This window comes from Plecotus auritus (genome assembly GCF_963455305.1).
Source record: "Plecotus auritus genome assembly, chromosome: 1".
NCBI classification, from domain to species: Eukaryota; Metazoa; Chordata; class Mammalia; order Chiroptera; family Vespertilionidae; genus Plecotus; species Plecotus auritus.
Genome location: NC_137770.1, coordinates 139,512,670 through 139,767,451, shown reverse-complemented (window position 1 = coordinate 139,767,451; position 254,782 = coordinate 139,512,670). Strand labels below are relative to the sequence as shown.

The 254,782-nt window shown below is 41.0% G+C and overlaps 4 protein-coding genes and 4 pseudogenes across 21 annotated transcripts; 4 read left to right on the top strand and 4 right to left on the bottom strand.

The window, feature by feature from the left end:
- Window positions 1-1,469: 1,469 nt before the first annotated feature.
- On the bottom strand, window positions 1,470-25,946 carry LOC308240794 (uncharacterized protein). The gene is made up of 5 exons (XM_080654232.1): window positions 25,832-25,946; window positions 24,762-24,936; window positions 23,550-23,647; window positions 4,559-4,623; window positions 1,470-2,098 (listed from the first exon to the last, which is right to left on the bottom strand). Exons 2-5 carry the CDS (start codon window positions 24,774-24,776, stop codon window positions 1,974-1,976), a joined length of 303 nt encoding a protein of 100 aa, XP_080510358.1. The 5' UTR covers window positions 24,777-24,936; window positions 25,832-25,946; the 3' UTR covers window positions 1,470-1,973.
- Window positions 25,947-48,584: 22,638 nt separating this feature from the next.
- YME1L1 (YME1 like 1 ATPase) lies at window positions 48,585-125,339 on the bottom strand. Of its 2 annotated transcripts, none has more exons than XM_080688323.1 (19): window positions 125,122-125,339; window positions 110,688-110,819; window positions 99,513-99,675; window positions 93,096-93,194; window positions 83,739-83,848; window positions 82,388-82,538; window positions 81,921-82,004; window positions 79,351-79,433; window positions 68,426-68,516; window positions 64,642-64,794; window positions 62,201-62,333; window positions 61,376-61,438; window positions 60,231-60,343; window positions 58,953-59,108; window positions 57,027-57,178; window positions 55,782-55,908; window positions 55,617-55,690; window positions 54,893-54,979; window positions 48,585-50,039 (listed from the first exon to the last, which is right to left on the bottom strand). In XM_080688323.1, the coding sequence occupies exons 1-19, from the start codon at window positions 125,152-125,154 to the stop codon at window positions 49,896-49,898; spliced, it is 2,148 nt and encodes a 715-aa protein (XP_080544449.1). In that variant the 5' UTR covers window positions 125,155-125,339; the 3' UTR covers window positions 48,585-49,895. The 2 variants fall into 2 exon arrangements, with proteins under 2 accessions (XP_080544449.1, XP_080544450.1); XM_080688324.1 differs by having other exon boundaries at window positions 93,096-93,185; window positions 125,122-125,308.
- LOC308240740 (large ribosomal subunit protein uL6-like) lies at window positions 70,844-71,669 on the top strand (annotated as a pseudogene). Its single transcript has 2 exons — window positions 70,844-71,337; window positions 71,604-71,669. The product of its transcript is annotated as a large ribosomal subunit protein uL6-like (transcript).
- Window positions 97,428-98,354, top strand: LOC308243552 (non-selective voltage-gated ion channel VDAC2-like; annotated as a pseudogene). Its single transcript has 2 exons — window positions 97,428-98,097; window positions 98,208-98,354. The product of its transcript is annotated as a non-selective voltage-gated ion channel VDAC2-like (transcript).
- LOC308255372 (cdc42 effector protein 3-like) lies at window positions 102,337-110,630 on the bottom strand (annotated as a pseudogene). Its single transcript has 2 exons — window positions 110,598-110,630; window positions 102,337-103,048 (listed from the first exon to the last, which is right to left on the bottom strand). The product of its transcript is annotated as a cdc42 effector protein 3-like (transcript).
- An 846-nt stretch (window positions 125,340-126,185) lies between the features above and the next one.
- On the top strand, window positions 126,186-166,776 carry MASTL (microtubule associated serine/threonine kinase like; the record flags this gene model as incomplete). The annotated part of the gene is made up of 12 exons (XM_080649328.1): window positions 126,186-126,442; window positions 130,450-130,587; window positions 135,000-135,139; window positions 136,037-136,125; window positions 139,279-139,385; window positions 139,834-139,984; window positions 148,661-148,833; window positions 154,601-155,743; window positions 156,966-157,107; window positions 163,070-163,183; window positions 163,271-163,372; window positions 166,619-166,776. The coding sequence occupies exons 1-12, from the start codon at window positions 126,257-126,259 to the stop codon at window positions 166,774-166,776; spliced, it is 2,643 nt and encodes an 880-aa protein (XP_080505454.1). The 5' UTR covers window positions 126,186-126,256.
- An 18,648-nt stretch (window positions 166,777-185,424) lies between these two features.
- Window positions 185,425-254,204, bottom strand: ACBD5 (acyl-CoA binding domain containing 5; the record flags this gene model as incomplete). Of its 13 annotated transcripts, none has more annotated exons than XM_080649207.1 (14): window positions 253,851-254,204; window positions 252,148-252,313; window positions 244,669-244,789; window positions 240,097-240,169; window positions 235,387-235,501; window positions 235,259-235,291; window positions 223,360-223,494; window positions 221,286-221,489; window positions 219,913-220,019; window positions 215,147-215,414; window positions 209,434-209,633; window positions 197,577-197,621; window positions 197,149-197,258; window positions 185,425-187,762 (listed from the first exon to the last, which is right to left on the bottom strand). In XM_080649207.1, the coding sequence occupies exons 2-14, from the start codon at window positions 252,221-252,223 to the stop codon at window positions 187,750-187,752; spliced, it is 1,500 nt and encodes a 499-aa protein (XP_080505333.1). In that variant the 5' UTR covers window positions 252,224-252,313; window positions 253,851-254,204. The 13 variants fall into 13 exon arrangements, with proteins under 13 accessions (XP_080505333.1, XP_080505334.1, XP_080505335.1 ...); XM_080649208.1 differs by having other exon boundaries at window positions 253,806-253,901; XM_080649209.1 differs by lacking the exon at window positions 253,851-254,204 and adding an exon at window positions 253,624-253,712.
- LOC308255328 (large ribosomal subunit protein uL24-like) lies at window positions 188,468-189,766 on the top strand (annotated as a pseudogene). Its single transcript has 2 exons — window positions 188,468-188,479; window positions 189,338-189,766. The product of its transcript is annotated as a large ribosomal subunit protein uL24-like (transcript).
- Window positions 254,205-254,782: the final 578 nt, after the last annotated feature.

Sequence of the window (254,782 nt, the reverse complement as noted above, 5' to 3'; positions counted from 1 at the left end):
TTTATTTTTTAAACCTCACCTGAGAATATCTTTCTATTGATTTTTAGAGAGAGTGGAGAAAAGAAGGAGAGACAAAGAGAAATATTGATGTGAGAGAAACATATAGGTTGGTTGCCTCCTGCACAAGCCCTGACCAGGGGCCAGGCCAAGGAAGAACCTGAAACTCAAAAACGTGCCCTTGACCTGAACCCAGGATGCTTTGGAGCCATTACTAATTACTGACCAGGAAAGCCGACCTAAACACTGACAACCTCACAGCTGAATGAAGGTCGACAACTGGGATCCTGATGACATCACTGAACCACCAAAACAATCCTGGTTCCTATTGTTTCAGCCTCTGTTAATTAGGCCACCTATTATCTGAGGCTAAAAGCATTCTACCAATAAATTTCCCAAGGCCTAGAGGATACAATCTAGTCCTTTCTAGAGACTGTGGCACTAAAGACTTTCATAAGCCTGCCTTAGCTAGGCACTCACCTCATTCCCAACCATTCCTATTGCACACATTTTGCACCATCAAAATGGTACCTCTCATAAACCCCACAAAGTTCACTTGTACATCTCAGCCCTTGCACTGCTGTTCCTGCTGCCAAATGTGTAATCTCAATACCTGTTCCTCCTGCCGAACATCACACTTCTGCACCGTTAGCTGGCAAACTTTTTCTCGATCTGCATGCTTACTCTAACACACACATATTTATGTTCATTTATTATTTTAAAACTTGTTAAAAATTGATTAGAGAGAGACAGAGAAAGAGAGAGAAACACTGGTTTGTGGTTCCACTTATTTATGCATTCATTGGGTGATTCTGGAATGTGCCCTGACCAGACATCAAAACCACGTCCTTGGCATATCAGGCACAACACGTTAAGCAACTGAAATACCTGTCCAAGGCCCCACTCACATTTTTAAAACTCTAATTCTCATCATGGATTTAAAGTGGCTGGCACATCCTACACACCAATACAAAAGAATAAACAAGGATAATTATAAGCTCTAGTGTGCTCTGGCACCTAGTAAGCATGGAATAAAGTTAGTAAACTATAGAAATGACAATGATACTAATAGGCTCTTGGAGGGAAGAAACTGTGTTTTTAAAATTATAAAATTCTGCAACAGCAGAATAGCATTCAGGAGCTAAAAGACACCTGAGAGTTAAATAGCAGACCATTAAGCAGACAGATGAATAACTGAATTTTGACATTTACTTTTAAAATTCAGTTTAAAAAACCACAGAAATAAACCAGAGACAGCTCTCTCATATTATGAGCACCTATAAGGTCAAAATGCTATTTCATCCTTATATTTCCTATAACTTGCAAAACCAACATACACAAGTCCTTTGATAAAGGTCTGATAAATCCAAGGTGTCCTCAGACAAGCCAGATTACACAATGAACTAGGTGCCACATCTGGGTAGTACACTGGCATTTTGTTATTTTTTTTTAATTTATTTTTTTATTTTTTTAATTGTTTGAAGTATTACAAATAGTAGTACATATGTCTCTTTTTTTTCCCCCATTGACCTCCCCCCAGCCTCCCCTTCCCCCCAGTACATGCCTTTACCTGCCACCCCCCCGCCAGTGTCTTTTATCCATTGGTTATGCTTATATGCATGTGTACAAGTCCTTCAGTTGATCTCTTACAGCACCCCCCCAAAACCTCCTCTGCCTTCCCGCTGTAGTTTCACAGTCTGTTCAATGCTTCTTTGCTTCTGTATCTATTTTTTCCCCTTTTCTTTCCTTTAAAAAATCTTGCCTCTGCAGACTAGAAATAAACATATAATAACAAAAAATGTTTGAGTCCCAATTTCAATGTCCAACAGTTCTGAGTCCCCGTTTCAATGTCAAACAGTTCCTTATGTGTACATGTCAGCTATGATATCTGGATGGTGGGCACATGGTGGCAATGCAGGTCCAACCCTCTCTGGTTTGGTCCTAGACAAGCTGCTGCGTCGCACAGCTTCTGACTGCTAGCGTGGCAAGGCGTCGTCAGCGTCTCCCATCTCTGGACTGTTTCTCCTCTTGTCTTCGTGGTTGGAGCAGACCTGCCAATTCCTCTCTGTTGCAGGAATCCACATGGTCTTAGAGTTGTTTTCTGAAAATATACAAACATATTCTTGACCAAAAGTTAATAAAGGAATCTTTTCTATATAATTGATTTGGGATCCTTCTTATTTTTGCCCAAACGATTTTCCTTTGTCTTATTTAGACACCATGTGTGTTTTTCATGGGTGTCTTGCTGTTAGCATTACAAATAAAAATTAATTTTGTAAAGTAAAAATTTTCTAGATGTAATTTACTTATAGGATATTTTTCCTTACATAATATTACCCTACTATACCCCCTTTTTGATTAATGGAGGCTTTTGTAAATTTTATAATGCAGTCTTGATAACTTTAAATTTTAATTTTTTGGCATTTTGTTATTATGAAACATTTTTATACTTTTATTATAATTTGTTGAGTCCTGAGTTGGGCTATTTGAATATTTATTATGATTATCTTTTGACCAATGCCAACAGAGCATCTTGTTCTGAAGAAATTACAGTGTCTTTACAATTATCCAACAAACAGAAGGTAACATCTTGTTCTAATGAAGTCAACATATCTCATTCTGTTTTGGCTTCTGAGGAATGAAGTTAATAACAGTGAGACCCAGTTGGTATAATATGTAAAACTAAAGGCCCAGTGCATGAAATTCATGCATGGGGGGGGAGGGTGTCCCTCAGCCCAGCCTGCACCCTCTCCAATCTGGGACCCTTCGAGGGATCGGGCCTAAACGGGCAGTCGGACATCCCTCTCACAATCCAGGACTGCTGGCTCCCAACTGCTCACCTGCCTGCCTTCCTGATTGCCCCTAACCGCTTCTGCCTGCCAGCCTGATCACCCCCTAACGACTCCCCTGCCAGCTTGATTGATGCCTAACTGCTCCCCTGCCAGCCTGTTTGCCCCTAACTGCCCTCCCCTGCAGGCCTGGTCACCCCTAACTGCCCTCCCCTGCAGGCCTGGTCCCCCCCAACTGCTCTCCCATGCAGGCCTGGGTCCTCCCCAACTGCCCTTCCCTGCAGGCCCAGTTGCCCCCGACTTCCCTCCTCTGCCAGCCTGGTCACCCCTAACTGCCCTCCCCTGCAGGCTTGATTGGCCCCAACTGCCCTCCCTTGCAGGCCTGCTCCCTCCCAACTGCCCTCCCCTGCTGGCCATCTTGTGGTGCCCATCTTGTGTCCACATGGGGGCAGCCATCTTTGACCACATGGGGGCAGCCATCTTGTGTGTTGGAGTGATGGTCAATTTGCATATTACTCTTTTATTAGATAGGATAGAGGCCTGGTACACGGGTGGGGGCCAGCTGGTTTGCCCTGAAGGGTGTCCCAGATCAGGGTGGGGGTTCCCTTGGGGCATGGGGTGGCCTGGACGAGGGGCCTGTGGTGGTTTGCAGGCCAGCCATGCCCCCCAGTAACCCAAGCGGAGGTGCTGGTATCTGGGATTTATTTATCTTCTATAATTGAAACCTTGTAGCCTTGAGCGGAGCCAAGCCTCCTGCTTGCTTCGTAGCTACAGCCATTTTTGTTGAGATTTATTTATCTTCTATAATTGAAAGTTTGTAGCGGAGGCCAAGGCAGGCCAGGGCTGCGGGAGCTTGGCTTCCTCCATCACCAGGGGCAATCCAAGCCTCCTGCTCTCTCCAGCTCTGTGGCTGCCGCCATTTTTGTTGGAATTTATTTATCTGCTATAATTGAAACTTTGTAGCCTTGAGTGGAGGCCTGCGCTGGCCTGGGTGTGCGGAAAGCTTGGCTTCCTCCATTGCCAGGGAAACCCAAGCCTCCTGCTTTCTCCGTGGCCGCAGCCATTTTGGTTGGGTTAATTTGCATACTTGCTCCTGATTGGCTGGTGGGAGTGGCTTGTGGGTGTAGCGGAGTGATGGTTAATTTGCATATTACTCTTTTATTAGATAGGATACCCTATGCTTCTCAACAAGTATTGCCTTTCTGACTTCTGTACTATAATTAGATGTCTTTAAAATGCAATCTCATTGGGACTGTTGCACATTGGCTAAGTGCTGTAACTCTTATCATTTGCCAACACTTTGTGGTATCAGGAGAGTACTGTAGAGTTCCCAATTTTAGTTACTTTTTAATAAGACAAAATACTTTGTGATTACAAGTATTCATTTAATAAATGTAATCCATTCCCTGTAAAAACTAAATAAATGATTCATTTTTAGAACAAGTCCAATTTGTAATAATGTGAGTATAATAAAAACATACACCACACTAACTTAACAGCTTTTTTCTTGTTTCAATCAGGATGTCATATGGAATTTTAGAGGTCAGGACTAAATAAATGAACTTATTTTCAAACAATATTGCATCAGATTTTAAATTACCTAAAATTAACATTTTAATCATACTGAATACTACTCTACTAAGAAAGATATTAAGGAAAACTATACATACAACTTACACATTATTTGGTATTTTTTCACTGCTCTTTCATTATCAAAATTTCCTTACTCCTACTTCATCTATGGTAGGAGCACCAACTATCAGAAGTCTTACCAAAAAGCCTCCTTTCCATTGTATGGGTTCTTCCTTCTTCATATTCAGAGATTAGTTGTTGCTTTCTGTGTACAATAAATGGTGATAAATAATATTACTGCTTTAATATGAATGTAAAAATACCTTCCAAATACAGTAAATTCTTAGAATATTTCAGATAATATCTGAGCTAATATTAAAACTTTAATTATATAATACACTACAAATTTGTAAGTTCTACAAACTTTTTAGGAAGCATGTAATTTTTTAAAAAACTAATGTGAAACAGTCATGATTTGAGGGCAGTATAGTTCAGTGAATTAATTAGAGTAGCTTGACATAATGGCAAGTGTCTTGAACTCAGACATCCTAGTTCTATAGCCAACAGCTATTTGTTCTCAAACAAGTTACTTTCTTTGGCTCAAGGTCCTCGCTACAAAATATGAATCTTACTTCCTTATTTTAGAAGGTTGTTAGGAAAAGTAAATGAAATAATACAGTGAAATAATGCTCAGAGAAACAGCAAAGCAAAAGAAAAATCTATTCATGAACATTATTTGTTGAAACTATTTTGGATTCCCAATGTGGGTTTTTCATAGTTCCTAATATTCAAATGTTGCAGTTTTCAAAAAATGTTATTACTTTTGGTTATTACTTGTTCTTTCTTTGTTTTTTCTTTAATTCTGGGTATCTCACCTCTTAAATAACTTGCAACTAAATGTATGTACAAATATATTAGCTCATGAAGTCAGATAATACCGTGCTCCATTATTTTTGTAGGGAATCATACCCACCTTAGAAAAGTAAAATAAATTAGGACCTGGCCTGGACTACTACAATTCCTTCTCTATCTATTCAAACTTTGAACCAGAAGATCTTTATGAGAATGATGCTTAGTCTCCCTATCCACCTCTAATTGGCTTGGAAGGTAAAATCCTACTTTTCACACATGGATCCTGATCAGTCATGGTGGAGCCTTAGCAATTCTAAGGACCAGTGATCTACTTTTGAATCAGAGCTTTCTGTTGACTGATTTCCATGTGAGGAAAAATTTAAAATATTTTGAAACCTGAGGTAAATTCAACTCAGTTGGGAAAGTTTCATTCTTATGGCAAAGAGATCACTTAAGGGGCCAACCTCAGTTATGGAATCTTAGGCAAGTTGGTGCCTACTATTCAGGTAAAGGCAATATGGGACCTAACACAACCTAAACCAAGATGCTCTACAGGATATAAAGTGACCTTAAGGTACAGATCTGGTGACAAAGGAGAAAGGAAAGTCTGGTCTTTTCCTGCAGCATTATTTGAACCTCTCTGACAGCTTAGAATAGTTCCAACTAACACCTACAAGTAGAAAAATACAAACAACAGGCTCAAAGGGTAACTAGTCCACAAAGGTCTGGGCTAAGAAGGGAGCTCCACATAGGCTTTCCAGGGTGTGATGGAAGTGGGAGGAAGAGGTTGTGAGTGGGTAACTCTAGGAGGCCCAGCTACCAGAATAAGGTGCTGGTAATTGGAATAGCAGCTGTACATACAAGCTTATGTACTAGTATATAAACTAAAAATAGTGTGACTTTCAAGTCCAAGAGAGAATCATCATGAAGACTTGGGAATCTGAATCAGCAAGGCCAACCAAGGAGCATAGATCAATCATGACTATAGGACCAGTTTCAATGGCAACTCTGTAGCAATAGGATCAATGGAAACAACAGAAAGGTTAGAATGTCCTTTTATAGCTCTCCATCTGACTGTAAAAGAAGATTGTCTCCCTAGGAATTAGGGTAACCTTTATGTTCTTGAATAATTCAATGGGGGGGGGGTGTAGGAGATAGCCCCCAGAAAATACAGATTTTTCTGATAAAGTGAACACTTCAAGACCCCCAAATAACCAGTTAAAAATTCAGACATGAGACTTTATTTGTAACCCCATGCATAGAGGTTCTACTTGGAATGAAAAGGATAAAGATCTTTAAAGCTCTGAGATAAAGAACTAGCAAAGGCCCATTGTTCCTTCTAACTAGTTGAGCCTTTGCTTGGTTTCTGGCTGAAGACACACACTAACCCACTGCCATTCCCAAGCTGCCTGAACCCAACATGAAATCTCGCCTGGTACATAAAAAGGAAAATGAAACTATTTTTAAACGTCAGTTTAATGATAACTCACATTTTAAAGCAAACACTTCCACATTAAAACAACTCACGAAAGCATATTCTTCTGCAGCCCACCCACTGTTATCTTGAGAAAAGACATCAGTACCTTGCTGAAGAAGAAGACTGATTGTATTTGCAGACTCATCATTTCCAGCAAGCATGAGGGCTATGTAACAGATCACTTCGCCTTCAGCATCTTCAAATTTGTTATTTAAACAGATAACTTGATGTACTCCCCAAGTTAATAACCTATTGTCTAGAAATGACCTTTTACATGTTGAAGTGTTCAACTTTGTAAGTTACCTCCAGGGCTAAAATGAAGGGACAAAAAGGACGCCTCTTGTCCACTTGCGTATTGCTAACTTAAAGTCCTCTAAGAGATAAGAAACTATGCTGAGGTCACTAGTCTGAAGTGGGGGAAGATATAAATGAAGAACCACCACTCGACCAGGATGTTAAACACAGGTTGAAGTACTAGAGGGTATTTTGATTAATTAATTGCTGGGTTTCCATAAACTCCTGAAATTCTATGTGCCTTTGATTCTGTCTACAGAAAAATGGAGAACACTGTAGCTGGCAGAAGGGAGGGTGGGGGAGGATAGGGGGAATAACACAATGAAAAAACACCAGAAAAAGAAGAAGAAAAATATATTAAAAAAAAAAAAGAAAAAAACAAGAAAAGAACTCTGGGAAAAAAACTATACAACATTCAAGAAAAGACAAATTTCAGGAGATGTAAAAAAGATCAGTGGTTTCCAGAGTTTAGGGGGAAGAGAAAGATTAATAAGCAGAACATGGAGGATTTTTAAGGTAGTGAATGGATTCTATGTGATACTGAATGGTAAGTATATGCCATCATACATTTGTCAAAACCCATAGGATGTTCAACACCAACGGTGAACCTTTATGTAAACTATAGAATTTGGTTGATAATGATGAGTCAATGCACATCCACCCATTGTAAAAAATATACTTCACTGTTACTGAAGGTAAAAAATGAGCAAGGCACCAGGTCTGCATGGCTCAGTGGTCGAGCATCCAGTTAGGAACCAGAAGGTCAAGGATTGATTTCTGGTGGGGGCACATGCCCTGGTTGTAGGCTTGATCCCCAATTTGGGGTGTACAGGAGACAGTGGAACAATGATTACCTCTCATCATTGATGTTTCTATCTCTGTCTCCCTATACCTTCCTCTCTGAAACCAATAAAAAATAAATTTAAAAAATGAGCAAGGCTGTGTGTATTTGAGTTTATGTGGTTTATGGGAATCTCTGTACTTTTCATTCAATTTTACTGTGCACCAAAAACTACTCTAATAAATAAGGCTTAAAATTATAAAATAAAAAAAGGCTTATTAATTTTTATTTAAAAAATGTATTTCCTCCATGGATGCAAGGCTGGTACAATATCTGCAAATCAATAAACGTGATACATCACATAAACAAATTGAAAAACAAAAATCACATAATCATATCAATTGATACGGAAAAAGCATTTGACAAAATCCAACACCATTTCTTGATTAAAAACTCTCAGGAAAGTGGGAACAGAGGGATCATACCTCAACATAATAAAAGCCTTATATGACAAACCTACAGCCAACTTCATACTCAATGGGCAAAAACTAAAATCATTTCCCCTAAGAACGGGAACATGACAGGGATGCCCTCTTTCAACACTACTGTTCGACATAGTACTGGAAGTGCTAGCCATAGTGATCAGACAAGAAGAAGAAATAAAAGGCATCCAAATTGGAAAAGAAGAAGTAAAATTGTCATTATTCACAGATGACATGATATTGTACATCGAAAACCCTAAAGACTCCATAAAAAAACTACTAGATTTAATAAATAAATTTGTCAATGTAGCAGGATACAAAATTAATGCCAAGAAATCTATGGCTTTTTTATACACCAATAATGAACTCACAGAAAGAGAAACTAAAAAAATAATCCCATTTACCATTGCAACAACAACAAAAAAAATTAAGATACCGAGGAATAAATTTAACCAAAGAGGTAACAGACCTGTACTCAGAAAATTACAGAACGCTGAAAAAAGAGATAGAGGAAGACATAAATAAATGGAAGAATATACCATGTTTATGGATTGGTAGAACTAACATCATTAAAATGTCCATACTACCCAAAGCAATTTATAGATTCAATGCAATCCCCATTAATATACCAATGGCATATTTCAAAGACCTAGAACAAACTCTCCAAAAATTCATCTGGAATGAAAAAAGACCCCGATTAGCTGCAGCAACATGGAGGAAGGAGAACAATGTTGGAGGAATGACAATGCCAGATATCAAGCTATATTACAAAGCCACTGTTCTCAAAACTGCCTGGTACTGGCACAAGAACAGTCATATAGACCAATGGAACAGAACAGAGAACCCAGAGATCGACCCAAGCCATTATGCTCAATTAATATTTGACAAAGGAGGCAAGAGCATAAAATGGAGTCAAGACAGTCTCTTCAATAAATGGTGTGGGAAAAATTTGACAGATACTTGCAAAAAAATGAAACTAGAACACCAACTTACACCATACACAAAAAATAAATTCAAAATGGATAAAGGACTTAAACATAAGACAGGAAACCATAAAATTCCTACAAGACTCCATAGGCAGCAAAATTGCAGACATATGTTGTAGCAATATCTTTACTGATACAGCTCCGAGGGCAATGGAAACTAAGGAGAAAATAAACAAATGGGACTACCTCAAAATAAAAAGCTTATGCACAGCAAAAGAAACCATCAACAAAACAATAAAAAACCCACTGCATGGGAGAACATATTTGCCAATGTTATCTCTGATAAGGGTTTAACCTCCAAAATTTACAAGGAACTCATACAACTTAACAAAAGGAAGGTAAACAATCCAATCAAAAAAATGGACAAAGGACCTAAATAGACACTTTTCGAAAGAGGACATACAGAAGGCCAAGAAATATATGAAAACACTAGAGGCCTGGTGCACGAGATTCGTGCACTCAGAGGGGTCCCTCAGCCTGGCCTGCACCCTCTTGCAGTCCGGGAGCCCTCAGGGGATGTCCATTTGCCAGCTAGGCCCGCTCCCCAGGGGCCTAAGCCATGAGTGGGACATTCTTTTTTATTTTTTTTTATTTTATTGTTTAAAGTATTACAAATAGTAGTACATATGCCTCCTTTCTTTTCCCCATTGACCTTCCCCCGGCCTCCCCTACACTCCAAAACATGACCTCACCCCCCCGCCCCCAGAGTCTTGCGTTCATTGGTTATGCTTATATGCATGCATACAAGTCCTTCAGTTGATCTCTTACCTCCCTCCCTAAACCTCGTCAGCCTTCCCCGCTGTAATTTGACATTCTGTTCAATGCTTTTCTGCCTCTGTATCTATCTTTTTGTTTATCAGGTTATAATGTTCTTTATTATCCATAAATGAGTGAGATCATGTAGTATTTTTCTTTCACTGACTGGCTTATTTCACTTAGCAGCAGAAGAGGGAGAGGCTCCCACCACTGCCACTGTGCTTACCAGCTATGAGCCTAGCTTCTGGCTGAGCAGTGCTCCCTCTGTGGGAGCACACTAACCACCAGGGGGCAGATCCTGCATTGAGCATCTGCCCTCTGGTGGTCAGTGCGCGTCATAGCAAGTGGTCATTCTGCTGTTTGGTCGATTTGCATATTAGTCTTATATTATAGAGGATGCTCAAAGTCACTAATCATCTGAAGGATGCAAATCAAAACAACAATGAGGTACCATCTCACACCTGTCAGAATGGCTATCATCAACAAATCAACAGAAGACAAGTGCTGGCGAGATGTGGAGGAAAAGGAACCTTCGTGCATTGCTCGTGGGAATGCAGACTGGTGCAGCCACTGTGGAAAACAGTATGGCGTTTCCTCAAAAAATTAAAAATGAAACTTCCATTTGACCCAATAATCCCACTTCTAGGAATATATCCCAAGAAAACAGAAGCACCAATCAGAAAGGATATATGCACCCCTATGTTCATAGCAGCACAATTTACAATAGCTAATATTTGGAAACAGCCTAAGTACCCATCAGCAGATGAGTGGATTAGATAATGGTGCTACATTTACACAACGGAATTCTATGCCGCTGTAAAAAAGAAGGAATTCTTACCATTGGCAACAGAACGGAAGGAACTAGAGAGCATTATGCTAAGGAGATAATTCAGTCAGAGAAAGATAAATATCACATGGTCTAACTCATTTGTGGAATATAATGAGCAACATAAACTGATGAACAAAAATAGAACCAGAGACATAGAATCACTGAACAGACTCTGCAACCTATGAGGGAAGGTGGGAGGTTAGGAGGTAAGAGGTCAACCAAAGGACTTGTATGCATGCATTGAGCATAACCAACGGACACACACAGTAGGGGTGTGAGGGTTTGTGCTTGGGGGAGGGGGAGAGAGGAGGAGAGGTCAATGTGGGGGGGAAAGGAGACTCATGTAACACTTTAAACAGTAAAGGATTTTTTAAAAATGTATTTCCTAAATCTGCTATCTACACTAATAAAAGAGCAAGATGCAAATTGACCGTACCTTCGCGACACCCACCAGCCAATCAGGAGTGGGTATGCAACTTAACCCAACAAAGTTGGCGGGTTAATTTGCATACACAGGCACCTAGTGGCCGGGGGTGGAGTGGGACACTTGCGTCGTCCCCATGGTGATGACGCAGGCGTTCCGCACTGCCCCAGCCACTCTGGGCCTCTGGGCAGCATGGGAAGGCGGAAAGGTGGCTCCAGGGCCAGAGCAAAGGCAGTGCTAGCAGCCAGGGGAAGGAAGACCCATTCTTGCATGAATCTTTGTGCATTGGGCCTCTAGTTAATATATATCAACATATTAATGCTATTTTCAAGAAACAGTCACCTTGGAAATTAAGATAAAAACCCCAGTATCAGAATGTGGGTATTATCCCTGCAATTGAGTGAAAGATATGAAAAGACATAAATAAAGAAAATATTTATAAATGTATACTAGTGCGCCGAAACCGGTTTGGCTCAGTGAATAGAGCGTCGGCCTGCGGACTGGGGGGTCCCAGGTTCGATTCCGGTCAGGGGCACTTGGCTTGGTTGCGGGCACATCCCCAGTGGGGGGTGTGCAGGAGGCAGCTGACTGATGTTTCTCTCTCATCGATGTTTCTAGCTCTCTATCCCTCTCCCTTCCTCTCTGTGAAATATCAATAAAATATATTTTAAAAAAAAATGTATACTAGTGCAAGAAGATAACTGATAAATATGATTGAATGTCTTGCACTGTATTTATAAACGGATTTAGTACAACATAAATCATCCATATAATTAAAAGACAATTTTTCTTCTAATTTTAAATTAGAAATCATTATGCTGAGTTTATCTAAAAATTATCTTGAAGCATTAATTGGATAAAAAGGAAAGCTTATAATTGCCTAGTATTGCACTAGTAATTTATGTAAAAAAACCTATTCAATACTCACCAAGAGTCACAAAAGTAACCAGCATTGCCAGCAATTATGGATGACACAAGTAAAACCTATACCATGTTAAATAATCATATTACTTGCTTTAAAATTAAATTTTAAGTCAATGCCAAAAATTCAGTCAGGACTGTATCATCTGTGCAGAGAAATTTCATACAGCAGGCCTAAGTCTGCTATCCTTAGAAAGTGCTGCTTAAATGGCTACCCTTCAGTTGGACTCTGAAAACCTGAATCTGGGGAGGTTTCCACCTTTCCCTAACTGAGAAGAGTGGCCCTGGTGCCTAAACACTTTGTACAACCGATGGGGTTCATGCTGAACACTTCCTTTCCTTCTGGGAATCTAGAAGTTTGGTACATGCTATGGAAGGTGCCCATGTGACTAGCATGCCATAAAAACCTTGGCACTGAGTCTAACAAGACTGGGAGATGACATATTTCACGTGTGTTGTCAGAATTTGACACTGGAGTAACCAAGAACATCCTGGTAACTCCACAAGGAGAGGACTCTTGGAAGCTTGTGCCTAATGTCCTCCACCCTTTGTCACACACAAACCTTTGTTCTTTGATAATTTTACTTTGGTCTTTCACTGTAATAAATCTCAGGTATGAGCACAACTATATGCTGAGTCCTGTAATTTTTTTCTAGTGAATAAGCAAACCTAGGTGTGGTTTTGGGATCCTCTAACAAAATTGCATTATGTGGAATTGTTACTATTTTATTTGCTGTGTTACACATGATTACATTCAGAAGTTGATTTCACACAATACCTGTCTTTGATTTTGTTTTACTCCCTGCTGGTTTTGGAGATTCCTGTAGACCTATAGCAATTGCAATAAAGGCATGAAAGGGATAAATGAAACAATAATATCAGAAAATAATGTGAAGCAAGCAACAATCCTATTTACTCAGGATAGAACATACAGAACCTAATGATTGACAACAGGTTCTATAGCATGAACGTTCCAATAAGGAAAATGAAAACATCACACTGACAATTCTCTCCAACTAAACAGGGTTTAATTCCTTTTGACAAGAGTTATGAATCAATCAATCAAGTGAAGTAACTGCAAAGAAACAAAAATTCTCACATATACCAAAATAGTATTCTACTGATTATAAAGTTCTTTTTATTTGTCCCTAATGCTTTTTAAATTTTCTTATTAAACTAAAATTATGGCTCACCTATTAAAGGCAGTTCTTGACAGGACAAGTCAAAAAGTCAAAGAAATTGTACACAATGTAGGGTTATCCATGAATATTCTATCAAACTCAATATGTATGGCCCAGACGGTGCAGCTCGGTGTTTGAGTATGGACCTATGAACCAGGACGACACAGTTGGATTCCCAGTCAGGGCACATGCCTGGGTTGTGCACAGAATCCCCAGTAGGGGGCGTGCAGTAGGCAGCTGATGGATGATTCTCATCATTGATGTGTCTATCTCTCTCCCTCTACCTTCCTCTCTGAAATCAATAAAAATATTTTTTAAAACAAAACAAAAGCCGCAATATGTATGGGAAAATGCTGGCCTTTCCTCTTGAACAGTTGCGCTTTCCTGCTCATCTGACAGAGTCCTATTCTTTACGTCCCGTCTAAATGCCAGTGCACTGCCTGGAAGCCTATGAATCACCTTTGATCTCTCTTTCTCCGCTAACTCTTTCCCTGCAATCATCACAAAATCATATGAACAAGATCTCTCTACTGTCTCTGCTTTATTTTGCTCCTGTCAACTGCCCTAGTCAAACATGGGCTCTTAGCAGATGGCTCTCGCATGGGGGAAATTCCACCAATTATTATTGTTCCTTCTTAAATTATTAAGGTTTTGAAAGCAAAACAAATGAAAAAGACATAGACCTAGAAATACTCCAACCTTTTTTTTCAGAATTTATTTATTTATTTATTTATTTTTTAATAAATCTTTATTCAGATTATTACAATTGTTTCTCCTTTTCCCCCCCCCCATAGCTCCCCTCCACCTGGTTCCCACCCCACCTTCTGCCCTTACCTCCCCCCTACTGTCCTCATCCATAGGTGTATGATTTTTATCCAGTCTCTTCCTGAACCACTCCATACCCCTTTCCCCCTGAGAATTCTCAGTCCACTCCCTTTCTATGCCCCTGATTCTATTATATTCACCAGATTATTCTGTTCCTCAGGTTTTTAATTCACTTGATTTTTAGGTTCACTTGTTGATAGATATGTATTTGTTGTTCATAATTTTTACCTTTTTTTTTTTTTCTTCCTCTTCTTTAAGAATACCTTTCAGCATTTCATATAATACTGGTTTGGTGGTGATGAACTCCTTTAGCTTTTTCTTATCTGTGAAGCTCTTTATTTTATTTGACCTTCAATTCTTAATGATAGCTTTGCTGGGTAATCTTGGTTGTAGGTTCTTGCTTTTCATCACTTTGAAAATTTCTTGCCACTCCCGTCTGGCCTGCATAGTTTCTGTTGAGAAATCAGCTGACAATCATATGGATGCTCCCTTGTAGGTAATTAACTGTTTTTCTCTTGCTGCTTTTAATATCCTCTCTTTGTCTTTTGCTCTTGGCATTTTAATTATGATGTGTCTTGGTGTGGTCCTCTTTGGAATCCTTTTGTTTGGGGTTCTGTGCACTTCCTGGACTTGTAAGTCTATTTCTTTCACCAGGCGGGGGAAGTTTTCAGTCATTATTTCTTCCAATAGGTTTTCAGTATCTTGCTCTCTTTCTTCTTCTGACACCCCCATAATTCGGATGTTGGTACGCTTGAAGTTGTCCCAGAGGCTTCTTACACTATCTTCAACTTATTGGATTTTTTTTTCTTTTTGCTTTTTCAGTTGAGTGTTTTTTGCTTCTTTGTATTTCAATTCTTTGACTTGATTCTTGTGTTCCTCTAGTCCAGGGGTGGGCAAACTTTTTGACTCGAGGGCCACAGTGGGTTCTTAAACTGGACCGGAGGGCCAGAACAAAAGCATGGATGGAGTGTTTGTGTGAACTAATATAAATTCAAAGTAAAGGAGCGGAGGGGAGAGCAAGAGAACCGGATAGAACAGCCGGATCTGGCCCGTGGGCCATAGTTTGCCCAAGGCTGCTCTAGTCTGTTTTGGGTCTCTGTATAATATTTTTTATTTCAGTCAGTGTATGTTTAATTTCTAGTTAGTCCTTTTTCATATCTTCGAGGGTCTCGTTATATTTATCAGCCTTTTCTAGGATATTCTTGAAAAGCCTTATAACCGTGGTTTTGAATTCTATATCCAGTCGTTTGTTTTCCTCCATTTTTTTCATTTGTGATCTGTTTCTTTGTCGCCGCATTTTCACTGCTTCCCTGAGTTGGTAGGGTAGGTTTGTGTGCTAGGTTTCCTATATGGCCCAGTGGGTCAGCCTCCCCAGTTAACCTGAGGTGGATACTCTTGGTGCACCCCTTTGTGGACTGTGTGTACAGCCTTGTTGCAGTTAAGTCTTTATTGTTGTTGGTATCACTGGGAGGAATTGACCTCCAGGCCAGTTGGCTGTGAGGATCAGCTGTGTCTACGCTGGGAGAAGTTCGGTGCTGGAGACAGCCTTATAGGATTAGACTTGCCAAATTGCAAAAGCCTCTGTGCTCAGCTTAGATGGGGTGGAGTCTCAGGGCGGAGCAGACAGTCTTGGCTTCCCGTCAGCCTTGCCCTTGCACACGCTCGCACGCGCGCCCCAGACCTCTGCCTTCCCCAGCTCCCGAGTCTCTGCCCGAGAGTCCAGATTCCCCCCGCAAGAGCGTGGGTCTCCAGGGGCTCGCCTGGAACTGGGGTTCAGTGCAGTCAGAACTGGGGTTCAGTGTGCTCAGGAACTTCCGACTCCCTTCTGCTAGGGAAAGCCTGTGGCAACCTCAGCAGTCTTAGTGCACACTGGCGCACGCGCCTCCAGACCTCTGCCCGCCGGGGCTCCCCCAGGTCTCCCCCGGGTCTCCCTCGGGTCTCCGAGTCTCCGGGTGCCTTTCTCTCTACCTGACAGTCCAGACTCCCCCTGTATGAGCCTGGGTCCATGGGGTTTCGCCCGGAACTGGGGTTCAGTGCAGTCGGAACTGGGGTTCAGTGCCATTGGGGGCTTCCTTCCCCCTCCCGCCAGAGAAAGTCAGCCAGGCTCTCAGCTGTCCTTCCTCTCTGCACACACAAAGACCCTTTGCCATATCTCCAATTCTCTGTGAGCTTTTCTCTTTACTTCTAGTTGTAGAACTTCCACTCAGCCAGCTTTCCTGTGGTTCTGGATGGTGTCCGTTCTGTCTTTTAGTTGTAGTTTCGAAATTGTTGTGCAGGGCAGCAGTTTAGGTGCTTACCTCTGCCGCCATCTTGGTTTCTCCTCTACTCCAACATTTTAAATGGAATAATTGACCTTCCTGACTCATTTCAGCATGGATGGGTGGAAACTTCATAATGGACTGATGCTATTCCAAGGAGGCAAGAGCTTTGTTAGTCTCCCAGTCTCCTTAAGTGGTTTCCTTCACCAAACGAGGGCCCACAGGCCAAATACAAGCTGCCATCTGGTTTTGTAAATAAAGTCTCACTGGAACACAGCTGTGCCTGTTCACTTGCAGATTCTCTAGAACTGCCCTCACACTACAATGGCAGACTTGAGTAGATAAGGCAGACCACAGGATCTTTACAAGAAAAAGTTTGCTATCCCTGCTTCATATCACAACCAGAGGGCCCTAATCAAATGTAATCTTGTTACTCTTTTGCTAAAAACTCCAATGAATCCCTGCAGTAAATATTGCTGACTCCCTACCTCAGTCTTCATTCTTGCTGGTGAACCACAACTCTATTTGGACATTTACTGTCCTGAAATACATAAAGGGTTGTATCTCCCAGATCCAAAAAGAGATGATTATACTAAGTTTATGACATTGACTAATTGACTACTAACTGGTTTAGGAATGTGCATGTGATATAACCCAAGCCTATAAATCATTAGGGGAAGTCAAATAAGTCTGTCTGTTTTCTCCCGATTTAAAAAAATGCGTAAGGCCTTAACCGGTTTGGTTCAGTGGATAGAGCGTCAGCCTGCAGACTGAAGGGTCCCAGGTTCGATTCCAGTCAAGGTCATGTACCTTGGTTGCGGGCACATCCCTAGTAGGGGGTGTGCAGGAGGCAGCTGATCGATGTTTCCCTCTCATCGATGTTTCTAACTCTCTATCCCTTTCTCTTCCTCTCTGTAAAAAAAAAATCAATAAAATATAAAAAAATATTTAGACAGCTCTGATTTCTGCCATCCCAGCTAGCTTCAGGAACTGGAGGGACTCAATCTTATTTAATGCCAAAATCTGGGAGGATGGCTGTTACCATTAATCTTTTAACATTTGATTTGCATTGCAATAAAATATAAAATAAATAAATAAAACACCAGAAACAGACCCCATAGCTACAGAGCATAAACTGATGTTGCCAAAGGGTAGTGAGTTGAGGAGACTGATGAAAGAAAAGAATATGAATAAGAAGTGCAACCTTCCAGTTATAAAACATGTAAGTCACAGGGATCTAGTGCACAGTTCAGGGAACATGTCCATGTTGTAATAACTTTGCACAGTGATAGAGGGTTCCTAGGCTGATCATTGTGAACATTGTAAGGAACACAAATGTCAAATTATTCTATCATACACCTGAACAGAATATATTGTGTGCCAACTAAACTTTAACAAAAAATTTATAAAAGAAAAAAGATCTAGTCCTTTCTGTGGTACTAAAGACTCTCATAAGCCTGCCTTAGCTACGTATTCACCTCATTCCCAACCATTCCCACAACCCACACTGGGCCCCATCAAAAGAGTACTGCTCATAAATCCCTCAAAGCTCACGTGTACACCTTAGCCCTGGCTCTGCTGTTCCTGCTGCCAAACCCATAATCTATATAAATATACCTCCTGCCAAACAAACATCACCCTTCTGCCCCTTTACCCGGCAAACTGATTCACAGTCTGCACCCTTACTTTAAAATACAGGCACATTTTAATTTTTTTTATTTTTTAAACTTTTTAAAAAATTGATTAGAGAAATGGAGAGAGAGGGAGATTGAATGAATATTGGTTCCACTTACTTACGCATTCATTGGGTGATTCTGGTATGTGCCCTGACCAGGCATTGAAACCACAACCTTGGCTTATCAGGGAAAATGCTTTAAGCAACTGAACTACCTGGCCAAGGCCTCACCCACATTTTTAAAACTCTAAATCCTCATCATGGACTTTAAGAGGCTGGCACACACTATACACCAATACAAAAGAATAAACAAGGACAATTATATGCTCCTAGTGCGCTCTGGCACCTGGTAAGCACTGAATAAAGTTAGTAAATAATAGAAATTGCAATGATACTAACAAGCTCTTAGAGAGCAAGGACTGTTTTTTTGAACTGTTTCCATTCTGCAACATCAGAATAACACTTAGCACCTAAAAGACACCTGAGAGTTAAATAGCAGACCATTAAGTGGACAAATGATTGACTTATTTTTGACATTTTCTTTGAAAATTCTGTTTACAAAACCACAGAAATAAACCAGGGACAGCTATCTCATATTATGAGCACCGTCAAGGTCAAAACACTATTTCTTCCTTGTATTTCCTATAACTTACAAAACCAAGCTACGCAAGTGCTCTGATAAAGGTCCACTAAGTCCAAGTTGTCCTCATGCAGTTCCAATTGCACAACGAACTAGGTGCCACATCTGGGTTAGCACACTGACATTTTTGTTATTGTGAAACACCTTTGTACTTTTATTATCGTTTCCTGAGTCCCAGGTTGGGCTCTTTGAATATTTATTATGATTACCTTCTGGCCAATGGCAACAGAGCATCGTGTTCTAAAGAAATTACAGTGTCCTGACAATTATCCAACTAATGAAGTCAACGTATCCCATTCTGTTTTGACTTCTAAGGAATGAAGTTGATAATAGTGAGACCTTGTTGGTATACTATGTTAAATCCACTATGCTTCTCAATAGGCATTGCCTTTCTGCCTTCAATAATATGGGTAGAAATCTTTTTAAAAAAATATATTTCTTTATTGATTTCAGAGAGGAAGAGAGAAGAGAGAGAAACATCAATGATGAGAATCATTGACTGGCTTCTCTGCCCACCCCCCACTGGGGATTGAGCCGCAACCCAGGCATATGCCCTTGGCCAAAATCGAACCTGGGTCCCTTCAGTCCGCAGGCTGACGCTCTATCTACTGAGCCAAGCTGGCTAGGGCTGGGTAGAAATCTTTAAGAAACAATCTCACTGGGACTGTTGCACACAGGCTAACTGCTGTAATTCTTATGGTTTGCCATTTGTTTGTACCGGAAAAGTATTGCTGAGTTCCTAGTTTTAGTTATTTTTTAGTGAGACATATCACTATGTAATACCAAGTATTCATTTACTAAATGTAATCCATTCACTGTAAAAAATAAACAAAAGATCAATTTTTAGAACAAGTCCAATTTGTTATAAAGTGAATATAGTAGAAAAATATAACATCTTAAATTAACATCTTTTTTCTTTTTTACATAAAGATATCATATGGGATTTTAGGGGATAGGACTAAATAAATAAGCTTCTTTTCAAACAATATTGTACCAGATATTAAATTACCTATAATTAACATTTTTAATCATACTGAATACTATTCTATCAAGAAAGAGATTAAGAAAAATTATACATGCAACTTACACATTGTTGGTATTTTTTCACTGCTCTTTCATTACCAAAACTTCCTTACTCTTACTTCATCTATGGTAGGGGCACTATCAGAAATCTAACCAAGATTGCTACTTTTGGAAGATTTTTTAGAGCTCCTTTCTTCTTCATCATCAGAAGTTAGCTCTTGGTTTCTTTGTATAATAAATGGTGATAAATAATATTACTCTCTTAATGCAAATATAAACATATTTTTCAAATATAGTAAATTTGTATATTTCAGAAAATGTCAGAGTTAATATTAAAACTTTATTTATACTATACACTTTACCTTTGTAAGTTCTACAAACTTCTTATGAAGCATGAAATTTTTTAAATTAGCATAAAATAATCATGAATTGAGGGCAATATAGTTCAGTGAATTAATTAGGGTTAGCTTGGAGAAACCAAGATGGCGGCATAGGTAAGCACCTAAACTGCTGGTTTGCACAACAATTTCAAAACTACAACTAAAAGACAGAACAGACACCATTCAGAACCACAGGAAAGCTGGCTGAGTGGAAATTCTACAACTAGAAGGAAAGAGAAAAGCTCACAGAGAATTGGAGGTACGGCAAAGGGTCTTTGTGCGTGCAGAGAGGAAGGGCAGCTGAGAGCCTGGCTGACTTTCTCTGGAGGGAGGGGGAAGGAAGCCCCCAATGGCACTGAACCCCAGTTCCGACTGCACTGAACCCCAGTTCCGGGCAAAACCCCATGGACCCAGGCTCATACAGGGGGAATCTGGACTGTCAGGTAGAGAGAAAGGCACCCGGAGACTCGGGGGAGAACCAGGGGAGCCCCGGTGGGCAGGGGTCTGGAGGCGCGCATGCCAGTGTGCACAAAGGCTGGGGAGGTTGCCACAGGCTTTCCCTAGCAGAAGGGAGTCGGAAGCTCCTGACTGCACTGAACCCCAGTTCTGACTGCACTGAACCCCAGTTCCAGGCGAGCTCCTGGGGACCCACGCTCTTGCGGGGGGGAATCTGGACTCTCAGGCAGAGACTCGGGAGCCGGGGAAGGCAGAGGTCTTGGGGCGTGCGCGCAAGTGCGTGCAAGGGCAAGGCTGACGGGAAGCCAAGACTGTCTGCTCCGCCCTGAGACTCCACCCCATCCAAGCTGAGCACAGAGGCTTTTGCAATTTGGCAAGTCTAATCCTATAAGGCTGTCTCCAGCACTGAACTTCTCCCAGCATAGACACAGCTGATCCTCATAGCCAACTGGCCTGGAGGTCAATTCCTCCCAGTGATACCAACAATAATCAAGACTTAACTACAATAAGGCTGTACACACAGTCCACAGAGGGGTGCACCAAGAGTATCCACCTCAGGTTAACTGGGGAGGCTGACCCACTGGGCCATGTAGGAAACCTAGCACACAAACCTACCCTACCAACTCAGGGAAGCAGTGAAAGTGCGGCAACAAAGAAACAGATCACAAACAAAAGAAATGGAGGAAAACAAATGACTGGATATAGAATTCAAAACCACGGTTATAAGGCTTTTCAAGAATATCCTAGAAAAGGCCAATAAATATAACGAGACCCTCGAAGATATGAAAAATGACCAACTAGAAATTAAACATACACTGACTGAAATAAAAAATATTATACAGAGACCCAACAACAGACTAGAGGAACACAAGAATCAAGTCAAAGAATTGAAATACAAAGAAGCAAAAAACACTCAACCGAAAAAGCAAAAAGAAAAAAAAAAATCCAAAAAGTTGAAGATAGTGTAAGAAGACTCTGGGACAACTTCAAGCGTACCAACATCCGAATTATGGGGGTGCCAGAAGAAGAGAGAGAGCAAGATACTGAAAACCTATTTGAAGAAATAATGACTGAAAACTTCCCCACATGGTGAAAGAAATAGACTTATAAGTCCAGGAAGCGTACAGAACCCCAAACAAAAGGAATCCAAAGAGGACCACACCAAGACACATCATAATTAAAATGCCAAGAGCAAAAGACAAAGAGAGAATATTAAAAGCAGCAAGAGAAAAACAGTTAATTACCTACAAGGGAGCATCCATATGATTGTCAGCTGATTTCTCAACAGAAACTATGCAGGCCAGACGGGAGTGGCAAGAAATTTTCAAAGTGATGAATAGCAAGAACCTACAACCAAGATTACTCTACCCAGCAAAGCTATCATTCAGAATTGAAGGGCAGATAAAGAGCTTCACAGACAAGAAAAAGCTAAAGGAGTTTATCACCACCAAACCACTATTATATGAAATGCTGAAATGTATTCTTAAAAAAGAGGAAGAAGAAAAAAGTAAAGAGAAAAATTATGAACAACAAATACATATCTATCAACAAGTGAACCTAAAAATCAAGTGAATTAAAAACCTGAGGAACAGAATAATCTGGTGAATATAATAGAATCAGGGGCATAGAAAGGGAGTGGACTGATAATTCTCAGGGGGAAAGGGGTATGGGGGGTTCAGGAAGAGACTGGACAAAAATCATACACCTATGGATGAGGATAGTGTGGGGGAGGTAAAGGCAGAAGGTGGGGTGGGAACTGGGTGGAGGGGAGCTATGGGGGGGGGGGAAGGAGAAACAATTGTAATAATCTGAATAAAGATTTATTAAAAAAAATAATTAGGGTTAGCTTGATATATACACAAAGATCTTAAACTCAGACATCCTAATTCTATTACCAATAGATATTTCTTCTCAATCAAATCACTTTTCTTTGGCTGAAGGTCCTCCAATACAACATAACAATCTTACTGCCTTATTTTCGAAGGTTGTTAGGAGGCTTAAAAGAAATAATACAGAAAAAAATTATCATATAAACAGTAAAGCTAAGGAAAAATCTGTTCTAGAACTTTATTTGTTGAGACTATTTTGAAATCCCAAATAAATCCCAATGTGGGTTTTGCATAGTTTCTAATATTCAAATGTTGCCATTTTCAGAAGATTTTATTAAATCTGGTTACTGCCTGTTCTTTCTTTGTGTTTTGCAGGGTATCTTAGCTATTATGCAACTTCCAACTAAATTTATGTACGAATGTATTACCTCATGAAGTCAGACAACACCATGCTCCCTTATTTTTGTACCGAATGATACCAACGGCAGAAAGAAAACTTAGAACTCAGGACCTGGCCTGGACTACTACTACTCCTTCTCTACCTACACAAAATGTGAACCAGCAGATCTTCATGAGAATGATCCTTAATCTCCCTGTTCACCCCCAATTGGCTTGAAAGATAGATTCCTATTTGGATTCTGATGAGTCATGGATGGGGCCTTAGCAATTTTAAGGACCAATAACCTACTTTTGAATCGGAGCTTTTTGTTGACTGCCTTCCATGTGAGGCATATTTTAAAAAAAATTTGGAACGTGATGTAAATTCAAGTCACTTAGGAAAATTTCATCATTATGGCAAAGAGATCCCTTGAGGGGCCAATCTCAATTATGAAATCTCAGGCTAGCTGGTGCCTACTTCTCTGGGAAAGGCGACATGGGACCTTCCACTACCTAAACAAAGATGCTCTGCAGGATACAGAGTGACTTTATGGTACAGATCTGGTAACAAAGGAGAAAGGAATGTCTGGTCTTTTCCTGCAGCATTATTTGATCCTCTCTGACAGCTTAGAATGGTTCCAACTAAGACCCACTTCTACTATCTGAAGCCCTTCCTTACTTCACTGTCCCTAGCTTTAATAAATGTACTCTCAAAATAAAAAACAAAAAAACAAACAATTGTACCTTTCCTTGTCATCTACTTTTGCACCTCTGGTTAGTAAAAATTCCACCATTTTCTGGTTTCTTTCACATTTAGCAAGTGAAAGTAGTGTGAGGTCATCCTATAAAGCAACAAAAACAATTTATAAATTATAAAATTACATATATCCAAACTGTATATTAAAACTTATGAAAGATCCTCTGAAATTAAACATGTGATATAGAAACTTGTTTTAAAAAAAAATGTGTCCCCTTTTGCCCTTGCCAGTGTTACTCAATAGTTAGAACATCAGCCTCTGCATGGTAGGGTCACGGGTTCTATTCCCATTCAAAAGCAAGTACCTGGGTTGCAGGTTTAATACTCAGCTCCCCGGGGGAGGGGCAGGGAGAGGGTCAGGGTGGGTAAGGGAGGAGGTTACACTCAATGGATGTATCTCTATCACATAGATGTTTCGCTCTCTCATCTGTTCCCTCCACTCTCTCTAAAATCAATGGAAAATAAATATCCTCTGGGGAGGATTTAAAAAAAGGGGGGAGCCCCTTTCTTTTCACCCCTGTGCAGTCACTGGCTGTTCTTCCCTTTAAAATGCCCTCCACTCCCTCTTCAACAGATTAACTGTAACATCCTTCTCCAAATCTCACTTCCAACATTTACAGTACGGGTTCCAAGAATCTTTGTTCCTATCTTGGTTTCCTGTCCTTATTTTGTTGCCTGTGGATTGGGGTTTCCTCTTCCCACTTGCACTCACCCAGCTCCCCTTGCTGGGTACTAGGCCTCCTCCTCCCACCCATCCCCAACAGCACCATTTCCCAAGCCCCTGCCAGCAGAGCATCACTTCACTCCCCCAGGCCTTCAGTCCTTAGTGGGTTCTGAGCCTGTCTCCCACTCCCAGGCACTACCAGGAAGTTCTTCCTTCTGGGGTGGAAGGGTAGCTGGGAGGCAGAGCTTTGCCCCTTCCATGGACACTACATTTCCCCAGCCCCCGTATATGTATGTGAGAAAGAAAATGCTTGTGCCCGGCTGATGTGGCTCAGTGTTTGAGTGTGGACCCATGAACCTGGAGGTCACTGTTGATTCCAGGTTAGGGATCATGTCCAGTTTGTAGGTTCGATCTTCAGTACGGGGTGTGCAGGAGACAATCATACTTTTTTAAAAAAATTCATGTAACTAAAGTAAAAACATGTATTTCAAATATTCTGTAAATAAAGTTACTTAAACTATACCTTATTTCTCACCTCAATATTTCCCATCAGGAAAGTAGCTTTTCCACGATAGTTGTATTTTCACCAAAGATAGCATAGTGAAGAGAAGTTTTGCCATAGATGTCCACTATATTTGGATGGGCACCATGGTCTAGCAGGATACTTGCACATTCCTCTTACTGGTATCAAATGTCCTGTCCGTATTATGCTAAGAAATAGATTATAAGTTCTAGGAATTCAAAGTAAACATTTCACAAGTTTCACCAATTATTTATAGTTAAACTAGTGGCCCGGTGCACAAATTCATGCACATTGAAATGAAATTAATTAGAATAAATATTTTAATATCACTATTCACCCTTTCTCTATAACAAAAGTGTCAACCAAATTCACTATCAACAATGACAGATGGACATACATGCGTGCAATTGGCACCAGTGAGAGCTTTATATGTATTGGGCATGCGCAAGTCAACTTAGCCTTTTATAGATATAGAATAAACTTGCTTAGTTAGACCTGCTTTCTGATTTAGCTAAACTTTTACCAGCCCAGTGAAGCACCCAACTTCTCTTTCAAGTAATTGTCATCAACACAGCAATAAATATGAACATGAAGTAGATTATTATTGTAGATCACACAGGGAGAACAAGGGTAAAATATTTAACTGTAGCAGTGTTTGACTATATTCTGCACAGTGAGAAAACCTGAAGTCATTTTCAAGGTCCACCATTTCTTGCTTCTTTTCAGTCGGGTCAAGTTTCTAAGCTTTCTAAGTCTCCATTTTCCAGCTTATGAAAAGAAAAAAGGATTCCACTGAGTATCCTATCTACCTACTCCAGGAATTCTGTGAGGATCGAATGAGATGAGGCATGGGAAAACACTTCACCAAATGCTTACATTTGGTTAAAGTGTAAAATGTTTCCACCTGGGTAGAAAGCAAGTCGCTAGGGAGAGGAAGCTGGGCATTGCTACATGACATCATTACCAGGACTGTTGGACACTTAGCATATTAGCCTTTTATATATATAGATGAGGTAAACTCATTTTTATTCTAAGTAATTAAATCAAACCATCTCATGTTGACATAGTTGGTGAGTGCATACCTGAACCAGAGCTGTCCTGTCGTCGATGTCACAGAGGTTCAACCGGCATTGTCTGTGTATTAGGAATTTCACCACTCTCCGGTGGCCATTTTCACAGGCCACATGCAGAGCACTCCTATGAGAGAGGACTCCTTATGAACTTAGAGTGCACTAGATGAAAGCATAGAATTATCCATGTAATTATAAACCTTTATCCCTATTCCTTCAAAGCAAATATTTTGTTTTCTTCTGGAGACAGTACAATATTTATTAGTTCTTATTCCTCACCACATTAATGAAGGAGCAGCCTATTTGAATAGAGAGAGGATGACCTGGGAATTCAGCTCAACTTGGGTCTTATCCTATTTTAACTGTCACTTATTAGCTGTCACTCGGCCTCAATTTCCTCATCAACAAAATGGAGATAAAAATAATAGGTATCTCACAGTACACCATTGTTTGCTTTAATGAGAATCTGTGCAGTGTTTACTACAGCTCCTAGGACAAAATAAAAAACAACAAAAAACAGCTCAATAATTGTGAGATAATATCAGTACCATTACTACTATTACTATCACTTTACAAAGACATTTCAATTAAGTAAAATGATATTATACCTATTTTGTGGACATGTTTTAAGGATCAGAAAGAACACAGTATTTCAATGATTCTAAAATGCTTATTTTTTCACACTCTAACATCTTTGACATTGGAATCCAATTTTTAATTTAAAATGTCTTACAACTATTATTGGCAGCATTTAAAAAATTTTATTGATACATAAAATAATGACATCATGCCATCCATGGTTCCTTACATTAAGTGAAATAATGGTGAGTACAACAGAGCTCTTGCAGTTCTAATGAATGGTTGGCATTTAAATAAATTTTAGTCCATAAAAGCCTTATGGGGGAAAGAGGACTAAAAGAGCAAAAGAAAAAATTATTTTAAATAAGTAATTCTTACTTTGATTTTCAAGAAAACTTAAGCCAAAAGAAAGTCAGGATTCAAATGAATAGGATGACTCATTTTGTCCAATATTTAGATTTATAAATTGTATGGAAATCAGATGTTCCCAATGATCAATATTAGTATTTAATACTATTTTACTTTTTCAAAAGGGCAGGTAAAGGTTATCTTCTACAATTTCCTACCTTCAAAGATACTTTTGCTTGAAAGCAGGGAGAAAAGAAGCTTCAACTATGATTAGGTCCTAATACTTCAATTATGAATTTCTCATTTTGCTCATATTGGACAACATGAAGATTTTAAGAATGAAAGAGTCTAAGAGGTAGATTGAAAGGGTCCTGAGTAGACTATGTCTACTACATAATAGGTATTCGGGTTATATTTCATGTATAAATGGATTGAAAAAATGGATAAAAATAGTGGAAGAGTTTAATGTTTTTAAAGAAAACTTTTATAAATTAAAATGATACTTCTGCAATAGTAATAATCACTTTTCTACTTTCTTTTCTTTAAAGAAATAAGCCAGTTAGAAAAAGAAAAATGTCACATGATCTCACTTTTATGTGAAATCTAATGTACATAATAAGCTGATGAACAAAACATTAGACCCTCTCCCCAGGGTCCCACCTCTGATGTCCGCACTTGACCCAGCTCCATGGGTGTTTGGGGCTGAGGCTGGCCTTCCCCACTCCTGGTTTCATCATATTTGACTGATTTCCAGCCCAGAAAATTGCTACAAGTTCCCATGAGGAACCAGGAAGAACTGCTGTCTGCTCACCAGGTCCAGAAGCCCCCCCAATTGGAAGGGATTCCTGGGGCATTTCTGGGTGCTGTAGATTAAATGCAAGTCCTGTAGAATTTGAGGTTCCTTCCTTGAAAACTTTCAGACAACTGTTTCTTCTTTTCAAACATAACTTTTCTTCCAAATTATTGTCCTTTTCCTCTTAAAGTATGATAGAGGAAAAATAAGGACACCAGGCAGAGGTTTGTAATTTGGCTTGGACATTAATATCCAAAATGTGGTTTTATAGCATGAAGGAAATTAGTAATGAACAATGGGCTTTGAAAGGACTGACTCCATACTGTCCCTCTTCCTCCATCTGAACCGTAGGCAATCCATCTTGTTCCCGTAACCTCCATTTTGTAAGAACTGCCGTTTAAAATTGTCCTATAAGCATAGATGGTCCTCTGTTCTGGTAATTCCAGGAAGTAACTAAACCAGATAGCCTCCCTGATAGAAGTAACTCTGCTATTTCTAGCTTCTGTAAGCACGCTTGCTCAAATAATGGGGGAAATGAAACATTTTTGGGGCAGGGGCTGGCAATCTGAATCTGTGCCAGTAACCTAATGTACATTCTTATCAGCCTATAGTCTAGTGCAGGGGTGGGCAAACTTTTGACTCGAGGGCCACAATGGGTTCTTAAACTGGACCGGAGGGCGGGAACAAAAGCATGGATGGAGTGTTTGTGTGAACTAATATAAATTCAAAGTAAAGGAGCAGAGGGGAGAGCAAGAGAACCCTCCGCTCTTTCGGGTCCGCGGGCCGGATAGAACAGCCGAACGGGCCGGATCCGGCCCGCGGGCCGTAGTTTGCCCACGGCTGGTCTAGTCACTGCCCCCTCTTAATTATTTGGTCCTGCAAGACCTGTTTAAAGTACTACTCCCATTTTAGAAAGCCATAAACCATGAACAATACACAACCACCAGACGGAGTTACCAGTGCTGGGGCCAGGCCAGGTCTTGAGATGTGGTCTCACTGCTGCCATCCCAGCACATGGGTTGTGATTTTTTTGCCTTCATAAGCTCACCCTTAAGCTCATTTCGGGGCTGCGAGGTTTGGAGAGGCATGAGCCCTCTTGCGGCCGCTGGTTTTTGAAATAAAGACTCTTAATTTGCCTTACTGACTAAGGCGTCCTCTGTTCAGCTCGCTGATTTCCAATATAACAGTAAGATGCCTTCTATCCTGAAGGGCCTCAGCACAGGGGCCCCACTGAAAATTTTGCTCAGTGTACCTCTCTTTTCCTCTGGGGAGGCGTTTCTTATTATTCATACCATGTGGAAGGCTAACTGTGCTGTTTCCTAAACATTCACAGCAAAGGGGTTCAAAAAGAACATGTAATGTGACCGTTACAGAAAGAGAAATGGAGTAGCAGAGGAAAGTAAGTAACATAGAGGGAAAGGGCACATGAGTTTATTACTCCCCAGGGTATTGTTCCTGGTGGTATAACGTGGCTTAAACAAGTTAAGGGTGCTAGGCTACTGCTAACTTTAAAGTCTAGGCCTTTGAATGGAAATTTCAGAAAGAGAGCCTTTGTCCCCTTGCATGAGCCCCCAGTGGCAATTTTCCTCTGGCCTCACTGAAATACTGGAACGGCACATGGGCGTTCTAACAGTAATGCTGGCTGGCAAAATTAACCGAGGTTCCGCTAAGAAAGCTGTCATGTTTTCCAAATGGTATTTCCTGCCTGCTTAACATGTGGTGAAAGGTCGAAGAAATTTAACATAATCTTCAGACCATCAGTACAGAATAATTTTTACAATATTGTTAATATTTGTTTCTTTTCTGGGTATTTGGGAGACTTAGGTTCATCTCTGCCTTTAACCAGAACAAGGATGACCTTGAATAAGTTGCTTTAACCTCTCTGGACCTGAGATAATTTACCAGTAAAGTGAGGTTATTGGACTACATTATGTCTGTCATTTAAATAGCAATTAGGGAATTGCTATAATTCTTTGAATTTGTCCTGTCTGGAATGCCGATAAAGTTAAAATTGCTGATCACTAACCAAAAAGAATGGAAAAATAATAATGATAACAGATTTTGTTAGACTCTGAACTATCAGTACTTCAAAGGCCTTTTGTTTCCCTGAATACAGTCAATTTCTGGCCTATACATGGCAAATTTCCATTCTGTTGAAAAGATTTCAAAATTCTTCAATTGTTATTTCTCAAGAAATATAACTTTGTAATATGGATGACTTCATGATTTAGTTACTTTAAATCTTAAACACAATACTTACTAAGTGATGTTAGTATCCATTACATTTTTTGTATTTTTATAGCCTAAGAATGTATGTTGATTTCCCACTCTTTTTTTTTTGCCTTTTTTCACTTATAAATAAAATTTTCTAGATATCTTTATATTATTCTTCCAGTAAGCTTTTTATAAAATCCATTGCTATAAATGACTGTTTAATATACCACTTTGAATTTTTTAACTATCTTACTTTCAAAAAGCATTATTTTCATTTACTTCTAATACTCCTCAACCTTATTTAATTATTTTTATACCTAACACCTTTTTGTGATTCCACAAATATAATAAATTAAGTTTGCATTTTATAGTCTATCACACCAAAATCAATTTTATAGAATCTCATGCATTGATTTATAGGCAATAGAATGATCTTAGTAATTCTCACCTCAAAATACAACAATCCTTATTAACATAATTATTTTTAGTGTGGAAAATATATACATATTTTATATTAGTCCTGTCATCCAAACTGGCAAGTAACTTTAAAGTTTAAATATTTGTTATACATTTCAGTACATAATAAACGGCAGGATGTAAGGCATTGGTACACTGATTGTATAGTAACTAGTGGCCCGGTGCATGAAATTCGTGCACGGAGGGGGGGTTCCCTCAGCCCAGCCTGCACCTATCCAATCAGGGAGCCCTTCAGGGATGTCCGACTGCCTGTTTAGGCCCAAGGGGTCAAGCCTAAACCGGCAGTCGGACATCCCTCTCTCAATCTGGGACCGTTGGCTCCTAACCGCTCACCGGCCTGCCTGCCTGATCACCCCTAACTGCCTCTGCCTGCCTGCCTGCCTAATCACCCCTAACCCCTCTGCCTGTCTGCCTGATCACCCCTAACCACCTCTGCCTGCCTACCTGATCGTCCCTAACTGCTCCCCTACCGGCCTGATAGCCCCTAACTGTTCCCCTGCTGACCTGATTGCCCCTAACTGCCTCTGCCTCACCCTGCACCCGGAACCCGGGCTTCCCTCCCTCTGGCCAGCCACAGGCACCCAGTGCCCAGACCGGCTTCACCCAGGCCGGCCACAGCTGCAGGGGACCGTGGGCGGGCGCCTTTGCCCAGGCTGCAGCTGCAGGCACCCGGGACCACAGGGCATGTGGCTTGTCCCTCTCCTGGGCCAGAGGCACAGGCGCAGCTGCTGGCATCCAGGACCCTGGAGCAGGTGGCTTGTCCCTCTCTGGGGCCGCAGCCTGGCTGGTCCCCATTCCTCTCTCCCCAGTGTTGAGTGTCTAGCTGTTATGGCATGATGGCATGAAGGTATGACCATTTGCATATTAGCTCTTTATTATATAGGATTTTAACTTGTCATGGTCTATCTTCAAGTGGATATTATACCACTTCACATCTTGTATAGAAACTTCACTGTAACAAAATTTCATTTTTTCCTGAGCAATCTTTGTGCTATTGTTGTCATGTATTTTACTTTCACAGATGTTATAAAACTGACATTACATTATTATTTGTTTAAATAGTTAATTATCTTTAAATATATTTAAATAATAAGAAACTTCTATTATATTTTTTCCTATGCATTTATTGTCTTTGGTGTTTTCCATTTCTTGGCATAGATCGTTATTTGTATCTGGCAAAATTTTATTTCTGCTTGCAGGACTTCTTTTAACATTTCTTACACTACAAATCTGTTGGTAAGAAAAAAATTCAATCTTTTATACATGAAAAATATATTTTAACTATTTTTAAAAATATTTTCACTCAGTCTAGAATTATAAACTGAGAGGATTTTCCCCCCTTGTACTTTAATGATGTTGCTCTACTATCGTCTCCCTTACACTGTTTCTGAGAAATCTTTTGTCATCCTTATGTTTATTCTGTGTATAGTGTGTCTCTTTTCTTCTGACTACTTAAAAGATTTTTCTTTTCATCATTGGTGTTGAGCAATGTGATTTTTATGTGTTTTGATGTAGCTTTCTTTATGTCCTGTGCTTGCTATTCACTGAGCTTCTTTGATCTGTGGGTTTATATTTTTTACTATATTTTGCTACATTTGGAAATTTTTGAATCATTCTTTTTCAGATGATTATATATATACAAGTTCGGGTCTCTAGAGGGGGCTGGGGAGGAAGAGGAATGAACCAAACCCAAACCGTAGGGTCAGGACTTCCGGCAGGCAATTGAGTGCAGGGAGGGCCACCAGGGCCATCCCTGCAGTGGCCAGTTCACGACCAGCTGCCTGAGACTGGCTCGTTCCTGGGCTGGGTGGTTTCATGCATCTACTCTGTGCTGCCCAGCAGTGCGGTGCCCATCGGGGCTGTGTGCAGCTTACGGGGAAGGCACAGCCTGGGGAGTCGGAGCCTTGATCCTGTGCAGTAACCAGATCCGGGCATTGGGAATGTGGCCAGTCCTCTGCACCCTGAGTCGTCCCACTGTTGCGTCCCCGGAGCAGTCATGGTGCCTTCTTCCATCACGGCCCCCTAAGCGCGCATCAATGGAAGCGTGCTGTCATAGGTTTGGGTGAACGGAACATGGAAGACCCGTGGAAGATAGCAGGCACCGGGTGCTGGCTGGGGAGGCGGTCATGTGGGTTTGCGTGAAGCACTCAGTCACAGCTTTGGAAGCCTCTTTCTTAGTTTCTCAGAGAGCTCGGTGGTGAGGAAATGCAGGTCTCGTCCTGCGTTGCAGTTTCCGTGGGAAACCTCGCCGTTAGGAGTGTCAGAGGGGTTAGCCAGGAGTGCCTGTGGCAGAGAGACACCCTTCTCCCATAACCTCTTCGCAGTCAGACTGGTCGCCAAATGCCCGGGAACTGCTCAGCAGATCCCTGCAGTTCCACAGAGTTCTCTGAGCAGCCGTCCATCTTCTGCGGGAAGAAAGGTGTGTGCTTGTTCACAGTCGCTGCCTGGTCCCGGGCAGCGGGGGTACCCCGGCCCTGGATGTGTTCTCCTGCTGGGTTCGCAGAGGTCGGACAATTGTTGTCCAGAATTCCCTTGTTTAACTAAGGAAGTTAAGTTCCCAGTGAGGCCCCTGGTTAGAAAGGGAGGGGATTGGGGAGAGAAGGAGCTGAGCTGCCTCTTCCCTTCCTGCTGGGAAGGCCCGCTGGGAAGGCGTGGAGCCCAAGGCATGACCTCCAGCCCGGTCACCTGCCCTGGGAGGCTGCTTTTAGAGAGACCGTGAAGGCTAGGCTCTGCTCCTGTGTCCTGGTGGGTCTGAAAAGCAGGAGGCAGAGCTGTGCTCTCACCCGGGCCTCAGGGCAGCGGCCTCCTGGTTCTCGGCAGAGACGGTGGCCCTGGGGTCTGACTGCTCCTCAGTGGTTGGAACCGCGTGTAGGAGCCACTGGCGCAGGCATGCCCCTGGGAGGCAGATACAGCAGGCAAACCATCGACCTTGTTGCCCAGGTGATGACACCAGCATCCTGCCCAGCAGCTATGGGCGCCGTCATCTTTGTCACGAAGTGACAGTTAATTTGCATATTCCCTCTTTATTAGCTAGGATGTTTATATGTACCAGAGTTGTAATTATTATGAGATGTATGACTTTTAGAGGAAACTGCTATATATTTGGAAAAGTAACAATTAGTTTTCTTTTGAGAAGAAAGGATAGCAGCACTAAGGTCTGGCATTTAATGACCTATATACAGAGTGATGTCAGAGGAATGGTGGCGTAACAGCGCATCTATCCTCTCCCCCTAACATTTCAACAAAATAACCACCTATAACTCAACAAAGGAGTCCCTGCTCAATACAGATGCATTCCTGAGAGACCTGCACACTGGAACAACTAAGGTGGGCTCCTTGGAATAAGCAAGGTGACGAGAGAAGGGAGGGAAGCTGAACATGCGATACAGCATATCAGCATGTCTGCAGCGCAGCTGGGAACTGACAGCAGCAGTTACAAGCATTTTCCTCAGCGGGTCTGGACCAAGACTGAGCTAACCCAGAAGTGGCTGGCTGTTGGAATAGTGGCTGGATTGGCAGCATTGTGTGCACCATGGGGGTGCATTGTGAATGAGATCTGAGTTGCATGTGTGAGCTGGGAGTCAGCAGACAGCCTCTCTACAGAGTTGCTCCCCACAGCTGAGCCTGGCTGCTGGCTTTCAGGCAAAGAAAGTAGATCGCAGAGCCCTGCCACTGATTAGATTCCCAAATCTCGCCTCCCTTTGCCCTTGGAGTTGTTTCCAGGAGTGTATTGTCTGTAGGCCAAGAGCTATTGCAGTAGAAACACAGTTTCCCTCTGTGACTGAACACCAGGAGGGGCTCTTGGGCTAGAGCCTTGGAGATCAAGGACTGCCATTACTGTGAGGCAAAAACAAACCTCACCCCAAGTAGCAGAGGCAGAAAATTGTGAAACCACAGAGGAAAAAAAAATCTTGCAATTCAGTACCATCTACTGGAACAGAGTAAAAGACCTCCTCAGAGATAAATGTGAAAACAAAGGAGAAAAATGAAAGCCATGAACAACCACAACAACAACGATGACCAGAAAGAAAATGAAACATCCTCAGAAAACAAGCTGGAACACCCGGAATTATGTGAGTTGAATGACAGAGATTTCAAGATTTCAGTTCTGAAAATACTCAATGAGAGCTGACAGGCAATTCAGTTCACTCAGAAAACAAATCAATGAACAAAATGAGTATTTCTCCAAAGAAATTGAATTTTTTTAAGAATATAGCAGAAATCCTGGAAATGAACCAACCAGTTAGAGGAAAGAACTAGTGATATTGAAGCTAGGAATCAAGAAATGATGCAGAGACAAGAGAAAGACCTGAGAATTAACAAATATGAAATAGCCCTATGAGACCTCTCTGATTTCATATGAAAAAAAAAATAACATCATAATCATAGGCATAGTGGAGAAGGAAGAGAGAGAGTATGGAATGGAGAGTCTATTAAAACAAATAGTGGATGAGAACTTCCCAAATCTATGGAAATAACTAGGTCCTTGAATCCAAGAAGCAAACAGAACACCTAGTTACCTCAATTCAAAGAGGCCCTCTCCAAGGCACTTGGTAATGAAGCTGTCAAAAATTAGTGACAAAGAAAAAAATCCTTAATGCATCCAGGAAAAAGAAAGAAGAGACGTACAAAGGAAAACCCATCAGAATTTCACCCAACATCTCAGCAGACACTCTACAAGCAAGAGGAGATTGGAACCAAATATTCAAACGCCTGGAAAAGAGAAATTACCAGCTATACATATTATATCCAGCAAAATTATCCTTTAAATATGAAGGAGAAATAAAAACATTCCCAGACATACGGAAGTTGAGGGGGTTTATCACTAGAAAACCTCCACTGCAGGAAATACTCAAGGGAGTTACTCTACCGGAAACAAAGAACATAAGGTGTTATAACACTACCAGTAGGATTGCCAAAACTCAGAGCATAAACAGGGATAATTTGTGACAATAAAAACATACAAGGGGAAGAGGGACAGGTATGGACAGGCAAAGGAAGATGAGGATCAGATGTACTCAAAAGGGAAACAACTATGGTATATATGCAACTTCACTTTTTATAAAACTAATGGCAACCACACACAGAAATTCCCCAAACAAGACATATAGCTTAAAAAAAGAGGAAACAGAGGAAAGATGTATGGAATACCACCAAACAAAAACAACAGATAGAAGCATTAAAAAAAAAGAACCAACAGAGGCACAGAGTTACCAAAAACAAAAGATAAAATGGCTATAGGAAATCCTCATTCATCAATAATTACCCTAAATGTAAATGGCCTAAATTCACCAGTAAAGAGGCACAGAGTAACAGAGTGGATCAAAAAACAAAACCCAACCATATCCTGCCTACAAGAAACACATCTAAACAGCAGACACAAAGGTAGATTCAAAGTAAAAGAGTGGAAAATGATTCTCCAAGCAAATAACATCCACGAAAAAGCAGGTGTAGCCATACTTATATCTGATAAAATAAAACCCAAGATAACAAAGATAACAAGAGACAAAGATGGACACTTTGTAATGATAAAGGGAACACTACATCAAGAAAACATAACACTTCTTAATATATATGCACCCAACCAGGGAGCACCAAAATATATTAAACAGCTATTCACAGAACTAAAGGGAGAAACAGATCAAAACACAATTATAGTTGGAGACCTATATATTCCATTGATAGCTCTAGACAAATCAACCATACAAAAAAATCATTAAAGAAATACAGGCAGTCCTTGGGTTACATTGGACTGAACAGTACACCATCTCCCATTTATTTATTTAAAAAAAAAAAAAAAAGGCCCTGACCGGTTTGGCTCAGTGGATAGAGCGTCGGCCTGCGGACTGAAAGGTCCCAGGTTCGATTCCGGTCAAGGGCATGTACCTTGGTTGCGGGCACATCCCCAGTAGGGGGTGTGCAGAAGGCAGCTGATCGATGTTTCTCTCTCATCGATGTTTCTAACTCTCTATCCCTCTCCCTTCCTCTCTGTAAAAAAATCAATAAAATATATTAAAAAAAAAAAAGTTCCGTCATTTTGATGTATGTACATATGTGCTTTATGTTTTTTATTATTTATTTACCACAAGTAAAGATCAGGAATTGTTATCTTTAATTTTTTTTTTTTTTTTTTTTTTTTTTTTACTGTTTCACTTCATTACTGCTGTGTATGTGCTCCATGTGAGTGACATAGGTGCTTATGTAGGTGGGTTCTGACTTACGGTGAAAATCGCATTATGTCACGCCGTAGGAATGGATCTCCAATGTAACCGGAGGACCTACTGTATCAGCATTAAATGAAACACTAGGCCTAATGGATATAATTGACATTTACAGAACATTTCATCCCAGAACATCAGATTATACATTCTTCTCCAGTGCACATGGAACATTCTCAAGGATAGACCATACGTTGGGTCACAGAACAAGCATCAACAAATTCAAAGAGATTCAAATTATTCCAAGTATATTTCCTGACCACAATGCCATGAAATTAGAAATCAACTGTAAAAAGGAGATTAAAAAAAAAAACAAAAAAAAAAACTTACAAATACATGGAGATTAAACAACATACTACTGGACTTGGGATCGAGGGAAAAAAAATGGCAGCGGAATACATGGACATGTCCCGAGCCTTGTCCCGGAGCCGGTAGAAAGAGCAACTGAGAGTCGCATGGGGAGTGTTTGTTGGAGAGTTAAGGGACAGCTATACTCCAGGAGAAGGTGGGGGACTGCTGGACGGGGCTCCCCTGACCGGGCAGCCTCCACTGAAGCTGGGTCCCCTCCCGGAGCCACCAGCTCGGATGCAGAGACCGTGCCATCTTGAAGGGGAAAGTGGATGTTATCGGAAGCCTGAAAATCTACAACTACGGCACCCACCGAACAGCTGCGAACCCCAGAACACTGGTCCCCAATTGGTGCAAACATGCAGATTCAGAGGAGCTCTACACTCCATCACGGAGGGGTCAGACTTCACCTGGGATAAGGTGAGGTCCCAGGTTCGATCCCGGTCAAGGGCATGTACCTTGGTTGCGGGCACATCCCCAGTTGGGGGTGTGTAGGAGGCAGCTGATCGATGTTTCTCTCTCATCGATGTTTCTGGCTCTCTATCCCTCTCCCTTCCTCTCTGTAAAAAATCAATAAAATATATTTAAAACAAAACAAAGCAAAAGAATAAGCAAAACAATTTCACACACAAGCATTAAAAAACGATATAATCAACATTCAAGCAAACAACAACCAAAGGACAGAGAGAAAAACAATTTTTTTGGATAGTGAAGACAGAGAAGAGAGAGGTGTGTATGGACTTGGAAATTATATCGTTTTTTAATGCTTGTTTTCCCTCGCCTCGCTTGATATTAGTTGATGTTTGTAGTTTGTATTCATCTCCCAGGTACTTGTTGCTGGCATTTATTGGGATTAGTGGCTGTTCTATTGGAGTTTTCTCCCCATATATATAGTTTGTTACCCTTTCCTTTCTTATTCTCTTTCTTTTCTCTCTTACTTTGTTTTTCCTTTTCCCCATTTCATTTTTGCACTCCTTTTATTTTTTCCTCTTCTTCTTTCTCTCCTATCTTCTAATTTGCCTTTCTCTGGTGGTCACCTTTATTTGGGGTTATTAATATCGTGAATATATTTCTGTTCAGTGCCTTGTGCATTGTACTTGGTTGTATTGTATATTGTGCCTTTAAATCAATGCAGGAGAGAGAGAACTACAAAACCAGACACCCGGAGAAGAGAGACCATCAGGAGACAAAGAAACAGCCCACATATGAAAGAAAAGCAGGCATCACCAGAAAAGGAAGTAAACGAAATGGAGGCAAGCAACCTGCCAGACAAAGAATTCAGAGAAATGGTCATAAGGTGGCTGAAAAGAATGGAAGACAAATTCAACAATATGAGTAAGAACCAAGAGGAAATGAAGAAGAACCAAGAAGAAATGAAAAATGACATCGCTGCTGTAAAGAACTCAATAGAAAGCATCAAGAGTAGACTAGAAGAAGCAGAGGACCACATCAGTGAGCTAGAAGACAAGGTAGGAAAAAATACCAAAGTAGAGAAGCTTCTAGAAAAAAAAAAATTAAAAAGCAGGAAGAGAGCCTAAGGGTACTTTGGGAAAACACGAAACAAAACAACATCCGCATAATAGGGATTCCAGAAGGAGAGGAAACTGAGCAAGGAATAGAAAACCTGTTTGAAGAAATAATGACAGAAAACTTTCCTGATATAGGGAAGAAAAAACCCACACAAATCCAAGAACTTCACAGAGTCCCAAGCAAAATGAACCCCAAAGGACTGACACCAAGGCACATTATAATTAAATTGGCAAACACCAATGACAAAGTAATAATCTTAAAAGTGGCCAGAGTGCCGAAAGCGGTTTGGCTCAGTGGATAGAGCGTCAGCCTGTGGACTGAAAGGTCCCAGGTTCGATTCTGGTCAAGGGCACGTGCATTGGTTGCGGGCACATCCCCAGCAGGAGGTGTGCAGGAGGCAGCTGATCGATGTTTCTCTCTCATCGATGTTTCTAGCTCTCTATCCCTCTCCCTTCCTCTCTGTAAAATATCAATAAAATATATTTTTTAAAAAAAAGTGGCCAGAGAGAAACAAAAAGTTACCTAAAAAGGAACCCCCATCAGACTAGCGACTGATTTCTCAACAGAAACTCATCAGGCCAGAAGGGAATGGAATGAAATATACAAAGTCATGCAAAGGAAGGGTCTGAATCCAAGAATACTGTACCCAGCAAGGCTATCAATCAAAATTGAAGGCGAAATCAGGAGCTTCACAGACAAAAAAGGACTAAGGAAATTTATTACCACCAAACCAGCAATGCAAGAAATGCTAAAGGGTCTGCTGTAAAAAAAAAGAAATAGGAAGCGAAGAAGGAACACAGGTGTAAAGAATAAAAATAGTAACAAATAAGTACCTATCAATAATAACTTGAAATGTAAATGGATTAAATGCCCCAATCAAAAGACATAGGGTAACGGATTGGATAAGAAAACACGACCCATATATCTGCTGTCTACAAGAAACCCACCTCAGAAAAAAAGACACACATAGACTGAGGGTAAAGGGATGGAAAAGGGTTTTCCAGGCGAATGGAAATGAAAAAAAAGCTGGGGTAGCAATACTTATATCTGACAAATTAGATCTCAAAGTGAAGGACATAACAAGAGATAAGGAAGGCCACTTCATAATACTAAAGGGAGCAATCCAACAAGAAGAAATAACTCTGGTAAACATATACGCACCCAATACAGGAGCACCCAAATACATAAAAAAAAAAACTCCTGGAAGATATCAAGGGAGAGATTGACAGCAATACAATCATAGTAGGAGACTTTAATACCCCACTATCACCATTGGACAAATCCTCTAAACAAAAAATCAGCAAAGAGACATCAATCCTAAATCACTCACTAGACCAGATGGAATTAATTGACATCTTCAGAACATTTCACCCCAAAGCCACAGAATATACATTCTTCTCAAGTGCACATGGGTCATTTTCAAAGACAGACCATATGTTGGGTCATAGGCAAAGTCTCTTTAAATTGAAGAAGATAGAAATCATATCAAGCATCTTCTCAGATCACAGTGGCATAAAACTGGAAATCAACTACAATAAAAACAATCCAAAAAAATCAAACACATGGAGACTAAACAGCATGCTATTAAACAATGACTGGGTTACCAGAGAGATCAAGGAAGAAATAAAAAACATCATGGCAACAAATGACAATGAAAACACAACAATCCAAAATCTATGGAACACAGCGAAAGCAGTCTTGAGAGGGAAGTTCATAGCTCTACAAGACTACTGCAAAAAAGCAAGAAACAATGGTAATAAATTACCTAACCCTACAACTCAAAGAATTAGAAAGAGAGCAACAAGAAAAGCCCAGTTTAAGCAGAAGGAAGGAAATAATAAAGATCAGAGTGGAGATAAATGACCTAGAGACCAAAAAAAACAATAGAAAAGATCAACAAAACCAAGAGCTGGTTCTTTCAAAGGATAAACAAGATTGATGAACCTCTAGCCAGGCTCACCAAGAAGCAAAGAGAAAGGACCCAAATAAACAAATTCAGAAATGAAAGTGGAGAAAGAACGACAGACCCCACTGAAATACAAAGGATTGTTAAAAAAAAAAAAAATACTATGAACAACTCTATTCCAACAAACTGGACAACCTGGAGAAAATGGACATATTCCTAGAAAAATATAACCTTCCAAAACTCAATCAGGAAGAATCTAAACATCTCAATATGCCAATAACTATGGAAGAAATGGAAGCAGTCATCAAAAAGCTTCCAGCAAACAAAAGCCTGGGACCAGATGGCTTCACAGGGGAGTTTTACCAAACATTCAAGGAAGAACTAAAACCTATCCTCCTCAGACTATTCCAGAAAATTCAAGAGGAAGGAACACTTATGAAGCCAGCATCACCCTAATACCAAAACCAGATAAAGACAACACAATAAAAGAGAATTACAGGCCAATATCCCTCATGAACACAAATGCCAAAATCCTCCACAAAATTCTAGCAAATCAGATCCAGCAGTACATCAGAAAGATCATACACCATGACCAAGTAGGATTTATCCCAGGAATGCAAGGATGGTACAATATCCACAAATCAATAAACGTGATACATCACATAAACAAATTGAGAAAGAAAAACCACATAGTCATATCAATTGATGCAGAAAAAGCATGACAAAATCCAACACCCTTTCTTGATAAAAACTCTCAACAAGGTGGGAATAGAAGGATCATACATCAACTTAATAAAAGCTATATATGCTAAACCCACAGCTAACATCATACTCAATGGGCAAAAACTAAAACCATTTCCCCTAAAAACAGGAACAAGACAGGGGTGCCCACTCTCACCACTCCTGTTCGACATAGTACTGGAAGTAGTAGCCATTGCAATTAGACAAGAAGAAGAAATAAAAGGCATCCAAATTGCAAAAGAAGAAGTAAAGCTGTCCTTATTTGCAGATGACATGATATTGTACATGAAAAACCCGAAAGACTCCATCAAAAAAATAATAGACTTAATGAAAGAATTTCGCAATGTAGCAGGATATAAAATTAATGCCAAGAAATCTATGGCATTTCTATATACCAAGAGTGAACTTAGAGAAAGAGAGACTAAAAAAGCAATCCCATTTACCATCGCACCAAAAAAATTAAGATACCTAGGAATAAACTTAACTAAGGTGGTAAAAGACATATACGCGGAAAACTACACGACACTGAAAAAAGAGATAGAGGAAGACATAAACAGATGGAAGAACATTCCATGTTCATGGATTGGGAGAATCAACATCATTAAAATGTCCATACTACCCAAAGCAATCTATATATTCAATGCACTCCCCATTAAAATACATGTTCCATATTCTTTATGATTGGAACAGCATATTTCACAGACCTAGAAAGAACTCTCCAAAAATTCACCTGGAATAAAAAAAAGACCCCGAATAGCCACAGCAATCCTGCGAAAGAACAAAGTAGGTGGGATCTCAATACCAGATTTCAGGCTGTATTACAAAGCCACTCTTCTCAAAACAGCCTGGTACTGGCACAAGAACAGACATATAGATGAATGGAATAGAATAGAGAATCCAGATATCGGCCCAAACCACTATGCTCAATTAATATTTGACAAAGGAGGCATGAACATACAATGGAGTCAAGACAGTCTCTTCAATAAATGGTGTTGGGAAATCGGACAGATACATGCAAAAAAATGAAACTAGACCACCAACTTACACCATACACAAAAATAAACTCAAAATGGATCAAGGACTTAAACGTTAAGTCAGGAAACCATAAAAATACTAGAGGAATCCACAGGCAGAGAAATCTCAGACATATGCCGAAGCAATTTCTTCACTGATACCGCTCCTAGGGCAATGGAAGCTAAAGAGAAAATAAACAAATGGACTACATCAAAATAATAAGCTTTTTCACAGCAAAAGAAACCATCAACAAAACAATAAGAAAGCCCACTGTATGGGAGAACATATTTGCAAATGTTATCACTGATGAAGGTTTAATCTCCAACATCTACAGGCAACTTATACAACTTAATAAAAGGAAGATAAATGATCTAATAAAAAAATGGGCAACGGACCTAAATAGAATCTTTTCAAAAGAAGACAGAAGGAATGCCAAGAGACATATGAAAACATGCTCAAAGTCACTAATTATCCGAGAGATGCAAATCAAAACGACAATGCGGTACCATCTCACACTTGTCAGAATGGCAATCATCAACAAATCAACAAACGACAAGTGCTGGCGAGGATGCGGAGAAAAAGGAACCCTCGTGCACTGCTGGTGGGAATGCACACTGGTGCAGCCACTGTGGAGAACAGTGTGGAGTTTCCTCAAAAAACTAAAAATGGAGCTCCCATTTGACCCAGTAATCCCACTTCTAGGAATATATCCCAAGAAACTAGAAACACAAATCAGAAAGGATATATGCACCCCTATGTTCATAGCAGCAAATTCACCATAGCTATGATTTGGAAACAGCCTAAATGCACATCAGCAGATGAGTGGATTAGAAAACTATGGTACATCTACACAATGGAATACTACGCTGCTATAAAAAAAAAAGGAATTCTTACCATTTGCAGCAGCATGGATGGATCTGGAGAGCATTATGTTAAGTGAAATAAGCCAGGCAATGAAAGAAAAATACCACATGATCTCACTCATTTATGGAAAATAAAGAGCATTATAACCTGATGAATAAAAAGATAGATACAGAGGCAGTAAAGCACCGAACAGACTGTCGAATTACAGCGGGAAGTCTGGGGAGTGTTGGGGAGGGGGGAAAGAGATCAACCAAAGGACTTGTATGCATGCATGTAAGCACACCAATGGACACAAGACACTGAGGGGGTGGGATGAGGGCATGCGACAGGGGGTAGGGGAGGCTGGGAAGTTCAATGAGGAAAAAAAAAGGAGATATATGTACTAATATATGTAATACTTTAAACAATAAAAGAAAAAAGAAGAAGTACAAAATGATAGTTACAAAATAGTCATGGGGATGTAAAGTACAGCATAGGGAATATAGCCAATACTATTGTAATAACTATTATGGTGTCAGATGAGTGGTACTTGACTTACCAGGGTAATCACTTCATAAAGTATATAAATGTCTAATAACTATGTTGTACACCTGAAACTAATATAATAATGTATGTCAACTGTAAATGAAAAATAAAAAAATACTTTTCAAATTTCAAAAAAAAATTCTCAGGCCGACCCAGGTTAGTTATACGAACTGGTTTTGGTGTGTGTGAATGGTTTAAACCAGTGGCTGTCTTGGTTTCCTTTCCTGGAAGATTTGCTGCAAACTCATTAGTCAACAGAGCCAAATATCAACAGTACAACGATTGAAATTTCTTTTGAGAGCCAAATTTTTTAAACTTAGACTTCTTCTAACGCCACTTCTTCAAAATATACTCGCCCAGGCCGTGGTATTTTGTGGAAAAGCCACACTCAAGGGGCCAAAGAGCTGCACGTTGGCTCGCGAGCCGCAGTTTGCCGACCACCGGTTTAAACTATGATCACCAAGCATTTGCCTCCTACAGCAGCCCAATTAGAAAATGATCCACTGTACCCTATTTGCTCCTCAGATTTACAGGAGAGGCTCTCTGTAGTTACATGTGAAGAGAAGGCTGACATTCCTGATTCAGCCTACAATGAGGATCAGAGACATGACCCGGCTGCAGAGAGGTAGGAACCAGTCACCGGGACTCCAGGTCAGTGGACCCTAGTGTTTCTTAATTGACCAGAGATACTCAGAGTAAGTATTCGGCTAACTCTGAGTTTCCGTGTTTCCTTGGTCAAACAAGCAATTTGAATTTAAAATTTCCCATTCCCAGATTTTTGTGGAACTAATTTTGGGCCCAGAGCAGATGCCCTATAGAAAGGTGTTGCTTGGAATTCTCATGCCTATCTAAGACTCAAATAATGCCCTCGTTCAGCTTTCCTGCACACTCATTTAAGTTATGCTAATGGAATTCATAATGTGTAAACTAGTATTTGTTTTGTGATGAAAAAATGACTGAGAGATGGATGCCTTACCAAATCCCTTAGCAAAGGTTTTCTAATTCCAGTTCAAAGGCTATCATTAATGTGTTTTCCCTGTAAGAGTAACTAAGAAACATGTGGAACACTTTTCCACAACTGATTCATTCCTTCTCTCGGATGTGCAAAACCAGGGCAGGCTTGAAAATGACCTGAACATTGAATGTCCTTGTGAGCCAACACACAGATCCATCAGCAGGTGGAAGTCCTGAATGATGGGATGTGAAGAGAACCTCGGTCTAATCTTTGGCTAAATGCTAAGCAATGCAAACACAGCAACAAACCTTAGGAAGCAAGATTTAAACATTCTATAAATGAACAGACACGAATGGCTACACACTCCAGTATGGACAAACTTCACAAATTTGCTGGAGGCAACTCATTAAACAAAACAAGGACAACCCTCTATAAAGAAAATCGACTCCATATTGCAACACTAGCTGAAGTTCAGTAAGATCAGAAAGAAAAAAAAAAGATTAGAAAACAAAGAAATAAGAAAGTGTGACCCTTACTAAGGAAGAAATAGAAATTATCTCCTCGAGATGTTGAATTTATCATAGACTTAAAAGCATCTGTTGTGGACATGTTCAGAGAACAAGTGGAAGTCATGTTTAAAGAATTAATGAAGGAAATAATCAAGATGGTGGCAAAGGTAAACACCTATATTTGCTGCCTCTCACAACCACATCAAAATTACAACTAAAAGGCAGAACAATTACCACCCCGAACTGTGGAAAAGCTGGCTGAGTGGAAGTCCCACAACTAGAGTTTTAAAGAAAGCGCATTAAGACTGGTAAGAGATGTGGAGGCACAGAAAGTGCTAGCACCTGGATGTGTTGCTCTTTTAATCAGGAGGGAGATACAAGCTCACATTTGCTCTGAACTCCAGTTCAGGGTGAGACTCTGGGGGACCCAGACACATATGGGGATAAACTGGACTGTCTGGCATCGGTACAGGAACGCGAGGGGGGCTTTCTCTCAGAGGTGCTCACAGCAATCATTGTTCCTGCACGGGGGCGCGGGAAGCGGAGACCGGGGACCTCTCCGGTGCAGGGCTGACAGGCAGCCATTGCTCTGCCCTGGTGATTCCCAGAGACCCTGCCCCACCCAATTTACAACCCCACCCAAGCTGTGCACATCGGCTTTTGCATATGAATAACCTGTCCTTTCTCTGCCTGAAACCTGTCAAACTGCAGCTGGGTCAGAGAGCCCCAGAGCTTCCAAAAGAAGGACCAAGGCCCGGCAGCAGCAGCCTGCCTTGCTTCACAGCTGGGCCTCGTCTGGCCACTTCCAAACCCCATACAAAGAGGGGGAATCTGCAGATGTCTCTGTAGGTCCTGCTGGATGGCCCCAGACAGTGGCTGACCTTGCACCTCCTTAGAGATCCAAGAGCCAGTGTACCAAGTGGTCAGAGTGAGACCATACCAGATTACAACTCTTCACATCCATAAGAGACACACTCAAGGGGCAGACTCAGTGAGCACCAAAATCCCACTGTAGCAAGTCCTGCCCCATAAGGGTGTCTCCTGCGCAACAATCTTCCAGTGTAGACACAGCTGGTCATCACAGCCAATTGGCCTGGAGGTTAATTCCTCCCAGTGATCCCAACAGCAATTAAGGGTTAACTACAACAAGACTGTGCAAACAACCCACAAAGGGGTGCACCAAGAGCATACACCTCAGTTGACTGGGGAGGCTGAGCCACTGGGCCCTATAGGACACCTACCACACAATGCCACTCTATCAACTCAAGGAGATTTAGCAGCTACCCAGTACATAGAAACAAAGACAGTGAAGCAGCCAAAATGTGGAGACAAAGAAACAAGTCACAAATGAAAGAAATGGATGAAAGCAAAATACTGGATATAGAGTTCAAAACCATGGTTTAAGGTTATTCAAGAATATTCTAGAAACCTCCAAGAAATTTAGTGAGACCCTCAAGGATATGAAAAAGGACCAATCAGAAATTAAGCATTCACTGATTGAAATAAAGAATAATATACAGAGATCCAACAGCAGACTAGAGGATCCCAAAAATCAAGTCAAAGATTTGAAATATGAAGAAGCAAAAATACCCAACTGGAAAAGCAAAAAGAAAAAAGAATCCAAAAATATGAAGATAATGTAAGGAGCCTCTGGGACAACTTCAAGCGTTCCAACATCTGAATTATGGGGGTGCCAGAAGAGAGAGAGCAAGATATTGAAAACCTATTTGAAGAAATAATGACAGAGAAAACTTCCCCTACCTGGTGAAAGAAATAGACTTACACAAGTCCAGGAAGCACAGAGAACCCCAAACAAGAGGAATCCAAACAGGACCACACCAAGATACATCATAATTAAAATGCCAAGGGCAAAAGACAAAGAGAGAATATTAAAAGCAGCAAGAGAAAAACAGTTAGTTACCTACAAGGAAGTACCTATACGACTGTCAGCTGATTTCTCAATAGTAACTATGCAGGCCAGAAGGGAGTGGCAAGAAATATACAAAGTGATGAATAGCAAGAACCTACAACCAAGATTACTCTACCCAGCAATGCTATCATTTCTAATTGAAGGTCAGATAAAGAGCTACACAGACTAGAAAAAGCTAAAGGAGTTCATCACCGCCAAACCAGTATTATATGAAATGCTGAAGGGTATTCTCTAAAAAGAGGAAGAAGAAAAAGATAAAGATAAAAAATTATGAACAACAAAGTGACAACAAATACATATCTATCAACAAGTGAACCTAAAAGTCAAATGAATAAAAAACCTGATCAACAGTACAGATTGGTGAATGTAATAGAATCAGGGGCATGGAAAGGGGGCAGACTGACAATTCTCGGGGGAAGAACTATGGGGGGAAGAAAGAGGAACATCTGTAATAATATGAACAATAAATATTGTTTTTTAAAAAAAGTCAAGGCTGAGAAAAACTTCTTAAAAGCAAGAGATAAGAGATAAATAACCTATCACCAAAGGAGACCAAAATTTTGATTAAAGGCTAACTTCTCTTCAAAAATAATGGACGTATCTCCGGGATAACATATTCAAACTTATTTAAAAAAAAAAAAAAAAAAAAAAAAAGAGGATCCAAGATGGCGGGGTAGGTAAACACCTAAACTGCTGCCTCGCACAACAATTTCAAAACTACAACTAAAAGACAAAATGTCTATCACCCAGAACCACGGGAAAGCTGGCTGAGCGGGAGTTCTACAACTAGAAGGAAAGAGCAAACAGCATTGAGAGGTGCACAAGCGCTGAAAAGCTGAGGTACGGAGGCATGCGAATCGGGCTGGCGACGGGCCTCTGGGAGCGCTTCTTTTTTCAACCCGAAGGGAGACAAGCTTCCAATTACTCCAAACTCCAGTTTCTGGGGAGACATGGGGGACCCAAACTCCTACGGGGAGAAGCTGGACTGTCTGCCATGGGGTCGGAAAGTGAGGGTGGCTTGCTTGCAGGGCTGCGCGCAGGAATAATTGTTTACTGTGCTGGGGCGCAGGACGCGGGGACACGGTCGGAGACGCAGAGCCGGCTAACTGGCAGCCATCGCTGTTTGCCACGCCCTAGCCTAGTCACACCCTGAGACCCCACCCCGCACAATCTACAAACCCACCCAAGCTCCAAACAGCGGCTTTAGCATATGAATGACCTGCCCTATCGCAGCTTAACCTAGCAAACTTGCAGCCCAGGTCAGACAGCTCCAAAACCTCCAAATCCCAAGCAAAGAGGAGAAAACTGTAGTTCTCGCTGTAGCGCCTGCTGGGTGGCCTCAGACAGTAGCTGACCTGCACCCCATTAGAGATCCAGAAGCCAGTGTACCTAATGGTCAGTGTGAGACACCAGATTTCAACTTCTCACATCCATAAGTGACACATTCAAGAGGCAGACTCAGTGAGCACCAAAGCCCCACTGAAACAAGTCCTGCACCATAAGCGTGTCTCCAGCGCAGCAGTTCTTCCATTATAGACACAGCGGGTCCTCACAGCCAATTGGCCTGGAGGTCAATTCCTCCCAGTGTACCAACAGCAATCAAGGCTTAACTACACCAAGACTTTGCACTTAGCCCACAAAGGGGTGTACCAAAGGCGTCCACCTCAGGTGATTGGGGAGCCTGAGCTACTGGCCCCTATAGGTCACCTACCACACAAAGCCACTCCGTCAACACAGGGAAGCAGCAAAATGCGGAGACAAAGAAACATGTCACAAATGAAAGAAATGGAGGAAAGCAAACTACTGGACGACATAGAGTTCAGAACCACATTTATAAGGTTACTGAAACACAAAGACATGTACACACATATACATATACACACACAAAGAGGGAGAGGGTGGAAGGGAAGAGAAAAAGGGAGGCGGCAATAGAAAATTAGGCAAATGAACACAACTAATGAATCTCTGTCAAGAGTATATGGAAGTTACTTCTCTTATTCTGTTAACATTTCTGTAAGGTTGAAATTACATCAAATTTAAAATTATTTTTAAAAAGGGCACAAATATCATGTGGCAAGTTCCTGCAATCAACATCCTCAATGAAGACCATATACAGCTTAAAAGTTATTAGAAAATTGCAGGTAATTTTAATAAAATCACTTCAAGAATATAATTTGGTTAAATATAAAAAGCAATAAATAATCTAAAATAATTTTTCTATTGAGTTAAATAAATTTGTAAATCCTGTAACAGCATGTTCATATTCACAAAATCTGAACAAAAAACAAACACAATTTTCCATTTCTGATACAGTGTAATTCAAAAGTTCATTTTGAAGGGGACTGAGCTTTTGATCTAATTTTACTTTCAATATCAAGCATCATTATATACTTATTCAAAATGGGAAGTGTCATTTTTTTATTTAACAAAAGACTGCAGTCCTGAAATAAATTTCATTAGTGACCATGATAATGTTAAAAAAAAAAAAAAGACCACAAAAATGCAAGGTACATTTTTAAAAGTTTATAATCACTTAAATTCTGATTGTACCTTTACATTTACAATTCACTATTTTTAAGATTTTTTTTTAAATACAATTTTATATGTGGACAATCTGGAGCATAATTAAGTGTATCTTAATGAAGTTTCCACAGATGTATGTAGAAATATGGTTTACCAGCAGCCAAATAGCATCATTTCTTTATCAAAGATAATGGTACTACCTAGAAATGAGGACAATTCTTCAACAATTTCAGTTTTTCTAAGTAAAAAGACTTCCAAGAGCTCAAGGCACAATTTTATTCACATCTAGTAGAATAAGCCACCATAAAAATCATTATTTATGTGCAACTTAATAACTGATGGACATTTCTCAAACAAGCTGTTTCAATCCTGATAGTTCTTTATTTTCTTTAACATAGTTGCTATGGATTGCTAATTTGCAAAATAGGTGTCATCATGAGAATAACCAAAAGTAGATAAATGTGACAAAAGGTTGACAAAGCGTTTCACACCCTTGAGTGATACCAGGTCAAGAATGGGAGAGAAGTGTTGCAAAAGAAGAGTACTGCAATGCTACTTTTATTCTTGCAGTAAAACCAGCAATGGACGCATTTCAAGAGAGATCACCTCAGTTCCAATTTCTTCCCCTCAAGAACAATTTGAATCTCTTTGGCATCCAAAGTCTCATAGGTCAATAAAGCTTCTGCTAGATTCTTATGCTCTTTTGCATGAGTCTTCAAGATATGTTTTGCTCGTTCATATGAGTCCTAAAATAGAAAAGCAGATCTATAAGAGGCAAAAACAACTTAGGAGAAGCAAAAACCGTAAATGAGGGGAAAAAAATAATCTATGTACCCTAAAAATGTGAAATCAATTCATTTCTATTTATAAAGATAAAAGCATTTAAAAATTTTTAGTTATTGATTTTAGAGAGAGAGAAGGAGAGAAACATCAATTTGTTGTTCCACCTATTGATGTATTTATTCATTGGTTGATTCTTTTTTTCTTATTTAATCCTCACCCAAGGACATGCATAGAAAGAGGAAGGGAGAAAGAGAGAATCATGGATGTGTGAGAGAAACATCAATTGGTGGCCCCCTTTATGTGTCCCAACCAAGAATTAAACCAGCAACCTTTTGGTACACAGGACCATGCTCAACCATGGAGCCACTCCAGCCTGGCCATTGGCTGACTCTCATATGTGCCCTGTCCAGGGATCAAACCCATAAACTCAGCTTATCTGGACAACGCAAGTAAGCTACCCAGCCAAGGCAAATAAAAACATATAAAAGTTTGGTTCCCAAAGATAATACTTTTGTACTTTCCAAATGTTTTATTTTTCACCTCCAAATCTATCACATAGAAAAAATGACTACCCTGAATCAGTGGTCGGCAAACTGTGGCTCGCGAGCCACATGTGGCTCTTTGGCCCCTTGAGTGTGGCTCTTCCACAAAATACCACAGCCTGAGTGAGTCTATTTTGAAGAAGTGGCGTTAGAAGAAGTTTAAGTTTAAAAAATTTGGCTCTCAAAAGAAATTTCAATCGTTGTACGGTTGATATTTGGCTCTGTTGACTAATGAGTTTGCTGACCACTGCCCTAGATAAAAAGGTACTTTAAAAAATTAAAGTATACTTTGTACTTACATATGCTTTTTAAATAAGGCCTCTGAACATAGAAATCTATTTATTCAGTATATATGTTTAAAAAGAAGGAAATTTGCTCCTTTTGCCTCTTGATTTCACTGATTTATTTAATGGCCAGAAAAGACCTACTATTTCCTTTGTTCACTTGTATAATATACTTACTTGTTAATTTGTGACAACTATAACAGTATTATTACAGCTGACCCTTGATTTTCATACATTTTTCTTTGCAACCCACCTTGAATTTGTCATTTAAATCCTTCAATTGTCTTTCTAAAAGTGAGTTTGGGTTGAGTTTATTAGGTCATAAGATAATGACACTACTAACAATTCATTTTTGGCAGTGTCACATTTGTCTGTATAATGTTTTTGCCAATATTTTTATATTTAGTCATATTTTTGCCCTTATAAAAATGGGTGGAAAAGAACTTGGGCCAATGTTGACTGGCCCCCAGGCCTCCTGGCCATCCTAACCAGCTGGCACAGCAGGGGTGGCTATCAGCTCTGACCACAAGAGCTGGGCTTGGGCCCAGGGCTAGAGGTGAGACCCACCTGCTGCTCTGCCTGAGATCCTGGGGTTGATGTGAGAGTCCCTCTCAAGTCAAAAAGCCAGGACCTTTGCAAATCCATTGATTCTGGCTGGTCCCAGTCTTTGGGGACCCATGCCACCATCACAAGTAGCAGGAGGGGATTACTGGGCTGGTCCTTACCAACACAGATGGTGTAAACACTCTGAACCGTGATGTTTTTGTATCAGTTTGTGCAATGATGAATGTACTTATTTTACAGACTTGGAGTGAGCCAGGGACAGGCAGCTAGGGTCTGCCACCACACATTCCTGCCAGACCAAGCCCCTGCAAGAGCTCACCCAGGATTGCAAAAAAGAAAAGATGAACCTTTAAGCAAATAAGAATCTCAAGAGAATCGCAGCATAGCACACCTCAGCCTGTGAATGATCAATATGGACCCAGGGTGACTTTCAGAACCTCATGCAGCCATGTGTGTGTCTCCCTATTAGTTACCACTTGGGTGCTGGGATGTCCCCTGCCCCCACCCCATCAGTATTCACTATACTTGACTGAATGCAGGAGTATGATCTGGGCTGGCTGGCTGGCTGGGTAGGTAGACCTCAGCTGCCTTCCCTGCAGCAGTCCTGAGTTGGGATGAGGCCTGGGCAGCCAGAAGGGGACTGCATCTGTCCTATCCCCTTGACTTAGGGGACAAAAGCAAAGGCGCCAGGCCTTAAGAGAACAAACAAGGGATCTCAGCTCCACCATGCCCCCTGAAGGGACAAAGGCCCTTGCTCTTCCTCAGAGCCACATTGGGGCAGATGTTATTGTACCTGTGAATCCGATGTCTGGAGTGAGGAGATGGAGAGGGACCTAACCAAAGCCTCAGTCTGACATTCCAAATGAGGAGGTGGGTGTGCATTTTGGGAACTGAAACTGTCCAGTGCCCCCAGCTTCAGTCACTCCACTTTAATTTTCTACCAGGAACCCCTCCCCCAACCTCACCTTGCTATTTATTGCTGTAATTTATTGACCTCAAGAATGCTGCATAACAGACCTCATTTGGAACAGGAAGGAACCCCACAGCTACCCACCTCCATTTGATAGGGCCCTGTGGGGCCAGGTGCTGAGAGGAACCTCTTTGTACCCTACTCATCACTTGCTTTCCCTCTCCCTGCTTGGGCGGCCCCAGGTTGGGCACTGGCCCATTCCTAAATACCTTGAGGGGAAGGGAGAGCCATGGGGTTATAGTTGTTTTGTTTAATTGGAACTGGAAGAGGGATCATGTCCTTGCTTTATGTCTTTCCCAGAAAGGGGTAGGGACACTGTGATCGCACTCCTGTACTGGCCACTGCCACTGTCAGTCATCACATTGAGTTTACTTCCCTCAAGAGTTTGGATAAATTCAGGACAGAGCTGTAAGTATGCAGCCAAGTGTCATGGAAAAGCAATTCACCTATGACTGATCTCTCCATTCAGAAGTGTGCAGTCTTAATGTACAGTGATGAGAAACTGTTATTTTATGATCTTTTCATTAAAACTTGATTGAAAACTAAAAACAATAAAATAAAAATAAAACTGGGTAGAAAATATATAAATGAATTTACCAACACCAAGAAGCATAGATCATATAAACATAATGCAGGACTACATCTGAACCTATTAACTAGTGATCGTTTTCCCTTAATAACAATGGAGGCTTGCCATCTAGTGGAAAGAATACCTACTGTCTTTCCAAGCTCTCCTTTTTAGAAGGAAAGAACACAATGTCTGCCATTCTGTGTTCTGAGTTTTAAGAAATGTACTAGAGCAAAGGAAAAGTGTTTCTGATGCTCTAGGAGTACTAAAACATAGATAATTTACTCAGAATAACATAAATAGTAAAGGGGAAAGAAATAAGATTCAGGGAAATAAGAGACTTCTTCTGAAACACCTTTTAAACTTTTCCATCATATAAACTTCCCATAACCTTAACTACTCTAAAGCATTTCTTCCACTACCTTGAGTTAATCAAAACCTGGCCACCCTGGGGAGTCTGCTTTCTCTAAGCCTCCAAGTAGCAATTATTTATTCACTCTCATCCCAGATACTTCAGAGTAAAAGGTGAGCACTTTGTTCCCATCAACACTGCCAGACATTGCTGTACTCCCTCTTCTATCAAGCTCTATTCCTTTCAAGTTCATGCTATTTGACTACAGCCTTTCCCAACAGCCTTCACTGTGCTACCTAAGTCCTCATTCACTAAAGACTTCTGGCTCTCGGCTCAGTCTTCTCCATTCCAAGACCTACCTTTATGAAAACCCAAATAGAACACATATCCAACCTCTGAACTAGCTCCACACCCATGAATCTTTCCCTGCCTTAAATCTTCACTACAACATCTCCAAATCAATAGGTATGAAACTGACCTTATGACCTACATTGTTGCCAGCCTTAAGCCATCACCAGTGTTTACTCAGTAAATGATACAACTGAGTTGCATGAGGCAGAAATCTAAAATATTGTTTTTAGATTCATAGCTGCTCTCTCAACCAAAATATCACAAAGGCATTTGATTCCACTACATTAGTATCTCTTGAACCCACACATTTCTAAATTTCTACATTTCACCACCCTAACCCGAGCATCCATTATACCATGACTAGATGACCACAGTACCTACCAACTGATCTCACTGAATCTACTCTTATACATTCTTTTACCCTAATCTGTATTGGACCCTGCAGTCAAAATGACCTTTGTTTTGCTTATTCAGTATTCTGAGCATATGCACACTGCTAGGCACAAGCAAATAACAGCACATGTTGAATATATGTCAGAATGGAAAAACAATAAAAAATCAATAATCAATATAGTTCATTCTAATAACTCTTATGGTTTTGTAAATAAGAGAATTGAATATTTATAATCACTGATATAAACTGTTCTTAGTCTACAATCAGAATAAAATAAAGATCCAGTCTATGACCACAGGTCTCTAACAACATATTTAAATCAAGGTTGCCCCCTGGCTGGTGTGGCTCAATGATTAGAGCACCGGCCTGTGCACCAAAGGATTGTGGATTCAATTCCCAGTCAAGGCTCATCAAAGGCACATTCCTGGTTGCAGGTTCGATTCCCAGCCCTGGTAGGGGCCTGTGTAGGAGACAACTAATCAACGTGTCTCTCTCACATCACCATCAATGTCTCTCTCTCTCTCTTTCCCCCCCCCCCCCGTCCCTCTCTACCCTCCACCCAGCCCCATCCCTTCCACTCTTTCTAAAAATCAATGAAAAAAATATCCTCAGGTGAGGATTAACAAATAAATAAATAAATAAATAAATAAATAAATAAATCATGGTTGAAATAGTGCACCTATTATCTTTATTTCTAAAGAACAAAAGGGTTCAGTTATCATTGGGTAAGCGCCCAACTATTTAGGCACATTATGACTAAATAAATAAATGTAGAAAAATATGATCATTACCTTCAGAAGGATTCTGATTTCTTGTTCAATAGCTGATTGCGTTTCTGGACTTAGTTTCCCCGTATCACTGTAGGTCATAACTCCAAGCTAAAACAAATGGAAAGAAATTGAACAGAAAATAAAACAAAACAAAAAACTCCACAAATAAAACATAACAGAGGAAGTACCATCCTATACATAAAAAAAAACAATTTCATGGGGAAAGTTAAGAAATTCAATATAAAATGGCCTTAAGGGCAAAGAAATTTTATCATTTTTCTGAAAGTATAACACTAAAACTAAAGTGTGACCAAGACAGAAAATTTAAAATCATAAGTATGCTTGTGAGTGCCTTCTTAGAAAACCTTGGCAGCTATTCCAAGTCCAGAATTCAGAGTATTAGAATTGCTTTGTGATAATGCAAGAAAGTGAAATACGTGAAAGGGTAAAATATGGCAGGCTCAGCAAATAGATTTTTTATGTCATATGAATAGAAACAGCTAAAGAATTTGTCTTATCATTTTGTTAACTCATGAACAAATAACTGTTAGTGTTCAAGTAGCTAGAATGGAAACAATACTAAATTACTCAGAAAATAAGGTTTAGTTTAGAATAAGCTAAGACAACTCCATTTGGAATGAGACAGAGGAAAGTAAATGTTATCAATTTATAATAAAAACCCTCTCTCAAGAGACATTTGTCACATATCATTTGAGACATGAGGAATAATAAAATTAGCCAATACCTTTTCACTCATTCCAAATTTGGTAACCATCCACTTTGCTATTTTAGTTGCATTATCGAAATCACTGGAAGCACCTAAAATTTAAAAATAAACATGCAACTCATTTAAAAAATATCTTTAAACCGACAAACACAATTTGAACTAACGCCATTCTTTACAACCAACCTGTTGTAATATGGTCAGTTCCAAATATAAGCTCCTCTGCCACTCTTCCTCCCATACTAACATCCATTTGTGCAAGCAGCTGAGCCCTGGTTTCATTCCACCTGTCATTCTCAGGCAACAGGGACACCTAGACAATTGAAAAACAGAAAAAAAATTCAGAGAGTTTTGGAAAAACCTACATTAATAACCAGAATTATCATCTGGCCCTCACCTTACTTAATACCATGATGGTGAAAGCCCAAAGACTTTTATTAGAGATGACCATCAGGTGACTGATGACAAAACCAGCAATTTATAAAATAAGGAAAACTATTTATAAAGCAAAATACATTTTATAAATAACAGGTAGATAATGCTGATATAGGACTCTTCTATCCTCTGTTGCACAAAAATGCTTAAAATCTCTACAATTAGAAAGATATGAGAACAAAATTTGTACTCAATAAGAAAAATCTTAGAAAAACTACTGAGCCAGTACATAATTTCTTTTGTGGGGGGAAAAATGCAATTACATAATTAAGAATTATAATTTGCTGCTATTCCAGAATTAAATTTCATATTGTAATATATAATATCTGGAATATTAAGGATATTCTTTATTAAAAGATAAATTTCACAAGTATCTCTAATTTCAAGATGGTTCAGGAAGTTAAAGAAAATATCAACAGCCCTAGCTGGTTTGGCTCAGTGGATAGAGCATCGGCCTGCAGACTGAAGGGTCCAGGGTTTGATTCTGGTCAAGGGCACATGCCCGGGTTGTGGGCTCAATCCCCAGTAGGGGATGTGCAGGAGGCAACCAATCAATGACTCTCTGTCATCACTGATGTTTCTATCTCCCTTTCCCTTCCTCTCTGAAATCAATAAAAATATATTAAAAAAAAAAAAAAAAGAAAGAAAGAAAAGAAAATATCAACAACCCTAGGTGGTTTGGCTCAGTGGATAGAAGGGTCCCAGGTTCTATTTCAGTCAAGGGCACATGCCAGGTTGCAGGCTCAATCCCCAGTGGGAGGCGTAAAGGAGGCAGCCAATCAATAATTCTCTCTCATCATTGATGTTTCTATCTCTCTATCCCTCTCCCTTCCTCTCTAAAATCAATAAAAATATATATTAAAAAAATATATAAGAAAATATCAACAAATTTAGCAAGTAGCTGAATGTTGTTTTAATGGGATTTTATCAGCAATTTCATACATATGCTTCTGGAAAGTGCTATCTGAAAGCAAAGAAAAACTGCAAGATACTTGCATGTCCAAGTGTTGGCCCTCGAGGCATGATTGTAGCTTTGTTGATAGGCATTGCATCTTTAGTGTAATATGCAATAATAGCATGACCAGATTCATGATATGCAGTGATGGTTTTGTTTTTGTTATCGATTTCCACACTTCTACGTTCAGGCCCTAAAAGCAAAAAATTAATCAGGTTAAATGCTCCATTAGAAAGGTATATTTAAATGAATGAAACCCATCTGCTTCAAAGTTGTTCTTAGAGTAACATGATTTAATTTCATTACAAAATATTTTTTAAAAAATAAAAGTTTAAAAATAAGTACAATTGCACAATACATATTAACTATAACAATGTCAACTGAAAACCAAAATTGTTAGAAATATCATCTTACTCTAATAGCTAAAGGGAAAGCTTAATTATATTTCTAGAAAATAAACTTTCAATTTAAAAGGAATGTCTTATCTAACCTGTTTTGAAGCCAATTCATGAGTTACAGTAAAAAAAAATACTAAGAAGAGTAAAATTAACTATCCTTTCATTAGCAATATTAGACAAGAGTAAAAACACAGGCACCCATGTACCCCAGACAAGTATCCTATATAATAGAAGCAATATGCAAATTGACCATCATGCCCTCAAAAGATGGCTGCCTACGACCAGGCCGGCAGTGGGGTTAGTGAGGGATAACCAAACGACTGAACAGAAGGCTGCATGGGGTGACCAGGCCGGTAGGGGGGTTAGTGAGGGATGACCAAACAACTGAACAGCAGACTGCGTGGGGCGACCAGGTCAGTGGGGGGGCCATCAGGGGTGACCAGGATGGCAGGGGGGGCAGTTAGGGGCAACCAGGCCAGCATGGGGGGAGTTGGGGGCGATTAGGCTGGCAGGGGGAGCCAGTGAAGAGCAACTAGGCTGGTGAGGCGGGGCACCAGGCCGTCAGGGGGGACGGGGGAGACAGTTAGGAGCGACCAAGCTGGCAGGGAGGGGGCAGTTGGGGGCGACCTGGCCGGCAGCAGGGACAGTTAGGAGACCAGACAGGAAGGCAGGTGAGTGATTAGTAGCCAGCAGTCCAGGATTGTGAAAGGGATGCCCAAGGATCGGGCCTAAACCGGCAGTCAGACATCCCCCGAGGGGTCCCAGATTGGAGAGGGTACAGGCTGGGCTGAGGGGACCCCCCGCCTCCATACACAAATTTCATGCACCCGGCCTCTAGTAATTATATAATCTACATTTGTCTGTGAGAGGCCAAATTGTTTTTGCTACATTCAAATATATATTTTCATGTCCCTATACGTTTGTTTTTATTATTTGTTGTTGTTAATCCTCACCTGAGGATATTTTTTCCATTGATTTTTAGAAAGTGTAGAAAGGGCCCTAGCCAGTTTGGCTCAGTGGATAGAGCGTCGGCCTGCAGACTGAAGGGTTCCAGGTTTGATTCCGGCCAAGGGCACATGCCCGGGTTGTGGGCTCAATCCCCAGTAAGGGGCGTGCAGGAGGCAGCTGATCAATGTTTCCCTCTCATCATTGACGTTTCTATCTCTCTCTCCCTCTTCCTTCCTCTCTGAAATCAATAAAAATATATATATTTTTTAAAAAGTGTAGAAAGGAGCAAGGTGGGGAAAGGGAGAGAGGGAAAGAGAGGAGGAGGAAAGGAAGGAGGGAGGAGGAAGAAAGAGAAAGAAAAACATTGATGTTAGAGAGGCACATCGATTAGCTGCCTCCCACACCTGCCCAGATTGGGGCCTGTGATCTAACCTACAACCCAGGTACATGCCCTTGACTGGGAATCAAACCCTCAGCCCTTCAGTACTCAAGCCAAGATTCTAACCACTGAGAAACACTGGCCAGGGCTACCTTTGTTTTTTTTTAATAACCTCTCAAAATGAAGAATTTATTCTCTAACATACTGAATAGTATAAGACAGGAAAAAAAAAAAAAACCTACCCATTAGAATTTTATCTTTGGAAAACTCAAGTTCTTTCATGGTAACCATTTCTTTGCCATCAACAGCTGCCTTTAAAGCAGCTTGGTTCACAAGATTCTCCAACTCTGCTCCAGAGAAGCCAACAGTTCCTCGAGCTATGATTTCTGGATCAACAGCTGTGTAGATATAACACAATATATTAAAGTCCCCAAACAGCCAACAGAAAGTTTGCCAGAAGGAACTCAAATTCAAAAAAAAAACACAAAAAAACAGCTATTGTGATCTATAATTTAAAATATTTATCTTAAATTTATTTTACTAACTTCTAAGGCAGTGGTCGGCAAACTGCGGCTCGCGAGCCACATGCGGCTCTTTGGCCCTTTGAGTGTGGCTCTTCCACAAAATACCACGGCCTGGGCAAGTCTATTTTGAAGAAGTGGCATTAGAAGAAGTTTAAAAAATTTGACTCTCAAAAGAAATTTCAACCGTTGTACTGTTGATATTTGGCTCTGTTGACTAATGAGTTTGCCGACCACTGTTCTAAGAGAATAAAGTCAAAATTGTTGTAACTATGCCATTAAAACTGCCATTGGGACAAATAACAAAAGCTCTTAAATTTAAATAACTTTGTGAAAAAATAAAGAAATGCAGAGTTATCTGATCATTTAAAAACCTTCAGTTATGACCTACATCATTAGTGGCCTAATGACAAATTGAAGAAGCATACTCATAAACATTTTTTTTTCTAAAATTTCATTTTGAAATACTTTGGACATAAAAGCTCCCTTTATTATGGAAAACTTATTTGTGTTTATTTTCACTTGATTCAGTTATCTTTGAAAACACTGCAGCTTTAATAGCTGCTTTTATTACTCAGGTTGGTCCATGATATTTCCTTTCCGTGTGTTTTGTTTTACAGGTGATTTTCCCCTCCTTTGACACCAAAGTGACTATATCATGAGATACTGTGCTCATAATATGCAGGTGTTTTTTCTGTTATTTCATATTTTACATTCATCTTTAAAAACATACATACATTCATCTTTAAGTATTATCTATCTGAATACTCAAAAGAAAACTTTCATTAGAATCAGAATTCAAAATAGTAAAATCTACTGGATATGCATTAAGTATGAAATGGACCTTTTTTTTAAAAGGACTTGTAAATGGAAGAAAAAATGACGTATAAAGGAACTGGTCTTTTAAGACATTGCTCAAGTAAGAACCACAAACAGGGTGGATTGACATATTACCATTTTATGGAGATAACAAAGTTTGTATCATGGAATACGACTTACACTGATCAAACTTTATTTTATTGAGATACCATTTCAAAATTTCTGTTCGACCTCTTACATCTGGCCTTGGAACTGTAACCTGCATGTCAAAACGACCAGGCCGAATTAAGGCACTAAAGAGAGAATACAAAAAGAAAATGAAAATTAGTAAGGTGACTATGCTGAAGGTCAAGTTAAACAGGACCACCACACTAAGGAGAGGTTACAAAGACAATGCAACCAGAGGTTAGATGTAGTTTTGAACATAAGTATTCAGATAGTTCCTTATAAAACATGGCTCAAATAAGTTTTAATAACCAGAAGACAGAACAAGGTATATATAGATAAATGTGTGCCTACAGATAGCAGACACCCCTCAGAAACAAAAATGTGCAAGTCAATCAGCCAGGGAACAGATAATTCTATACCAGTCTATTAGAGTCTCAGGCAAAAACAAACTATTAGAAGAAACAAAAATATGAATAACTTCTACAATAACATCAATAAAAATTTAAAATTATACTAAATTTTATTTTAAAAGTGCTCTCCACCCAAAAAAGTTTTTGTGATATGTAAGTTGTCAGAAGGTCCTTTTAACAGCTTTATTGAGATAATTTACATATTACCAAATTTAAAGTAGGTAAGCCAGCATGCTCTTTCTCCCTCTTGAGCAATTTCCCTTCCCGCAGGCTCCTTCTCTCTGTATTTCTTTTTCCTAAACTCCAAGTGCCCTTCTTTTGCCTCTGTGACTCCTTTCCTGTGCCCACACAGCCCAGCTGGCTTACCTTTTCTATCTCTGTGACTTTCTGAATAAACCTTCTCTTATAATTTAAAAAATAAGTGGATAATTCAAAGCTCTTTAATATATTCAGAATTCTGTAACCATCACCACAATCTAATTTTAGAATATTTTCATCACCCCTCAAAAATAAAACACAAAAAACCCATATTCACTGGTAGTCACTTCCCATTCTCCCCAGCCTCTGGCAACCATTAATCTACCTACTTTTTGTTGCCCTGGATTTACTTATACTGGACATTTCATATAAAGGGAACCATATATGATGTTTTGTGATGGGCTTCCTCCCCTTAGCATCATATTTTTAAAGTTCATCCATGTTCCAACATATATCAGTACTTCACAAAAATTTTCTTTTAATACTTACTTATCTAATGCCTCTGGGAAGTTTGTGGCTCCTATGATGATAACTCCTTCATTGGGTTTAAAACTATTTAAAAAAAAAAGTACCTTTTCACTAAAAATTAAAACAGCACACATATATAAATGCTCTACATAAAACTGTTTATTATTAATCTTAATAACAGCAAAGAAAAAGGATTGGTATTTTTATGCCCCAAATGATATCTCTATTTTTTAAAAGAAACAAATATTAGCCCAGTATACTTCACTACAACTGCTAATATATAATCACCAAATCATCTGTGATTATATACCTGCACAATTATTTGTTTTACTTAGGAAGAAATGACCTAACACAAGAAGCTTGGGCACCTGACTAAATTTTTGAAAAATTATTTTCAAGTTTACCAATTCAAATTATGTGCTCCTAAACTTCCTATTTGGTTCCAGAATGTCTTATATGACTTTAAGAAATATTTTTGCTTCTTTCCAAGCAACCCCACCTCTTGCTTTTTTATATTATGAAAACTGATGAAAGCTTTTAATCTGTCACAACACTAAAATCTGGTCACAAATTGTGTAGGGATCAGCATACTCTCCCTTTACATCTCCAAATAATGTGAGCAGGAATCACTGCTTTCCTGTCATAATAAATAAAAAAGGTGCAACTATCACCAACTTAAATGAGTTGATACATTAACTACACTATTAGAATTAGAAACAATACAATCCTGAAAATAGCTTGTCTTGACTTTTTGCACGAAGGACTACTCTGTTGCCTACAAACATAAGATTTTTCCTCTCTCTAGAATGTTACTAAATATATTCCAAAGACAGAAGATTCAATTACCCATCCATTTCAGCAAGAAGTTGATTTATAGTCTGCCTTGAATATGGATGCATTGGAGATTCAATTCGCTTCCCACCAACAGAATCTAGTTCATCAATGAATATAACACAAGGAGCATTCGCTTTTGCTTCCCCTAGGAAAACAGAAAAGATTCAAATTTTAATGAAAAATCATATAAATATTAAAAACCTGCAAAACTGTCAAAAGCCAACAAAAAGATATTAGGGAGAAAATACACCAAAACAGATTTTGTTTTGTTCTTTTTTTTTTTTTTTTTTTTCACTGATAAAGAACAATAGCCTCAGGGGACTCTTTCCCCTTCCCCACGTGGGAGTCTGTACTTGTTCTTCAATAAATTTCCCCTTTGCTAAAAAAAAAAAAAAAAAAAAAAAAAAGAACAATAGCCTCAGAAGGAAAAAAATAATACCATAAAGAATTATATATATTAAAAACAGCTGTAGCCCACATGGCTCAATGGTTAGAGCATCGGCCTGTGTACCAGAGGATCAAGGGTTCGATTCCCAGTCAAGAGCATGTACCTGGGTTGCAGGTTTGATCCCCAGCCCCAGTCAGGGTATGTGCGGGAGGCAACCACAGATGAATGTTTCTTTCTCTCTTCTCTCTCCCGTCAACACTCCTTTTCACCCTCTCTAAAAAATCAATGGAAAGCCCTAGCCAGTTTGGCTCAGTGGCTAGAGCAGGGGTGGGCAAATTTTTTGACTCGAGGGCCACAATGGGTTCTTAAACTGGACCGGAGGGCCGGAACAAAAGCATGGATGGAGTGTTTGTGTGAACTAATATAAATTCAAAGTAAACATCATTACATAAAAGGGTACGGTCTTTTTTTTTTTTCATTTCAATAGTTTTATTCATTTCAAACATTTTAACAAGAAGAATGTAAACACTAATTATTATAATTTGAAACTTCAAAAAATGGAGGAATCATAGCACAATAACATACCTTATATTGAAGATGGCAAAGGCAAAATAAAATTGCCTAACAAAGGAAAGGTACAAAAGCCTTTCAAATTAAACTTAAATATAATAAAATAATTTAAAACTAAAACAAATAGAAAAGAACAAAATGTGTAAACAGTAAATTAAACATTTTCTTTAGTGCAACTTCCAAATTATGCCCGGAACGTAGATGTAGATGGCAATGTAGACTAGGTTGAAAGGTTTTTGGTCTTTAAAATATCAACTTCAGTGGGAACAGTGTTGTTGGTCTCCTTTTTAGCTAATGCTCTGATACTGTGCTCTCCAGGGGCGTGTCTCCCTACATCACCACGATAACGTGTCTACGCATTCCCAGGGTGATGTCGGGGATGTGTCCGCGGGCATTACAAGGAGCCTCTGGAAGATTGAGAGGTTGTTCCTTCTACTGAATGGGCGGATATAAATCCGCCCACTCAGAAGAAGGAGCTGCGGCCGTGTTTCCCGAAGTTGCCATGTTAACACTGCTGCTGGTGAAGGAGCGGAGGGGAGAGCAAGAGAACCCTCCGCTCTTTCGGCTCCGCGGGCCGGATAGAACAGCCGAACAGGCCGGATCCGGCCCGCGGGCCGTAGTTTGTCCACGGCTGGGCTAGAGCATTGGCCTGTGGACCAAAGGGTTCTGGGTTCAATTCTGGTCAAGGGCACATACATCGGTTGCAGGCTTCTCCCTGGCCCAGGCCCTGGTCAGGGCACATGCAGGAGGCAACCAATCGATGTGTTTCTCTCACATCAATATTTCTGTCTTTCCCTCTTTCTTCCACTCTCTCTAAAAACCAATGGAAAAATATCCTCAAGTGAGGATTAAAAAAATAAATAAAAATCGATGGAAAGAATATCCTCCAGAGATGATTAACAAACAAACAAATAGAAACAACTGTGTATTCACTCATTCTTCCTACTTGTTTCAACTATATACAATCAGGTTTGAGGTTAATTACATACTATAGAAGTGATGAACTAAATAAAAAAACAACAAAAAGACCCAGCTTTTCTGCAGCGCCCAACTACATCTAACACTTTCATTAGCTACTCTGACTGTATTTGCGAAAAAAAGTACAGTTCTGTTTTAGCTCACACATGAAATTCCCTGAAACCAGCCCGGCCGGCATGGCTCAGAGGTTGAGTGTCAACCTATGTACTGTGAGGTCACGGTTCAATTCCTGGCCAGGGCATATGCCCAGGTTGCAGGCTCAATCCCCAGTAGGGGGCGTGCAGGAGGCAGCCGATCAATGATTCTCTCTCATCACTGATGTTTCTATCTCTCTCTCCTCCCTTCCTCTCTGAAATTAATAAAAATACATATTTTTTAAAAGTTCCCTGAAACCAGAACCCCCAAATAGCTTTGTTCAGCTGAATAACAATCTTAAGTAGCAAAGGGTAAAAAAACAACTCTTCCCCTGAAATTTAAAAAAAAATTAGTATTGTATAAAAGATACATTTAAACATACTAAAAAGATTTCTTATGCGGCTGGCTCCCACACCCACAAACATCTCATCAAATTCTGATCCAGAAGCATAATAAAAAGGAACATCAGCTTCTCCAGCTACAGCCCGGGCAAGAAGTGTTTTTCCTGTTCCTGGTGGTCCAACTAAAAGAATTCCTATAAAAAAAAGTATACAAGAATAATTGAAATTAAAAACAAAAACAAATTCTGATATAAACCTTAAAAATGAATAATTAATTTATATAACGTTGAAGTTACGAGCACATCAATGACCAATATTTTGAAACATAGCAAAATATATTTCTCTCTACTAATAATTCACTTCAGGATCTTCTCCATAACTCATTTTCTTGTATCAACTAAATACTGTTTATGTATCAGCCATAGACAGGACAAAATCTTGGGGGAAAGGAATATAAACTTATGATTAAGCAAATAAGATTCACATAAAACAGTTTAAGAGACTGAACAACAAATGTATTGCATGAACCTTGAACTGATGTACCTCCATAAAAAAGCACATCATTTAGGCCCAGCTGGCATGGTTCAATGGTTGAGCGTCGACATATGAACCAGAAGGTCATGGCTCGATTCCCGGTCAGGGCACATGCCCAGGTTGTGGGCTCAGTCCCCAGTGTGGGGCATGCAGGAGGCAGCTGGTCAAGGATTCTCTCTCATTATTGATGTTTATCTCTCTCTCTCCCCCTTTTTCTCTGAAATCAATAAAAATATATGTATTTTTAAAAATTCTAGGGGCATCTGTTGAAAATTTGAAAAATACTGGAGAGTTCATTAAATTAAGAAAATAGTGTTTAGTTTTATTTGATAGGATAAATTATTATTTTTATTTAGGACAATGTCCTTACTCTTAGGTGATGCGTAACAAAATATTTAGATGTTAATAATGTAGTTATTGTCTACAGCTTTCTTTCTAATTTTTCTGTATGTTTGAAAATTTTCATAACAAGTTTTTCATGTTAGGATAATAGAATTCCCTGGTTTACATAACTTTTTCATATTTCAGACTACATTTTAAAAAGCAACAAAATTGTATTAATGCTGTATATTAAAAATATCCTTTTTTAAAATATACTAGTATTTTTCTATTGATTTCAGAGAGAGAGAAATAGAAACATCAGTGATGAGAGAGAATCATTGATCGGCTGCCTCCTGCATGCCCCCTACTGGGGATTGAGCCCACAACTCAAGCATGTGCCCTCAACTGGAATCGAACCTGGGACCCTTCAGTCCACAGGCCTTTGCTCTATCCCTTGCTTTAGCCAAACCAGTGTGGGCTAAAAAACTCTCTTTAAGAAAAACACAAAAATATCCTGCAGACTATACTTTTATTTTCATGTTATTGTTGTTCCTAACTAGTTTAAATCATCCTCATATCAATTTTTGTGGATTATATCTTGGTACCTGAGAATTTTCCCACAAATTTATAAAATATTCCTTTAATCAAAAAGAAAAATGTAATTTTTGTTAGTTTTAAACATGTTCCTTATGATGTTACAGTACTGATTTAATAAGTGAACTCTACATTAAGATTCATGCAGATATTTTTATATACTACTGAACATTCCCAGTAGAGATACTATAGAGTATAAAAATAAGCTTTATATAGTAGTGCCCCTTGAACTCACTAACTCCATTTCTAGCATTGGAATCTACAATAATTTACAGATAATAAATGAATAAATCTAGAATTTGTTCTAAGGAAATAATTAAGCATGTAGGCAAAGCCTTAAGATATTAAGATAATCATAACAGTGCTAGTTTAAATAGTAAAAGATAAGAAATAATTTAAAAGTTCAATATAAATGGTTAAAGTATAGTACAACCATCTAGGACACCATAAAGTCATTACAATTCTGCACCTAAATCCAATAATGGGTTTTTCCCTCACATCAACAAGCAATTCTGACATCAGCTGTTTATCCTACAATTCAATTCAATTCTGATACCACCTACCTGGAGATAGCATTAGATTCCCACAAGTTAAGAACTCAGTACCATAACACTGTTCCCCCCTCCCTCTTGAGAGATTTACCAAAGGAAGACCAGGTTATTTCCTATGCTTTTTAGCTAGTCAAAGGTTCCAATGTCTTCCTCCTTTGGTATGGTTAATTTGCTAGAGTAATTCACAGAACTCAGAGAAACATTTACTTAGTAGATTACTAGTTTATTATAGTATGTATAATTAAGCAACCATATGGGGGGGCAAGCAAACCCCATCTTTCCAGGTTTCTATGGAGACCTCATTACATAGACATGATTAATTAAATTACTGGATACTGAACACTGATTCAACCTCAAGCCCTTCTCACTCCCCAGAGGTGGGGAAATGGGTGGGTGTGTAGAACTAAATGTTCCAACCTTCTAAGCACAGAATAGGTTCTCCTGGCAACCTGCTCCCATCTTCAGGTGTTTTCTAAAAGTTACCCCATTAATACAACAAAACACACCTTTCTTTTAATATATATATTTATTGATTTCAGAGAGGAAGGGAGAGTAGAGAGAGGTAGAAACATCAATGATGAGAGAAAATCACTGATCGGCAGCCTCCTGCACACCCCCTACTGGGGATCGAGCAACCTGGGCATGTGCCCTTGACTGAAATCGAACCTGGGTCCTTTCAGTCTACAGGTCGATGCTCTATCTACTGAGCCAAACCAGCTAGGGCAAAAACACACCTTTAATTGCTCTCTTCTCTATGATATTCCAGGTTTTAAGAGCTCTGTATTAGAAACAGGGACTAAGACCAAATATGTTTTTTATTGTAAATCACAGTATCACACAGTAATTAAAATTCAATTGAGCGTGGCCAGTGTTGCTCAGTGGTTGAGCGTCGTCAACCCATGAACCAAGAGGTCACTGGCTCAATTCCTGGTCAGGGCACATGACCAGGTTTTGGGCTTTATCCCCAGTGGGAGGCGTGCAGGAGGCAGCTGATTGATGATGTTTCTATCTCATCAACGTTTCTATTTATCCCTTCCCCTTCTTCTCTCCCTAAAAAATCAATTAAATATATTTTTTAAAAATAAAAATAAAAAATCATACTGAGTAATAACTGTGAGAAAACATCAGACAAAACCAAACTGAGAGCACTCTACAAATTTATGTGTACTCTATACAATTTTTAAGATCATAAGAAAATCCACCTTCATCCCCGTTTAAAAAAAAAAAAAAAAAAGCTGAGGAATTTTTTCAGATTAAAGAAAATCTAAATGTTATATGTGAACATGGATTGGGTCCTGAACCTGGGTTGGGAGTGCAATGAGGGAACTTAACTAAAAAGGTTATTAGGTCAAATACTGAAATTTGAATTTGATAAGTTTTAGATCATTGTTAAATTTCCTGATTTTAATAACTGTACTGGAGTTATGTAAAGAAAATATCCTTATTCTTAAGAAATATACAATGAGCTATTTAGGAATAAAGAAGCATATATGATGTAATATTCAGAACTTCCTCTCAACTGTTCAAAAAATACATGTATGTAAAGAAAGTGAATAAGCAAGGAGGACAAAATGTTTTAAAATGCTTGATTGTGGGTTGAGTAGAGTTATTTGTCATATTTTTTGCAAACTGACTTAAAATTTGTATGATAAAATTTAAAATTACACAAAAAAAAGGTTATAGAAAGGTATGTTCAGAATGAGCAGTTATTTATGAAATAGTAATTAAGAACTAAACTTTAATCCGTTAAATCTGATAACAATTAAGTTAGTAATATATTACAGTATTTTTTTATGGCAAATCTGGTAAAGGGAAAATATCTTACCTTTTGGAAGTTTGCCTCCAAGCACAGTAAATTTCTGTGGATTTTTCAAGAATTCCACAACTTCCTGTAACTCTTGTTTAGCTTCCTCCACCTAAAGTGACACAATTTACCAAACAATTTAAAATAAAGATTTGATTATCAAGGCCTGCTCCTTGGAAATTGAAAATTTAATTATAATTTTTTGTTTGCTTGTTTCAGTGAAAGGAGTATACAAAAATATCCCTTTAAAAATATACCAAGAGTTTTTTCCTGGCCCTTACTGCCAGTTATGCAAAGTCTACTTATATATCCCAACAAAATACATTTTAAATGTCTTACGTTGTTAAAAAATAGTGCTTCCTCCAGTTAACAAAAACTATTATATTAAAAATTCTATTCAAATATGTCAGTGGTATTTGATCAAGTTTAAAATCCAGAATTTTTTTTTTGGACCTGGTTATAAGCTTCAAGGGCAAATTATGTGGACTTACTATATTTTATTAATGATAAGTATATTACTATATGATATGTTAATAACAGTATATTGCCATGCTATATTAATGATAAGGGATCCGTGTTTAACTTAAAACATTAATTTGTGATTATGAGGTTGTTTTCATTATAAGGAATTTCTACTAGATTATAAATTATTCAGTTCCTCATAAATGCCAAAGGGCATTAACTAGAATTGAGCTATGATGTAATGATTTATTTTTAATCTTTATTGTTGAAAGTATTACATAGGTCCTCCTTTTCGTAATGATATTTTGTAAAGGGATGTGGCCAAAAAAAGTTTAAAAGATTTAATCCCCAAAATAATTAAGTTTGCAGACTGTCATTTCTAGCATGAATGAAGCCCAATCTCACCAACAAGATAATAGAGCATCAGCTCAATTTTTAGAACTCTGATGTAAGATTACAAAAGCTGCCTATCAGAAATGGTGAGACATTTTTCTAGTTAGCATACTAGAAAAGTCACAAATGCAAATGATATCAAAAGTCACTACTCCCTAACCGGTTTGGCTCAGTGGATAGAGTGTCGGCCTGCAGACTCAAGGGTCCCAGGTTCGATTCTGGTCAAGGGCATGTAACTTGGTTGCGGGCACATCCTCAGTAGGGAGTGTGCAGGAAGTGGCTGATCTATGTTTCTATCTCATTGATGTTTCTAACTCTCTATCCCTCTCCCTTCCTCTCTGTAAAAAAATCAATAAAATATATATTTTTTTAAAAAGTCACTACTGCCAGAATGATACCAAAAATTAGTGCAGAAGGCCAGATGTTAAAACAACATAGGTGCCCTAGCCAATGTGGCTCAAAGACTGGAGCATCGGCCCACACACCAAAGGGTCACAAGTTCGATTCCCAGTCAAGGGAATGTACCTAGGTTGCAGGTTCGATCCCCAGCCCAGGTCAGGGGGCCTTTGGGAAGCAACCAATGGATGTGTCTCTCTCACACTGATGTTTCTCTCTCTCTCTCTCTCTCTCTCTTTCTCTCTCTCTCAAATCAATAGCTCCATGAACAAATAATGAACATTAATTCTTTAGGTCCTTTATTCTCTCTTCCTCTAGCAAAAATTGATCTTTATTCAAATACATGTATGGCTTTCCCCATCTTCTTCAAATCTTCACTTATGTGTCACCATCTCAGTCAATCATTCCCTGAACACCCCAATTAAAATTGTGACCTTTAGGCCCTAGCCGGTTTGGCTCAGTGGATAGAGTGTTGGCCTGGGGACTGAAGGGTCCTGGGTTCGATTCTGGTTAAGAGCACATGCCCAGGTTGCGGGCTCAATCCCCAGCTCGGGGCATACAGGAGGAAGCCGATGGTTCTCTCTCATCATTGATGTTTCTATCTCTCCCTCTTCCTTCCTCTCTGAAATCAGTAAAAAAAAAAAAAAAGTCACCTTTAGAAATTTTGAAAATGGCAGCAGAGTTGATGGAAGTTACACTCACCTCTTCCCAGGACCATACCAGAGTAGTGGCTAAATAAAGTACGGAACAATCAACTTGAATAATCATCTGTCCACTAGCTGAACAAAAGGCTTATAACTAAGAATTTACAGAGGAACCTGCATTAAAACAGGTAGGAAGGGCATGTGCAGTAGGTGAGAATCCTTTGGGCTATTTTGGGTGACAGTTCCCTTAGAGAAGCATCAGCCCCATGCCAGGTTACCTAGCCGAAAGCACTAGAACCCACACGGTATGTGGCTGTGAAAATCAGCCGTATTCCACACACCCTGGTGGGCAGTGGGAACACTCTCTTAAAGGGTCAGTGCACAAACATGGCAGTCACCTTGGGCTCTACCAAAGGAACAGCTGCTGGGGGTGGACTGGAGTCATAAAGGGAATCAGAAAATCTGAACAGACCAATTAAACCAATGAAATCAGAGAAGTAATCGAAAAAACTTCCAACACTCTCTTAGTGCATCTACTAGGAGGATGAAGGCCATTGTCAGCAATCAGACTGTCGACATTCCAGAAAATGTCCATATCACTCTGAAGGGACTGTGAAAAGCCCCAGAGGCACCCTGTGAGGAACTTCAACCATTTCAGTCTAGAACAGTCTCCTTGGGAAGAAAAAGAAGAGGCTCCAGGTTGACAAATGGTGGAAAATAGATAGGAACTGGCCACCATTCACACTATCTGCACTCACGTACAGAACATGATCAAGGGTATTACAATGGGCTTCCATTACAAGGTTGAGGTTTGTGTATGTTCACTTCTCCATCCATGTCGTTATTCAGGAGAATGGTTTTACTGGTAGAAATTTCTTGGGCAAAAAATACATCCACAGGTTTCAGATGAGGTCAGGTGTTGCTTGTTCAGTAACCCAAATCCAGAAAAATGAGTTAATTCTTAATAGACATGACGACAATGAATTTGTATAAAATTCAGCTGCTTTGATTCAGCAAGTCACAACAGTTAAAAACAGGATATCAGCCGAAACCGGTTTGGCTCAGTGGATAGAGCGTCGGCCTGCGGACTGAAAGGTCCTGGGTTCGATTCCGGTCAAGGGCATGTACCTTGGTTGCGGGCACATCCCCAGTGGGAGGTGTGCAGGAGGCAGCTGATCGATGTTTTCTCTCTCATCGATGTTTCTAGCTTTCTATCCCTCTCCCTTCCTCACTGCGAAATATCAATAAAATATATTAAAAAAAAAAAAAAGAAATTAACTCTTAAAAAAAAAAAAAAAAAACAGGATATCAGAAAATTCTGGATTTTATTCATTTCTGAAAAAGGAACAGTTAAGCAGGCTGATGAATAAGACCTACGTTGTCCAGCTATAGAAACAGCAAGATGCCCAATCATTTTTCAGACTTATTTGTGACATTTTAAATATGGAAAAAGCCATGTATTGATTTGGAGGGAAAGAAAACTCTCCAAGAAAATAAAGGTTCTAGGCCTAACTGGTTAGAGCATCAACCAGATATGCCAAGGATGTAAATTCAATCCTCAATCAGGGCACATAGAAGAATCAACCAATGGCCCCAGCTGGTTGGCTCAGTGCTTGGAGCATCAGCTCTTAGACTGAAGGATCCTGGGTTCGATTCTTGTGAAGGGCGCATGTGGGAGGCAAGCAACAGATGTGTCTCTCTCCCATCAATGTTTCTCCCTCTCTGTCTCTCCCCACCCCTTCACTCTCTCTAAAAATCAATAGAAAACTATCCTTGGGTGAAGATTAACAAAACAAAATAAGAATCAACCAATGAATACATGAATAAGTGGAAAAACAAATCAATGTTTCTCTCTCTCTCTCTCTCCGCCCCCCCCCCACCTTCTTCCCCCTATCTCTCTCTCAACTCTCAAATCAATAAATTAAGAAAAAAAAAAGGTTCTTAACTAGATGGTTTCAAAAGTGAATTTTACTAAACATTCAAAGAAGAACTAACACCTATCCTCCTCAAACTATTCTAAAATTTTCAGGAGGAGGAAAGACTCTCATGCCATCTTATGAGGTCAGCATTATTCGGATTCCAAAACCAGAAAAAGACATTACAAAGAAATAAAGTTATAGGCCAATATCTCTGATGAACATAGATGCAGAAATCCTCAGCAAAATATCAGTAAACCAAATTCAGCAATACATAAAAAGATTATACATCATGATCAAGTGAGATTTATTCCTGGGATGTAAGGTTCGTATAGTATCATCCCCAAATCAATTAATGTGATACATCTCATCTCATAAACAAAATGGGTAAGAATCATATGATCATATCAATAAATGCAGAATGAACTGACAAAATCCAGCACCCATTTATGACAAAATCTATCAGAAAGGTAATAGAGGGAATATACCTCAACATAATAATATGACATACCCACAACTAACATCATATTCAACAGGGAAACACTGAAAGTGTTTGCTTTAAGATCAGTAACAAGAGAGGAGTGTCCACTTTCACCATTCTTACTCAACATAACCACAGCAATCAAAAAGAAGAAATAAAAGGCATCTAAATTGGAAAGAAGTAAAAATGTCATTATTTGCAGATGGCATAATATTGTATAGAGAACCCTAAAGATAAATGAATTCAGTAAAGCAGCAAGATACAAAGTAAGTATTCAGAAATTGGTTGCATTTTTTAAAAAGATATACTTTTATTGATTTCAGGAGAGGAAGAGAGAGGGAGAGAGAAATAGAAACATCAATGATGAGAATCGTAAATCAGCTGCCTCCTGCACTCCCCCTATTGGGGATGGAGCCCACAACCCAAGTATATGCCCTGGCTTAGAATCAAATGGTGACCTCCTGGTTCATAGGTCGATACTCAACAACTGAACGACACCAGCCAGTCCAGATGCATTTTATACACCAATAATGAATTATCAGAAAGGGAAACTAAGTAAACAATCCATCCCTGGCCGGTTTTGTTCAGTGGTTACAGCACCATCCTGAGTAATGAAGGGTCGCAGGTTCAATTCACAGTCAAGGGCACATGCCTGAGTTGCAGGTTTGATTCCTGGCTCCAGTTGGGGCACATGGGGGAGGCAACCAATTGATACGTCTCTCTCACATCTATGTTTTGCTCTCTCTCTCCCTCCCCCTCCCTCCTTTCCTTCCACTTTCTCTAAATATCAATGGAAAAAATATCCTCAGGTGAGAATTTAAAAAAAGAAGAAAACAATCCCCCCATTTAGAACTCCATAAAAAAAAATGCCTACAAATAAATTTAACCAAGGACATAAAGGATCTGTATTTGGAAAATTTTAAGATACTAAAGAAAGAATCTGCCCTGGCCTGTGTCGCTTAGGTGGTTGGAGCATCCTGCCCTGGACCAAAGGGTCGTGGATTTGATTCCCAGTCAGGATACATACCCAGGGTGCAGTTTCAATCCCCATTTGGGGTATGTATGGGAGGCAACCAATTGATATTTCTCTCTCACAATAATGTTTCTCTCTCTCCCTTCCCCTGTCTTAAAAAAATAAAAAAGAAATTGAAGGGAAAAAAAGAAATTGAAGAAGAGACAATTAAATGGAAGCATATACCAGGCTCATGGATAGGAAGGATTAACATCAATAAAAAGTCCAACTACCCAAAGTAATCTATAGATTCAACACAATTCCTATCAATGGCATATTTCACAGAACTAGAATACTCCAAAAATTTATATAGAACCACAAAAGACCCTGAACAGCCACAGCAATCTTAAGAAGAACTTGGAGGTATCATGCTACCTGATATCAAATTATACTACAAGGCTAGAGTAATCAAAACAGCATGATAAAGACTTAAAAAACAAACATAAAGATAACAGAACAGAATGGAGAGCCCAGAAATAAACCCTAGCCTCTATGGGCAAGTAATATTTGACAAAGGAGACTAGAAAATACAAAACTAAACTCTCTGACATTTCTCACAGCTAAGTTTTTTCTACTGTATTGCCTCTGAAAAGGGAAACAAAAGAAAAAGTAAACAAATGCGATTACATCGAACTGAAAAATTTTTGGGGCAGCAAAGGAAACCATCAACAGAACAAAAAGACAATCTACTGAATAGAAGAACATTCAGTTAACCCCATTAATCCCATGGTAAATGGTTTATATGAAAAATTTACTAAAAACTCATACAACTCAACACCAGAAAAACAATCAAATTTTAAAATGGGCAGAGGACCTAAATAGATGCTTCTCCAAAGAGGATATACAGATGGCCAATCTACACTAATAAAAGAGTAAGATGCAAATTGACCGTACCTTCACGACGCCCACCAGCCAATCATAAGTGAGTATGCAAATTCACCCAACAAAGATGATGGGTTAATTTGCATACACAGGCACCATCCCAGCCACTCTGGGCCTCTGGGCAGTGTGGAAAGGCGGAAAGGCGGCTCCGGGCCAGAGAGAAAAGGCAGCTCCGGCAGGAGCAAAGGTGGTGCCAGCAGCCAGGGGAAGGAAGGCCCATTCTTTTTTTTTTTTTTTTTTTTTTTTAAATATATATTTTATTGATTTTTTACAGAAAGAAAGGGAGAGAGATAGAGAGTTAGAAACATCGATGGGAGAGAAACATCGATCAGCTGCCTCCTGCACACCTCCTACTGGGGATGTGCCCACAACCAAGGTACATGCCCTTGACCGGAATCGAACGTAGGACCTTTCAGTCCGCAGGCTGACACTCTATTCACTGAGCCAAGTCGGTTAGGGCGGAAGGCCCATTCTTGCACGAATCTTCGTGCATCGGGACTCTAGTAGATATATAAAAAGATGCTCAATGTCACTAATTATCAAAATACAAATTAACCCATAATGAGATATCACCTCACACCTATCAGAATGGCTGTCAACAATAAATCAACAAACAAGTGATAGTGAGAATGTGGAAAAAAGTGAACCTCTGGTACTGTTGGTGGGAATGCTGATTGATGCAGCCACTATAGAAAACAGTATGGAGTTTCCTCAAAAAGTTAAAAATGGCCCTGGCCAGTGATTGAGCATTGACCCATGAACCAGGAAGTCATGGTTCAATTTCCAGTCAGGGCACATGCCCAGGTTGCAGGCTTGATCACCATTAGGGGGCATACAGGAGGCAGCTGATAGATGTTTTTCATCAATGTTTCTATCTCTCTATCCTTCTCCCATCCCCTCTCTAAAACTAATAAAATCCTATATAATAAAAGAGTGATATGCAAATTAACCATCGCTCTGCCACAACCACAAGCCACGCCCACCAGCCAATCAGGAGTGAGTATACAAATTAACCCAACCAAGATGGCTGCAGCCACAGAGCGAGCAGGAGGCTTGGGTTTCCCTGGAAATGGAGGAAGCCAAGCTTTCCACATACCCTGGCAGGCTCAGGCCTCCATTCAAGACTACAAAGTTTCAATTATAGAAGATAAATAAATCCCAACAAAAATGGCGGCAGCCATGGAGCAAGCAGGAGGCTTGAGTTGCCCCCGGTGATGGAGGAAGCCAAGCTTCCACAGCCCTGGCCTGCCTTGGCCTCCGCTGAAGGCTACAAAGTTTCAATTTTAGAAGATAAATAAATCCCAACAAAAATGGCTGCGGCCACGGAGCAAGCAGGAGGCTTGGCTCTGCTCAAGGCTACAAAGTTTCAATTATAGAAGATAAATAAATCCCAGATACGAGGGCCTGCACTTGGGTCGTGGCAGGGGAGGGGGACAGTGGCCGGCCTGTAAACCACCACAGGCCCCTCACCCAGGCCGCCACACGCCCCAAGTGAACCCCCACCCTGATCCGGGACACCCTTCAGGGCAAACCAGCTGGCCCCCACCCATGCACCAGGCCTCTATCCTATCTAATCCTATCTAATAAAAGAGTAATATGCAAATTGACCATCACTCCAAAACACAAGATGGCTGCCCCCATGCGGACACAAGATGGCCACCACAAGATGGCCAGCAGGGGAGGGCAGTTAGGGGTGACCAGGTCGGCAGAGGAGGGAAGTTGGGGGCGACCGGGCCTTCAGGGAAGGGCAGTTAGGGGTGACCAGGCCTTCAGGGGAGGGCAGTTGGGGGTGACCAGGCCTGCAGGGCAGGGCAGTTAGGGGTGACCAGGCTGGCAGGGGAGCAGTAAGGGATCAATCAGGCTGGCAGGGGAGTGGTTAGGGGGTGATCAGGCTGGCAGGCAGAAGCAGTTAGGGGCAATCAGGAAGGCAGGTAGGCGAGTAGTTGGGAGCCAGCAGTCCTGGATTGTGAGAGGGATGTCCGACTGCCCATTTAGGCCCGATCCCAGTAGGGTCGGGCCTAAATGGGCAGTCGGACATCCCTCAAGGGGTCCCAGATCAGAGAGGGTGCAGGCTGGGCTGAGGGACACACACCCCCGTGCACTGGGCCTCTAGTTTAAATATATATATATAAAGGCAACTTGGGTAGAACCCATGCTCTTGGAAAAACTAAAAATTAAAAATGGAACTGCCCCTCCTCCCTGGCTGAGAAGGCTAGAGATTTTGCCTTTTTTTTTTTTTTTTTAATACAGTATATCTTGGACACTGGAAATCATTTCAACTTTCCTATATAATAAAAGCCTAATATGGAAATTGTCCCCTGGGGCATTCGTTTGACTAGGAGTTTGACCAGGAATACGACTGCTTGCTGTGACATGCACTGACCACCAGGGGCGGTGTGGAACATGGCGGGTGTCAGCAACACGCTGTGACCTCTCACTGGCTACCTGGAGACTGGGGTGATGGGGATGGAGGTGTGTTGAGAATGCAGGGTGTCTGCCGAGCTTGCTCTTACCCCCCTGCTACCCTCTCCCAGGACGCCAGGGCTCGCGTGCTGGGGAAGCCCCTGTGCTCAGGTGCTGGGCACCCACGAGGAGCCTGCCCCACACTCACCACAGCATCTTCTGGGTGACTGGGCTGCAGCGGCCAGGGCCGCAGGGGCCGGTTGGGCTCCCTGTGGATTCATGCAGGAGCCGGTCTGCGAGGCTGGCCGGGAGAGAGCATGCTGCCTGCCCAGCTTCCATGCAGCACCGATGGGCAGCCCAGAGGCCCACGCTGCGCCTGGCCATGCTTACTGCATTTCTGTGTGGGGACTCGGGTACCGTGACTCAGGTGGAAGGGGGCGAATGGGGGCCCAGGGAGCCAGGTGCTGCCCAGGGCCCAGAGGTCAGCTGAGCCCTGCCTTTCGATGCCAGATGCTCACAATTCAATCACCAGCCAGGCCTAGGGACCGTACCCGTGCATGATTTTCGTGCACTGGGCCTCTAGTATATATGTAAATCTTTTACAGAGGAAGCCAAGCAGTGAGAGGTTTAGGTTGATTAAAAATGGAGGTGGCGTAAATGTATGCCACATGGAATTACAACTAAAATACAGATAAACTTCCTGAATAATAAACTAAAGCCTCGCTGGAGAGAACCCTAATAACTGAGAATGGAAAGTGGAGACTGCATAGAGACTGGTAGGATGAGTAGAGATGCAAAAGGGCTGGCAGGGCTCCCACAGTCAACAACTGAAGTTCCGGAGAGATATCTCAGCTGTGAGGGATTGACACGGAGAACTCTGGGGTCTAATCCCCAAGATGGACCCCCAAGTAGAGAGCACCAGAACTGAGAAGGGTGCCTACATAACACCTGGCTGTGAAAAGCAGCAGGGTTATTGCCTGCAAGAGAGAGACAGCTGGAAAAGCCGGCACCCTCTTAAGGGCCCACACACAAATTTATGTGTAGCCACTCACTCTGTGCTCCAGCAGAGCGAGGGCAGAGTGGACTGGAGCTGTGTGAGCAGAAGCCAGGGTTGGGGGATCTGGGGTTAGAGCTCAGAAGGCAGACACCACGGTTTCCTGTGCTAAATCATTTCCTCATACTGCAGAGGTCATCTTTCTCACACAGACAATTGCAACAGTCAGTCTTGCCCTTGAGGGGAAAACAGTTGACCCACCCTATTGGAAAACACCTTGCCCCACGGTATGCAGTTTTGGAAGCCCATTAAGATACTGAGACTATAAGATGGAAAACCATAAAAATCTTAGAAGAATCCATAGGCAGCAAAATATCAGATAGATGTCGTAGCAATATCTTTACTGATAGAGCTCCTAGGGCAGTGGAAACTAAGGAGAAAAGTAAACAAATGGGACTACATCAACATAAAAAACATCTGCACAGCAAAAGAAACCATCAACAAAACAACAAGAAAGCCCACTGCATGGGAGAACCTATTTGCTAATGTTATCTCCGATAAGGGTTTAACCTCCTTTACAGGGAACTTATACAACTTAACAAAAGATAAACAATCCAATAAAAAAATGGGCAAAGGACCTAAATACTAGTAGACACTTTTCAAAAGAGGACATACAGAAGGCCAAGAGACATATGAAAACATGCTCAAAGTCACTAATCAAAATGCAAATCAAAATGACAATGAGGTACCATCTCACACCTGTCAGAATGGCTATCATCAACAAATGAACAAACAAGTACTGGCAAGGATGTGGAAAAAATATATATATAATTCCTGTTAGAATTAAAACTCCAAGAGAGCAGAGATTTTTTTCAGTTCTTCTATCCCAGTACATAAAACAGGGACTGGCACTTAAAAGACACTATTAATTGTCAAACCAATAATTTAATTAATTGCCTATGAACTAGCAGTGAACCATTCTATTCATTCAAGGATTAGATCTATGCACTCCAAGCTTCTAATGATGGCTTGGTCTTTCTGGTAACCAGCCCTCATCCTAAAGCTAGCCAGTAGTCCACCAACAGACAACTCATTAGAACAGAAGACGCTCCTTATCATCCAAGATATTCCAAGGGATTTAGAAGCTCTGTGTCAGGAATAGTGCTCAAAGGCCAAATAGTTCAACAAAATATGCTTCCAGTTCTCTCATCACAAAGGCAATTATGAGTGTTTTAGGAGCTCTGCTCCAGGTACTGGGGGCAGATACCAATATATATATTTTCTATTATTCACACCTTTAGAATTAAATATTGACCTTATACAGATAATGTTTAAAGAGGTGAAGGTAAACTTTTTAACTTACTCCTTTAACATGCTCAAAGGTGACATTTTTCATCTGGACAGGATCTACTGCAGAATCAAGCCCCGTTGTTGTCCGGAAGCGAACTAAAGGAAAGAAAATGTTTATATGTTTGACAGATTTATATAATTCCAACCACCTTATTTTTTCAGAAGCAAGAAATCAAAGCCCAGACAAACTATATATCTAACTTCACATACATTAAATTAGAGTGAGGAGTAAACACTAGGTTTTCTGGATTTCTGGACCATACTCAAGGAATAAATGACTCACATTAAAATTACATCATTGTACTTTCCAATTAAAACTAAGGATTATATTCCTCTTCTCCTTGTAATAGCCAATGACAGAAATCTTAAACCAATGGCTCTCAAACTCCAGTATGCATAAACATCACTTGAAGTATGTGTTAATGCAGGTTCTCAGGCCATGGCACAGAAATTCCCGTTTGTAGATTTAGGAAAAGGTCACCATAGAGTTTGCATTTTTAACAATCATCTTCAGTTATTGTGATACAACCAGTCAAAGATCTACACTTTGAAATAATTTGCCTTAACCTAGCATACAAATCTAGGCATTTAAAAAAAAAGTGAAACTTAACACTTGCACTTTTTAAACAGCCTTCTTCCTCTGACAACTGTTATATGCTGTTAGATGATTTATCAATAATGATATCACTAAGAATAATAAAGGTAGTAAAAGCCCTAGCTGGTTTGGCTCAGTGGATAGAGCATTGGCCTGCGGACTGAAGGGTCCTGGGTTCGATTCTGATCAAGGGCACATGCCTGGGGTTTCAGGCTCGATCCCCAGTAGGGGGCGTGCAAGAGGCAGCCAATCAATGACTTTCTCTCATCATTGATGTTTCTATCTCTCTCTCCCTCACCCTTCCTCTCTGAAATCAATAAAAATATATATTTTTAAAAAGATAGTAAAAGTTTGGTAGAATAGTAAAATATATGGGATCAACTATGGAGAACAAACAAATCAACTAGGTAACAAAAAGCTTTCTTAAACCTCTCTCCCTTGGGTAAACTTCCAGACTAGACAGATATGAAGGAGTAAACTAAGCAATTACTAATTTCCTCAGAATAAGTCACAAATACTGTCTTTAGGATACTGAAATATAAAAGCCAAAACTGAGCAGGCAAAAACATAGGATTAACAAGAAATACTTAGCAAATCAAGAACATACAAGTCAGAAGAGCAGGTTTAAAATAGTAATTCTAGAATACACATAATTAGTTTAGCCCACTAAACTACTTTTTAAGACTTTATATAGATGGATTTAATAAATTTGCAGCAGAAAAGTTGGACCTAATAAAAAATTAGAGTAATTACCCAAAGGCAGTGCATTTCATACTGTAAAATATGTTTTGCTTAATGTAAGCCATTAATTTTTAGAAAAAAGAATAATCAGTAGTCATGCCATCCCCCCCTCTAACAACCCACTAATATCACCCTATAATCCTATAGTGGGTTTTTAAAAAAATATTCATGTATTTTTTTTTATTGATTTTAGAGAGGAAGGGAGAGGGAGAGAGAGAGACAGAGCCCGAAACCCAGGCTTGTGACCTGACTGGGAATCGAACTGGTTCATAAGTCAACGTTCAACCACTGAGCCACAACAGCCGGACACTGGTTCTTTTTTTAAAACAGAAGGAAGCATGAGACAGTGAATCTAGATGTAAAAGTGATTTCTGGATGTTAAAAACTTCGTCTCAGGTTTCATGTCACACAAAAACTTTAAAAATATCTCAGGCTACATGCAAGTTCTAGGATGAAGTCCTGATCCAAATCAACTGATGTTCTTAATACATCAGTTTTTTTTTCTCTCAAGGTAATCACGAAGAAAGTAAAAATAGTAGTTGAAAAAGCAATTAGAACCACTTAAACCTCACATTATTATTTCATTTTAGATTGGGAAACTGAAAAACTACAGGACACATTTAATTTTATATAGCGTAATTTTTAATTCATTCAATTTATTAATTTGTCTTTAAAATTAACTGTATCATTTTGTACTGCTATTATAAAATTCTGCTACATAGTTTTTAAACTTAATAATTGGACAGATATAGCCCTGGTCAAGTGGCTCAGTTGGTTGGAGTGTCATCCCATACACCAAAAAGTTTAGGGTTTGATTCCCAGTAAGGGCACATACCTAGGTTGCAGGTTCAATCCCTGGTAGAGGTGTGTAGGAGGCAACTAATCTATGTTCCCTCTCTGTCTCTCTCTCTCTCCCCCGCTTCTTCCTCTCTTAAAAAAAAAAAATCAATAGTGATCCTCTGGGAGGATTAAAATCTAGGAAACCAACCACCATCACTACTAGAAGTTGAAATAATATTTTCACTCTAACACAACCCTTGGAACTTTCACAAAACATTATTTTCTCAAAATGCGCAAAACTTGAATTTGTACAGTGCCTAAAGAAACTTTTCTTGTAATCCACAAATCAATGTAAAGTTTTCTTTCTTTAAGTCTTAAATATTAAATAGACTATGAAAAAGAAATGAGTATGTGAAATATTTTTTAAGATTAAATTAATAAGTCAGATAAATAAAAAGAAACTTTACCAGATAAAAATGGGTTTTTTAAAAGTCCATAAATGCCAAATAGCAGCAGAACAAAGAGAATCAGACGAGTTCGTCTTAGAGAATCTGGAGAAGAAAGAAAAAGCCGTAAACCAAATTATATCAGTGAGAAATGACAGCTCGATGAGATGCAAACATTAGGTTACTGATGGCAATCATATTCATCACACACAATTTTGGAACCTGGTGTTCTTTTGCATAATTGCCATAATTTCCTTTTAGCACCCTGCTACCAAAAACTTCATAAAGCCTTGACTTTGGTTTATCAGTTGAGAAAGGGAAAATCACAGCAGATATTTCCATTTCTGCACAGCTTCAGTTATAAACATAATAGAATATAACCAATTAAAAATTGGATAAGTAGTAGAAAAGTTATTCACAATCACTTGAAGACAGAACTTTGACTTCCTTTCATACACTCTTCAAACATGAATGTCAAATTAGCTTACCATTGGTTTTTTGTGTTAGTGCTTGAGCTTTCAGAAAACCCTCTGCAAAACCAGTTTTAAATGCATCTTGGTGAGCTTCAGGTATGTTTTTGGTTTTCATGAGTTTGTCCAAAGTCTCAACATCTGATCCCCTGTCCCGCAAAAGAAATCCCTAAATACACAAGCAATTCAACAGTATTAACTAACTGTAAAAGGTAGTAACACTCCCCAGAAATATTCTGACCATTCACACACTCAAAATTTATTGAAATTCTAGAATTTTTAAATTTTATTGTTAGTGTGACAAATTTTATAAAAACTCAATAATAAATTACTTAATCAATGGCTAGGAAACTAACAGTGGGTCCTATACCTATGTCAATCAAGAAACTCTCTGTAAGAACACTATACTTAAAACAGGATGACTTAGGGTTCTAATTGCTTGATGTTCAAACTCCTTTGATGAATAAACAATTATATGAATGCTTTCCATCTACTGGGGAGAGATACATAAAGTTTTGACATTATATTAGAAGTACTAGGTATGGTGGTAAACTAAATGCTACCTAAGGAAGTCAAGAAAGGCCTTTCAGAGAATGGGATACCTTAGCCACAGAGAACAAACAGCACAATCTAAAAAGGCATGAAACAACAGTTTTTAGAGCTGAAGAACTACAAGATTATGTGACAGGACTTTAAAATGCCAAAAGAGGAGGAAGGTAGGGGTACAGAGGGGGTTACACATTGAGAGATGAGAACAAAAAAATGTAAGCAGGAGAACAAACAATAACATGCCTTGTGTATCATGGCAGGTGACAATAAAGCAGAGAAATACAATTATGACATGTAATATATTTTAGACACACTGGTGGGTGGCAGTCTGGAGGCTAAACTGAAGGTAGGAAAACTAAAGGCATGTAGACTACCTGCGTGCCTGTAACCATTTCTTGCCTAGATTACTGTAATAGTCTATGCAACAGAACTGGGAGGGGATAAAAAAGAGACTTAAGAGGCTGGGTTGGATCAAAAAAATTTTAGTGATCAACAGGACTTAGTGATTAATGGATGTGGGAGATAAAAGATGGACACATCAAAGTTGATCAGCAGGCTACTAGCTTGAGTGGATGCTACTCATAAGCAGGTATAGGTTGATAGGGAGAAGAAACAGAGTGAGATGTCTAATAGGCCAGTGGAGAGATAAGTTGGACACCCAGAAGAGTTGTAGTTAGGATTACACAGAATATTCATCCTTTATCATAAGTAGAAAAATGGAGAAAATTAATAAGCCCGCAAAAGAAATCAGATATTGAAGGTTCTCATTTTAATAACTTGAAAATTATTGCTTTCAAACAAACAAAAATTGTCTAATTACCTTCACAAATGATGGTGCTATATACTGTGTTTCTGCTAATCTTTCAGAGGTGGACTGTAGACGTCGTGTTCTTGATTTTAACGTTTTAAAACTCCGAGACTGTATGAAAACTGAATGAAAGAGTATCACATTTACTTCTCATCGTACATTTTGTACAAGAAGAGAATTATGCCTAAGATTCAAAATGCTGACACCAGACTGTACATCCTAGGTCTTCATCTTATTTTTTACCAGTTCTTTCCCTGACACTTGAACACACTTGTCGTTAAAATGGATTGATCTATGTAATCGACTTTACTTTTATTTTGGTAATTTAAAAATGTAAAAAACAAAACATAGATGCGTATGAAATAAAAATCAGTGTCCCCTACCTCCTCAAATCCCACTCCTACTTCCTATAAGTAACCAGTGTTGCTTAACAATTCGATGACTACACTTGTATGTTTAAACACATGTTCTTTCTATAAAAATAGTACATAACTTTCTGCCATTGTTTTCTTTCACTTAATATACATGGACATTTTCAAAATAGGTCACACAGTACATTCAGTTTAATGGCTGCTTATGGTTTTCCATTTTTTTATCTGGGTAAAGCAATTTACTTAACCATTTCTCTACTCCAGACATTAGTTGCTTCCTATTTTTTTAAAATATATTTTTATTGATTTCAGAGAGGAAGGGAGAGGAAGAGAGAATAGAAACATCAATGATGAGAGAGAATCACTGATTGGCTGCCTCCTGCACACTCCCTACTGGGGATTGAGCCCACAATCTGAGCATGTGCCCTTGACTGGAATCGAACCCGAGACCCTTCAGTCTGCAGGCCGATGCTCTATCCACTGCGCAAACCAGCTAGGGCGCTTCCTATTTTTTATTGCTAAAAATAATGCTGCAGTAAAATTCTTATGCCTATTCTCTTTCAGTACATGTAGACTAAATTCCTAAAAGTAAAACTGTAAGACTTACATGGCTTAAACCTTAATTGCCCTCTAGAAAGCTATTATCAATTTATACACCCACCAATGAATATGATTATCCTTTTCTCCACAGCCTTTGCAACAATGGGTAATATAAATCTTGTTAATTTGTACAAATCTGATGGGCAAAAAGTAGTTTTTGTTTTAATTTGCATCTTGGAATAGAAGTGAGAGTAAATCTTGAAAAAAATTTATTTTTATTATTTTTATTTCTTTAGTAAATTGATTACTCATGCATGATCTGTGCACATATTTTCATTTGTAGAATATGGATGTCATGTATACTAACCTTCAGTTATATTTATTTCAAACATTTATTTTAATGTCTTTGTCTCTTAATTGATACAGTAACTTATAAAATTAAGGTAGCCCTATCTTTTAATCTATAGTTTTTTGCATTGTACTTTTTTAAAAATACCTTTTTATTGATTTCAAAGAGGAAGGGAGAAGGAGAGAGAGGTAGAAACATGAATAATGAGATAGAATCATTGATTGGCTGCCTCCTGCATAACCCCCACAGGGGATCAAGCCCGAAACCTGGACATGTGCCCTGACTGGGAATCGAACCATGACCTCCTGGTTCGATTGCTCAATCACTGAGCCATACCAGCAGAGCTTCTGTATTGTGTTTTATCATAAGTAGAAAAATGGAGAAAATTAATAAGCCCACAAAAGAAATCAGATATTGAAGGGTCTCACTTTAATAACTTGAATATTATTGCTCTTTCAAACACCCAAACGATGATTTTAAAGGTAGTCTACTGACTTCATCTAATGCTTTGATTTTTTTTTTGTCAGACCTTTACCTACTTGGAACTTTCGTTTTAATGTAAGAAAAGAATCAGATTCTGTTGTGTGTTTTTTTACATCCAAGTTTAAAATCAACTTCTTAATTTTCATAACAAGTCTTTACCAGAATTGTACTGAATTGATAAATTTAGGTGTGAATTGGTATTGTTATAATACTAAGTCCTTCTATAAAGGATTATGGTATTTTTCTTTGTATTTTACTCAGTTCTTCCTTTACTTCTTTCAGTGAGGTTTTCTATGCAGACGCATACATATATATGTGTGTGTGCATACATTATGTTGCATGTTTCTTGTCAGGATAAAATACTTAATGGGTTTTGAAAAAACTGTAAATAAACCCTATTGCTAAAATAACTATTGATTTTTATGCATTTATCTTACATGGTACCTATGTAATGAACTCTTACTACTTGAGCAGCCTTTCACTTGATTTTCTTGAATATCCTGATAAACAAGCATCTCACCTAAAATTATAATTCTGGCCCCCCCCCCCCCTTTTATTTTAATCCTCACCCAAGGATATTTTTCCATTGATTTTTAGAGAGAGGGAAAGACAGAGAGAAATATTGATGTGAGAGAAACGCATTAATCAGTTGCCTCCTGCATGCGCCCCGACCAGGACCTGGGCCACGGAGAAGCCTGTAACCAAGATACATGCCCTTGAGCAGAATCAAACCCGGGACCCTTTGCTCCGCAGGCAGAAGGTTTATCCACTGAGCCAAAGCAGCTAGGCCCCCTTCTTTTAGCTTGTATGTAATTCCCTTCTTTTTCTTTTTAATCACATTGTTCAGAACCTCCAAATTACCACTGCACAAACACAGGATGTTACACACCTTGTTCCTAATATTAATGAGATCCAATAGCTATCCTTAAGAAAATAAAAATTTTATTCTAACTTTCTAAGAATCTTTAGGAAGCACAACAATTAAAATATATCACACAGCCTTTTTTTTTTATCAGACACTGAAATAACATTGCTTTTCTTCTCTCTTTTACTCCTTAATCATAATTTTTAGCACATTGTAAACTTGCTTTTTCAGATTTTAGGGTTTCTGTATCTATATTATTAAGCTAAATCAATCCTTTGTATTTTTTTGTTGCTAATATTTTAGTGTCAGTCATTTCATGAAATAAACAGGGAAGCCTATTTTATCTTCTCCTTATTAATAAAACAGTTTTAAGTAACAGGAGACTGCTAATCCTGGGAAACAGAATGTAACCATAAAGGCATTCGAGCCTAGTGCTTCGGGGCAAAGGAATTATATTTGAAAACTATACCTTTCCATTTTTTACGGTATTGTCTTATCTCTTATTGTGTCAATTTCGCTAATTTATAGCTTGAATAATTATGTTCAAACACATTTTTATTTACAATATAAAATTATACACAGCATCTTGTAACTTTTTTATTTTTTATGATATAAATTTCAGGTGCACATTATAATTTGAGTTCTGTACATGCTGTAAAATTATCAGCCCCAAAAACCTAGTTACTATCCATTACCATGCAATTGACCCCCTTCACCATTTTTTGCCTACTTCCCAACCCCCTTCCTCTATGGTAACCACTGATCTGCTCTCTGTATCTATGAGTTTTTGCATTGTTTGTTTTTTATTTGTCTTTCTCTATCTGAACATTCTTATCTTACCTAATAAAAGACAAACATGTAAACTGACCATACCACCACTATGCCACCAGCCAATCAGGAGTGATATGCAAATTAACCTAACGAAGATGGCGGTTAATTTGCATACACAGGCGCCCGAGTGATGGAGGGGCGGAGGGACGCAGGCGTTCTGCCCCACCCCCGTCTCTCAGGGCCTCTGGGCAGCATGGGAAGGCAGGGCTGGAGTGGAAAGGGGCAGCTCTGGGGCCTGAGCAGAAAAGGGCTGGGCCAGAGTGGAAAGGCGGTGCCAGCAGCCAGGGAAAGGAAAGCCCATTCTAGCACGAATCTTCATGCATTGGGCTTCTAGTAATTTTATAATCTTCACTAGAGGCCGGTGCACGAAATTCATGCACGGGGGAGTAGGGGGGGTCCTCTCAGCCCAGCCTGTGCCCTCTCACAGTCCAGGAGCCCTTGGGGAATGTCCGATTGACGCAGAGGCAGGCTTCAGGATGAGCAGCGCAGCCCCTGTGGGAGCACACTGACCACCAAGGGGCAGCTCCTGTGTTGAGCGTCTGACCCCTGGTAGTCAGTGCGTGTCACAGCAACTGGTTGTTCTGCCATCCGGCTGATTTGCATATTAACCTTTTATTATATAGGATTATCTGTGGCAGGTCCCACTTTTCAGTTCTAATACTGTTTGTATTTCCTTACTGTTTCTTAATCAGATTGTCTGTTCTATTTTCTTAATTTCTTTCAAAGTAAATTTGTTCTTGGTTCCTTCGTTCGGTGGGTAGGTCATTCATTCATTCATTCATTCATTGTTAATCTTTACTCAAGGGAAGATATTTTCCATTGATTTTTAGAGAGAATGGAAGGGAGGAGGAAAGACAGAGAGAGAGAGAGAGAAACATTGATGTGAGAGAGACACATCGATTAGTTGCCACCCGAACACGTCCTGACCAGGGCCAAGAATCAAACCCGGGACCCTTCAGTCCATGGGTGGGCCAACACTCTAACCACTGAGCAAAACTAGCTGGGGCTGTTCTTGATTTAATTAAGTAAAATGTTCTTGCTGTTATATTCACTTAATTTAATGTCTGTTTTATCCATATTAATTTCTCACATTTAAAAAATTCTCAAAATGATTGTTAATCAATTCATTTCCCATCCTCATTTCCTAATAAATTATACAAAGCTCTCTACATCAGTATGTCACCAACCCAAACATTTTGATATGCAGATTTTCATTGTGATTCATTACTAATTGTTTGTCATTTCAGTTTTGATTTTGATATATCCCTTCAGTCACAAGACACTCAGAAAAGTACCTTTAAATTTCCACATATTTAGGTTATTTTTTAACTATCCTTTTTGTTATTTGATTTCAGTTTTGTTGTATGATCAGAGGCCCTGACCTCTGCGTTATAAACGTTTTGAAAATGAAGATATACTTCATACCCTAATACATGGTCAGCTTTGGTCTCCATGAATATTTAAAAATATATCATTCTTAAGTATATTTCTGTCTTCTGCATTAACAATTTCTTCAGAGGATTATTGGTCTTCAGAGGATTACTACTCAACTTTGTGCCTCTCTTTCATGCTGCAAGCTTTCTTCAAATATGTGGAGAGTCTTACTAATTCATTGATAGGTTTCTTCAAACCTACCAAGTTGGTAGGTAACTGTATTTAGACTATACAACATAGATTTACGGTGAATAAGCAGGATGCTTTAGTGTATGATTCAAGTCCAAAAGTAATCTGGAGTACTACTGTTTTGTTTCTCTCTTTGACATCAGAGTTCAAACCAGGAGTCTTCAGAGACAAACTCTTCTCAACACACACAAACAGACCTGTATTGCAAAGGTGTTTCTTGCCAATTGTAGCCTAAAATTTAAAAGCTGTATCTGCTCTGCGATTGGCCCATTTCTTGATACCTTTCAACTGTTTACTATATCAACCATCCCAGAGCCCATTATAATTTATTCGAACTTTGGGGGTTTTACTAAGTTCCACTGGAAATAGTATAGACCTCTTATATCAATCTAAGTTCCATAAAGGTAGATAGCATCTATCATTTTTATTTATCACTGTGACCTAAAACCCTTCACTAGTGCCTGATATAATGTTATCATATGATAATCAATAAATATGAATAAATGCATATTTGATTTTGCTAGAAATTTGATACCATCTACTTTATAAACTACTAGAGGCCCAATGCACAAAATTCATACAAGGGACTCAGCCCTCGCAGCCCCAGCTTTGTCCGGAAGGTCATCTGGAAGGTCATTCGGGCATCTGGTCTAATTAGCATATTACGCTTTTATTATTATAGACTAGAGGCCTGGTGCATAAAATTCGTGCACGGTGAGGGGGGCTCCCTCAACCCGGCCTGCACTCTCTCCAATCTGGGACCCCTTGGGGGATGTCCAACTGCCAGTTCAACACATTATGCAAAGGAACTTAGCCTTGGCAGCCTGGCAGTACCTAACAGCATTCAATGTCTTCAGTAATGTCTGATAGTTTTTCTGAGAGTTCAATGTCAAACCAAAGAGATCAATCAACACTGCTTCTGACATCCTTCAGTAACTGTACAAAGCTCTTCAAAGAAGACTTTTGTCTCCCCCTCTCCCCCCAAGTCACCTGTAAAGAAATAGTAGCATAGCCCTGACTGGTTTGGCTCAGTGGATAGAGCGTCGGCCTGCGGACTGAGAGGTCCCGGGTTCAATTCCAGTCAAGGGCATGTACCTTGGTTGCGGGCATATCCCCATAGGGGGTGTGCAGGAGGCAGCTGGTCGATGTTTCTCTCTCATCGATGTTTCTAACTCTCTATCCCTCTCCCCTCCTCTCTGTAAAAAATCAATAAAATATATTTTAAAAAAAAAAAGAAAGAAATAGTAGCATAAATAAGATCAATCTTATAGTTACAACAGAAATATATGGCTGGGGGGGGGGGGGGGGGAGAATCACATTGATCTAAAAATGTGACCAAAATTGTAACTCTAGACTCCTCCCAGAAAAGTCAGAAAACTGTCATAAGAGAATCATGACAATTAAATCAAAGCTATTTCTTAACTCATTTTCCAAATGGATATGTACATCTTTCCAGAAAGGCAACAGTTCCTCTGATTTTATTTTCATATAGGGTATCCTATCTAATAAAGAGGGAATATGCTAATTGACCATCACTCCATCACAAAGATGGCTGCACCCACAGCTGAGGCCAAGTTCCCTTAAGGAGTCTTAACAAGCAATCAGCAGGGACCTGAGGCTACGCCCTCCCCCACCCCCATGGGGCTCAACAGAGGACCTCCGGCCATGTCCCCCACCCGGCAGGGTTTGACAGGGGACCTCAGGCCGCACCTCCCACCCCAGCACCGGGCCAGGGGACCTAAGGCTGCGCCCCCCTGCTTGGCTGGGCTTGACAGGGGACCTCAGGCCGCGCCCCCCCACCACCAGCAGGGCTTGACAGGGGACCTCAGGCCATGTCCCCCCACCTGGTGGGGCTTGATGAGGGACCTCAAGATGTGCTTCCAGTCCTGGTGCTGGGCTAGGGGACCTCAGGCTGCTCCCCCCGCCCCAGCGCCAGCCGGAAGACCTCAGGCCGCGCCCCCCACCTGGCAGGGCTTGACAGGGGACCTCAGGCCACGCCTTCCACCCCAGCAGCGGGCCAGGGGACCTGAGGCTATGCCCCCCTGCTTTGCTGGGTTTGACAGGGGACCTCAGGCCATGCCCCCTCACCCAGTTGGGCTTGACGGGGGACCTCAGGCCATGCCCCCCCAACCAGCGGGACTTGACAGGGTATCTCAGGCCATGTCCCCCACCTGGCGGGGCTTGACAGAGGACCTCAAGGCACACCCCCCGCCCTGGTCTGGGCTGGGGGACCTCAGGCCATGACTCCCGGCCTGGCACCGGGCCAGGGAACCTGAAGCTACGCCCCCTGCCTGGCAGGGCTTGACAAGGTGGGACTGGCTGGGTCTGGATCTAGCCCAATGGCGGGGGTGGGGGGGGGCGGCCGGGTCTGGGTCTCAAGTGACTTTGAGGTGCATGTGGGTGGGCGGGGACTTGACTCTGGGTCTCATGGTGAGCCCCAGACTTTGACAGCAGGAAGGTTTTCATATACATTTTACTAATTTTCTTTCATCTCTGACACTTATTTCCTCTAATTAAACCCCTTTTAATGTGCACAAATTTTGTGCACCAGGTCACTAGTTTTAAATAGGAATTTACCTGTTGACTTAGACAAAGTCCTGTTTTTTAACTATATGGTATCAATTTAAGTGATATATCTTTACCACTGACATGAATGCCATGTTAGGTCACATCCCTTCATAAGAAATACAGGGACTTTATATTCAGTAATTTAAACAGAGCTGCAGTTTAAAAATCCCGTTTTTAAGAGATAAAAGCTGAAATGACCTATACATTTCTTTCCAGGGTTTACACAATACTCCAGGCATGGCAATTACCACAAAGCGACTGGGATTTGTTTGAGAAATGCTTGCTGCCTGCTCCCTACTCCTTCCCGTCTGCAGATCTTCTCACCACAGCCCGCCCTTCCACCCAGGCAGGCAGTCAGTCTTTGGGGACCCACTTCCCTGACCCCCTGTGTCCCAGGTTTCCTCTCGCTGCCACTCCTAACATCCACTCCCTACCGCACAGGACTCCTGCTCGGATGCATCACACCAGTTTTGAAAATATTAAGAGAAGTGCAGGGTGACCATGAAATTCCACAAAACGAGTCTGTCACAGGCGGGTCCAAGCAGTCCCATGCTGGGCTCCCAGGCACCATCTTTACCTGCCCAGACATGCCCCACACCTCCTGGCGGCGCCCCACCCCACGGGGACTTCCAGATGGACGACACCCTCCACGGGCCACGCCCCTCCCTGTCTCCTGCACTAAACCTTGGCTCCCATCTCTGCCCACGGCCTACGGTGAGCTTTGCCCCACCCACCCTACCCCACCCTACCCTAGCCCTCCCCACCCTGAGCCCAGCCCAGCGACACCTGGAAGCCACCAGTGAGTCACCTGAAGTCTCAGTCCGTCCCTGCACCGCAGGGACCGCCGTGGCACATGCACCTGCTTCACCCACCTCCGTGTGGACTCCGCCATGCACAGCCTGCCTAGGGCCCCGCAGTCTGCAGACAGACTACCGGACGAGGCGAGCAGCAGGGAGGCCGGGGCAAGTGGGGAGGCGGTGGGTGGTGGGCGGCAGGCGGAGGAATCAGCAGTTCCAGGTGAAGGCGGCCCATCAAGCCCGATCCCCTGCCCCCACTGTGGGGCTGCCATCTTGTGACTGTGTGACGGTCAATTTGCATATTCCCTCTTTATTAGATAGGATGTATATAAAGTCCTCAAATTTCTGACACATTGATAAAATTCCTCTCTCTTACCCTGACTTCTTTCTCATTTTTCTATTTTTTTCTGTCTTGCAATGGTATTTCAAAAATGAGGGGAAGCAAGCAAATGTGCTTAGTTCGACATTTTTTTTTTAATTTTTTTTTAATGTATTTTATTGATTTTTTACAGAGAGGAAGGGAGAGGTACAGAGAGTTAGAAACATCGATGAAAGAGAAACATCGATCAGCTGCCTCCTGCACACCCCCCACTGGGGATGTTCCCGCAACCAAGGTACATGCCCTTGACCGGAATCGAACCTGGGACCTTTCAGTCCGCAGGCCGACGCTCTATCCACTGAGCCAAACCAGTCAGGGCCTTAGTTCGACATTTTGAAGCAGGTGTACATAAGTACCCTAGACTATGATTTACTATTGCAGTTATCACATTCAAAATTTAGCTCCTACTTTATATTTTCCATAGATATACCCAAACTAAAAATAACAAATACTCTATATAAGTTTTACTGTGTGCTACAATAGTTAGCATCATTAAGAAAAGCAAATCAGAATTTATTAAATACATCTATTTTTTCCCAAAATAAATAATCATTGCTTCATACCTGGCCAGTACTGAAGATCTGAACAAATGTTCTTCAGAGTTCTTGAATGTTGTCTGTACAGGCAAGAGGAACGTAAAGTACTAAATACATCTATGTAACCTCGAAGGGAAATGAAAAAAGTAAATGTTTTAATTACAAAACCATAAAATAAATTCATATAAAACATAGTTTTACCAAGTATTAGAAAAATCAAAATATGAGTTTTGCCTTTCATTTGTACATACTTTTATATATATCTAATCTAAATATAGTTCTTTACCACTTTACTGTGCATCACTTGTCAATCGTGCTATCTGATATACAAATATAGCAGCCAATGAAATGAAATTCAAATTAAGTGGTAAAAGACATATATGTTTAGCTAAAGTTACTTTTTTAAAATATGTTTTTATTGATTTCAGAGAGGAAGGAAGAGGGAGAAATAGAAACATCAATAATGAGAGAGAATCATTGATCAGCTGCCTCCTATACGCCCCCCACTGGGGATCGAGCCCACAACCGGGGCATGTGCCCTTGACAGGAATCGAACCAGGAACCTTTCAGTCTGCAGCCAAACGCCCTATCCACTAAGCCAAACCGGCAAGGGCTAGCTAAAGTTACTTTTACTTTAGAGCAGTGGTCGGCAAACCGCGGCTCGCGAGCCACATGCGGCTCTTTGGCCCCTTGAGTATGGCTCTTCCACAAAATACCACGGCCTGGGTGAGTCTATTTTGAAGAAGTGGCGTTAGAAGAAGTTTAAGTTTTAAAAATTTGGCTCTCAAAAGAAACTTCAATCATTGTACTGTTGATATTTGGCTCTATTGACTAATGAGTTTGCTGACCACTGCTTTAGAGCATAAAAAGATAAAGAATCATTATTTCCCAGAGACAATTTAAAATCCTCTAATGAACAATGTGATAAAACCAGACATACTGCTATCTTTCTCTCTTAAGGCTTCCATAGTCATTCCATAGTCAATGTTTCTTCTATAGCTATAAGCCATGAATACTTTGGGGTTCCTTCTTAACTCCTATTCTTGAGTAATGGGCCCCATCCTACTTTATTTCCATAAGCCTATGGAAAAGTTATGAAGAAACAACAAAACAGTGGTTCTCATCTCTCCTTGTATCCCAGTTAGGATTCAAGAATTATTCTAAGAACCCTTTGAGTAAAGTCGGAAAACCCTTCCTAATACCTCTGCCTGCCTAAGCCTAGAAAATGGCTGGTAGTAAGGATACGTAAGTAAGAAAACTAGAAAAGCATAATAAATAGTAAAAATATGACAAAAATAATAATAATAAAAATTTTACTCTACTGAATACTTAATATGGGCCCCAAGGACTTTAAATTATTTCATCTGGTCCTCTAAAGTGAAATAGAAACCATCAACAAAACAACAAGAAAGCCCACTGTATGGGAGAACATACTTGCCAATGCTATCTCAGATAAGGGTTAAATCTCCAAAATTTACAGGGAACTCATACAACTTAACAAACAATAAACAATCCAATCAAAAAATGGGCAAAGGACCTAAATAGACACTTTTTGAAAGAGGACATACAGAAAGCCAAGAGACATATGAAAACATGCTCAAAGTCACCAATCATCTGAGAGATGCAAATCAAAATGACAATGAGGTACCATCTCACACCTATCAGAATGGCTATCATAAACAAAATCAACAAACAACAAGTGCTGGAGAGGATGTGGAGAAAAAGGAACCCTCATGCACTGCTGGTGGGAAGCAGACTGGTGCAGCCACTATGGAGAACAGTATGGCATTTCCTCAAAAATTTAAAAATGGAACTCCCATTCCACCCAGTAATCCCACTTCTGGGAATATATCCCAAGAAGCCAGAAACACCCATCAGAAAGGATATATGCACCCCTATGTTCATAGCAGCACAATTCACCATAGCTAAGATTTGGAAACAGCCTACGTGCCAATCAGCAGATGAGTGGATTAAAAACCTGTGGTACATCTACACAATGCAATACTACGCTGCTATAAAAAAGAAATTCTTACCATTTGCAACAGCATGGATGGAACTGGAGAGCATTATGCTAAGTGAAATAAGCCAGAGATAAATATCACATGATCTCACTCATTGTGGGATATAATGAACAACATAAACTGATGAACAAAAATAGACCCAGAGTAAGAAACACTGGACAGTCCAACCTCAGAGAGAAGGCAGGAGTGGATAAGAGTCAACCAAAGGACTTGTATGCACGCATATTAGCATAATCAATAGACAAGGACAGTGTGGCTGTGGGGGCTTGTCCTGGGGGGGAAAGAGTGGCAGAGGGGGTGGTAAATCGGGGGAAAAGGAGTCATATTTAATACTTTAAACCAGCGGTCACCAACCGGTGGTCTGTGAGATCCAAAAGGTTGTCGACCGCTGGTTTAAGGAAACCTTTGGAGCAGCGGTCACCAATCGGTGGTCCGTCGACCACTGGTGGTCCGTGGACCACTGGTGGTCTGTGAGGTCCAAAAGGTTGCCAACCACTGCTTTAAACAAACAAACAAAAAAGAATCCCCCCAAAAATAAATAAAGTGAAATAGTTATTCCTCACATTCATATGAAAAAACAGCAATTTAAAGAAATTAAATAAATACTAATCAATCAGAGGCAGGATTGAATTTTATCCTAATCTACTCCTCACTCTTTTTCTGTTGTTGTTGTTAATCCTCACCCAAGGATATTTTTTTCCATTGATTTTTTACAGAGTGGAAGAGAGAGAGGGAGCTGGAAGGAGGGAGAGACACAGAGAAACACTGATGTGAGAGAGACACATCGATTGGTTGCCACCCACACACACCCCAACCAGGGCTGCGGATCAAACCTGCAACCAGGTACACGCCCTTGATCAGAATCAAATCCGAGACCCTCTAACCACTGAGAAACACGAGGTAGGGCTAATTTTTTTTTTATTATTGACATTTTTACAGATGTCCCAAATTTCCCCCAATTTTGCCTCCTCCACCCAACCCCTGCCCCACCCTAGGCCTTCACCACATTAGTGTTTGTGTCCATGGGCAATGCATATATGCATATAAGTTCTTTGGTTAATCTCTTCCAGTCTCCCCAACCCTCTTCCTCTAAGATCTGTCAATCTGTTCCATATATCCATGCCTCTGGTCCTATTTTGTTTATCAGTTTATTCTGCTCATTGGATTACACATATAAGTGACATCATGTGCTATTCGTCTTTCTCTGACTGGCTTATTTCGCTTAGCATAAAAATCTCCAGGTCACAGCATTATGCTAAGTGAAATAAGCCAGTTAGAGAAAGATAAATATCACATGATCTCACTCATTTGTGGAATATAATGAACAACATAAGCTGATGAACAAAAACAGATCCAGAGCCAGAGAAGCATCGATCAAACCGTCAAACCTCAGAGGGAAGGTAGGAAAGGGTGGGAGTAAGGGGGAGAGATCAACCAAAGGACTTATATGCATGCATATAAGCCTAACCAATAGTCACAGACAACAGGGGGGTGAGGGCATGAGTAGGGGGTGGGGGGGCAATGGGGGGATAGGACACATATGTAATACCTTAATCAATAAAAAAAGAATTTTTTTAAAGAATAAAATAATAGTTTGTGATTCTAAATCATTAAAAAAAAAAAAAAAATCTCCAGGTCCATTCATGCTGCTGCAAAGGGTAAGAGTTCTTCCTGTTTTTATAGCCAAGTAGTATTTCATGGTGTAAATGTACCACAACACTTTTATCCATTCATCTACTGATGGACATTTGGGCTGTTTCTAGGTCTTAGCTATTGTAAATAACACTGTCATGAACATAGGGGTTGCAGATTCAATTTCCAGTCAGGACACATACCTAGGGTTAGGTTTTGATTTCCAGTTGGGGTGCTTGTACTGATTTTAAAAATCTGTTCTTGCCCGGCCAGTGTAGCTCATTGGTTGAGTGTGCACCTATGAACCAGGAGGTCACGGCTCGATTCCAAGTCGGGGCATATGTCCAGGCACCATCCCCAATAGGAGGGCATGCAGGAGACAACCAATCAATTATTCTCTCTCATCACTGATGTTTCTATCTCTCCCTCTCCCTTCCTCTCTCTGGAATCAATAAAAAAATTTTTTTTTTTAAATCTGTTCTTCTATCAATATAGAACAAGTATTTTGACAAGCTTCTAACATTCCTTGTTTAAGTATCATCCAAAAAGAATTCATAAAGCTGACATCTCTTCCAACAAAATACCCACTTATTATAATTCCAGATTGTTACAAGACTCAAGAAAATATGTGGACTTCGCCCTCCACCGCGGCAGCCGTAGCCCGAACCGAGCCAAGCCACCTCAGCTGCGAGCAGAGCAGCGGGACGGCCCCCCCAGGAGATCACTAGACCACCTCTTCCCGCGGCCTCGCCATGGCGACCTACGGACAGAGCTGCGCACGGCCAATGTGCATTCCTCCAACATATGCTGACCTTGGCAAAGCTGCCAGAGATATTTTCAACAAAGGATTAGGTTTTGGGTTGGTGAAACTGGACGTGAAAACAAAGTAATGCAGTGGCGTGGAATTCTCAACATCTGGTTCATCTAATACAGACACTGGTAAAGTTACTGGGACCTTGGAGACCAAATATAAATGGTGTGAGTATGGTCTGACTTTCACGGAGAAATGGAACACTGATAACACCCTGGGAACAGAAATCGCAATTGAAGACCAGATTTGTCAAGGTTTGAAACTGACATTTGATACCACCTTTTCACCAAACAGAGGAAAGAAAAGTGGTAAAATCAAGTCTTCTTACAAGAGGGAATGTATAAACCTTGGATGTGATGTTGACTTTGATTTTGCTGGACCTGCAATCCATGGCTCAGCTGTCTTTGGTTACGAAGGCTGGCTTGCTGGATACCAGATGACCTTTGACAGTGCCAAATCAAAACTTACAAGGAATAACTTTGCAGTGGGCTATAGGACTGGGGACTTCCAGCTACACACTAATGTCAATGATGGGACAGAATTTGGAGGCTCAATTTATCAGAAAGTATGTGAAGATCTTGACATTTCAGTAACCTTGCTTGGACTTCGGGTACCAACTGAACTCGCTTTGGTATTGCAGCTAAATATCAGTTGGATCCCACTGCTTCCATTTCTGCAAAGGTCAACAACTCTAGTTGAATTGGGGGCTACACTCAGACTCTGAGGCCTGGTGTGAAGCTTACACTGTCTGCTCTGGTAGATGGGAAGAGCATTAATGCTGGTGGCCACAAACTGGGGCTTGCCCTGGAGTTGGAGGCTTAATCAACCTCTGGGAATGGATATCAGAAGATTTGGCTTTAATATATTTCCAGTGTGACCAGCAGACTTTTTTCCCTCCAAGAAGGTGATCAAACCAGGATGATAAACAAGAGCTGTGTTTTAAATGTGTATATAGACAAGTTACTTGTTAGCTAGTTTCTAGTTACCAATGCGGCAGTCCTGCAGTCACCTATACATTATTTAATGTATTTAACTGTTAAATGCACTACCCACCAATAATGAAATAGACCTTTATGAAAACTGTAAAAAAAAAAAAAAAAAAAAGAAAATATGTGGACATTCTATAAAAAAAGGGACCGTGGCAGTGCAGTTTCTTCAATATATTCTGAGACTAGTAGTATGTTACATGGAATGCAATACATGTAGCATAATGTATTAGATCCTGGAACAGAAAATGAATCCTAGTGGAAAAACTAGTAATTTGCAAAATTATACTTATTTGGTAAAAATCTAAATAAAGTCTGTAATAATAGAAGTCTGTAGTATAGAAGAACTCTCTACTACCTTTACAACTTTTCTATAAATCTAAAATTATTCCAATATAGCCCTAGCCAGTGTGGCTCAGTTGATTGGACATCATCCTGTGTACCAAAAGGTCACTGATTTGATTCCTGGTCAGTGCACATACCCAGGTTGTGGGTTTGATCCCCGATGGGGGGCATGCAGGAGATAGCCAATCGATGTTTCACTCTCACATCAATGTTTCTTTCTCTCTCTCTCTCTCTCTCTCTCAAATAAATAAAAATATATTTTAAAAATAATATAAAATAGCCCAGCTGGATTGAGCATCGAGATTCAATTCCCCGTCAGGGCACATGCCCAGGTTTAGGGCTTGATCTCCAGTGGGGAGTATGCAGGAGGCAGTCAATCAATGATTCTCTCTCATCATTTTGTTTCTATCTCTCTCTACCTCTCCTTTCCTCTCTGAAATCAATAAAAATATATTAAAAAATAATAACAAAATAAAATAATTCCAATATAAAAAGTTGGGAAGGAAAGGAAAAAGAAAGGAAAGAAGGGAGGAAGGAAGAAAGGAATAAAACAAGTAGCAAAGAATCTGGTACACAGTGATTGTTGTAATCACTATTATAATTATTAATAGTACTAAAATTAATTAAAACAAAAAATATATTAACTTACCATATTTATTTTCAAAGAAGGACTGTGCAGAGACATGAGATGTATGCCAATGGGAAGAAATGTTTTTGCCTTTACAAATTCCAGGAAGAAGACTGTCTACCAATTGATCAATCTGTCCAATTTTTAATTCAGATAATCCAAGGTCCCTTAAGTTAAGCACAGGCTGTAAAACATTAAGTCAACAAAGTAAGCATTAATGCTCTCAAGATATTTAATTTATAGAGTACTCATCAGTTGAAGCAATATGGGTTTTTTAAAATCTAACAAATGTACTGGTTTCCTTTTTCTTTCTAATATATAAATTGGTGAAAATATTTTCAAAGTTCTTGTTTTCTTAAGGTCATTCATATAAGGTTTGACAGAAGTTGAAAAAAATTATCTCCTCAATGGTATCATCACTAGTATTTGGAGCTTTAAAGCACCCTCCAATCTCTAAGGCCCATAAACAAACGCCCATCCTATCTAATAAAAGCGTAATATGCAAATTGACCATCACTCCAACACACAAGATGGCTGCCCCCATGTGGTCAAAGATGGCTGTCCCCATGTGGACACAAGATGGCCGCCACAAGATGGCCAGCAGGGGAGGGCAGTTGGAAGGGACCAGGCCAGCAAAGGAGGGCAGCTGTGGGCGATCAAGCCTGCAGGGGAGGGCAGTTAGGGGTGACCATGCCAGCAGAGGAGGGAAGTTAGAGGCAATCAGGCTGGCAGGGGAGTGGTTAGGGGGTTATCAGGCCTGCAGGGGAGGGCAGTTAGGGGTGACCAGGCCTGCAGGGGAGGCAGTTAGGGGTGACCAGGCCTGCAGGGGAGGGCAGTTAGAGGCAATCAGGCTGGCAGGGGAGTGGTTAGGGGGTGATCAGACTGGCAGGCAGAAGCAGTTAGGGGCAATCAGGAAGGCAGGCAGGTGAGCAGTTGGGAGCCAGCACTCCTGGATTGTGAGAGAGATGTCTGACTGCCCGTTTAGGCCCGATCCTACCGGGCCTAAACGTGCAGTTGGACATCCCTCAAGGGGCCCCAGATCAGAGAGGGTGCAGGCTGGGCTGAGGGACACACACCCCGCCCCCCCCCCCACCCCATGCACATATTTCGTGCACCGGGCCTCTAGTCTATATATATAAAAGCCTAAGTGACTGGTCAACCGAACAACCAGTCGACCAGTCGCTATGATGTGCACTGACCACCAGGGGACAGACACTCAACACAATAATCGGGCTCCCTCCTGTCTGGATTGGGCCTGCGGGGATCGGGCCAAAATTGGCTATCTGACATCCCCCGAGGGGTCCCAGATTGCGAGAGGGCACAGGCCAGGCTGAGGGGCCGCACCGATGCATGAATCCATGCACCAGGTCTCTAGTTTGATAAATAAAGTGTATGCTCTGCTACCACACAATATCTCACTCCTCTGGACTTATTGCTGAGATCCTTCTTTGAACTGACAGGTTCTGTAGTTACCCATACTATCTTCTAGTAAGAAGGAAAACTAAACAAAGTAAAAAATATGTGAAAACTATGCAATACACCTACCTAAAATAGTTCTAACGTAACAAATAGATAGGAGTGAGTTATTTTTTTTGCCCATGTGAGCTGACTAAGAGACACTAAAAACAACAATTACAAGCCCCAGTTAGAACTTCAAGTAAGAGAGCAAAAATAAACAGAACAAGTATCAACTTTTTATAATATAGCTGTAGATTGACATCCAGGAGTTTATCACTTATTAGCTTTGTAAGAAGTCATTCATATTCTTAGAATCCATTTCCTTGTTAATAAAATGACTATGAAATATGTCCTGCCTATTTCATGAGATAGTACAGATCAAAGGAAGAGATCATGCTGTGCTCATCTACCTATCTTATCCTACACATACTAAGATAAAGGCATCATGATATAATTTTTTTTTATTTTCACATTTACTCTTTATTATGTTGTATGTAATGCAAGTATGTACAATGCTAAAATACTTCTATTTCCAAAGTACATTTTACGTGGTACAGCCCATAGCCTCTGCAGAAGCATTATGAGTAACCTGTGCCTTTATACTTTACAGTCCATTGTTGGTTGCTGTGAAAAGTTTAACAGATAAAGAAAAGATAAAACAAAGCCAAATAGGCATATACTTTTCTAAATATACACATATACAGCTTATAATGGACTGCAACAAAAACAAGTCAAATGGCATTTGATGTAGTATCTATAAAATGCAGACTGCAAAAATAGTTAAAGGAACATAAAATATATTTTAACTTTAAAAATAACTTAGAAAAAAGTCTTAACAATGAAGAATCTGGTAAGGTGAATCTGAACAATATTATATAGAAAAGAATCTAGAAAAAAAGCTTAGGTGTTAAATGTTTATTTCCTCTTGCTCAGAAAATGAGGAGTATAAAATTCCTCAGTGTGACTTGGGCAGCCCTTCATAGCTAGTGGCCATCTTGGCCCAGACAGATTTCTTATGTCTACAAACAAAGTGTGAGCTGAACATCATCATGCCTGCTGAAAATGGCTTCTGACTGACTCCCTCTTTTTCCCAGGACAAGTTTTTTTTGGGGGGTGTTTGTTTTGTTTTTAAAACTGTTTCTACAAAAAGGGCATAAGAGATTTAAAAAACACACAAAACTCTGTAAGAACATTATTTTAAAAAAACCATCACACAACCACAAATAGAGCTGGTGATGCTCTTCTCTTTCACCTCTTTCACTGTGGTTCTTTGTTTTGTGGTATATGTTTTGTGGTTGTTTGTTATGTGTGGTGTTTGGTTTTTTTTTGTTTGTTTTTTTTTGGGGGGGGTGTAACTTTTACCTCAAAGGAATTGCTGAAAAATGCATTACTTATTTTTATCCCTAACATTCAGCACCTCATCCAGAAATAAGGGCCCAAGATCAAGCTTCATGGAGAGGCAGAAAACTGCCAGATCAGAGAGGGACTCCTCTGATTCAGTCTTTTCCTTGCCAAGCCTGCACAAGGGTGGAATGGTCAAACATGTCCTTGGCAAGGGTACTGTTCTGAAAGGCTAGAGGAGTAGCTCTCCCTACCCTAGCTGTACTGCCACGCGGACCCACTGGGGCCACACGAGACATCTCCCTGGTGGACTGTCCCATTCTCCAACGAACTGCTTTTCTCCTGAGCCTTTTCCTCCATGACAGTCTCACAGTTAAGCCTGGGCAGCTTTGTTGGCCCAAAGGTCTCCTATTTGGAATTAAATGTCACCAGTGACAATAAGGACAACATGAGTGCTTGTGACCCACCATGGTCAGGAGGGAGATGGCATTTTTGAGCATAGGGGAGGACATTTCTGGTTCTGTTGGCCCAGAAGGACTCATTATGCCCAGGGAACTCACTCTAGTGTGTTTCTTCTGGGTTTCCAGGTAAAAAGGCCACAGATTCTTTAAAGTAAGAAAATATCTCCAAAGACATCATGCTGGCCCTCTGCCAATGTGAATGGTTTGGCAAAAGTCTCCAAGGGGATGACGGAACATGTCAGGAGACAAAATGTCCTTCAGCCCTGGCCTGTGTAGTTCAGTGGTTAGAGTGTCAGCCTACACACCGGAGGATCACAGGTTCAATTCCCAGTCAAGGGCATATACCTGGGTTGCAGGTTCAATCCCCTCCCCAGTCTATCAGTGAGTGTGGAAAGAAACTAATTGATGTGTCTCTCTTTCACATCAATGTTTTTCTCTCTCATTCCCTCTCCTTCCCTCTTTTCCACTCTCTAAAAAAAATTAATCAATGGAGAAAATATTCTTTGGGGTTAATTGGCATTTTGACAATGTCTCTTTTGCAAAAAAGAAAAAAGGGACACTTTCTTCACAGAGTTTGTATGTTTTCAACAATCCTTCGATAGGAACTGTCTCACCACTTGTGTCAGGTAGCTTCAGAAGTGGCTATGAAAGGAGATAGAGGTCAAAAAGACCTTCCTAAAGTTTCAACAAAGCGGGGCTTTCTGAAGAGCCAGTTACAACATCCAATCCCTTTCACAACATGGGAGAAATCAGCAACACCCGAGGATCTCAGCTGCCACCCCAGCTGCTGCCCAGAGGCTCATATACAGTCCCTCCCGGCTAGTGCAGACCCAGCCTCACAGCCCAAGGCTGCTGACCTCCAGGCACCCCTGCCGCTGGGGACAGCCTGCTGGAGAAAGGTGAGAACAGAAATAAAATATTTACAAGTGTCTTTTAAACTATTAAAAACTATACAGTATAAAGCACATTATTATAATGGAAACAAAAGACTACAGTATTCAAAAGCTTTTTTTAATATATTTTTATTGACTTCAGAGAGGAAGAGAGAAAGAGAAACATCAATGATGAGAGGGAATCATTGATTGGCTGCCTCCTGCATGCCCCCTACTGGGGACTGAGCCCAAAACCCAGGCATGTGCCCTTGACTGGAATCGAACCTAGGACCCTTCAGTCCACAGGCCGACAACGCTCTATCCACTGAGCCAAACCGGCTAGGGCAGGAGCTACTTTTCAAGTTATCTTGTAAAATGGGAAGCCCAAAAGTCTATTTATAATGCACAGACTTCAAAAGGAAAACAAAGACTCTTAATGAAGACAGAAAATTATTCCCCTTACTCAGAGTGTCATCAGGTCATAGGAACATAAGAGAAACAGAGTACATATAAACATGGTAATTTTCATGCACCATGTTAACTGCTACTAAAGAGATGACTTTTAAAAGTGGTGAGAGAACACAGAACACAGAACACAGAGCAACTAATTTCCTAACTCAGAGGAGGCTTCACCGAGGTAACACCTAATTTGAAAAATGATGGTGAAGGAAGACTTGGAGAAGGGGGCAAACAAATAGTCATCAAAGGGCTTGGGATGTCTGAAATGTAGGAAAAAGTTCAGTGATGAAAGGGACTAGAAACAGAAACGTGGGCTATGGCCAAATTGTGAAAAACTTTGCTTGAATTTAATTCTGTAGGTAATATGGTTAGTTTTGTTTTACAGGAAGAAAACAGAAGATAAAAATGATAAAATGGATGAGAGAAGGCTGGTGGAACAAGAGCAAAAATTATAAGAGCCTAATTTAAGCCCTTAGAAGGATGGAAAAACAAATCATAGACAACAGACATTTGAAGAATCCAGTAGAGAGTATAAGGATTGAGAGGATTTCTGGATGGATATGCTGGTTGTTGATTTGTTGTTCTTAGTTCCTTTCTGTTGGCTCCAGGAACATGGATCTGGGCGCTTTAAATATTTTTGCTTTGCTAGCTGACGAAGTGCTAAATTTTGTCAGTAGAGGGCACTAGAAAGACATTGTAGGAAGAAAGTTTTTTGGATTCTGGTATGCTCAAGGTTCGGATCTGCACCACCCAATGGTTTCTCCAGCATCTGGCTCCTGTCCCTTATGCAACTTCTCCAATACCTGGCACCTGCAGTGCAGTGGCCAGCAGTACCCAGCAGTGTCTCTAGTAAAAGATATCGCATGAACAGCTTTCCCTGGAACCCTAAAGGACAGATTTCTATTAAATTCAGCTTGCATGGCACCACAGTGATTTCTCTGCCATTCAGTGAGGCAAGACTATGTCCTCTCCAACAAGTCATGGCCCAGGGCCATGAATCATCCCTTTTCCTGGGGGTGAAGAAATTTTCCTAGGAAATTCGACCTGAATCCTAGGAGCATTAGCTGCTTCTCAAATGTATTAACCCATATATTTTAGAGTTTTCTTTACTTGTTACCAGCCAATCCCTAGTTATTCCAATCCCCTATAAAAATAGGATTTTTAAAACATTAAACTAAAAATTACATTTTTCATATTATACTTTCACTGTTCAAATGACTGTGGTTTCTCGCTCCTAGTTGGACCCAGACAGATAAAGAGGGGCTAAAACCACTGTAAGTACAAATACACTGGAATTTGGGGGAGTGGCTCCATTTTGGACATCTTAATTTTGAAGTCCATTAAGGCTATCCAGAGAGGTAATTTAGTAAGCCACTACCTAAATTACTTTAAAATTTTAGAGACTTTAGGGTTGGAGATACATTGGGAGTTATCAACTTTTGGATATATATAGATGTTAAGTGAAGATATGAAAATGGATTACATACATAACCTGGGAGACTGTGCATAATTAGATTAAGAATAAATGCATTATACAGCCAATATTTAAGGGATTGGCATTAAAAAAAAGCCAGCAAAACAGAAAATAACGATCATCGATGTAATATCACTCGATTCAAGAGAGTATTTTAGAAGTAGTACATGTTCAGCAAGGTCAAATGCTAAGAAAAGTTTAAAAAGATGTAGATTTTTAAAGAGACCTGTATTTTACACTAAGGAAGTCAATACCTTTAGCAAAAATAGATCTATAAAATGTTAAAAGTAGTAACCAAACTACAATGAAATGGAGTGTGAATAAAAGCTTAACAAGTACAGTACCCCCTTATCACAGTTTTGCTTTCCATGATTTCAGTTACCTGCAATCAACCACAGTCTGAAATATCAGTGAAAATGGCAGAAATAAATAAAGTTCCAAATTGTACACCAGCCTGGCCATGATAGCTCAGTGGTTGAGTGTAGACCTATGAACCAGGAGGTCATGGTTCGATTCCCAGTCAGGGCACATACCCTGGTTGCAGGCTCAATCCCCAGTAGGGGGTGTGCAGGAGGCAGCCAATCAATGATTCTCTCTCATCACTGATGTTTCTATCTCTCTCTCCTTCTCACTTCAAGCTCTCTGATATCAATAAAAATATATTGAGAAATAAAAATTTTTAAAAAGTAAATTGTGCACCATTTCTGAGTAGCATGATGAAATCTCATGCTATGTGCTCTGTCAAGCCGGGGACCATGAATCATCTTCCAGTGTCTCCATGCTGGATATGCTCCCTAAGTAACTCACCACAACATGAGGAACTAAATAACTAAGTAACTAAGTTAGCAACTTAGTAGCCCTCTTGGTTATCATATCCAAGACCATATTCTTGGTTATCCTATAGACTGTCATATGCTCAAGTCATCCTTCTTTTACTTAATGCATAATGGCCCCATAACCCAAAATTATCGGTGCTGAGAATTCAGAGATGTCAAAGAGAAAACCATAAAGTGCTTTCTTTAAGTGAAAAGGTCAAAGTTCTTGACTTAATAAGAAAAGAAAAAAAACTATAAGCTGAGTTTGCTAAGATCTATGGTAAGAATGCATTTTCTATCTATGAAACTGTGAAGGGAAAAAAAATTAATGCCAGTTTTGCTGTCATATCTCAAATTGAAAATGTTATAGCCATAATACATAAGTGCTTAGTTAAAATAGAAAAAGCCTTATATTTGTCAGTGAAAGACATGAACAAAAAACATGTTCCAACTGACAGGAATGTGTTGCACCTGAAAGCATTAAGCCTATACAAAGATTTCAGCAGGAATTCCTTGGAACAAGTGATTAGTCACATAACTTTTATTACAGCCTACTGTTTTAATTGTTCAATTGTATATTAGTATTGTTGTTAATCTCATACTGTGCCTAATTTAAAAATTAAACTATCATAGGTATCCTATATAATAAAAGCCTAATAGGCAAATTGACTTAATGGCAGAACGACCGGTTGCTATGACACGCACTGACCACCAGGGGGCAGATGCTCAACGTAGGAGCTGCCCCCAGCCCGCAGGCCCCAGACCAGCCAAGGTGGGTGCCAGCGGGGGCCCCCTGGTCACCCTGCAGATCAGCCCTGATCGCCGGCCAGGCCTAGGGACCCTACCCGTGCACGAATTTTATGCACCGGGCCTCTACTGTATATATAGAAAAAACAGTATATATGCATATAGTTCAGTCTTATCCACAGTTTCACGTATCCACTGAAGATCTTCCAATGTATCACTCACACAGATAAAATGTGACTATTGTACAGTTAGAAGTTCTGACTACTTTTTCTGAAGAATTCTGAAAGCAAAGAAAAAAGAAGTTAATAGTTTGAAGGAAGTTAAAAGGCAGATGTTTTGTTTGTGTTGTAGGGTGGATATTTGGATGAGCAAGACTTGATGAAAGCAGTCACCACATAGCAAAGGAAGTGAGAGCAGAGATGAGGTAGGATGCTTAAACTTAAGAATGAAACTGTTTGTGAAGCAATAACTAGCACTCATTAAAGACAAAACAACAGAACCAATGAAGGTATCATCAGAAATTAAGAATACCAATTCTACATTTGAGACCATTAGTCTTAACTTCAACATTGGCTTCTAGAGTTTAGTTACTTTTCAAGCCCCCAAAAATGTACTTCAATACTGTCCTAGCAATTTCACTTAATGAGTCAAAGATTTAGCAACCTGGGATAGTAAAATGGTGTTGTTTATAGCAACAAAAATTTAGAAACAAAATCCAAAAACGGGACATCATAGGATGAAGACTTTGAAGTCATTAAAAAATTGGAAAATGTATGAAATAACAAGTTCATAGGACTATTAAATGAAGAAAGCAGAATCCAAATCAGCACAGCAGTGTGATCCAATTATCTATATATATAAACAGGGAATATGCTAATTAGCCTATTTAGGAGGAGGCTGCATCACGACCGTTCAGGAGGAGCTGTGCGCGCAGATGGGCAGGAGGGGACTGCATGCCGCCTCCAGCCTCAGCAGCCACGGGCAGGCTGGGGCTGGGGGGCAGGCCAGAGTGTAGACACAACACACAGAAAGGCTGGGGCTGGGGCAGGCCGGAGCGGAGACACAACACACAGGAGCACCTGCACCCACCCCAGCAGACACAACACAGCAGCCGGGGCATGTTCCGAGCGGCCACCACGTGGCTCGGAGCACACCCCCACCCCAGTGGACACAATGCAGGGGCTGGCGCTACACGAGTCAGGCACGGGTCCTGGCTCCCTGCGGGGTGCCTCCTCACATGGCGGGAGGCGGGGCGCCTTCTCACGCGATTTCATTCACGCACTGGGCCTCTAGTCTATATATATAGAAGGCTAAGTGACCAGCCAAGTTGGCCAGTAAGTATGAAGCACACTGACCACCAGGGGGCAGACGCTCAACACAGGAGATGCCCAGCGATAGCAACTCTCACACTCCGGGACCCCTTGGGATATGTCAGAGAGCCAGTTTCAGTCCAATCCCCGCAGGCCAGGCCGAGGGGCCCCACCTGCCAGAGGGACTCCGCTCATTCCCCAGACGCCCTTAGAGTCGCAGCACTGCCCCAGGTGTGGCCGGCCAGGAGGGGGACCATGGGAGGTTGGCTCCAGGGCATGTCCAACCCGTCTCACCAGCCCCGCCCCACCGGCCACCTTCTAATTAATTTCCTTTCAATGTGCACAAATCTGTGCACCAGGCCACTAGTAAAATATAAAAGTACTAGAGGCCCGGTGCACGGATTCATGCAACAGTGGGGTCCCTTGGCCTGGCCTGCACCCTCTCGCAATCTGGGACCCCTTGGGGGATGTAGAATAGACGGTTTTGGCCCAATCCAAACAGGAGGGAGCCCAATCCTGTGCGTTGAGTGTCTGTCCCCTGGTGGTGAGTGCGCATCATAGCGACCAGTCAACCCGTCATTCGGTTGCTTAGGCATATATATACACACACACACAAACACACACACACACACACACACACACACACTAGAGGCCCGTGAAATTCGTGCATGGGGGGAGGTGTCCCCCTCAGCCCAGCCGGGACATCCCTCTCACAATCCAGGACCACTGGCTCCTAACTGCTCGCCTGCCTGGACGCTCCTAACTGCCCACCTCCCCTGCCAGCCTGATCACCCCTAACCACCTCTGCATGCCGGCCTGGTCACCCGCAACTGCCCCCCCGCCCAGCCCCGCCAACCTGGTCGTCCCCTACAGTCCCCCTCTGCCAGCCTGGTCGCCCCTAACTGACCACCCTGCCGGCCTGGTTGCCCCCAACTGCCCCCCCCCCCCCCCCGCCGGCCTGGCCATCCCAAACTCCCCCCACCCCGCCAGCCTGGTCGCCCCACGCAGCCTGTTGTTCAGTTGTTTGGTTTTCCCTCACTAACCCCCCTGCCAGCCTGGTTGCCCCCAACTGCCCCCCTGCCGGCCTGGTCGCTCCCAACTGCTCCCCACCACCAGCCTGGTCGCCCCCCCCCCCCGCCCCCCGCCAGCCTGGTCGCCGCATGCAGCCTGCTGTTCGGTGTCTGTCCAGTTATTTCAGTCATGATGGCTCCTAGCTTTTTATATATTAGGGTAACATGAAAAAAAGAGGCATAAAATATAAACACAAAATGTTAGCATTATATCTGAGGAATAATAGGTTCACGGGTGAATTTCATTTTTCCCATGTACATATTTTCCAAAATTTCTAAAATGAATATAATTTTACTGCATGTAGCATATTTAAAATACATAGCATTTTCCTTAGGAAAACTCTCTTTGCCTATAATTTGGGAGAAGGGTGTCAGGATGTAGAAAAACAATGGAATGCCTACAGAAAGAGGCAACAGGAATTGGGCAAACAGCATAAAAGGAAAGCATAAAGATGATGCAAAGTTTCAACTAATTAAAATTTTATCTTAAGTCAGACCTAACAACTACAACCCCAAAAGTGAACTTTCTTCAACTCTCCTCGACTGTCCTTTGCCATAGGCCCTGATATCAGAACTAAATACATAAGCTATTTATTGGTTAAAGACTTTTAAAAACTTTCCTAAAGATTATAATGTTTTCTATTTAAAAAATGTATTCTGAACTATAATAAGCACCTCTCTTATTAATGAGCTTTATAAACCCAAGGGTTCCCAGGGTAGGAATTCCCTATATCCTAGGCAACACTGATTTTATAATTCTCTAAAATACTGAAAGTATAGTTTCATAGCTTATACATTTCCCTTGCAAGTACCTACATTTTAGTTGTTCAATTACACTATTCTATCCTCTGTGCGACTTGGCAGGCAAATATGGTCAGTTAACTATGGGTTCACTGCTACTACTGGAGCAACACAAAAGAAAATTTGCATGGTATCACACAAGTAGTAACCTAGAAGTGAATACCAAGTTTACTTCCATATAAAATTTTTATAAAGAATAAAATAAAGTAACTTTTCTCACTGTACAATAAAGCCAGGATTAGACATCTTTAATCACAAAGGAGATTAAAGATTAAGCTGATGACAGAAATCACATTACAAATGCCTGAACATAGAAAAATGCTTCAAACATGTTTACAATGTACTAAATCAAAATGCTTTCTCACACAACCAGGGTAAAAAACATTACCTCATTGCTGGGAGCCTCATGCTCAGGAATCACATCTCGATGCTGGTTTTGAGAAACTGATGCACTGACAGAAGATGATGTGCTTTTTGGAGAATGGAAGGCATTGATGAGATGACTCAAAGGAACTGTAACCTAGAAAATGATGTAAGTTGATATTTAGTGTGTACCACCACAAAACAAAATATTTCAAAGCATATATCCAAAATTTGATACTTCCCAACTTCTCCCCTACACCATTCTGTTCTAAGTCACCATCACCTATATGTAGATTTTTATAATAACCTCCTAACTGCTCTCCCTGTGTATGCTATAGTAAAACTAAAGTCAGATCCATCACTCCTGCTCAAACCCTCCAATGGCTTCTCTTCTCACTAAAATAAAAGCCAAGTCATAAATACTCTGATATACAAAGCTCTCCTTGGGTCTTTATTACCTCTCTGAATTTATTCACTAGTATGCTCCCCCTCTTCATTCTCTCTGCTGCAGCCCCACTGGGCTCCTTGCTGCTCCTGAAACACACCTGGCAGGTTCTCACTTCAAGGTCTGCACATTATTTATTTCCTCTTGTGCAGTTAGTAGCATAGCTTGCCTTTATACACTCTTGAGTTCTTAACTCAAAAGTTCATCTATGGATCCTGAGTGTACCACCCTCCTGTACTGTGAATCTCTGCATTGAATTTCACTATTAAAGTTTTCAGAGCTCAAACTCCAGGCCAGACCAGAGGCTAGGAGGCTGTGGTTGAGAGTTCCCACTTTCTAATCACTAGGTCTTCCTGATGACCAGCCCAGCCCTGATGCTATTTTGTATATAAGCTATTTATTAGTTAAAGAGGCTTCAGAAAATCTGGTCATTTTATTGACAGAAATCACCTTATTCACTTTATTAGCATATATCACTTTATTAGCATAAATCCAGGAGTGATCCAAAAGGACTTCTTATAAATAATTACACTCCTATGGCTCACAAAATTCCAAAGGTTTTTTTGCCCTGGCCAGTTGGTTAACCATCATCCAGATACACCAAGATTGCGGATTCAATCCCAGGTTATACAGGGCACATATAAGAATCTACCAGTGAATGCATAAATAAGTGGTATAACAAAATCGATGTTTCTCTCCCTAAAATCAATAAACAAAAATTCAAGAAAAAAAGAAAAGAAATTCCAAGGAATTTAGAAACTCTGTGCTAAAAATTGGGAACACAAAAGAAATCTTTATTTTGTATTATACCACACTCTAAATATAAATATAAATTCCATGTGGCAAGGGGTTTTTTTATATTACCTTATTTTTCTCTATTTTATTTATATAATTACTTAATATAAAATGTTTCATAAATTACATCTTTTATTTTTATTTTATTGATAACTTACATACTTTATTTTTATGTTATTCAATAACACAGCTCAGTGCAGCAACAGTGCACAAAGTAGATGATAGATAAATATTTGTTGAGTAAATTAATTAAATAGGTTCTTCTTATCCAGGTTTTGTACTATGTGCTTTACTTATATTATCATTTAATCTTCATTTAACAGCCATAAACTTGTTACTATTACACTTCCTATTTAATTAAAACAGCAAGAATTTAGATAGGTTCAGTGGCATATTGAAAGTCACACAGCTAGTAAGTACAGGAGCAAGAATTCTAACCCAGATAATCTGAATCCAGATTCCAAGTAAAGACTTTTCATTTCAGTTATTGATAAAAAAATAAATTTATTACATGTTAATTGAAACAGGCTGTAAAATTATCTGTAATATCTGTTCTTAACTATGCCAACACATATTTGTGTAAAGATAAAAAATATAAAAGAATTTATTTTAAAAAGTGTTCTCTTTGAATAGATTACAGGTCATCTTGATTTCGTTATTTATATTTTTCTTTTCAGCATTTTTGGCAATGAGCTGTATTATGTTTAGAGCCAGAGTGAACAATAAATTCTTTTAAAACTAGGGGAATAGCCCTGGCTGATGTGACTCCCATGGTCAGAGTGCCAGCCCGAGCAACAAAGGGTTGCGGGTTCAATTCCTGGTCAGGGCACATACCTGGATCGCAGGTTTGATCCCGGGTCCCGGTTAGGGCATGTGTAAGAAGCAACCAATCCATTTGTCCCTCTCACATCAATGTTTCTCTCTCTCTCTCTCTCTCTCTCTCTCTCTCTCTCTCTCTCTCTCTCTCTCTCTCTCTCCCCCTCTCTCCCTCCCTCCCTCTCCTCTTCCCTCCCACTCTCTAAAAATCAATGAATCAAAATGAAAAGGGAACCCACTGTATGGGAGACCATACTTGCCAATGATAAATCTGATAAAGTGTTAATATCCAAAATATATAAAGTACTCATACAACTCAACAAAAGAAACATAAACAATCCAATTTTAAAATGGGCAAACTGATTAACGGAGTGGATCCAAAGACATGGAAGCATAGAACAGAGTGCAGAATCTCAAAGGGAAGGTGGGGAGGGTGGTTGGGTGACAGGTAATCAACCAAAGACCTTGCTTGCATAAGTCATGGACACAGACAATAAGGGGTGGGGGGGGAGCGGAAGTAGGCAGGAGGGAGTCAATGGGGGAAAAAGAGGGACATATGTAATACTTTCAACAATAAATAATTATTTTTTAAAATGGGCAGAAGACATGAATAGACATTTCTCCAAAGAGGACATACAAGAGACATGAAAAAATGCTCAAAGTCACTAATTATCAGAGAAATGCAAATTAAAACCACAATGAGGTATCACCTGTCAGAATGGCTATCACCAAAAAGTCAACAAACAAAAAGTGCTAGTGAAAATGTGAAGAAAAGGGAACACTAGTTCAATGCTGGTGGGAATGCAGATTCCTGCAGCCACTATGGAAAACAGTATGGGGTTCCCTCAAAATACTAAAAATGGAACTTTCATTTGACCCAGTAATCCCACTTCTGGGAATATATCATAAAAACCCCAAAAACACCCATCACAAAGAATATATGTACCCCGCCCTACTGGTTTGGCTCAGTGGATAGAGCGTCGGCCTGGGGACTCAAGGGTCCCAGGTTCGATTCCGGTCAAGGGCATGTATCTTGGTTGCGGGCACATCCCCAGTAGGGGGTGTGCAAGAGGCAGCTGGTTGATGTTTCTCTCTCATCGATGTTTCTGACTCTCTATCCCTCTCCCTTCCTCTCTGTAAAAAATCAATAAAATATATTTTTAAAAAAGAATATATGTACCCCTATGTTCATAGCAGCTTATTTACAATAACTAAGATTTGGAAACAGCCCAAGTGCCCATCAGTAGATAAATGGATAAAAAAGCTGTGAGACATTTACACTATGGAATACTATGCAGCTATAAAAAAGAGGGATCTCTTAACCTTTGAGACAGCAGGATGGACCTGGAAAATATTATGTTAAGTGAAATAAACCAAACTGAGAAAGACAAATATTACATAATCTCACTTATTTGTGGAATCTAATGAACAAAATGAATTGACTAATAAAATAAGACCCGAAGGTCCAGTTCTGGTGGCTCAGTGGATTGAGCATCGTTCCATGGACCAAGAGGTCCCAGGTTCAATTTCCAGTCAGGGCACATATCCAGATTGTGGACTCAATCCCCAGTAAGGGGCATGTAGGAGGCAGCTAATCAATGAGTCTCTCTCATCATTGATGTTTCTATCTCTCTCTCCCTCTTTCTTCCTCTCTGGAATCAATAAAAATATTTTTTTAAAAAGACCCAAAGCATGGATGCATAGAACATACTGACATACCTTGAAGAGGGGATGGGGGGACAAGAGATAAACCAAAGAACTTATATACTTAGAACTTATATACTTACTAGGGGCCCGGTGCACGAAGATTCGTGCACGGGGGGGGGTGGGTCCCTCAGCCCGACCTGCACCCTCTCCAATCTGGGAACCCTCAGGGGAGCCCTCTCCAATCTGGGAATTTCTGTCTGTCTTTGCAGTCACATGAGCGAATTGTCTGAGACCCCAACCCAGTTTGGTTTGTTGCTCACTGAATAATAGAGGCTTTTCTTTTTCTTTGCTTCATTGGTGAAGATTTCCTGGAAGTTTTAGGATATCTTCCCTTTAATTTTTCCTAGACACTCTGATTTTACTTATGTCTCTCACCTTTGCTTTCCCTCCATCCCCCACCGCAACAGTAACTTGCTCCAGGCTCACTTTGCTCTAGTGTCTAGGACAGTGGTTGGCAAACTCATTAGTCAACAGAGCCAAATATCAACAGTACAACGATTGAAATTTCTTTTGAGAGCCAAATTTTTTAAACTTAAACTTCTCCGAACGCCACTTCTTCAAAATAGACTCGCCCAGGCCATGGTATTTTGTGGAAGAGTCACACTCAAGGGGCCAAAGAGCCGCATGTGGCTCACGACCCGTGGTCGGCAAACTGCGGCTTGTGAGCCACATGAGGCTCTTTGGCCCCTTGAGTGTGGCTCTTCCACAAAATACCACGGCTTGCCAAAACCGGTTTGGCTCAGTGGATAGAGCATCAGCCTGCGGACTGAAAGGTCCCAGGTTTGATTCCGGTCAAGGGCATGTACCTTGGTTGCAGGCACATCCCCAGTAGGAGGTGTGCAGGAGGCAGCTGATCGATGTTTCTCTCTCATCGATGTTTCTAACTCTCTATCCCTCTCCCTTCCTCTCTGTAAAATATTAATAAAATATATATTAAAAAAAAAATACCACGGCCTGAGCGAGTCTATTTTGAATAAGTGGCGTTAGAAGAAGTTTAAAATATTTGGCTCTCAAAAGAAATTTCAATCATTGTACTGTTGATATTTGGCTGTTGACTAATGAGTTAGCCGACCACTGTCCTAGACTAAAGAGTTTGCCGTCCACTGGTCTAGGAGATCCATCTGCCACCAGAACTATGATTCCCAGCATTCCTGGTGCTCCCCGTGCTCTGGGCTTCCACTTCCAGTCCTGGGGCTGCCACCAGAACTACTATTCCCAGAATTCCTGGTGCTCTCCTCGCTCTGGGTTTTCCCTTGCTGCTCTGTCTCCGTCCCATGGCCTCCCACTCTGCCAAGTCCTCCAAACTGCCAGCTCTCACTCTCTGCTATCCATCTGGCGGCTTGGGGATCCAAGTTCCCTAAGCCACTCCACTCTCCGCCTGACTCCTGATTGGCTGGTGATCGTAGCAGAGGTATGGTCAATTTACATGTTTCTCTTTTATTATATAGGACAAGAGGCCCAGTGCACAACATCCGTGCACGCGGGGAGCAGGCCTAAGCTGGCGGTCAGACATGCCCCGAGCAGGCCTAAGCCAGCACTCAAATATCCCCCGAGGGGTCCTTAGTGCTGCCCAGCCGTGATCCCAGCTTCTGGCTGAGTGGCACTCCCACTGTGGGAGCACACTGACCACCAGGGGGCAGCTCCTGCATTGAGCGTCTGCCCCCATGGTGGTCAGCGTGTGTCATAGTGACAGCCGTTCCCCCGTTCGATTTGCATATTAGGAATTTATTATATAGGAGGATATGCATAGCTCATGGACGTGGGCAATAGGGCAGTGAAGGCCTGTGGGGGTGGGTGGGGGCTGGGAGGAGGGAAGAAGGGGGGAATGAGAGATATTTGTAATATTATCAACAATAAAAAATATATTAAAATTAATGGGAAAAATATCTTCAGGTAGGATTAACAAAACAAAACCAAAAAAAACTAGGGGAATAAAATTATGTTCATATTTTCTACCCATTTCTTTGAAAATTTTTATTTTATTTAGTTATATCTATTCTCATTCAAAAAGTTTAATTGCTAAAGGATAGTTTGATCTCTTCTCTCATTGTTAAATATTTTTAATGATTTTTTATTTTTCAGTTACAGCTGACATACAATATTATATCAGTTTCAGGTATATAACAGTGATTAGACATTTATGTAACTTAAAAAATGATCACCCCAATAAATCTAGTACCCATCTGACACCATACATAATTACATTGACGATATTCCCTATGCTATACTTTACATCCCCATGATTATTTTATAACTACCAACTTATACTTCTTAACTCCTTCACCTTTTCCCCCTATTCCTTGAATGCCCTCCCATCTGACCATCATCATATGTTCTTTGTATTTCTGAGTCTGTTTGTTTGGTTTATTCATTTATTTTGTTATTTAGATTCCACATATAAGTAAAATCATATGACATTCATCTTTCTCTTGTCTGACCTATTTTATTCAGAACAATACCCTCTAGGTTAATCCATGTTGTTGCAGATGGCAGGATTTCATTTTTTGTGTGTGGCTGAGTTATATTGCATTGTACATATGTACCACATCTTCTTTATCCATTCATTTACTGATGAACAACACTTCAGTGGTTTCCATATCTTGGCTATTATAAATAATCCTGCAATGAACATAAAGATGCATTTGTCCTTTCGAATTAGTGTTCTGAATTTCTTTGGATAAATACCCAGAAGTGGAATTGCTGGATTTTTTTTTGTCACTTGTTAAAGCTTTTGTTTTAAAGTTTATTTTGTCTGGTTTAAGTCTACGTTGACATTTTTTGTGTTTTTCCATTGTCATGAAATATCTTTTTTCAGACCTTTACTTTCAGTCTATCTGTGTCTTTTGTTCTAAAGTCTCTTATAGACAACATATGTAAGGGACTGTGTTCTTATCCATTTAGCCACCCTATGTCTTTTAATTGGAGCATTTAATCATTTAAATTTTAAGTGACTGTTGGTAGAGCCCTGGCCAGGTAGCTCAGTTGACTGGAGCATTGTCCTGATATGCCAAGGCTGAGGATTAGATCTGTTGGGGCACATACAAGCGGCAACCAACAGATGCATAAATAAGTATAGCAACAAATCAAAGTTTCTCTCTCTCTCTCTCTCTCTCTCTCTCTCTCTCTCTCTCTCTCTCTCTCCCCCTCTCTCCCTCCCTCCCTCTCCTCTTCCCTCCCACTCTCTAAAAATCAATGAATCAAAATGAAAAGGGAACCCACTGTATGGGAGACCATACTTGCCAATGATAAATCTGATAAAGTGTTAATATCCAAAATATATAAAGTACTCATACAACTCAACAAAAGAAACATAAACAATCCAATTTTAAAATGGGCAAACTGATTAACGGAGTGGATCCAAAGACATGGAAGCATAGAACAGAGTGCAGAATCTCAAAGGGAAGGTGGGGAGGGTGGTTGGGTGACAGGTAATCAACCAAAGACCTTGCTTGCATAAGTCATGGACACAGACAATAAGGGGTGGGGGGGGAGCGGAAGTAGGCAGGAGGGAGTCAATGGGGGAAAAAGAGGGACATATGTAATACTTTCAACAATAAATAATTATTTTTTAAAATGGGCAGAAGACATGAATAGACATTTCTCCAAAGAGGACATACAAGAGACATGAAAAAATGCTCAAAGTCACTAATTATCAGAGAAATGCAAATTAAAACCACAATGAGGTATCACCTGTCAGAATGGCTATCACCAAAAAGTCAACAAACAAAAAGTGCTAGTGAAAATGTGAAGAAAAGGGAACACTAGTTCAATGCTGGTGGGAATGCAGATTCCTGCAGCCACTATGGAAAACAGTATGGGGTTCCCTCAAAATACTAAAAATGGAACTTTCATTTGACCCAGTAATCCCACTTCTGGGAATATATCATAAAAACCCCAAAAACACCCATCACAAAGAATATATGTACCCCGCCCTACTGGTTTGGCTCAGTGGATAGAGCGTCGGCCTGGGGACTCAAGGGTCCCAGGTTCGATTCCGGTCAAGGGCATGTATCTTGGTTGCGGGCACATCCCCAGTAGGGGGTGTGCAAGAGGCAGCTGGTTGATGTTTCTCTCTCATCGATGTTTCTGACTCTCTATCCCTCTCCCTTCCTCTCTGTAAAAAATCAATAAAATATATTTTTAAAAAAGAATATATGTACCCCTATGTTCATAGCAGCTTATTTACAATAACTAAGATTTGGAAACAGCCCAAGTGCCCATCAGTAGATAAATGGATAAAAAAGCTGTGAGACATTTACACTATGGAATACTATGCAGCTATAAAAAAGAGGGATCTCTTAACCTTTGAGACAGCAGGATGGACCTGGAAAATATTATGTTAAGTGAAATAAACCAAACTGAGAAAGACAAATATTACATAATCTCACTTATTTGTGGAATCTAATGAACAAAATGAATTGACTAATAAAATAAGACCCGAAGGTCCAGTTCTGGTGGCTCAGTGGATTGAGCATCGTTCCATGGACCAAGAGGTCCCAGGTTCAATTTCCAGTCAGGGCACATATCCAGATTGTGGACTCAATCCCCAGTAAGGGGCATGTAGGAGGCAGCTAATCAATGAGTCTCTCTCATCATTGATGTTTCTATCTCTCTCTCCCTCTTTCTTCCTCTCTGGAATCAATAAAAATATTTTTTTAAAAAGACCCAAAGCATGGATGCATAGAACATACTGACATACCTTGAAGAGGGGATGGGGGGACAAGAGATAAACCAAAGAACTTATATACTTAGAACTTATATACTTACTAGGGGCCCGGTGCACGAAGATTCGTGCACGGGGGGGGGTGGGTCCCTCAGCCCGACCTGCACCCTCTCCAATCTGGGAACCCTCAGGGGAGCCCTCTCCAATCTGGGAATTTCTGTCTGTCTTTGCAGTCACATGAGCGAATTGTCTGAGACCCCAACCCAGTTTGGTTTGTTGCTCACTGAATAATAGAGGCTTTTCTTTTTCTTTGCTTCATTGGTGAAGATTTCCTGGAAGTTTTAGGATATCTTCCCTTTAATTTTTCCTAGACACTCTGATTTTACTTATGTCTCTCACCTTTGCTTTCCCTCCATCCCCCACCGCAACAGTAACTTGCTCCAGGCTCACTTTGCTCTAGTGTCTAGGACAGTGGTTGGCAAACTCATTAGTCAACAGAGCCAAATATCAACAGTACAACGATTGAAATTTCTTTTGAGAGCCAAATTTTTTAAACTTAAACTTCTCCGAACGCCACTTCTTCAAAATAGACTCGCCCAGGCCATGGTATTTTGTGGAAGAGTCACACTCAAGGGGCCAAAGAGCCGCATGTGGCTCACGACCCGTGGTCGGCAAACTGCGGCTTGTGAGCCACATGAGGCTCTTTGGCCCCTTGAGTGTGGCTCTTCCACAAAATACCACGGCTTGCCAAAACCGGTTTGGCTCAGTGGATAGAGCATCAGCCTGCGGACTGAAAGGTCCCAGGTTTGATTCCGGTCAAGGGCATGTACCTTGGTTGCAGGCACATCCCCAGTAGGAGGTGTGCAGGAGGCAGCTGATCGATGTTTCTCTCTCATCGATGTTTCTAACTCTCTATCCCTCTCCCTTCCTCTCTGTAAAATATTAATAAAATATATATTAAAAAAAAAATACCACGGCCTGAGCGAGTCTATTTTGAATAAGTGGCGTTAGAAGAAGTTTAAAATATTTGGCTCTCAAAAGAAATTTCAATCATTGTACTGTTGATATTTGGCTGTTGACTAATGAGTTAGCCGACCACTGTCCTAGACTAAAGAGTTTGCCGTCCACTGGTCTAGGAGATCCATCTGCCACCAGAACTATGATTCCCAGCATTCCTGGTGCTCCCCGTGCTCTGGGCTTCCACTTCCAGTCCTGGGGCTGCCACCAGAACTACTATTCCCAGAATTCCTGGTGCTCTCCTCGCTCTGGGTTTTCCCTTGCTGCTCTGTCTCCGTCCCATGGCCTCCCACTCTGCCAAGTCCTCCAAACTGCCAGCTCTCACTCTCTGCTATCCATCTGGCGGCTTGGGGATCCAAGTTCCCTAAGCCACTCCACTCTCCGCCTGACTCCTGATTGGCTGGTGATCGTAGCAGAGGTATGGTCAATTTACATGTTTCTCTTTTATTATATAGGACAAGAGGCCCAGTGCACAACATCCGTGCACGCGGGGAGCAGGCCTAAGCTGGCGGTCAGACATGCCCCGAGCAGGCCTAAGCCAGCACTCAAATATCCCCCGAGGGGTCCTTAGTGCTGCCCAGCCGTGATCCCAGCTTCTGGCTGAGTGGCACTCCCACTGTGGGAGCACACTGACCACCAGGGGGCAGCTCCTGCATTGAGCGTCTGCCCCCATGGTGGTCAGCGTGTGTCATAGTGACAGCCGTTCCCCCGTTCGATTTGCATATTAGGAATTTATTATATAGGAGGATATGCATAGCTCATGGACGTGGGCAATAGGGCAGTGAAGGCCTGTGGGGGTGGGTGGGGGCTGGGAGGAGGGAAGAAGGGGGGAATGAGAGATATTTGTAATATTATCAACAATAAAAAATATATTAAAATTAATGGGAAAAATATCTTCAGGTAGGATTAACAAAACAAAACCAAAAAAAACTAGGGGAATAAAATTATGTTCATATTTTCTACCCATTTCTTTGAAAATTTTTATTTTATTTAGTTATATCTATTCTCATTCAAAAAGTTTAATTGCTAAAGGATAGTTTGATCTCTTCTCTCATTGTTAAATATTTTTAATGATTTTTTATTTTTCAGTTACAGCTGACATACAATATTATATCAGTTTCAGGTATATAACAGTGATTAGACATTTATGTAACTTAAAAAATGATCACCCCAATAAATCTAGTACCCATCTGACACCATACATAATTACATTGACGATATTCCCTATGCTATACTTTACATCCCCATGATTATTTTATAACTACCAACTTATACTTCTTAACTCCTTCACCTTTTCCCCCTATTCCTTGAATGCCCTCCCATCTGACCATCATCATATGTTCTTTGTATTTCTGAGTCTGTTTGTTTGGTTTATTCATTTATTTTGTTATTTAGATTCCACATATAAGTAAAATCATATGACATTCATCTTTCTCTTGTCTGACCTATTTTATTCAGAACAATACCCTCTAGGTTAATCCATGTTGTTGCAGATGGCAGGATTTCATTTTTTGTGTGTGGCTGAGTTATATTGCATTGTACATATGTACCACATCTTCTTTATCCATTCATTTACTGATGAACAACACTTCAGTGGTTTCCATATCTTGGCTATTATAAATAATCCTGCAATGAACATAAAGATGCATTTGTCCTTTCGAATTAGTGTTCTGAATTTCTTTGGATAAATACCCAGAAGTGGAATTGCTGGATTTTTTTTTGTCACTTGTTAAAGCTTTTGTTTTAAAGTTTATTTTGTCTGGTTTAAGTCTACGTTGACATTTTTTGTGTTTTTCCATTGTCATGAAATATCTTTTTTCAGACCTTTACTTTCAGTCTATCTGTGTCTTTTGTTCTAAAGTCTCTTATAGACAACATATGTAAGGGACTGTGTTCTTATCCATTTAGCCACCCTATGTCTTTTAATTGGAGCATTTAATCATTTAAATTTTAAGTGACTGTTGGTAGAGCCCTGGCCAGGTAGCTCAGTTGACTGGAGCATTGTCCTGATATGCCAAGGCTGAGGATTAGATCTGTTGGGGCACATACAAGCGGCAACCAACAGATGCATAAATAAGTATAGCAACAAATCAAAGTTTCTCTCTTTCTCTCTCTCTCCCCATCTTCCTGTCTCTCAAAAAATGAATAAATTAAAAAATATTAAAGTAATTGTCAGTAGATATGTAGTTACTGCCATTTTATTGTTCATATTTTCTCTTTATTTTCTTCTTCAAAAAGTCCCTTTACAAAACAATATGATACTGGTATTAAAACAAGTCTAGTGAAAAGTGGAACAGAATAAAGAGCCCAGATATAAACCTGCACATTTATGGTAAAGTGTGTTGAGGGGAGGAGGGGGTGTCCCATTTAACACTTCTTATAATGCTGGCTTGTTGGGGTTAATTTCAACTTTTTCTTGTTTGGGAAGCTCTTTATCCTTCGATTCTAAATTATAGCTTTGCTGTGCAGAGTAATCTTGGTTGTGGATCCTTGCTTTTCATCACTTTGACTATTTCATGCCATCTCTTCTGGCCTGCAAAGTTTCTGTTCAGAAATCAGCTGACAATCTTACAGGAGCTCCCCTGTAGGTAAGCAACTACTTTTCTCTTACAGCTTTTAAGATTCTTTGTCCTTAACTTTTTCCATTTTAATTATGATGTGTCTTGGTGTGGGCTTCTTTGGGTTCATCTTGTTTGGGACTCTCTAAGCTTCTTGGACTTGCATGCTTATTTCCTTTGCCAAGTTAGGGACTTTTTAGTTAGCATTTCTTCAAATAGGTTTTCAATTCCTCGCTCTCTCTCTCTTCTTCTACCCCTATGATGTGATTGTTGGTATGCTTGATGTTGTTCCAGAGGCTCCTTAAACTATCCTCTTTTTTTTTTTTTCTGTTCTGATTGGTGTTTTCTGTTTCCTTACCTTCCAAATTGCTGATTCGATCCTCTGCTTCATCTAATCTTCTATTTGTATGAAAAAGCCACTGGAAATGGCTTAGGTGGGCCTGAAAGTTGGGTGTGGCTGGGTGAATAGTGTTATCCACACTGATGGAGACTCAAATATGGCACCCACCTGCCAGCTGGGGGGTGTGGGGGGCAGGTGAGGGCTCGGCAAAAGAACAGTATGCCAGAGTGATCTATAAAAAATGTAAATCTGATGTTACTCCCTGCTTAAAAGCATTCAATGGTTTTCAACACAAATGAAATCCAAAGTCCCTTATTATAACTCCCTATATGGTCTGCTTCAAGGCTTCTCCCCAACCTCATTTCTGTCATTGTGCCTCTTAATCACCACACTCTAGCCACACTGGTCTTATTTTTGTTTTTCAGTCTGCTAAGCTCTTTCCCATATCAGGACCTCCAGATGTCCTTCCATCCTTTTGGGATACCTGTTCACTTCCATTCATTCTTTTTTTTTTTTTTTAAATATATATGCATATATGTTTTTATTGATTTTAGAGTGAGAGGAAGGGAGAGGGCTAGAGAGAGTGAAACACCCATGAAACACCTATGGGCTGCCTCCTGTACCCCCCCTACTGGAGATCAAACCCAAAACCCAGGTATGTGTCCTGACCAAGAATCCAACCTGAGACCACCTCTGGGTGCATGTTCAACCAATTGAACCCCACCAGCCAGGTCTCCATTCATTCTTCACTTGACTGACTTCTACTCATCTTTTACTTCATATCAGCATCAAGATTCCACATTTGCTTTCTTTACCTGGCACATTATTGATACCCAGTAAATAATCACTTCTATTTTCTATTATCCAGCAAAACAAACAACAAAAAACCCAAGGGTGTTTGAGTTACACAAAGGAACATAATTATATGTTTTTCTGTCTTTTTAAATATTTTTATTGATTTTTAAGAGAGAGGAAGGAAGAGGGAGGGAAGGAGGGAGGAGAGGGGGAGAGAGGGAGGGAGGGAGGGAGGGAGAGAGAGAAACATCATGTGAGAGAGAAACATCATGTGAGAGAGAAACATGAGAGAGAAAGAGAGAGAGAGAGAGAAACATCATGTGAGAGAGAAACATCATGTGAGAGAGAAACATGATTGTAGTGGTACACACTCCAAGAAGGATCAACCGCAACTCAGGTATCTGCCCTGACCAGGAACCAAACCATAACCTTTCCGTGCACTGGATGACACAACATAGGGCATAATTATGTTTAAATCAAGGAACTAAAGAGCATTCAAAAAATATTTTTAAATCTGAATGTTTTCAAAACCCATATGCAAAACTTTAAGAACTCTCAAGAAAAAAAAGCAAAAACTTTCAATATGACACAGAGAAAAGACCATGAGAAAAACATGTGAAGATACATGGCCAACAACAAGCCAAGGGGAAAATGCTACCATCAAAGGAGATTTTTAAATGAACCGAGAACAAAACTTTGTTACAAGTGTTTATTCTTAAGAGAAGATAATTGAAAACTCTTGGAATCATTTTTCTCTGCCCCATCTTTTGCTTTAAGAAAAGATGGGGAGGAAGCTGAATCAAAACTTTAACTGCAGGCAGTCAATAACTTGAAAATATCTGTTATTTCTGCCCCCCCCCCCCCCCAAAAAAAGAAAGCTTTCGTGGCAGATTATCCAAATTATTACAGCACGTTTCGGTTCAATTTCATTTAAAAGGAAAGAAAGAATAGGGGATCGGAGGCAGAAAAATGGAAAGCAACTATTTACTTGCTTCCTTCACATCTATGGCAAGGAGGTCTCCCCCACTGAATCTCTACCCCCGAATGTCCGGCACTGAACAATGCCTGATGGATTCTCTAGCAAAAATTCCACGCAGTCAACTCGACAAGCCAAGATCCCCATCACGCTCATGTCATGCCCCTGCTTCACCGTCAGCCCTTTACTCTCAGCGATGCCCCTGATTCCTTCTTGCCCCCAGAACTCAAGTTGGTCTAATCGCTTCCCTGCAACGATCCCTTAGGAGAAACTGCTTCCAAGAAAAGCAAATGGCACAGACGCGGGAGGAGGGGGAAATGGGGGATGGGCTGGACGCCGGGACTCACCTGGGGTTGCACCGTGCTCGAAAGGGAAAACATCTCCTTCGGGCCCTCAGCGACCTCACCCGCCTGCTGAAACTGCCCGTCCGTCCACGCCAGGCAGGGAGGCGCTGAGCCCTTTTCCTCCCTCCCCTTACCCGCACTCTTCCTACGAACTGAAAATGGCTTCCCCTCCCTACAGCTGCGGCATCGATAATCTGCCCCGGAAAGCAAAGCTCTAACGCAACAGTACTTCCGGGGCAGGGGAGCACCGCCCCCGCCAGACCTTTGTCAGCCCTCGGCCTCCCATTGGCGTTTCTGCCAGTGCTACTGGCCCCCGAAAGTAGTTGATGTTCATATTGAATAGTACATTTACTAACCCCGAAAGCTTCTTTGACTGTATTTTTCTTTTTCTTAGGGACCGGCCTCCACCCTGTTAAACCTTTCTATAGCTTCCTTATGCAATGTATTTTGTCCCGACTGAAACAGAATGAGCTGTAAGGTCTTTTGTTACAAGTTTTTTATGTTTTCACAATAAGTAGAAAATTCTGACTCTTGATCTTAATCTGTTTCAATCAGGCAAATTACATCCTGTTAAAATGTCTGATTACACCACGCGATTCCTGCTCTTCCAGTTTCTCTACATCTACCATTTCACTAGCCACCATTTTCCAGAACAAACCCCACCGGTTTACATTTCAGGGGGGGAGAAGGGGGAACTGGGGTAGGTCGCGAAGGAGTTTTTTAAAATGCAGGAAGTCGGGATTCCAACAGCCTCCTTTGAAGGTCGCGAGTTAACTCTTCAAATCCCGCGATTCATCAGCAGGTACCCGTTGTCCCTTTTCTTGTTTGTAGCACCGCCTACCCACCCCCTCTCATTACAAATAAAGTGGGCAGTGGTCACTGCCTGGAGTAGTGTGTGGTTGGTTGGAGAAATTCCCAGCGTCCCCGCCCTCACTCCCATTGGATCCTTCGGCGTCTACAAAGGGGAAATGACTGATATGGGGCTGCGCTGGGCTGGACTAGGCGAGCGCGGCGGCGTGGTGACGTCACGGCTGCGGCCGGCGTGGGCGGAGCCTTACTTTGAACCCAGTTGGCGGGAGCGGTGGCTGGGGCTGGGGCTTTGGCGGCGGCAGCAGGCTTCAATCTGGGCTGGCCTGCAATGGAGTCCACCGCGGGGAGCGAGAAGGAGAGTGGAAGAGGCGCAGCTACAGGGAAATGCGTGAATAGGATCTCGGTGCCAAGACCTCCCTCCATTGAGGACTTCACCATAGTGAAGCCCATTAGCCGTGGCGCCTTTGGGAAGGTGTATCTAGGACAGAAAGGCGGCAAGTTGTATGCAGTCAAGGTAAGTCCTTATTTCTGCCCCCTGAATTAGGCAGGCCCCGGGGCCGCTGGAGCAACTAGATTGGGTGGCCCGAAAGGTTTGCTGACGCCTGCACTGACCGCTGCGAGCAGACTTCTCACCTGGGTGACATCAGCCCAGGGCAAGTTGGTTGTCTCAACTCTGCCCCACCCTTCTCTTCACACCGCGATTGCTTACACCAGAACTTCTGAATCCTTTATACTGATTTGGCCTTTACAAGGATTAAGTTTGAAACTTTAAATTTGAAAGTTATTTTCCAAATTATGTTTTAATTCCATCCGTTTGATATAGATTAATGTCTGACCTATATAGCGAGAAGATCTCATTAAACAACATCATTTTTTACCATTAAACCTTCCATTATAAGTCTAGAATGTATTTTTATTTAAAGATAAACTGAAATATGTCCTAAATCAGCCTTTTATCCTTGCAGCAGTATATAGCATTCCAAAAGCATTCAAGAGCTTTCAATGTATTTAAAGTTGTTCCAGTCATTCTTGGTTATCCAATCTCATAGTTTCAGATTACTCACATTTCAGCAGTTAGTGTACATGATAAAGGGAAGGAGAGAGCTGTATGACTAGCAGGAGAAAGTTTCAACTTTCTATTGGACATTGCTATATAAATGTCTAGCAGGCATCTCCATATTGTACTTGCCTAACTTTGACCACTCCTCTCCACTAACTGCCTAACCTCTGAACCTCCTGTATTCCCTCTCCATTTAATACCACCACCATTATCCCTGTCATAACCTTGTGTCATTTAACTTTCCTCTGTTTCAACTGTGTATCCTATCTTCTCAAGAAGCCTTGTCAATTTTGTCTAACATTCTTATTACCCCTTCCATTCCATTCCATTCCATTCCATTCCATTCCATTCCATTCCATTCCATTCCATTCCATTCCCAAGTCTGCCCTTCATTTTGTCTTCCTCCTTTAATTCATTCTCTTTCTTTATTCCTTCCTTCTTAAAGTAGAATTTGGTTTTTTAGTAAATTAAAGATTGGGTAACCATCACCACAACCCAATTTTAGAACATTTCTATCACCCCAAAAAGATCTCTCCTGCCCATCTGCAGTGCCACCCCTTTTACCCTCCTCCCAGGTAACCAACAATCTACTTTCTATCTCTATAGGTTTGTCTTTTCTAGACATTGCATATAACTAGAATCATATAATATACAGTCTTTGGTTTCTATTCTCTTGACATATTTTTGAGTTTCAACAGGCCTTCATTTCCATACCTAATCTACTAGAATAGCCCCCTAACTGGAATAACTTTTTTTTTCATCCATTCCTTAGGCTGTGCATACAAGCTAAAGTCCACACTCGTTAGAAAAGCATTCATTTTAAAAAAGAAAGAAAGAAAAGAAAAAATAAAAAACATTTCTGCTTCATTCTGGCTCTAAACCTCCACTTGTATCTTCCACATATCCTGTGTTCCAGTCACTCCAGACAATTGACTAGTCCCTGAATTTTGCATTTTGTCTTCCTTCTGAGCTTATCTTTATTCTGGTCCCTTAAGTGCTTTTCTTCTACCCTTCCCTGCTCTTCTCCACCTATGTTATTTATGTATTAAGGTTTATTTTAGCCTCCCCTTCAAACCTTCCCTGACCTTTCAGACCCATCCCATTGAAATGAACTCTTCCTTGCTTCCTATGTTCCCAAGATGCTTTGCTTTTCCTTCTACTGTACTTTCTAAACAGTCATTATCCGTTGTTGAAATGAAACCAATTCATTTTTCAGTATTTATTGAGCATCCCTTCATTTGTAAGATCTGGGCACAGTGGTGATCAAAACAAACCTGCCTTGCCCTGACTGGTTTGGCTCAGCGAATAGAGCGTCAGCCTGCAGACTGAAGGGTCCCAGGTTCGATTCCAGTCAAGGGCATGTACCTTGGTTGCGGGCACATTCCCAGTAGGAGGTGTGCCGGAGGCGGCTGATAGATGTTTCTCTCTCATCGATGTTTCTTAACTCTCTATCCCTCTCCCTTCCTCTCTGTAAAAAATCAATAAAATATATTAAAAAAAAAAAAAAAAAAAACCTGCCTTCATGGAATTTCCAATCAAATGGAATGATAGATTACAAACTGGCTTTGTCAGTTTCCCATAGTTTTCTTATGGTAAGGATCTAAGGTTAGAGTTGACAATGTAGTCATGATTTTATTAAATACCTCATCTTCTTTTCCTTGAGATAGTCCTGAAACTTGATCTCAATGTTACTGACTATTTATTTAGGGCTCTGCATTTAATGTAGATTATAGTTTTGTCTCTCTACTAGTTACTTTGAAACTTGAAAAAAGTAGTGTTTTGTTTTGTGGTGTTTTTTTGTTTGTTTTTTGTAAGGCAGCATTTGAGACTAAGTTTCAGTAGTTCTAACCATTATTAAGATTTTATTTTCTAGGCAAACTTCCTACATTCTTTCTCTTTCTGGTTCTATTGCCATCCATCAAAGAATCAGAAAGTAAAAAATATATACAGGGTGTCCCAAAAAAATATATACACACACTTTTGAACAATTATAAAGGCAGTGTTTATTAAGATACATTTCATTTTCAAAATTGAGCTCTTAGCTGTTAAAGTGTGTATACATTTGGCGGGGGCGGGGGGGGGGAGAACACCTTGTAATTAGTTACTATTTCTCTGTGCCTAGGTTCCTGGTTATCTGGGAGCTATTAGGAACATTACTACCTTTTGATTTTGTTATAAGAAGAGCAGACGTCCTACCTTGAGCTAGTACACAGACCCTGTTGGAGCCCAGCGCAGCTGGACAGGGGATTACTTCTTCGCTGACATGCTGGGCATGTTGCTCTTCCTGCTTGTCGTTCTCTATCACTACATGGCCATCAACAAGAAGCAGGAATGAAAGTGGTGCCTTCTCCACCCCAGGGTTCCAGGACATAGTCTGAGGCAAGATGGAGGGTGTGAGGGGCCTTCACACTTCACTTCATTCCTTCTACCCATCACAGCATATAAAACAACTACACCTGGGTTTTTCCAAACAACTTTTATTTCCTCAAAGTCTTCCTTAACCCTATGGAGAAGAAGCTGCCACTGAGTAGAGGCTGCTTTCTTTTCTTTTTTTTCTTTTTTTATTAATATATTTTATTGATTTTTACAGAGAGGAAGGGAGAGGGATAGAGAGTTAGAAACATTGATGAGAGAGAAACACCAATCAGCTGCCTCCTGCACACTCCCTACTGGGGATGTGCCCGCAACCAAGGTACATGCCCTTGACCGAAATCTAACCCAGGACCCTTCAGTCCGTAGGCTGACGCTCCATCCACTGAACCACACCAGCTAGGGCGAGGCTGCTTTCTTTTCTGCTCCCGTCTCCCTCCCCCATATAAAAATACAGATTTTTTTTTGGTGATCAAAAAAAACAAAATGAGCAGAACATGCCCTTGCCGGTGTGACTCCATGGTTAGAGCATCAGCCACACACCAAAGGGTTTCTGGTTCAATTTCTGGCCAAGGGCACATACCTGGGTCGCAGGTTCTGTCCCTGGTCTGGTTGGGCACATGCAATGCAGGAGGCAACAAATGGATGTAAGACACATTGATGTTTCTTTCTTTCTCCCTCTCTCCCCTTCTCTCCTTCCCTTCTACTGTCTCTAAAAACCTATGGGGAAAAATATCCTCCAGTTAGGATTAAAAGGAAAAAGAAGAGCTGAACAGAAACTCTTTTTCCCTCCTATTATACAGGGCAGTCAAAGACCATTTGTTTACTCTTTTTCCTTCTTAAAAGGAATTGTGATACTTTTGACACTTGATATCAAGATAAGCAATTCTCTGTTGGAAAAGTTCTGCTTTTGTTTTGTTTTTTTTTTCATATTAGCTATTTTTCTGGCAGTTTCCTGGTGGCAATCCAAAGTCCAAATGACATCTGTGCATTTTCTCTCTCTGGTTGTTTCATGGTGGTAATTTCAACCCTGAGAACAATTTGTAATTAAAAAATAAAATGAATGTCTATCGTCATGTTATCTACTATAGGTTGTCAAAAAAGCAGACATGATCAACAAAAATATGACTGATCAGATACAAGCTGAGAGGGATGCACTGGCCCTAAGCAAAAGTCCTTTCATTGTCCATTTGTACTATTCACTGCAGTCAGCAAACAATGTCTACTTGGTGAGTAAACAATTTTACTTTTTTGACTTCAATCAGCAATCACTGAACTCAGTGACTTAAAACTAAGGTCTCTGGGCTCAGCGTACCTCGGTTTAAATCCCAGCTCTTGCACTTACAGTGAAACATCGGTTCTCTAACTTCTCCCATCTCCAACAATTGGGTTCTCTACCAAGTTGTTTACTGAAAAAATGTCTCTCATTGTGGAACAACCCTTTCATGCTGATTCATCATCATGACAAAGAGCATCTCTCAGTACTACAGGCCAGGTGCTATGCTAGGAACAGGAACAAAAAGATGAAAACATTTATTATGGAAACATTTAAACATACACCAAAAATCAAAAGATTAACATAATGAACCTGATCAGCCTTTCATATAATGGCTTTGGCATCCTTGGATTCATTGCCTGGATATTTATCTTATTAAAGCTTGAAGATGATGGTTTTCACATTTTTATTATTGTTTTAGTTCTGATTAGCTAGAATTTTTCTATAAAGAACTTTCCCTTATCATCCAATTATTACTCTGAAATACAGCTTTTATGAGGAAAGCAGAATAAGTACTTGATTTTTTTCCTTTCATCACCAATTTTCAGAAGAGCTATTTCCAGATGTTTATAGTTTTCCTTTTAGTTTTTGTTAAGTATCTTTATAAATTCATGGAATTGTATAGATTTATAATACATAGATTGTATCCACTGTAGTCATGTTTCAGTTGTCCCATCTTAAGTGAATGGGGACCCCTTTGGTTAATTATCTTTTAATATTGTCTGAGACCACAATCTAGGTGATAGTGATTATTAAAATTCATTGCCACTAAGCTATCATTCCTTTTAGGCCTTTTCAGTGGACGGACTAGGAAACACATCTTTATAGAAAGACAAAAGTATAACATGAATTCATACTGATATTTTCAATTCAATGGAAGATTGTAGAATTTTTACTTAACATCTTGAAAAATATATAAATTATAAAATGTTTGAGAGAAAATTTTTGTATTTTTTTACCTGAGAATCTGAGATCCTAATAACATTAACATAATTACTTACTTGCTTTAACATACAATATATGTATATCTAATATTTTCAGAATAACAATACCAATATTGTTTTACTAACACTAATAAAACAATTGGATTTGATTTTGGATTTCTTTGAAGTTCTTTTTGTCCTTTTGATATACTTTCCAGTTCTGAGTTTTGATGTCACTTGAAATAATAATACTCTGTGAGGTTATGAACTTGATGTAGAGCTAGGTGCATATGTTCCCCTTTTATATCAGAGATTTCTACTGAAAAGTGGGAATCCATAAAAGTACTAGAAGAAAATTGGCATCAGTATTTTTATAATCATAGAATGGCACAAGATTTACTAAGTACAACATAAAACTTGCTTAAATTTTAAAAACGTGACACAAAATACCATATATATGGTTAAATGACATGTTTGGATATAATAGTTATTGTCCAGAAGAAAAAAGGGCTAATTTTACTACTATGTAAAGAGATTTGCCAAGCCAGTATAGCTCAGTGGTTGAGCATCAACCTATGAGCCAGGAGGTCATGGTTCAGTTCCCAGTCAGAGCACATGCCCAGGTTGCAGGCTCTATCGCCAGTGGGGGCATGCAGGAGACAGCCGATCAATGATTCTCTCTCATCATTGATGTTTCTATCTCTCTCTCCCTCTCCCTTCCACTCGGAAATCAATAAAAGATATTTTTTACTTTTTTTTTTTTTTAATATATTTTATTGATTTTTTACAGAGAGGAAGGAAGAGGGATAGAGAGTTAGAAACATCGATGAGAGAGAAACATCGATCAGCTGCCTCTTGCACACCCCCTACTGGGGATTTGCCCGCAACCAAGTTACGTGCCCTTGACCGGAATCGAACCTGGAACCTTTCAGTCCACAGGCTGACGCTCTATCCACTGAGCCAAACCGGTTTTGGCTAAAAGATATTTTTTAATAAAGAGATTTTACAAATCAATAAAAAAAGGGTAAGTACCCCAGTAGAAAGTGGGCAAAGAATAGACATGGTGCCGAAACCGGTTTGGCTCACTGGATAGAGCGTCGGCCTGCGGTCTGAAGGGTCCCGGGTTCGATTCCGGTCAAGGGCATGTACCTTGGTTGCGGGCACATCCCCAGTGGGGGGTGTGCAGGAGGCAGCTGATCGATGTTTCTCTCTCATCGATGTTTCTAGCTCTCTATCCCTCTCCCTTCCTCTCTGTAAAAAAATCAATAAAATATATTTAAAAAAAAAAAAGAATAGACATGGTTCATAGAAGAAATATAAAATGCCAAAAATAACATGTAAAGATATTACATCTCCCTGAAAATAAATAAACATTTAAACTGGTCTGTCTTTTCTTTCTTAGATTAACAAAGATGAAAAGGATTGGTAATCACTGTTGATGAGGATATATTCCCAGTACTAGTAGGGCATATAGCACAGATTCTGTGCTTAATAAATGTTTTTAATGATTGATTTCACCAATAAATATTGACTAACTTCTGTGTACCAGGGAAACTACTAACCTAAGGAGGAAAGAAATGACCTTGTTTTATTAAGTTCTTAGTAGGCAGTATATTATAGCTTAAAACTATAGAAAATTTTGGAATAATAACCAGTGTGTATACAAGAAATAGTAGAACTTTGCAACCACACACAGCAATAATGAAATCATCTGTAGTTACCTAATGCTAAAATCACTGAATGAAAGTTTGTTGAGACACAGGTTATTTATATAGCTTTAAAGTATCTCCCCAGACTAATTATTAATTGCAAAGGGGGAAAAGTACTTCTTCAGTGAAGAAATCTGGAAGTCACAACTTTAAGTGATCAAAGGTAACATCACCAGTAAAAGAACACACTGATGTTAGTCTCACCTGGTGGGAGTAACAGAGAAGGACTCAACATTGCTAATGTAGTATTCCTGCCAAAAATGCATAACTTGAATTGAATCATGAAAAAAATAATCAGATGTCATAAAAGACTGCTTCCCACTATCCCCCCTAAAAGCTACTAACTGTTTCAGATTAAAGAATACTAAAAAAGACATGACAACTAAATCCCATTCATGATTCTGGCTTAGGCATGAGAGATGGGAAAAAATGCTCTCAGGGACAATATTGAAATCTGAGAAATGTGAATATGGAAAATATTGTTAGATAATAGCATTATATTAGTGTTAAGTTCTTAGAATTATATTATGCCATAGTTATGTGAGAACATTCTTTTAAAAAATATATATTTTTATTGATTTGAGAGAGGGAGAAAGAGGTAGAAACATCAATGATGAGAGACTCATTGATAGGCTGCCTCCTACACGTCCCACACTGGGGTTCTAGCCTGCAACCCCAGCATGAGCCCTGACCAGGAATCAGGTATGAGCCCTGACCAGGAATCAAAATGTGACCTCCTGGTTCATAGGTTGATGCTCAACCACTGAGCCAGGCTGGCCAGGCTGAGAACATGCTTGTTAGCAGATACATGATGAAGAATTTAGTAGTGATGGGTCATGGTATCTTCAACTTATTCTTGATTATTTAGCAAAGATTTAAAATAATACATTAATACCAATTGCTAATGCTGCCATATAGTTTTTTCAATTAAACTCTTTTATCTGAACAAAAATACTGCTTTTATGTGTGTTAATAACGTTAAGAATTGTTATTTTGAAACGTAATTATCTTAAAAGTTCGCATAAATATTATTTATTTTATAGTCATATATGTGGAGAGGGAAAAAGTGAATTTGGCAAACTATTTTAAAAACTATATGGTAGCCCTAGCTGGTTTGGCTCAGTGGATAGAGCGTCGGCCTGTGGACTGAAGGGTCCCTGGTTCGATTCCGGTCAAGGGCATGTACCTTGGTTGCAGGCACATCCCCAGTGGGGGGTGTGCAGGAGGCAGCTGATCGATGTTTCTCTCTCATTGATGTTTCTAGCTCTCTATCCCTCTCCCTTCCTCTCTGTAAAAAATCAATAAAATATATTTTTAAAAAAATAAAAATAAAAACTATATGGTAGCCCTAGCTGGTTTGGCTCAGTGGATAGAGCGTCAGCCTGTGGACTGAAGGGTCCCGGGTTCGATTCTGGTCAAGGACACATTCCCAGGTTGTGGGCTTAATCCCCAGTTGGGGGCATGCAGGAGGCAGCCAATCAATGATTCTCATCATTGATGTTTCTATCTCTCCCTTTCCCTTCCTCTCTGAAATCAATAAAAAAATATATTGGGGAAAAAAAACTATATGGTAACATCACCAAACCTGGTATTAATGCAGACTGAGTGGTACCGAGAAAATGTGTTTCATAGAGAACCATGCTAAAAATATGTAACTGTGATGCTCAAATAATATAAATTTTAATGTAATCATATTGATTTTATTTTCCAACATTTATGTTCCTTTCTGATAGCTAATGGAATATCTTATTGGTGGAGATGTCAAATCTCTCCTACATATATATGGTTATTTTGATGAAAAGATGGCTGTGAAATATATTTCTGAAGTGGCACTGGCTCTAGATTACCTTCATAGACATGGAATCATTCACAGGTAAAAACTGACTTTTCTCTGTACTATTACTTAAAAACACAAATAATCAAATTATGTTTTAAATATTTGCATAATCATTAGCCCATATATCCAGGTTATCTAAAGTCTATTACTGACGTGTGCAAATTAACGTATTCCATCATTTTTTCCTTCATCTCCTTGTGTTTGTTTTTTTTTAATATTTTTTAAATATATTTTATTGATTTTTTACAGAGAGGAAGAGAGAGGGATAGAGAGTTAGAAACATCGATCAGCTGCCTCCTGCACACCCCCCACTGGGGACGTGCCTGCAACCAAGGTACATGCCCTTGACCGGAATCGAACCTGGGACCTTTCAGTCCGCAGGCCGACGCTCTATCCACTGAGCCAAACCGGTTTCGGCAACTCCTTGTGTTTTTAATAATATGTTATTTTGACCATGAGTGTGCCACTTTATTGTAATAAATATTGAATTGTTGTTTTTTTTTCAATCCTTTACCACCATACAAAACTACCATATTTTATAATCCCAGCTGATTTACGGTATGCAAAGAAATTCAGGTTTAGTGCCTCTGCTGTATTAAAGCTTGATCTTAACCTCCTTGAAAGAAGTAAATAGGATTTTGACCTAGCTTGAGATTTATTTTATCCAATGAAGTTGATTTCATTTAATGAACTATCTAATGAATGATGCAAAAGAGAACCATTAAATTAGTTTTCTTTGTTGTAGATTCATATATACAAAAGGTTGTTTGCTTTTTAGACTTTTCTATAGTTTCAAAGCCACCAATGAGTGCCTTATTTTAAAGAAAATAAATAGGGTTTGAGACTTCTGTAACTTTTCTTCCCCTCAAGGAAACTCTAACATCAATACTAGCTTTCTTTTAGTCATCTCCTATTTATTTTCTGTATGTGCAGGGATTTGAAACCAGACAATATGCTTATTTCTAATGAAGGTCATATTAAACTAACTGATTTTGGCCTTTCCAAAGTTACTTTGAATAGAGGTAAGAAAAATAGCAGGTAAGTACTTTGTTTAAAATCCAATAAATTTTAGCCCTGGCCAGGTAGCTCAGCTGGTTGGAGCATCGTCCCATATACCAAAATGTTGCGGGTTCGATTCCCAGTCAGGACACATACCTAGGTTTGGGTTTGGTCCCTGGTTGGGACCCCTACGGGATGTCACCTATTGATATTCCTTTCTCTCTCTCTCGCTCGTTCTCGCTCTCTCTCTCTCTCCCCCCCTCTCTCTTCTCCCCTCTCTCTAAAATGAATAAAAAACATATCCTCGCCCTAGCTAGTTTGGCTCAGTGGATAGAGCATCGGCCTGCAAACTGAAGGGTCCTGGGTTTGATTCCAGTCAAGGGCACATGGCCGGTTGCGGGATCGATCCCCAGTTGGGGATGTGCAGGAGGCAGCCTATCAATGATTCTCTCTCATCATTGATGTTTCTATCTCTCCTCTCTTCCTCTCTGAAATAAATAAATATATATTTTTAAAAAAACACATATCCTCAGGTGAGGATTAAAAAGCAAATCCAACAAATTTTAGACATCGCATTTCATTAACTTAGGCTGATTTTTATAATTATCGGTTCTGAAATAGACTGGAAAGATGTAATGGTACCTTTCTTTCAATTAAAGATGAAAAATATAAATAATTATTTTTAAATACTCAAAGGTCCTTGAAGATCTTTAGGTCTTCAAAAAGGAACTCACAATTTCTGGTTGTTTTTTTTTTACTTTGTACCCCTACTGAAACTGGTTCTGTCCAATTAAACATTGGTAAAATTCCTAAAATAACTATAACACAGTGAACAGTTATTAGCTAAAGAACTTATCCAAATACATTTGACCAACAATAAGACCTTACTAAACAAGGGGTAAAGAAAATGAAAATACAATTCACATACACATATTAAAAATAATAAATGAATAATTTTACACTATTAAACTAACAAAACAAACAAAAAAAAGAACTTATTGCTTCATCAATATGAGGTGTAAATGGCCCTAGCCAGTTTTGCTCAGTGGCTAGAGCATCAGATCCTGGAGTGAAGGGTCTCGGGTTCAATTCTGGTCAAGGGCATGTACCTCAGTTGCAGAGAGCATGCAATGTTTCTCTCTCCCTGTCTATTCCCCTCCCTTCCACTCTCTCTAAAAATCAATGGAAAAATACCCTCGGGTGAGGATTAACAAATATACATATACTAAGGAAATTAATTAGAAGAAATATTTTAATATTGCTATTCGCCCTTTCTCTATAATAAAAGTGTCAACCAAATTCACAATCGACAATGACAGATGGAAACACACGTGTGTGATTGGCGCCAGTGAGAGTTTTATATGTATCGCACATAAGCAAGTCAACTTAGCCTTTTATGTATAGATCAACTTGCTTAATTAGACCTGCTTTCTGATTTAGCTAAACTTTTTCCAGCCCAGTGAAGCACCCCAACTTCTCTTTCAGGTAATTGTCAGCAACACAGCAGTAAATATCAACACGAAGCATATTATTATTATAGATCGCACACAGAGAACAAAGGGTGAAATATTTATTTAACTGTAGCAGTGTTTGACTGTATTCTGAGCAGTGAGAAAACCTGAAGCCATTTTCAAGTTCCACCATTTCTTTCTTCTTTACAGTCAGGTCAAGTTTCTAAACTTTCTAAATTGCTGTTGTCTTGCCAATGAAAAGAAAATAGGATTCCACCGAGTCTCCTATCTATCTACTCCAGGACTTCTGTGAGGATCAAATGAGATGAGGCATGGGAAAACACTTCACAAACATTTGGTTGAACTGTAAAATGTTTGCACCTGGCTATAAAGCAAGTCAGGTTCCTGGGCTGAAGAAACTCCAAGAAGGCTAATCGCTAGGGAGAGGAAGCTGGGCGTTGCTATGTGACGTCATTACCTGGCACCCACAGCTACTGTTTCTGGGCTGGGCTGGGCTGTGCTGTGCTGTGCTGTGGGCCGCATTTTGCGCCATGGGGTCTTGGCAGCATTGGCTGCGATTTGGTGGGGTGTCACTCTGGGGTAGTGGTGGGGCCTGTGTCCCACTTAGGGAAAGCCGAATGTTGTTTGGTTGGCGCCAGATCCGTGGTGCCGTTTATTTTTAAATAGCCAGTGCGCATCATGGCAGCTCCTGCGTTGAGTGTCTGCCCCTTGGTGGTCACTGTGCATCATAGCTACTGGTCCAAGGGAAGGATGGACACTTAACCTTTTATATACTGGTATATAGATGACATATAAATGAAATTTGTTAATTCAAATTTTCAGTCTATTTTTAAAAGTCTTATATCCCATGCAAAGTTATATCCTACACTTCTCTTACCATTTTTGACATATCCTATATAATAAAAGCCTAATATGCAAATCGACCGAACGGCGGAACAACCTGTCCCTATGATGCGCACTGACTAGCAGGGGGCAGACGCTCAACACAGGAGCTGCCCCCAGCCTGCAGGCCCCAGGCCAGCCAAGGCGGGTGCCAGTCGGGGCCCCCTATCACTCCACAGATGGGCCCTGGTCACCGGCCAGGCCTAGGGACCCTACCCATGCATGAATTTCATGCACCGGTCCTTAGTCAAGAAATAATATGATATAATGTGTGGATGTTGAATTATTTTATTTTACAGTGTTATACACTGAAATCTATCAAGATCTGTGTTAATTTCTATCCTGACCTATATTTGCATATTTTAATTAACATGAAAAGCCTATAATTTATTAATTCCTTAAATAGATTTTTATATTAAAATTTAATTTATAGTCCTACTATCTTTTTATTTCTTTCTTAGTTTTGCTTACCACCACCTTTTCTAATATTTTATTTACCAAGAATTATTTTGTTGCCTGTTAGATAACACTCTTGTTTATTGACTGAGTACTCCCTGAAAAGCTAAGACTTTTTGTCATTACACTGAATTTTAGTCATTCCAGAGCGAGACTGTCTTATCAGATTAATGATTTCAATCAGTTGCTTAATTTTTTATGTTTGCTCTATGGCATCTGGCTTTCCTGTGTATATTTGTCTGGCACAAGCCAATTGGTAGATAATTTAATGTGGAAAGAGGGGCAAAGTTTAGGACAGATGATTATAGACTTAGTCAATGACAGTGAAAAGTTTTTAAAGAATTTCATATGCTTTTCTTTCCATAGATATCAATATGATGGATATCCTTATAACACCATCAATGGCTAAACCTAGGCAAGATTATTCAAGAACCCCAGGACAAATATTATCTCTCATCAGCTCTTTGGGATTTGTAAGTACTTGATAAGAAAAAAATCACATAACATGGCCTTTCATGATTGCCATTTAAAATATAAAATATTTTTCTTTTTAAATAAATGATCAGAATTAATGTAAGTAACCCTAGCAGGTTTGGCTCAGTGGATAGAGCATCAGCCTATGAACTGAAGGGTCCCAGTTTCAATTTCGGTCAGGGGCACATGCCCAGGTGGCAGGCTTGATCCCCAGTAGGGGGCATGCAGGAGGCAGCCAATCAATGATTTTCTCTCATCATTGATGTTTCTTTCTTCCTCTCCCTTTCTGAAATCAATAAAAATATGGTTTTTAAAAAAATTAATGTAAGTATCAAGCATGTGAGGTTACTCTGAGAGTTAATCTACTTAGGTCTGTGCACTTACCAGTAGTTGGTGTTTTGTGAAGATAAATATTAACATTTATATTTGTCTTTCTCTTTTTAATAGCACCTTCCAGTTGAAGAAGAAAGTCAAGACTCTGCAAATATTCCTTCAGCCCATGTATCTGAAACATCACAGCTTTCTCAAGGACAAATTTGTCCTATGTCTGTAGAACAAAGGGACAGTACTCCTTATTCTAGCAAACTACTAAAATCATGTGAGTATAAAAGAAAAAAACAGTTTACTTCTAATATCAGTTTAGCAATAAAAAAAAAATGCAAATATTTGAATAGTCTGTGGCATGCCTGTATTTCATTATGCAGACACTACTTCTGACAGGAATTGTTCCAGATGTTTAAGTCAACAGAACAAAAATTCTAGCTAATGAGATAATCTTCAATTATCTATAGCATTACAGTGACCATTGAGTAGATTTCACTATATTGGGTCTATGGAAATCCTATATAGAGAAGATGTAATACCTGTAATATTGTTATGTGTGTGTAAAATTTCTGAAAGGCTTTTTAAATAAAGTAGTCAAAGAAAAGTTATAATTTTTTAAGTAGCATACAATAAAATACAAAGCCAAGTACTAGAAGAGGAGAGTGGGACACTTGACATTTATATGGTACTTAAGATCACTCTTTATTACTTGGCAATTTCGTTCTCCGCACTCATGTTCTTCATCTTGGGAATGTGAATAACATAGTGTTAGTAGTTTCCATGGATGTTACCTCATTTTGAATTTGGTCCTCAACAAATCTGTACATGTCTAGAACATATACTGTTATCTTCTTTTTGCAAATGAGAAAGCTAATATTTGAAAACGCTTAGTTACACACTAGTAAATGGGTAAGCTGAGTCCTGGTTGCAAATACAATTTTCTGTTCATTTGTCTTCCTCCAAATTAGTGAATCTTGTTTCTCCTGTCAAAACCCACTGTAAAAATGAAAATGCCTGAAATACATATATATAGAGGTTGGGTAAATAGAGACTGATAAAATACCAGGTGTACCGGTTAATAATGTGGATTTTTTCAATAGATGGAGTTATACATATGTTGAGATACATATATGTATATATGTGTATGTATGTATATATGTATATATATGTGTATATACACACACACATATATATATTATATATGTGATTTGATATGTATGCTATTTTGTTGTATTGACAAGCTTCAAAACTTCATATGTCAAATTTTCTGAAGGTGTTAACATCATAGATATTTTTACGCTTAGAAATGTCTAATTTCATGCCAAAAAAAGAGCATTTGTGGGAAGTTTTAATTCATTACTTTATTTTGAAGAAAAGTGCTGCTGAAAGTTATCGTATACTTCAGGAAGCTTATGGTGAACATGCTCCATCTCAAGATGCTTGTGAACGCTGGTTTAAACACTTTAAAAGTGATGATTTTTATGTGAAAGACAAAGAACATCCAGGTCAATTTGAACCACGCTTTGATTGTAAAATGACCAGAATGGTCCAGAAGACACGGCAAAGTAATTTTGCTTCATGATAACGCACCATCACACACTTCAAAACCAGTTAAAGACACATAAAAAGATCTTGCCTGGGAAGTATTAACCCACCCGCCGTATTCACAAGACCTTGCTCCTTCAGATTACCACGTGTTCTGATTGATATTCACACGCACTTTCTGAGCAGCACTTCAAAACGTACGAAGAAGTGGAAAATTTGGTCTCTGAATGGTTTGCCTCAAAACAAGAAAAGTTCTATTGGGACAGTATCCACAAATTACCTGGAAGATGGGGGAAATGTGTAGCTAGCGATGGACATTACTTTGAATAAAGCACTTTTGATGTTTCTCTTGAAATTATCATGTTTTCTTTGATTACAAAATCCGCATTATTAACTGGTACACCTGGTATGTAATATGCCAATGTTATTTTATAGCCTTAGTCTTAAGAAAAAATAATTGTAACTCCCTTAGTCATTCTTTAGTCAGAATTAGATAGCTACAAGGCACTGTGCTATGGATATAAAGATGGATAAAAGATATCCTTGCCTCAGAAGAAATTATACTTTTTTGGTGATTATAGGTATAAAATGGTAACAATAACAATGAAATAAATGTCACAGAGCCATACTTTTATACAAAACAGAAAGTGACAAATACTAACTTGAAAAATCAGGAATGGTTCTAAATAAAGATATAGCAACAGCCAAGCTAGACTCATTAAAAGGAACTTAATTCCAAGTATAGTGGAAAAGAGCATTTCAGATAGAGGCACTAGCATGAGCAAAGGTATGGACACATGGAAGTATATTCCACCTTCACACCATAGGGACTTACTGTATTATGTGAGAACTAGAGGCCTGGTGCACGAATTCGTGCACAGGTGGGGTCCCTCGGCCTGGCCAGTGATCGAGTCCTATCGGGGGCCGGCTGGCTGGGGAGGAGGGACTACAGGAGGTTGGCTGGCCAGCCCCCCCGATCAGGGCCCAAGGGGATAGATTGCAGGAGGTTAGCCAGCGGGGGTTGGCGAGGGGAAGGGCCGTGGGAGGTTGGCTGTGGGAGCACACTAACCATCAGGGGGCAGCTCCTGCATTGAGCGTCTGCCCCCTGGTGGTCAGTGCACATTATAGCAACTGGTCGACCGGTCATTCAGTTGTAACGGTCACTTAGACTTCTATATATTTAGATGAGAAGTATGTACAATGGAAAAGAAAGCTTAACAGGTAGATAGGAAGGATCAAGTGTCCTAAATTACAGGGAACCTAGAATTTAAGCTGTAGAAAAAGGGGAGACATCGAAAGTTCCAAAGTAAAGAATGGTCTGATCATAGTGATCCAGAAAGAACTCATTAGCAGATACATAGTATGCACATGGTATTGGATTAGACACAAGTTCCATATTACCAGGAAAGGCAACTAAACAGTTTGGTTAAATATCCAGGACAGTATCCATTGAATTTCAGGAATTCCATTGACAGATTTATGTACCAAAAAGGAAGTTGTCTTAGATGAACTTTGAAATTCTTCTTCCAGATTTAAAGTTCTAATAAGATTTATTAAATAAAAAAACTGTAAGATTAATAATTTATTTGGGATTAAAGTTGTGTTCACCCATTTTGGAAAAAGGAAAACAAGATAAAGGTATCTTTTTATATAGGTATAAAATCTTTATATTTTATGTTTTATGATCTTGGGTAAAAGCATGATTGTCCGTTGTGTCTAATTATAAGTTCAGGAGCAATAGTTTTTGGCATCATTATTTATTTACACAATGAAGGAATATGTGTCATGTTGATAGTGCTGCTGTCTTCCACTAGGTCACTCTTAGTCACTTTATCATTACTTATTTGTTTTACCCAGTGGTATTAAAAAAAAATCCCTGATGCATGTGTATAATTTACACTTGTAAGCACATAAACCTCAACATTAAAATAAAGCTATATTTTTTAATTGAATACAAACTGAACTGAGAAAATTTAGTCATATTTGAGCCTCCTGTCACATCTGGATATAGTACATCAATAATGCTCCTTTATCAAATTGGGTAATGAATATTCAAATGGATTTGCTCCTAATTATAAATGAGTTCCCTTGTCCCGATTTTTACTTTATAAATGTTAAAAGTGTTTTATTAACTCTCAGAACAGTATTTGTTTTGTTTATTTTTTATCACTTATGAAGTCTTTAAAAAAATTTTTAAGTCTTTATTATTGAAAGTATTACAGATATTCCCCTTTCTTTTCCCCCATTGCCGCCCCTCCACCCAGTTCCCACCCTGCTTCACCCCAGGCCTTCAACACCCTGTTTCTGTGTCCTTAGGCAACATCTTTGATGACCTTTTGGTTAATCTCTTTGTGTCCCCTCTCCGCAATGCTCTCTGAGATTTGTGAGTCTGTCCCATGTTTCCATGCCTTTGATTCTGTTTTATTAACTAGTTTAGTTTGTTCATTAGATTTCTTGTTCGTTTATTTTGACTTTTAGATTTAATTGTTAATATATATGTATTTATTGCAGTTTTATTGTTTATATTTTTAATCTTTTTTTTCTTCTTCCTCTTCTTAAAAAATACCCTTCAACACTTCATGTAATACTGGTTTAATAGTGATGAATGCCTTTAGCTTTTTCTTATCTGCAAAGCTCTTTATTTGACCTTCAATTCTAAATGAGAGCTTTGCTGGATAGAGTAATCTTGGTTGTAGGTCTTTGCTGTTCTTTATTTTGAATATTTCTTGCCACTCCCTTCTGGCCTGCAAAGTTTCTGTTGAGAAATCAGCTGATAGTCATATGGGCACTCTCTTGTAGGTAACTAACTGCTTTTCTCTTGCAGCTTTTAAGATTCTTTGTTTTTAACCCTTGGCATTTTAATGATGATGTGTCTTGGTGTGGGCCTCTTTGGGTTCCTCTCATTTGGGACTCTCTGTGCTTCATGTAAGTCTATTTCTTTCACCGGATAGGGGAAGTTTTCTGTCATTATTTCTTCAAATAGGTTTTCAATATCTTGTTCTGTCTCTTCTCTTTCTGGCACCCCCATAATGTGAATGTTGGTACTCTCGAAGTTGTCCCAGAGGCTCCTTACACTATCTTCATATTTTAGGATTCTTTTTTCTTTTTGCTCTCCTGATTGGGTGTTTTTGGAATATGTTCCTCATATTCCAAATCCTTGATTTGATTCTCAGAATCCTCTACCCTACTGTTGAATCCCTGTAGATTATTCTTTATTTCAGTTAGTGTATGCTTAATTTCTGACTGGTCCTTTTTCATGTCTTTGAAATTCTCACTAAGACCCTTGAAAGTCTCACTAAATCCCTTGAATCTCTCATGAAGATCCTTGGGTAACCTTATAACCATGGTTTTGAAGTCTGTATCCAGTAGTTTGCTTTCTTCCATTTCTTTCATTTGTGACATTTCTTTATCTTCGTATTTTGGTTGCTTTCCTGTGTTTGTTTTTATGTATTGAGAAGAGCTGCTATGTCTTCTGGAATTGGTAGAGTGACCTTGTATAGTAGGTGTCCTGTAGGGCCCAGTGGCTCAGCCTCCCCAAGTCACCTGAGCTGGGCACTCTAGGTGCACCCCTGTGTAGGCTGTGTGCAAAGTCTTGTAGTTGAGCCTTGATTTCTATTAGTGTCAGTGGGAGAAATTGACCTCCAGGCCAATTGGCTGAGGATCAACTGCCACTACAGTGAGAGAGCTGCTGTGCAGAAATACCCCTACAAACAGGACTTGCTTCAGTGGGGCTTTGATGCTCTGAGTCTGCCCCTTGAGTGTGTCACTTGTGGATGTGTAGAGTTGTAATCTGGTAAGGTCTAAAGCTGTCCACTGGGTTCACTGGCTATAGGGCCTCCAAGGAGGTGCAAAGTCAGCCACTACCTGGGGCCACCTGGCAGGAGCTACAGAGAGATTTGCAGACAGTGGCTATTTATATTGAGCTTGGAAGTGCTCAAATGAGACCCACATGTGAAGCAAGGCATTCTGGTGCTAGTGATGGGTCTTGGGCCTTTTATTGATAGGTTTGGGGCACACTGATACCAGCTGCAGCTTATTTGAGAGATTTTAGCAAAGTCTGAAGCCTGAGCCAGGACAGGCCATTTATATGAAAAAGCTGCTACAAAACAGCTTGAGTGAGGTTGCAAATTGGATGGGGCAGGGTCCCAGGGAATCACCAAGGTGGAACAAACAGTGTGAGCCAGACTAATGGAAACTCATATTATTGCTAGTCAGCTCTGAGACAAGGGAGGTTCCAGCATACGAACAATGACCCCTCAAGCAGCTCCATCTAAGATAAAGCTTCCCCCAGGTTCTTTCCCCAATGCCTGACAATACAATTCCTCCCTGTATGTGTCTGTTTCACCCAAAGCCACCCAGCGCTGGAGCTCAGAGGGATTGAGTCCCAGTAAGTTCATGCACTGGTCCTTTAAGAGGAACACCTGAGCCCTAGCCGGTTTGACTAAGTGCAGTGGTCAGCAAATTCATTAGTCAACAGAGCCAAGTATCAATAGTACAACGATTAAAATTTCTTTTGAGAGCCAAATTTTTTAAACTTAAACTTCTTCTAACGCCACTTCTTCAAAATAGACTCACCTAGGCTGTGGTATTTTGTGGAAGAGCCACACTCAAGGGGCCAAAGAGCTGCATGTGGCTCGCGAGCCATGGTTTGCCAACCACTGACTTAGTGGGTAAAGCATCGACCTGCAGACTGAAAGGTCTCAGGTTCAATTTCTGTCAAGGGCACATGCCCAGGTGGCGGGCTCAATCCCCAGTGGGGGGCATGCAGGAAGCAGCCAGTCAATAAGTCCCTCTCATCATTGATGTTTCTATCTCTCTCTCCCTCTCCCTTCCCCTCTGAAATCAATAAAAATATATTTAAAAGAGGACTTAAACGTAAGACTGGAAACCATAATACTCTCAGAAGAATCCACAGGCAGCAAAATATCAGACAGATGTCATAGCAATAACTTTACCAATACAGCTCATAGTGCAATGGAAGCTAAGGAGAAAATAAACAAATGGGACTACATCAAAATAAAAAGCTTCTGCACAGCAAAAGAAACTAACAACAAAGCAACAAGAAAACCCACTGCATAGGAAAACATATTTGCCAATGTTATCTCTGATAAGGGTTTAATCTCAAAAATTTATAGGCTCATACAACTTAACAAAAGGAAGATAAACAATCCAATCAAAAAATGGGCAAAGGACCTAAATAGACACATTTCACTCAAAAGAGGACATACAGAAGGCTAAGAGACATATGAAAACATGCTCAAAGTCACTAATCATCCAAGAGATGCAAATCAAAATGACAATCAGGTACCATCTCACACCTGTCAGAATGGCTATCCTCAACAAACGACAAGTGCTGGTGAGAATGTGGAGAAAAAGGAACCCTCGTGCACTGCTGGTTGGAATGCAGACTGGTGCAGCCACTATGGAAAACTATGGAGTGTCCTCAAAAAATTAAAAATGGAATTCTCCTTTGACCCAGTAATCGCACTTCTAGGAATATATCCCAAGAAACCAGAAACCAATCAGAAAGGATATATGTACCCCTATGTTCATAGCAGCACAATTTGCAATTGCTAAGATTTGGAAACAGCCCAAGTGCCCATCAGCAGGTGAGTGGATTAGAAAACTGTGGTACATCTACACAATGGAATACTATGCTGCTGTAAAAAAGAAAGAACTCTTACAATTCGCACAGCATGGATGGACATGGAGAGCATTATGCTAAACAAAATAAGCCAGTCAGAGAAAGATAAATGTCACTTGATCTCACTTATTTGTGGAATATAATGAACAACATAAACTGATGAACAAAAATAGACCCAGAGACAGAGAAGCATTGAACAGATCATCAAACCTCAAAGGGTAGGCAGTTAAGAGATCAACCAAAGGACTTGTATGCATGCATATACCAGTAATTACAACCAATGGACATGGACATTGGGGGTGTGGGGCATGTGCTGCAGGGTGGGAGTGGCCAGGGAGGGCTTGATAAGGGAGTGGGGAAAGGAGACATATGTAATACTTTAAACAATAAAGAATAAAAAATAAAGTAAAAAAGAGGAACACCTGGGTATCCAGCAGCCTCATTGTCATTCAGCCACAATCCCCACTGGTTTTCACAGCCTATAGGCATAGGGACTTCTCTTCCCAGCTCTGGAACCCTGGCCTGGGGGTCTGGTGTGGGGCTGGGACTCCTTGCTCCTCATAGGAGGCCTCCACTGAGACAATCTCCCTCCCAATTAAAAAACTGGCACACATGGGTATGGGACCAGCTCATTCCAGGCCTCCACCCCTCCTATCAGCCTCAATGTGCTTTCTTCTTCTCTAGTTGTAGGACTTCCATTCAGTCAGTTTTCAGGCAGTTCTGCATGATGGTTGTTCAGTATTTTAGTTGTAATTTTTATGTAGTTGTGGGAGGCAGTGAGTACTGACGTTTACCTATGCTGCCATCTTGGTTCCAGAACAGTATTTGTACTAGCATACCAAAAACAGTGAAAGCCATCCTTGTGGACTGGGTAATGTTTACATAGCAATAGCTCTGATATACCCTGGCTGGTTTGCTCAGTGGTTAGAGTGTTGTCCTGCTTTCCAAAGGGTTGCGGGTTCAAATCCCAGTTAGGGGCACATACCTGCGTTCCAGGTTTGATCCCTGGCCCCTATGTTTCTCTCACTCTCTCTTTCCCTCTCTCCCTCCCTCCCTTCCACTCTTTTTAAAAATCAATGGAAAAAATACCCTCAAGAAAGGATTAATTTTTTTAAAAAAATAGCTCTGTTGTGCAATACTTAATACTTTCCCTAATTATCTGTAAAGATTCAGGTTCCATAAGTAATTAAGAAAGATATGTCAGCCCTAGCTGGTTTGGCTCAGTGGATAGAGTGTCAGCCTGTGGACTGAAGGGTCCTGGGTTCGATTCTGGTCAAGGTCACATGCCCAGGTTGTGGGCACAATTGCCAATAGGGGGCGTGCAGGAGGCAGCCAATCGATGATTCTCATCATTGAAGTTTCTGTTCCTGTCCCTCTCACTTCCTCTCTGAAATCAATCCTATATAATAAAAGCCTAATATGCAAGTTGACCAAATGGCAGAATGACTGGTTGCTGTGATGTGCACTGACCACCAGGGGGCAGATGCTCAACACAGGAGCTGCCCCCAACCCGCAAGAGCCAGCCCAGCCAAGGCAGCAGCGGTGGGGCCAGCAAGTGGGCAGCGCCAGACTGGCCAAGGCAGGTGCCAGCTGGGGGCCCCCCAATTACCCCGCTGGTCGTCCCATAGATCATCCCTAATTGCCAACCAGGCCTAGGGACCTACTCGTGCACAAATTTCGTGCACCGGGCCTCTAGTAAAAATATATTTTTTTAAAAAAGAAAAATGTGTCATATGCTTCAATATTTTCTCTTCCCTACAGGTCTTGAAACAGTTGCCTCCAACCCCAGAATGCCTGTAAAGTGTCTAACTTCTAATCTACTCCAGTCTAGGAAAAGGCTGGCTACATCCAGTGCCAGTAGTCAGTCCTATACTTTTGTATCCAGTATGGAATCTGAATGCCACAGCAGTCCTACATGGGAAAAAGATTGCCAGGTTAGAATGAAATTTATCTTAACCATAATCAATTATGTATTTGAAATTAATGATAGAAACACTTTTTACCTTTTCATTTAAATTCTGTATGGAAATGAAGCTGTTACATCAACAGCAGTAAAGGTACTCTTCATTGTTCTGTACATCCTGTCAAATTCTTTTGAAATATTTTACTTTTTGCCCTATCAGTGGATAGACATTGGCCTGCAGACTGAAGGTTCCTGGGTTCGATTCTGGTCAGAGGCACATACCCAGGTTGCAGGCTTGATCCCCACTTGGGGGCATGCAGGAGGCAGCCGATCAATGAGTCTCTCTCATCATTGATGTTTCTATCTCTCCATTCCTCTCTGAAATCAATAAAAAATATTTAAAAAGAAAAATACATATATTTTACTTCTTATTCAAACATGAAATTATTTAATGAGATTTCAATTTTTAAAGTTTTTGCTGTAAATTGATAGTAAATGTTTGTCTTCTAGGCACCTAGACTTTTTTAAATTTCCTACCTGTGACACAGATACTAGCTTGTTGATTTTTTTAAACCTATATCTTATTTTTAAACTAACGCTACCTCTTTCTATACTGTTTTCTGCCAGTTTCTCATTTAATGGAATGGCAACTCTTCTGGATAAGAAGTAACTTTTACCCAAGAGTTTTTTGTTTTTGTGGGGTTTTTTAATTAAATTTATTTGGGTGGCATTGGTCAACATGAATTTATGGGTTTCAGGTGTGGGTTTTTATGTTACAAGATCTGTATATTGCACCATGTGCTCACCACCCAAAGTATATGTGTCACACCCTGGCCCCCAGAAATAACTTTTAGACCACAAAGATAATATAAGTGTACCTTTAAAAGCTTCTATTCTAAGAAAATTGCTTGCTAAATGAGTGAATTTACTTAGTTTATATATTCTGGTTTTGCTATTTTTAAAAGCTATTAAAACTGAGAGGAACTAAAATTTTAAATTATAATAAAGTTGCCCTCATAAAATTCCAATAAAATAATGTTAGATTAGCCCTGGCCAGTGTGGCTCAGTTGGTTGGAGTATCATCCCATACACCAAAAGGTGGCGGGTTTGATTCCTGGTCAGGGCATACACCCAGGATCTAGGTTCAATCCCCAGTGGGGGCTAGTAAGCAGGCAACCAATCAATGTTTCTCTCTCACATCAATGTTTCTCTCTCTCTCTCTCTTTACCTTCCTCTATCATATCAGTGGAAACATTCTCGGGTGAGGATTAAATATAATAATAATAATTTTGATAATAAAAGGCTACTCTGCAAATAGGCTGAATGGCAGAATGACCGGTCGCTATGATGTGCACTGACCACCAGGGAGCAGATGCTCAATGTAGGAGCTGCCCTGTGGTGGTCAGTGCGCTCCCAACGGCCAGCTTAGGCCCACTTCTTGCGGGAGTGCGCCTAAGCCATCAGTCGGACATCCTCCGAGGGTTCCCAGACTGCAAGCTGGGCTAAGGGACCCTCCTGCCCCCAAATGCATGAATTTTGTGCGCTGGGCCTCAAGTAATCCATATATATATATATATATACACACACACATATATATACATATATACATATATACATATATACATATATGTGTGTGTGTACACACACACACACACATACACATATATATATATATGTGTGGTAATATGCAAATTAGGCCGGGATGCCATAATGGGTCACAACTGGACAAGAGGAGGTTGTGCGCACTGGTGAGGCCTGGAGTGGAGACGGAGACAGACAGGGTCCTGCCCAAGCCAGCACAGCGGCTTGGGCGGCCCCAGAGTGGACACAGGCAGGGGGGCCAGGGGACGCTGCAAGTCAGGCGCGGGTCCCGGCCTCCCACAGGGTGCCTCCTTGCACGGCGGGAGGCGGGGCGCCTCCTCGCATAAATCACATGCTGGGCCTCTAGTAATAATAATGTTAGAATAATGGTAGTGCACAAAGAATAAACCTTCTGTTTGATTAAATAATTTGGATTGTATTTATTCCTCATTCTCAATCATGATTTTCTTTTTCTTTTTTAATTAATTTATTTATTTATTTATTTATTTTTTAAATAAATCTTTATTGTTCAGATTATTACAGATGTTCCTCTATTTCCCCCCATAGCTCCCCTCCACCTGATTCCCCCTCCCAATGCCCTTACCCCCCGCCACTGTCTTCATCCATAGGTGTAAGATTTTTGTCCAATCTCTTCCCGCACCCCTCACACCCCTTTCCCCCCGAGAATTGTCAGTCCACTTCCTTTCTATGCCCCTCATTTTATTATATTCATCAGTCCATTCTGTTCATCAGATTTTTTATTCACTTGATTTTTAGATTTACTTGTTGATAGGTATGTATTTGTTGTCACTTTGTTGTTCATAATTTTTATCTTTACCTTTTTCTTCTTTTTCCTTTTCTTAAAGTATACCCTTCAGCATTTCATATAATCCTGGTTTGGTGGTGATGAACTCCTTTAGCTTTTTCTTGTCTGTGAAGCTCTTTAGCTGACCTTCAATTCTGACTGATAGCTTTTCTGGGTAGAGTAATCTTGGTTGTAGGTTCTTGCTGTTAATCACTTTGAATATTTCTTGCCACTCCCTTCTGGCCTGCATAGTTTCTGTTGAGAAATCAGCTGACAGTCACATGGGTACTCCCTTGTAGGTAACTGTTTTTCTCTTGCTGCTTTTAATATTCTCTCATTGTCTTTTGCCCTTGGCATTTTAATTATGATGTGTCTTGGTGTGGTCCTCTTTGGATTCCTCTTGTTTGGGGTTCTCTGTGCTTCCTGGCCTTGTAAGTCTATTTCTTTCACCAGGTAGGGAAAATTTTCTGTCATTATTTCTTCTAATAGGTTTTCAATATTTTGCTCTCTCTCTTCTTCTGGCACCCCCATAATTCGTATGTTGGTACGCTTAAAGTTGTCCCAGAGGCTCTTTACACTATCTTCATATTTTTGGATTCTTTTTTCTTTTTATTTTTCTGGTTGGGTGTTTTTTGTTTCCTCATATCAAATCTTTGGTTTGATTCTTGGGGTCCTTTGGTCTACTGTTGAATTTCTGTATATTCTTTATTTCAGACAGTGTATGCTTAATTTCTGACTGATCCTTTCCCATTTTTTTGGCATTCTCATTAAGATCCTTAAAGGTCTCACTCAGTTCCTTAGAGGTTTCTAGAAGATTCTTGAGTAACCTTATAACTGTGGTTTTGAACTCTATGTCCAGTAGTTTGCTTTCCTCCATTTCTTTCATTCGTGACATGTTTCTTTGTCTCCGCATTTTGGCTGCTTCTTGTGTTGATGGAGTGGTTTTCTCTGGTAGGTGACCTATAGGGCCCAGGGGTTCAGCCTCCCCAATCACCTGAGGTAGACACTCTTGGTGCACCCCTTTGTGGGCTGAGTGCACAGTCTTGTTATAGTTAAGCCTTGATTGCTGTTGGTACACTGGGAGGAATTGACCTCCAGGCCAATTGGCTGTGAGGACCCGCTGTGTCTATAATGGAAGAACTGCTGTTCTGGAGACACCCTTATGGTGCAGGACTTGTTTCAGTGGGGCTTTGGTGCTCACTGAGTCTGACTCTTGAATGAGTCACTTATGGATGTGAGGAGTTGAAATCTGGTGTCGTCTCACACTGACCACTAGGTACACTGGCTTCTGGATCTCCAATGGCATGCAGGTCAGCTACTGTCTGAGGCCACCCAGCAGGAGCTACAGCAAGATCTGCAGATTTCTCCTCTTTGCTTGGGGTTTGGAAGTTTTGGAGCTGTCTGACCAGAGCTGCAGTTTGTTAGGTTAAACTGCGATAGGGCAGGCCATTCATATGCAAAAGCTGCTGCGCACAGTTTGGGTGGGTTTATAAATTGTGCGGGGCGGGGTCTCAAGGAATCACTAGGGCATGGCAAACAGTGATGGCTGCCAGTCAGCTGTCTCTGCATCTCAGCGTTTCCGCATCCCCGTGTCCCGCGCCCCAGTGCAGTAAACAATGATTCCTGAGCGCACCTCTGCGAGAAAGCCACCCTCACTTTCCAACCTGATGGCAAACAGTCCAGCTTCTCCCCGTAGGAGTCTGGGCCCCCAGAGTGTCGCTGGAAATGAGTTCAGAGCAGTCGGGAGCTTGTGTCTCCCTTTGGATTGAAAAAAACAGTGCACCCAGTCGCCAGCCGCCAGCCCAATTCGCGCGCCTCTGTACCTCTGCTTTTCTGCACTTGTGCACGTCCTACCCAGTCTCAATGCTCTTTTCTCTTTCCTTCTAGTTGTAGAACTTCTATTCAGCCAGCTTCCCCGTGGTTTTGTCATTTAGTTGTAGTTTTGGTGTGGTTGTGAGAGGCAGCATGTACAGGTGTATACCTTATGCCACCATCTTAGTTTCCTCTTTATTATTGTTGTATATTTGCATTTTAGGAGCAAGGTCAAACTATTTTTTAGTTAAAGCAGGATTTCTCAATTGGTTTTTCTTTTCTCCTTATAGGCTGCTCTGTAGGTAATATGTATATATTACAGAATAAACCAGATTTGCATTACTAGTACTATTATTTCATTTCTGTCCTATTCAAGAAAGAAATATACTATTTCAATTGTACACAGCTTTGCCTTCTTCCTCTACTTCTGCATCCCTGAGGAATGCAATGATTGGATTATAGAAGGACGAGGGAACCCTGATAAACCCTGTGCTAATCCCCAAATGCATCATTTCTGTGCTTACAGATCAATGAGTTGTAAGTCAGGAATTTTCTTTGGTTTATGACTAAGTGCTCCGAATTAATACTAAGTGAATTAATAAAACTTCATTTTCACATGTCAAAAATAGGTACTATTAAAGTTAGTTATTGAAAACTCCCTCTAATTGAATGATCTTGTAAAAATCCTAATTAATGCACCAATTTGCAATATTAGGTACAAAGCTCATATCACCCAAAAGCACCTTTAGATGGTTGGAATTCACTTTTCAAGAAAAACATTTTGTTACCAATGTATCATTAATTCAACTTATTGACAATGGATTTAACCCATGTTATTTTGGTTTTTCATTATAAATTACTACTAATTTAGCCTCATCCTTATCAGCTTGGTTTTATTATACTTATTTAAAGTGATACATGCTTATATTAATAATATTTTTGATCTATCCCTGCTGGCCTGGCTCAGTGGTTGAGCATCGATCTATGAACCAGAAGGTCACTGTTTGATTCCCAATCAGGGCACATACCCGGTTTGTGGGCTCAATCCTGAGGTGTGGGGTGTGCAGGAGGCAGCTCTTCAATGATTCTCTCATCATTGATGTTTCTCTCTCTCTCCCTTTCTCTCTGAAATCCATAAAAGTATATTTAACAAATAATAATAATAATATTTTTATCTATAATTTACTATTAACTATATTTATATCAAGCCCTGTACTTTTGCAGTTCAAAACGGAATCAATCATATTCCTATTGCAAAGAAGATATGTACATAATGTTGTCTTACCCCAAAATTTGTCTAAAGTTGCCTGTTAATTTATTCTATTTAAATAACATGTAATACAGTATCAAATAAGTATTATAGAGTAAGTGATTTACATTTTAGACCAGTGTTTCACTCTAATGTGTATAAGTGTATGCTCTAATTGTTTATGCTGCTTTTTAATTATCTGTTATCATCGTTCTTTTGTTCCATTGGAAAGTAGGAATAGGTAGCATAATAGTTTATGAGGAATTTATTCCACCTAAGTAGACAGAGGTTTAATAGGTTTAAAAACCTCAGCTTTATATAACTAAAAAAAGGTTCTCCCTCTCCTCTTAGGAAAGTGATGATGGATTGGGCTCTCCAAGGATGAGTTGGAACACAACTGAAAAGCCTTTATGTACAAAATCTGCAAATGACATCGAGACCATAAGCTTCAATAAGAAGAATCTTGAGTTAGCCCTTTCTCCCATTCAGAATAGTAGTACCATTCCTGCCAGTGGAATCTCTTGTGTAAACCTTGCTAAAAAGTGCTTCTCTGGGAAAGATTCTTGGGAAGCAAGAGAACTGGATATAAATAACACTAATATGACCACTTGCACAAGACAGTCTGGTTTTCATCAGTCAAATCAGGGGACTGTAGATTCCGCTGGTATTAATGAAGAGCACCTTGGGAAAAAAAGTGTTAAGAGACATTTTGAGTTAGTTGACTCCAGTCCTTGTCAGAAAACTATACTGAATAAAAAAAATTGTATAGAGTATAAGCATAGTAATGAAATGAGAGATTGTTACACAAATCAAAGTACAGGCTTAACAACTGAAATTCAGGACCTTAAATTGTCAGTATACAGAAGTCAGCAAAATGACTGTACTTATAAGGAGAATATGGTCGATTCTTTTATGGATAAACAACAAACACCAGAAAAAACAAATATCCCAATGATAGCAAAAAATCTTATGTGCGAACTGGATGAAGATTGTGACAAAAATAACAAGGACAACTCAAGTTCTAGTTTTCTATGTCCTGATGATGATAGAGCTTCTAAAAGTATTTGTATGGACTCTGATTCATCTTTTCCTGGAATTTCTATATTGGAAAGTCCATTAGAAAGGCAATCCTTAAATCCAAACAAAAGCATCAAAGAATCTTCTTTTGAAGAATCAAATATTGAAGACTTACTTAGTGTATCACTCAGCTGCCAAGAAAGTACCTTGCCAAAAGGTGATGAGAATCCTGTTGTCCAAGACAGTAACCAAAAAATGTTAGCTCCTTCTTCAGAGGTGTTGAAAACATTAACCGTCTCTAAAAGAAATGCTGTAGCTTTTCGAAGTTTTAACAGCCATATTAATGTATCCAATAATTCAGAACCATCCAAAATGAGCATTAATTTAGATGCAATGGATATTTCGTGTGCTTATAGTGGTTCATATCCCATGGCCATAACCCCTACTCAAAAAGAAAGATCCTACTTGCCATATCAGGTATGTATAACTTTCTAACACTTTGTTCTTTGGATGGTAGAAAAGTAAACTATGAAGGCCAAACTCTTGCCTCCCAGCTAAACTATGTGATATTAAGCATATAGTTTTGTTTTACTTGTTGTTGGAAAATTTTTTGGAAGTTTTAATGCAAAAAGGTAAAGCTAGTGGTTGTAGTGCTCTATACACTTACACATATTTACAATCATCTATATATATAAAAGCCTAAGTGACTGGCCAACCGGACAGTAGCTATGATGCGCACTGACCACCAGGGGGAAGACATTCAAAACATTATTTGCCGAGCTGTGGTCACTTGGCAGCAGCGGTTCTCAGGTGACACACCTGGAACCAGAGAGGAGGAAGTCCGATTCCGGCATGCGTCACCCGAGAACCACCCTCTCGCTATCTGGGACCCCTCAGGGGAGGTCGGAGAGCCGGTTTTGGCCCCATCCCCACCGGCCATGCCAAGGAACCCCACTGGTGCACGAATCCATGCACCAGGCCTCTTTATAACTACATATTTTCACTTGACCCCAGAAAATGTGTGAGTTATAAAATTAAAATCTACTCTGCTCTCTTCTAAAGACATATTTAGATAATCTCTTCTTTACAGAAAAAAAGTTGAAAATACATATTTTAAATCTTATTTTGTTTTTATTTTCTAACCCCTTATCTTTTATTTTCCCCTTGGAGAGACATCATAATAAAAAAAAAAAGTGGAAACTTGAATTGAGAGTTACAACTTGGGTTTTCTATTCAGAACTTACTGGGTGACTTAGAAGTCCCTTACCCTCAGAGTCTGTTTTCCTTCTGTCTGTAGAATATAATGCTCTCTATCCTGTTGATCTCAGAGTCCTTATGAGACAACAAAATATCTTAAGCACTTAAACTCCATAGCACAAGAGGTTATTTATATTTAGTTCTATCTTACATATTATCATAATATTTCAGTCATTTGTCAGCCTCAGACTCCTACAGTGGAGTTCTTTCTTGTTAACTTTTTCTTGCATATCCAGATCTTATTGAAATAGTTGGTGTTACCTAAACTATTGAGTATTGTTAGATATGAAGACTTTGTATAATTATAATTCTTTATGGGTCCTTTTTCAAAATTAAGGATATGAGTATGTCCTTTATGCCCAGCTTTTTTGTTTTGGCATTTCTGTTCACTATAAAAGGAATTTAGATATTTATTGCCTTTTAAAAATTCTTTTTAAATTAGCAGACCCCAAGTCAGGTCAAGTCAGGAACTCCGTATCGAACTCCAAAGAGTGTGAGAAGAGGGGCAGCCCCAGTGGATGATGCGCGAATCCTGGGAACCCCAGACTACCTCGCACCTGAGCTGTTATTAGGCAGGGCCCATGGTAAGGCATACATGTCCTGAGTTTTTGAAATGTTACCTATCACTACATTTTCTTTTGAGGTAAAATTGTTTTAAATTTCTTTGGTACTTGGATTACCTGAAGTAGAAGAAAATTAACTCATGCATTACTCTTTCCTCCTATATATGGCATTTGTTCCCAGAAAAGACATGCAGCCATTTGTTGTTTGCTTCTGGTATAGTCTCAGTGACCCAGAGAAGCCCCACCTTTCAGCCCTGGTTTCCTTTGCTTTAAATGTCTTCTCAAGTCTGTTGTCGTTTGGGCTCAAAAACACAAAGTTGAGCCTATACCTCTGTTCAGTCTGCAGAAGCCTGTTCCTGTTTAGGGCTTAATCTCACTTATACCCTCACCAGAGAGTCAAGCCAGAAATGAGCCAATTTTCAAATTGCAATATAGGAATAAAAGGATGACATTTTCACTTATCCTTTATTCCCTTCCTACATTCTGAAAATGAGCCGTATTTGTTTCCTAGGGTTAGTGTAACAAAGTACTATAATCTGGGTGGTTCAAAACAACAGAAATTTATGGTCTTGACAGTTCTGGAGGCTAGAAGTCTAAAATCAAAGAGTTGACAGGACCATGCTTGGCTTGTAAATGGATCTATCTTCCCTCTTCATATGTGTTCTCCTTTGTCTCTGTAGTCTCATGGCTGTGTTCTTATAAGGACCCCAGTCATATTAAATTAGGGACTCACCCTACTCCAGTGTGACTTCATCTTAACCTAACTAATTACATCTGCAAGGACCCTATTTCCAAATGTCACATTCAGGGAACCTCAGAGTTAGGACTTCAACTTATCTTTTTTCAGGAGGGCATGATTCAACCCACAACATAACCGTTTCTTCTACATCTTTATATATATTTATTTCAGAGAGAAAGGGAGAGAGAGAGAAACATCAATGATAAGAGAGAATCATTGATCGGCTGCCTCCTGCACACCCCACAATGGGAATGGAGCCTGCAGGCCGGGCATGTGCCCCTGACCGGGAATCGAACCATGACCTCCTGGTTCGTATGTCGATGCTCAACCACTGAGCCATGCCGGCTGGGCCCTTTCTTCTACATCTTGATAGATGCTTTGAACTCTTGGTGGTCATCTGTCTCATCTTCCCCACCCCACCCTCCACAATTTTTATTTCTTTGCTGGATTTTTTTCCTCAGTCTGAAAATTAGTTTCCACCCTTCCACTCAATACCCAACTTCTCAAAGGTGCCTCTTTTGCTTTGGCAATCTGATTATTACTATTTAACTGAAACTTTATTACCAGTCATCTATGATGTCATTATTTACAAATCTGCCAGCCTCTTCTCAGTCTCACTCTTCTTACCTCTATTGCTACTCCTCAGTTTTCCTTATCTCTTGTAAATATGGATGTTCTTCAAGATTCTGCCCCTTACCCTTTTTGATGCATGTGCTCCCTGTTAATCTCATCACTCCCATGACTTCGGTTGGGTCTATGTTGGTGTTTCCCAAATATTGATCTCTAATCCTAACTTTCACCAGGCAACAGACACATGCCTAGTCTCTATTTAGTATTCTACTGGTCTTTCAAATGCTGCCTGTTAAAACTGGATTTCTTATCCAGTTTTCTCTTCCTCTGTTTCCTATCTCAGTTTCACCATCTTTGTGGTGATACAGACATTGTCCCTACATTCAGACATTTAAATCAAGTTAAGTATTTCTCCTCACCTTTTCATTTTTTTAAATATATTTTATTGAGTTTTTACAGAGAGGAAGGGAGAGAGATAGAGAGTTAGAAACATCGATGAGAGAGAAACATCGATCAGCTGCCTCCTGCACACCTCTTACTGGGGATGTGCCCACAACCAAGGTACATGCCCTTGACTGGAATCGAACCTGGGACCTTTCAGTTCGCAGGCCGACGCTTTATCCACTGAGCCAAAACGGTTAGGGCCTCACCTTTTCATTTCTGCCACTATCCCGCCTCATCTTTTCCTTTTGTTCATTTAATGACTTTCTTTCTGGTCTCTTCAACTTCATTCTGTTATCTATAATCATTGCATTGCCACCAGATTTTTCCTCTTCCCCCAATATTTACTTTTTTTCTTTAAGACATTTATTTGGAAAACCATAGAAAAATGCACAGATAGCTGAGCTGTTTTATATGTTTCAGTTTAGATTTTGATTCCATTTAAATTATTCTCTTCACGTGACTCCTTGCCCAACTTTTAAAAACCTGGAGTCCGGTAGGAGAGACCACAAGCATCTTAGAGGGTCGCAGCACAAAATCCAGGTTTTCCTCTTAAAACATAACATGGTTTGTGCTACTTCCCAACTTGAAAAACTCTGGTGACCCTTTAAAAGCCAGATTAGTGATCATAGCATTTGAGGCTCCAAGCTCTAATAGTGGCCACCTCTCTCAGAGATTCTCTTAATAGGCCTTATATCCCCATTCCACTTCTAAAGCTCTTTCTTATTCATATTTGTACCCCTTATACCATCACAACTACTGTTTTCTTACCTGCAGGATTTCTGACATTTATTTTCAAATTTCCACAATTATTTTCCACAAGTAGCTTAGAAAAGCCAGTCCCCAATCATCTTCCCATCCAATTTTTTCTCATCCATGATCAGTTCAAATGTCACCTATTCCGTAAAATGTCCCTTGATCAGTTATGGAGATTTACTTATTTACTATTATATTACTTCATTAGAAACTGTTTAAAACTCATGTCATTCTACCTATGTTATAGTTAGTTATTATATTTTCTCCACTACAAAAGCTTAAGAATGTTTCCTAAGACTAGTGTCTGAAGTTTCCCTCGAGATAGCAGTCCAAGAGAATTCCTGGGCAGTACTCAGCAGCCTTGGAGAAAAATCTCTCCACTTTTGCAAGTGGACAGACACATTTACTGTTCACCTTTGTTAGCCAAAGCAACAAAGTTCCTTTGGGCACGTAACTGGTTTTGTACAGTGCCCCTTTTGCTAAGTCATGGATTTGCTAGCCCCATGGTTGGCAAACGGCGGCTCGCGAGCCACATGCGGCTCTTTGGCCCCTTGAGTGTGGCTCTTCCACAAAATACCACGGCCTGGGCGAGTCTATTTTGAAGAAGTGGCATTAGAAGAAGTTTAAGTTTAAAAAGTTTGGCTCTTAAAAGAAATTTCAATCGTTGTACTGTTGATATTTGGCTCTGTTGACTAATGAGTTTGCCCACCACTGGTCTAGCCCATTTACTATATTACAATTTGCATGTTCTCTAACTTAGGATAAAGTATGAAAGGAAGCTTCGGATGTAAAGATTTACTTTATCAGATCTTGCCACTATTTCAGTGGAGCACCTAGTTACCTCCGCTATCTAGTGACATATTTTTAAATTTTTATTTTCTATAAAAGTAATTTGATATATCGTTTTTAAAATAACAAGTAGTACAAAGCAATTTACAATTAAAAGGAGGAAAAAACAAAACAAAACAGCAGTTCCCTGTTCTCTACCTGTTCCCCCACGTCCCACATTCCAGGTCCCAGGGGCAGTCTCTGCTCCTTCCTATATGTGTACCTCTCTATTTCCCACTATCATGCTGAGGCACAGCTATGACTCCTCTGATGCCCTCCATGGTCTTCCTCTGACCATGCAGACATAGGAACTCTGGCCAGATTCTCCCATAGCTTCTTTTTTTTTCTTTTTTTTTAATTCTCACCCGAGGATATTTTTCCCAGAGGATATTATTTTCCATTGCTTTTCAGAGAGAGTGAAAGGGAGAGAGTGAGGGGCAGAGAAAGAGAAAGAGAGAGACATCGATTGGTTGCCTCCCAAACACGCCCTGACCTGGGACCCAGGTACATGCCCTTGACCAGGAATCAAACCTGAGACCCTTCAGTGCACAGGTTGGTGCTCTAACCAGTGAGCACACCGGCCAGGGCACTCCCATAGCTTCTTGTGCATATTTTTGTTTCAGCTCTCTTAACATTGTGTTGAAATTACCTGTGTTGTCTCTCCCAAAGCAGGCTGTTTTCTCCTGAAAAAAAGCTCTTTCTTATTCATATTTGTACCCCTTATACCATCACAATCTCTGTTACCTAGTTCAATGCATGATGAGAGAATGAACTCAGAATTTTAATACAATGCACCTAACTACTGTTTTCTTACCTGCAGGATTTCTGACTTCGGGTGAGTGAGCTTCTCTTTAAAGCAATATGGCAAAGCACATTAAACAGAAAAGTCAAAGTATAACTAGATCACATTGCAGAAAAAAATTATTTTTCACTTCAGCTCACTTATGAATTATAAAAATGAAGTATCTTCTGTCTTCTGAGCAGGAAGACATCAAGGTTGCTCTGCTCTGTGAAAACAAATGTAGGCATGCAGTATTTTTTATAGTTTTTAAAGGTAGCAGAGACTGAAGATACCGCTTTATTTATTTATTTATTTATTTATTACTGCAACAGAGAAAATAGGCTTGATAAAAATAATAAAATTAGCAGCTACAAAATGGCTGGAATTTTCTAAACCATTTAATTCTGTTATTATTAGAAAATAAAAAGGTATAAACAGTATCAATATACCAATTACAGAAGTGTGTTGTGAATTAGAAAGTCAGTAGTATAAAATGTTTGTTCTCTTTCTCTGGCTAATGATATAATTGCTATAATTAATCCCAATATATGATCTTATTAGACTTTGACTCACATATATGGGTATGTGTGACATATCCTTGGAGAAAGCATGTATGTTTTTGACATGAGTACATTTGGGCTGAGCTGGTCAAAGGGTCCTAATTTCTAATCTAAGTAAACTAAATAAAATGTATGTTTTTTCCTGATGTCTCCCTACTTTTCTGTTGTTTGGTTATATTCGTTATATTATCTAACCTACAGGAATACTTTCTTGGTGCTGCTTAAAAAATCTACTAACTGAGGTGGTTTGTATGTTTTTATAGTGATTACTAAAGACATAAAAGCCTATGGACTGTTTACATCCTGTGTTCTCAGGGGAAATGGGGTTATGTTGCTTGCAGGTGAAAAGGCATTCTATATGCATGTGATTATTTTTTCTAATGGCATATTCCACAATGCTTTCCTATTTGTTTTAAAAGGGTGGCGTTGTTTAACCATTGTAATGGATTTTGTGAAATTGAATTTTAAGAGTGATTTCCAGGCAAATTTAGCACTAGACTAGAATCTAAATTTATACTAAAGTTAACCATTTTTGGACTAAAGTTAACCTTTGGTTAGTAAATACCTTATTGGTAGACAGAACTAAACAAAAGCATAAACCAGATTATAAGGTCATTTTTAAAATAATCCTTTAAAACATATTTGTATATAATTGATGCTTTCAATAAAAGTACTATTTAGAAATCAGTTTTACCTACTTATTAAGACTTAACTCCTAATTACCTCAAGCTGTAGTTTAAGTGAATATTACTTGTTAAACTAATTTATCCCTCTATGAACTTAAAAGGAATAAAGCACATGAAAACACTTTGTAAGTAAGGCTTTCCATAATTACCAGTCTATCCTCCAATTAGTATAAATGTAGCTACTTCATCTCATATTTTGTGAAGTGTGTGAAACATGAAATCATCTAAATTTTGTTATTTCCCAATTTGAAATTGAGAGGTACTGTAATTATTTTAGAGAATAATCTTTAGCTTAAATGCATTCCTTGGTTGTGTTTTAGGATTTAGAACATGAAACTATCCAGAATATCAGGTTATTAATAAGTGACGAAAGAGAGCTTTAACTTTTCTTTAACTAGCTGTATTAATGGCTAATTTTAACTTCTTAGAAAATAGAGAAGGAAAGTAATTGCCATATTGCATAAATGAAGGTCATTTCACTGTTTGTACCTTATGAAGCCAGAAGAAAGCCTTAGGAAATGAATGCTTTGCTTGTGCCCAAATATCCATGTATTAATGTTTTAGTTGATCAAACATTCGTAGAAAATTCTTGCAAATTCAACTACTTCCTTTTAAATTCTAGGTCCTGCGGTAGACTGGTGGGCACTTGGAGTTTGCTTGTTTGAGTTTCTAACAGGAATTCCCCCATTCAATGATGAAACACCACAACAGGTATTCCAGAACATCCTGAAAAGAGGTGATTCTTTTTCTCCTATTAAGATAGATTCATTTATCTCTGTGTATTATATTGAGCAATGATCAATAAGCTTATTCATATTTGTAGATATCCCTTGGCCTGAAGGTGAAGAAAAGTTATCTGATGATGCTCAAAATGCAATAGAAATACTTTTAACTATTGATGATACAAAGAGAGCTGGAATGAAAGGTAAGGTAAGCTTTTGTATTAATAAACTCTTTTACCCTTGATTTGTTTCAGGGGCAGAATGTTAATAATAATATGAAGTTCACAATACTAAAGATAATTTAACTGTTAAATTTGTTTTAAAATATTTTTAGTTTATTTTTGCCCTCTAGATATCCATTGATATTTTTGTCCTTATTCTACATTAAAATTTAATGTGATCAGGTAGTGACAGTCACTCATTGAATTTTATTAATCTCAAGCATGTTCCTGAAACAGTTTTATCTTGTCAGTGTCTTAGGTTTATCAGAACCTAATAAATACAAGGAAAAAAAATACAAGAAATACTTTTTTACCAAAACTTTAATTCTATAATTTCATACTGCTTCTTTTCTGATACCATTATTGATTGACAAATGTATGAGGTACCATACTACCTCGAATAAGACTAATTGGTCCATTATGATCCATTCAGTAGTTTTTTTCCACTGCAGGGATATGTTAAACTATAGTTTTGAACTGCTAGTAAATCTCATCAGCTTCCATCAGATTCTTTTTGTAACAGGGTATATAGAGAGACAAATAAGCATTACATTTGCATTTACAGGGTATATTTAGAAAATGTAGCTTTAGTAATATGTCATTTGCATCAGCTTCTGAGTGTCCCCTCTAATAAGTTCCATCGTTTGTTTGTTTGCTTGTTTGTTGTTTAACAAATCCTATAGAGTGACTTCTAGGTGCCAGACAGTGTTGTTTTAGATGCTAGAGGTACCCATATTCTAGTGGAAAGACGAAGTAAACAAATGCAACCATGACATAATGCCATCTAGTTGTAAGATAAACTATGGAGAAAGATAAAGCAGGCCCTGGCTAATGTTGCTCAATGATTAAAGTGTTGTCTTGCCCTGACCGGTTTGGCTCAGTGGATAGAGCGTTGGCCTGCGGACTGAAAGGTCCCAAGTTCAATTCCGGTCAAGGGCATGTACCTTGGTTGTGGGCACATCTTCAGTGGGAGGTGTGCAGGAGGCAGCTGATTGGTGTTTCTCTCTCATTGTTGTTTCTAACTCTCTATTTCTCTCCCTTCCTCTCTGTAAAAAAAAAATCAATAAAATATATTTTTAAAAAATAAAAAAAATAAAGTGTTGTCTTGTGCACTGCAGGGTCATGGATTCAATTCCAGGTCAGGGCATATACCCAGATTATGGATTCAATCCCCAGACCGGGCCCATGCATGAGGCAGCCAATCGATGTTTCTCTCTCTGTCCCTCCCTCTTTCTCTCTCTCTCTAAAATCAATGAAAAGCATATCCTTGGGTGAGGATTAAAACAAAACAAAAAAAATAAAGCAGGGTGAGAGAATACAAAGTGATGGTAGGAGATATATTTTTTTATATATATTTTATTGATTTTTTACAGAGAGAGGAAGGGAGAGGGATAAAAAGTTAGAAACATCGATGAGAGAGAAACATCAATCAGCTGCCTCCTGCAAACCCCCTACAGGGGATGTGCCCGCAACCAAGGTACATGCCCTTGACCGGAATCGAACCTGGGACCCTCCAATCTGCAGGCCGACGCTGCATCCACTGAGCCAAACTAGTCAGGGCAGGAGATATTTTTTAGATGGAGTGGTCAGGAAGACCTCTGTGAAAAGTGGAATTTGAGCAAAAATCTGTATAATGTGAGAGTACAGACGTTAGTATAAACTGAGCTCTAAAACTTACTTTAGAACAAGGGCTGTCAACTGGGGTGACTTTGCTCCCAAAAGGACACTTGGCATTGTCTGGAGACATTTTTGGTTGTCACAAGTGTTTGGAGCATTGAGTAGGTAGAGGCCAGGGAGTCTGCTCACCATCCTACAATGCACAGGAGAGTCCTCACAACAAAGAAATATCTGGTCCCAAATTTCAACTGTGCTGAAGTTGAGAAACCATTGTTCAGCAAATAGCTATAACTATAATTTGCTCAAAATAAGTGGAGTCAGGAGAAAGGTAGTTTTACCAGTGACCTCAGATTTCTGCTTGTTTAATGAACATTTTAGTTGACATAGGGAAGTCAATGGTAGGAGTATTCTTCAGTTACAAAACAGTTGCTTCAACTGTTTGTTTAGTTCATCTTAATCTAGATTAGAATTCCTTTATAGATTCAGTTTGAGTGAATAGCTATGATGAGAGGATCATAAAGCGTCACATCACATTCAGATATCACAGTTTTAAGAATTACTACGGCAAGTAGCTCTAAAGTAATCCATGCTCAGATATTTATTTTGAACAATTAAAAGACAAATAAATTTTCTAAATGAAAATTGATTTTGCTATGTTGTCCCTCTTGCTACCAGTCTTTCAGTTTAGGAAAAAGGCAACATGTAGGCATATGGATTTCCCAACCCATTACCCCAAAACAGACACATAATTCTTTCCCGTCTGTGTAGTCTCCCAATATTTTCCTCAAATATGATTGCTGCTTTTTTTTAACTGTTTACTGCCTTAATGGCCACTTCATTATTTTGGCAATGCTGTTATTGTTACCTTATGAAGTGAAGGATTGAGAAGGGTGGTATGTCTAGCAACTAAATATCATAGTGTGATCAAAAGAGCACACTTTCATTTTAGTTGGTAGAAGGTAATAGGAAAGATGATCATACTGCTGCATAGTTAGTGTTTTGTGAAGGTGCAAGTCAGTGATATCAAGGAAGTCAAAGAACCCTAATAAAAATGTGTCAGAAGTGTCATCAATGTATATGTTAAAATCACCATGATAGATAAGGATGGAGCCCAGCCAAGACAGCAAGGGAGTGGAGATGAGCTTCTTGCTAAAGTTATCTAGGGCAACAGATAGTGCTAAGGATTGCAGAGCTATAAAGAGGTGGCAAAGACTTGGGATGAGAAATGGGACATTAATCATGGAAGATGAGTGGTTTGGAAGCTGTATGGGGATCAGGAAGTAGAGCATACTCGCTCTCTTCAAGTCAGGGATTTTGTGAGAAGATGCAGGCAATGAGAAAGACTTCTGTTAAGACAAATCATTCAATCACTCATTTGACAAATACAGATCAGGCACCTGTCCTATACCAAGTGATATATAAAATGACACAGTGTTTGTCATTGAGAAGAATGTGGGTAAATGGAGAGACAGACAAACAAATGCCTATGAAAGTGACATAATAAAGTATGGCAAAGTATATGTGAGAGTGTCTCTTCTTCATTCCGATAGAACAGTACTTGCTTAGGTAATGGTGTCATAATATTTCATTTTGTTTTCTATTTTCCCAAAGAGTTGAAACATCATCCTCTCTTCAGTGACATGGACTGGGAGAATCTACAGCATCAAACTATGCCTTTCATACCCCAACCAGATGGTGAAACAGATACATCATATTTTGAAGCTAGAAATAATGCTCAGCACTTGACCGTATCTGGATTTAGTCTATAGCACATAAATTTGCCCTTTAATCTAACCTTGTCTTATAGAAAGAGCTACCATAATTATATATTCCTTAATATGAGTTTTATTTAAGGGGGAAAAATCATTTTACCTGGATCAATGAGCTTTTATGTATGGTTACAGCTTCCACAGAGGTAAAAGGCTACCAAGAATATAATCAATAAGTTATCTTAATCTCAAAGCTTCTTTCATCTTATTTATTTTGTCACTGCACTTTATGAAAATTAATGCATCAATAAAACTAGAATGGCACTACCATTTTAGAGAAAGTGAGCCTTGAGCTTGATTTTCTTTCTCATCTGTTAATTTCAGTCTACCGTCAGTTCGGTATTAAAATAACAAAACACCATACAGTTTTATTTTAATGTAATTTATTTGTACATGATTGCCTGCAAAAGCTATAGTCTCAAGGGCAATCCCTTAAGGCTGCATTTGTGACTTCAATATGCAGCTGGAAAATTTCTTCACTCAGTAGTGTAGCTCCTTTTGGGAATGAGGGATAAACAAAAGGACTATGGTTTTGGCTTACTTTCCTATGAATATAGTTTTGCTACTTTGACTGTTTCTGTTGCTTTCTCTACAATGCATATCTGTTTAAAATAGTTATGGAAAGGTTAGTAGTGATATACTGTAGCAATTTTAACAGCTTGTTCAGTTTTAGTAAAAAATGTGATGGTTTACATCTTAAAATAATTTGTTTAAAATATATGCAGCATTACCAGCCTGATCCTTTATAAAAAATTTACTTTGGCTTAATAAATATAAGTGTAACATACTTCAAGTATATTATTTGTCAACATCATTCTTTTATACACACACTAAGATTCAGCTTCACAGGTCTTAAACACATTGAGGCTTTCAGAGTACTTACCATTCAAAAGAGCAGAGTTCAAATTTAAGTGTACTGTATGTAAATTTGCTGCTAATCTATTTAATACTATTGTTCCTTTTGCATTTGGCTTTATGTTTTTACTCTCCATTACCATCCCAGTAAAAGCCTTGCTAAAGTAGCTGAGAAAGATAGGACAAGTGTAAAACTTACAGTGAAAGATAGATAGTTATAAGCAGTGCTATATAATTTAATCCATGGTTTAATGTTTTTACTGAGCTTGTTTTACTAGTAGTAATGATTACTTAGATTTAACCCTCCTAATAGTCATCTCTTCTAATAAAATATTTAAAATAAGTTACTAAAACTTCATTTAATATAAATTATATCTTTCCTTAATTAGGTAAAAGAATAAGATTATTTATTATTTTTTTAATCCTCACCAAGGATTTTTTTTTTAAATAAGGCAGGAAACTCTATATTTTATTATTCATGAAAGATAGCTAAACTAAAAAAATATTGATGCTCAAAAGAGTAAGATCCAATCCTAGAGGTTTCTTTATGCTCAGCAGATGGCAATGCACTGGCATTTCACTTGCTGGACATGCCTCTGGACCAGGGATATTTTTCTATTAGGGAAATATACAGTGACCCTATTCCCAAGGCAAACAACCATGCCTTTAAGTGAAAAAGTTTGCTGTTATTGACCTAGCATGTGCTGCTATAGTCACCTAGAACTCTGCATGCTGTAGTGGTGTTTACTGGGAACAAATGATTTATTATCTAAAATTAACCAACCCTTTAAAGCATCTGTCAAGATATGGTGGGTTTAGATACTGGTTAAGGAAAAACCTGAGCTTCCGGTCAACGTGGCTGAGTAGGGAACCTCGGCACTTGCATCTTCCCACAAAACTACATCAAATCACAACTAAAACTATAAACAACCATCACTGAGAACAGCCTGAAGTCTAGCTGAACAGAAGTCCTACAACTAAGGATATACAGAAGAAACCACATCTGAGCCTGGTAGGAGAGGTGGAGATAAGGAACGGGCAGATCCCACACCCACACATACAGTTAAAAAAACAGAGATGGGCCCTAACCGGTTTTGCTCAGTGGATAGAGCGTTGGCCTGGGAACTGAAACGTCCCAGGTTTGATTCCAGTCAAGGGCATGTACCTTGGTTGCGGGCACATCCCCAGTAGGAGGTGTGCAGGAGGCAGCTGATCCGTGTTTCTCTCATTGATGTTTCTAACTCTCTACCCCTCTCCCTTACTCTCTGTAAAAAATCAATAAAATATATTTTAAAAAAAACAAAAAAACACAGAGATGGATATCTGTTGCGGAAGACCCCCTGGGAATCCAGGAGTCCCAGCTCCACACCAGGATCTCCAGCTTAGGGTTCCAGTGCTGGGAAGAGAACTTGCCATAACTTCTGGATGTGAAAACCAGTGGAGATTGTGGCTGAGTGAGACAGAAGGTGGCTGGAAACTCAGGCTTCCCTTTTAAAGGGCCAGCACACAGCCTTACTTAGATTCACTTCCTCTGAGCTCTAGTGCTGGGGCAGCAGCTTGAAAGGCATCAGGGATATAAAGGAGGAACTGAGTTGTCTGGCTTCAAGGTGAGGGTTGGAGGGACAGCTTTCTCCCAGACAGAAGTGCTGGCAGAGGCCATTGTTCCTTTGCTGAGCCCTCCCCTTCACAGATCCAGGGCCATATCTGAGTCTCCATCTTCTTGGCTAACATCATTCACCCTGCCATGGTGGTTCCCTGAGAGCCCACCCCACCCAACTTGTGGGCCCACCCAAGATGCTTCCAGTGGCATTTCAATACAAACAGCCTGTCTTGGCTAATGCATCAGACTTTCCTAAAATCTCTCAAAGGCCCACAAACCCCAAATAAGCAGTATGTGGCCTCAGCATGCCCTGTACCTCTTGTTAAGCAGGGCCAAGCCTGGGACTAGCAGCAGCTGGTCTCAGTTCACAGCTTGGCCTCGCCCAGACACCTCCAAGCCCAGCACAAGTAGCAGCCACATGCAGCTCACTTTGCAGCTCATGCCAGTTGGCCCTGGGCAGGGCACAGGCAGTGGCTGATCTTGGTCTGCACCTCCCAGTAGGCCCCTGAGCCAAGGCACCCAATAGACATCTTCAGATTACACTGGAGCTCCACCCAACCTCCTCTACCAGCAACACACTCAAGGGAAAGACTCAGCTGGCACCAGAGCCCTGCTGAAGGGAGTCCTGCTCTATGATCAAAAATAGATACAGAAACAGAAGCATCGAACAGACCGACAAACCTCAGAGAGAAGGCAGGGGGGCTGAGGGGGGGTGGGGAGAGGTAAGATGCTGGAGGTTAAGTGCAGCAGGTCATAATAAATGCAAGAAGTCTTCAAAAGGTTGAATGGGCCCTAGCTGGTTTGGCTCAATGGATAGAGCATCAGCCTGTGGACTGAGAAGTCCCGGGTTCAATTCCAGCCAAGGGCACATTCCTGGGTTGTGGACTCGATCCCCAGTAGGGGGCATTCAAGAGGCAGCCAATCAATGATTCTCTCTCATCATTGATGTTTCTCTCTCTCTCTCCCTCTCCCTCTCTAAAATCAATAAAATATATATATATATATATATATATATATATATATATATATATATATATTTTTTTTTTTTTTTAAAGGTTGAATGGACTCTTTCAGCAGGGCTGAAAATCTGCATGTTATTACCTGATGCTGGAACAGCCGAAGGCAATTTTTCCAACCTGATGGTCCTTTACTGTTTACCAAACCTTACCTTTGACACGTATATCTGCTTTGCTAGAGGGCAAAATGTGTGAATAAAAAGCCCTGGGTCCGGAGATTCAGGGAGCTGAGTCACTAGAATTAAGTTTCTGTCTGGAACCCCAAAATGCCTTCCAAATTCATATTTCTTCTCTAGTCTCTTCATTAATTTATGCACAGCCCCTTCTCCAGATTCCTAGAACCCTTGTAGATGCGGAAAAGACCCCAGCAGTAAGAGATCAACCAAAGGACTTGTATGCATGCATCCTATCTAATAAAAGAGTAATATGCAAATTAACCATCACTCCGCTACACCCACCAGCCAATCAGAAGAAAGTATGCAAATTAACCCAACCAAGATGGCTTTGGCCACAGAGAGAGCAGGAGGGAGGCTTGGGTTTCCCTGGCGATGGAGGAAGCCAAACTTTCCGCACACCCTGGCCCACCCAGGCCTGCACTCCAGGCTACAAAGTTTCAATTATAGAAGATCAATAAATCCCAACAAAAATGACAGCAGCCATGGAGCTGGAGAGAGCAGGAGGATAGGGTTGCCCCCGGTGATGGGGGAAGCCAAGGTTCTGAAGCCCTGGCCTGCCTTGGCTTCCGCTTAAGGCTACAAAGTTTCAATTATAGAAGATAAATAAATCCCAACAGAAATGGTTGCTGCCACGGAGCAAGCAGAAGGCTTGGCTCCGCTCCAGGCTACAAAGTTTCAATTGTAGGAGAAACCAAGATGGCGGCATAGGTAAGCACCTAAACTGCTGCCCCGCACAACAATTTCAAAACTACAACTAAAAGACAGAACGGACACCATCCAGAACCACAGGAAAGTTGGCTGAGTGGAAATTCTACAACTAGAAGGAAAGAGGAAAGCTCACGGAGAAGGAGCGGCAAAGAGCTGAGGTACGGAGACATGTGCGCGCAGTGAGGAAGGGCAGTGGAGTGCCTGGCTGGCTTTCTCTGGCGGGAGGGGGAAGGAAGTGCCCGACTGCACTGAACCCCAGTTCCAACTGCACTGAACCTCAGTTCCAGGTGAAACCCTGTGGACCCAGGCTCATACAGGGGGAGTTTGGACTGTCAGGTAGAGAAAAAGGCACACAGAGACTCGGAGACTCAGGGGAGCCACGGCGGCAGGGGTCTGGAAGCGCGAGTGCACACAAAGACTAACTGCGGAGGTTACCACAGGCTATCCCTAGCGGAAGGTGAGTCGGAAGCTCCTGACTGCACTGAACCCCAGTTCCGACTGCACTGAACCACAGTTCCGGGCGAGCCCCTGGGGACCCATGCTCTTGTGGGGGAAATCTGGACTGTAAGGCGGAAACTCGGGAACCATGGAAGGCAGAGGTCTGGAGACTTGTGCGCAAGGGCAGGGCTGACGGGAAGCCAAGACTGTCTGCTCCGCCCTGAGACTCCACCCCTTCCAAGCTGAGCACAGAGGCTTTTGCAATCTGGCAAGGCTAATCCTATAAGGCTGTCTCCAGCACCGAAAATCTCCCAGTGTAGACAGCTGATCCTCACAGCCAACTGGCCTACAGGTCAATTCCTCCCAGTGATACCAACAACAATCAAGACTTAACTACAACAAGGCTGTACACACAGTCCACAAAGGAGTGCAACAAGCGTGTCCACCTCAGGTTAACTGGAGAGGCCGACCCACTGGGCCATATAGGAAACCTAGCACACAAAGCTACCCTACCAACTCAGGGAAACAACAAAAATGCTAAGGCAAAGAAACAGATCACAAACGAAAGAAATGGAGATAAACAAACGACTGGATATAGAATTCAAAACCACAGTTATAAGGCTTTTCAAGAATATCCTAGAAAAGGCCGATAAATATAATGAGACCCTCGAAGATATGAAAAAGGACCAACTAGAAATTAAACATACACTGACTGAAATAAAAAATATTATACAGAGACCCAACAGCAGACTAGAGGAACGCAAGAATCAAGTCAAAGATTTGAAATACAAAGAAGCAAAAAACACTCAACCGGAAAAGCAAAAAAAAGAAAAAAGAATCCAAAAAGTTGAAGATAGTGTAAGAAGCCTCTGGGACAACTTCAAGCGTACCAACATCAGAATTATGGGGGTGCCAGAAGAAGAGAGAGAGCAAGATACTGAAAACCTATTGGAAGAAATAATGACAGAAAACTTCCCCAACCTGGTGAAAGAAATAGACTTACAAGTCCAGGAAGCACACAGAACCCCAAACAAAAGGAATCCAAAGAGCACCACACCAAGACACATCATAATGAAAATGCCAAGAGCAAAAGACAAAGAGAATATTAAAAGCAGCAAGAGAAAAACAGTTAATTACCTACAAGGGAGCACCCATACGATTGTCAGCTGATTTCTCAACAGAAACTATGCAGGCCAGACGGGAGTGGCAAGAAATATTCAAAGTGATGAATAGCAAGAACCTACAACAAGATTACTTTACCCAGCAAAGCTATCATTCAGAATTAAAGGGCAGATAAAGAGCTTCACAGATAAGAAAAAGCTAAAGGAGTTCATCACCACCAAACCAGTATTATATGAAATGCTGAAAGGTATTCTTTAAGAAGAGGAAGAAGAAAAAAGTAAAGAGAAAAATTATGAACAACAAATACATATCTATCAACAAGTGAACCTAAAAGTCAAGTGAATTAAAAATCTGAGGAACAGAATAAACTGGTGAATATAATAGAATCAGGGGCATAGAAAGGGAATGGACTGATAATTCTCAGGGGGAAAGGGGAATGGGGGGGTGCAGGAAGAGACTGGACAAAAATCGTACACCTATGGATGAGGACAGTGTGGGGGGGAGGTAAGGGCAAAGGGTGGGGTGGGAACCGGGTGGAGGGGAGCTATGGGGGGAAAAAGGAGAAACAATTGTAATAATCTGAACAATAAATGTTTATTAAATTAAAAAAAAAGTTTCAATTGTAGAAGATAAATAAATCCCAGATCCCAGGGCCTCTACTTGGGTCACCAGGGGACATGGCCGGCCTGCAAACCACCACAGTCCCCTCGCCCAAGCTGCCCCACGCCCCAAGGGAACCCCCACCCTGATCCGGGACACCCTTCAGGGCAAACCAGCTGGCCCCCACCTGTGCACCAAGCCTCTATCCTACTTAATAAAAGAGTAATATGCAGATTGACCATCACTCCAACACACAAGATGGCTGCCCCCATGTGGTCAAAGATCCTGCCCCTATGTGGACACAAGATGGCCACCACAAGATGGCCAGCAGGGGAGGGCAGTTGGGAGGGACCAGGCCTGCAAGGGAGGGAAGTTGGGGGTGATCAAGCCTGCAGGGGAGGGCAGTTAGGGGTGACCAGGCCAGCAGAGGAGGGAAGTTGGGGGCGACTGGGCCTGCAGGGAAGGGCAGTTGTGTGGGGGGGGCGACCCAGGCCTGCAAGGGAGAGCAGTTGGGGGTGACCAGGCCTGTAGGGGAGGGCAGTGAGGGGTGACCAGGCCTGAAGGAGAGGGCAGTTAGGGGCAAATAGGCTGGCAGGGGAGCAGTTAGGCATCAATCAGGCTGGCAGGGAAGTGGTTGGGGGGTGATCAGGCTGGCAGGCAGAAGCGGTTAAAGGCAATCAGGAAGGCAGGCAGGCAAGCAGTTGGGAGCCAGCAGTCCTGGATTGGAGAGGGATGTCCGACTGCCCGTTTAGGCCCGATCCTGGTGGGATCGGGCCTAAACGGGCAGTCGGACATCCCTCAATGGGTTCCAGATTGGAGAGGGTGCAGGCTGGGCTGAGGGACACCCCCCCCCCCGTGCACGAATTTCATGCACCGGGCCTCTAGTATAAGCATAACCAATGGACAGACACTAGAGGGGTGAGGGCATGTGCGGTTGGGAGCAGGTGGGGAGAGGTCAATGGGGGAAAAAGGAGACATATGTAACATGTTCAACAATAAAGAATTTTTTTTAAAAAAAGGTATAAAATATTCACAGCACAATTTCCTGAGATGTTAATAGTAAGTAGACTTGCATTTTCTCCTTTGTGGCCCGAGAGATGCTTTTTTGTCATCCTGAAAGGGTTGTCAGGTTGAGAGCTGATTTTTGTTCAAGGCAGCTGATCAATGATCCTCTCTCATTGATGTTTTTATCTCTCCCTCTCCCTTCCTCTATGAAATCAATCTATAATAATAAAAGCATAATATGCTAATTAGACCGGACATCCTTCCAGATGAACTTCTGGATGAAGCCAGAGCTGCGAGGGAAGCCCGGGTCCTGTGTGCAGGAGGGAAGCTGGTGCCAGCAGCCAGGGGAAGGAAGGCCTATTCTTGCACAAATTTTGTGCATCAGGTCTCTAATAAAAATATATTTTAAAACTCCAGTTCCAAGCTTTTGTACTTTAGTCCACACATCCTATCAGTGAACAAGCCTGAAAAATGGTAAATTCAATTGGGAAAAAAATGTTTTATTGATTTTTAGAGAGGAAGGGAGAGAGAGATAGAAACAACAACGACAGAAACATTAGTCAGCTGCCTCCTGCACAACCCCTACTGGAGATCAAGCCCACAACCCTGGCATGTGCCCTAACCAGGAATCGATCCTGCAACTTCTTGGTTCATGGGTAGACACTCAACCAGTGAGCCACACCGGCCAGGCTAGCCGGCTAATTTTTAAGTTGATAATTTTGTATGTCCCACAAGTGATGTTATAAATACCCAAATGGCCCTTGACAGAAAAAAGGTTCCCACCCCTGTCCTAAGTGTTAAAGAGCACTTCGGGCATTTTTTGTTCTAACATTTGGTCTTTGATCCCAATTACTGACAAAGGTCTCCTAGATCCCTTGGAATTTCCTGGGTGGTAGGAGTATCTTTCATTCTAATGAGGTGACTCCTGGACAGGGCTGGTGACTAGAAAGACCAAGTCATGATTAGAAGCTTGGAATTTGCAGTCCATCCCTCCATTCTCCAGAAAGGGGAAAGACTGGAAATGGAGTTTATGTTTGATCATGCCTCCATGATGAAGCCACCATAAAAATCCCACTAGTACAGGGTTCAGAGAGCTTCAAGGTTGGTGAAAACGTGGAGGTGCTGGGAGAGTCGTGCACCCAAAGAGTGTAAGGAAGCTCCATGCCCTTTACCACACACCTGACCCTACATATATCTTCCTTCTGAGTGTTCATCTGTATCCTTTACCATTTTATAGTAAACTGGAAAGCAGTAAGTTTTCCTGAGTCCTCTGAGCCACTCTAGCAAATTAATACAACCCAAGGAGGGCATTGTGGGAATCTCCATTTACAGCCACTTGGTCAAAAGCACAGGTGACAATCTGGACTTGCAATTGGCATCTGAAGTCAGGGGAGAACAATCTTGTGGGACTGAGCCCTTAACCTGGAGATCTGATGCTATCCAGGTAGATAGTGTCAGGATTGATATATATATATATATATATTTATTTATTTATTTTAGAGAGGAAGAGGGAGAGGGAGAGAGAGATAGAAACATCAATGATGAGAGAGAATCACTGATCAGCTGCCTCCTGCACACCCCACACTGGGGATGGAGCCCTCAACCCAGGCAAATGCCCTAACTGGGAATCAAACTGTGACCTCCTGGTTCATAGGTTGATGCTCAATCACTGAGCCACGCCAGCCGGACGTGTCAAAATTTATTTAAATGCTAGGACACCCAGCTGTTATCACAGAAGAGCTTATTGATGTGAGAAAAAACTGCACAGCTGGTTTCTGAAATTTGAGTAGTGTAAGAATAAAAGAAAACACAGGAGGAAGATTGAATTTTTTTCTATGCAACTGGTTTTTAGAAAGAAGCATCTGACATATTTTCAAACTTAACGTTTACAACTGCAAACAAAAAGGCAATGGAGTCTGGCTGATGTGGCTAAGTGGTTGAGCATCAACCCATGAACCAAGAGGTACCTGGTTTGATTCCCAGTTGGAGTACATGCCTGGGTTGTGAGCTCCATCCTCTGTTGGGGAGGGGGTGTGCAGGAGGCAATCAATTGATGTGTCTCTCTCATGGATATTTCTATCCCTCTCCCTCTCTCTCTAAAATTAATAAAAATAAAAAAATTTAAAAAGGCAATGGAGCAAATCTTCAAACTTCAGAAAGGAAGAAAGACATTTTTATACATGCAAAGTCCCCAAATACTTCCCTCTTGTGTGTCCTTCCTTATTTAGAAAGACACTGCAAACCAGGCTCTATCAAAATAAGAGAGTGAACCAAAAGAAGAATCCATAGAATAAGGGAAGCAGACTGTCTAATAGAGGAGTTAAAGAGAACCCCCAAGGATGATGGTCAAGTGTGAGCCTAGGATAAGAGCTGTGTGCCAGTCACAGAGGACAGCAAGTTCAAAGGAGGTCAAAAGTTTCCAGAAGACTTTGTCAGATATATGAAATTGATAGAATATCAATGAAATTGATATTCTGGTGTATCTGAATGTCTTGATAGGTTATTTAGACAACGGGGGAAGAATTAGAGATTGAATTATTGATAAGTAGAAAGGAAAGCTAGCAAATGAAAAAAGTTAACTCCAGCAACAATGAACAGCTGGGCCCTGGCTGGTATGGCTCAGTGATTGGAGCATTTGCCTGCACATCAAAGGGTCACGGGTTCGATATCTGGTCAAGGGCACGTACATGGGTTGCATTTCCACCCCCAGCCCCGGTTGGGGCACGGGCAGGAGGCAACCAATTGATGTGTCTGTCACATCGATGTTTCAGTCTCTCTCTCCATTTCTCTTCCCCTTCTTATCCCCTTCAACTCACTCTGAAAATCAATGGAAAAATATCCTCAAGTGAGGATTAAAAATAATAATTTAAAAAAGCTGTGCAGGAAAGGAAAATGATCATAGGCTAATAAATTGCTCAGCTGTGAAGAGTCTTTGCATGACCCTAACAATATGAACCCTGAGTACTGATCTAACCATAATACAAATGTGTGAGGATATAATCCTTCATGGCTCTCTTGCACTTCTGCATGTCCTGTGAGTGAGACACTTACTGCTCCTCATTCCAGACCATCTTTTCAAGGATGTTTGTACAATGAACAGCCTTGGAAAACAGAGATAATATCTCTTTTTGCATAAATGGCAGGATACTTGCTAATATAATATAGACTAGAGGCCCAGCACACAAAATCGTGCATGGGTAGGGTCCCTGGGCCTAGCCAGCAATCAGGGCCATCTTCCACCCACTTGCCAGTCCCCAGTCCAGCCCCGCTGCTGCCACCCACCCCAGTTCCTCATTTGCCATCCAGTGATCAAAAGAACAGCCCACTCTGCTGTAGGTGCCTTGTGCCATCAAAGGGCACCTGGCCCTTTGCTCCCTTTAAAGAAGTAAAATAAACACCGTCTCTCTGCTCCTGTCTCTTCTCTCCCTTCCTGAATCCTTTCACAGCCGGCATCATCAGACAAAACCCTAACAATGACGACGTGGGAAACACAGCCAAGAAGGACTATGCCTGTGGGAGGAGGTGCAGGGAACCAGGGCTGCCCCCTTGCTCCTGCCCCACCCTCCATCCCTCTGTCCCAGCACTGGCCCAGCTGCCTGGCTCGGCCCCTCCCCCATGGCGAACCTCTCAGCTCAGGCTCTGGCCCCGCCCATTCGCAGGGAGGAACAGGAGCAGTTTCTTGCAGACGCGGAAGCTGCTGTGGAGTAGGGAGGGGGCAGGTTCTTCCTGAGGAGGGTGTTTGTGCTTTAAAGCTGATGCTCTTTGTCCACCTCCAAGCAGTGAAGGCTGAGGGTCGCTGCAGGCGCTGAAGTCCTTGTTGAAGTCTCCGCTCCGGAGCCTCTCACAGCGGTGAGTCCACGTCCCGGGAAGCTGCACAGTGGAGGCGCCAGGTTCCTTTCGGAAGAAACTGAGGATCGATTGGAGACTGCCGGCCAGGGAAAGGGACCGAAAGGTCTCTGCCTTCCGCCTGCTCGCCAGTCCCCAGTCCCGCTCTACCGCCACCCAGACCGGTTCCCCGTGGTTCCCCGGGGTTCCCCGGTGGCCATCCAGCGATGGGAGCCTGTGGGCAGAGGGACCAAGAGGTGGTCAATGCACGTCATAGCGACTGGTTGATTGGTTGTTCTGGTCGTGATGTCTGGCTTTTTGTATCTATAGATAAGGTCTCTCTCCCTAGTAAAATTTTGCCTGCTTACTACCATTAGAAAAGATTCAGTTCCCTAAAGTCAGGGTTCCTCTTCTATAATGCATCTGCAGGTGTCACCTGGCTTCTTGGCAGCACTCTGTGGGATCTGGGCCTTGGAGCATCAGTACAAACTTGCTAATACTCGAGCTACTAATGTTGGACCAACACTTCCAGTGTCTATCTCTGCAAAAGGGATTTGGATTAATATGCCTTCTTGCCCTGCTTCTATAAAAGTACTGATAGTGAAATAACAAAAAGTATTATTACCATCACAATAGCTATTAGTCACCAAGTACTTAATGCATCCTGAGCACTGTTCTATGTATTTTGCATATATTAACCCTCTGACATATTATTCAAGTTTTATAGATGAGGAAAATTAAAACACGAAGTGACTTTCCCTTGATTGCACAGAATTCTAACCTAGACAGCCTGGCTCCAGAACCTGCACTCAATCCTGAGAATTAGCTCTATCTGTACAAGTTAGGATTCTGGTTAAAAGTGGCAGAAACCTAACTTAAAGTACCTTAAATAAGAATGGAAATTTCTGACCATTGGGTAGCTCGGTTGGTTAGAGCAGTGGTTGGCAAACTGCAGCTCGCGAGCCACATGCAGCTCTTTGGCCCCTTGAGTGTGGCTCTTCCACAAAATACCACAGCCTGGGCGAGTATATTTTGAATAAGTGGCATCAGAAGAAGTTTAAGTTTAAAAAATTTGGCTCTAAAAAAGAAATTTCAATCGTTGTACTGTTGATATTTGGCTCTGTTGACTAATGAGTTTGCTGACCACTGGGTTAGAGCATCGTCCTAATACTCCAAAGTTGTAGGTTCGATCCTGGTCAGGGCACATACAAGAATCAACCAATGAATGCATAAATAAGTGGGACAACTCTCTCCTCTCTCTCTTCCTCTCTCTCTCTCTCTCTCTCTCTCTCTCTCTCTCTCTCTCTCTCTCTCTCTCTCTCCCCCCCTCTCTCTCTCTCTTCCTCCTTCCCTCCCTCCCTCCCTCCCTCTTTCCTTCTCCCCCTTCTCCTTTTCTCTAAAATCAATAAATAAAATTTTTTAAAAAAAGGAAAAAACGGCCCTGGCCGGTTTGGTTCAGTGGATAGAGCGTCGGTCTGCGGACTCAAGGGTCCCAGGTTCGATTCCAGTCAAGGGCATGTACCTTGGTTGCGGGCACATACCCAGTGGGGAGTGTGCAGGAGGCAGCTGATCGATTGTTTCTCTCTCATTGATCTTTCTAACTCTCTATCCCTCTCCTTTCCTCTCTGTAAAAAAAAAAAAATCAATAAAATATATTTTTTTAAAAAAAGGAAAAAATGGTAATTTTTAACCCATGTAAACAAACTGTATAAAGAGAAGGGTAGTGATTCAGAGTTAACTGGATTAAGGGACTTGAACTCACTGTTTTGGACTCTTTTCTAAGTGTCTAGGACCAGATGTTAGCCTTTTATCTAAGGTAGCAGTCGCTAACCTTTCAGACCTCACAGACCACCAATGGTCCACAGACCACCAGTTGGCGACCGCTGCTCCAAAGGTTTCCTTAAACCAGCGGTCGCCAACCTTTTGGACTTCAGAGACCATCAGTGGTCTGTGAACCACCAGTTGGCAACCACTGATCTAAGGCTCCTCCAAGTGGCAGGATATATGGCCCCAGAATCCCTAGGGGAATAACCTAATAGGCTATAATTCAAAAAGAAAATAGGCAACAATGAGATACCACTACATACTTATCAGAATGCTAAAATTCAAAACATTAGTAACACCAAACGCTGACAAAGATGTGGAACAATAGGAACTCTCATTCACTGCTGGTGAGAAAACAAAATAGTAAGCCACTTTGTTTTAAACATTTTTTATTTTTATTGATTTCAGAGAGGAAGGGAGAGGGAGTGAGAGATGGAAACATCAATGATGAGAGAGAATCATTGATAGGCTGCCTCCTGCACGCCCCCTACTGGGGATCGAGCCCGCAACCCAGGCATTGGCTGGAATTGAACCCAGGTTCCCTCAGTCCGCAGGCTGACACTCCATCCACTGAGCCAAACCAGCTAGGGCAGTGAGCCACTTTGGAAGACTGTTTCTTACAAAACTAAACATAATTTCACTTTATGATCCAGCAATCACACTCTTTGCTATTTACCCAAATCAGTAGAAAACATGACCACACAAAAATCTGCACAGGTGTTTAGAGAAGCTTTATTTTTTAAAAATATTGTTTTATTCATTTCAGAGAGGAAGGGAGAGGGAGAGAGATAGAAATATCAATAATGAGAGAGAACCATTGATCGGCTGCCTCCTGCATACCGCCTACTGGGGATTGAGTCCACAACCAGGGCATGTGCCCCAATTTGGGAATCAAACTCTAATCTCCTGGTTCATAGGTTGATGCTCAGCCCCTGAGCCACAGCGGCTGGGCATAGCAGCTTTAGTTTTAATTTCTAAAATGTGGAAGCAACCAAGATGTCCTTCAATAGTTGAGTGGATAAATAAAGTATGGTACAACTATGCAATGAAGCATTATTCGGTGCTAAAAGAAATGAGCTTTCTAAATCAGAAGTCAGAAAAACCTGGCCCTCTGCTTGTTTTGTAAATAAAGCTCAGTGAAACACAGGCATAAAAAATATATAAAAAGAAACGAGATATGAAGCCATGAAATTACATGGAGATATCCTTAAATGCATATTGCTAAGTGAAAGAAGCCAATCTGGAAAGGATACATACTGTATGATTCCAACTATGTAACATTCTGGAAAAGGCAAAATACTCTCTCCTAGCTTTATGAAATAAACCCAGAGAATAACTTGTCTGCCTCACTGATGGCTCTATGCTCATCCTGGGGACCATCCCTGTGTCAGAATGCAATATGCACTGGCCAGGTCGGTGTCATATGCCTATTGTTGTGGCTTGGGGCAGAGCCTGAGTAGAGTGGCAGAGGAAGAGCCCTCAAAGGAAAGGACAGAGGAGAGTGGTGCTCTCATTGAAAGAAGGAGAAGTGTCCTGAGCAGAAAACACAACAATGGCAACAACCTCACCTGTATTATGTGTATACTAGAGGCCTGGTGCCTGAGATTCATGCACTCAGCGGCGGGGTGGGGGGGGGGGGGTCCCTCAGCCCAGCCTGCACCCTCTTGCAGTCTGGAAGCCCTCGGGGGATCCTTAGCACTGCCGCGGAGGCGGGAGAGACTCCCACCGCTGCCACTGCACTCGCCAGCTGTGAGCCTGGCTTCTGGCTGAGCAGCGCTCCACCTGTGGGAGCACACTGACCACCAGGGGGCAGCTCCTGCATTGAGCGTCTGCCCCCTGGTGGTCAGTGTGCATCATAGCGACTGGTCATTCTGCCGTTTGGTCTATTTGCATATTAGCCTTTTATTATATAGGATATCTCTATATAATAAAAGGCTAATATGCAAAGTGTCCCCTCGGGAGTTCAACCAAGAATTCAATCACTCACTATGATGTATGCTGACCACCAGGGGGTGGCACAGAACATGGCAAGCGACCAGCAGCAGCGGCGGGGTGCTGAGGCAGCAAGGGAAGGAGGAGGCAGAGAGGCAGGGTGGGGGGAAACCTGATCAGCCCTGATCGCCGGCCAGGCCTAGGGACCCCATCCATGCACGAATTTTGTGCACCGGGCTTCTAGTAGATATTTATTTATGGCCCTAACAATATGAACCCTGAGTACTGATCTAACCATAATACAAATGTGTGAGGAAATAATTCTTCATGGCTCTCTTGCACTTCTGCATGTCCTGTGAGTGAGACACTTACTGCCCTTCATTCCAGACCATCTTTTTTTATATATATATTCACTAGATATTTATTTATATCTACTAGAGGCCTGGTGCATGAAATTAGTGCATGAATGGGGGGTCCCTCAGCCCGGCCTGCACCCTCTCCAATGTGGGACCCCTTGGGGGATGTCCGACTGCCTCTTGCAGTCCAGGACCGCTGGCTCCTAACTGCTCACCTGCCTGATCACCCCTAACCCCTCTGCCTGCCTGACTGCTCCTCTACCAGCCTGATTGCCCCTAACTGCTCCCCTGCTGGCCTGATTGCCCCAACCGCCTCTGCCTCGCCCCCCCACCCAGAACCCAGGATTCCCTCCTCCAGCCGGTCGCAGGCACCCGGGACCCGGGCTTCCCTCCCTCTGGCTGGCCACAGGCCCTCAGGACCCAGGCTGGCTTCGCCCGGGCCAGTCACAGCCGCAGGGGATCGAGGGTGGGCGGCTTTGCCTGGGCCACAGCTGCAAGTGCCCGGGATCGTGGGGCAGGCGGCTTGTCCCTCTCCTGGGTCACAGGTGCAGCCGCTGGCACCCAGGACCACGGGGCGTGCAGCTTGTCCCTCTCACAGGCCACAGGCACAGGCGCAGCTACTGGTGACCGGGACCGTGGGGTGGGCAGCTTGTCCTTCTCCCGGACTGCAGCGCCAGCCGCTGGTGCCCAGGAGTTGGGTGGGCGGCTTGTTCCTCTCCTGGGCCACAGTCTGGCTGGTCCCCATTCCTCTCTCCCGAGCTCATTTGTGACTGGCTGGTCCCCATTCCTCTCTCTCAAGCTCATTTGTGCCTGGTTGGTCCCCATTCCTCTCTTGCAAGCTCATTTGTACCTGGCTGATCCTCATTCCTCTCTTCCCAGTGTTGAGTGTCTGAGCTGTTATGGTGTGAGGGCATGATGACCATTTGCATATTAGCTCTTTATTATATAGGATATATATATATATATGTGTGTGTGTGTGTGTGTGTGTGTGTGTGTGTGTGTGTATATATATATATATATATATATATATATATATATATATATTTTAAAGATCTCTTATTTGTTTTTTAAAAGGAAAAGGACATTCATCATTTTCCAGCTTATAAAATGTGGTACAATTGGGAAGGAGGATGAATGGAAAGCCACTGCAGGTAGACTTCTATAATATGTAGCAGAACATTAATATCTTAAATAATACAAATAGCTTACATCACTTTTATCACTATCTGTAGAAGTAAAAAGTTATGTATTTATATTAAAAACACAAAACCCTCTCACCATGTTCCACCTAGGAACATGGATATGTATTTAAGATGTCTGATTAAAGGAGCATTGAGTGGCTATAAGAAGCCATCTATTTGGTATAAGAATTGAAACTAGATTTTTTGACTTAGTCAGTAACATTCTCAACTAAATGAATAAATGAATTCAACTTTATCCCAATTTCTGATTTTTATAAAATTACTAGAGGCCTGGTACATGAAATTCGTGCACAGAGGGGGGGTTCTCTAAGCCCAGCCTGCACCCATTCCAATCGGGGACCCCTTGAGGGATGTGGGCCTGATCCCTGTGGGCCTAAACCGCAGTCAGACACCCCTCTCACAATCTGGGACCACTGGCTCCTAACCACTCACCTGCCTGCCTGCCTGATTGCCCCTAACCCCTCTACCTGCCTGCTTGATCACCCCTAACCTCTCTGCCTGCCTGCCTGATCACCCCTAACCCAGTGGTTGGCAAACTCATTAGTCAACAGAGCCAAATATCAACAGTACAACGATTGAAATTTCTTTTGAGAGACAAATTTTTTAAACTTAAACTTCTTCTAACGCCACTTCTTCAAAACAGACTTGCCCAGGCCGTGGTATTTTGTGGAAGAGCCACACTCAAGGGGCCAAAGAGCCGCATGTGGCTGGCGAGCCGCAGTTTGCCGACCACTGCCCTAACCTATCTGCCTGCCTGCCTGATTGCCCCTAACTGGCTCTGCCTGCCTGCCTGATCGCCCCTAACTAGCCCTCCCCTGCTGGCCTGATCTCGCCCCCAACTGCCCTCCCCTGCTATCCTGATCTTGTCCCCAACTGTCCTCCCCTGGCAGCCTGGTTGCCCCCAACTTCCCTCCCCTGCTGGCCTGATCTCGCCCCCAATGGCCCTCCCTGCCAGCGTGATCTTGCCCCTAACTGCTCTCCCCTGCCAGTCTGATCTCGCCACCAACTGCCCTACCCTGCCGGCCTGATCTCGCCCCTAACTGTTCTCCTCTGCTTGCCTGATCGCCGCTAACTGCCCCTGCCCGCCTAATCACCCCTAGCTGCCCTCCTCTGCCGGCCTGATCTCACCCCCAACTGCTGACCAATTTGGTTCTGATTGGTCAGTTTCTATGCCAGTCAGTGTCAAAAGCTCCTCCTCCTAGGCAGCCATTGGCTCCTTACATTCACCCAGATTTAGTTCTGATTGGTCAGTTTCTATGCCAGTCAGCATCTCTGGGCCTATCAACAGGGCCTGATCAGAAAGGTAGGGCTGCCCTAACCAGTTTGGCTCAGTGGATAGAGCGTCGGCCTGCAGACTGAAAGGTCCCAAGTTTGATTCCGGTCAAGGGCATGTACGTTGGTTGCGGGCACATCCCCAGTAGGAGTTGTGCAGGAGGCCGCTGATCAATGTTTCTCTCTCATCGATGTTTCTAACTCTCTATCCCTCTCCCTTCCTCTCTGTAAAAAATCAATAACATATATTTAAAAAAAAAAAAAAAGAAAGAAAGGCAGGGCTGATCAGCAGCCCCAGTGGAGGCCTGGAGAGATGGAGGTGCAGCTGTTGGCCAGGCCGGGAGAGAAAGAGAGGCAAGTTCTGATCAACGGCTGCCACAGAGGCTATGGATCAGACCCTGCCTCTCTCTCTGTAGGCCTCTCTGCGGGCCTGATCCACAGCCCCCTAGGCAGTCAGTGCTGGGTCAGGGCGCCAGCAGCGGTCCCAGTCAGTGCTGGGTCACCATGGCAACCCAGCACTGACTTCTGGTCTGGTCGAGCCTTCAGTCGTAACAGTCATTACGACCTTGGCTCCTTATTATATAGATATGTAACAGCATGGCTTTATTTTGAAAAAATATGATTCCTTTCTATGAATTCCTGCTATTTATCCTCATTTAATCCTTATTGTATAAAAATCAATGCACTTATAACAGTAACAAGTAATAAAAACCATATCATTTCCCATTTACCTTTTATTTTTAACTTAGGTTTACAATAAACTGAAAAGATCATTAAAAAAATATCATTGCTATCAATTTAAAAATTTAAATGAAGTTCATATTAAACAAAGCAGTAACACTCTAGCCTATAATACATCTTTATTTATATATACAAGAACTGTGTGCAAAGTGCTTTTCAAACTATAAAATAAGACTTTGGAATAGGATACAAACAGTTAACCCTAGGAATTAGTAATCCCTAACTACTTATAATGAATCACAACTGCTTACTTTCTTAATTTGCACTTTATTTCTTTATATACTAAGAAAAAAGCCACCATTTTTGATACCAGATTGATATCTAATTTTTTAAAATAATCCATGATCCATGGATCTAAACGTTTTTTTCCCTAAATTGAGGAGTTTTTAAAATATTAGCCCTGGCCAGTGTTCTCAGTGGTTAGAGAATCAGCCCATGCACCTAAGGGCCTTGGGTTTGATTCCTGGTCAAGGGCACGTACTTGGGTTGCAGGTTCGATCCCAGGCCCCAGTTGGGGTGTGTGAGAGAGGCAACCAATCAAGGTGTGTCTCTCACATCAATGTTTCTCTCTCTCTTCCTCCCTCCCTCCCTCCTTTCTCTTCTCTCTAAAACCCAATAGGAAAATTATCCTCAAGTGAAGATTAACAACAAAAAAGAGACACACAATCTTAGCAGATCCCTCTCTAGGGACACATTTTAATTAAGATGGGATTAAAAAATAAAAAACATCAAGTTACATGAAAGGAAAAAAAGAATCTTGGGAAAAGCAAATTGTATTCTTATACATTTTTCTTCAGGCAAACGAAGAACCACCCTCCATAAAAAAGATGTATTACTTTCTCTCTTACTGCAAACACTCTGAACACATGATGCTAAATCCAATATCATACATACCAAGAATGCTTAAAACATTTGCTACTAAACCTTTAAATCAGAGATATCTTTAAAGTACAAAGTACATCTAAATAAGCAGATAGACAGGAAAAATAAGTCCAATCTAGCCGGTGTGGATCAGTGGTTGAGTGTTGACATATGAACCAGGAGGTCATGGTTCCATTCCTGGTCAGGGCATATGTCCGGGTTTCTGGCTCTATCCCTGGTAGAGGGCGTGCAGGAGGCAGTGGATCAATGATTCTCTCTCATTATTGATGTCTCTCTCTCTCTCTCCCTCTCCCTTCCTCTTTCTGAAATCAATTAAAAAAATTATTTTTTAATTCCAAACAAAGCCGTCAAAGATCTAAATTACAGTCTTCTTTCAGTTTAAATGTGAGAGGTAGAGGAGAGAAACTGAAATTTATATTAATTGGGTATGTCTTATTCATATGGAAGTACATAGCCTGTTAGCTTACAGATCCTTTTAATATCCCTGTGAAATAGGCATATCTCAAATATTATACCCCGATGAAAAACTGAGGCACTAAGAGGTTAAGAGTCCAGGCTGGGTAGTTTACCAGTTGAGGAAAAATAATTTTCATGTGTATTCTTTTTGACCTTTGTAAAAACAGTATAAATAAGGTCTTTCATTTTATATTTCAAAGCACCTGGTGAAGCAGAGACAAGATATACTCAGTTAAAGACAAATGATTACAAAGGAATAAATGTATAGGATTTAATAAAAATCTTATTAATGATCTGCAGGCTCAGAATAAACTTTCATACCTTAAGCCCATTCTTCATCTTTCCCATCAGTAATTTATTTCTATTCTGTGAATCATTTGTAAAAACTAAGCCTCTTATATAGAGCTCTAGTTTATAATAATGTTTGAACACTAAAGTCAGAGCTGTGAATACACAACAAAGATCATAGAAGTTTTCTACTTCTTGACATGGCAATTCAGAGACTAAGATATAAAGTCAATTTAATCTACTTGAAATTTACTTCTGGTTTGCATTCTTTCTCATATTTAATTTAGAAAATTAAAAATACCCAGTTATAAATCTAATATCATTATAACAACTGTACCTAAGCAGCTTATATTTCTCTATGGGAGATAATCAGGTAAACATATTACCAAACAATAATTAATAATTTAATGTCCTTCTAGTTCAAGGGTAGGGGAAATCTATGTATGCTTATAATCTAGTTGAGATTGATTATTCAAGTATCAGCAATATTAGTCCTTAAAATGTTATCATTGTGTAGTGCAAAATATATATGTGTATATATACACAAACCAAAGTATTAGACAACAAAAAGCAATGTAATAATCACAAACTAGGATTTTCTTGTTAGCGCCACAATCCATTTCCTTCCAAGGTCATCCAGGCCTAGTAGTCTTCTTGAGTAAAATACCATTTTCTTCAGTTCAGTTTTCTTTAAAAAGAAAGTAAAAACCAATTTCCTATGAATAAAAATGCAACCTGAATATGAAACACACCCCATGCCAAAGAATTCTCTAACATAATCCTAACATTCAAATTCAAAATAAAACCATAAACCCACAAATGATCCTTAAAAAATTATTTCATGTTACTTATAGTTCAATAGGAAAGATCTAATTGCAAGTGCTGACATTATCAAATGGTTTGTAATAAATAATTTAATTATATATTCCTCCTCCCACAGCTTCTAAATTCTCAACCTTTTCTAGTTGGCTATTACAGTTCAGATATTTTTACATTATTTAATAATTTATTAAAATGGAAAGGCTGTGAAACAAAATAGCTTAATAAAACTATAACAAGTTGACAGATGTACAATCTGGACTATTAATTTAATATATATTATGTACCTGTTCTGGGCACTGTGCCAGGCACTGGGGATTTAAACATAAATGAGGCAGGCTCTCAACCCTCAAAAGACCTCTTGGTTTAATTGAGGGGGTAGGGAGATATATAAACCAACAATTCAGATATGCATAATGCAATGGTTTTAATGATAGCAGAGTGAATGAGGTATCAGAGAATTGGTGGGCTTATTATCACAAGACACAACAATCACATATGATCTGAGTTCTGAGAAAGGTTCCCCAAGCTGTAAATAAAATCTCTATATCCTCCCAGCACTCAAGATGCCAAAATGGCTGAAACTGTCTCAACAAAGATTCATTCCTCTCCTCTGTGGAAATATTCATATACAACCCCTTTGGAAGGAGTGATATTTTCAATAATCAAATAATTCCTTATCCTGTGAACAAATCTTCTTAGCTACACCTCCTTGGCAGGAGTGACATTTTAAATAATCAGATCAACCATAGCTGGTTTGGCTCAGTGGATAGCGCGATGGCCTGAGGACTGAAGGGTCCCGGGTTCAATTCCGGTCAAGGGCATGTACCTTGGTTGTGGGCTCCTCCCCGGCCAGGGCCCTAGTGGAGGCCCATGCAGGAGGCAACCAGTCGATGTGTTCCTCTCACTGTCTTTCCCTCTGTCTTTGCCTCTCTCTTCCACTCTCTCTAAAAATCAATGGAAAAATATCCTCAGGGTGAGGATTAAAAATAAATCAAATAGTAATAATAGTAAATAATCACACCAATTTTCACGTAAGTCATGGCATAAAGAAAAAAGGCCCCTGCAGGAATAAAGCTGTAGGTAATTCTAAAGACTTAAGTGCCTGAGCAAGTTTTTAGCAGAAATGTTAGCTGGAAGGTGCTTGAATAGTTAGCAACATTTATCAAGAACCCATGTGATGCAGATTACTACACAAAGTCTTTTGCAGCCTGGCTGGTGTAGCTCAGTGGTTGAGTGTCGACCTATGAACCAGGAAGTCACTGGTTCCATTCCTGGTCAGGGCACATGCCTTGGTTGCAGGCTCGATCCCCAGTGGGGGCCATGCAGGAGGCAGCCAATCAATGATTCTCTTTCATCATTGATGTTTCTCTCTCTTCCTCTCCCTTCATCTCTGAAATCATCTTTGAAAAAAATAAAAATATTTTTAAAAAATCCCTTACAGCTCTTCCCCCTTGTGACTTCTGACCGGAGCTAGAACCATAAAAGGCATTTCAATGCACTTTCCCACATTCGAAGGAAGATTATGTCTTCTCCTCTTTCCAAAGAGCTGAGACAGAAGTACAATGTTCAATCCATGCCCATGTGAAAGGATGAAGTTCAGGTTGTTTGAGGACATTACAACGGGCAGCAAATTGGCAAAGTAGTCCAGGTTTACAGGAAGAAATATGTCATCTACATTGAACTAGTGCAGCAGGAGAAAACTAATGGTATAACTGTTCATGTGAACATTCACCCCAGCAAGGTGGTTATCACTAGACTAAAGCTGGACAAAAACCGCAAAAAGATCCTTGAACTTAAAGCCATATCTCGACACGTAGAAAAGGAAAAGGGAAAATACAAGGAAGAAACAATTGAGAAGATGCAGGAATAAAGTAATATTATATACAACTTTCATTAAAAACTTAAAATGAAAAAAAATTCTTTGCAGATTTATACAACTTGGTCTATAAATCCTAATCCTCTACATTATTCTATGACAGTGGGGAAATAGACTGGATATCACTATCTTCAGAACCTTAGAATGTTTTCCAGCCTTTTAACAAAATCTCTATCTCCTTTTTTTAAAAATTAACTTGCAAAATGCAGGGTATGGTGTGATAGGGAAGAAAATACACAAAAAGCAACACATAAGGGAATAGGAATAAAATTCTGCCTTTGCCCTAGCCCAGCGGTCGGCAAACCATGGCTCGCGAGCCACATGTGGCTCTTTGGTCCCTTGAGTGTGGCTCTTCCACAAAATACCACGGCCTGGGCGAGTCTATTTTGAAGAAGTGGCGTTAGAAGAAGTTTAAGTTTTTAAAATTTAGCTCTCAAAAGAAACTTCAATCGTTGTACTGTTGATATTTGGCTTTGTTGACTAATGAGTTTGCCGACCACTGCTCTAGCCCATTGAAATCTACTCTGGTTGTACCACTGAGATTATTTTTCCTCCTCAGAAGAACAGGCCTGCCTTTTTGGGCCAGTACCATCTTCACCAGGCTCCACTGAAGAATGTTTCTCCTGAGATCCTCTCCACCCCTACCTAGTTTTGGGTGATTTTTTTTTTTTCAGAGTACGTTTATTGAAGCTCGGGACAGTGAAACAAGGAAGGGCTTAGGATAGAAGAAGCAACAGGAGAGAGCCTCAGCAGAGCTGCTTTGACTCACCAAGAAATAAAACTCACAAGGACAGAAGTGAGCCAAGGTGGGGCTGCTATTGACTCACTGGAAAGTCAGAGAAAAAGGGGCCTTGAGGACTGGGTCAGGGGGTTAGCCCAGAAGAAGTTGCCAATGCCCATTGCTCCCCTGGTTACAAGTCTCCAAGTCTTCTAGGGACCTTTAGAGTTTTAGGATAAAGAGACTTCACTCAAGCCCTGGCAGGTGATGTCCAATGGTTACAATGTTGGCCTGCACATCAAAGAGTTGCCCGTTAGATTCCTTGTCAAGGATATACACCTGTGGTGCAGGTTTGATTCCCCGGCCCCAAATGGGGCATGTTTTGGAGGCAACCAATAATCTTTTTCTCTTTCTCTTCCTCCCTCCCTTCCTCTCTCTCTAAAAATCAACGGGAAAAAAATACCCTTGAATGAGGATTAACAAGAAAAACACACACAAGAAAATTCACTTGAAAAGGAGATTCAAGTGGGTGTGCTACAAGGAGGGCTCGCCCTACCCAGGTTTGTGTGTGTGTGTGTGTGTGTGTGTGTGTGTGTGTGTGTGTGTTTTAATATATTTTTACTAGAGGCCCGGTGTATGAATTCGTACATGGGTGGGGTCCCTCAGCCTGGCCAGCGATCAGGGCTGATTGGGGCCATCTTGCCCAGTCCTGATCGGGGCCAGCTGGCCAGGAGGAGGGACTGAGGCAGGTTGGCCAGCCATGGGAGGTTGGCTGTTGGAGCGCACTGACTACCACTAGGGGGCAGCTCTTGCATTGAGCGTCTGACCCCTGGTGGTCAGTGCGTGTCATAGCTACCAGCCAGTCATCTGTTTGTCCAGTTGTAATGGTCGCTTAGGCTTTTATATATATAGATTGATTTCAGAGAGAAAGGAAGAGGAAGAGGTAGAAACATCATGATAAGAGAGAATCATTGATTGGCTGCTTTCTGCACGCCCCTACTGGGGATTGAGCCCGCAACCTGGGCATGTGCCCTTGACCCAAAATCAAACCTGGGACCCTTCAGTCCATAGATCGATTCTCTATCCACTGAGCCAAACCAGCCAGGGCCTTAGCTAGTTTTTAATGACTGGGTTTCTACTGAAAGCTCAGTATTTCCAAAGAAACTATATGACAGCAAATTTATGAATCTGGGCAGACTGATAAAGAAAAATAGTCAGGAAAACGTAATTCATTAAGAGTAGTCATTTGGACTTAACAGGTCTGCTTTTAGTATTTAAGTCATAGATAATTTATTATTATTATTATCATTATTACTATTTTCTCTTTTCCAAATTTTTTTTTTCACATTTTATTTGTATTTCTTTTTAAAAAATATTTTTATTTATTTCAGAGCGAGAAAGGGAGAGGGAGATAGAGATAGAAACATCAATAATGAGAGAGAATTATCGATTGCCTGACTCTTACATGGTCCCTACTGGAGATCAAGCCCACAACTCAGGCATGTGCCCTGACTAGGAATCAAACTGTGACCTCCTGGTTCATGGGTCGACGCTCAACCACTGAGCAACACCAGCTGGGTACATTTTAATTGTACTTTATTTTTTTCATTACCTTTTATCCTCTCTATGCCCTCTTCCACCTCCACCCATCACTTTCCACCCCACTCATGGATAATTTTAATAGCAGAATTATGAGGTTAGGTAACTGGGGAGAGGTGGCACTATAGGAGACTGTTCAGGGCCTATTTTTGAACAGGTCTGCAAGTGTTCTTCATATCACATACGGAAAGAAGATTTTTCTAATCCATTGCAAAGTAATGTGAGAAATTTCTTTTACTTTTAAATTTACATTCCTCTATAACTGGGGCGGGGGGGAGCGGAATCCAAGCAGTGGACCTTATTACTATTAATGTAAAAAAAATGTTTTAAAGCTCACCACAAAATAGCCATTTATGTTCTATACTAGAGGCCCAGCCTGCACCCTCTCCAATATGGGACCCCTAGGGGGATGTCCGACTGCCAGTTTAGGGATCGGGCCTAAACCAGCAGTCAGATAGCTCTCACAATCTGGGACTGCTGGCTCCCAACCGCTAGCCTGCCTGCCTGCCTGATTGCCCCTAACCACTTCTGCCTGCCAGCCTGATCACCCCCTAACCACTCCCCTGCCAGCCTGATCGACACCTAACTGCTCCCCTACTGGCCCGATTGCCCCCAAAAAACTGCCCTCCCCTGCTGGGCCAGTAACCCCCAACAGCCCTCCCCTGCCAGCCCGGTCACCCCTAACTGCCCTCCCCTGCTGGCCCGGTCGCCCCCAACTGCTCTCCCCTGCAGGCCCAGTTGCCCCCAACTGCCCTCTGCTGCTAGCCCAGTTGCCCCTACCTGCCCTCTCCTGCAGGCCTGGTCACCCCTAACTGCCCTCCCCTGCAGGCCCGATCGCCCCCAACTGCCCTCACCTGCAGGCCCGGTCGCCCCTAACTGCCCTCCCCTGCCGGCCCAGTTGCCCCCAACTTCCCTCACCTGCAGGCCTCGTCCCCCTCAACTGCCCTCCCCTGCAGGCCTGGTCGCCCCCAACTGCCCTCCCCTGCAGGCCTGGTCGCCCAACTGCCCTCCCCTGTTGGCATGGTCACCCCTAACTGCCCTCCCCTGCTGGCCTGATCGCCCCCAACTGCCCTCCCCTGCCGGCCATCTTTGACCACATGCGGCCATCTTTGACCACATGAGGGTAACCATCTTGTGCAAGGGTGTGAGGGTCAATTTGCATATTACTTCTTTATTATATAGGATGTATAGGATTATCTCAGTGTGCCTGTTTGGATCCAGATGCACATTTATTAGATAAAATTAAAGCTTTTCCATATCCTGTGGCACTTCAGTTTGCCATCCTGCCAACAGTGAGCTTCAGCACACAGTTCTGAAAGCTTACTACATACCATACACTGTAGTAGGGATGAGGTACAGGATGGTCCCTATTATGAGTAGGGCAAATCATCTCCTGCCCACACTTTTCCCTTCTTAACAGGATTTCTTGATCTTCCTTTTCATCTCCAAAACAGACCTAGCTCCTCCAAACCATACACACTGCTCTCTAATCTTTATTCCTGAAACATCAGATTAAATATTGTTAAGCCCTGCCAGATTAAACCTTGCCTAAATCCCCCTAAGGCAAAAATTTATTTCGAAATCAAACATGGCTCTATCTCTAACCCCAGTTAATTTGTTACATATATAAGCAAATAATACAGAACAACCAAACGCAGTCACGCAGTGCTATATAACTTGCAATTTGGAAGAATTAAACACGTAACATACAACAGAAAATCTGATAAAGATTCAATAACAACAAAGTAGAAAATTAAAAATAGGGAAGAATTTCTTCATTCAGAGACATCTGTAAATAACTGAAAGGGATATTTAGGAGATATGGTGTATATGTCTACTGGTAAAGAATATTTTTTAAATGTAATTTTAGAAAAACTGCTATTTTGGGTGACTGCTAAAGCAAAGTATAGTTTGTTTTTTCAGCCTTTAATAAAGTAACAAGATGCCTTAATCTTGGACATAAATTATTAACCAAAGTAAGATTTTTGTCTTATGCCAAATTTCTCTACCCTCCAACTCTGACTTTCTACATAGGAAACATGAAAGGGAACTTTGAAATGCATTGCAAAATACGTAAACACCTGGCTTTAGTGCCACTGTTCCCTGCAGCTTAAATTACTACATGTTGAAAAGGTTTGGTTCTTTTTCCTTCCTGTTATCAGGGAAATCAGAATTTAAAACATTGTTTAGCACTAAAGCCAACCACTGTAGGAGAAATGTAAAACATATGAAAGAAGAAAGAATTTAAAGTAAGGTCTATATCTTAACAACTGAAATGACACATACACAAGAGGAGTAGGAAGGGAGTAAATAATACTGGGAAAGCAAATTATGCTTCTGAAATCCTACTAAAGTTTTTCAAGTGGGCAGGTTTATCAAACAACGTATTTGGTTCATTTGTGAACATAAAGCAGAGAACAAAGAAGACTGAAACAATTCACTTAATGTCACATGCATTTCAGTTTCTCTACTATAAAATATAACTGGAGCCCTAGCCAGTTTGGCTTAGCAGATAGAGCACCGGACTGTGAAATGAAGGGTCCCAGGTTCGATTATGATCAAGGGCACATGCCCAGATTGTGGATGTGCAGGATGCAGCTGATCAATGATTCTCTCCCATCATTGATGTTTCTATCTCTCTCTCCCTCTCCCTTCCTCTCTGAAATCAATAAAATATCTATAATAATAAAAGTGTAATATGCTAATTAGACCGGACGTCCTCCCAGACATCCTTCTGGAGCGACCTTCCAAATGAAGCCGGGGCTATGAGGGAATCCCGGGCCCCAGGTGCATGCTGGCCCAGGTGCCAGAAGGAAGCTGGTGCCAGCAGCCAGGGGGAGGAAGGCCTACTCTTGCATGAATTTCGTGCAGCGGGCCTCTAGTATTTAAATACACACACTAGGGGCCCAGTGCATGAATTCGTGCACCTTGAAAGGAACTGTGGGCCGTGAGGCTGCAGTGGACACAGGGGCGGGTCTCAACCCATCCTCCACGACCCTGTCCGGCCTCTCCCGCCGCGGCCCACCGTCCCCTGTCTGCCAGCAGCCTTGCTCCCACCACTGCTGCTCCCAAGTGCTGATGGCACCGGCCCTGCTTGCACCTGCTGAAGGCACAGAGCAATCAGGGCCAGTGCCAGAAGCAGGTGCAAGTGGGGCCGGCACCATCAGTGGGTACAAGCAGCAGCAGCTGCTGCTTCAATCGCCCCTCAGGAGCAGGGGGGAGGTGGAGAAGACCTCAGGGACAATCAGGGCCTGCAGCCGCCACTCACACCCACTAATGGTGCCAAGCAATGAGGACCAGCACCGGGCACCAGCAGCGGGTGCGAGCGGTGGCTCTGGCGCCATCAGTGGGTGCAAGCAGTGGCTCCAGCACCAGCAGAGGGTGCGAACGGGCCCGTCACCGGCAGTGGGTGTGAGAGGCGGCTGCCGGCCCCGATCTCCCCTCAGGAGCAGGGGGAGGTAGAGAAGCCATGAGGGGTGATTGGGGCCAGCAGCTGCTGCTTGCACCCGCTGACGGCGCCAAGCGATCGGGGCCAGCGCCGGGCGGCAGCAGTGGGTGCGAGCAGCGGCTCCGGCACCAGGAGTGGGTGCAAGCAGGGCCAGCGCCAGCAGCAGGTGCGAGTGCCGGGTGGGAACACTGCGGTGTGTGGGAGCAAAGAATTTTCAGTAACCACCAGAGGCTCACCCCAGTGACAGCGACCGGCACCCTGCCTTGGTCTGGCAGTCCTGCTCACCTGCTCCACCATCCCACTGCAGCCGACGCCCGCCATGTTCCACGCATACCCCCTGGTGGTCAGCGCACATTATGCAACCGGTTGTTCTGCCATTCAGTCTATTTGTATATTAGCCTTTTATTATATAGGATAACTGGAGCATTTACACAAGTGTCTGATAATCCCTTCATCAGAGAAGGGCAAATGTTTGTTTTTTGCTTTTGTTATCAAATGTAATAATTAGAAACTTGGGTTCTTTGGTAGAGGAACAACACACCCATTATTATGTAAACCTGTATATTTTTTAAAATGTATTTCTACTGCATTCAAAATCTTATTATTAAGTTCCCTATTTCTTTTCCCCATCTGTTGTCACTTAATGGGAAATGGTGACAAAATACAGAAACATAATCAGTGAGGCCAGCAGTGAGGTAAGCAATTTTCTATGGGCCCATCCATGGAAAGTAATTCAGTTTATATAGTGCCCAAAAAAGTGCTTTAATGATTTTCTTGAACCCAAGAGTTTTGGCCTCAGCTATTCCTAACCTAGACAATCTCAGAGCACTTTCAAGGATTGCAACCTATTATTCTCAGACTTATCTGAGTTACCTCCTAACATCCCAAACTGGAATTCCTGGCCCTCGAATAATAATAATCCCTATTTCTAGAGAAAGTTCAACTACAAACTGAGCATTTTCTGAAATGTCAATATATTTCAAAGGAATAGAGAGCATGCAGGCTTTTTTTTTTTTTTAACCTATCTGTTGTTCTTTTTTTTTTTTCTTTAATCCTCACCTGAGGATATTTTTTCCATTGATTTTTAGGGAGAGTAGAAGGGAGGGATGGTGGGAGAAAGAGAGAAACATCGATGTGAGAGACACATTGATTGGCTGCTTCCTACACCTGCCCTGACTGGGGTGGTAATCGAACCTACAACCCAGGTATGTGCCCTTTACTGGTCCGAGGGGTGACACTCTAACCCTCAGCAAAACTGGCCAGGGCTCCATTGTCCTTTTTATTAGCAAAGGGCCCAAAATAAAGATCAGACTTCAAGAACATTTTTTCTTCTTAAGCCATAAAAGTAAGCCTATAATCATTTTCTTATTGTTGCTTAAATCAAAGGTGCACAAATCCACCAGATGCTCTCAAGTGAAAAAAGGCTTAAGTCCAACAAGTACCTAAAAACCCACCAGGTATCACTTTCAAAATAATTTCAATCTCAGGATCAATACAATATTCAGTATGACAATATATCTATGAAATGGGCCTATCCTTTTAACTGCAGCTAAAGGCTCTTCTATTTTAAGAGTTTATGCACCACTTTGAATTATAAAACTATAATATTACCTTCTCCTTCTTTGATAATATAAATATACCAGCCACTGGGCAATAAAAGGCCATATGATAGCAAAGGTTAATGCACCAGGAGACATCTCAAAGGGCCACCACGATGATCTCTAGCAAAATAAAATAAGCTGGTCAGCAATCTATTACATATTGTATGTGAAAACTTAAAAATAATTCATAATTCTGAAAATACATAACTAATAATCTCCTGATAAAGAGAGGAAAAAAATCTGTATTTCAGACAATAATTTGGTAAATGAACTTTCAGGAGTAGTTCAGACTTAAATAAACACAAAATAAATATATGCTTTTAATTTCAAAGTCCTAAAGGGTAGACTTCCTCTGGAATTCTTTAAGGGCCTGTATAATCTAAATTAACTGTAACTTACTTGAAACTCTGGCTCTTAGATTTAAAAAAGATTTCTTACCTGTGAGGGAGGCAGATTACTAGTCTGTAATGTTGATGATTTTGCCTATAAATACAAATAAAAGTGATTTAGCTTTGATAAATAAGAAAAATACAATAATTTTTTAAAATATATTTTTATTGATTTCAGAGAGGAAGGGAGAGGGAGAGAGAGAGAGAAACATCAATAATGAGAATCATTGATTGGCTGGCTCCTGCACACCCCCCTACTGAGGATCGAGCCCGCAACTCGGGCATGTGCCCTTGCAGGGAATCAAACCCGGGACCCTTTAGTCCACAGACCAATACTCTATCCTCTGAGCCAAACCAGATAGGGCTACAGTAATTTTTCAATTTCCTATCTTAAAAACAAACTGAAATATTAGTTTATTCTCTCTTCTTCTGTTACTTATGATTCCTGAAAACCATATTGACCAAATGACAAGGTCCCTAGCATTTTTTAAGGTCCCTAAAATTACTAGCCTAATAAATACTTTTGACGTTTTATATTTTACTAGTGGCCCGGTGCACGAAATTCGTGCACATTAAAAGGGGATTAATTAGGGGAAATAATTTAATATTGCTGTTTACCCTTTCTCTATAATAGAAGTGTCAGAGATGAAAGAAAATTAGTAAAATGTATATGAAAACCTTCCTCCTGTCAGAGTCTGGGGCACACCATGGGACCCAGAGTCAAGTCCCCGCCGACCGACATGCGCCTCAAAATTGCGGGAGACCCAGACCTGGCCGCTGCCCTGCCCCCCCGCATTGGGCTAGATCCAGACCCGGCCAGTCCCAGCCTTGTCAAGCCCCACCGGGCAGGGGACATTGCCTTAGGTCCCTTAGCCTGGCGCCAGGATGGGGGGCGTGGCCTGAGGTACCCCAGCCCATACCGGGGCGGGGAGCATACTTTGAAGTCCCCTGTCAAGCCCCACTGGACAGGGGGCGTGGCCTGAAATCCCCTGTCAAGCCCCGCTGGGCAGGGGGCGTGGCCTGAGTTCCCCCGTCCCAGCACTGGGGGTGCACCTTGAGGTCACCTGTCAAGCCCCGCCAGGCAGGGGGGCACAGCCTCAGGTCCCCTGGCCCAGTGCTGGGGAGGTGCTGGGGCGGGGGGTGTGGCCTGAGGTCCCCCGGCCTCATGCTGGGGTGGGGGGCACGGCCTGAAGTTCCCTGTCAAGCCCCACCTGGTGGGGGGTGCGGCCTGAGGTCCCCTAGCCCAGCACCAGGACAGGAAGCGCACCTTGAGGTCCCCCATCAAGCCCCGCCAGGCGGGGAGCGTGGCCTCAGGTCCCTTGGCCTGGCGCCAGGGCAGGGGGCAAGGCCTGAGGTCCCCATCAAGCCCTGCCGAGTAGGGGTGTGTGGCCTGAGGTCCCCCAGCCTGGTGCTGGGGTGGGGGGCCCAGCCTGAAGTCCCCTGTCAAGCCCCACCTGGTGGGGGTGAGGCCTGAGGTACCCCAGCCTGGCGCTGGGGCAGGGGCAGCAGCCTGAGGTCCCCTAGCCCAGCACCAGGATAGGAAGCGCACCTTGAGGTCCCCCATCAAGCCCTGTCGGGTGTGGGGCGCGGCCTGAGATCCCCTGTCAAGCCCTGCCTGGTGGAGGAAATGGCCTGAGGTCCCCTGTCAAACCCCATGGGGGCGGGGGAGGGCATAGCCTCAGGTCTCTGCTGATTGCTCATTAAGACTTCTTATGGGAACTTGGCCTCAGCTGTGGGTGCAGCCATCTTTGTGATGGAGTGATGGTCAATTAGCATATTCCCTCTTTATTAGATAGGATAGTTTAAATTTTAGAAATTATCAAAATTTTAAATTGCCCGGATGATGTGGCTCAGTAAGTTGAACATTGACCTATGAACCAGAAGGTGTCAGTTTGATTCCCAGTCAGGCTCGATCCCCAGTAGAGGGTATACAGGAGGCAACCAATCAATGATTCTCTTTCATCATGGATGTTTCTATCTCTCTCTCCCTCTCCCTTTCTCTCTGAAATCAATAAAAATGTTTAAAGCAACAACAACAACAAAAAGACACCTTAAATTAACCTAAACCATTACTTATTTTACATTCTTATTTAATTACCTAATCAACTTTTCTCATGAATTTATGGATTTTTTTATTTTTATTTTAGAAATATTTTTATTAACTTTTAGAGAGAGGAAGGAAAAGGGAGAGAGAAAAATATCGATGTGAGCAAAACATCAATCCACTGCCTCATGAATGCCTCCTACTGAGGGTCAAGCCTGCAACTTGGATATGTGCTCTAACTGGGAATCGAATCTGCAATCTTAAGGCGCACAGGACAACACCCAACCAACTGAACCACACCAGCCAGGGCTATTTATTGATTTTTAAAGAGAAAGAGGGAAAGAAAGGGAAGAGAGAAAGAAATATTGATTTGTTGTTACACTTACGCATTCATTGGTTGCTTCTTGTATGTGCCCTGATCAATGATCGAACTCACAACCCTGGTGTATCAGAATGACGTTCTAACCAACTGAGCTACCTGGCCAGGGATCTTATTAATTCTTTTTTTTTTTTTAAATATATTTTATTGATTTTTTACAGAGAGGAAGGGAGAGGGATAGAGAGTTAGAAACATCGATGAGAGAGAAACATCAATCAGCTGTCTCCTGCACACCCCCTACTGGGGATGTGCCCGCAACCAAGGTACATGCCCTTGACCAGAATCGAACCTGGGACCCTTGAGTCTGCAGTCCGACACTCTATCCAATGAGCCAAACTGGTTAGGGCAATTCTTTAATTTCCATACAAACTACCAATTTACAAACATATTTGAGAACTGCAGTCTTCCTCATTAATTAAAAATGTAAAGATTAGCCCTAACTGTTTTGGCTCAGTGGATAGAGGGTCCCAGGTTCGATTCGGTCAAGGGTACAGTGTGACAGAGACTGATTGCTTTAAAGAAGAGATCATGTTCTTTAATTAGTTCAGTTTCATTTTCAGGACTGGTTCTAAAAGAAGAACTGGATGTAAGATGGGGTAAGTTGTTAAGATGGGAAAAACTAAGATAACTTAAGTTTTCATCTGAAGAGTCTGGTGTTGGTCCTTCAGATACAAGTCTGCCATTGATTTCTTTGTATTTTATGCCATTAATTGAACATTCCCGAAACTGCATCTCGTTTTCTGTCAGTGTGCCAGTTTTATCTGTAAACACATACTCCACCTGTCCAAGCTCTTCATTCAGATCAGAAGTATTGACTTGAGCTTTCTGATCTGATTCTTCATGATAGAGATCAAGATCCCAACCAATAGCCGAAACCGGTTTGGCTCAGTGGATAGAGCGTCGGCCTGCGGACTGAAGGGTCCCGGGTTCGATTCCGGTCAAGGGCATGTACCTTGGTTGCGGGCACATCCCCAGTGGGAGGTGTGCAGGAGGCGGCTGATCGATGTTTCTCTCTCATCGATGTTTCTAAGCTCTCTATCCCTCTCCCTTCCTCTCTGTAAAATACCAATAAAATATATTAAAAAAAAAAAAAAAGATCCCAACCAATAAAAAATGATCCAAGAAATTTCTGCATTTCGACTGTCACATATAATGAAATTGGAATGATGAAATTGTAGAGTACCAAAAAGGTAAGGAAGTCTGAAATAAATCTTAGAATCTTACTATTTCTTTGATGTTCTGTTTTTTGGTTATACCAAGGTTCATCGCATTTTTCTTCAGTTTGCCATGTGTATTTCAAGATAGTACTGATGATGGCTTCAGAAATAAGGATTATTAGATAAATTATCAAAAATGTATTCATTGACTGTTCTACTGCAGATCATTTCTGTGACTTGCTTTTATAATTTAACGCCATCTTTGTTTCCATTCCAGTATATACAGCAACACCAAAAATTTCTTTTGTGTTTTTTAATCTGGCTCCATGAAGCAAGAGACTCTCTGGCCCCAGCGGTCTTACAATTTCTTCCATTTGTTGGGTTATTATCATTTGTCCCATGAATCTGTACAAGTCTGCTTCTGGTTGCTGACATTCTATCACAGCTACAAGAGTATCCAAATTAGCAACTGTTTGTAATACTGCTGTTTCTGAAACTGCCACATGAGTCTTTAGGTTAGTTTCTCCATCCAAACTAGCAGTTGTAATGCGACAAGAACCATCAGGTGGAACTGAGGACAGAAGCACCAAATCTGCAGGGAAAATTTCATCTTTGGCTGTTCGAACAATATCACCCACCCGGATGTTTTTTGATCTCGTTTTTACAAGGCCACCACTTCGAACAACAGGAGCTCCATTTACTTCATTACCTGAGTTATGTTGTAACCAATCTTCATACCCCTGCTTTATGGCCGTTACTGTTATCACAAAGAATAATGGAAGTCCACTGGTAATTGGACTGGTAGGTGTATCAATCATAAGCTGAACCAAAAATATAATAAGAAAATAAAAATTTGCCACTCTTCTGAATTGTTCAAATAAATCCTTTGGAACAAAATTCCACACAGTGTACTTAGATGAAACGATCCGGTTATCTATAAATTTCTGAGGTGTGTAAAGGCCATTCTTAGGAAACCTGTTGGCTAGGTAAATAGTTCTTGTGTCACTTTAATGTGGTGGGTCAAAACCCAGCTGCTGCTGGACCCAGCGCCACATGCCCCCGCCATTGCTGTCCCGCGGGCGGGGGGGCAGAGGGGGTGCAGGTGGATGCCCACAAGCCAGAGGAGGAAGTGTGAGAGCCCCTCTGACTAAAGTTGCGCTCGCTGCTCCTGCCGCCGCCACCTCAATCCCTGCACAGGGCCCCAAGGTCTCACAGGCGCGGCCTGACGCCACCCCCCACCTGGCACTGCTGAGCCTGGCGCCTCTCCGCAACCACCTTCATTATTGACCGTTGTCACCCAAAGCACCGCCACAACGCCCCCCCCCCCTCGCCCTGCTCACCCCCCCACACACACCACACACAAGTCTCTTTAGGCTAAATGTTAGAAACTTATTATTCCAGTTTCTCCATTTATTATAACTTCAGAGAAATGGTATAAAGATTAATGAGATCATTCATTGATTCATTCAATAAAAATTTACTGAGTGTCTATTATGTAGTAGTCACTATTCTGGGCATTGAGAAAAGTTACAAAAATCGCTGACCTAATGAAGCTTATATTCTAATGGAAGGCTACAGGTAATGACAAATAAATCAGTAAGATATACTGTATGTCAGGTAGTGATAAGTGTCATAAAGAAAAATAAAACAGAGAAGGGAGATGAGACATGTTGGAGGAGGGAAAGCTTAGAAGCAGGAGTGGCCAAGGAAGACTTTGCTGAAATTTGAGCAAAGACCTAAACAAAGAACAATTGTAAGCTATGTGGGTTAACTTCTGTGCAGAGAGAATAGCAAGTGCTAAGACCCAGAGGGGGGAGGGAGCCTGCTGCTGGCAAATGTGTGTGGACCAGTATGACTACACCTTACAGGTAAAACTAAATTAATTTTCTCTGGATGTTGCATTAAGTCTTCAGACCATTAAGGTGTTAAAGAAGTTACAGTTCTAGTATACTCAAGTTGCAAATGTGGAAAGAATCTAGAAAAGATAAGAATTTTTATAATGCTCCTTGTAATACTACCTTGTAGGCATAATAATATCTAAACAAGAGATTTACTTTAATATCTAACCAAGAGATTTACTTCTCCAGGCTTAATGAAATAGAGGGTAGATTTACAAAGTTGAGCTCCCAGGTATCTGATGATTTATCCAAGGTCCCATAAGTCAATATGATTTAGAAAGGAACTCAAGGTGAACAAATCAGCAATTACTAACAAATACTAAGACAGAATCAGAATAAATGCAACTATAAGTAATTTTTTTTTCTAAGTAACAAATGCTCTGGAAAGGCAAATGAAGATTCCCAAAGACACCTACTCACAACTAAGTAGTAACTGGCAATCTACACTAATAAAAGAGAAACATGCAAACTGACCGTCACTTCGCAACACCCACCAGCCAATCAGGAGTGAGTATGCAAATTACCCCCCCCCAAAAAAAGATGGTGGCGGCCCTGCCCCCCAGCCTCTCCAGGCCTCTGGGCAGCATGCATGCAGGTGTGGAGTGGCCGGGCGGGGCAGGACACCTGCCATGAGGGAGAGGGCGGGGGAGCGGAGGGAGCTACAGGGGCGGCACTTTGGCTGCAGCGAAGACTGAAGGCTCTGGCCGGAGCAAAGACTGAAGGCTCTGGCTGGAGTGAAGACAGAAGGTGGCGGCCAGAGCAAAGGCCTGGGTCCCGGGTGCCGGAGGAAAACCGGTACCGGCAGCCAGGGGAAGGAAGGCCTATTGCACGAATCTTCATGCAATTGGGCCTCTAGTCTATATAAAAGCCTAAGCAACCATTACGATGGAACGACCGGTCACTATGATGTGCACTGACCACCAAGGGGTAGACGCTCAATGCTGGAGCTGCTCCCAGCCCACAGGCCCCAATCACCAATGGAGCCTGCCTACCAACCTCCTGGTCCCTCTCCCTGGCCGGCAGTCCCTGATCGCCTGATCAGGCTGGGCCCCCGAGAGGACAGGGAACCGGGGGTGGGTGGCAGCAGATGTGGCCCCTTTCCTAGGGGGGGCTGAGGGCCAGCTCCCTTCTCGGGGCCAGCGGCCAACCTCCCGGGTCTCTCCCTCTGTCCCTCCCCTAGCCAACAGGCCCCGATCAGCCTGCTGCCTGCCTGCTGCGGTGGTAGTTGGCCCTTACCCCTGGCCAGCAGGCTGATTGCCCGATTGGGGCCTGCTGGCCATCCTCCCAGTTCCTCCCCACAGCTGGCAGGTCCCAATCGCCTGAACAGGGCCTGGCCCTGGGCTGGGATGGGGAACCAGGGGTGGGTGAGAGCAGAAGCAGGCGGAGGGAAGGAGGAGTGGGGAGGCAGGTAGATGGGAGCCAGGCCTAGGGACGCAACCCATGCAAGAATTTCATGCACTGGGCCTTTAGTACTTATATATAACTAGAGGCCCAGTGCACGAAATTCGTGCATGGGGGGGTGGTGTGTGTCCCTCAGCCCGGCCTGCACCCTCTCCATTCTGGAACCCCTCGGGAGATGTCCTACTGCCGATTTAGGGGATGGGGCCTAAACCGGCAGTTGGACATCCCTCTCACAATCTGGGACCGCTGGCTCCTAACCACTTGCCTGCCTACCGGCTTGATCGCCACCTAACCACTCCTCTTCTGGCCTCATGGCCCCCAACTACCCTCCCCGGCCAGATTCATGGCCCCCAAATGCCCTCCCCTGCTGGCCTGATTGCCTCTAACCGCCTCTGCCTCGGCCCCCATCACCGTGGCTTTGTCCAGAAGGAAGTCGGACGGTAGGAAGATGTCCAGTCTCCTGGTCTAACTAGCACATTATCCTTTTATTAGTATAGATAAGCATGATGATTTTTTGCTTTAATGATATTTATCCATATATATTGTTAAGGAAAAAAAAATCAATGATACTTGACAGAGAGAAACACTGATTTGTTGTTCTATTTATTTATACGTTTATTGGTTACTTCATATATATGCCCTGACCAGAGATTGAACCCCAACTTTGGCATATTAGGACAATGATCTAATCAACTGAGCTAACTGGCCAGGGCTAAAATTTTATTTATTTATTTATTTTAAATATATTTTATTGATTTTTTTTAACAGAGAAGAAGGAAGAGAGATAGAGAGTTAGAAACATCGATGAGAGAGAAACATCGATCAGCTGCCTCCTGCACACCCCCCTACTGGGGATGTGCCCACAACCAAGGTTCGTGCCCTTGACCGGAATCGAACCTGGGACCCTTGAGTCCACAGGCAGACGCTCTATCCACTGAGCCAAACCGGTTAGGGCTAAAATTTTATTTTTAATATACTTAAAAGAATAAAATATCCAGAGAATCGCCCTGGCTGGGCTATTTATGCAAATTTTCATTCATACAAATGAATTATGCAAAATTTAAGAGGGAAAGTCCTTAATGTGTCAAAATCTTTTTTTAAAAGACAAGGTCTCCACCCAGCCAGTGTAGTACAGTTCATTGAGCATCAGACCATGCACCAAGAGGTTGCCAGTTTGATTCCTAGTCAGGGCATATGCCCAGGTTGAGGGCTCAATCCTCAGTAGGGGGCATGCAGGAGGCAGCTGATCAATGATTCTCTCTCAGCATTGATGCTTCTATCTCTCTCTCTCTCTCAAATCAATATAAATGTTTTAAAAAGAAATACAATTAAAATGTGAAATAATAATAAATTATCCATGAGTTAAATACTAAGAGCAGACCTGTTAAGTCCAAATGACTACTCTTTTTTTTTTAATATTGAACATTTTTATTTAGATAAATTTTTTTAAAACTTAATCAATCTTTTATTTTTATTTAATTTAATAAATCTTTATTGTTCAGATTATTACAATTGTTCCTCTTTTTTTTCCCCCATAGCTCCCCTCCACCAGGTTCCTACCCCACCCTCTGCCCTTACCTCCCCGCCACCGTCTTAATCCATAAGGTGTACGCTTTTTGTCCAGTCTCTTCCCGCACCTCCCACTCCCCTTTTCCCCCAAGAATTATCAGTCCACTCCCTTTCTATGCCTCTGATTCTATTATGTTCACCAGTTTATTCTGTTCATCAGATTTTTTATTCCCTTGGTTTTTAGATTCACTTGTTGATAGATACGTATTTGTTGTTCATAATTTTTATCTTTATCTTTTTCTTTTTCTTCCTCTTCTTAAAGAATACCTTTCAGCATTTCATATAATTCTGGTTTGGTGGTGATGAACTCCTTCAGCTTTTTCTTATCTGTGAAGCTCTTTATCTGCCCTTCAATTCTGAATGATAGCTTTGCTGGGTAGACAATCTTGGTTGTAGTTTCTTGTTGTTCATCACTTTGAATATTTCTTGCCACTCCCATCTGGCCTGCATAGTTTCTGTTGAGAAATCAGCTGACAATCGTATGGGTGCTCCCTTGTAGGTAATTACCTGTTTTTCTCTTGCTGCTTTTAATATTCTTTGTCTTTTGCTCTTGGCATTTTAATTATGATGTGTCTTGGTGTGGTCCTCTTTTGATTCCTTTTGTTTGGAGTTCTGTGTGCTTCCTGGACTTGTAAGTCTATTTCTTTCACCAGGTGGGGGAAGTTTTCAGTCACTATTTCTTCCAATAGGTTTTCAGTATCTTGCTCTCTCTCTTCTTCTGGCACCCCCATAATTCTGATGTTGGTATATTTGAAGTTGTCCAAGAGGATCCTTACACTATCTTCAAATTTTTGGATTCTTTTTTCTTTTTGCTTTTCTGGTTGAGTGTTTTTTGCTTCTTTGTATTTCAATTCTTTGACTTGATTCTTGCAATCCTCCAGTCTGCTGTTAGATCTCTGTATAATATTTTTTATTTCAGTCAGTGTGTGCTTAATTTCTAGTTGATCCTTTTTCATATCCTCGAGGGTCTCATTAAATTTATCGGCCTTTTCTAGGAAATTCTTAAAAAACCTTATAACCGTGGTTTTGAACTCTATATCCAGTCATTTACTTTCCTCCATTTCCTTCATTTGTGACCTGCCTCTTTGTCTCTGCATTTTGGCTGCTTCCCTGAGTTGATGGAGTAGCTTTGTGTGGTAGGTGTCCTCTAGGGCCCAGTGGCTCAGCCTCCCCAGTTACCTGAGGTGGACACTCTTGGTGCACCCCTTTATGGGCTGTGTGCACAGTCTTGTTGTAGTTAAGCCTAGATTGTTGTTAGTATCACTGGGGGAAGTTGACCCTCCAGGCCAACTGGCTGTGAGGATCAGCTGTGTCTCCGCTGGGAGAGCTTCTGTGCTCAGCTTGGATGGGGTGGAGTCTCAGGGTGGAGCAGACAGCCTTGGTTTCCCGTCAGCCCCGCCCTACGAGGCCCCTGTGTCTCAGTGTCCCGCAGCAATAGCTGCGCGCACCTCTGAGAGAAGGCTGCCCTCCCGTTTCGCCCGCTGCTAGACAGTCCAGTTTCTCCCCGAATGAGTCTGGGTACCCAAAGTCTCACCCGGAACTGGATTTCAGTGCAGTCGGGAGGTTTTGTTTTTCTCCCGAACGAGAATGCTAGCTGTGTGCTTGCTGCCCGCCCTCTCCGCGCGCGCCGCAAGTAAGCCAGCTGCGTATTCAGCCGCCCGCTCTTTCCTCACACGGGTCTCAGCACCTCTGTCCTCCACAGCTCCTCTGGGTCTCAGTGTCCTTTTATCTTTCCTTCTAGTTGTAGAATTTCCACTCAGCCAGCTTTCCGGTGGTTCTGGACGATGTCCACTCTGTCTTCCAGTTGCAGTTTTGAAATTGTTGTGCGGCAGCAGTATAGGTGTTTACCTATGCCGCCATCTTGGTTTCCTCCCAAATGACTACTCTTTTTTTTTTTTTTTATAAATTTTATTGATTTTTCACAGAGAGGAAGGGAGAGGGATAGAGGGTTAGAAACATCGATGAAAGAGAGACATCGATCAGCTGCCTCCTGCACACCTCCTACTGGGGATGTGCCCCCAACCAAGGTACATGCCCTTGACCGGAATCGAACCCGGGACCCTTCAGTCCCCAGGCCGACGCTCTAGCCACTGAGCCAAACCGGTTAGGGCAATGACTACTCTTAATGTATTACTTTTTGTGACTGTTTTTCTGTATCAAGTCTTCCCAGATTCATAAAGTTGCTGTCATACAGTTTCTTTGGAAATACTGAGCTTTCGGTAGAGGTAGTCATTAAAAACTGGGTATGGGCAGCCCTCCTTGGGGCACACCCATTTGAATCTCCTTTTTGAGTGAATTTTCTTTCTTTTTCTGTTTTGTTAATCCTCATCAGAGGATATTTTTTCCATTGATTTTTAGGAAGAGTGGAAGGGAGGGCGGGAGGGGAAGAGAGATAGAAACATCAAGGAAAGAGAAACATCACACCAATCAATGTGCCTCTCTCACATTGATGTTTCTCTCTGTCTTTTCCTCTCTCTCTCTAAAAAGATCAATGAAAACATATCCTCGGGTAAGGATTAACAACTACAACAACAAAGAGAATCAGTAACTTAACATATCTCTACAGCATTTTTAAAAAAGATTTTATTATTTTATTGATTTTTAGAGAGGAAAGGAGAGGGAGAGAGAGCAAAACATCAATGTTAGAATGGAACATTGATGGGCTGCTTCCTGCACACCCCCTGCCAGGGATCAGGAATTGAGCCCACAACCCAGGTAAGTCGCCTGACTAGAAATTGAACCATGACCTCCTGGTTCATAGGTCAATGTTCAACCACTATGCCACACCAGTCAGGGCTCTACAGCATTTTTAAAAGAGGTCAAGATAGAGGACAATGCTTACTACAAAAGAATGACTCTTTTTTTTTTTTTTATAAAGAATTGTTTCACTTTTATTTTTTTATTTTTTATTTTTTTAATATATTTTATTGATTTTTTTACAGAGAGGAAGGGAGAGAGATAGAGAGTTAGAAACATCGACAAGAGAGAAACATCGATCAGCTGCCTCCTGCACACTCCCCACTGGGGATGTGCCCGCAACCAAGGTACATGCCTTTGACCGGAATCGAACCTGGGACCCTTGAGTCCGCAGGCTGACGCTGTATCCACTGAGCCAAACCGGTTAGGGCAAAAGAATGACTCTTTAATGATGAACTCTAGGGCATTAGGTATGATCTATTCATTAGTTACTTAAATTAAACTATTTTTAAAGTTCTTATTCTTCTACCACCAAGCAACCTATCCTTCCTCCAAAATGGTACTGCTAATTTTACACTAAAATTTTACTATTATTTTAACTGGCATTTAGCTTTTGGGTCAGTTTGAAGTAATATTTTCAAAAGTAGGTCCTATTTATTTATTTTTTAATCATTAAAATACATTAATTTCTGTAAATCTGATCAATATAGATTATACAGTTTCAAAAGATCAACAAGTAGAAGATAAATTTGGAAGCTTACCTGCGAAGCTGTTAGTGTTTCCAGTTTATGAAGTCTCTGAAGGACATTCTGCATGTCCTCCTGCAGCCGCATGAGCACAAGAGCAATCTGCTCATTAAGGCTGCTTCTTGTTCCTCTATCTGAACCCCAGCGTTCCCCATCACCTCCACTTCCCATTTGCCGACCCTTGGTTCCTTCGCTCAAATGTTGCATCCTATGTCCTATTTTAAGAGAGCAAAGAAGTTAGTTGCAAGTTATTCCTATAAAAGTAGAAATGGTGTGTTTTATTCATTTTCCTATTATTTCTTTAAGATCTAACTCTCCTAAGTGGAGTGGGAGCAATCAGGAACTACACAAAATAAATTACTGGGGTTAAAGAATAGATATGTACACTGCTACTTATATTGATATGTTCTTAGATTTTTATTTAAGGTTTTATAATGTACTTAATATACTAGCACATGACTAAATGCATATAATTCACAAGTATATGATATTTCAATATACATATTCAGGGTGCATTCTCAAAAATTCTTTACTAAAAGTAACAAGATTGAAAATATTTGAAGACTTTCTTTAGAGTATTAAAAAACTGTATTAAATAACTACATTTTCCTTTCTGGTCACTGTAAGTCTCTCAAGTGATTTAAAATGCTTTTCTTGGTCCTCGCTGGCGTGGCTCAGTGGATAGAACATCGTCCTGCGGACTAAAGTGCTCTGGGTTCAATTCCAGTCAAGGGCACATGTCCAGGGTTGCGTGCTTGATCCCCAATAAGGGGCATGCAAGAGGCAGCCCATCAGTGATTCTCATTGATGTTTCCATCTCTCTCTCCCTCTCCCTCCTCTCTGAAATAAATAATAATAATAATAATAATAATAATAAATAAAAACAAACAAAATGTTTTAAAAATAATAAAAATCCCTAACCGGTTTGGCTCAGTGGATAGAGCATCGGCCTGCGGACTGAAGGGTCCCAGGTTCGATTCCGGTCAAGGGCATGTACCTTGGTTGCGGGCACATCCCCAGTAGGAGGTGTGCAGGAGGCAGCTGATGGATGATTCTCTCTCATCCGTTGTTTCTGACTCTCTATCCTCCTCCCTTCCTCTCTGTAAAAATCAATAAAACATATTAAAAAATAAAATAAAATAAAAATAATAATAAAATTAAAATAAAATGCTTTTATGATAAATTCCATTATATTTATATAAATATTAAAATCTTATTACTTTAAAAATGTTATTATATAGCATTTATTCTTTGTTCTATGCATATATTTACATAATTGGCATTACCCCTTATACATGATTTTGTATCCTACTTTAAAAAAATACTATAAAGGAGAGAAACCAAGATGGCGGCATAGGTAAACACCTAAACTGCTGCCTCGCACAACAATTCCAAAACTACAACTAAAAGACAGAACGGACACCATCCAGAACCACAGGAAAGCTGGCTGAGTGAAAATTCTACAACTAGAAGGAAAGAGAAAAGCTCACAGAGAATTGGAGGTACGGCAAAGGGTCTTTGTGCGCGCAGAGAGGAAGGGCAGCTGAGAGCCTGGCTGACTTTCTCTGGCGGAAGGGGGAAGGAAGCCCCCAACTGCACTGAACCCCAGTTCTGACTGCACTGAACCCCAGTTCCGGGCGAGCCCCTGGGGACCCATGCTCTTACGGGGGGAGTCTGGACTCTCGGGCGGAGACTTGAGCTAGGAAAGGCAGAAGTCTGAAGGTGCACGCGTGCCAGTGCGCACAAAGGCTGCGGAGGTTGCCACAGGCTTTCCCTAGCGGAAGGGAGTCAGAGGCCCCTGACTGCACTGAGCCCCAGTTCTGACTGCAGTGAACCCCAGTTCCAGGCGAGCCCCTGGGGACCCATGCTCTTGTGGGGGGAGTCTGGACTCTCGGGCGGAGACTCGGGATCCCGGGAAGGCGGAGGACTGAAAGCGCGCGCGTGCCAGTGCGCACAAAGGCTGCGGAGGTTGCCACAGGCTTTCCCTAGTGGAAGGAAGTCAGAGGCTCCTGACTGCACTGAGCCCCAGTTCTGACTGCAGTGAACCCCAGTTCCAAGCGAGCCCCTGGGGACCCACGCTCTTGTGGGGGGAGTCTGGACTCTCGGGCGGAGACTTGGGAGCCGGGAAGGCAGAGGTCTGAAGGCGCGCACATGCGCGCAAGGGCAAGGCTGACGGGAAGCCAAGACTGAGACTCCACCCCATCCAAGCTGAGCACAGAGGCTATTGCAATTTGGCAAGTCTAATCCTATAAAGCTGTCTCCAGCACCGAACTTCTCCCAGCATAGACACAGCTGATCCTTACAGCCAACTTGCCTGGAGGTCAATTCTTCCCAGTGATACCAACAACAATAAAGACTTAATTACAACAAGGCTGTACACACAGTCCACAAAGGGGTGCACCAAGAGTGTCCACCTCAGGTTAACTGGGGAGGCAGACCCACTGGGCCATATTGGAAACCTAGCACACAAATCAACCTTACCAACTCAGGGAAGCAGTGAAAATGCGGCGTCAAAGAATCAGATCACAAACGAAAGAAATGAAGGAAAACAAACGACTGGATATAGAATTCAAAACCACGGTTATAAGGCTTTTAAAGAATATCCTAGAAAAGGCTGATAAATATAACGAGACCCTCGAAGATATGAAAAAGGACCAACTAGAAATTAAACATACACTGACTGAAATAAAAAATATTATACAGAGACCCAAAAACAGACAAGAGGAACACAAAAATCAAATCAAAGAATTGAAATACAAAGAAGCAAAAAACACTCAACCGAAAAAGCAAAAAGCAAAAAAAAAATCCAAAAAGTTGAAGATAATGTAAGAAGACTCTGGGACAACTTCAAGCGTACCAACATCAGAATTATGGGGGTGCCAGAAGAAGAGAGAGAGCAAGATACTGAAAACCTATTTGAAGAAATAATGACCGAAAACTTCCCCCACCTGGTGAAAGAAATAGACTTACAAGTCCAGGAAGGCCACAGAACCCCAAACAAAAGGAATCCAAAGAGGACCACACCAAGACACATCATAATTAAAATGCCAAGAGCAAAAGACAAAGAGAGAATATTAAAAGCAGCAAGAGAGCCCAGCCCGGTGTAGCTCAGCGGTTGAGCGTTGACCCAGGAACCAAGAGGTCCCAGGTTCGATTCCTGGTCAAGGCATGTGCCCAGGTTGCGGGCTCGATCCCCAGTGGGGGGCGTGCAGGAGGCAGCCAATCAATGATTCTCTCTTATCATTGATGTTTCTATCTCTCTCTTCCTCTCCCTTCCTCTCTGAAATCAATAAAAAATATAAAATAAAATAAAAAAGCAGCAAGAGAAAAACAGTTACCTACAAGGGAGCACCCATACGACTGTCAGCTGACTTCTCAACAGAAACTATGCAGGCCAGATGGGAGTGGCAAGAAATTTTCAATGTGATGAATAGCAAGAACCTACAACCAAGATTACTCTACCCAGCAAAGCTATCATTCAGAATTGAGGGGCAGATAAAGAGCTTCACAGATAAGAAAAAGCTGAAGGAGTTCATCACCACCAAACCAGTATTATATGAAATGCTGAAAGGTATTCTTAAAGAAGAGGAAGAAGAAAAAAGTAAAGAGAAAAATTATGAACAACAAATACATATCTATCAACAAGTGAACCTAAAAATCAAGTGAATTAAAAACCTGAGGAACAGAATAATCTGGTGAATATAATAGAATCAGGGACATAGAAAGGGAGTGGACTGATAATTTTCAGGGGGAAAGGGGTCTGGGGGGTTCATGAAGAGACTGGACAAAAATCATACACCTATGGATGAGGACAGTAGGGGGGAGGTAAGGGCAGAAGGTGGGGTGGGAAATGGGTGGAGGGGAGCTATGGGGAGAATAAGGAGAAATAATTGTAATAATCTGAATAAAGATTTATTTAAAAAAATACTATAAACATTTATCATCATTGAACTTTATTCCAAAAACACTGAAATGGCTGCATAAATTCCCTAGTAAGACATGAAGTAATTTATTAAATCTTACTATCCACTTTTGGATAGTTAGAATCAATTCAAATTTTTGCAATTACAAATAACATTGAAATAAATGTCTTTGTATATAAATTCTTGTCTAGATTTCTACTGGGTTTTTTTTAGGACAGAAAGATTCGAAGAAGAATTACTGGGTCAAGGGTTAACAACTCTGTGGAGTTTCCTCACAAGTGTTGCCAAGCTATTTTTTAGAAAGTCTGAGACAGTTCTATGCAATATATAAAAGGTACCAGCATGCTACCCTACCTTTGCAGAAATGAAATACTTTAAGTTTTTACATTTGCTAATATAATGGGTAAGTTTTGCTTGTTTTGTTTTCCACAATAATCTGGAAACTACCTACCTCATTGCCCTGTAGCATCCTGGAACCCTAAAGCAGCAGTATTCACAAAACCATGTCTAAATTTGTTTTATGTACATTTTTTTCAACCAAATTCACAGATAATCCTTTAACGTGTTATGACCTCATAAAATTAAACAGGGATTTTCCTTTTATTTTAGGTGTACAACATAATGATTTGATATTTGTATATACTGTGAAATGATCACCACAATAAGTCCAGTTAACATCCGTCACCATACATAGTTACAGATTTGTTTTCTTGTGATAAGAACTTTTAAGATCTATTCTCTTAGTAATTTTCAAATATATAATATAGAATCATTTAACTGTAGTCACGTTGTATATTACATCTCCATGACTTATTTATTTTATAACTAAAAGTTTGTACCTTTCAACCACCTTCACACATTTTGCCCTCTTTCTGCCTCTGGGAACCACCAATCTGCAACTGTTCTCTGTATTTATGAGCTTGTTTTTGTTTGTTGGTTTTTTAGATTCCACATAAGTGAGATAATAAGCATTTGTCTTTCCATTAATTCTCTTTTCTGACAATACCTATTCATTCCTTACTATGAACAATTATAAATTATTTACTTTTCTTCCCCATTCAACTCTATTACCTCATCACATTACTATTCTTAATGCTTACTTTTTAATTGTTAAATATTCTTTTATCTGTTGTAACGTTTTATGTATCTGAGCTGTCAACGTTAAATGATATCTTTTAACTTAAGTAAAGAAATGTAAAAAAGACCAAAAATTTTAATTTTTATCAAAAGTAAGTAAAATAAGCATCAGCACAGTTGGAGGAACTGCTAAGTGACTTACTCAGGGAGTGAAAGTTGGCTGCCTCAAAAAATTGCTTAGCCCTGACCGGTTTGGCTTAGTGGATAGAGCGTCGGCCTGCGGACTGAAGGGTCCCAGGTTCGATTCCGGTCAAGGGCATGTACCTTGGTTGCGGGCACATCCCCAGTGGGGGGTGTGCAGGAGGCAGCTGATCGATGTTTCTCTCTCATTGATGTTTCTGGCTCTCTATCCCTCTCTCTTCCTCTCTGTAAAAAATCAATAAAATATATATTTTTTTAAATTGCTTAAAAAATATAAATATAGAAATGCTCCCTCCCCATATTTTTAGAGAATACACCACTATGCCTTGTGGAATAAAAGGAGAGAACTAGAAATTTTTAAAAATGATCAGATATTATGTACAGATCACTTTTAACATTCCCTTTGTAAATTGATAGTTGTAATGTTTTTCCAACCTAGAACCTACCATTTTGCTAATTAGGTTATAAAGTCAGCAAAAAAAAAAAAAAAAAGGAAAGAAAGAGAGAAAGAAAGAAAGAATACACACCTCTCCCTCTTCTGACATTAGAGAATTCCTCATTTTCTCCACCCCGTTTCTCAGGGTGTGGCGCACCACTGTTACTTCTACCATCTTCTCCTCCATGCTTTACTTCACCTTTTCCTTCGACTGCTGCCACCTGCATCTCCCCAATGTTGCCATTTCCAGGAGAAATTTGAACATCTTCAGGAAAACCAGAATTTTCCAAGGGCTTATTGGGATCACCACCCAAGTAATATCGATATGGTCCATTGTTTGATGTAAAGCTATCTAAAGACTACAAATTTAAAACAAGACTTAATTAAAAGCTACAAACATAAATTATACACCACAAAGTTTTCTTATTAATAGATTACTGTTTTTATAAAATATTTTTTCATGTTATTATAAAAGTATTTTTTTTAATATATTTTATTGATTTTTTACAGAGAGGAAAGGAGAGGGATAGAGAGTCAGAAACATTGATGAGAGAGAAACATCGATCAGCTGCCTCCTGCACACCTCCTACTGGGGATGTGCCCGCAACCAAGGTACGTGCCCCTGACCGGAATCAAACCCGGGACCTTTCAGTCCGCAGGCCGACGCTCCATCCACTGAGCCAAACTGGTTTCGGCTATAAAAGTATTTTTATTTAAAATTCTTCAATTCATATTCTGCCTCCTATATGTAGGAAAAATATGGGATAGAAATGAATCATCCATGAACAAAAAATTGAGAAATTATGGCAATAAATTGTTCTCATGAGTGACTCATTCATCCAAGAAACATTTAAATGTCTACTTTAGCCTAGTTACTATGCTAAACTCTAAGGATAAATATGACAAAAGAGAATCGCTGCAAGAGGCTTCTAGTCCTAGCAAAAGAGAGAATATTATTATAACATAGTTTGATAAGTATAATGAAAAAGATATACAAAGGCTGCTATAGGAGCTCATACTGGGCTTGGTCAGGACAGCCTTCCTGGAAGAAATGATATGAACTAAAACTTGAAGAACAACATAGGGAAGAGGTGGCCATGTAAAGATGGAGGTAGAGATTGGGGTGATGAAATCACAAGTCAAGGAGCCCTTGGGGCCAGGAGACCTGGATGAAGCAAGGAACAGATTGTCCCCTGGAGCCTTCAGAGGAGCACAGCTTTGCTGATAACTTGATTTCAGATTTCTAGCCTCCCTAAAGTTCTATAACTATGAGATAATAAATTTCTTTTGTTTTGTGTTAAAAAAAAAAACAACAAACCCACAAAACTTGAAGAACAGATGAGTATAAGCCAATTCCAAAGTGTGGGAATGATGACAGCATGTACCAATAACATAGTAGTGGGATAGAGGATGATTTGAGAACTTTTGAGATTACAGAATCTATAGGACTTGAAGACTGAATGTGGGGAGTAAGGGAAAGGAAAAGACTAGATGGTTTTGTGAAACTCACCAAAAGAAATACAGAGGATAAGGAGCGTTAGGGAACAAAAGAGACAATGGTATAGTTATAGATAAGTAAAAAATTGAGATTCCTAAGCAAGATGTCTAATAGGGCAGTTAGAATTCAGAAGAGAAATATAGCTTGGAGATATCACTTTGAGAGTAATTAGCATGTGATTGATGGTTAAAACCAAGGTAGTAATAATTAGGAATATATGCCTGAAGAACGCCTAATTTAAGAGGTCAACAAGAGGAAGAAAAACTCACAGAGGAAGTTTACAAAGGACATAAGGAGTATAAAAAGAAGCTCTTAAAAAATGGTGTAATGGAAACCAAGGAAGTATTTTCAAGGACAAAGTAGTTAATATTATTTAATGATATTCAAGTGAGATGGGAAATGTAAAGCATCCATTCAAATTAGCAACAAACAAACAAAAAATTAGCAACAAAGGCATGATGATATATATCTGAAGTGAATCAATATCATGAATGAACACAACCAATAGAAAGCCTGACTATAAAGGGGAGGAGGGAGATAAGACAATATTTACAAGGCATCAGAAGGTTCAGAGAGTCTTTTCTTTTAAAGATGGAAGAAATATAATAGCTTGAGAAAATAAAGAACCAGAAGAGCGACATTGGTTGGGAATAGTCTGGAAAGTATGAAAAATGAAGGTTCCCAAAGAGGTGAGAGAAAATATGATACATTTTAGAGAAATTGGCTTGAGGTAGGAAGATGACAAAGACTGAATAGGTGTAGCTTAGAGTCAGTAAGTCAAAGACATAAGTGTCCAGGCGTGAAGTTGGAGTAACAACCTAAGGGCTTCTATCTTCTCAGTGCAGCAGAAAACAAATTTACTTTATGAAAGCAAGGAAAAGGTGAAGTGCGACTAATAAATATCAATCCCCTACCCACATCTCCCATTCTGGTAGAATTCTAGCTCCTTATGCTTTAGGTGCTACTCGAAGTGTGGTCTGCAGACCAGCAGCATCAGCATCAATTGAAAGCTGATTAGAAATGTAAATTTGTGGATCCCATCCCAGATCTATGAAATGAGAAAACCTGGGGTTCAGGCATAAGCATCTGTACTATCACAAGCTCCCCATTAAAATGTGAAAAGTACTGCTTAATAGATGAGAATGTATAAAAGGGGAAATAAAAAATTCTAAAATGTTTCTCTCTCTTATTCTCTTATCTTAGAAATCTAACTCACCTGATAAAATTCCAAATGTTGTACTGGTATGCATTGGTATTCTGGTTTGAAATATCAGAAATACATATATATATACATATATATACACATATTTATTTATTTTTATTTATTTATATATATAATATTTCATATCTTCAAATATCGATTTGTTTCAGAACAGTACTTCCAAACCATTATCTATTCCATTAAGTGGCTATTCTAGAACATGGTTTGTTTTCAGCTTTTGCAAAGTAGTAACTGCTAATAATTTGATCTTTCAAAATCTCAACCTTTGCCCTAGCTGGTTTGGCTCAGTGGATAGAGCGTCAGCCTGCAGACTGAAAGGTCCTAGGTTTGATTCCAGTAAAGGGCACATACCCAGGTTGCAGGCTTGATCCCCAGTAGGTGGCGTGCAGGAGGCAACTAATCAATGATTCTGTCTCATCACTGATGTTTCTATTTATCTCTCCCGTTCCCTTTCTCTCTGAAATCAATAAAAATATTAAAAATAATAAAATAAAATAAAATAAAATAAAGGAAAGGAAAGGAAAGGAAAGGAAAGAAAAGAAAAGAAAAGAAAAGAAAAGAAAAGAAAAGAAAAGAAAAGAAAAGAAAAGAAAAGAAAAGAAAAGAAAAAAGAAAAGAAAAGAAAAGAAAAGAAAAAAGCAGCCTGGCCAGAGTGGCTCAGTTGGTTGAGCATTGTCCCGTGCACCAAAAGGTTGCCGGTTCATTTCCTAACCAGGCATATACCAGGGTTTCAGGTTTGATCCTTGGTAGGGGAGGCAATGAATTGATGTCTCTCTCTCTCTCTCTCTCTCTCTCTCTCTCTCTCTCTCTCTCTCTCCCCCTCCCTCCCTCCCTCTCTCAAAATCAATAAAAATATTTTTTAAAAAAATTTTGAGAAAGCTAAGAGGTAAATTTAGATGCATTATAACATTTTTAAAAGAGGAAACACAAAGAGAAAAAGTTAAAATCATTACTTCAGGGAGGCAAAAGAGAAATAATTTTCTATAAGGTACCGTGAACTTTTAGAACAAGGGGAGGGAAATAGTGGTAGGATTCAAAACCACCAAACATAAATACAGCTGTCAAAACCACTAGTCATTAACAGAAAAAGTTATCAAAGAGGAAAAAAAACAAAAACATGTAGTTTTGCCCTGGCCAGGTAGCTAAGTTGGTTGGAACATCGTCCTGATACGCCAAGACTGCAATCCATAGTTAGGGCACATACAAGAATCAACCAATGAATGCATAAATAAGTGGAATAACAAATCAATGTTTCTCTCAAATCAATAAAAAATTGTTTTAATTCATGTAGCTTTACTAATTTTTTCAAATGTTAGCTTCCAATACTGAATCTTAATTAACTAAAATTTGAAAAGAATTTCAACTCAAACTTTCAAGTCAACATATTAAAGTCAATGTGAAGTACAGATTTGTTTCAAAATTATTTAATTTTCTTAAATGTTAACCAATGTTTCAAACACAGGGACTAGCATAAGTTTATTGTCTGCCTACCCATCCTACCTCTCTCAGAATATTTACAAATATTATAAACTATAATAGTTAAATTATTTTGAATAATCAGGAATTGAATATTCTTTCTAATTCACAAAAGAAAATTTAAAATAGAAATGTTTAAACATTTTAGAGGTAAGTTTTCAAAGTGATGAACAGCATGTACATCTGGTATTAACAGAAGTTACACATCAAGCCTGGCTGAGATGGCTCAGTGGTTGAGCATCGACCCATGAATCAGGAGGTCACTGTTTGATTCCCAGTCAGGGCACGTGTCTAGGTTGCGGGCTCGATCCCCAGTGTGGGGCATGCAGAAGGCAGCCGATCTATGATTCTCTCTCATCTTTAATGTTTCTATCTCTCTCTCCCTCATCCTTCCTCTCTGAAAAAAAAAAAAAAAAAAAAAAAAAAAATATATATATATATATATATATATATATATATATATATATAAAGAAGTTATGCATCAAATTCTGATATACCACTTTGAAAACTTGCCAATCAAAAAACATCATTTTTCACTGATAATGGGGTGGTGATGGTCTGGGGCAGAGGGCAGGGGTGGGCTGTAGGGGGTTAATGGGGGGGAAAAAGGGACATATGTAATACTTTCAACAATAAAGAATTTTTTTAATGTCATTTTTACCTCTTCCTGGCCAAGTTGTTCCATGGAATCACAGTAAACTTCACTGTCTGAATCACTTGTCAAATGCTGAATTCCTGAAACATCTTCAACATGATCATCATTTATATCTAAAGATGAATAAATGCCCAGATAGAATAATTATTCGCTAACTTAAGAAAAAATGCATTTATCCTCTTTTCAAAATTGATTAGCTCTATATTATTTTCATACTGGGAGACAAATTTGATTTACCAAGCCACACTTTTTTTCCTTTTAACTTATCAAAACATTAAGTTTAGTCGATAATTTTTAAATGAAAAGATATCAAAGTATTTTACCATGGAATTATACAAAGATAATGCCCAGATCAAACCTCATAGAACTCAGTAACCTTATAAGAGAAAACTGAATAGCAGCTAGGAAGCCTAAAGTTAGATGACTATTGCCAAGTTTGAGTGTACCATTTAGAAATTATATTTCTTGGTTACTTGGCTGAATTGCAATAATGTTAATAATTTACCATATATATATTATAGGTTCATCCCTAAAATATGAAAAGAGTATAGCTTACCTTGCTGATTGAAGGATAAAGGTATCCTATAATCAGAGTTTTAAGTTAAAAGAAACATCAGGAATAAGAGTAAAAACTTCAAAATTTGCCCTGGTCAGTGTGGCTTGGCTGGAGCGTCATCCTGTACACCAAGAGGCTGTGGGTTTGATTCCTGGTCAGGGCACATACCCAGGTTGTAGGTTCAATACCCGATTGGGGAGTGTACAGGAGGCAACCGTTTCATGTTACTCTCTCACATCAATGTGCCTCTCTCTCTCTCTCTCTCTCTCTCTCTTTCTCTCCCTCTCTCCCTCTCCCCCTTTCTTTCTCTCTCTCAAATCAATTGAAAAAAAATTCAAAATTTTATTTTAAAATGCTATATAAAAACAAATTAAAAATCTCAATGAAAAACATAAAAACCTGCCGAAACCGGTTTGGCTCAGTGGATAGAGCGTCAGCCTGCGGACTGAAAGGTCCCAGGTTCGATTCCGGTCAAGGGCACGTACCTTGGTTGCGGGCACATCCCCAGTAGGAGGTGTGCAGGAGGCAGCTGATCGATGTTTCTCTCTCATCGATGTTTCTAACTCTCTATCCCTCTCCCTTCCTCTCTGTAAAAAATCAATAAAATATACTAAAAAAAAAAAAAAAAAAAAAAAGAAAAACATAAAAACCCTGGCCCTAATTCACTGTCTTTCAAAGATATAAACCCTTATAATATAAATAAACCCTTTTATACTATTGAATACGAGATTTTAAATTCTAAATTGCTCCTAATATCCTGAAATTATTAAAAGAATACCTTATTCATAGGAAACAGACTCAAGAAATAAATATGGGAGAATACCTTGGTGAATGCAGACAGCAGGTTTTCCAGTTTGCTCCAAGTTTTGATCTACAGGTTTTACTTCTTCAGTGCTTCTGCCACTCAGGGAAGAACTGGCATGGATATCATTTTGCACATCCTGATCAAAGCTGTCTTTATCGTAGCCATTAGTGACAATGATTTCCAAATTCTTATGCTCTGTGGATTTCTTCATCATTTTCTTATCTTTTATGTGAAAATGGAGAGATTCATAAAAGTTCACATTAGGTCAACTTATGCATACTCTGTTCTGATATCAACCTACCCATAATCCCTTTGGAGGTTTTCCTACTTAAAGCAGAGAGATGGGGTGCTCCTAGAAAAGCGGTGTTGTATATACTGAGAACTCACATGAACTGTATTCGTTTCAAAACTGCTTCAGTTCGCTGTGAATTTCCCAGAACCTCCTTTGAGAGATAATCTCTCAAGGTTTTCACACTCTCTCAGGATGAGCAAAATGTTCTATGAGACCCAGCAGTACAAAGGGGTACATATAGCAAATAAAGAGATCCTTCAAAGAAAGTATTACTTGTCTTATCTTAAGGGAACCAGAAGGCAAACTTAAACCGGGCAGTTTGTTTTAGTGTCTTTCTGCCTCCTTTCTAAAACAGTCTTCCCAAGAATCACTGGTACTCTTACTAATAAGGACCCTCCAATTCAGGGCCCCATGATTCCAATCTTCCTTCTTTGTCAAAACTTCTACCTGGCCCTAGCCATGTGGCTCAGTTGGTTGGAAAGTCAGCCTGTGCACTGAAAGGTTACCAGTTCAATTCCTGGTCGGAGCATATACCTAGATTGTGGGATCAATACCTGGCAAGTATAGGAGGCAACTGATCGATGTTTTTCTCATACATCAATGTTCCTCTCACTTTTTCTACCTCCCCCTTTTGAAAAAAAAAAATCAGTAAAAAGCCATATCCTTGGGTTAAAAAACAAACAAAAAACCTTCTGCTTGAATCCTATCCTCTTGATTCCACTCTGTTCTTGACAAGATATTCAGAGTATGGTTGTCTCCTCTCCTTGATAACATATGCATATTCATATTGGAAACAATACACTACAGGAATCTATACTAATAAAAGGGTAATATGCTGCCCTGATCCATTTGGCTCAGTGGATAGAGCGTCGGCCTGCGGACTCAAGGGTCCCAGGTTCGATTCTGGTCAAGGGTGTGTGCCTTGGTTGCGGGCACATCCCCAGTGGGGGGTGTGCAGGAGGCAGTTGATTGATGTTTCTCTCTAATCGATGTTTCTGGCTCTCTCTCCCCCTTCCTTCCTCTCTGTAAAAAATCAATGGAATATATTTTAAAAAAGGGTAATATGCTAATTAGACCAGGAGACATTCTAATGTCTGGCATGGATATCATTCTGTGATATCTAGATGTCCTTCTGGACAAAGCCATAGTGGCGAGGCCAATGCAGAGGTGGTTAGGGGCCATCAGACCAGGAGGTGATCAGGCTAGCAGGGGGGCATTTGGGGGCGAGCAGGCTGGTGGGGGGGGCAGTTGGGAGTGATCAGGCCAACAAAGGGGGGCAGTTGGGGGCAAGAAGGCCGGCTGGGGGGGGACAGTTAGGGGTGAGCAGGGCAGCATGCAGAGTGGTTAGGGGCGATCAGGCAGGCAGGCAGGTGAGTGGTTAAGAGCCAGCGGTCCCAGATTGCAAGAGGGATGTCCAACTGCCGGTTTAGGCCCGATCCCTGAACTGGCAGTTGGACATCCCCCAAGGGGTCCCAGATTGGAGAGGGTGCAGGTCGGTCTGAGGGACACCCCCTCCCTCATGCATGAATTTCGTTCACTGGGCCACTAGTATATTTCTAATGCAGCATTTCAGGTATCACATTGGGAAGAGTGGCCTATTCTTGTTAGCCTTCAATGGACATCTATTCCATCTATGCATAAGGCTGGCTGTTTCTGTAGCCCTTTTGGAACATAAAAACCTGGTTATAGGGTCAACAACCCACATTCCACCACTTCCTACAATGCCAAATCAGCCCAAGCTTCTCCATATCCTTTTACCTTATTTAATGTAAAATTATTATCCTACCATCCAAACATTACCATTATCACTTTGTTCTGCTCCTTTCACTTCTTCTTGGGCCTCTTCTTCCTCAGACTCAGCTCCACTATCACTGCTTTCAGCTTTACCATTAACAGTTTTGGCATTTGGAGGAGAAGTTAGAACATTACCAAGATCTAAAATATAAAAATGACCATTTAATCTCTAATCATATAACATACAATAATGCTGTGATCCTATATAATAAAAAGCTAATATGCAAATCGACTGAACAGAGGAACGACCGGTCGCTATGATGCATACTGACTAACAGGGGGCAGAAGCTCAATGCAGCAGCTGCCCTCTGGTAGTCAGTGCACTCCCACAGGTGGAGCACTGCTCCGCCAAAAGCCACGGCAGCACTAAGGACCCCTCGGGGGTCCCAGACTGTGAAAGGGCGCAGGCTGGGCTGAGGGACCCTCTTCCTCTGTGCACAAATGTCATGCATTGGGCCTCTAGTTTACAAATAATAGAATAATTCTGAAGGAAACAGGTTCTGATATATAATTATAGTATTCTTTTCTTTCTTTTTTAAAACATTTTTTATTGATTTCAGAGAGGAAGGGAGAGAGAGAGAAAAAGAAACATCAATGATGAGAGAGAATCATTGATCAGATACCTTCTCTCTGCCCCCTACTAGAGATGGAGCCTGCAACCTGGACATGTGCCCTGACCAGGAATCGAACCATGACCTCCTGGTCTATAGGTTGATGTTCAATCACTGAGCCATGCCAGCCAGGCAGTATTCTTTTCTTTGACTATAAATATTACATATATTACATAAATAAATTCCTTCAATTATCAGTTTGTAATAAAATGATAAAGCAATATTAAAATCTTTCTGAACCTTTCTGAACAAGGTGAGGATAAATTATTTTTTAGTTAACATCAATCAAAATAGTAAAGCTAGAGATGGATGATCTCCTTTATACATGGTAAATGAAGACAGTTGCTATATGCATATTAAAAAATTAGTATATTATTTTTGGTCCTAATAGCAATCGTATTATAGTTGGACTACATTAAAATTTTTTTTTCCTTTTATTACTTTTAGGGCTTCAGGTGCACAACTTTTCTTTTTCTTTTGTACAACTTATATCTCTATAAAATTAAAAAAAAAAAGTATCAGCCCAGCTAGCATGGCTCAATGGTTGAGTGTCGATCTATGAACCAGGAGGTCACAGTTTAATTCCTGGTTAGAGCACATGCCTGAGTTGTAGGTTCCATCCTGAGTTGGGGGTGTGCAGGAAGCAGCCAATCAATGTTCCTCTCTGATCATTGATGTTTCTCTCTCTCTCTGTGAGGTCAATAAAAAAAATTTTTTAAGTATCAGTTAATGCAATCAATCGTTTAAAAAGGCATATAGTCCTACTGCCCAAACTCATACCATGAGAGTAAATACATCAGAGCTTCTCAAATGTCAATATGTACAGTAATCTCCTAAGATCTAGTTAAAATGCAGATTCTGAATCAGTAAGTGGGGGCTGATCTAACATTCTGCATTTTGATAAAGCTCCCATGTGATACCAATGCTGTTGGTTACTGGTCCTCATTTTGAGATACAGGGAATTACATTCTCATCAACTCTTTAAGCTACTAAAGACCTCTTAAGTACCTACTGGTCAAAAACAGTGGTCTCTCTCCATAAACTTTTAGGCTTTATTTTCACTTATACATATGCACTTTGGATGATTCCCTACATCACAAATAACATATTAAGTTTCAAATACCCATACATCTTAAATAGTCAGATCTATATTCTTTTTTTAATTTTTATTGAATTTATTGGGGGTGATATCAGTTAATAAAATTATGTATGTTTCAGGTACACAATTCCATAATACATCATCTTTATATTGCATTGTGTATTCAACACCCAAAGTCAAGTCTCCTTCCATCACCATTTATGCCCTCCTTACCCTCTTCTATCTTCCCTCATTCCCTTTCCCTCTGGTAATCACCATACTGTTGTCTGTGTCTAAGGGTTTTTTGTTTTTGTTTGGACTTTTGGATAATCCTGTCACCTTTCCAACCAGCCTCCCAATCCCCCTCCCCTCTAACAGCTGACAGTCTGTTTTCTGAATCTGATTATTATTTTTATTTTTTTAAATCCTCATCCAAGGATATTTTTTCCATTGATTTTTAAAAAATATATTTTATTGATTTTTTACAGAGACGAAGGGAGAGGGAGAGAGAATTAGAAACATCGATAAGAGAGAAACATCTATTAGCTGCCTTCTGCACACCTCCTACTGGGGATGTGCCCGCAACCAAGGTTCATGCCCTTGACTGGAATCAAAACTGGGACCTTTCAGTCCACAGGTTGACGCTCTATCCACTGAGCCAAACCGGTTAGGGCTCCATTGATTTTTTTTTTTTTAGAGAGAATGGAAGGGAGGGAAAAGAGGGAAAGGGAGAGAGAGAAACATCGATGTGAGAGAGACACAGCAATTGGTTGCCTTCTGCTCCCACCCTGACTGGGGCCAGGGATTGAACCTGCAACTGAAGTACATGTTCTTGGCCGGGAATCAAACCCAAGACCCTCAGTCCCCAGGCCGATGCTCTAACCACTGAAGAACCAGCCAAGGCTGATTCTATTTTGCTTATTTTGTTCATTAGATTGCACATATAAGTAAAATCATATCATATTTGTCTTTCTGTTTTATTTCACTTAGCATAATACTCTCCAGGTCCATCCATGCTGTCAGGAAAGGTAAAATACACTGCTTTTTCACAGCCAACCAGTATTCCGTTTTGTAAATGTACCACAGCCTTTTTATCTACTCATCTACTAATGGGCACTTGGGCTGCTTCCAAATCTTGGCTATCCTATCTAATAAAGGAGTAATATGCAAATTGACCATCACTCCAACATACAAGATGGCCGCCCCCATGTGGTCAAAGATGGCTGCCACAAGATGGCCGGCAGGGGAGGGCAGTTGGGAGGGTCCAGGTCTGCAAGGGAGGGCAGTTGGGGGCGATCAGGTCTACAGGGGAGGGCAGATAGGGGTGACCGGGCCGGCAGAGGAGGGAAGTTGGGGGCAACCAGGCCTTCAGGGGAAGACAGTTGGGGGGGACCCAGGCCTGCAGGGGAGGACAGTTGGGTGGGACCAGGCCTGCAGGGGAGGGCAGTTGGGGGCAACCAGGCCGGCAGGGGAGGGCAGTTAGGGACGACCAGGCCGGCAGGGGAGGGCAGTTAGGGGTGACCAGGCCGGCAGGGGAGGGCAGTAGGGGAAATCGGGCCGGCAGGGGAGCAGTTAGGCATCAATCAGGCTGGCAGGGGAGTGGTTAGGGGATGATCATGCTGGCAGGCAGAAGCAGTTAGGGGCAATTAGGTAGGCAGGCAGGTGAGCAGTTGGGAGCCAGCAGTCGTGGATTGTGAGAGGGATGTCTGACTGCCCGTTTAGGCCCGATCCCACTGGGCAGTCGGACATCCCTCAAGGGGTCCCAGATTGGAGAGGGTGCAGGCTGGGCTGAGGTACACACACAGACACACACATACACACACACACACACATACACACACACCGTGCACAAATTTCGTGCACCAGGCCTCTAGTTATAAATAACACTGTTGGTGTATAAATTCTTTAGGATCATTGTTTTGGATTTCTTCTGATATGATCCCAGAAGTGGAGTCGCTGGGTTCAAACCTATATTCTTATTTAAGTCTACCTAATTAATGAAACTAAAGACTTAAAATTCAAATCTATCATAAGCATTGTGTTCTAGTCTCACTTAGAAAATCATAGTAGCAGCATAGTTCTTGAATCTCCCTTATTCTCCCAACAACCAAAAAAGCAAGAATAACAACAGCAAAAAGAAAAATATCAAAAGGTTAGAGCATCGGAGGAGAAACCAAGATGGCGGCATAGGTAAACACCTAAACTGCTGCCTCGCACAACAATTTCAAAACTACAACTAAAAGACAGAACGGACACCATCCAAAACCACAGGAAAGCTGGCTGAGTGAAAATTCTACAACTGGAAGGAAAGAGAAAAGCTCACAGAGAATTGGAGGTACGGCAAAGGGTCTTTGTGCGTGCAGAGAGGAAGGGCGGCTGAAAGCCTGGCTGACTTTCTCTGGTGGAAGGGGGAAGGAAGCCCCAAACCGCACTAAACCCCAGTTCTGACTGCACTGAACCCCAGTTCCGGGCGAGCTCCTGGGGACCCACGCTCTTACGGGGGGAGTCTGGACTCTCGGGCGGAGACTCGGGAGCCGGGGAAGGCGGAGGACTGAAAGCGCGCGCGCGCCAGTGCGCACAAAGGCTGCGGAGGTTGCCACAGGCTTTCCCTAGTGGAAGGAAGTCAGAGGCTCCTGACTGCACTGAGCCCCAGTTCTGACTGCAGTGAACCCCAGTTCCAGGTGAGCCCCTGGGGTCCCACGCTCTTGTGGGGGGAGTCTGGACTCTCGGGCGGAGACTCGGGAGCCGGGAAGGCAGAGGTCTGAAGGCACGCATGTGCACGCAAGGGCAAGGCTGACAGGAAGCCAAGACTGAGACTCCACCCCATCCAAGCTGAGCACAGAGGCTATTGCAATTTGGCAAGTCTAATCCTATAAAGCTGTCTCCAGCACCGAACTTCTCCCAGCATAGACACAGCTGATCCTTACAGCCAACTGGCCTGGAGGTCAATTCTTCCCAGTGATACCAACAACAATAAAGACTTAATTACAACAAGGCTGTACACACAGTCCACTAAGGGGTGCACCAAGAGTGTCCACCTCAGGTTAACTGGGGAGGCAGACCCACTGGGCCATATTGGAAACCTAGCACACAAATCTACCTTACCAACTCAGGGAAGCAGTGAAAATGCGGCGTCAGAGAATCAGATCACAAACGAAAGAAATGGAGGAAAACAAACGACTGGATATAGAATTCAAAACCACAGTTATAAGGCTTTTTAAGAATATCCTAGAAAAGGCCGATAAATATAACGAGACCCTCGAAGATATGAAAAAGGACCAACTAGAAATTAAACATACACTGACTGAAATAAAAAATATTATACAGAGACCCAAAAACAGACAAGAGGAACACAAAAATCAAGTCAAAGAATTGAATTACAAAGAAGCAAAAAACACTCAACCGAAAAAGCAAAAAGCAAAAAAAAAAAATCCAAAAAGTTGAAGATAATGTAAGAAGACTCTGGGACAACTTCAAGCGTACCAACATCAGAATTATGGGGGTGCCAGAAGAAGAGAGAGAGCAAGATACTGAAAACCTATTTGAAGAAATAATGACCGAAAACTTCCCCCACCTGGTGAAAGAAATAGACTTACAAGTCCAGGAAGCCCACAGACCCCAAACAAAAGGAATCCAAAGAGGACCACACCAAGACACATCATAATTAAAATGCCAAGAGCAAAAGACAAAGAGAGAATATTAAAAGCAGCAAGAGAAAAACAGTTAGTTACCTACAAGGGAGCACCCATACGACTGTCAGCTGACTTTTCAACAGAAACTATGCAGGTCAGACGGGAGTGGCAAGAAATTTTCAATGTGATGAATAGCAAGAACCTACAACCAAGATTACTCTACCCAGCAAAGCTATTATTCAGAATTGAAGGGCAGACAAAGAGTTTCACAGACTAGAAAAAGCTAAAGGAGCTCATCACCACCAAACCAGTATTATATGAAATGCTGAAAGGTATTCTTAAAGAAGAGGAAGAAGAAAAAAGTAAAGAGAAAAATTATGAACAACAAATACATATCTATCAACAAGTGAACCTAAAAATCAAGTGAATTAAAAACCTGAGGGACAGAATAATCTGGTGAATATAATAGAATCAGGGGCATAGAAAGGGAGTGGACTGATAATTCTCAGGGGGAAAGGGGTATGGGGGGTTCATGAAGAGACTGGACAAAAATCATACACCTATGGATGAGGACAGTGGCGGGGAGGTAAGGGCAGAAGGTGGGGTGGGAAATGGGTGGAGGGGAGCTATGGGGGGAAAAAGGAGAAATAATTGTAATAATCTGAATAAAGATTTATTTAAAAAAAAAAAGGTTAGAGCATCGTCCTGATATGCCAAGGTTGCAGGTTAGATCCCTGATCAGGGCACATACAAGAATCAACCAATGAATACATAAATATGTGGAACAGCAAATTGATGTTTCTTTCCCTACATCTCTCTAAAACTCAATTTAAAAAAACACCCCAAATCCCCATCAAATGAATGACTGTCAAACAGTATTTGATAGCAGCAAAAACAGCATTACAACAGTCCTATAATGTAAATTGTAGAAAGCAGAGAATTACTAGTGAGCCTTATTCCACACCCCAAAATCAATTAATGTAACATACCAAATTAACAGACTAAAGGATAAAAGCCACATGATTATGGCAACAGATGCAGAAAAAACATTTGACAAAATCCAAGATAATAATGCTGAAGAAATTAACAATATAAGAGAATTTCCTCAAGCTGACAAAAAGCACCTATGAAAACTCCCAACTAGCATTCATACTTTACATAAAAACACTGAATTTTGTCCCCCCAAATAAGGAGCACTACAAAGATGTCTGCTTTTATCATTTCTATTTAATATTGTAGAAGTTCTAGCCAGGGCAGTTAGGCAAGAAAAAAAAAGATACAGAGCTTCCAGATTGGAAAGATAGAGGTAGAATAATCTCTTTTTTGCAGATGACATGATCTTCTATATAGAAAATCCTAAGAAATTTATAAAAAAAACTATTAGAACTAATAAATAGTTTGGTGATGTTGGAGATACAAGGTCAATATACAAAAATCAATTATTGTTATGTATTTCTACAATCTAATAATAAACTATCCAAAAATAAAATTAGAAAATGATTCAAATTACAAAAGCCCCCTAAAGAGTAAAATACTTAAAAACACATTTGACAAAAGAAAGTGTAAGAAAGAATTATACACTGCAAATGACAAAAACAGTGTTATAAGAATTTAAAGATCTAAATAAGTGAAGTAGAAAGCAATATTGTTGTGATGACAATACTTTCCAAAGTGATCTATAATTCAGTGCAATCTCTATCAAAATCTCAGCTGGCACTTTTGGCAAAAATTGACAAACTGATTCTAAAATTCATCTGGAAATGCAAGGGATCCAGAATAGTCAGAACAATCTTGAAAAAAAAATGAAGTTGGACAACTCAAACTTTCTAATTTCAAAACTTACTATCTATATATATAAAAGCCTAATATGCTAAGTGTTCAACTGTCGACTGTTCGACTGTTTGACCAGTAGCTATGACGTGCACTGACCACCAGGGGCAGACGCTCAACGCACAGGCATGGAAACATGGATCAGACTGATAAATCTCAGAGGGAAGAGAGGAGGGTGGGAAGAGATTAACCAAAGATCTTATATGTACACTAGGGGCCCAGTGCGTGAATTTGGGCACCTTGAAAGGAACTGTGGGCCATGAGGCTGTGGTGGGCACAGGGGAGGGTCTTGGCCCATCCTCCATGCCCCCACAAGGCCCCTCCCCCCATGGCCCCCAGTACCCTCTCTGCCGGCAGCCTGCTGCTGCCACCCCCACACCCTGATGGTGCCAGTCCCACTCACACCCACTGACAGCGCGAGGCAATTGGGGCCGGTGCCAGCAGCAGGTGTGAGTGGGGCTGGCGCCATCAGCCAGTGCAAGCAGCAGCTGCTGCCCCGATCACCCCTCAGGAGAAGGGGAAGGTAGAGAAGCCCTCAGGGGCAATGGAGGGCGGCAGCCACTGCTCACACCCGCTGATGTCACCGAGTGATCGTCCCGGCGCCAGGCGCCAGCAGCAGGTGCAAGCAGCAGCTCCAGCGCCAGCTGCAGATGCAAGCGGGGTAGGCGCTGGAAGTGGGTGTGAGAGGTAGCTGCCAGCCCCAATTGCCCCTCAAGAACATGGGGAGGTGGAGAAGCTCTGAGGGGCGATTGGGGCCAGTAACTGCCGCTTGCACCCGATGATGGCACCAAGTGATTGGGGCCGGTGACAGGTGCCAGCAGCGGATGCAAGTGGGGCTGGCACCAGCACCAGGTTCGAGCACCCGGCGGGACCGTGGCATGCAGGAGCAAAGAATTTTCAGTATCCACCAGAGGCTCGCCCTGATGACAGCGACTGGCACCCCCACTCACCTGCTCTATCATCCCGCTGCAGCCGACACCCACCATGTTCCATGCTCTGCCACCTGCTGCCAACGCCTGCCATGTTCTGTGTGTGCCCCCTGGTGGTCAGGGCACGACATAGCAACTGGTTGTTTGGTTGTTCTGCCATTCGGTCTATTTGCATATTAGAGTTTTATATAGATAGACTAGAGCCCGGTGCACCGTGCACCAGTGGGGTCCCTCGGCCTGGCCTGCAGGGACCGGGCTGCAACCAGCAATCTGACATCCCCCAAGGAGTCCCAGATTGCAAGAGGGTGCAGGCCATGCCAAGGGACCCCACCGGTGCATGAATCTGTGCAGCAGGCTTCTAGTATATGTATATTCTGAAAAAGCCAATGGGGAAAAGATACATGTGTTCTATTAACCCTACATGGCTATTTTGAACAAAATGCTTTGTTTAAATAAAAATGTCAACAGGGCAGCCCTAGCCAGTTTGGCTCAGTGGATAGATCTTTGGACCAAAGGTTCCCAGGTTCGATTCCGGTCAAGGACACATACCTTAGTTGCAGGCTCCTCCCCTGCCTGGGCCCTGGTCAGGGCTCTTGTAGGAGGCAACCAATCAATGTGTTTCTCTCACATTGATGTTTCTCTTTGTCTTCCCCTCTCTCTTCCACTCTCCCTAAAAATCACTGGAAAATTATCCTTGGGTAAGGATTAGCAACAACAACAACAAAAAGTCAACAGGCAAACTGTCCTGCAATGTGGCAATATCTTACAAAATTGCAAACACCCAACAAACACCCATATCCTTTGATCCAGCAATTATATTTTAAATACTATTTCTTGCCAAAACTGGTTTGGCTCAGTGGATAGAGCGTCGGCCTGCGGACTGAAAGATCCCGGGTTCGATTCCGGTCAAGGGCATGTAACTTGGTTGCGGGCACATCCCCAGTAGGAGGTGTGCAGGAGGCAGCTGATCGATGTTTCTCTCTCATCGATGTTTCTGACTATCTATCCCTCTTCCTTCCTCTCTGTAAAAAATCAATAAAATATATTTAAAAAAAAATACTATTTCTTATTTTATACTTCCACATATATAAAATGACATTTGGACATGGTCAAGTTCAGCAGCATTTGAAGATCAGAAGAGGAAACAATCTAAATGTACATTAGAATGGTACGGATTATGTTACAATGTCCTTACTACCCCTAGACTCAGATATGATTCTAAATACAGAGTATTCTAACTTTGTAAAGGTAATACACTATATATACTGTATATTACATAACACAACAGAATGTAGGCAGCTCTCACTAAAAAAAAAAAATTAAGCCTTGGCCAGTGTGGATCAGTTAGCTGGGCATCATCCTGTATGCTGGAAGGGTACCGGTTTGATTCCCAGTCAGGGTACATGCCCCGGGGTAGGTGGAAGGGCTTCATCCCCAGTAGGAGGTGTGCAGGAGGCAGCCCATCAATGTTCCACCCTCACACTGATGTTTCTCTCTCTCCCTGTAAAATTCAATGAAAAAATATTTTTTTAAAAATTAAGATTTTTTTTTCAGCAAAATATATGAATAGTTACACTAGATGGGCTAAATAAAGACTTCAGATAGCTTCATGTCATTTTAAGTTAGGGTTTGCCCCTCAATTAGTTCATGTCAGGACAAGTTTTGCTGCCAAATCTATATATATAAAAGCCTAAGCGACCGAATGACCGAACGACCAGTCGCTATGACGTGCACTGATCACCAGGATCAACGCAGGAGCTGCCCCCTGGTGGTTAATGTGCTCCTACAGCGGGAGCGCTGCTCAGCTGACCAACGGGTGCCAGACGCAGGGCTCACAGCTGGCAAGCACCACTGCAGCAGCACAAGCCTCTCCTGATTGAAACTGACTGGGCGCGAGCCCGCGGCAGGTGCAGCAGGGGTGGGATGAGCAGAAGCAGCAGGCAGGAATGGGAGGCGGTGTTGGACTGCCAATTTCTGCCCGATCCAGGCAGACCATGCCGAGGGACCCCACCGGTGCACAAATCTGTGCTCCGAGCCTCTAGTGAGTTATAAAAAAAATCAACAACCTTGGGTTTATCAAGCTTTTATAATTTTTAAATTAAAACTAAGGAATTGTGGAACTGAACCACTATCATTATTATTCACTCTTCCTTATTTTTATAATTAGTTGTTTAAATATCTGTCTCTGAAAAAATAAATAAATAAGCATCTGCCTCTGGCCAGTAGGCTGACACTACTAAAGCAGGTCCAGATTTATGCCCATCTGCATCCTAAAAACATGCTTCATACAGAGAAAAACACTTAATATTCTTTCTGAATTGAATAAGCCTGAGTAAGGAAGAGTATTTTATAATATTTGATTCCTCTAGGCAAATCAGATATAGAAGGCATGGTACAGAGTTATGCCCAGTAAGCAGTCACTATCAGTTATGGCAGACACAAACTGCAGGCCTTATGACAGAACAGGATGATTACTGTCCTGAAACACTGTAATTGCCATCAATTAGTAAAAGATGCCTTATAAATAGGATGACAAAAAAAAGGGGGATACCATATATATTAAAACATATAATTTTCATTTAAATTGACTGTTATTGGTTCATTTCACTCTGCTTTCTAATAAAGTTTCAAGAGCAAATGTTTAAAATTAATGCCAGCAAATGTGCATATTCAACTCCTGCTAATATATAAAAGATACACATCTTTCAATTATTTATGGAGTACACAAAAAGACACAGACCCTGGCCAGAAAAAAAAGGAGACTTATGTAATATTTTCAACGATAAAGATTTTAAAAGATATATGTATATCTAAAATAAATAAAATCAATCAATAAATATAAAAAATAAATTATTATTGATATTTCTATCTCCCCCTCTCCCTTCCTTTCTGAAATCAATAAAAAAATTTAAAAATAAATAAAATCCAAGCTAAGTGAATTCACTGATACCTTATTTTAGCTTGCTAAGCTACAGTTAAACCAAACACTTGCCCTGGCTGCGTGGCTCATTTGGCTGGAGCATCATCCCATACATCAAAAGTTTGTGGGTTCAATTCTTGATCAAGGCATATGACAGGCCTGTGGGCTTGATCCCCAGTAAGGGGTATGAAGGAGGCAGCCAATCAATGTTTCGCTCATCAATGTTTCTCCTTTCTCTCCCTGCCTCCCTCTCTAAGAAGATGAATAAAAACATATTTAAATAATAATAATTTTAAAAATAAATAAAATTAATAAAAACATATTCTCAGGTGAGGATTAGAAATAAAACAAAAACAAAACCTAGCACTTTAAAGTAAATATAGCATTTTAAAATTAGCTAAAAAATTATTTCAGCCATGATATTGATAATAAAATATATAAAGCAAAATAGAAAATATAATCCATCAAAATAAAACTATGAATTCTGTTACAATTTTATACATACTAAGTGAACTACCTATCATGTTTCAATAACTTAAGAGTTAAAACTTAAGATTTTATAATATTTTTAGTATATTTTTATTGATTTCAGAGAGGAAGAGAGAGATAGAAACATCAGTGATGAGAGAGAATCATTGATCAGTTGCCTCCTGCACGCCCCCACTGGAAATCAAGCCCACAGTTGGGGACACCCTGGCTGGGAATCAAACCATGACTTCCTGGTTCATAGGTCAACGCTCAACTACCAAGCCACACCCACCTAGATATATTTTAGAACTTTATGCAATTTATTTGCTTGGATTTAAAACTCTTGAGTGACAAGCTTATAAGTTATATAAATTTGTGCAGAATTCTTTGATATGTAAATTTTAAACAAAATTTTACATGGATTTCACTATTCCTACCTTCTAAGTATTTAGAGATTTTCTCCAGTCGGACTGGCATGTGAGAATAAAAAAAAATTAGACATATAAGTATTAATGTATCATAATGTATCAGTTGCTGAGTTAAAAATGAGGTAAAATAGTCCAACCTGAAGTTAAATCAGAACTTCTGCCACTCTTTTTGTCCTCTACAATTTCATAAAATGGACCTATGACATGTAGCAATTCTTCAACTTTCTCAGTCATTGGCATTGTTTCAAGAATCTGTAATCAAAAGAAACAAATCTTGTGAAATCACAAATTATTAAGCTGATCTAAATTACTAACCAGTAATACAACATTTTGATAATTTTGCTATATGAGTTTCATTTATAGACTCCCAAAGTATCTATATTAATTACATACTTAATGTATATAACCTCCTAGAAAAGTTTCAAATATATTAAAAACTTAAAAATGTTCCCATTTTGCCCTAGCCGGTTTGGCTCAGTGGCTAGAGCATCAGCCTGCGATAATTTTTTATGACTCATGAATGATGTTATAAATATCCTTGATTCCAGTCAAGGGCATGTACCTTGCTTGCAGGCTCCTCCCCGGCCCAGGCCCTGGTCAGGGCTCATGCAGGAGGCAACCAATTGATGTGTTTCTCTCACATTGATGTTTCTCTTTATCTTTCCCTCTCTCTTCCACTCTCCCTAAAAATCAATGAAAATAGCCGAAACCGGTTTGGCTCAGTGGATAGAGCGTTGGCCTGTGGACTGAAGGGTCCCGGGTTCGATTCCGGTCAAGGGCATGTAACTTGGTTGCGGGCACATCCCCAGTAGGAGGTGTGCAAGAGGCAGCTGATCGATGTTTCTCTCTCATCGATGTTTCTGACTATCCCTCTTCCTTCCTCTCTGTAAAAAATCAATAAAATATATTAAAAAAAAATCAATGAAAATATATCATCAATAAAGGATTAACAACAACAAAAATAGTTCTCATTTTGAAAACTAAGTTTCTTGTAAAATTTTATACAACAATTTATAAACTGTGCATTAAAAACTAAGGACGCTAATGGTAAATAAAATAGAAAGCTGTGGATTAGTATAAACTGTATGTTCTTTAACTCTATGGTATTATTTTTTTTTAATATATATTTTTATTGATTTCAGAAAGGAAGGAAGAGTGAGAGACAGAAAGAAACATCAATGATGAGAATCACTGATTGGCTGGCTCCTGCACACTCCCTACTGGGGATTGAGCCCACAACCTGGGCATGTGTCCTTGACTGCAATCAAACCCGGGACCCTTCAGTCAGCAGGCCCACACTCTATCCACTGAGCCAAACCGGCTAGAGCTCTATGGTATTATTTTTAATAGGGCACAAAAGTAAAGTAGGAAATAACCACTTTCAGGCACCTTTACAACTGTGGGCCAGTTTAAAATCATCAAATTTAAACAGCAAGGTATATGAACTAAAAAGGCATTCAAATATATAGCTATCAATTGGTGATTGATGGCAATGCAATATGTCAAAGAAAAGCCATAATGTGCTTCCTTTAAGTCAGGTGTGGGGAATGTTCAACCCCCAGGCCATATGCCCCATGAAATCATTTGATCTGGCCCTGCCAAAGTATTAGGGATGACTTAATTAAATGTTTGAACAAATATAGCAGGCTAATTTTTAAGTTGATAATCTTTTATGACCCATGAATGATGTTATAAATACCTAAATGGCCCTTGGCAGGAAAAAGGTTCCCCACCCTACTTTAAGTGAAAAGGTCTGAATGTACATATAAAAAGAACACAGTACATACAGGTTTCAGTACTATCCTCGATTTCAGGCATCAACTAGGGGTCTCGGAACATATACCCCATGGTTAATAGGGGACTAACGTACACTGATCTATCTTTAAACTCAACAGACATAATGCAAGTTATTCAAATACTGGCTGATTTTCTGGAAACCCCCACAATGCAACCTGTAAAATTGTACAGAAAACAAAATTTTATATTTCTTTCTGATTATAAATCAAAATAAACTATATATAAAAACATAGATTATTTACCCCAAACCACATTATTCTATTCCCTCAAAGCTAAAATCCTATTAAATTATTTTAGAATTGCCGAAACCGGTTTGGCTCAGTGGATAGAGCGTCAGCCTGCGGACTGAAAGGTCCCGGGTTCGATTCCGGTCAAGGGCATGTACCTTGGTTGCAGGCACATCCTCAGTGGAAGGTGTGCAGGAGGCAGCTGATCGATGTTTCTCTCTCATCGATGTTTCGAGCTCTCTATCCCTCTCCCTTCCTCTCTGTGAAATATCAATAAAATATATTTAAAAAAAAATTATTTTAGAATTTTTAAAAAAATATTTTTATTGATTTCAGAGAGGAAGGGAGAGGGATAGAGAGATAGAAACATCAATGATGAGAGAGAATCACTGATTGGCTGCCTCCTGCATGCCCCACACTGGGAATCAAGCCCACAACCCAGGCATGTGCTCTTGGCTGGAATCGAACCTGAGACCTTTCAGTCCACAGGCCGACGCTCTACCCACTGAGCAAAACCAGCTAGGGCTGTTTTAGAATTTTTTATTCCTGCAACTTTTTTGGTGGTATTTCACAAAACAGTTTATAAATCATGAAAAGCATAATTTTCATAAAACATTATCTACTATAATATATAAATAAAATTAATAAGGCTCCTTAAAACCTTGAATGCAAAAGCATGGAATAAGATTTATACTAAAAGAGTAATTCTAAAGAGCAATAGTACAGTGATTTGTCAACTATATTGAAAAACATAATTCAATGACTGCTTCAGTTAAGTAAATTATTGCTATTAGAAAAAGTCCTGCCCTAGCTGGTTTGGCTCAGTAGATAGAGCGTCAGCCTGCAGACTAAAGGGTCCTGGGTTCAATTCTGGTCAACGCACATGCCCAGTTGCGGGCTTGATCCCCAGTAGGGGACATGCGGGAGGCAGCTGATCAATGATTTTCTCTCATCATTGATGTTTCTATCTCTCTTTCCCTCTTCCTTCCTCTCTGAAATCAATAAAGATATATTTTAAAATAAATAAAATATAATAAAAGTCCCAAATTCAGTTATGAAATCTTTGGGATAACGTACTATCCCCACATGATTATTTGGAGCATGTAATTTTATCTACTGATGTCCACAAAATTAACATAATAAATGAAAACACTAATCAAATTTTCAATCTATGCATATCTTAAAAAATTTTTAATTTACCTCTAAAAGTTTCCTATGAACTTTATTATATTCACAGTATGAAATGAAAATTTTAAAGTCTCAGTAAAAATAGCTGGTGTATTCTTTTAATTAGAGAAGTAGTTACAAAATTCTACAGGCACAGTGGGAGCATTTTAAAATAGTTAAAAGGCAGCAGTATAGCTTTAATCTTTCTGGGGGAAAAAGCAGACTACACATTGTTTCACTACCCTCCCCCCAAATTTAAACTGTGGCTACATCATGTATTAATATAAAATTCAAAAGGAAAAATGAGTAAATTTTCTTAATGTGTCAATCCAGACTTATATAACTAAGGTGTACCCTAAAAATTATAATGATATTTAAGGTAAAGAAAAGGAATAGTTATCAAACCAAAAAAGCTTTAGATTCTCTTTCTCTCTCTGATTTTGAAAGGCTCCTTTGTTGTTGTGTTACTGATACAGTTAGCCAGAAAAACTAAACTCTGCCCTCTGTTATAAACAAAGTCGCTAAAAAATACTTTCGGAAATGTAACAAAGGGCACAATTTGAGCAGTGTAGATGTGATTAAAACAAAACAAACCTAAAAAACTAGTTTGAATCTACCAAATTGAAATTACTACATAGATTAATACTGTTTAACCACCTGGCAAAAGAAACCTATTCTTTTTTTATAGATTTTATGTTCAGAGATAATTTACTTAAGATTATAAACAGACCTAAATTTTATAACTTCTGGTCCATCTCCAAGATAAAAATGGTCTTTTATAAAAAGGCACCAAGTTCATTTTTTAAATCTAAGATTTCTTCATAAATTTGCTCCTCTAAACAATGCCTTGAACAGACTTAAAAGAGCTAGTTAATAAGGAATGCACTTTTTAAAAAAACCTTTATTGTTCAAAGTGCTATGTATGTCCTCTTTTTTCCCCCATTGGCCCTTCTAACCTGCCTCCACCCCTCCCCAGGCCTTCACCACCCTATTGTCTGTGTCCATGGGTTATGCATATATGCATACAAGTTCTTTGATCTCTTCTCACCCACCCACCCTTGCCTTCCCTCTGAGTTCCACAGTCTGTTCCATGCTTCTATGTCTCTGGATCTATTTTGTTCATCAGTTTATTTTGTTTATTAAAAGGAATGTACTTTTTAGTAGTTATCAGAGAAACTAAATGCATCCTTATTCTGCTTCAAAGGATCTTTGCATTGACAAAAAAAATGCTTGTTACTGAGAAATAGTGATGGTAATTTATGAGTCAAAAGGTGTATAAGACCATTGTGAGGAAGCCTGTCTTCAGTCCAGGTACTTCTCAGAATCTAAGGGACATCAATATTTTGAAATATTCATATTTATACACTTTCTGCAAAAGTGAACTATCCAGGAAGACAAGGAAAAGGAAAAAACACACAAAAGAACAAAATACGATGTCACCCAATGTGACATATCTAAGGAAAAAGCACTTAAGATGAACTTTGATGAACTTAGACAGATAAAGCCCTAATAAATTCAATAACTTAGATTCTATATTCTAACAGATTATAATCTCCTTGTTCCTTAAAACAAAGCAGCTAATTTTCCTAGTAACAAAAAGTTAAATTAGAATGATTCTAGATGTTTTTATTTTCTTCTACGGATCATTTTCCCTACCTTTTTCATTTCTTCAACATATGCAATCATGGCTTCCTCTTTGGTCATATCACCCAATGAACTCCAAGCATCCCTAAAATTGAAAATATTCACATCACAACAAAAAGACACCTGGTTTTTCTTTAAATAATTTTCAATTTTTCTATTTCATTGATGTACATTATATTAGTTTCAGGTGAACAACCCAGTGAGTAGACATTTATATTTTAGTATACTAGTATGTGTAGTTGAAGTGGGCACTGATTAGACATTTATATAATTTGCAAAGTGATCACCCCGATAAATCTAGTACCCATTTGACACCATACACAGTTATTACAATATTATTAACTATATTCCCTATGCTGTACTTTACATCTCCACGACTATTTTGTAACTGCCAGTTTGAAAGACACCTGATTTTCAATTGCTCAGAATATAATTTATAGTTAATAATACAGGGTCATAAGTTTAAAATGAGCTCTACTTAAAGCCATGTTATATTCCCAAAGGATCTCTTTAAATATGCCACCTTGAATAAAAATATCACAGTGAATAAACTGACAAATTAAACAGTATTTTAATTTAATAAGTATATAACCCACCTATAGACTATAGATTATAGATGCTTTACTATATAGACTATAGACTATTCATAAACATTTGCTATAGAAGTTTTTATATCATTATAAAGAACGATGACAGAAATAAATATTTTAGAAGCATCTACATGTCACAGCTATGTTTTAAACAAAGTTTTGGTTTAAAGTGCCCATTAATTTAAATAAAAGTCTAACTTTACACATTTGAAAAATGGCAATGATTTCTTCTAAAAAGGAACATTTTAAACCCCTAGATAATGAGAATAGTCCTTTAAAACTTTTGCCTAAAATGAAAACCTCTCTTCTTATTATTTTTTTGTTTGTTTTGTTAATCCTCACCTGAGGATATTTTTTCCATTGATTTTTAGAGAGAATGGAAGGGAGGGGGAGAGAGAGAAACATTGATGTGAGGGAGACACTGTTTGATTGCCTCCTGCAGGCACCGCAACTAGGGCTGGGGATCGAGCCTGCAACATAGGTACATGCCCTTGACCAGAATTGGAGCCGGGACCCTGGGCCGATGCTCTATCAACTGAGCCAAACCAGTTAGGGCAGTGGTCGGCAAACTGTGGCTCACGAGCCACATGAGGCTCTTTGGCCCCTTGAGTGTGGCTCTTCCACAAAATACCACGTGCGGGCGCGCACGTACAGTGCGATTGAAACTTCGTGGCCCATGCGCAGAAGTCGGTTTTCGGCCTGGGAGAGTCTATTTTGAAGAAGTGGCGTTAGAAGAAGTTTAAGTTTAAAAAATTTGGCTCTCAAAAGAAATTTCAATCGTCGTACTGTTGATATTTGGCTCTACTGACTAATGAGTTTGCCGACCACTGAGTTAGGGCAAACACCTCTCTTTTTATGTATTTTTTCTGGAAGCAACTTAACTCTACCAAAAGTCAATTCTGAGGAAAAATGGTAAATAAACTTTCTTTAAGAAGATTAAATATGTTGCCATTTTACTTAACCTATTATTATTATTTTAATATATTTTTAATTGATTTCAGAGAGGAAGAGAGACGGAGAGATAGAAACATCAATGATAAGGGAGAATCATTGATCAGCTGCCTCCCGCACACCCCCCACTGGGGACGAGCCCACAACCCAAGCATGTTGCTGACTGGGAATCTAACCGTGACCTTGTGGTTCAGTTCATAGGTGGATGTTCAACCACTGAGCCATACCAGCTGGGCTTAACCTATTATTTTATGACTATTCATAAAGCTCTCAGAGAAAAGTAGAGAACTAAGAAATCCTCAAAGGAGTTTAAGGACTTACAATTCAGAAAGAAGAAATTTAGTCTTCAAAATGTGTGGCTCTTAAGACATACTTCACCAATTAGCATGCTCTATTCATAATGAACAGTCTAGTTAGACGTTTTGTTAAATATTTATAAAGTCCTCAGGAGTACTTAAAACATCAAATGTTGCCTGACCGCCCTGGCCGGTTTGGCTCAGTGGACAGAGCGTTGGCCTGTGGACTCAAGGGTCCCGGGTTCAATTCTGGTCAAGGGCACATGCTCGGGTTGCGGACTCGGTCCCCAGTAGGGGGCATGCAGGAGGCAGCCGATCAATATATTTTTTTAAAAAATATTTTTATTGATTTCAGAGAGGAAGGGAGATAGAAACATCAATGATGAGAGAGAATCATTGATCACCTGCCTCCCGTACGTCCCCTACTGGGGACCGAGCCTGCAACCTAGGCATGTGCCCTTGACCAGAATCGAACCCGGGACCCTTCAGTCCGCAGGCCGACTCTCTATCCATTGAGCCAAACCAGCCAGGGCCCGATCAATATTTTTTTTAAAAATGTTGCCTGACCAGTGTTGCTCAATGGTTGAAAGTCAACCCAGGAACCAGGAGGTCACTGGTTCAATTCCGTCAAGGCACATGCCAGGGTTGTGGGCTCGATCCCTGGTGGGAGGCATGCAGGAGGCAGCCGATCAATGATGTTTCTCTCTCATCAGTCTTTCTATCTCTCCATTCCCTCACCCTTCCTCTCTCTGAAATAAATAAAAATATATTTAAAAGAAAAAAAATGGCAAAGCTATCTCTGGATTTTTCTTTTTTCATTTTTATTTATTGAATGATTTTAGAGAGAGAGAGAAACATCAATTTGTTGTTTCACTTATTTATACATTCATTGGTTGATTTTTGTATGTGCTCTAACCAGGGATTGAACCCGCAACCTTGGTGTATCAGGATGATGCTCTAACCAACTAAGCTACCCAGCCAGGGCGACTCTGCACATTTTATTTTTCTTTTAAATATATTAAAAATCAAATTTTAGCCCTGGCCACTTAGCTCAGTTGTTTAGAGCACTGTCCCAATACACCAAAGTTGGGGTTCAATCTCTGGTCAGGGCACATACAAGAAGCAACCAATAAATGCATAAATAAGTAGAACAACAAGTCAATGTTTCTCTCCCACTCTTTCTCTCTCAACCTTCCTCTCTCTCTAAAACAAAATCAATGAATTTCTTTAAAGATCAAATTTTTATTCAAGTAGAAGAGGCCCCGTGCATGAAATTCATGCACTGGGGAGGGGGGGTTCCTCAGCCCAGTCTGCGCCCTGCTGCGGAGGCAGGAGAGGCTCCCGCCACCACCACTGCACTCGCCAGCCATGAGCCCGCCTTCTGGCTGAGCGGCGCACCCCCTGTGGGAGTGTACTGACCACTAGGGGGCAGCATCTGCGTCTGCCCCCTGGTGATTATTATGCATCATAGTGACCGGTCGTTGTGGTTGTTCCACCGTAGCAGTTGCTTAGGCTTTTATTATATAGACTAGAGGCCCGGTGCATGAAATTCATGCACGGGGGGGGGGGGTCCCTTTAGCCCCACCTGCACCCTCTCCAATCTAGGACCTCTCAGGGGATGTCCGACTGCCGGTTTAGGCCTGATCCCGGGGTTCGGGCCTAAACCGGCAGTCGGACATCCCTCTCACAATTCTGGACTGCTGGCTCCTAACCGCTCACCTGCCTGTCTGCCTGATCGCCCCTAAATGCCCCCCCTGCCAGCCTGATCATCCCTAACCACCCTCTGCCTGCCAGCCTGATCGCCCCTCACTGCCCCCCTTGCCAGCCTGGTCGCCCCTAACAGTCCCCCTGCCGGCCTTATCACCCCTAATTGCCTCTGCCTGCTGGCCTGATCACCCCCAACTGCTCCCCCACTTGCCGGCCTGGTCGCTCCACGCAGCCTGCTGCTTGGTTGTTTGGTCGCCCCACTAACCCCGCTGCCAGCCTGGTCACCCCACACAGCCTACTGCTCGGTTGTTTGGTCACCCCTCACTAATCCACCTGCCGGCCTGGTCGCCCCACACAGCCTACTGCTCGGTTGTTTGGTCACCCCTCACTAATCCACCTGCCAGCCTGGTCGCCCCACACAGCCTACTGCTCGGTTGTTTGGTCACCCCTCACTAATCCACCTGCCAGCCTGGTCGCCCCACACAGCCTACTGCTCGGTTGTTTGGTCGCCCCTCACTAACCCCCCTGCCGGCCGGGTCACCCCATGCAGCCTGTTCGGTCATCCGTTCGGTTGCGACAGTCACTTAGGCTTTTATGTAGATAGTGGGACAAGAGTGACGCCTTAGATAAAATGTTAGTAGACAGTACCTGAGTCATGTTCCTAGTTAGTTTTTATCTTAAAGGCTCAAAACAATGTCACTTTACAAGTCACTATTTTTCATGTCAGGTAAAACAGGCAGGAAAGTTTGCTCCTTTAACTTTGTATGGGAGTTGCTCTTAGCATAATAAGAAAAAAACTCCAGAAAAGGAAAGACTAACTGAAAATTCTTTATTATCTCCGGTGCACCTACAGCTTGTGGTTTTATTGTTTTCCTCTCTTCCTCAAGATATTTCTATTTGTGTGAAATTGTGTTAAGAGTACAAGAATGATAAAAATTGTATCCTATACCTAAAACATTTTATGCACAGGATAATATATAACCACATAAATAACTATCATTACAATAAAATTTCCTTCATAGATCTCTATGTAAAATTACCATTTATATCTTCCAACAGGATCCCAGAATCCAGGTCTTGAAAGTTTACAGGGGCCTTCAGTTGCCTGCTTATAGAAGCTATAGAACTTGAGCATCATTTCATTTGTTGGCTGGAATGAACCTTTTGGAAAAATAATATTAAATAAAGGTCACTTGAAAAAATATAAATAAATAAATAAATAAATAAATAAATAAATAAATAAAAGTCACTTAGAGAATATAATTGATAATCTAAGGCTACAAAGTCACTGAGCTATATATATTGTGATTTTCAATAGTTCACTAATAGTTCAAATAATTATTTCTATCCTACAAAAAGAAAAGTTATAGCTCTGCTAGTTGCTTTACTCTTTCAATTTTAAAAACTTTGAGACTACACTTTAATAACAATGCCTAACACAGTTCAATAAATAAAAAAACAGCTCTGGCCAGGTAGGTCAGTTGGTTTGAGTGTTGGCCCAATACGCCAATGTTACAGGTTCTATCCCCAGTCAGGGCACATACAAGAAGCAACCAATGAATGCATAAATAAGTAAAACAACAAATCAGTGGAAAATATATACATATATATATATACCCAACTTCTCCTCTCAATTCCTTACCCTACCACTAAAGTCCAAGCAATTGCCATTTCCTATCTGGACTACAATACCTTCCCTGTTGGTTGATTCTATTCTTGCCTTCCCTTCAGTATGTGTTATACCCAGTAATCTGAATGATTATTTAAAAAGTAAATCAGCCCTAGCTGGTTTGGCTCAGTGGATACAGCGTCGGCCTGTGGACTGAAGGGTCCCAGGTTTGATTCCAGTCAAGGGCACATGACCAGGTTGTGGGCTCGATCCCCAGTATGGGCATGCAGGAGGCAGTGATCAAGGATTCTCTTTCATCATTCATGTTTCTATCTCTCTCTCTCCCTTTTCTTTCTTCTCAGAAATATATATACATTTTTTAAAAGTATAATAGAAGAAAACATCAAATAGTTAAAAGAGGATCTCTGGATAGTAGGCATACAGGTTATTTTTACGTTTCTTTTTGCTTGTTTGTGTTTTTAAAATATTTACTGTCAGTGTATATTACTTTTATATCAAAAATTATAAATATAAATATTAAAACTATAAAATTTTTATATTTTAAAAACTTTATAGATTGCCTTGATCAGTGTACTCAGTGGTTAGAGCATCAACCCATGCACTGAAGGGTCCTGTGTTTGATTCCCAGTCAAGGGCAGGTACCTGGGTTGAAGATTTGATTCCCAGCCCAGGTTGAGGAGTGTTCGGGAGGCAACCAATCAATGTGTCTTTCTCACATGGATGTTTCTTTCTCTCTCTCTCTCTCTCTCTCTCTCTTTCCCTCTATTCCACTCTCTCTAAAAAACAATGGAAAATATATCCTCAGGTGAGGATTAACAAAAAAAAAACTTTATAGATTACATAATAAACATGTAGTAATCGAAAACTAGCAGTATATGAATTTGAAAATTATGAGAGACAAGATGAGAGCTGGTGTTTCAGGTTTGGCCAAGAGTGAATAATTAATTCCAAAATCACAATAATAATTATCTATATAACATATGCTCATTTAGGAGTATCTATTAGATACACCATTTCAATGAAAAGTCCTTTATATAGCAGAGGGAAAATTTTTTTTAAACTACAGTTAAAAATTGTTATCTAATAAGTAGACAGATCTAAATTTAAAACATCAAAAGCCTCAACTTACAATATCTTCAGGAAGTTAATCAAATAAAGTTTAAAGGTTTTTGGTTAAGGTGGATGACATACATTAGCATAGGTTACAGCCAAAACTGATAACATATAATGAAGGTGTTCTGTAAGACACTGAATTAAAGTATAATTTCTGTCCTCAAGGTTCTCACACATGATAAATTTGATATGTGTTTAAAGTATTATCTAAGAATTAAAATTTCTAAAGGTCAAGGGAATACCAGACATAGCTGTTATAGGATTCATTATAACCTTAGGCCTTAAGTACAGATTAAGCAAAAAGGAAAAAACAACAACATCCTGGCTGGAAAGCAAAAAGGAAAAAAAAACCAAACACCGTGGCTGATGTGGCTGTTGATTAGGGCAAACTCCCGTACACCCAAAGGTTGCCAGTTGGATTCCCGGTCAGGGCACATTCCTGGGTTGTGGGTTGGGATTCCTGGTCAGGGCACATGCCTGAGTTGCAGGTTCAATTCAAGCGGGGGTGAGTACAGGAAGCAGCTGATGGATGTTTTTCACATGCACCAATGTTTCTCTCTCTCACTCTCCCTCATTTCCCCTATCTCTAAAAAAAAATAATAAAATAAAAAAATTTTAAAACATATCGTCAGTAAGGATTTTTTAAAAAAGGTATATATATATATATATATATATATATATATGTGTGTGTGTGTGTGTGTGTGTGTGTGTGTAAAAAATAAAACCCTAAGCGACCATTATGGTGGAATGACCAGAACAACCAGTCGCTATGATGCGTATTGACCACCAGGAGCAGATATTCAACACAGGAGCTGCCCCTTGGTGGTCAGTGCGCTCCCACAGGGGGAGTGACAGAAGCCGGGCTCACAGCTGGCGAGCGCAACAGTGGTGGCGGGAGCCTCTTCTGCCTCACGGCAGCACTAAGGAGCAGCAATCTGAGCAGTAAGGAGCAGTGAGCAGGCAGGCGGCAAGGAGTAAGGGGTCCTGGACTTCAAGAGGGCGCAGGCAGGGCTGAGGGGACCCCCCCCTAGTGCATGAATTTCGTGCACTGGGCCTCTATGTATGTACTAGAGGCCAAGTGCATGAAATTCATGCACTGCGGCGGGGGGGGGGGGGGGGGGCCCTCAGCCCGGCCTGCACCCTCTCCAATCAAGGACCCTGGGGATCGGGCCTAAACCAGCAGTCGGACATCCCTCTCACAATCCCGGAGTGCTGGGTCCTAATCACTCACCTGCCTGCCTGCCTGGTTGCCCCTAACTGCCCCCCTGCCAGCCTGACCACCCCCAACTCCCCCCCCTGCTGGCCTGGTCACCCCATGCAGCCTGCTGTTCAGTCATTCAGTCATCCCTCACTAACCCCGCCCCCCCCCCCCCCCCCCCCCCCCGCCGGCCTGATTGCCCCACGCAGCCTGCTTGTTAAGTCATTTGGTCGTCCCTCACTAACCTGCCTGCCGGCCTAGTCGCCCCATGCAGCCTGCTGTTCAGTAGTTTGGTCATCCCTCACTAACACTCCTGCTGGCCTGGTTATAGGCAGCCATATTGTGAGGGTGTGAGGGTCAATTTGCATATTACCTCTTTATTATGTAGGATATATAAATATGATGCCCTGGCCAGTTTTGCTCTTTGGATAGAGCATCAGCCTGTAACTGAAGGGTGCCGAGTTCAATTCCAGTCAAGGGCACATGCCCAGGTTGTGGGCCAGATCCCCAGTAGGGGGCATGCAGGAGGCAGCCAATCAATGATTCTCATCACTGATGTTTCTATCTCTCTCTCCCTCTCCCTTCCTCTCTGAAAGCAATAAAAATTTATTTATATATATATATATATACATACTACAGGCCCAGTGCACTGGGTTGGGCGGGGGGCAGTCCCTAAGCCTGGCCTGTGCCCTCTTAGAGTCTGGGAGCCCTTGGGGGATGTCTGACAGCTGAGCTGTCAGTTGGACATCCTTAGTTCTGCCGCTGAGGTAGGAGAGGCTCCCGCCACCACCGTGGCACTTGCCAGCAGTGCTCCCCCTGTGGGAGCACACTGATCACCAGGGGGCAGCTCCTGCGTTAAGCGTCTGCCCCCTGGTGGTCAGTACACGTCATAGCGACCGGTCATTCTGCCATTTGGTCGATTTGCACATTAGCCTTTTATTATATAGGATTATATAGGACTAGAGGCCAGTACACGAAATTCGTGCATGGGGGGGAGGGTACCTCAGCCCAGCCTGAACCCTCTCCAATCCAGGAGCCCTTGGGGGATGTCCAGCTGCTGGTTTAGGATTGATCCCGGCAATCAGACGTCCCTCTTGCAATCCGGGACCGCTGGTTCTTAACCACTTTCCTGCCTGCCTGCCTGCCTGATCACCACTAACTGCTTCTGCCTGCCGGCCTGATAGCCCCCTAACTGCTCTCCTCTGCCGGCCTGATTGCCTCCTAACTGCTCCCCCCTGCCAGCCTGATCACCCCTAACTGCCTCTGCCTAGGCCCCTGCCACTGTGGCTTAGTCCAGAAGGAAGTCCAGAAGATGCCTGGTCTAATTAGCATATTAGCCTTTTATTAGTATAGACTAGAGGCCCAGTGCATGAATTCGTGCACCAGTGGGGTTCCTTGGCCTGGCCTGCGGGATTGGGCTGAAACCGGCTCTCCAACATCCCCCAAGGGGTCCCGGATTGCAAGAGTGCACAGGCCAGGCTGAGGGACCCCACCAGTGCACAATGGTGGCCCAGGAGGGACCGCGGGAGGGCTCTAGGGCATGTCCAGCCTATCTCGTTCAGTCCTGATCGGCCAGACCCCAGCAGCAAGCTCACCTATTGGCTGGAGCGTCTGCTCCCGGTGGTGAGTGCACATCACAGCAAGCAGTTGAGCAGCCTTAGCATGTCCTTAGCATATTACGCTTTGATTGGGTTGAACGGCCAACCGGACACTTAGCATGTTAGGCTTTTATTATCTACTAGAGGCCCGATGCATGAAGATTCGTGCAAGAATGGGCCTTCCTTTCCCTGGCTACCAGCACCGCCTTCGCTCCGACTGGAGCTGCCTTTCCGCCTTCCCACGCTGCCCAGAGACCCGGAGTGGCTGGAGCTGTGAGGAACACCTGCGTCCCGCCCCGCCCCTGGCTGCTCGTGCCTGCATATGCAAATTAACCCACCATCTTTGTTGGGTTAATTTGCTTACTTGCTCCTGATTGGCTGGTGGGCATTGCGAAGGTATGGTCAATTTGCATCTTTCTCTTTTATTAGTGTAGATAATAATAAAAGCATAATATGCTAATTAGACTGGACGACCTTCCGAACAAAGCCGGAGCTGCAAGGGAAGCCCAGGTCCCGGGTGCCTGCCGGCAGCCGGAGGGAAGCCTGGATCCCGGGTGCCTGCCGGTGGCCAGAGGGAAGCCCAGGTCCCGGGTGCCAGAGGGAAGCTGGTACCAGCAGCTGGGGGAGGAAGGCCTACTCTTGAATGAATTTTGTGCATTGGGCCTCTAGTATGGGATATAAATATGTATATGTACTAGTATATACATGATCTTATTCTTTGAAAAACAATCCAGGGCAAACCAAACAATTTTAAAGTAATGTAAATATATTTAATAATTCATTATAATAATACTTTTGTCTCAATATCAATTTACTTTCAGAAGATAACAGTATTTTGAACATTGTCCAACATATGTGCCATTTGGCAGGGTATCTTAACTTTGCAATATCTTCTTAAATATTATTTAATAGAAACTTTATTTACATTTACATGGGTTTCTTAATAAATGACATGTAAATAAAAAAGAAAAGAAAAAATAATAAGGAATATGTAATGTCAATAAAGGTAGTAGACTAGAGACATCAAGTCTAGCTTTATTAATTTTTAAAAATATATAAAAACATGTAGTGTAGGAGAAAGGATGATGGTACAACTTATACAAAACTCTGAGAATCATGCCTTTCTATCCAGGGGCCCTCAAACTTTTTAAACAGGGGGCCAGTTCACTGTCCCTCAGACCATTGGAGGGCCGGACTATATTTAAAAAAAACAACTATGAACAAATTCCTATGCGCACTGCGGGCCCGGGGCACTGCGGGCCCGGGACAAGTCGGCTGCTAAGCAGGACAGGCAGCGGCACCCTGCAGACCAGATAAATGTCCTTGGCGGGCCGCATGTGGCCCGCGGGCCGTAGTTTAAGGACCCCTGCATAAACCCTCTTAATTGGACATTTTATAAAATCAATACCTAAATAAGTTCCTATAATATTTCTTTATATTTTGTTCACTCACTCTTATCTTCAATCCCCCATATTTCCTCCTCCAATTTGATAGTTGACATTACAAAAAGAATACTAGCCCTAGCCAGTTCAGCTCAGTGAATAGAGAGTGGGCCTACGGACTGAAGGGTCCTGAGTTTGATTCCGGTCAAGGGCACATGTTCAATAAGTGCAAGAGGCAACCAATCAATGGTTCTCATTTTTGGTATTTCTATCACTCTCTCCCTCTCCTTTCCTCTCTGAAATCAATAAAAATATATTTTAAAAAGAATACTATTTTGTGTATATTTGTTTCCAAACTTTTTGAATCTGCACTTAATTAATTTTTATTGAATGGTATTGAATGTTCAATATGCAGCCAAATGATGATTCATAAGAATAGAGAACATGATATTAAATAATATAATCATACATTAATGTTGTATTCAGTTAGTATTACATTCTGTCACAATAATAGTACTTAAAAGCATCATTTAAAATACAGGTTTAGCCCCAACTGGTTTGGCTCAGTGGATAGAGCGTCAGCCTGCGGACTCAAGGGTCCCAGGTTTGATTCCGGTCAAGAGCATGTACCTTGGTTGCAGGCACATCCCCAGTAGGGGGTGTGCAGGAGGCAGCTGATTGATGTTTCTCTCTCATTGATGTTTCTAACTCTCCCTCTCTCTTCCTCTCTGTAAAAAATCAATAAAATATATTAAAAAAAATAAAATACAAGTTTATTTTTTTCCGAAGGATATATTGCAGGAAGATAGGAAGTGAAAATAAAAGACCCCCCTCTTCAAGCTTCTCCACGGGGGGGGGGGGGGGGGGGGGGGGACCCTGAAAATTTGAATAATGGCCTTAACCTTCCCAACATGGGTCAAACCATAAACTGATAAATTCAAAAACTACTGCAAACCCCAAAGAAAATAAATATGAAGAAAACCATATCTAGACATATCCTAGTCAAATTGCAGAAAATCAAAGGTAAAGAGAAAAATCTTCAAAGTAGCCAGAGAAATGATACATTAAATACAAAAGAACAACCTGAATTACTTTTCTCCCAGGTCTAATATGAGTATAATAAGGAGAAACTAGTACAATAGCAAAATAAGTAGTAAATATATGTATTTATTACAATAAATAGTTTTACAAATGAGCGTAGTTCTTTCATTTCTTTCCCTTCGTATCAAAGTTTTCAAAAGGCTTAAACAGTAGATTTTGTGAGTATGCGCCACCAGGCATCCCATGCCAGTTTTTTAACATACCAAAATCCGCAGTCATTAAATAACAAGACTTTCGTTTTCAACAACAATATAAAGTACTCAAAACCTGGATAACGCTTTTGTCTCAGGCTTGAAAAATCAGCAAGGAATTAATTCACATATAATGCCTCCCTTTAGTTACATTCCTTTTAAAGCAGAAAAGAAGTAGATTAAATAAGCAAGAGTAGAAGCAGAAAGATTAAAAGAGGTGAGAATCATGAAGAGGTGAGGTTCATAAACTGGGGCCTCAAAGGCCTCTGCAGGAGGTTTCTTCAACCGGGGCCCCAGTCCACGTACCATTTTTTGGCAAACTCTGGATCACCTTCACCGCCGCCTCAAACCTAGTTTCATGCACGGATCTAGTGTCTGCCATCTCCAGCCGCCAGAGCCCGTCCCGGTCCCAAGGTCTGTGGGCTGGAATCAGAAAGCAGCAGCACCAGCTTTCCCAGGAGCCTGCATGAAACTAGAACAAGGAGCGCAAGGCGCGGATCAAACATGCCCAAAGGGAGGAGGCCCAGGAGCCCAGCTGGTCAGTTCCCCTGCCCTATCCAGGGCACACAGACCAAGGCGGCCCCGCTCCTGCCTCCTCCCGGGGGCGTGACCAACCCGAGAAGCCGGCCGGAGAATCCGGCCCGCGAAGACAGAACTCACCGAGAGGAAGACCATCTCTGTCAGAAGGTGGAGGGGCTCCGGCCACCGGTGGTCACGGAGCCCTTTTCCCACCCGCGGGACCCTGACGGAGCAGCCACACCCCCCATCTCGGCGGGGTCTCGGTCCTTCCGCGCCCTCCCCACGGCCCCGCCCAGAGCCACCAGAGAACCCACTAGCTGTGGCCGCCGCCCCTGCAGCGCAGCAAACTCCACCCACCGCCCCTTGGCCGCTGCGACCAAGGGCCCGAGACAGGGGAAACGAAGTGAAATGGGTGGACAGAGGACGCGGTGTTCACTTTTGGAACAGACCAGACCCATGTGTACACACCAGCGCAGCGAGCGTGGGACGCGGATTGCTGGGCCTGGGCCCATAGCAGCACGTGTGGATACCGCTGGCCAAAAAATAAAAAAATAAAAAAAGGCTCTGGTCATCAGCGCCTGCGCTGTTAGGTTAAGGTTAGAGGAAGGTGGTGGGACGTAAACAAAGGGCTTTAGATTGGGAGAGGCTCGGTGCGAACCTTAAATTCTTCCAATTAAGCCCTGGCCGGTGTGGCTCAGTTGGTTGAGCATGGTCCCATGCACTTAGAGGTCCTGGACCCACTCCCGGTCAGGGTACACGACCGGGTTGTGGGCTTCACCCCCCAATAAAAGGCGTGCAAGAGGTAGCCAATCTATGTTTCTCTCTCTCTCTCTCCCTTTCCCTTTTTCTCTCTAAAATCAATAAAAACATTTTTTTTAAATTCTACCCTTTACGTTCTGTGACCTAAGTCAAGTTAACTTAGCCTCTCCCTCGGCAATCTTTACACGTCCCCAAAGGTGGATGAAAGATTTTAGGGATGGTGGGTGGAGGTGTTTCGCATTGCTTGGCTCGCAAGTCTCCGACAGCTTTAGCCGCCAGAAAAAAGGACGTTGGTCCAAGCAACGAAAGGAAGGAGGGGGAGGTCGCCTGCTACTAGTCTGGCCGGGACAGGGAGAGCACCCTCCCCTGCATCTCTAACATGGAGCCCCAAGGAAGCTGAGCACCCTAGCTCCTTCCCGCTTTAACAGGCCACAGGGCGTGGGGGAGGGGCGAATGAGGAACTTGTACGGATCGCCAACCCTAGAAAGGTACCGGGGCCTTCACCTTTCTAGCACAAGCCCGGCGTCCGAAGGCCTCTAGAAATCGCTCCCAGGCCCACTGTTGGGGGGCCGATGTGGGTCGTGGGGGTGGAGTCCTGCGGCCCAGAAACCCCAAAGTCGCCAGGTCGTTCTTGTCAGTTCGGGATGGGTTAGGAGGTTTACTAGTACAAATCTACTAGTACAAACCTATAGTAATTACTCTTCCCTCGAAGCCGCAGTGCCGGCATTTACCTTGGTATTGCCGGGCAAGGCCTGTTCGGTAATGTCCCTGACGCCTGCCCCGAGGACTTGTGGGAAATGTAGTCTCCTCGACTTGGCGTTTCCGGACACCTCCTCCCGACGGCTGGCGTTCCTCCCACCTGTTCCGGTTAGGCTTCTGGGTCCGCAGGCCCCTGAGCGCTCTTGGCGGAAACCCCTCCTTTCTACTGCGCCGCGCCTAGAACAAATTCAGAATACCACATCCGCTTCGGCCAAAGGGGCCCGCTGTGGTGTCTGTCGAAGGCATCCTGGTGTGGTCAGACTTAAGTTAGGAAGTTGGGATCTAATTTCTTGCTCCTGATGCTTAATAACTTCGAGGTTGTGTGTAAGAAAGCGAAAGTGCCGTCAGGTAATAAAGACTATGGCCGGATTTTTGCCAAGCTTATGAGACATATTCCAAAAACAACCGAGGGTGTTTACGAAGGAGGAAATTGAGACTCATTAACTGATTTGCCCAAGGCCCCACACCTTAGTAGCAGAGCCTGGCGTCAGTCAACCCAGAAAAAAAACTCTTGCTTTAAATACTGGGCTTTTAACAGAACACCAAAGTGTATGAGACTAATAATTTTTCTAATTTACTCAAATTAGGAAGACGTTATATGTTTAATATCTACTGCTTTTTCTACTTTTTTCTTGTTATTATACATTCTTTTCAGTTCCAATTTAGTTAGTCATGCATAGTTTTAGCAGTCCATCCCCTTCCAGGGGTCCTCAAACTTTTTAAACAGGGGGCCAGTTCACTGTCCCTCAGACCGTTGGAGGGCCGGACTATAGTTTAAAAAAAAAAAACTATGAACAAATTCCTATGCGCACTGCAGGCCCGGGACGAGTCAGCTGCTAAGCAGGACAGGCAGCGGCACCCGGCGGGCCGGGTAAATGTCCTCGGCGGGCCGTAGTTTGAGGAC

Bases quoted from the DNA above. Each gene is read 5' to 3' on its own strand.
- LOC308240794 (XM_080654232.1), bottom strand. The intron at 4,624-23,549 runs GTACAATTGTTT...TATTGTACACAG, and splicing joins AAAGTAGATGACAAGGAAAG to AAAGCAACAACTAATCTCTG. The intron at 2,099-4,558 runs GTAAGACTTCTG...GTATATTTTCAG, and splicing joins AATGGAAAGGAGGCTTTTTG to AAAACAACTCTAAGACCATG.
- YME1L1 (XM_080688323.1), bottom strand. From the start codon at position 125,154: ATGTTTTCCCTTTCGAGCACGGTGCAACCCCAG. The intron at 83,849-93,095 runs GTATGAAGCAAT...TCTTTCATTCAG, and splicing joins AGATCTTCAGTACTGGCCAG to TTTTCATACAGTCTCGGAGT. The intron at 79,434-81,920 runs GTAAAGTTTCTT...TCTTTCCTTTAG, and splicing joins AAAAAACCCATTTTTATCTG to TTCGCTTCCGGACAACAACG.